The sequence below is a fragment of the Hyperoodon ampullatus genome (assembly GCF_949752795.1).
Source record: "Hyperoodon ampullatus genome assembly, chromosome: 7".
Classification (NCBI taxonomy): domain Eukaryota; kingdom Metazoa; phylum Chordata; class Mammalia; order Artiodactyla; family Ziphiidae; genus Hyperoodon; species Hyperoodon ampullatus.
The window spans coordinates 16764995-17049620 of NC_136920.1; the positions used below are offsets into that span (position 1 = coordinate 16764995).

Consider the following 284626-nt stretch of genomic DNA (forward strand, 5'->3'; position numbering starts at 1 on the left):
GGTTTATATACATATTCTTTTCAAATGCCATTTCACTGGGCTGCATATTCCATTGTTTGGAGGGACCACAATTCTTTAATTGTTGCACATGTGTATATTTTGCTGCTATTTGACATTTTAGTAGAATTTGTGTTTATTTTGTGACAGTTTTATACAGTTAAGGCTTGCAGTGGATGAGAAAAAGGAATTGAAATTTTTTCTTCTCTTTCCTCTATCCTCTATTCTGGAACTTGAATGGGGAAGAGAAAAAGAGAATGAGAAAGGTACCTTGAAGTGGTTCTGTGCACTTGCTTTTACGTAGGAGATAGAATTGAAACTGCTGCATAAGGACCATACCTTAAGTAATAGCCTTTTAAAATAGGTTACATGTCCTTTAGTTTGGAGGCTGCCCAAGTGATAAGGAGGACAACTAGCAACTAGGGAAGCAGCTTGGCACAGAGTGGGGAGTGCAGATTTTTTTTTTTTTTTTTTTTTTTTTTTTGGCTGTGCTATGTGCCATGCAGGATTTTAGTTCCTGGACCAGGGATTGATCCTGTGACCCCTGCATTGGAAGCACGGAGTCCTAACCACTGGACTGCCAGGGAAGTCCCCAGAGTGCAGATATTGTGTTGTGATTTGTTTTGTTTTTGACAGGGTTTTAGACCTTTTGGTTAGTAAAAAAGTTCTTACTGCCTGATAAAAAGAATAACTCCTTTAGACAATGGTCTGTTCTTTAGATATAAGGCTGAGCTATGGAGGATATGGGAGGAATTTAAGGATGAAATATTCTTGGAAGAAAAGTTCTGGGAGAAGGGTTTTTTCTGAGAAGATGTCATTAAATATGAAAAAAACAGTACTTTCGTCTTTGAGCTAGAATCGTATTTGCAGTGGGAACCTTCTCTGACTGCAGAATAGATGTTCTTTGACATTAATGTCTATACCTTAGATTTCCATGAAGGCAACTTACAAGGACCTGAATGGCCTCATTTTAGCTGCTTCAGCGTGTAGAGCTATTGCTCGCTCCTTCTCTTCCCGGGCCTGGTGTGACAGTGGCTACTGAGGACCATGAAGGTTGTTCCAGAGAAGAATGCTGTCCGGATACTCTGGGGGCGAGAACGGGGCACTCGGACCTTTGGAGCTCAGCGACTTCTGCAGGAGCTGGTGGAAGATAAAACCCGGTGGATGAAATGGGAGGGCAAGGTGAGAAAAATGGGTGTTTTTCACATAGGAGTTGTAGGGGCGATGGTAGAATGGGGCCTTAGAATGGCTTAATGACATAGAGTTGGGGTACAACTATTTTGTGTAGGAGAATTGATATATCTAACTTGGTTTTTTGTGGGGGAAGGTTTTAATAAATTTGGAAGCATAATAGGCTAGAAATATCATTTTTCTTTAGAGCTAGATATTTTTCCTGAAGGTAATTTAGATTTATCTCTCAATTTGTAGCTTGATCATTGTCTCCAGTTTTTAAGCTTACACTGTAAATACTAGTCTAGAATGGTTTGGTGCTTTTGAGATAGAGTGAGCCATAGTTTATAAATAATGTATTTTAACTTTTGTTTGTTTGTTTCTCAGAGAGTAGAACTGCCGGATAGTCCACGCTCTACCTTTTTATTGGCCTTCAGCCCAGACAGGTACCACCAAGTCCTTACCTAAACTTTACCTGAGACTTGTGACAGCATTGCTTTCTGTGTATTTGGCCTAGCTTGATCTTCCAAGTCAAATCCCTAAAGGCTCATTTTTAAAAAAAAAAATTTATTTTATTTATTTATTTTTGTCTGCGTTGGGTCTTCTTTGCTGTGCGCGGGCTTTCTCTAGTTGTGGCGAGCGGGGGCTACTCTTGGTTATGGTGCTCCGGCTTCTCATTGCGGTGGCTTCTCTCATTGCGGAGCACAGGCTCTAGGCACGCGGGCTTCAGCAGTTGTGGCACGCGGACTCAGTAGTTGTGGCTTGCGGGCTCTAGAGCGCAGAATCAGTAGTTATGGCACACGGGCTTAGTTGCTCCGCGGCATGTGGGATCTTCCCGGACCAGGGCTCGAACCCGTGTCCCCTGCATTGGCAGGCAGATTCTTAACCACTGCGCCACCAGGGAAGCCCCCTAAAGGCTCTTTGAAGCACTGAATGAACAGAGCTTTGCCAGTGTTATCAGAAAGGGAAAGAAAGTAGATGAGCAGTGCTAACCATAAAAATAATGGGAATAAGCAAAGGAGTCTATGAACGTCGAGGATCAAAACTTGGAAAGTTTCTCAATAAGAATCCTTTGCCTGTGTGAAATAGGCCACCAATAGTGTGATAGTTTTCCCTGCTGGAAAAAATATTCTCTGAAGTGGTTATGTGTCATCTGGGGACAGAATGGAGAAGCCAAAAGCTTTTAAAGATGAGAATGTTTCTGTTGGTTGTAATGCCCAAGTTGTAGTTTTTATCATGTTGGGATGATAAAATTTTCAAAAATTTTCATTTTTGTCCAAAGCTGATAAAGTTTATTACCCTCCCACATGCTTCACACTTACTTCCTCCTCTTTGATTCCCTAGGACTCTCTTGGCCTCCACCCATGTAAACCATAATATCTATATCACGGAGGTGAAGACAGGCAAGTGCGTTCACTCTCTGATTGGACACCGCCGCACTCCATGGTGTGTCACTTTTCATCCCACCATCTCAGGCCTTATTGCTTCTGGCTGCCTAGATGGGGAGGTTAGGATTTGGGATTTACACGTAAGTGTTTCCTTTTCTTTGGTATTCTAAATGCAGAGACTTGTTTACCCTTGGGTTCTTAACTCTGGAGGAGAGACTAGCCAGGTTCTCAGGACTATATCTGAGTACTTACTCAGTAATCATTGCCTACTTACTGATAGGGAGTCTAGCCGACAGCCCTCCATTCTGAGATGAACACCCTGTTTAACTGTCTGCCCATTGTGACATAGTACAGGACACTCTAAGACGTCTTCAGGATGGATTTCTCTTGTTTTAGATCAAGGATTGTACTGTATTCTGATCATGATCATCAAAGCAGTGTGCCCTTGTCCTGGTGACTGGCTAGTGGGTAGTTGTGCACCATGTCATGCACCAAGCTTGAGTTTTCACAGGCTACACAAACAGGAGCTGTGCGGGTGCTCATTGCTTACAGATTGTAGATGACAAAACTGAGCTGACACTAATGTTTTTCTGATAAAGTCGGTGACACTGCCAGATCACTGGTTTTGTACGTCGTTTTCAGAGGACATACTTAAAGTAGGCCCTACAAGTAGTCGTTTTATGTTAAATGGACCCCCTTTTTTTTTTTTTTTTTGAAATTGACATCTCAGTCTGCTGGCAGCTTGTAACCTAAGAATGTCTGGGATTTGTTCATTCATAGGGTGGCAGTGAAAGCTGGTTCACAGATAGCAACAATGCCATCGCCTCCCTGGCTTTCCACCCTACGGCTCAGCTCCTGCTGATTGCTACTGCCAATGAGATCCACTTCTGGGATTGGAGTCGACGGGAGCCCTTTGCCGTGGTGAAGACAGCCAGTGAGATGGAACGGGTCCGGTGAGTGCTCCGCCCACCAGCAATGTCTGGCATAGGGTTAGCATGGCAGAGAGCACTTACCCGTGCTTGCACCTCAGGAGACAGATTATTATCTCCGTATTATCCCTGCTCAGGGCAGGGTGTTATCCCTATGGCTCTTCCTACTTTTTAAGCATCTGGCTAATCAGCCAGGAAGCAGTTCATATTGTTCATTTCAGCTGTTCCATATTGGCCTCATCTTCTGGTCTCTGTAGCCTTTTTTTTTTTTTTTTTTTTTTTTTTTAATAATCCTGAAGGGTATTCAGGTGGTGGGTAGCTTGGTGGGTAAATTGCTCATCCCTGGTTTTCTGGCAATGGAAAGTGGAGATGTAGATATGTATCCAATCTGCTAGTAGATATTTACATATTTAGCCTTCAAAATCAGCACACATATTGCCTGAATTAAAGTCGATGCATTGTTTTCCTTTGGTCCTCTTGGTATCGCAGTTGGATATTAGCTAATTTTCTAGCCTCAGCTGTGTCACTTGATGCTGAGACTGTTCCTTGTCACCAGCACTCGTGCTTCTTGCCAGTGTAGCTGCTGTGTGAGGGGAGACCTGAACCTGTGGCAGAGTATGGGAGCATTCTCTGCTTTACTATTATGATGGGCTCTTAGACATGAGCAGCTGTGTGCTTCATGTAGCTAGCTGCTTCCTGGGATGGAATCCCAGGTGTTTTTTGAAATTATTTTTGCGACACGTATTCCCTTATTCTGGCAAGTGTGAGGACGTAAGAAGAAGTATTGAGCTTTATTATTTTAATCTGTTTGAAAGTTTTGGAAGTCTGTAGCATTAAGTGGATACCTCGGTGATCCCACAATTGTCAGTAATGATTTCCAGACGTTTTCTCACAGGTTTCCTCTTCTCGGTTAACATAATTTCTCTGTGTCTCTGTCCCTTTCTTCTGTGCTTTCAGTCTGGTGAGATTTGATCCCCTTGGACACTACTTACTCACAGCAATTGTTAACCCCTCTAATCAGCAGGTAAGTTAGTCAGCAGTTTCAACTCTGTCTAAACTGTGGGTTATTTTCTCAACTAGTGCTCTAAGTCTGATTATATTGGACTTCAATTTTCAATGTCCAAGTGTTTCTTTCCAGTCAAGATTCAAAACTAGCTTCAGACTGTATTCAAAGTTATAGCCATATCGTGACAGGGGAGTCCATTCTGAAACCCCTGAGTGATCGTCCCAGTAGAAGTAACCAGGCCGTGTTGGATAACTTGTCATTCATGTGCCTCTGGCTGGTTGACATTTTGCTTCGCCTTACTGCCTCCATGTCATGGAAATGCCTTTCGTAACAGAGTTGGTTTGCCAGCTGTACTCGTTCAGAAGTGTTGCTAATTGGAAGTGAATAATTGAATACCATATGACGATTCTGAATCTGGAACCGGTTAGTTCTCAGTACTTCAAGGATGGAGTTGTTGCCTCTCTAGAAAGGTTTTCCTTGGATGATTATCAGTAGTTTTTCTTGATTTACCTGCAAGTTCTACCTAACTACCTGGCTCTGCCCCCGCCCCACCTTGGTCCACGTTGCAGGGTGATGACGAACCAGAGATCCCCATAGACGGAACAGAATTATCGCATTACCGTCAGCGTGCCCTCCTGCAGTCACAGCCAGTGCGCCGGACGCCTCTCCTCCACAATTTCCTGCACATGCTGTCCTCCCGCTCCTCTGGCATCCAGGTGGGAGAGCAAAGCACAGTGCAAGATTCTGCCACCCCCTCACCCCCACCGCCTCCCCCTCAGCCCTCCACGGAGCGTCCCAGGACTTCCGCTTACATCCGGCTCCGACAGCGGGTCAGTTACCCCACAGCCGAGTGCTGCCAGCACCTTGGGATCCTGTGCCTTTGCAGCCGCTGCTCTGGCACTCGAGTTCCTTCCCTCTTGCCACACCAGGACAGTGTCCCCCCTGCTCCTGCCAGGGCTACTACCCCTTCCTTTTCTTTTGTACAGACCGAGCCCTTCCATCCCCCGGAGCAGGCCTCATCAGCGCAGCAGGACCAGGGCCTCCTGAACCGGCCGTCTGCCTTCAGTACAGTCCAGAGCAGCACTGCCGGCAACACGCTCCGCAACCTCAGTCTGGGTCCCACCCGTCGCTCTTTGGGAGGCCCTCTGTCTAGCCACCCTTCTAGGTATCACCGAGAAATCGCTCCCGGGCTGACAGGATCTGAGTGGACCCGGACAGTGCTCAGTCTGAACTCCCGCTCTGAGGCGGAATCCATGCCCCCGCCCAGGACCAGTGCCTCTTCGGTGAGTTTGCTGTCTGTGCTGAGACAGCAGGAAGGTGGCTCTCAAGCATCTGTGTACACTTCAGCCACAGAAGGGAGGGGTTTTCCAGCTTCAGGGTTGGCAGCTGAGTCAGATGGAGGGAATGGCTCCAGCCAAAACAACTCGGGCAGCATTCGCCATGAGCTTCAATGTGACCTGAGACGCTTCTTTTTGGAGTATGACCGGCTTCAGGAGCTGGACCAGAGCCTGAGTGGGGAAGCGCCCCAGGCCCAACAGGCCCAGGAAATGCTCAACAATAACATTGAATCCGAGAGGCCAGGCCCCTCCCATCAGCCCACCCCGCACAGCAGCGAGAACAACTCCAACCTGTCCCGTGGCCACCTGAACCGCTGCCGCGCTTGCCACAATCTCCTGACCTTCAACAACGATACCCTGCGCTGGGAAAGAAGCGCACCTAACTACTCCTCTGGCGAAGCCAGCTCCTCCTGGCAGGTCCCCAGTACCTTTGAGGGCATGCCCTCGAGTGGCAGCCAGTTGCCACCTCTCGAGCGGACTGAGGGCCAAACGCCAAGCTCCAGCAGGCTGGAGTTGAGCAGCTCTGCTAGCCCGCAGGAGGAGAGGACTGTGGGGGTGGCCTTCAACCAGGAGACAGGCCACTGGGAACGAATTTACACCCAGTCCAGCAGATCTGGAACTGTGTCGCAGGAGGCCTTACATCAGGATATGGCTGAGGAAAGCTCCGAGGAAGATTCACTCAGGAGGTGAGCAGATGCTTTCCTGTCTTCTCCTGTATCCCTTACTTTCCTCCTGATATCTCTTCCTTCAGTCCTGTGGGTGTTGTGGCTGGATCTGGAGTGTCTGGGATCCATGCATCATGCATCTGGTTCTGATTTCCCTAGCTTCCATTGCATCTTCTTGGAAAATCTTGCTCTGGTGGCGGAAAGAGGATAGGCCTGGCAGTATGAGTCAGGTGACTCGGCTTGCTCCTTTTCTGGCTAAGCTCATGTGACGTTTAGCCTCGGAGGAGAGTTGTAGATGAGGTTAGAGAGGCATGAGGAGGTAAAACCGTTGACTTCCTCTGCTCTGCTTTTTGGCCTTCTCCAAGGATTGTATGTGCACGACTGGTTATTGTGAAACAACAAAATGTCCCAGAGAGACTAGGAAAAAGTAGTAAAAGAGAACCCTGCTTAGGACAGATGAGTGTATTGGGTCTTTGATTGTGTTGCTTTGGACAAATTCTGAAACCATATCTTTTGGAACATTGCAACTTGACAAAAGGAAAAGAAAATAGTACATATATATGTCAAGGAAAAATTTTTTTTTTTAGAGATACATGTTTTTTGGACAGCAAGTTAGTTGCTTAGTTAAGATTCTTTGAGTAGATCTTCCAGATGGACATTCACCTCGAGGTGGAGAAGAAGAAATTCATAGAAGGAAGGCCTCTCCATACTTGGATTGGCATCCCAGGCAACTCCTTCATGGAAGAAACAGAGTGGGTGTAGTTGATCGCCCACCACATGTTCCGTGTATGGCTGTGTGCGCATCTATCTTGATTTATTAGGGACTTCTTTCTGTAATTCTGTAAAGGTCAAATCTAGCATAATCACCAACTCCCAGAATATGCTTGTTGGATCCAAACAGCATATTGCTGTGCATTACATCCTCTGTTGAAGCTACTGAAATTTCTCTGACATAAGCTTCTAACAAGGGTGGGAATATGGATTGTGCACATAATGTACTTGTTATTTTGGGAGAATGCTTTAGAGAGTTACCCAGTTAATAAGTATTTGTTGAATTATATATATTTTTCTAGCACTGTGCTAGGCACTGTCAGGAGTACAAAAGAAGTATAATACCTGGTCTTTGCCCACTGGCAGTATACGGTGTTGTTGTAGAGGCAAGACTTATTTACATGTAATTACATAAAAAATGTAAATGAGCCGAATGCTTCATTGTATGGTACTGAGATTAAATGTAGTCTAATTTCAGAGAAAGGGAAGGATCATCAAAGAAGTCTTTACAAGAATAAGTCTTGAAAGATGGGTAGGATTTGGGAAAGGGGAAGACCTTTTTATTTTGGGGGTATAGCACATGCTAAGGGAGGAAAGGGCATGATGAATTCAGGATAATAAGAAGTTACTTAAGGGCAGTTAGTAACGTGAACACAGGGAGACTTGGTCAGATATGAAAGATAGACGAAGTACCTGAGATTGTTACTCTGCCCGTTTGATTGAGGCCAGTTCTGGATTAACATCTAAATTCCCAGCTTTGGAATACTTTGCCTTGCATAATGACCCATATCAGGAGCATGAGACTCTGTTCTTCCTTTTTGTCAAGAGAGGTGAGACCGTAGCAAGCATAGTGCCTGACATATAGTAGGCATTCAAAAAGTTTATTAAAGGTAGCAATAAAGGACTATCTTCAGTTATTGCTCTAAAAGCCTACCAGTGCCTCTTCCACTAGCATCCGTGGGTTTGTGGTCATCCTCTGTCCGTTCTGTTCTAGCAGAACCTCTTCATGTGTTGCTGTTCTGAGAAATACCTGAGTTGTTTAAAAACTGTTGTTTGATAATAATTAGAGATACCAATTACTGAGAGCCTACTACTGTGTTCTAGCTTTGCATTAATTATTTCTAATTTCCACAGTAACTCTGTGCAAGGCAGGTATGAAATTTCCCATCTTCCAGTTGAGGAAGGAGTGGCTCAGAGAAGTCAAGTTTCTTGTTAAAGGTCACACAGTAGGTTGCTGAGTGGAGATTTGAACTCCAGTGTACATGACTAAAGATTTTTCTAGGCTGCCCTCCATGGTGTATTTTTTTTAAATTAATTAATTAATTTATTTTTGGCTGCGTTGGGTCTTTGTTGCTGCGTGTGGGCTTTCTCTAGTTGAGGCGAGTGGGGGCTACTCTTCGTTGTGGTGCACGGGCTTCTCATTGTGGTGGCTTCTCTTGTTGCAGAGCATGGGCACTAGGTGCGTGGGCTTCAGTAATTGTGGCATGCAGGCTCAGTAGTTGTGGCGCACGGGCTTAGTTGCTCTGTGGCATGTGGGATCTTCCCGGACCAGGACTTGGACCTGTGTCCCCTGCACTGGTAGGTGCATTCTTTTTTTTTTTTTTTTTTTTTTGCGGTACGCAGGCCTACTCACTGTTGTGCCCTCTCCTGTTGCGGAGCACAGGCTCCGGATGCACAGGCTTAGCGGCCATGGCTCACGGGCCCAGCCGCTCCGCGGCATGTGGGATCTTCCCGAACCGGGGCACGAACCTGTGTCCCCTCCGTCGGCAGGCAGACTCTCAACCACTGCGCCACCAGGGAAGCCCCTGACAGGTGGATTCTTAACCACTGCACCACCAGGGAAGTCCCCATGGTGTATTTCTTAAAGTGATAATCTCATTTTTAGATGAACCATTATTATGTTTTTCTTTTCTTTTAACTTTTTGTTATGGAAATCTTCAAACATATAAAAATTAAAAGAAAAGTAGTATAAATGAACTCCCATATACCTATCACCTGGCTTCAAAAATTTTCAACACTCGTCTGTATCCCTTACCCACTCCCAGCCACCCAGACATCATATAATTTTGTCTGAAAAGACTCCAGTATGTTTCTCTAGAGCAATTCTGTCTAATAAAATGTCCTATATCTGTGCCATCTAGTATAGTAGCTACCAGCCACATGTGGCTATTGAGCATTTGAAATGTGGCTAGTGCGATCTGAGAAACTACATTTAAATTTTAACTAATTTAAATGTAGATAGCCACGTGTGACTAATATATTAATAGTCACTTCTTAATAAAGTAGGCCATTTAAAACCCAGAAACTATTAAGGATCTATCAGAATTTTTTGTAGGCAAAAAGTAGTATGTGTTTGTGGTTTAAATAAAAAAGTTCAAGCATTTAGAAATGTTATGTTGTAGAAAATGAAGTCCCTTGTCATCTTGCTGTAAACAATTATATATATATATGTATATATGTATATATATATATATACACACATACGCTTTTTAAATTTTAAAATATACAGATGCACAGTTCTCATTGTAAAATAGTATATTAATCCAGTGGTTACATTATTTATGGAGTTGCTTTTCAGATGAGCTTGAATGAGGTGTACCACGAGGGTTTACATCCTATCAAAAATGAGGTATATTGTAAAATATTCTAAGTGCACACCATTAAAGAAGGGCCACCACTTCCTCATAAACTGAGGGGCTGCATTCTGGTCTAAATCACTAATATATACTTGTGTTAATCGGCATCTTCTACCACCTTCTGAAGGTCCAGTGTTCTCTGGCTGATGAGCGGCCTTGCTTGGATTTCCCCAGCAGGTGTCACTGTTGGGCTAGGCTGGCAGGGAAGAGAAGGTGTCCTTACTGTGTGTGTGCACGTCTACTTGAAGGGAGGGGGTTTATTCTTCAGCCTTGTAGTAGAGATGGACTAAGGAGGCATGTTTTGATCCTTGGTGTTGCTGATATAATCTATAGTGTTTTCAGATAGTGAGAATATGAAGCAAAAGTGTGTATTTCAGTGTAGCTCTATGTTGCTGAACAGTGATGCACAGTTTATCTCCTTTTGCCTCTGGGCAGTGGAAGGTGACTGTCTCTATATAGTCTGACTCTAGGTTACAGTTTATAACTTGGATGGCAAGCCCTTTGCTTCACCATGAGAAACTTCTTTTGGGGTCTGATAGCCCAGGACTTAGCAGGAAAAGATGAGGGTGTTGGGGCTTCTTGCAACAGGGTCCTTGTGGCCTTGAAAGGCTGGTATTAGGGAAAAAAAGAAAATTATTTAAATGGCATCTTAAAATTGGAGAAAACCTAGAGTTTATTTAGTCCAGTGTCTGTCTGTCTGTCTCTGTCTCTTTTTCTAATTGATGAGAAAACTTAGATGCAGAGAGGGGAAGTGACTTTTTAAAGAGGTGCTTGTAGCAAAGATGGGAGTCAAACTCCTGGGTCCTAAAGAGGGCACTCTTTCCTCCTCTTCATTTGAAATTAGTGCTTTCACACATCAGTTTTCTCTGTCAAAACTTCTGTTGCTCCTGTAGATCATTGCCTGAGGGGACTCTTCAGTTGACTTCCTTTGTAAAAAATTGGAGCTCTGATAGATCATTTGTAATTATTGTCACTGGGTAAATGTAATCAACATGATGTTTCTAGGGATACAGGAGAAACACTGTTTTAGTTATTTGCCGTAGAACCGCATTGATTAGTCCTTTTATTTATTATCATTTTTAAAAATATTTTTTTGGTTGCACCGCGAGGCATGTGGGACCTTAGTTCCCCGACTAGGGCTCGAACCCGCACCTCTTGCATTGGAAGCACGGAGTCTTAAATACTGGACCACCAGGGAAGTCCTGATTAGTCCTTTTAAAGTGATCCCAGTTAGGGAAGTTCACTGTTAAAGTCTCAACAATTGGGGTATCAAATTTGGGCTAAATCTTCCCTAACTAAAATTGTTACTGCATTCCTTCTCCAGATAGGTAACAAGGCCTTGTGTCTGAAGTATTTACTAAGATCAAGTGTGTTCTGAGAACAGACATCTCTTGATCTGTACTTTTCCCTTATGATAGGTGAAGATTGGAGAAGACATTCATGGTTACAAGCATAAAATTTGACCCAGAACCTCGAAAGTTAGAATTGAAAGCCCTCATTAGATTTCTATGTTTTTTTTTAAATTATTTAATTTTGACTGCGTGGGTCTTCGTTGCTGCACGCGGGCTTTCTCTAGTTGCAGCAAGCAGGGGCAACTCTTCGTTGCCGTGTGGGGGCTTCTCATTGCCGTGGCTTCTTGTTGTGGAGCACGGGCTCTAGGTGTGTGGGCTTCAGTAGTTGTGGCATGCGGGCTCAGTAGTTGTGGCTCTTGGGCTCTAGAGCGCAGGCTCAGTAGTTGTGGCCCACGGGCTTAGTTAGTCCGCAACATGTGGGATCTTCCTGGACTGGGGCTCAAACCTATGTCCCCTGAGTTGGCAGGCGGATTCTTAACCACTGCGCCACCAGGGAAGTTCTGAGATTTCTATGTTTTTTTTAAGACTTTTGTGAGGGAATTGCTTTGTTGGAGCAGCCTGAAACCTCTTGAGGCTTCATGGGCCAACTAACTTGCTTGAGCCCTCAATCCCTCAGCTCTAGTCACATGGGGATTCTCCCTGGAGCTACAGCAGAACATCGTTGATGGAGGGAAATGCATGAATGACTGTGTCCATGGGGCTAGTCGCAGGTCCACAAGAGGGAGAAGGCAAAGTAGAAATTAGGCAAGTACCAGTCTTCTCAGCATGATTGTAATATAGATGAGGTTCCATCTCAAGTAGTTCTTCTGTGCCACTGACCTGAGTCTACAGGGTTTTATATATCTAAAATCGCTCCCAGTTTCTTTGGATGGGGAGTAGACTCAGCTTATTATTCAGAACCTAACACAGGGGTCCCCTTTTCCTTTGGGAAACCTTCTCTGATTGCCCCAAATGATCACTTTCTCTTCTTTGCTGTTTGTGTACTACATATAGATACTTCCTTGTAGTATTGCACCCATGACAGAGAAATATTTGTTTCTCTTTTTGTCATTGAGCACCCTGAAGGCAGTGACTGTGTCTGTGTCCCTACTGTACCTAGAATACTACCTGGCACATAGTAGGTGCTCAATAAATGTTAGTCATATTGAACAAATGGAATTGAAATTACATCCTCTGTGGTTCAGTATGCAGTGTATATCCTTTTTGGCTTTCTTAGTAAAAGAGAAAAAAATCATTATATCACATCCTTAGTCTTCTAGAGAGTTCTTGGCTCAGTGAGTACTTGTTGAATAAATGAAGTAACATAACTAGAGTTGTACGTGGTAGACACCTTCTATAACTTGAGCTCAGGTGACCTAAAATTTGTTCTCTGCTGTTTCACCATTGAGCCATGTTTCTAGCTTGTGTATTGGTTTTGCTGAGGGCTGTAATAAGTCTTAATGCACCTGGTCAGCTGTCCTTCATATTGGCTCCCACTGATGACTCAGGGCCTGCACACTCCTGAGCATCATCTGCAGGTTCCTCTTGAGACCATTTTGTTGGTCTTGGCTTGGCATCTCAGTGATATTAATATCTCTGGCAGTCAGTGCTTTTGTTTTGTTTTTTTTCTTCTTAAATACTCTGCAGTCTCAATGATGGAATACTTGATCTTGATAAAGTTCAAATTAGATGTGAATAAGCCAAATTAGATGTGATGGTTCTGTTTCCCATTGGTGGTTTATGTTTCTTTTAGTTTCTTTGGAAAGCTTTTACTGAACTTTCTTAGAAGTAGGATGATTGGGGATTGAGGAAAATAGGTTCTCATCTTTTTTCATTTTGGGGGTCTGAGCATTATTAGAATGAATCTTTTTTTTAAATTAATATATTTAATGTATTTGATTTTTGGCTGCGTTGGGTCTTCATTGCCGCACGCGGGCTTTCTCTAGATGCAGGGAGCGGGACTACTCTCCATTGCAGTGCACCGGCTTCTCATTGAGGTGGCTTTTCTTGTTGCAGAGCACGGGCTCTAGGCACACGGGCTTCAGTAGTTGTGGGCGCGGGCTCAGTAGTTGTGGCACATGGGCTCTAGAGCACAGGCTCAGTAGTTGTGGCACACAGGCTTAGTTGCTCCACGGCATGTGGGATCTTCCCGGACCAGGGCTTGAACCCATGTCCCCTGCATTGACAGGCAGATTCTTTTTTTTTTTTCCTTTTGGGGTACACGGGCCTCTCACTGTTGTGGCCTCTCCCGTTGCGGAGCACAGGCTCTGGATGCGCAGGCTCAGCGGCCATGGCTCACGGGCCTAGCCACTCTGCGGCATGTGGGATCTTCCTGGACTGGGGCACGAACCTGTGTCCCCTGCATCGGCAGGCGGACTCTCAACCACTGCGCCACCAGGGAAGCCCTACAGGCAGATTCTTAACCACTGCACCACCAGGGAAGCCCTAGAATGAATCTCTTTTAGATTTGAAATGATTTTAGTTTGTTCCCCCCACCCCAGGGGGCAGGATCCTTATATTAAGAACGAGTTTTGCTTTACCTCTAATTATGCCCCCCCAAAACTGGTGGACTCGTTGTCTTTTGATATTCAAATTAAAATAAGCCCTTCCTAACTTTTGAGCTTTTACTCAGAAGTTTGGGATTTGAGGACAAAGAATAGGGAAGAATCCTTAACCAAGGGAATTTAATATGTGGATGGGCAAATCATGACTAGTTCCTTCTGGGAAAAGAGAGAACCAGGTATTGAGAAATCAGAAAGGAGACAAAGCTGATGGCGGAATTAAGCAGCTTAGTTTTAAGAGTAAGGGAAGCCGAGGGGGAAGATAAACCCAGGCCTTAAAGCAGGAAGCTCCTATGAGGGAACGTGGCTCTTGTTATAACCCTGGGAATTGGGCTGGTGAAATAATTACTCTGATTGATCGATTCATTCATTCATAAGGTTGACAAATATTTACTAAGTACCTACTGTGTACCATATACTATTTAAGTACCAGCAAGAAGTCTCTTATTCTAATGAGAGAAAGAAAATAAACATATAAATAAAATATCTAGTATGCCAGATGGTGTTAATTTCTATGGAGAAAAATATTTGAAAATATAGGTGTTTCTGGGGTGGAAGTTTGTAGTGCTAAATAGGGTCATCAGAGGAAGTCTGGTACAGTGACATTGGAGCAGACACCTCTTCCTTCCTTCAAGCAAGTAAGGGAGTAAACTCTGTATACATTGGGGGCAAGGGCATTCTAGGCAGAGAAGGGCAAATGCAAAATCCCTGATTGGATTGGAGCACAGTGAAGGATGGAGTGATAGAAGATGAAGTTAGAGAGGTAATGGGGACTAGATTATGCAGGCCTTCTAAGATATTTAAGGGATTTTACATCTTACTCTGAGTGATTTGGGAAGCCTTGGGAAGTGGAGTAGCATGATCTTATATTTTAAAAGGATCATGTGGCTGCTGATTGACAATAGACTGAAGAGGCTCTGCTAAATAGGATAAATTAAAGTTAGGCCAACATCACACACTTTTAGATTAATTGGTGTCTTGATTATGTGGTGAAAACCAGAAGGCGGGAGTCAATGATTGTGTCAGAATTAGAAGGGCCTTAAATGTTTGGATGAACAGTTGCCAAATAAATAAAGAAATAAAGCCTCTTGGCAGGCATATTATCTGCAACAAAGCCACCCCCATCCCCCAAGCATGACAGCATGTTATTAAAACTGTGAGGAAGGGAGAGCCTGAAAAATTTGTACTCAGCAAGGTATCATAAATGGAATTTTGAGATGCCTGTTTTGTCTGCTTACAAAACAAATACAAATTCATTTGTAAAAATTCAAACATAGAAATGTGTGATTTATCTATCTATAGTGAATGTCCTCTGCAGTGCTAACCGCTGTTAGCAATTTGTGTGTTAACTTCAGAATTTTTTCTCTGCAAATGAAAGCACTTTTTTTATTTATAAAAATGGGATCATACTAAATCTACTCTTCCACCGTTTACATATGTCACTTAATATGTCATGGACATTTTTCCATGTTGATGTGTATAGATCTGCTACATTCTTTTTAACAATGGCGTTGCATTCCAACAATTGGATGCACCATAATTAAACAAGTCCTCTGTTGATAGAATCTGTATTGTTTCTGGTTTTTGCGTGCAGAAACAGTGCTGTAGCATCTTTGCATACTTGTGCAGGTGTCTCTAGAGGAGGATGAATTTTCAGAACTACAATTGCTGGGGCTGAAGAGTATGAACATTGTTAATGGTAAAAATTAATTGTATTCATTATTACTAATTTAAAATGAATAAAATGATATTTTCTATTTTAGTGAGCATAATTTCATAGATATTCATAATTTAATAGATTAGGACTCCTAATCCTGTGTTTTTTCCCCTCCCGTAAGGTCTGACATTTCTTAGTTGTAAATCCTACCACCGGGTTTTTCAGGAATCTGATCATCAAGGTTGAGAAGGACTTCTAACATATGCCACCTGGAGGTGTTCATGTACTTTTCTTCTCCAGTAGCCTTGTATGAGGGAGACGTGGTTCCATCTTTGACATTCACTTACTTACTGGCTTTGGGCCACCTAGTCCTCCTGGCCTTGTTAAATGATTGAGAGAGTCCAGATATTTCTTGCCCCATCATAAGGCAGTAACATTTAGATATTTAAGTTATTTGTTTTCGGGGATAGTTAGAAAACCCACTTCTCTCTTTGGCAATATGAGGGTGAGGGTAGAGTAGAAGAGAGGGTACCATTGCTGTTCATCTTTTTCCCCTTCCCTGCTCATCTGCCCAACTAAGTCACTCTGTATTTGAGCCTCTGAATTCTGAGTGTGATCCCTGGTTGTATCCTCTGTTTCAGTGACTAGGACTTTTTCTGTGAAGGGCAAGTTTGTAAATATTTTAGGCTTTGCGTAGGCCGTATGGTCTCTGTTGCAAATACTGAACTTTGCCATTGTAGCACGAAAGTAGCCATAGACAATAGGTAAGTGAATAAGCATGGCTCCGTGCCAATAAACTTTACTTACGGACACAAATGTGATTTTTATATAATTTTCACGTGTCATGAAATATTCTTCTTTTGATGTTTTTCAGCTATTTAAAAATATAAAAACCATTCTTAGCACATGGGCTATACAAAAACAGGCAGTAGGCCAGATTTGGCCTACAGACCATGGTTTGCCAATCCCTGCTTTGTGTGAATATGACTTGGAATGGAAGAGAGTTGGGTGCTATAGTAATAAAAGGCATTATGATAAGGAGGGCCCTGGAAGAGGTAGGGAGGGGACCCCTGCACTTGTCTCTCTCTGTACTTTGGAGTAGATGTCCTGAGTATTGGCTCTTGTAAGATTCTTTGACGGTTAAGAGCAGGCTTAAGTGCATGAAGAGTTTCTTGTTTCCTCTGCTTTCTGCCCTGAAGCAAGGTTTTTTAACCTTGCTATATATCTGTCTTGGGAATTGTTTGCAAGTGAGGAGGCTTGCCCTGGTGTTAAGGAGGGTGTGAGCCTCCAGGTCCTCCAGGCATTATGCTTGACAGGTAGCCCTTCCCCCACTGCAGGTCAAATTAACACCTGTTGGGCTGATCTAAATTATCCCCCATCATCCCTCTGTCTGGGGCTGAATGGTGTAGAGCAGGCTGTGTGCTTTGTATACACACTGAGAACTTGAAAATATGTAATCGCTTCTGTCAGCTCAGAGTGTTGGAGTGCCACAGGGACTACAGTGGGATCTATGTGTACTGTAAATATATTTGGAGCAATTTCCCATGTACTCATTTTCCCCCCTTCAGATCCCCTTCTCTACTGTTGTCTGTTCAGAGTAGTGCTCTAAAGGATGTGTTGGAGGTTTTGCTAAGACAATAACACCAGGTGTATGGGGTTCTGTTTGCATAATATATTTTGCTTATTGTAATCGGTCCCAGCCCATTAGAGCTGTGCAGGTAGCTTCTCCTCCTCCTCTAGGATTTCTTATATATTTATGGGGAGGAGGAGGATCCAGTACGTCATCTGCTCCTTCTTGGAAGCACTCCTGACAATGTGTTCACATGAGCACATTTGGCTTTAGCAGGTGGGCCTGTTATATTAGCCCAGAGATTGCAAAATAACCTTCAGGTGCATTTGTTTGGCCCTCACGATGTCACTAAAAATTTCAGTTTTTTCTACATAAATCCAGATTTCTGGATTCTCTTGAAAAAAAAAATTAGATCTGGCTTACATTCCCACATAATAACAGTCAGCAGGAGTTGAGTAGTTGTTGCCCCTTTAGTCAAGGTGTGGACTTTCTTTGTGCCTTAGTCTGCACTGGGCTGACTTCATCCATTTACGTTTCCTGCTTAATTCCAATTACGTGTTGGTTACCATTGCATTCATTAGCTCAAGAAGGTCTTCTTAAGTTCCCTACCCCTTGTCTCCACCAGGGGGAGGCACTGGACATGGCAGTACTCTCTCCTCTACCCCACCCATCCTGCCTAATTCACGCATAAAGGGCTCCCCTGCTGGCAGTAGGCTGACTTGCTGACAGCCCCCTCACCTGAAAAGCTGCCTGACTTTTTAATAGCAACAATTAATAAACTCCTCCTTTGTTTCCAAAGAGGGAAGGTGGGGGTGCCAAGCTTATTTGCTGGCTGGGGCACCATTCAGTGAGCAGACCTCTGTCATGTCAGGTTATGCAGTATGAAAGTAACCTCCCTTTCATGATGAACTATGTGAAATCTTGGACAAGAATGTTTGCACCCATCTCTCCCTGTGAGCGGAGTGCCTTGGACAGAGGGGTAGGTTTCAGTGAAAAGGCCGATTGATTTGGATGTCACCCACCAGAAAATTAAAATGAAGTTAGAGCAAGAGTAGAAACTTGTAATAATAAAGGAATCAAAGGCTGAAAGTATGACCTTGTCATAGAAGGAGAATTGCAGCTTGTTAACATTGTGCTCTTTTCCTTTGCTGCATCAGAGAGTATGAGTTTGAATCTTTTTGCCTCTTTTCCTCCCCTACACATGTTCATATACATTTCTCAATTTTCCTCTATCTCCCTGCTGTCTCCTTGGATCACTTCACCTCAGCAAGGTGGCTTTTATCCTTTCCTTTCTTTGTTCTGGTGGCAAATGTAACCTATTTTGGGGGTCTTTTTTCTTACTGTGATAAAAAAACATAAATTTACCCTCTTAAATTTTAAATATACAGTGTTGTTAAGTCTGTGCACATAGTTGTACAGCAGATCTCTAGAACTTTTTCTCCCTGCAAGAGTGAAATGCTCATTGAACAATTCTCATTTCCCCCTACCGCCATCCCCTGGCAACCATGATTCAGTTTTCTTTTTCTGTGAGTTTGATTGCTTTAGATCCTCATATAAGTGGAATCATGCAGTATTTGTCTTTTGGTGATTGGCTTATTTCACTTAGCGTAATGTCCTCAAGGTTCATCCATGTTGTAGCATATGACAGGATTTTCTCCTTTTTAAATGCTGAATAATATTCAGTTGTGTATATATACCACATTTTCTTTATCCATTCATCTGTGGATGGACCTTTAGGTTGCTTCCACATCCTGGCTACGTGAATAATTCTGTAATGAACATGGGTGTTCACATATCTCTTTAAGATTCTGTTTTCAATGGCTGGATCATACAGTAGTTATATTTTTAATTTGTTGAGGAACTTTTATGCTGCTTGTCATAGCAGCTGCACCATTTTACAGTTCAACCAACAGTGCACAAGGGTTCCAATTTCTCCACATCCTTGCCAACATTGTTATTTTCTGTTTGGATTTTTTTTTGTTTTTTGTTTTTGGAGATTGGCATCTTAGCATGCATGAGATGATATGTCATTGTGGTTTATTTGCATTTCCCTGATGATAAGTGATGTTGAGCATCTTTTCATATGTTTGTTGGCCATTTGTATATATTCTTTGGATACCTGTCTATTCAAGTCCTTTGCCCATGTTTTAATTGGGTTTTTGGTTGTTGTTATTATTAAATTATAGGAGTTCTTTATGTATTCTGGATATTAACCCTTTATCTGATAAATAGCTTACAAACATTTTGTCCTATTCTGTGGATTGCCTTTTTATTCTGTTGTTTCCTTTGCTTAAGTTTTAAAAGTTTGACGCAGTCCCAGTTGTCTGTTTTTGTTTTTGTTACCTGTGGGTTTTTTTTGTGTAGTATCTAAGAAATCATTGCCTATTCCAGTGTTATAAAACTTTTTCCCTATATTTTCTTCTGTGAGTTTTATAATTTCAGGTCATGTGTTTATATTTTTAATCCATTTTGAGTTAATTTTTATCTGTGGCATAAGATAATGGACAATCTTCATTCTTTTGCATGTAGATAGCCAGTTTTCCCAGTACCATTTGTTGGAAAGACTGTCCTGCCCTCATTGTGTAGTCTTGGCACCCTTGTCAAATATCATTTGCCCATACACACAAGGGTTTATATCTGGGCTCTCTATTCTGTTCCATTGGTCTATATGTTTGTCCTTATGCCAGTACCATACTGTTTTAATTGCTATAACTTTGTAATATGTTTTGAAACCAGGACAAGTTAGGCCTCCAGCTTGGTTCCTCTTTCACAAGATTGTTTGGCTATTCAGAGCTCTTTCTGAGATTCCATATGAATTTTGGGATTTTTTTTTCTCTTTCTGCAAAAAAAAAAAAAAAAAAAAAAAGGAAAAAAAATGCCATTGGGATTTTGATGGGGATTGCATTGAATCTGTAGATTGCTTTGGGTATTATGGACATTTTAACAATGTTAAGTTTTCCAATCCATGAACATGGGATGTCTTTCTTTTTATTTGTGTTGTTAATTTTTTTCAGCAGTGTTTTATAGTTTTCAGTGTACAAACCTTCCACCTCTTTGGTTAAATTTATTCCCAAGTATTTTATTCTTTTCGACACTGTTGTAAGTAGGATAGTTTTCTTAATTTTCTTTTTAGCAGATGTAACCCTTTTAAAACTAAGACAAGAAAGAACTCTTTTTTTTTTTTTTAACTTTAGTCTAGTGTTTTCCCAGAAGTCTAGCACTCTTTCTTTTCTGCATGCTTTTCTGATTCCTTTTTATGCTCGTCTCTTTTGAGTTCTCAAAATTGAGGCAGAAGCTGGGCTGGTCATTTTCTGTTAGCTCCTTGAAGGCAAAGGACCATTGCTGTAATGGTTATCCTAACAGAGTTACTGAATTTAAAAAAATTTTTTTAATTTAATTTAATTTTTAAAATTTATTTATTTTATTTATTTTTGGCTGTGTTGGGTCTTTGTTGCTGCGCGCGGGCTTTCTCTAGTTGCGGCGAGTGGGAGCTGCTCTTTGTTGCGGTGCGTGGGCTTCTCATTGCAGTGGCTTCTCTTGTTGCTGAGCACGGGCTCTAGGCACGCGGGCTTCAGTAGTTGTGGCACGTGGGCTCAGTAGTGGTGGCTCGCAGGCTCTAGAGCTCAGGCTCAGTAGTTGTGGCACACGGGCTTAGTTGCTCCGTGGCATGTGGGATCTTCCCGGACCAGGGCTCAAACCCATGTCCCCTGCATTGGCAGGCAGATTCTTAACCACTGCACCACCAGGGAAGCCCCCAATTTTTTTTTTAATTGAAGTATAGTTCATTTACAAAGAGTTGCTGAATTTATAGTCATTCCTAGAGCAACTAAATTTGGCAGCTGTGTTAGATGGTACTATTTTGGACGGGGTAAGGTGTATGTGAGAGAGAGAGAGACAGCGGGAGAGCGAGAGGTGTAGATACATCAGAATGTGTTTGTCGTGTGATCTTTGGCCAGTGGTTCTCAAAGTGTGGTCTTCAGACCAGGAACATCAGCATCTCCTGCTGATGTTAGAAATGCGAGTTTCTGGGCTCATTCCAGACCTACTGAATCAGAAACTTGGGGTGGGAGGTGTGCAGTCTGTGTTTTTAACAAGCTCTGCAGATGATTTTGATATGCACTAAGTTAGAGAATACTGTTTTAGGCCACCCAGGAACTCTTAACATCGCAACCACCACCTCCTCCCTAAATCTCTGTAATGTACTAAAATTCCTTTGCATCATCCATCACCTTTATTTTTCCTTTTGCTCCTGTCCCATGTGTGATGCAGTGTTACTTTAACTCTCATAGTCTCCTTAGGTTCCCCCTCTTTTCTTGTAATGTATTCTAATAGAAGGATTTGGATTTGAGCAACTTTGGATTCAAATTCTGGCCCTATTGTGTGACCCTGGGCAGATTAAATATCCTCTCTGAACTTTGGTTATAAAATCGTTGTTATGCAGGTTAAATGAGTTAAGCATCAGTTGCTTTTACATGTTTAGACGCTCAAGAAATGCCAGCTCTTTTCTCTCTTTCTCCATTATTACTCTGCTCAAAAAACAAACAGAAAAAAAACAAAAAAGCAAACAAAAACTCCTTTTGCCATGACACATTCCCTACAGGTCATTTTCTTTTGTATCTGTTAGTATCTTTTTTTTTTTTTGGACTTCAGTCTTCATGGTCTATCTATGAAATCTCACCATGTAAAATTGTAGTAAACCAAGTACATAAAAATGTGAGGTGCTGTATAAAGGAAAGGGTAAGGAACGGCTATTGTGATAGGGCTGGTGCCAGTTACTCCCATTAGTCACTTGCAGCAGACGCAATGAGATTCTATTTTAGAAAGTGCAATACTACAGAAAGTAGTTTGGCCCATAGCAAGGGAATGGGATATTATCTTCATTTTTCCTGCACTCTATTATAATGATCTGTGCAAAAGAAACTATTTGCCTCTTGATAAGAGAGGGAGTACAGATAGCCTTAGTTTCCCCAATTCTAGGGTCACCTTCAATATTGAGAGGGAGCTGTCCAGGTCAGAAGTGTGTTTCAAAAAGAAGGAGAGCCTGATTGAGACAGGTAGAAAAGAGTAGAAATTTCTAAATTGACTGTCACCCTTTTGACCAGTACCAAGACCTCATGCTTTGGACAGTGAGCAAGTTTGCACTGAGTTTCATTGTTTAAGGTCCCTTTCCAAATGTCTTGTTTGGTGTTTTGTTTTGGTAGCCGAGTTTCCCTTGTAAACTAACTTTTAATGCTGCTGTTGTAACTAACTTGAAAGTTCTAGAAGATCAGGAACTATTTCATTCCATCTACTGATGCATAACCAACCAAAAAACAAAACTAGTGACTTAAAATAACAATTTTATTATCTTTCATTGTTCTTTGGGTAGACTGGGCTCAGATGAGGAATTCTGCTGGTCTTGCTTGGGGTCTCTCTGGAGTCATCTGGAGGCTCATTTGGAGCAACTAGGCCTATTAAGTGCTCCTCTCTCCATGTGGCCTCTCCAGTAGAGTAACCAGACTTTTTATGTAGTGGCTTAGCGCTTCCAAAAGTGACAGTTCCAAGAGAGAGGAACTGGAAGCTGTCAGTTCTCAAAAAGGCTTAATCCCAGAACTCACCACTTTTTTTTTTTTTAATTTTTCACCACATTTTCTTTTCTTTTTTCTTTCTTTTTTTTTTTTTTGCGGTACGCAGGCCTCTCACTGTTGTGGCCTCTCCCGTTGTGGAGCACAGGCTCCGGATGCACAGGCTCAGCAGCCATGGCTCACGGGCCCAGCCACTCCGCGGCCTGTGGGATCTTCCTGGACCAGGGCACGAACCCACGTACCCTGCATCGGCAGGCGGACTCTCAACCACTGCGCCACCAGGGAAGCACCACGTTTTCTTGATTAAAGCAATTAACAGGCTGGTCTAGATTCAGTGTGGGAGGAGACCACACAAGGGCAAGAATACCAAGAAGTATGATTCTTTGGAGTCCATCTTCAGATACTAGCTACTGCAGGGACCATATCTATTTTATGTACTAATATATACCCAATAATAGACACTCAATAATTATTTGTGGTTTGAATCAGTGGTTGGATGGGCCAATAGCCAGATTGGTGGATGGTTGACTAACTGCTCTTGTTGGTTTATTTGGGTGAGGCTTATGTGATTCTTAGGGCTGAGATACCCATGTCTCTGCCTTTATAGTACCAGTCCTTCTTCAACACATGTTTTTCTAGGAAACCACCTTTGTAGGCATAGTGACTTGGGTGGCTAGGTGTTCCCTGCAGGTACTTTGGGAATTGTAATCGAGGGAAGAAAAAAATAATCATTGTTTATTAGACTGTACTGGCTACTATACTTATGTTCTTACTTAATCGTAACAACCTTGTGAAATAGGCATTTCCCATTAAATTTGGACACTGAGGTTAATGAACTTGCCCAAGGTCACACAGCTAATAAGTGACACAAGATGATGAGTTAAACTGCTATTTGTTTCTGAAGCTAAAGCACGGACTTGCCTCATATATTAGTTATTCAGTTTCCCTTCATTAATCTCAGACTGTTAAAATGTGTCAGAGGGTTTCTCAAAAGCAGCACTATTAACGTTTCAGGCTGGATAATTCTTTATTGCGGTGGAGGAGGGGGGAGCTGTCCTATGCATCATACGATGTTTAGCAGCATCCCTGGCCTTTACCCACTAGATGCCAGTGTACTCCCCCCACCCAGTTGCAACTACCAAAATGTATCCAGACATAGGTCTCCTGGGGGGAACCCCCTCCCATTGAAAACCATTGATAAGTTATTTCATGATTTTCTGTCCCCGACCTTGCTGTTTTTTGATATTACATTTCACAAGGAACTGACAGTGGCTTCAAACTATCTTATTTTTATAATAGTTATAATCGTACTGCCTGGTTCTGATGCTCTTGAGTCATGCCTTTCTCTCATTGCCTCTCTTCTCCTTTGCCTTGTCTTTTTGCTTTTGTCTGATTCCGCTAAATAAAATGCAGCTGGATAAAGTGTAAGGACTTTCTACCCAGGTATTGATTCAGCAGGCATTCAGATCTCTGAGATTATAACCATTAGTGCTAGAGAAAAGAAGGCAGTTTAGATCTTTTAATTATAGTGGAGTTGGGGGGGGATGCATAATATTTAGCAAGCTAGAAATTAAATGGCTTCCAGGCTCCACAGAGTTAATCTTCATGGTAGTACTGATTGACATGCATGTGCAGTTCTTTTGGGAAACGGGGGAGGAGAGTAGAAATTGCAGGTTTTCTCCTAATTGTACTTTAGGTGTCATTTATGACAATTTCGTGTTGTCTAGACAGAGGGAAATGGTAGAGAAATTATTCCAGTGGAGTCAAATGCTGAGTCCAAAGGGAATCAAGAAGGTTCCTGAGGTCGGGATCAGGGTGGAAGGGCAAGTAGTATACCCCCAGAGGTGAATCAGTGAAAATCAAATGTCACTAAGAGAAGCAATTCAGAGTGAGCCCAGGATATAAGAAAAGTGATTGTACTCTGAGCTTTGGGTTAGCGCAAGGGCTGACAGTGGATTGTTTGGGGGCTCAGCTGGGAGTCTCTGCCCTCTTTTCTATTTCTATAGACTCCAGAAACCTAATTGCTTGAACAGACAGCCAGGAAGGCTGCCTCTTTGCCTCTGGTTAATAAATGCCCCAGCCCACTGTGCATTCCTTTTTCCTCATTCTCTTGTTAGGCTTCATTTACTAACTCCTCTTTGCCTTCCTGATGTTGGCCCTAAGGTTTTACTTCATATTATAGAATATGCTGTTTGCAGTATACCAGGGTCGGTAGAACGAATGGCCCTCGTTGAGGGTTTTTAAAATTTCAGGTCAGGAATGTGAATGTGAAAAATCATCTGAGAAGAAATGTGCAAGGTTTGCTGTTATTGAAACAGTAAATGATTATATCATATATCCTTTGTAGTATTAGTAGGTCTAGAGATAGACTTTTTTGGAATTGTCTATTATTCTGAATAAAACTAGCTGAGGGGGACTTCCCTGGTGGTCCAGTGGTAAAGAATCCGCCTTACAAAACAGGGGACGCGGGTTTGATCCCTGGTCAGGGAGCTAAGATCCCACAAGCCACAGGGCAACTAAGTCTGGGCGCTGCAACTACTGGGCTCGCGCACCTCAACTAGAGAACCTGCGTGCGGCAAACTACAGAGCCCACGTGCTCTGGAACCCATACACCACAACTACAGAGCCCATGAGCCCTGGAGCTTGCACACCACAACTAGAGAAGAGAAAACCCATATGGTACTAGAGAGAAGCCATGCGCCGCAAGAAGAGCCCGTGCGTTGCAACGAAAGATCCCGCACGCCTCACTGAAGATCCTGCGTGCCACAGCTAAGAACCAATGCAGCCAAAAATAAATAAAATAAAAATTTAAAAAATTAGCTGAGAATTCAGGATTATTGAATTCTGTAAATCTCTTCTTGATTTGGGGGGAAACCAGTCAATTATGATTCACTGCCTCTTAAAAAATTTTTTTTTATTTTTAACATCTTTATTGGAGTGTAATTGCTTTACATTGCTGTGTTAGTTGCTGCTTTATAACAAAGTGAATCAGCTATATGTATACATATATCCCCATATCCCCTCCCTCGTGCATCTCCCTCCCACCCTCCTTATCCCACCCCTCTAGGTGGTCACAAAGCACCGAGCTGATCTCCCTGTGCTGTGCGGCTGCTTCCCACTAGCTACCTATTTTACATTTGGTAGGGTATATATGTCAGTGCCACTCTCTCACCTCGTCCCAGTTTACCCTTCCCCCTCCCCATGTCCTCAAGTCCATTCTGTACATCTGTGTCTTTATTCTTGTTCTGCCCCTAGGTTCTTCAAAACCATTTTTTTTTAGATTCCATATATATGTGTTAGCATACGGTATTTGTTTTTCTCTTTCTGACTTACTTCACTCTGTATGACAGACTCTAGTAACTGCCTCTTGATTAAAGTCCAAACTTGCATGTCATGACTGCTGCTTGTTGGTATGTGTGCATGTGAATATCAGAACTAGCTCTGGAACTTGTTATTGATGTGATCCTACTCATCCTTTGGTGAAAAGCCTCTGATCTAAATTCCTAGTTTAAAAATGTCTGTGGTCTGTGGGCAGACCTCCCAAGTCTCCCAGAGAGAAAGAATTGGAGACAGTAAACATGTCCATGTAGATCACCTTGGACCTTTGAGTTCAGATGCTGACAAAAGTGAGTTTTTATTATAAATGGAAGTTTCATATAACTATAGTGTGATATGTTGAGGATATAGTGTGATATGTTGAGGATATACAGGAGCTAAGCATAGCGCCAACCAATCATTTTACAATTGTATTAAAAATAACCTATCAACTATGCTCCAATATAAAATAAAAATTAAAAAATAAACAAAAATAACCAAGTACCTAATGGTCAGCAGAGGGTCCGCTGTTCTAAGAGGGGTCTGGCTGACTTTTCAGGCAAGACTTTCGTATAGCTAGATACACAATTGCACACCCCGTATGAATTGTTTCCACCTTCTTCCCTCTTGGTGTCTGTGATTATGTTGTGCTCTGATATTTTGCCATCAATTGCTTGCTGCACAGAGACATTGAGGGATATGTTAATGTTTTGTAAAGATGTTTTTCTGGTAAAAGGCTTTACTTTAAGCCCTGTGAATTGTTTATGCTGGATGATGGTAAAATAAGGCTGATCCACACAACAGGCGCTGTGAGCTCTTTCTGTAGCATGTCTGTTTTTTTTCCTGAGATTAGCCTTTTAGCAGTGCCACCTTGCCTTGGTCTGCCTCACAGCAGGGGCAGGAATTGCCTGCCAGTCTCTGCTGGCAACTGCATCATGTGCTGCAAGTGCACCCCTAGAACTAGGGGGCCCTACAGGGATCAGATGAGTGCCTGTCATTGGATAACTTAAGCGATAATTGCCAGTGTGTGAAATGGGGAGGCTTGGATGCCTCCGCTTTAAAGCAGAGATGTCAATTTGGAAATCATAATAGAAGTGTCGTTTCAGAACACACAATTATTTTTTACAAAGAATAAGGGCTTGTCATCTCCCAGCCCTGGCATGCGCCAAGGCAGAGATCTGGGGCTTGCCGAGCAAGATGCAGAAATGAAGGCAATATTGTATCCAAGTTTCTTTGGCCTCCCACCTCTTCATTCCCCTGAAAACATTGCCCTCTTTCCCCTGTGAGGTCTCTTTCGGCAATAAGCTGTCCAGGAGCATCAGTGGTAGCTTCCCAGGCAAGTAGCCAGCCTCTGACTTTATGACTTAACAAGCCTCCTAGGGACCAGGCTGCACTGCATTTATCAGGACAACTATGTCAGCACTTAAACCTGAAGGGCTTAAGTGACTGAAGGGATGAAGAGTGATGTAAGCAGTTTCTGAAAAACTAGTTCCTTCAGGAATTTCAGTGTGAGTTTTTGGACATCCAGAAACCTTGTCTGAAAGTCACAGGGTCAGTGAGGGGCAATCAGATATGTCTTCTTGCTTATTTTTCCAAGTCTACTTAGGCCTGCTGATTTATTCACTTAGATATTTATTGGTCTCCTATTGTGTGTTAATTAGGATGTGAGTTTTAATGGGGATAAAAAGATGACTTGGACCCAGTACTTGCTTTCATGTACCTTGTAGTCCAGTAGCAGAGAGAAGAAGACATATTTACAGGGAACTGCAGTACAGGTGACTTGGGAGAAGGCCTTTTAAGAGAGGATTCACATGCTACAGGGTGTGGGGGAAGAAAGGGTGAACTTCTGGCTAGAGGAGTTAGGTATTTGAGCTTTGAAGGAGTTTTACAGACAGAGATGGGGAAGAACTTTCCAGAAAGAAGAAATGGCCAAGCTAAAGACAGAGGTGAAGCAATGAGGGTGTGTTTAGTTTAGCTAGAGCAATAGTTCTCAAAGTGTGGCCTGGGATCCCTGAAGTCAAAACTATTTTATGATACTGAGATGTTCTTTGTCTTTTTCACTCTCTTGCATGAGTGTTCAGTGGAGTTTTCTAGACACTACATGATGTGTAATGAGGTTATCACTCTGATGGCCAATGGAATGTGTGCTTGTGTATTAAATTTTTCTCAGTTTTAATTTCAAATATAGTACATATTGATAGATAAAACCCATATAAACCAAAACTCTTTGGGGTCATCAATAATTTTTTTTAAATTTATTTAATTTATTTATTTTTGGCTGCATTGGGTCTTCATTGCTGCTCACAGGCTTTCTCTAGTTGCAGTGAGCAGGGGCTACTCTTCGTTGTGGTGCGTGGGCTTCTCATTGTCGTGGCTTCTCTTGTTGTGGTTGTGGAGCACGGGATCTAGGCGCATGGGCTCAGTAGTTGTGGCTCTTGGGCTCTAGAGTGCAGGTTCAGTAGTTGTGGCGCACGGGCCTAGTTGCTGCGCAGCATGTGGGATATTCCCGGGCCAGGGCTCGAACCCCTGTCCCCTGCATTGGCAGGTGGATTCTTAACCACTGTGCCACCAGGGAAGCCCCATCAATACTTTTTAAGAGTGTTAAAGGAACTCTGAGACCAAAAAGTTTGAAAACGATTGCACCAGAGCAATGAGTATGTTCAGAAGGAATGAGAAATTTGGCTGCAAGGCTTTGGATGTCAAGCTGAGGAATTTGGATTTTATTTCCTAGGTGGAAGGGAGTTATTCCTTTGGGTTTGGCTTCCCTGAACTGAACTAGCAGATGTCACCCAGACATCAGAGCCAGACTGGGAAATTACTCTTCAGGCACGGGGCACCAGCATCTTAGCTTCTAAGAGCAACTTCCCTTATCAGTATATATAGGTCACAGAGTTTTAGCAATTGATTGTTTCCAGTGATTGGAGAAGGTCTGTACATGTTTGTTGGCTTTAGTTTGTTGATTTTCTCTGTGATCTGACAGTTAGTTAAAAGAATATCTTTAGGATATAGTTGTTTATTAAGGAAGAGTTGTCACTGGCTTGTTTATTTGTCTAGACTGGTACCCAAACTTTCTGCTTCTCCACCCCGATACCCATTGAGTTTGAAACAAAGATGCTTTACTTTTTTTTTTTTTTTTTTCCAGCTGCGCTGTGCAGCTTGTGGGGGTCTTAGTTCCTGACCAGGGATGGAACTCATGCCCCCTGCAGTGGGAGCACGGAGTCCTAACCACTGGACCACCAGGGAATTCCCCAAAGGTTCTTTTCTTTTGGGTAACCCATCTCATCTGCCCTGACAACTTTGTTCTTTTCCAGAGCTTTCTTCTACTACTATTTTTTATTGTTTTCCTAGTCATCAAAGGATACAGCTGATCTAGGGAACCGTTGTACATATTCAGAGTATTAATTAGGGAAGGAAGAAATAGTTGTATTCATTTAAAATATTAGGAATTTTACAGCTTGAATTGTGTTCCTATTGACTTATATTTTAGTAGCGCTTAATATTAATTTTTGATAACTTATTCTAGTGTGTAATACTTTAATTTCAAGTTTTTCTGTTACATTCCTTAGTGACTCCACCTTATCTTTCAAGGGATTTTATGTAAGCAAATATTTTAGAGCACGGGTGGGCAGATTTTTTTCTGTAATGGGCCAGGTAGTAAATATTTTAGTCCTTTCCCTATTAGGACTACTCAGCTCTGCCTTCCTAGCTCCAAAGCAGCCACAAACAATATTTTTCTTTTTTTTTAATTAAAAAAATTTTTTTAAATTTATTTTTGGCCACGTTGGGTCTTTGTTGCCACACACAGGCTTTCTTTAGTTGTGGTGAGCGGGGGCTACTCTTCGTTGTGGTGCGCCGGGTTCTCATTGCGGTGGCTTCTCTGTTGCAGAACACAGGCTCTAGGCACGTGGCTTCAGTAGTTGGAGCAGGCAGGCTCAGTAGTTGCGTCATGTGAGCCCTAGAGCATGCCGACTTTAGTAGTTGCAGCATGTGGGCTCAGTAGTTGCAATGTGTGGGCTCTAAGGCACGTGGGGTCAGTACTTGTGGTGCACGGGCTTAGTTGCTCCATGGCATGTGGGATCTTCCCGGACCAGGGATCGAACCTGTGTCCCCTGCCTTGGCAGGCGGGTTCTTAACCACTTTGCCACCAGGGAAGTCCCCATAGACAATATTTAAATGGGTGGTTGTGGCTGTGTTTGGATAAAACTTTATTTATAAAAACAGGCAGCTGGCCCAGTGCCTGTAGTTTGTCAAACCTGCTTTTTAGAGGCAACTTGCTATTTGAAGAAACTCTTTTTAAGAAATGAGTAGTTCTTTTGAAAATGAGTAGTTTTCTCTTTAGTTTTCAGTGGTTTACTTTTAGATTTTGTATATTGGATGTTTTAAATTTTGAAATAATTTCAGACTTGCAGAAAAGTTGCAAAAATAGTGCAAGGAATTCCCATATACTCTTCACCCACATTCCATAAATATTAACATTTTACCACATTTGCTGTATCATTTTCTCTCTTTTGCTCTACCTGTATGTGAATATAGTTATGCCTTTATTTATAGTTTTTGTATTTTATATATTTGTGATTACTGAATTTTCTTAAAGTAGTATGTAGTTTGATAGAACAGTGGCCTTTAGACTTAAAAAAAAAATCTCTGTTAGTAAAAGGCTTTTGAGCAACTTGTGTGTGCGTGTGTGTGTGTGTGACATTATGGTTATACATTTTAAATCAAAAGTTATAATATTTTCCTGTTCTCCAGTGGATCAAAAGAGCAGAACCCCTGATGTACCTCACTTGAACACCACTGGTTTAGAGAATAAACCTGGCAGACTTGTGAAGACAGGTTTTTTTTTCTCTGTCAGAGCTTCAATGACTCTTTAAAACATTCTAAATAACAGGTCAGAATGAAATGGTAGCTTCAAGCTTGAACAAGCTTGTCTGAGCCTATCCTAAATCCTACCTGACTTCATATTACTCAACTACTTGATTGATCATTGTCAAGTGAAATTTGTGGTGGCCAGAGCAGAAAGCACTCAGCTGCCATTCCATTCCTTTTTCTTGTGTCATTTCCCCATCTATGGCTCTTTGCAGGAAGCTAACTGTGAGAGAGAAAGATCTTTCTTTGAGTTTCCTAGGAGTGGTGGTGATATTTACTCGTTCTTTCTTTATTCAACACCAATTAGAGAAGTGTTTTTTAATCCCTCAGATAGTGTTTGTGTTGTAACTGTAGAGAACTTAATGTTTCATCAATGATACGTGTATGGGGGTGCTATTCACAGTAACTGGATCTCCTGATTTTGTGTATTAGCAGTTAAGATGCCATATGTGTATGACTTGCTAGTCCACTGTATTGCCTGAGGAGCAAATGGTGCCAACACATTCTAGTAAGTAGGTACAGGGGATATATATATGTTCCAGAAGAACCTCATCAGGGACTCCCCAGAGACAAAACTTAACATTTTGGTATAACTCTGTTTTAAGACTCCTTCCTAATTAAGGTAAGAATTTAGGATGGGAAGTAGAGTTTGCGGGATTATAAAATGGAATCATTAAAATTGAAATTGTCTAAACCAAGCTCTTCTGGTTCAAGAATCTCCTTCACAGCATCTCTAAAAAGTCATCTCATTTCTTTGAGTACCATCACTGCCTTGGCAGAGTAGTGGGTAATATTGGCCTCTTAATTTGGCAGGGTCATTTTTCAGGCAGAAGTACTTGAGAAGGATATATGTTGGTCACTCTGGAGGATGCCTCTTGTCAAAGGGCCTCTGCTTATTAAGCAGCCATTTAGAGGGTAACACGACAGGGCTCAATGAAATTCAAGACTCGTTCCAGAACCCTTTGGGATAGAACAAGCTTCTGGGTGTTCCAGGGCAGTCAGCTGCTCCCAGATCTTGCTTCTGTTCTTCAGCTCCTGCCTAATTCCTATAGGACAAATTTATTAGTAGTGAATATATGATGGCCTAACCTGATACTCTTCTCAAAATTTTGCTTTTCTTCTTTCTCCAGTCTGTGTACCTCTCACTATCCCTTCCTCTCACAAATAGTCCATATTTCAAGATTCAAAGACATGCCATTATTTTACGTGCTCCTATGAAAGAAGAAAATCCTGCCACTTAAACTGCGTCACACAATTATAAAATGTATACTAATTTCAGACACATTAAAACGTGGGGGGGAAGCGTGTCTTAGAGTTGATGAAACACAGCATTGCTGCTGCTGTAAACAGTGGTATCATTGAAGATTCAGATTTTCAACCAGAGAGAAGTGTTTTATTGCTTTCTTCTCTTCCTCATTGGTTTCATTGTATTCACTCCCTTCAGTGGTAGGACTGTTTAACTTGTCCTAAGTGTGGGGATTAGAAGCCTTGTCTAGATCCAAAACATCATGTAACAGTTATTTTCCTGGGTGGGAAAGGTAGCAAGCCAGGTTGACAGGGCCTCTGCTGTATCTCTTTCCCAGGCTGTTAGGGAAAATGCTTCAGTGAGCCAGTCGCTGGGATAAAGTGACTGCACATGACTATACCTAAAGCCAGCTGGTTTTAATAACAGTGAATTGAATTAACTCAATTGGAAAAGATTGGTAGCTGCTGTCCTTATCCTGCAGATCTGCTTTAAAGAAGAGTCCAGCAGGGAGCTGGAGACCTGCTCCTGGTAGAGCCAGGCATAATGCTGCTGGAGAGGAACAATATGCATTTCTTTCTGAGTCCACTTCCTTTGAAACGTCTTCTATGGCAGGAGCTTGATTGGCTGCCAAGGCACATTTGAGTTGGGAAGCAGTGTGGCAGACATGGCAAACTGGGGGGCCACGAGCCATGTTTGTCAGATGTGTTTTAACTAGCCCTTCCTGTACGAAAAGGAAAAAAATGTTTTAGCTAAAATGTAACAGGAGATTTCATGCAAAAGTCCAGATTTTTGGCTTCCCTTAAATAAATAGGAAGAGCCAGTGTTACTGGACCCATTCTAGTTGGGACTCACAGTGGATACATGTACATAGTGGTCTGAAGCATTTTGGAGTTGACAGGCCTTCACTGGAGTCCTGGTGCTATCACTTGGTAGCTGTGTGCTGCAGTGCAATACACTTAACTTCTAGGCCCATTGATCTCATGTATGTATAGTAATGCTTACCTTTCTAGGCTGTGGTGAGGTTTAAATAAAGAACTACATGTGAAGTGCTTAGTATTTGCCTGGCACTAAAAAAGTGCTCAAGAAAATACGTGTGTAAGACATATGATCATTGAATTGACAGTTGGGCTAGATTATATAATTATAGATTTTTATCAGTTGTTCAGAGAGCCGTAGGAGGACTCACAGAAAGGGTGTGGGCAGAGCAGAATGCGTAGAAGATGAGGGGCTGTGGATTAGGATGACATGCAGGAACTGAACACCAAGGTAAATGTTGGCACTACATGATAGTCTCTACGTATGCCTCATTTTCCTGTCCCATGTTGATCCCAACCTCCTATTTGTCTACTGGAGGTACTGCGAATAGAAATAAGATCATGTCTCTAAAGCACTTGTTCATTTCTCACAGAAGAGCAGTATTCAACATGATACAGTGGCCATATCCAGTGTGGGAGCTCTGGAGCTCTTCATTTACTTATGCCTCTAAGTGCTTATAGGAAGGGTGTGATCCCAGATAAGAGGTGTTAGCTAGCTGCAAAGGGGGATGTTATTTATCTCTCCCCCCATTTTTCCTTATGAATGACCTCTGAGTTGGTAATTGACAGGGATTATTGCCATTTTTTTAATCTCTGCTAGGAGGCTGCTGGAGTCTTCCCTCATTTCATTATCCCGTTATGATGGAGCAGGATCCAGAGAGCACCCAATTTACCCAGACCCAGCGAGGTAAGGCCGAAGTGAGAAATGGCACTAGGTGGGGGGGAGGGACTGCCCTTGGGGTTGCCAAGCTGTTGGAAGCCCCATTCTGTGCCTCTCTGGTCCTGGTGCTCTTTTACTCTTCAGTTACAGTTTTGAGACAGGTGGTTCAGGTGATTGGGAAGTATTACAGGTAAGTGAACAGAACCTCTGGTGACAGAGGGTTATGACTGAGCCCTTGTCCTTTGGGGCTCATTTTTGTAAGTGGGACACTAGAGGAGGGACCTGAGGAGGTCATTGGCAGAGTCACAGGATATTTCTTTTCTGCTCATCAGAGAGGCTGTTGCCATTCAGATGGACAGCCAAAAGGGAAACAAAAGTTTTTATTAATAGGGAAGTCACTTACAAATTAAAAGCAAATAATTCTCTCTCATTTGAGAGAGAATTTAGAACATCAAAAGGCAGAAATCAAGTTCATTCAGATGTTGAAGTTTTGGAGACTATATGACGGAAGAAATGACTGACAAAAGGGTAACTGAATAAAACAAGTTGCCATATTATTAAAGTGCTTGCCTTACCCCCATTAGAAGACATTTAAAAGTTCTTGAAGAGATAAAAAGAAAAAAAGAATTCAGATGAGTTTAAGGCCCACCTTTACCTTATACTGGTAACTCAGGACCGAGGATGGGGTGTTGAGTTGATATATAACATTTATTTATAGTGAGCAGCCCTTTGGGGTTGTCACAGCAGGACTTAATAATTCTGTTAATGATCCGAAAGGGGGATAACCTGCACATTCTCTAGCAACAGCAGACCGCACATTGTGAGGCTTTGCCAAAAGAAGAGGGTAATTTATAATGGTGGGGTTGAAGTTAACAGTGTAGGTCAGAAAAGGCTAAATGAGGGCTTCCCTGGTGGCGCAGTGGTTGAGAGTCCGCCTGCCGAGGCAGGGGACACGGGTTCGTGCCCCGGTCCGGGAAGATCCCGCATGCCGCGGAGCGGCTGGGCCCGTGAGCCATGGCCGCTGAGCCTGCGCGTCCGGAGTCTGTGCTCCGCAACGGGAGAGGCCACAACAGTGAGAGGCCCGTGTACCGCAAAAAAAAAAAAAAAAAAAAAAAAAAAGAAAAGGCTAAATGAGCTTTGCTGTAGATTAAGAATTTAAAGTCTGAAAAAACCTTTAGATCAAGTTGTTTCCAAGGTTATTGAGTGATTTTGTTGTTACTACAGTTATGTCATGATACTGAGCATTCTTTCTGAGATACTAGTGAAAAGATTCCCTGTTATCCTCTTACTTCCTTTTTCGTACCCCAGAAATGGCAGATCAGGGAACATGGGGATTGATGACTTTAAAACGGGTAGGCAACTTAGATGATGACTGAAACAAGGAAGTTTATGTTAGTCTCTAGTCATATTTGAAAGTAATAAGCCCTAAATAAGAGAAGGAAATATTTTGCATGAATCAAATTCTTTGAAACCCTGAGAGAACTTCTTGCTGTGAAACAGTTTCTTTTAGGACAGTAATGGGAATCTCATCCCCAGAATTTTTAACCTGACAAAGTTTAACGGTGACTCTTAAAGACCATTATTTGTCCTCCTTTCATGTAATAAATTTGTTATTTATTCCTACTCAGATCTCTTTATCACAGAAAGGCCAGACTTTGTGGTGGTGTTATTTTTACATTTTCCCTTTAAACACAAAAGAGGGTTTTTTGGAGGGGGAAGTATTCTTCCTTGAAGAAAACTTGAGGAGTTATTTAAAATATTCACTTGGAACACTTTTAGAGTTTGATAATTATCCACTCTTCAGTAGGAGGATGATTGTTACCTCATTACTGGTTGTTTAATTTCTTTTTCCTCTTAGATTTCACCCTGCATAATCTGTATAGGTCAAAGCCTTTATGAGACATGTCAGCATTCAGATCCTTAGCTTCCCTCTGGATACCTAAAAAGATGAGGCTGTGATGTACTTGTACTTAATAATTGTGAATCCATTTTTCTTTACCATTGATGCACAGTTTTGTAGCTTAGGGAATTCCTGTCCAATGGTGAAATTAAACAATTGAGGTTACGTAGTACTGAATTTTTACCCCTACATAAAAGGACAATCTTTATTTATTATTGTCAGCATCAACATTATTTCTACCTCTATCACCATAATATAATTTTTCCATTAGTTAAGGTAGGCTATCAACTCAGTAATGAGTGTATTTATGGTCACTTTTCAGAATCTTTTCTAAAAAAAGAATCTTCATTCTCCTCTTAAAACTTTTTTTTAACATTCTTTTCTACTCTGACTGACTTGAGAATTTAACCAACAATGATTGATTTCTACTGGAAGTTTTCTGTATATTTGGTAGCTATAGGAACAACTCAACAGTATTGGCTTCTGTCTGTTGAAAATTTAGGGTTCTTGATTCATCCTTGCCAAATGCATGGGAACAGGTGCCCAAAGAGACAGTGAAAGTTCCACAAGTTGAAACTTTAAATCTTATGCTCTGATGACCTTGGCCAAGGCCTCTGTACATCCCATGCCCACCTACTGTATAAAGATAATTTGGATTCAGAGGTGCCAAATGCAGCATATTGTTCCATAACACAGACTTTTGAGTTCCAAAGATTGTCACCTGGCCTGCTTGGAAATTCTGTTTGATGGTTGGCCAGAAGGACACCACCTCTGATGAGAGGCATTTCAGAGGCAGCCCTGTTTTGTGTAGCAGTTGACTGCATGATCTCCTTTGGTATGAGTGAGTAGATTTACTGAGGATTTACTTAGAGGCTTACTTTGTCCAGGGGTAATGAAAGGTCAGGCAGGAAGATGTTTGTAAATACTTTTCCTACCATTTGGATGTAAGTATTTCCATTTCCATTCTCAATCAGTTTTTCCAGATTTCCATTAAAAAAAAAAGTTACATGCTTTTTTTTTCCTTCTATATTCAAACATTATAGAAGTTAAGGTCCCTAGGAATCCTTACCAGGATTGATGTGTTTCATTTTTTTGTTCTAGTTACAGAAATAAATATTTTTATGTACATATTAGTATATACATACCATTCTTTAATTTTTCCCCCACTTAAAATTTTATTTTAGAGGGCTTTCATTGTGCATATATAGGGATATTCTTTTCAATTGTTATATAATGTTTCTTTGTATAGATATAATTTATTTAATCTGTTGGTGGACATTTGGGGTGTTTCCCAGTTTTTCACTAGTGCCAGCAATATATATATATCTCTTCGTATCCTGGTGTGTTTCTGTAGGATAAAATTACTAGTGGAATTGTTGAATCAGAGTTGGCAGGTTTTAGGTCTTGGGCAGGTTTTAAGTCTTGAAATTTCTTAGTAATCCCCTTAATATTATATATAAAACATTTTTCTTTTACTGTTCTTCTCTCACTTTTTCAGTTCACAGCCTCAAATTATATGCGTTGTGAAAGATGGAGGAAAAACTCGAGAAAGAAGGGAATGTGCAAATTGTATAGGACACTAGACATTTTCATGGAGTATGAAGACAGTGAACCATAGCTGGAAGAATATAGACCTTTTACTAATTTAAAGTAAATTAAGTCTTTTAAGACTAATTACTGAGAACAGCCATTGTAAGGGAGAAGAAGAGTGACTGTTGTCTTCTGTGTTGCTCAGTGCCCACGTAGCCTCTGATGCTCTGTCGTAAGAAATAGAAAAAATCTGTTTTTTTCTTTTAGATTTTCTGTTCTCCCGAGTATATTTTACTCTCAGTCTCTATCCTGAATATTTTCTCTGTGTTAAAATATCTGGATAATCTGTAAAGGAGGGATAAGAGGTTCAAAGAGGTAGTTTTAAGGAGCTAGGACAAATCTGGAGCTACAAGTATTTGTTGGAGAAGAAAGGAGTCCTGGTGAAGGTGATGCCTGAAGATGCCTTCTTTAGTCATCTCGGGTTCACCATCTCTTGGCCTGTTTTCTCATCTATAAAATGAAAGAAGCTGTGGTCCCTTTCATTTCTTATATTTTGAATATGGATGATTAAGGAAAATCTGCGCATCTATATAAAGGGCACACCCTGAGAAGTTAAAAGAGGTCCCTTAAGAAACTAAAAGAAAGGTCCAGTGTTAAACTCTTGGAAGGGGCAGCTGTTGATCAGATGATGACTGATTAAACAGCCTGTTTGCCTTATCTCAGAACAGAAACACTGGTGGTAGTCTGATAAGCATATTGTGCAGTACAAGCCTCCTGGTGAGTTAAATGCCGTTTATTTTTCACATCTCCAGAGTTCGCCTCAGCAGGGAGATGTGATGGGAGAGCTGGATTTACTGTCTTTCACAGTATTCCCCACATTAGTGCTAGTTTGTGTTTGTTCATCTCTGTTTCTCTCAGATTATCTCCTGCTGCATACTATGCCCAGAGGATGATCCAGTATCTCTCACGGAGAGACAGTATCCGCCAGCGTTCTATGCGCTACCAACAGAACCGCCTCCGTTCTTCCACCTCCTCCTCTTCCTCAGACAACCAGGGTCCATCAGTAGAGGGAACCGACTTGGAATTTGAGGACTTTGAGTAAGTATATATTCAACTTGCTTTCTTACCCCTCCTCCCGAGCTGTGCGTGCTTCCAGGTTGGCCACTGTCTGAGCAATAGTGGTTTGACATTCTTGCTTCAAACCCCTAAGTTATTATTTATGAGAAGTAGGATGGGGAGAGGGACAGAGGGTTAAAATGCCCAGGGCACTCCCACCTCTGGTAGTTGCATTGCTGATTCCCTGAAGCCTCTGGGAAGAGACAGCCCATTGGGCCCCAGGCCAGGCTGGGAGAAGATGGCCGCTGCTCTTTAGGCAACTTTTTAATTTCCCGTTTGCGTGAACAGTGACTGTGGAAGTGCTTCATGTGGACTGTCTTCATAACATCAGGGAGGCAGGAGGGTTCGTGTTTTTTCTCTTAAGCAGAGTAGATACAGAGATGAACAACAAAGACGATACTCGGATTTCCCTAGGAGACAGATTCTCTCAGTACCCTTAACCACACTGCTTCTCTGAGGTCCTACTCCCTTGCCCCTAAACGTTCTCAGTCTCTCTCTACCCCCAGTAAGGCTCCTTTGGAAGTTGCCTGTCAAATTAACGTGGGGGTTGAGAGGTGATTCCTTGCTCTGCTAGTCTCTTTGAGCGGTTGGCTGGGGTACGGGGGTGAGCTAAAGGAGCAGCGTCAGCCCCGGGCTCCAAGGTCAAGCTCCCCAATCTTCCTGCTGGGTTTTACATTCTCTGACCTGCTGCTCCTGACCTTTCTAGCCATGCATTGTGTTCCTTTCCATCTTGAAACTGAGCTTTCCTGGCTTGTACCAAATTGGACATTTGGCTCTTGCTTTGACTCCTATATATTTTGATATTCTCAAAACATGCAGAATAAGAGGGAAGGGTGGTTAAACATTTTTCTTTCCCCGTCTTTTTTGCCGGCAGTACTGGAATAGGACAGCCTGTCAGTCATCTTCCTTTTTTTTTTCCCCTTCATCTTGACATAGCCTGGTCAGGTCTGGGATCTTAAGAGCTCCTGCCTCCCTTCCACCTTCCTCTTTCGTGAGCTGAATGAATAGTTCCCCAGGAGCCATCTTGCAGTGGAGCTTTATGAAGTGTTTGAGAAATATCTTTGCCAGAGAGGACCAAGAAGGTGGGAACACCCTTTGTACCAGTTGGCCTTCCTGATACAATCCTTAAACACACTGGCCAGTTGTGCACTGGGAAGCAGAAGGAACACTCAATGGGAGGCTCATTTGTCTGAGGAAGATGTAAATGTGAAAGGAATGCAGGGATGCCCTCAAACAGCTGTGCTGTGGCAAACGGAGCAGGGGTGGTGGGAGAAGGGCCCAGCTGCTCTGTGACTCTCAGATGTGTCCTTCTGCCTTAAGTCCTCGCTGGGGGAAGATGGACGTGGGCACAGCAGTGAAGGGAGAGTCTCCACTCCTTTAGCCAGGCAGACACCTGTAGGGAAATATGTTCCCCTGTAGAAATGATTATTTTTCCAGCACCGGGGTCTATTCAGGGAAGCAGTTTCAACACACAGTGCCAAGGCTGCTGGGACTTAGTGCTGCTGAAAAGCCTCGGTAATCCCGTGGAGCTCTGGGAGTCAGTGCAGATTGCATAGCCCTCTCTCCACGCATGTTTGGAAGGCTGTTAGCTCTTCGCAGTGGTGAAACGTGGGGCTCATGCCTTTGAGCTGTATCTTGCCTCGTGACTTGTCCTTCACAGTGGAGTTCTGGGTTAGTTTAAAATGTTCTGTTCTCATCTTACCTTCTCTTTCTTCTGTTACCACCTCCTCCCTTTCCCCTTCCTTCCCCCTTGATTTTCCTGTGTCAGACTGCCTCCTCCCTGTGCTCCCCACAGCCCACTTCTGCTCTCGCCTCCGCCTGGCTTCAGCGCAGCCTGAATTTACATCACCCTCTTCACCTTTCATGCTCTGACTTACCACTGTATTGCTCCCTGGTTAGTAACAACGGGCTGGTTTCTCTGAAGCCCCTCCGAAAGTCCCTCCCCTTGGTGTTTGCCTTTCTTGTGGGGCTGAAGCAGACTATAATCTTGTTTTTAATAGCAGCTGTGGATTAGTCACCTCAATATTAGCAGTCCAGGTCTTCTAGTAAAGGATGTTGCTGGCTGGTTGATACTGAGTTACCGTCTGTTCATTCTTTCTCTGTCTCTTTCCCCGCCCTCCTCCCCCTGCTGTAAACCGAGGGCTGCTTGTGGTTGTGCCTCTTCTCTTAATTTCTAGGTACTCTGAGGGGAGAGAAAGTGAGAAATTAGGGAATGTACCAGCCCATTTTAATTTCTCTGCCCCAATCCTTTTCCTCAGCTTTGATAACTAGAAAGAAAGTTACAGGCTTATACAGTCATACTTTATAGTTCTTTCAAGTACAGAGAAGCAGATTAAGTTAGATATGGCCTGGAATCCTAACACATAGGGTACCATTAAGAGAGACTGTTCTCCTGGGTTTCCTCACCTTCACAACACAGCATGGTCTTGCCTTTGCCGCCCCACTCCGACCTCTTTACTCTCCTTCCATTTGCTAAGTCATAGATCATTTTGCCATTCTCTAGCTTGTCCCATCCAGGTGTATAGGGACCTCAGAAAACAAAAGGGAGACATTACGCAGATCCCATCTTTTTTGGTTCTCTTTCATCATCCATTGAATGGAAGGTATCAGCTATCATATTTTTCATGTATACTAATTTATAACATACACAACATTTGTAGTATATATAAATATACTAATATACATATATCTTTTAAAATCTTGTTTACTCCTTATAATAACTCAATGAGATAGTTGTTCATTTCATTGTGTTTTTTAAAATAAGGATACAGAGACTTGACCAAAGTCAGACATGTCTGAGATTAGAGATCAGGAGCAAGCATGTTTAGTGTCTGACTTTAGTGTCCTGCAGATTTAAAAACCTTTAAAAATGATGTCCAGCCATATTTGAGCCCTTGCTCCATGAGCTTGCTGTGGAACAAGACTATCTAGATTTATCGCTAGGGAAGATAGGTTTGAAGGTTGGTCAACATCAGGTTAAACTTTCTGTTCTTTTGTGGTCTGGATTAGTGACAATCTTCCCAGGCAGGCATCTTCTCCTGTCATTTGTCTCTGTCTGTGGCAAGGATTGAGACTGCAGGGTCCCTGTGTTTATCAAAATGCACAGGACATCCAGAAACCTGCTGTCAGGAGGTCTGTCCTGAAGCCCTCAGCATGTCTTTGCATAAAGATGTTCACAAGCAGGGTAAAGGTGTGGCTGCCCCTGACCCTGCTGTCTGCCTCCTTCTGAGCTCAGACTACCTGCTAGAATGTAGACAGCAAATAAGCATAAGGAAAACTCACATTTTTATTTTCACCATCCCTTTGGAAAGAGGGAGGGAGGCTTTTATGAAGCCCAGGTTGAGTGCTGTGTTCCCGTAGTTTCTAAGGCCTGCAAAAGAGGTGGTACCTGTGACTTTATGACTATTGTTCAAGCTACCCTCACCCTCCTCCTCATTTTATCTGTTACTCTAAATGTAATTATAATCCTAGAATCATCTCCAGTTCATCTTCTTGCCTCTTTTTTTTACCTGCTTTGCCTTCCAAGGCAAGGATACCCTGAGCTAATGACAGTCAGAACTGGAGAAGCTTCAGATTAGACCAGTCACAAATATCTCCAACACTGCGTAATTATATTCAACTTCTTTTTTTTTTAATTATTTATTTGGCTGCATCAGGTCTTATTTGCGGCACACGGGATCTTCCTTTGCAGTGCGCAGGCTCTTTGTTGCAGCATGCAGGCTTTTCTCTAGTTGTGGTGCGTGGGCTCTTAGAGTGCATGGGCTTAGCAGTTGCAGCGTGCGGGCTCTCTCGTTGTGGTGCGTGGGCTCCAGAACGTGCGGGCCTAGTTGCGGATCTTAGTTCCCCGACCAGGGATCGAACCCGTGTCCCCTGCATTGGAAGGCAGATTCTCAACCACTGGACCACCAGGGAAGTCCCTCAACTTCTTAAAACTTGTTGCCAGCACAGAGAGAACAAGTCCTTCATTCACAGTTGTGACACCGGTCTGTACTTGGGGAAAATATCTCAGTGAGAATTCTAGTCTTTCAGCCTAGTCTTTCAGATGAAGTGTCTTGAAGTCAGTTCTACTTATTTTATTAACTCTTCTAATTTATCTCGTTGTATTTGGGTTCCTTTTACCCAGAAATCCACGTTGTGACCAAATATGCAAAACCGTTTCATTGTGAAATGAATGACAGTCATTTCTGGTTGCCCAAGATGGGTTCTGGTTTCTTAGTTTGGCATGATATGTTCTAGCAGTACCACATACACATGTGCGGAGGAGCCTCAACCAGAAGGCTTTCATGGTCCCCTTGCTAGACACCTTCTAGCAAGGAAGTCATTAAAAGGTCTTCTTGGTATATAATGTAGCTGAGGACAGTTCTGAAGGCTGTCACTCAGTTCTGCCATCTGATTGGGTGTGGCATAGAAGTTACTCGCCTTTATAGTTCAGAATTTAATACTCTTCATCGGCCCTTTTGCCACTACTGAAATTTAACTGAGTCACACAAAGACAATATGTTAGAAACCCGATGATGTTACTCTTATCTGTCTATAGGTGAAATCCTGACAGCTTTGTGAGACTCATATACTTGTGTCAGGTTCTCATGGCTAGAAATTTCAGGAGAGTGAAGCCACATGTCCTTGGTAGTGTTTGCCCCTGCTCTCTCTTCTGTGCCCCAAATTTCCAGGACTCCTATGGGAGTCAGTGACTACTAATAACAGATATGTTACTTAGAGCCGAGAAAGGGCAGGGGCAGATCTTCAGAGCGAGAAGTCGCGTACTTCATTCTGAAACGGGGTTGCCTTTGTCTCTTCCTTGGACTTACAGACCATAATCTCTTTGATATTAGAAGTGCAAGAGAAACTATAAGGGAACACGCTGTAAAGTGACTATTCTCTCTACAGACTGGAACCTGCCAAAGCAGTCAAGGATCAGGCAACCAGCTACAGTTATTGAGTGGTGGTACTGTATAGAAGTAGTTCTTAAAGTGAGATGAGATAAGAAACCATTCACTTCCTTTTTACCAGAGTTTTAAATAATTTCATTTAATTGATGTTTGTGGTGGTTGACTGTTTTTTACAGCGTGGGTTTATAAAAGAGAAAGTCTTAAAATAGGACTTTTCTCCAGATATACTTAGAAGAAAGGCAAATAAATGCATAGTCATAGAAACATGAAACAGCATGGAGCATGTCAGGAATTCCCTTGTTGACAGGTATGGTCAGGTTGTAAAGTCCAAGCTACAGCAGGAGATGAGCCCCGAGAGTTAGCGTGGCACCAGATCTTGGGGAGTTTTTTGTGCCTTGCAAAGGAGGAGAACTTTACCCTGCAGGTGAGAGGGAGTCACTGAAGAGTTTTAAGCTATGGAATAACATCGGATTTTTACACAATATCTTATAAGATAGACTGTAATAAGGTACCCCTAAAGTACAGGACAGCATTGTATGAAGGGAGAGAGTACTTGGGGAGATGTGAGAAGGCTTCATGGGTTTCAGCTAGGTGTGAAGACCCCATAGGACTTCGACGAATTGACGTGGAGGATGGAAGTAGGGAAGGAGAGTCTAGACAAAGGAGTAGCTTAAGCAAAAGCCCAGACACAGAAGATTTACAGGGTTTGTTCGGAGACCCTGCATACATCTGTGGTTAGGGCAATGGAGTATTTGTACTTTGAGCGATAAGATTGGAAAGACATGGACTGTGGAGGGCCTGGAGTGCCTGGCTGATAAGTTTTGACCTTGTTTTTGTCTAGGGACAGCCATTATTCAACATGTGTTTTAGGCAGCGAATTCTGACAGCGGTTGTTAGGCAGGTGGCAAATATATGGATGCAGGAAAACCAGTTAGAAAACAGTGGGCAAAATACATATGAGGACATATGAGGACTGAATGTTAAGTATTGGACATAAGAGGCCTTGGTGTTTTGTAAGAGTGGGGCCTGCTTGTGAATGTTCCTGGGGAGATGAGCTGTGTGAGAGCTCAGCTGCCTCACTTCCTACTTCTCCAAATAAAATGTTGCTGGAGTCCTTTTTTACTCTTACTGGAACTGATTTTGAACTAAGTTTATAAAGTAGCAAGTGACTCCCAGAACAGCTGTGATTGGAACTGGGATCTCTTGTTAGTGCCCACTGGTCCCCAGAGCCTGACAACTATTGTCTAGGGAATAGCCCCACGTTCCAGTTTTGGCTGAGCCTGTGATATGCCATTTGATCTTTGGCAAGTCCCTCTCCTACCCTAGGCCTCAATGTCTGACCTTGTAAAATTAGATTAGATAATCTCTGAAGTTTATTTTAGCCCTAAAGCTCTTGGATCTTTGTTGGAGCTAATTAACTATCTTAGAAGGATTTCCCTTGTACTCAGCAGAGGTAGAATAATGAAAAGTTTCAGAAAAGTGGAGAGACTTCCTGAGGATTAGGAATAGGATATCTGGTACCTGTGGAGCCCCAATAGATTTATAAAATATATGCCTACCTGAATTCCAGCTCTTTCCTGAGGATTTTGAGCCTATTGCTTAGAAATATATAATATTGCTTGGCAGCTTTAAAATTAGTATTCTTTCTGGGCAACTAAAATACATATGAATATTTATTATGAGGAATGCTAGGAGAAGAGAAAGAAAATGGAATATATCTGGATTTAAAGAATTAAACAGCTGTGAGGGAAGAGGGGGAAAGGAGGATAACTATCACTTAGAGATATGTATTTATTTTTTAACATAAAATGCACAATAGGAATATGGATTTGCATAATACATGCAGATGAAATTAAAGGTAGAACAAGAAAGGAGAGGACTTCCCCGGTGGCGGTGGCGCAGTGGTTAAGAATCCGCCTGCCAATGCAGGGGAAATGGGTTCAAGCCCTAGCCCGGGAAGATCCCACATGCCACGGAGCAACTAAGCCCATGCACCACAACTACTGAGCCTGCGCTCTAGAGCCCGTGAGCCACAACTACTGAGCCCACGTACCATAGCTACTGAAGCCCGTGTGCCTAGAGCCCGTGCTCTGCAACAAGAGAAGCCATGGCAATGAGAAGCCCGCGCACCGCAGCAAAGAGTAGCCCCCACTCGCCGCAGCTAGAGAAAGCCCGCACGCAGCAACAAAGACCCAATGCAACCAAACAAACATTAAAATAAAAAAGAAAAGAAAAAGAAAGGAGAGGAATTTGTAAGTGGTAATTATCTGTTATATTACTATTCCTTGGAGAAAAATTAAGGCTCTGAAGTTCCATGCTATTAGATATCCCCTATGAATGATGTCAGCTGGGCCTGTGCCTTCCTCCCAGAAATCTAGCCCCGACATGCGTGCACAGTCCTTCGAAGTAGAGTCTAGTGCCTTACTAATAGCACTCGAGTAAAGAAAGGACTTGGCCAAGATCACTGTGCCATCCAAGGACAGGAACACCAGCTAGGCCTTCTATTGTCTGGAGATTGAGTAGAAACCGAAGAGCACAGGGAAACAAGTATTATTTTAATGGTCTAATTTTCAGCACAGTCAACTGTGTATTGTCAAGAAGACAATGGCCTTTTGAGCTTTGTGCTGCCAGAGCTTCATTTACAAAGGCCCAAATCAGAGCTGTTTGTCACTGAGTAGTAATGGCAGCCTGACTGTCTGGTTAGGACTCAGACAGCAGTCTGTAGGTGTATTTTACATTCCTTTAAGTTACAGCCTCTCTCTGAGGCAATTAATCCCAGGCATTTAGCAAGAGTAGCTGCTGTGTTTCTCCCTTGTTCCATAGATGCATTTTCTTGTATTTGGCACTTGTCTTGGATGCTTGTTTGAGGGGTGTTTTTTCCTTACAAAATCTTTTATGAGAAAGTCTTATTTTTTCCCCCCTCTCCTTCCCAAATAGCCTTCTGAGAGTTAATCAGAGATGCACAGAGTTCAACAACTGGGAAGGCCATTAATAACTCAGCCAGCTTCTATCCTGCTGGCTTAAAGGCAGCTTCTGGCTGATGAAATTGATGAGGATTTCTCTGGTGTTTCCCTGAAAAGTATTCTGGTGAGAAAGAGTCCTCCAGTGATAGGGGAGTGGTACCAGCGTGGTTGCATACTCTGGCCTTCACTGTTTTTGTTTTTGTTTTTTTTTTAAGTACCCCCCTTGAAAAGGGCATGGGCTATGTTATGTTAGGCCCAGTATTTAGCACCCTCCATTATTCCTAAGGTAAACTGTCTCTCTGGGTCTGCCTTTCTCCCACTGTTCATCTGGCAGGCATCTTCTAATCTTTAGTCTCTGCCTAAATTTGCCTTCTTCATCTCGTGGAGGCTTGCTCCATGTTGGTCTTGTATCAGCACTGAAGTGAGTGTCAGAGTCTGTGTAGTTTTCTCAATTGAACATTATTTTAAGTACTTTTAATTTCTTTGCCCTTTTCTTGAAACTCTTTTTTTTTCCTTTTCTTGAAACTCTTAACCACTCTTCCTCTCCCCTCACTTCTACCCCGACCCCGCCCTTGCAGATATCCTTTGCATTGAAGTTTGTTTCCCCATCTCAGCTCCTTATTTTGAATTTTCCCTTCTTTCTAGACTATAGAAGCTAGAGTCATTAGTTGCTCTTTTCACCTCTAATTTATTTAGAGCCATGCTTTTAGTCAGGGATTTTTGTGTGTCAGCATTAAAACCTGGGGCTTTTGCCCTCTACTTGCTTAACTTGTCCTGTGGTTGGACATTCTGGCCTTTGCCACCTTACCCATTCATGTTTTAAGTTTTTCCTGGTCAGGAAATGTTTGAGCTGTTCTAGGCTATTTTCTCCTAGATGCCTGTGTTTTTTTCTCCCATAGGCAGCATCTCATTTGCGTGTTCACCACATTTCACATTTTACTAATTGTTCTGTGTACAATTCTGTCATTTCTCCTTCTTTGCTAGTGTGCTCAACACTTTCAATTGGAAGTCTTCTCTACATTTTATTGAGATGCTGTTTAACTCCTACTTCCCCATCATTAGTCAAGATGTTAAGCTGAGGAGCAGCAGATACATCTCCACTCACTTAATATTATTGCCTCTTTTGCGGTGCCTAATGTAACCATCAGTCTGAGACTGCTTGTATCTGAGCCAGCTGATTTTCATATATATATATATATATATATATATATATATATATATTATATATATATATAAAATCTTCCGGTAATCTCTAAATAACATAAAGCCATTATCTCTGACCATGTTTTGCCCTTCCTCCTCCCTTTTTTTTTTTTTACGCGGAAGGAGAAATTGAATCAGAAAGAAGTTAATTGTTTTTAGATTTTAATAACAATTAAAAGAGGCTTGTGAAATATGTCATAGGAGCCACATTTTCTCCCAGCCCTGGCATTTGTCCATTTTTCTAAGTTATCTTCATATGTCCTTTCACCCAGCTCTGTGTCATGTTTTTTTGTTTGTTTGTTTGTTTTTTGCGGTATGCAGGCCTCTCACTGCTGTGACCTCTCCCGTTGCGGAGCACAGGCTCCGGACGCGCAGGCTCAGCGGCCATGGCTCACGGGCCCAGCCGCTCCGCGGCATGTGGGATCGTCCCGGACCGGGGCACGAACCCGTGTCCCCTGCATCAGCAGGCGGACTGTCAACCACTGCGCCACCAGGGAAGCCCTGTGTCATGTTTGATTCTGGCAACTGCTGATCAGTACTGTCTCCTGTACACCCCTCTCCTTCCCTGCTCTTCAACTCTGCTAATGCCAGATAGAATACTGTTTATTGTCCAGAGAGAGAGGGCTCTTTGGCCCTTGTTCAGAAGTAAATTGTCAGCTCCACAACGTGGTTCTGGGAAGGCCAGCTCTTTCTTAGCTGTAGAATAAAGTAATTGGATTTGTCCCATGATGCTTCTTTCTATAACTTAATTTTCAACCTTTTTGAGGCTTAGGACCCTTCCCCCCCCCTTAGGACCGTTCTTAACTTCAGTATGTGTTCTAACTTCTCTCATGATAATTAGTTGTACTTTTAGTGCCCATCCGTAAGTAAAATATACTGTTACGAAAAGCTGTCATGAATTCACTTGTACTTTTAACCGAGTTGGTACTTTGATCACAACTTGAATCTACATATACTTGAAAAATAATAATTACTTAATTTGGGAGCTGTCTTATTTGTTTGATATTCGGCTACTCCTTATAATAATTTGTGGGCTCCCCAGAGCTGCAGTCTGCTGGTCAGGAACTTCTGATCTCGTTGTTCTTTATAATCCCCTTTTCACTTTCCATATGGTCTTATCTCTCTTTCCTTGCCTCTCCCTTCATCTGTAGAGTTTCAAGTCAAAGGAATATGATACATTAAAGAAAACAGTAATACGCTTTCTCTTCTGGGAAAATAAAAACCAAGTACTGACTTTTAATGGATCAGCTTCCAATATCCCTGATATTGATTTGTCTCTAAATGCTCAGCATCCAGTTCCACCAAGATATAAAAACCTTCCTGGGGGGCTTCCCTGGTGGCGCAGTGGTTGAGAGTCCGCCTGCCGATGCAGGGGACACAGGTTCGTGCCCCGATCCCGGAAGATCCCACATGCCGCGGAGCGGCTGGGCCCGCGAGCCATGGCCGCGGAGCCTGTGCGTCCGGAGCCTGTGCTCTGCAACGGGAGAGGCCACAGCAGTGAGAGGCCCGTGTACAGCAAAAAATAAAAAAACAAAAAAACAAAAAAAAAAACAACCTTCCTGGGCTTTCATTTCTGGTTTGTAGGGGTCCCAGTAGTACACTTGAAGGCCAAAGTGTTGTCTTAACTTTGGTTACAGTGCCAGTTTGAAGATTATCTCATTAAGTTGAAGATAATCCAAAGGAAGAATTTCGAAAATACCCCAAATCAAGCTCTCAAGAGGTTCATTTCTTTTGTGGAGTTGGTTAAGCAGCTAATTAACTGCTCTATCCAGCCAGTGCCCTTTGGCTTATTGTTCCTTTGATGCATTGGAAACTAAGCCACGTGAAGTTTCTGTCTTCTCTTGTAGGAAGCAGTGAAGTGTAGTGGAAAGAGCAAGGGCTTCAGAGTCAGATGGATCTTCCTTGAATCTTGTGTCAACCACTTACTAGTTGTGTGACCTTGGGCATTTGCCTCTCTGGTCCTTAGTTTCCTTATCTGTGAAACAGATCTAATGAGACTTACTGGGAAACTTGAAAGATTAAATGGAGTAACATATTAATAACCTTTGTATTAGGACTTAGTAGATATTTAATAAATGGTGTTTATTACCATTACTTTAACAGACCATAAAGAAAATAGTAGACTTTTTTCTTTTTAATCAAATGACCGAGCTTAGGATTGCATTGTCTAATAATCTTCATCATTGTTAATTTTTCAGTCTCTAAAAGAAAGGACTGCCTAGTCTTTTTCTTGTGTTGTTTTTCTTTCACATATCCATGATTTTTCCACACCAAGGACCTAAACAGTTTTAAAGATAACCATATGTTGAATGAACTTGATGGGAGAATTCTTCTTCCTTCAAGATCCCCCGAAGCGATATTTTCTCTATCTTTCAGTCTAGAAAAAGACATTTATATACACATCCATTCTAAATTCTTTTAGAAGATCTAAACTTGGCTTCAATTTCAGATGCTGCAGAGTTCAGAGACCACATTATTTCAAGAAAAATCTTCCTTCTTACTGAACTGTTAGTAAATGCTCATAAATATTTTAATTGAGGTACTCCAGAAACGTAGTATATTAATGTGCCACCCAAATTAGTAAGCAACCAGATGACTCATTTCTCTGGGACCTTCACCTAAGTGTAGGAATTTAGTTTGCGGGATGTCTGTCTTTTGGGCTGGTGTCTGTTTCTGCTTTAGTGACTCTCTTAGGTGTAGTCTTTTTGTTTTCTCCAGGGACAATGGTGACAGATCCAGGCACCGAGCTCCACGAAATGCCCGGATGTCTGCACCTTCACTTGGACGCTTTGTCCCAAGGTAAGAACTGGATAGTCAACTTTTATGAGAGACTTTTCTGAGGGAGGCTTTATGAGAGCCTGGGATTTTTAAACCTACTTTCTGGTGTGGATTGTCCATATCTGGAATTATTTCCTAGTGAGCCTACAGTCCAGCCCTGCCACCTAAAGACTTGACAGGAAATGATTAACCACAATGAAAAGACATAGAAAAATGGCATTGGGAGCATCCTGTTCAGGAATAGAAGCCCCAGCGAACTTTAGAAGAAAGATTGGAAGAAGATACAAATGTGTGAAAGGAATTTTACTCTGCTCTAGGTTTCTGTGGATTCCTAGGCTTAGTGGATCCCTTATCTTTGATTGTTGAGGGTTGGTAGATAGTATATCTCCTTTGTTTTAAGGCAGTCTATAGTAGGCTTTTAACGCGTGATTCCTTCATATAGGCGTTTTTTTAAAATTAATTTTTATTGGAGTGTAGTTGCTTTACAATGTTGTATTAGTTTCTGCTGTACAGCAAAATGAATCAGCTATGCATATACATATATCCCCTCTTTTTTGGATTTCCTTCCCATCTTATAGGCGTTTCTTGCTGCCTGAGTACTTGCCTTATGCTGGGATTTTTCATGAACGTGGACAGCCTGGCTTGGCTACTCACTCTTCTGTTAACAGGGTCCTGGCAGGTAAGGAGTTGTTTCTTTGGATTTTGAAAATTTAAAGGGGGAGGGAGCCGTGTAAAGCTTTCCCCTCCTTTACCTATGTTGATGTGATGGCATCTTGGCATCTGGCTGAAAACTCTTTTTTAAGGTCTTGTACTTGGTTCCTTACTTCAGGGCAGGAAACTACAGATTGAGAAAAGCTGCCTCTTTTGCCCATTCCCACTTCCTTCAGACATCTCTTTTTTAATTAATTAATTAATTAATTAGTTAATCAATCTATTTTTGGCTACGTTGGGTCTTTGTTGCTGCACACAGGCTTTTCTCCAGTTGCAGCGAGTGGGGGCTACTCTTTGTTGCAGTGTGTGGGCTTCTCATTGCAGTGGCTTCTCTTTGTTGCGGAGCACGGGCTCTAGGCATGTGGGCTTCAGTAGTTGTGGCACGTGGGCTCAGTAGTTGTGGTGTGTGGGCTTAGTTGCTGCACGGCATGTGGGATCTTCCCGGGCCAGGGGTCGAACCCGTGTCCCCTGCATTGGCAGGCGGATTCTTATCCACTTCACCACCAGGGAGGTCCCCAGACATCTTTTTTAAAATTTATTTAAACCATTTGTTTCTTAGTCCAGCAAATAGACTTTTTAAATTGAATGATGAAGGTGCCTTGCTCATATTTTATTGTTGAGGTACCCATGAGCCAGATCCTGTGATTTAATTAGGACTGAAAGCACACCTCTCCAACCCTTTGCTGCTGCCAGCACATGGAGTTTCCAGGCCCTGTGGAACCTTCAGAGGAAGGAGGAGGAGAGGGACCCATGAAGCTGGCTTAGAAATTTCCACAGAATAGAAAATGGACTGGACAAGCCCAGCTGAGGCAGTTTTATGGTGGCTGAATAACTTAGTGACCAATGTTTTGGGGCTAATATGCGTGATGTGACTGGGCCGAGACCCAGTGTATGCTGCTGCTTCTGGGCAGTCTCTAGAGAAGGAAACAAAGCAGAACCTATTTTTTTTCTGACAAAGGTTTTTCTCTTTTCCCCCCTCCCCCCCACCTCCACTGCCGTCTTGTAAATTTATGTATGTGAAGGCATTAAAAACTATAAAAATCAAGCCACATTTTGGTGTATTTTTTTAAAATAAATTATTTAATTTTTTTGGCTGCGCTGGGTCTTCATTGCTGTGCGCAGGCTTTCTCTAGTTACAGCGAGCAGGGGCTACTCTTCATTGCGGTGCGTGGGCTTCAGTAGTTGTGGCATGTGGGCTCAGTAGTTGTGGCTTATGGGCCCTAGAGCACAGGCTCAGTAGTTGTGGCGCACGGGCTTAGTTGCTCCACAGCATGTGGGATCGTCAGGGATTGAACCTGTGTCCCCTGCATTGGCAGGCGGATTCTTAACCACTGTGCCACCAGGGAAGTCTCTTGGTGTATCTTTAATAAGCATCTTTATTTAAAAAATTCAAATGACATTACGTTTTGGAAAATCTGGGCCACGTGTTGGTTAAAGGTAGAAAGGGATCGGTGTGAGGCAGTAGCATTGTCGGGCTGGGGGAATATGATTTCTGACCAAGCTGTGTGGCAGCTGGTAGGCCATGGGACCTGGCTTCCTTTAGGTAGCAGTATCCTTGACCCAGTGTCAAGGCCTAGAAACCCCAGAAACCTCAATGGTTTCTCTCTACTGGACACCAGGGCTTCATAGGCCCAGACTTGGTGGGGGAGTAGACTGCACCGTGGTGTCCTGACAACCTTGACTGAGGAGGGCCCTAGTCGGTAAACAGACCCTATGGCTCTGTGCCTCTCCTTGCTTGGCGCTTCTGTGTGGCTTGGCTAATGGCACGTGGAAGCTCCTCACTGGCAGATAATCACTTGCTGCCAGACAGCACTACAGAGTTCTTCTCCACCCTTCTTTGTTCCAGACATCTGCCTCTACCACCCAACACAGCAGCTCCCTGCTCCTCTACTGCTGGGAAGTCTCTATTTCCTTTGCATTTAGTTTTTTTGGAACAGCTGTATGTTGTTTTTCTCTCCTTTGATCTAATAACTCTTTACCTCCATTTCTTCTTCCCTACTTTATGCCCAGAGGTCTGACCCCAAATAACCCAGTTTCACTTATGGATACCTTTGAATATGGGGGTTATGTTCCAGCAGGCAGTTTACAAACATGAAATCTACTGAGAAAAGTTCTCTAACAAAAGATGTAGAGTGCCTTGAGAGGAAGGAAATCTAAGCTCATTCTTGAATTAGATAAGCGGATGGTTTCCATTCACATTTAAACTCATTTCTCCCATTTTCTCAAGATGCGTGTTGCAGAGTATCCACTGGTCTTTTCTTCTTTTTTCATTTTTTTTTTATTGAAGTATACTTGATTTACAATGTTGTATTAATTTCTGCTGTACAGCAAAGTGACTCAGTTATACACATATATACTTTCTTTTTTATATTATTTTTCATTATGGTTAATCCCAGGATACTGAATATAGTTCCCTGTGCTATATAGTAGGACCTTGTTGTTTATCCATTCTGTATGTAATAGTTTGCATCTACCCCATTGGTCTTTTCTTAAATGCCCTCATCACTTGTAGACATTTGGATGTCCCTCCAGATTCTGTTGACAGTTGTGTGTTACTTTTTTTCTTCTCTTAAGAAAATGCCAATGATAATAATAACAGCAACAAAAAAAAGCTTAACATTCATTGAGCATTTGCTGTATGCTAGGGAGTGTTTTAAGTGCTCTTCCTAGTCATATTTCATTTCATTCTCACAGTAATCATATGAGATGAGTGCTATTATCTAACAGTGGTGGGAACTGAAGCCCAGAAGGCTAACTTGCCCAGAGTGATGCAGCTAGAAGTAGAGGAGCCAGAAGTGAACCAGGCAGCGGGACTTCTGTTTCCTAGTCTGCCTGCCTCCCCACGGCTATTTTTAAGGACAGAGCATCAAAATAGCATTCTTCTTCTAGGTCCTTAATCTAGAAGAGGGAAGGAGGTCTCAGGGAACTTGGCTGATCTTCAGGGGTTTTCTTATTTGTTCTAATTCCTCTATTTTAAGTGGTTTCTAGACATAGCTTTTTATGACCCAGTAGTGCTTGCTAAGGAAAATCTTATTATATAACAGGCCTTTCCCCGAGCCTTCATGCCCTCCTGGACACAGATGTTTTGCTTTTTATTAAACTTATTTGTGATCATGTAATAGATAGAGCTGCTGTAATAATGGCTTTTGAAGTGAAGACAAATTAGTGTTTTAGCAGTAAGCACTCCCAGTTTTCCTGGAAAGGCACTTTCTCTTGTATGATTGGAATGAGGTTGTGATGGTCTCAGAACAATTAGATTCAGTAGACATTTGTTCCGCAGCTGTGTGCCAGGCACTGTTGTAGGCTACCAGAGTGAATAAGACAGGAAAGATCCCTGCTCTTCTGTAGCTCAAAGTTTAGGTGGTTGGTTCTACCTCAGTCTTGCTGTTCGGTTCTTAGCTCCAAACATAAGGCGGAACCCTTTGTATGGTGAGTGGCTTTTTGTAGGGGTGAAGCATGGAAATTTGGCAGACCTGGAGGGACAAAGTATATACACACCTGCAGTTTTAGGAGGCATTATCAGTGGCAAATGAGTTTTCAATGGACCCTAGCCAAAGCCATTCAGAATCATCAACAAAAATGGATTTGCAGAAAATTAAGATCCATTCTGCCCACTTCCTCCCACAAGAGCCTGAAAGTAGTAATATAAAACAGAAGCTGCTACAGAAAAGTGTTTTGATAGTCTGTTAATCTTCATCTCTTCCGCCTTATCTTGTTGTCTTCTCCACAATTCTTTAGGTTCCTGGTGGCCTCCAGTCACCCATCAACCCACACCAGGCCCCTTCTTCAGCAGCACAAATTCTGAACCTGTACTTAAAGAGGTATAACTACATTTAAAGCTACTGCAACTTTACCGGTATATTTTTGGGGAAACACGCAAAAGTCTGGGGCGCTCCCCCTGCTGACTTTTTAGCAGACAGCTCTAGCTCTGGGTAGTAATAGCAATCTATAACAGAGAAGGAAATGAAGTTAATGACTGCCTACTATGGGCCATGTACAGTCCAAAGTGCTTTCCCATACATTATGACAACCCTATGAAGTAGATGGTGTGTTTCCATTCTGTAGGGAAGAAAGCTGAGGTTCAGAGAAGTTACATTACTTGCCCAATATAATGCAGTGAGAGGCGGACCTGGAACTTTAAACCAGGTCTGCCTGACTCATAATAACTCTGTTCTGCCTTCTGTGCCATGTTTTGCCTGAGTTCAAGTAGGGAGTGTCTGCCGAAAGGTTCTTAAGCCTATAATATTTTTCTGCATGCTTGAGACCTCATATAAGTGAAATGAGAAGCCCTGGCATTTGACGTCTTCCTGGTAATTACTGGAAGAAAAACGCTGAGGGATAGGGACCTGGGTAATGTAGGGTATTAGTTATCTGTTCTGTCTAATCTTTTTGACTTTCATCCTAATGAGCATCTGCTCCCAGCAGATGTGATCCTGATGGATTTAATTTAGTATTTTGATTAAAATCAATGGGAAGTGTCAGGATTTTTTTGCTTCTAGCTACAGGTCATTGGGGCCTGGTTGAGTGTCATGGGCTTTGTGCCCAGTCATCCTAATTTCTCTTAGGATTTCTTCTTTGAGCCATTAGTTTAGGAGTGTGTTCTTCAATTTTTACAAATTTCCTTCTGTTGTTGCTTTCTTATTTAATTTTACTGTGGTCTAAGAACATACTTTGTATGATTTCAGTTACTACAAATTTATTGAAACTTGCTTTATGGCTTAGCATATGGTCTGTTCTGGAGAATGTTACCTGTGTGCATGGCAAGATTGTATATTCTTTTGTCACCGTGTGGAGCGTTCTGTAGATGCCAGGGAGATCTACTTGGTTGATAGTGTTATTCAAGTTTTGTATACCCTTGCTGATTTTCTGTCAGGTTGTTCTACCCATCATTAAGAATGGAGTATTGAAATTTCTAATATTATTCCTGAATTGTGTATTTCTCCCTTCAGTTTTGTCAGTTTTTGCCTCATATATTTTGGGACTTTGTTGTTAGGTACATATATGTTTGTGATTGTTTTGCCTCCCTGATGAATCAAGTTTTTTGTTATAAAATGTTCCTCTATCTCATGTAATATTGTCTTTTTTTTTTCAGGTATAGATGATGGTACAATATTATATAAGTTTCAGGTGTACAACATAGTGCTTCACAATTTTTAAAGATTATATTCTCTAGTAATATTGTCTTTAAGTCTAGTTTTTCTTATATCAGTATAGCTACTCCAGCTCTTTTATGAATGTAGATTGTGTAATATATCTTTTCCCATCCTTTTACTTTCAGCCTATTTATATATCAGAATATAAGTGTGTCTCCTATAGAAAGCATATAGTTGTTTTTTATCTAGTCTGAAAATCTCTGCCGTTTGATTAGATTGTATAGTCCATTCACATTTAACGTTATTAATATAGTTAGATTTTTGCCTGCCATTTTGCTGTTTGTTTTATGTATTTCTAATGTCTTTTTTAATACTGTTTCTCCTTTACTAACTTCTTTTTTTTAATTAATTAATTAATTTGTTTGTTTTTATTTTTGGCTGTGTTGGGTCTTCGTTGCTGTGCGCAAGCATTCTCTAGTTGTGGCGAGCGAGGGCTACTCTTTGTTGTGGTGCACGGGCTTCTCATTGCAGTGGCTTCTCTTGTTGAGGAGCACGGGCTCTAGGCGCACAGGCTTCAGTAGTTGTGGCACGTGGGCTCAGTAGTTGTGGTTTGCAGGCTCTTGAGCACAGGCTCAGTAGTTGTGGCACACGGGCTTAGTTGCTCCGTGGCATGTGGGATCTTCCCAGGCCAGGGCTCGAACCTGTGTCCCTAGCATTGGCAGGCAGATTCTTAACCACTGTGCCATCAGGGAAGCCCCTACTGACTTCTTTTGTATTAAATGGATAGCTTCTAATGTGCTATTTTAATTCCTTTCTTGATTTTAAACTGTACTTTATCAGGATCTACTTCAGACTTATAGAAACTTGATTCTGGTAAGATACAGAAACTTTGTTCCATTATGGCTACATTGTCATACCCCTCCTTTGTGCTATTATTGCTATATATATTATGTCTGTATATATTACAAACCCAGCGATACAGTGTTATAATTTATTGCTTTATGTAATCTCTTATCCCAGGCATCCTTCTGTTTGTTGCCTGTTGTGAGTAAAATAGAGCTACCCCTTTTGCAAGAATTTACTTTTCTTTTTCTTGTTAACTTTATTTTTGGTTGTCTTTTGCCCCTTTCCTCTTTTGTAAAAACACTGATCCTCTTTCTTAGATATTCCCCACTTTTCTGGTATCTTAGGGAATTACTATCAGGAGGCCTGTCTAATCTAGTTTGGCCAACTAGGTGGACATCTGGGTCCTCGGCTTGCTGACATTAAAGAATTAGTCTAATTTCTCAATTTAATATCATAGTTGTTTAATACAACAGATGGTTTAATTACTGTATATCAGATCTTCATTTGAATTGGCAAATCTAGGAAAGATAAAAAAGTAGTGAATACAGTTGAAGGCCATCATGGTATACTTACATGAGTATGAACAGAAATGAATGATAATTCTGGTGTTGGACCTTTTATCTCCTTGGCTGGACCCTTCTCCATGTTCTTTACCTCTCCGGTACCCAGTTGCCAGGCTAATAAAGTAAGTGGCACATTCCAACTCAACATCAATTAAGGTATGAGATTACATCATTAATTGTTTAATAATAGCTGTTTATAAACCCCAGATAAATGGACAATTAGTGGTGGTGGTACTAGCTAGGACCTCTTTAATAATTAACCCAATTACCTTTCATTCTGCTCCAGTGATGAAAGTAAAGGCGATAAGGGGCTGGCTTGGTTGCCTGGGAAGCAGCTCCTTCCAGAGAACCCAGCTTTCACAGATGCCTTACACAGCATCCAGGGCCTTTTACTGATTTGGTTTCAACCAATCACTGGAGCATCCATGCTCTCTCTACCCCAGCCCTTTGCTGCATCTCCTTATTCCACTAGTGAGAAGTATGCTTGTCGAGAACCTAGGTCCTGGTTTCTAAGCTGAATTATCTGTGCTTCTTCAGTCTTTTCTAGAGGAAAATACTGGGCCTTGTCAATGAACTTTTCTGTTCCTTTTATAATGTGTGACTAAGTTTTTCTGTGCCTCCATCTCTCTCTACCGTAGGAAGTTTCCTCTTGATCTCTCCCCACTGATGCTTTACACCTGTGCTCTTTCTGTACTGTCACTTTGAAATGTACATAGAACTTTCTAAATGCTTAGCATTTTCCAGAGCTCTTTGGGTCTTTTTTTTTTTTTTTTTAATTTTTGGCTGTGTTGGGTCTTTGTTGTGGTGCGGTGGCTTCTCTTGTTGCGGAGCATGGGCTCTAGGTGTGTGCACTTCAGTAGTCGTGGCACGTGGGCTCAGTAGTTGTGGCTCACGGGCTCTAGAGAGCAGGCTCAGTAGTTGTGGCACACGGGCTTAGTTGCTCTGTGGCATGTGGGGTCTTCCCAGGCCAGGGCTCAAACCCGTGTCCCCTGCATTGGCAGGCGGATTCTTAACCACTGCACCACCAGGGAAGTCCTCTTTAGGTCTGTTAAAAGAATTGAATGGTTCTGCCCTTAATGGAGTTTACTGTCTAGCCAGGTTGTAGCCTGAGTTTCTATGTGTTTTTTGTTTTTGTTTTGGCCCTGCCACTAAAAATTTAATAATTCCCCTGAGAATTTAACTGCCAATCCTAATAGATTAGTGTGTGTGTGTGTGTGTGTAACACAAACCTGGGCTTGGACCAAGAACTTATGGGTTTTGGTGCAGTTTGAAGTGACTCTGAATGTACCCCCGTTTGTCTTTTGCATGGGTCTGTGAGCCTGAGTGGAGCTTGGGAAGGACAGCTGCCACTTGCAGTGTGGAGTTGGTTTGAGAGGCAGTAGAACAAAATGTTCAAGAGTTTGGGCTCCAGAGCTAGACTATCTAAGTTCAGATACTCATGCTGCTACTTCCTAGCAGTGTAATCTTGGTTAATTTATTTTACCTTTTCTTGGGACTCAGTTTCTTCATCTGTAAAATGGGCGTAAGAATAGTATTTAGCTCATAGAATTGTTTTGAGGATTAAATGAGCTAATATATATGAAACACTTAGAATAGGTTTTTGTTTTGTTTTGTTTTGTTTTTGCACAAAGTAAGTGTTCAATAGATTTTAGCTATTATGATTATGATTTTTATTGTAAATCTTGGGGACCAGCATGAGTTAGACCTGTGCTAGTCTCCTCAATGATTATAACCTTGCTGATCTCTCACTGTTCTGTTTTCCTCAACAATGGTTCACTTCCTGGGTACCAAGCAGGGCTTGTTCTTTGCTATTGTCAGTGAGTTGAAAAAACTGGGAGCTTGTGCTCTAAGGCACCAACAGATGGTAACCTGAAGGTCCCTGTGTTGATAGTTTGACATGCTAATGTGTCCATTGTTGCCTGTAGTCATGTCAACCAAGGGGGTTAGATTAGAGGAGTCACAGAGTTTGCATTTGAGAAACCCTTTTCTGTCTCCCATCAGAACCTGCGCTCATGAAATAAGCATCTACTCTCCAGACTAAGTGCTTGCTCCTATGTAACCTTGGCAACATGGGACTCTCAAAGTGGACCAATAACATCAGCATCATTTGAGAACTTGTTACAAATGCAAATTCTTTTTTTTTTTTTTTTTGCGGTACGCGGGCCTCTCACTGTTGTGGCCTCTCCTGTTGCGGAGCACAGGCTCCGGACGCCGCAGGCTCAGCGTCCATGGCTCACGGGCCTAGTCACTCTGCGGCATGTGGGATCTTCCCGGACCAGGGCACGAACCCGTGTCCCCTGCATCGGCAGGCGGACTCTCAACCACTGCGCCACCAGGGAAGCCCAAATGCAAATTCTTGATCCCTACCTCAGACCCACTGAAGCAGAAATTCTGGTTGTGGGCCTAGGAATGTGTTTTTAAAGAGTCTTCTAGGTGATCCTGGTGCACTTGAAAAATTGAGAACCACTGCTCTAGATTAACTCATTAAAGCTAGGAACAGAGGCAGAGGGAAGAAATGGGAAGAGACGACTTGCCACACATTAAGGAGTGTGCCTGCAGGAATCTAAGATTTGTTGGTCCTAGTGAGCTCCTGGTGTATAACTCTTCTTGATCTGGAGCTAAGAGTAATGGGGGGAAAAATGAATGAATTTGTTATTACCTACAGAGTGCTCAGCTGGTATATAAGCCATTTTTACTTGATAAGCTTTTATTGAGCTTTTGTTGTTTATATGGTACAGTGTTAGGTTTATGATAGTACCCAGATGAAAAAGACATGATCTCTGCTCTCCATAAGCTTACCGTCTACTGCGTAAGCCCATCGTGCTCAGAAATAGCTATAGGACAGTGTGTATTGTGCTAAATGCTAAGGTAGACGTATACACAGAAAACTGGCTATGAGAGCACAGAACCTGCCAGCATTTCTGCAGCAGAAAATATGAGTCTAATATTAAGCTTTTATGCTGGGACAACAGGTTCTTGTCAGCTCTGCTAGGAGTTTTATTCCTAGGAGAAATTGACCTATAACTTTTCTTGTAACTTCTTAACCAATTTCCTATCTCTTCCCCTTCTTGCTCCTGAAAAAGAAAGGTTAGCATCAACATACCTGGATTGAGATCCCACTGTTTACTTGTACTGTAAGTTCTCTGTACTCTGGGGCTTCCCTAGACCTAGAGTGATCTCAAAGTTTATTGAGTCCTGTGGGCTGTGTACTTCTTAGAAATACTACTCATTTTGAAGGTGCCAGCTGAAGATGCCCTCTAGGGCTGTAAGTACCCACTGTAATGCCAGGACCCTTTTACTTTTCTTAGGTTATGATTGGTATACGCTTTGACATGTTTTACAACCCCTCAAAACAACAGTATAGAAATCTACAGAGGAGATGTGAGGAAAGAAAAAGCAAAATATGAGGTCAAAGCCCATTTTTTCCAGTGGAGGCAATAGCCAGTCTCCACTTTACTTAAGATTAGAGGTCTTATACATACTCTGGAAAGACTTGAAACAGTCTTCTTTGCTGTCCCGTCTACTCCATCATTTTTTACCTAAGTGCTTGATATGAATGTTAACCCTCCACCTCCTTCTTTTTTAAAACTCTGATCTCATATTAGCTTTTCTTCCTCTTTCTCAGACCATGTCCTTGGGCAGTCTCATTTATTCCAAACTGGCTGGAAATGCCATGGGAGCTGGCAGACAGCACCTCTCATCCTCTCTACCAAAGTAGATCCAACCCGTGGGTGTTAATTTCTTTTCTTTAACACCTGCTGATCCACAAGGCCAGCTCTTCCCCAGGGTCCTTGTGGCACTCAGCTAGAAGCCAAGAGTAAGCACAGATATCTTGGTATAAGCCATGAGGTGGAAAGAGGCACCTGCAGGTGGGTGACCAGGGACCTTTAGAAGTGTTGAAACTCTTTGGGGGGGGGTGTTTCTTTTGGCCAGGTGTTTAGTGTCACCCCAGAGCCGGAAAGTTATCCTGTAACTACATACGTCAGCCTGTAAAAACACTCTCTCGTATTACAGGGCTACCATGATGAATCCCATAAGCCCAGCCCGCTGCAGCTGTGTGCCATGCAGAAGGGGCCCAGCTTCATTCCTACTGCCTTGAGCTGTGGGGTTGTATACTTTGGGACTGCTTGGCGAGCAAACTCATGATTTTTACTCTTATGGCTCATGCCTGGTGAAGCACAAGCCAATAAATATTCTTCCTAGACAGAGAATTTAACTGGTCCAGGCTACAAAGGAGCAGAGGGAAAACTGGACAGGAGGTAAAAGGTGGAAGTTCCCAGTGGGAACAAGAGTCTTCAGGGGGGTCGGATATACTGTAGGCATGTGAGGAAAATATATCATTCACTTTCATGAATAAATCTGTCTAAAAAGGTGAATTTTCTCCAGAATCTGCCATATTGCCAGTGGCTGCTTTTGGTAGTATTTGCTCGTTTTTCCAACAACAAGATTTCACAACAGAGGCTCTTTATTGTAATATCCTTGGACTAGTAACACAAATGAAAAGAATGACGTGGAAATATCTAGTCACTCCTGCTTATCGGAGAGTTTACCTAGGCAAATAGCTCGGAGACTGTGACAGTTCTATATCAGCATTTAAATTTTTCCAAAACACTGCCCCTTGTGCTGAATTGGCAAAAGGGTTGTGGACAGAAAGAATGCAGTAACTCAAGCTTAGATTTGACCATGAGCTGATGTTAGATCACATTTGCAAAATGTGGAGACTGTGGTGGAATACAGTGCTTCAAATGTGCTAAAAACAAAACAAAACAAAACAAAGACCCAGGAGCACTTACTGTATGCCAAGTAGTGCTCTAAGCACTTCTCACATATTACTTCACTTAATCTTCATAATATTCCAGTGATAGCCTCTTATTACTCATTTTTATAAATGAGGAAACCGAGGCATAAACAGATGAAGTAATTTGCCCAAGACCACAGCTAGTGCTTGACAGAGTAGGAATCAGAACTCAAGCAGTCTAGCTTTAGATTGGGACTTTTCAAATAGAACCGTCATGGGGTATGGGTGATTCCATGTTGGTAGAAAAAGAGGCTGAAATGTAAACCCTGGCTTTACTTTAAGAAAACAAAAATAATTTGTTCAGCTACAAAACTGCTCTTGGGGAGGGGGCTACAAATTCTCATATACTCTTGTTGCAGCTCCTTTCCACTAGAAAGAGCCCTGTAGAAGAACTAAATTCCCAAACAATGATTCCTGAAGAGGTAATTACACTGTTGCCATCCCATGGGGAAGAAGGCTGGGTCGGTGATTACATTCCAAAACAAAGCTGTTTGGGTATAATTGCACTGTGCTGTTCTTATCAGTCTGGGGAAGGCAGGCCTCTGGTCTCTATCCACATTGATTTTTGAGATAGAATCCAAATAGCATTCAATTAATAGGCAAGGCCTAGGCATAGGGAAGTCAGCCAAAATAGCCAAGATGACAGACATTAACTTGCTGTTGGCATTTTCCTTCCACTGAAGTTTTCCAGACGTTTAAGTATCAGCAAATTTGAGGGAGAGACCATTTGAGGAAATATATTTGGCTAATGAAGGGTTAGAGACCCCCGCTCAGATGCTGTGCCCCAAAGCCCTCATTGGTGTTTATACATGAAGAGGAAATGGTTAGGTGGCAATGAAATTTCCCTCTCATCAGGAGTTTTTGCTCTATCAAAAGTTGGCCCTTCCTTCAAATCTTTCCCTAAAACTTCTGGGGTGTGTGTGTGTGTGTGTGTGTGTACATATATATTTATATTTATACGTATTTTGTGTGTATAGCTTCTAGTTGTCCATCAAAAAGCCCCTCTCTGGTTCTGTTGAGATTATAAGGCTGACTTTTGTTAAATTTCAACAATAATCTCTAGACCTGGACTGGAAGAAGAAATAAAACTAATTAATTATTTTGTTTTATGATTCAGAGGACAGAAAACCGCCAGTGACCTCTTAGGCATGCTTGTTGAACTGGAGCAGAGAAAGGGGAAACATCTGTGTTATCAGGTTGAGGGTTGCACAGACCCTTCGGAAGTGGTGTAGCCTTGGCCATTTTATCAGTTAGCTTCTGCTGCCTCACAAACCACCCCTAACTTTACTGGCTTTAAAAAAGTGTTTACTATTCCTTAAAATTCCATGGTTCCTGTGTACAGTTCATCTGGTCTGAGCCAACTTGGCTGCTCTGTGTCAGCTGATGACTTGTCTGGGTATTGATGGTCTTGGTGTAATAAGCAGGACAGTGGACTGCTGAAGATCTCCACATACTAATCGCTGGAACCTGTGAATATGTTACTTTATTTGGCAAAAGAAACTTTGCACATGTGATTAAGGTTACAGATTTTGAGATGGGGAGAAGATACGGAATTATCTGGGTGGACCCAGTCTAATCACATGAGCCCTTAAAAGTAGAAGAGAAAGGCAGACAGGTCAGTCCAAGAGATGCAGTGATAGAAGATGGGAATTGTTTGGCCCTCAGCTAACAGTCAGCAAGGGAAAAAGAACCTCAGTCCTAAAAGTGCAAGGAACTGAATTCTGCCAAAAACAAAGGAGCAAGGAAATGGATCCTCCCCTAGAGTCTCCAGAAAATAACATAGTCCTGCCACCACCTTGATGTTAGCCCCATGAGACCCATGTTGGACTTCTGACCTGCAGGAATGAAAGCTAGTAAATTTATGTTAAGCCACTAAGTTTGTGGTAATTCGTAATTATAGCTGCAGAAAACTAATAAAGATGGCTTCACACATATCTGGTAGTTGACAGGCTGGTTGGCCTCAGCTGGATGACTTGTCTCTTTTCTCTTCACCAGTTTCTTCACACAGTGTCTCAGGCTTACAGAGAGAAAGGAGCCATCAGACCCCAATACACAAGCACTTTGCAAGTCTCTGCTGCCACTTTTGTTATTGTCCTGTCAGCTAACGTAAGCCACATGGCTAAGCCCAGAGTCAGAGAGGGTACTCTCTTTAAGGGCATGGATACAGGGGGGCTTAAATCATTAAAGGCCATTACTGTAACATTCCTCCACAGCGAAGTAGATTTTTGAGATCTGAGGTAACCTGGTAACTCATTCTAAACAAACTGCTTTTTAAAGTGTCCTTACATATACATGAAAGGAAAGTTTCAGCATACCAAGGGATACAGATGTACAGATTTTGAATTCCAGAGAAGCATCTTGGTCTAAATAATTATTTGGTTTATTCAGAGAGACATGAATTTAGAAATTACATCCAAATGGGAAGCTAGATCCTGGTTTTTCTAGACATAGCATTTCAGAGAAACTGCCTTTTCTCTTTCTCTGTTTTCTGGGATGTAGCCCTCTATTTCTGTGTGCTGGAGGGTAAAAAGATGTGCAAAAGAGCTCTGTGGGTGGTTGGGCCCCTTGGGGCCACATGTATTTCTGTGTAGGAGTAAGACTGACAGAATTAACTGTGCGAGCACTTACTAAATTGGCTGTAAGTGAACCTGTACCCATGGCATTATTTATAATCCCCAGCTCCTTTAACAGAAGCAAATTGGAAGAAAAGTTCCTAAGGCAAGGGATCTTTGTGTGCCCAGTCACTGTGGCACATTATGCGTTTTTATAGCAGTGGTTGGGAGAAGCTAGAATTCAGTTCTCCTCAAGCATAGGAGTTAGCTTTTGCTTGGCCTTATTGATGAGATTGGTTAAAAGCTATTTTATGGGCTCCAAATGTGAGTGCATGGATTGGGCCTCAGGGCATATAGAGACAAATTTCACATCCACTAGTCATTCTTTTAGGACATCCTTGATGTTCAGAGCCATCTCCATGATTGGTGGGATGCAAGCTCTGCTGTTGGTGAGCTCTGGATTTTGCACTGGGCAGTTGGGTTCAAAATAGGATGGGCTGTGTACAAGAAAGATGTATACTTATCATAGGAGATTTTTTTTTTTTTTTTTTTTTTTGCGGTACACGGGCCTCTCACCGTTGTGGCCTCTCCCACTGCGGAGCACAGGCTCTGGACGTGCAGGCTCAGTGTCCGTGGCTCACGGGCCCAGCCGCTCCGCGGCATGTGGGATCCTCCTGGACCGGCGCACGAACCCGTGTCCCCTGCATCGGCAGGCGGACTCTCAACCACTGCGCCACCAGGGAAGCCCCTATCATAGGAGATTTAAGCTGGCTTTCACAAGAACTTCATCCAGCTCAACAGGGAACCCAGTGGTTTAGTGTGTTTACTGAACATCTCTTTGCTCTGTCTCAAAGCTTAGCCAAGATTCATGAAATGACTGTGAGGCATAAAGGGAGCTGCCACAGCTTGGAGAGAGAGAGAGAGAGAGAGAGAGAGAGAGAGAGTGTGTGTGTGTGTGTGTGTGTGTCCATATTTGCTACTAGAAAGTGAAGAGAAGCTTAACCTGGGATGGGGAACTGTCGATTCCACTCCCCAGAGGAGGTGGAGCAGTGGTATGCCTTGGGAAGGAAAAAGAGTGTGGAGAATGGAAGTGTAGAGACTGTTTAAAGAGGCAGAGACTCTCCCCAAATAAAACTACAGATTGTCTCTTATTCCCTTGATAAGAGGTTAGAGTGTGTAGTGATGGGATTCAGCCAGTATCCTTCCATTCCTCTGCCTTTGCTCTTTGGGTCCCCTTCCCCTCCTATCTTTACCTTTATTTATCATGGGTCACTGAATTTGAACTTGATGTTCTTTTAGGCAAAATGAATACAGCTAACATAAGACCTAATTGAGAGCTTATAAAAGTCACAAAGTGTTTCTTGGTCTGAATATTTTCATTGATTCTGCTGAAGTGAGGTGACTGGGAGAAAGGGATAAAATGTTATATTGCTTACTAGGGTAAACTAATTAAACCTGAACATATCAATACAAAGCTTGAAATAAGTTTTTTCAAATACCCAGTTTCTCCACCCCCATGTTCTAGGTAGAGAGACTACAGGGACAGCTTAAGAACACCTGCTCTAAAGAAGTTTCCAGCTATTCTAATCTTTGTCTTATCAAGGAAGAATTTTAAGGTCCTATGGGATAGAAGCAGCCAGCACCAAGGGTGAGCTTGGGAGTTCTTAGATACCTCTCTGGCACCATGATGCAACCCAAGCTACCCTTAAAAATAACACCATCTAAGTGATGTGGCACATATATACAATGGAATATTATTACTCAGCCATAAAAAGAAACGAAATTGAGTTATTTGTAGTGAGGTGGATGGACCTAGAGTCTTTCATACAGAGTGAAGTAAGTCAGAAAGAGAAAAACAAATACCGTATGCTAACACATATATATGGAATCTAAAAAAAAACAAAAGGTTCTGAAGAATCTAGAGGCAGGACAGGAATAAAGATGCAGATGTAGAGAATGGACTTGAGGACACGGGGAGGGGGAAGGGTAAACTGGGACGAAGTGAGAGAGTGGCATGGACATATATACCCTACCAAATGTAAAATAGATAGCTAGTAGGAAGCAGCCTCATAGCACAGGGAGATCAGCTCCATGCTTTGTGTCCACCTAGAGGGGTGGGATAGGGAGGGTGGGAGGGAGAAGCAAGAGGGAGGGGTTATGGGGATATATGTATATGTATAGCGATTCACTTTTGTTATACAGCAGAAACTAACACACCATTGTAAAGCAATTATACTCCAATAAAGATGTTAAAAAAAGAAAAAAATAATAATACCATCTAAGTGAAAACAGTGAGCTTGCTCTGCTGGCAGCTTCAGGACCTAACCTGTCCCCACCCCACCTATTGAACTGCCAGCCCTAAGACTCATTTATAGAATTTCTTGAGCTGCCACTGGGTGGAAGTACCAGAGGAATTGGACATAGAATTTGGAGGTTATAGTGGTGAAGGAAAAGGCTGACTGGTGGTTTATGTCCTTCAGCGTCATGTTTACTTTTTGTCCCATTCTACCATTATTTCCAGGTACGCTGTGTTTTAGTTTTGGTTAGTGTGGACTTATTGTTAGTCTTCATTCTCAGGCATGAAGTCGAGTTGCTTACCTTTTCCTTTGTGTTATTAGTGTCTCTCCTACGTGGGACTCTACGTGCTACGTGTTAATGCACTACAGAGAGAGACAGTGTTCTTTTCTGGCACCTGAAGAAAAGTTGTTAGAGTTTAGAAGTCTTGAAAAAAATAATCATAGTCTTGGTATCTGGGGATCTCCTTTATTTAAAGATGCCTGCTGCGGGGGCTTCCCTGGTGGCGCAGTGGTTAAGAATCCGCCTGCCAGTGCAGGGGACACGGGTTCAAGCCCTGGTCTGGGAAGATCCCACATGCCACGGAGCAACTAAACCCGTGCGCCACAACTACTGAGCCTGCGCTCTAGAGCCCGCGAGCCACAACTACTGAGCCTGAAAGCCACAACTACTGAAGCCCGCTCACCTAGAGCCCGTGCTCCGCAGCAAGAGAAGTCACTGCAATGAGAAGCCCGTGCACTGCAATGAAGAGTAGCCCCTGCTCGCTGCAATTAGAGAAAGCCCATGCGCAGCAACGAAGACCCAACGCAGCCAAAAAAAAAATTAATTAAAAAAAAAAAGAATGCTGGATAAAACATAGTAAATACCCTTTAAATATATAAACAAACAAACAAATAAATAAATATGCCGGGAATTCCCTGGTGGTTCAGTGGTTAGGACTCCACCCTTTCACTGCCAAGGGCCCGGGTTCAATCCTTGGTCGGGGAACTGGGATCCCACAAGCCTCGTGGCATGGCAAATAAATAAATAAACAAGCAAACAATACAATACAATACAATACAATACAATACAATAAAAAATAAAGATGCCTGCTTTCTTTGCCCTCTTCATTTTGTATGCTAGACTTCCCTCTTCTATGTCTCTCCTGATCTGAGACCTTAAAGTAAGAGTGAAAAGGATATGGCAAGAAATTATGGGATTCTTATAGCAAGAGCTAAGCAATGTTGGTTACAATTTGACTATTTCACATTTTATAATTTTACATGACTCAAAACTTTTGTGTGGGGAGCATAACTGAAACTATCATCCTTGAAATGGCTTCAGGGCCCTGTCTCTAAAGGGAAATATTGGAATTTTGAGTTCTTAGACCTCATTTTGACAAATTGAATTATCCTCAGAACTCCTCTTATATCTTTCTTTTTTGTTTCTTTATTGAGCAGTCTGTGACGGGAGGGGATTTTTTTGTGTGTGCATAAATAGACTCAATCAAAGAATATTGCAGATTAATACAGGCAAGATTAAGGTCCAGTCTACTTCCCAGAGAACCGCATTCCTCCCCATTCCTTTTTCAGCCTAGGACCTGGACATTAAACTTGAATATTTCACTTATGTTCTCCTTTGGCTTTGATGTTCATAAATGTTGAACATTAGGAGTTACCAAGGGCACCCATAACTGCTTTCTTCTGAGAAGCCAAAGGTTTGAATTCTTCTTTTAATCATAACTAATCCTTTTTATTCCAGATTATACCTAGCATTGAATGGCCTTGGAGGCTGCATGCCAGTTACTTGACTAGGATTTAAAGTTAGTTGGTTTTCTATTCCACTTTCAGAAGGACCTAAAATACTTTATTATTTATTTATTTATTTAAAATTTTTGCTGTTGATAAGACTTTTTTTCCATTTAAAAATTTATTCAGTCCATCCCACTCGTTTTCTCCTCTCCTCCCCTCCCCTCCAGGTGCTTAGGTTGATCCTGTGGGAACATAATGTTGTCATCCTCATTCTGTAGATATCTGTGGACGTTCTTAAGCTGAGCCTTAAAATTTCCATTTCTCAGCTCTACTCTGTGTTGCTTCTCTTATGACTTTCTTGACTTCAGCTTTTTAAAAAATTAATTAATTAATTTATTTATTTATTGGCTGTGTTGGGTCTTCGTTGCCGCATGCGGGCTTTCTCTAGTTGCGGCAAGCGGGGGGCTACTCTTCATTGTGGCGCCCAGGCTTCTCACTGCGGTGGCTTCTCTTACTGTGGAGCATGGGCTCTAGGCGTGCGGACTTCAGTAGTTGTGGCACATGGGCTTAGTTGCTCCGCGGCATGTGGGATCTTCCCAGACCAGGGCTCAAACCCATGTCCCCTGCATTGGCAGGCAGATTTATAACCACTGTGCCACCAGGGAAGTCCAACTTCAGCTTTTTCTCCCCATCTTTCTTGCTCTAAAGATCACGTCCAGCATCTCCTTAGAAGAAGACAGATAGGGATTAGCTGTCCTCGGTGAACCAGTATTGTATTTCTCTCCTTGAGCCTAATTTTTATCTGCTAGGCATAGGGGAAAATCTAGAATGAGTACTAGCCCTTTGTATTGGGTTGGCCACAAAATTCTTTCAGTTTTTAAGTAAAAACGAAAGATACATTTTTCATTTTCACCAAGAACTTCGTTGAACAACGTTATTCACTGTTTTGTTCAACTACCTTCTGCCATTTTTTTTAGGCAATTTCATAATTCCATCTTCCCAAAACTTTTTATCTTTTTGAGCAAAGAACTGTTCCAGGTACCTTTTCCAGTCTTCCTGGGAATTGAAACGTTTTCCATTAAGAGAATTTTGTAAAGACCGAAATAAATGGAAATCCAAAGGTGCAATGTCTAGTGAATATGGTGGATGAATCAGAACCTCCCAGCCAAGCAATAACAGTTTGTGCCTGGTCATCAAAGCAACATGCCATCTTGCGTTATCCTGATGGAAGATTATGCACTTTCTGTTGACTAATTCTGGACCCTTTTTGTCAAGTGCTGCTTTCAGTTGGTCTAATTGGGAGCAGTACTTATAGGAATTAATCGTTTGGTTTTCTGGAAGTAGCTCATAAAAGAGGACTCCCTTCCAATCCCACCATATACACAACATCACCTTCTCTGGATGAAGACTGACTGGCCTTTGGTGTGGTTGGTGGTGGTTTATTTCACTTGCCCCATGATCTCTTCCGTTCCACATTATTGTACGGTATCCACTTTTCATTGCCTGTCACAATTTGTTTTAAAAATGGAACGTTTTCGTTACGTTTCAGTAGAGAATCACACACGGAAATACAGTCAAGAAGGTTTTTTCGCTTATGTGGAACACAAACATCAAAGCGATTCACATAACCAGGCTGGTGCAAATGATTTTCAACACTTGATTTGGATATTTTGAGTATGTCGGCTATCTCCCGCGTGGTATAACATTGATTGTTCTCAGTTTAATGTCTCGATTTGATCTTTATCAACTTCAACTGGTCTACCTGACTGTGGAGCATCGTCCAACAAGAAATCTCCAGCACAGAAGTTCACAGATCACTTTTGACATGTTCAGTCAGTCACAGCACCTTCTCCATACACTGCACAAATCTTTTTTTGCGTTTCAGTTGTGTTTTTACCTTTCTTAAAATAATAAAGCATAGTGTGCCAAAAATGTTGCTTTTTCCTTCCATCTTCGATTTTAAAATGGCTACACAAAAATTCACCAATTTTGATGTCTTTTTTTAAATGCACACTGATATGACAGCTGTCACATACAATCTAACAAATTTGTTTTGAATGATGTTAAAGGCAACTAAGTGCAACTAGAGCCGTCTTACAGAAGAAAACGAATGAACCTTTTGGCCAACCCAATAGGTTTTTTTCCCCCTCTGTTCAATAGACAGTATAGCTGCATTAGAAAGAGTAGAATTTAGGGTAGAAATTAGGGTCTCTCTTTGTATTTGAGAAGTATGTGAATGGATCTGTTCATGTCGATCTTATACCTCAGAACAATGATTTGTTCATTTATTCCCTTATTCATTGGAAACTATCTTCCCCTAGTGGTTCTAATACTTATTAACTTCATTATGAAAATAATCAACCAGGAAAAATACCAAAACTGAATGATTTTACTATTGCTCTCATTGTTATTCAGACAGATAATATAGTTTTGGGGGGTTTTTTGTAGCCACATTGGGTCTTCGTTGCTGCGTGCAGTCTTTCTCTAGTTGTGGCGAGCGGGGTCTGCGCTTCGTTCCAGTGTGTGGGCTTCTCATTGCAGTGGCTTCTCTTGTTGCGGAGCTCAGGCTCTAGGCGCTTCAGTAGTTGCAGCATGTGGGCTCAGTAGTTGTGGCACGCGGGCCCTAGAGCGCACGGGCTTCAGTAGTTGTAGCTCACGGACTCTAGAGCGCAGGCTCAGTAGTTGTGGCGCACGGGCTTAGTTGCTCCACGGCATGTGGGATCTTCCCGGACCACAGATAGAACCCGTGTCCCCTACATTGGCAGGTGGTTTCTTAACCACTGCGCCACCAGGGAAGTCCTGATAATATAGTCTTATAGTCTTGTTTTTAAGTTTGTGTGTAATAAATTCAGTGGAATATACTTGTTTTTGTTTTTTTTGGCCGTGCCACGTGGCATGTGGGATCTTAGTTCCCTCAACAGGGATCGAACCTTTGAGCCCTGCAGTGGAAGCATGGAGACTTAACCACTGGGCCGCCAGGGAAGTCCCGAGTGGAATATACTTCTTGAGTGCTACAACTTGCTAGGCCCTACACTAACCCTAACCCTAGGTTTTATCTGTTTCCTTACTCTTGATCATTACATGACTCTGTCACAATTTCCCCCACAGGTAACAGGAAAATAATTAACTTTGATCTGTAACAAGGCTTTACCCAAAGATATCAATAGAATACTTAGCCTATCAGAGAATTGTGTTACAAAAATGCAAATTATCACTTCTCTAGTTTTCCTTGTGTCTCTTAACCACACCTAAAGTTCCTACCACTCAAACCAGGCTTCAACAGCCTTCTTTTCTTCAACAAGCTTTTTTGGGAGGTACAGTGTCTTTCCAGCTTAGCTTCCTTAGATGAGGTCAGTTGTTTCTCTGGCTGTCAGAGAGGCTGTCATTCTGATGTGATACAGAAAGATATAGTCTTTAATGAGCGCCTTTGGCGCTGATTGTCAATTGCTTATTTCCTGGTGATGTTGCATTAAAGTATTAATTAACCACTAAATTCAAGTTGACCTCTTAGTCAAGGAGGCAGCTTTGCTTTCCTGAAGGGAGGCTGGCTTTTCTTGTACAACCTAGCATGCTGGTATTCCACTAAGTTTTGTCTGGTGTGTAAAATGCAGTTTTGCTAAATAAAACTGTTATTTCAGTGTGAGGTTGACTTTGGGCCTGAGGATGTCACACATGTGTTCTAGAGTAGGATATAAGTTGGTAGGAGTAAGAGGTAAGATGCTGGTGCCAAAGACAGAGCTTGTGTTTCCTAGAGCATGTGAGAAGTTAGGTTGGAGTGTGAACAGTCAGGGCAGGGAGTACTGTTCTGCTCATTGATGCAGTACCAAAGGCCATCAGACGTGTGCTGTGAGACACTGTCTTATTAAAATAGTGCTGGCGTTTTTATTAGTGTTGACTTTACTGTTGCGTTGAGTCTTTTAATCCCTTCAAAAATACTGCCAAAAAATCTAGTACCCAAAGTGTACATTGTGAACACAAAAAGACTGAGAACTACTGATCTTGTGTGTTAGGAGCTGAACTAGACATTGACAGCCGGGTTTTCGTCATTCTGGCTCTTTCAATAATTCACAGTGTAATTTGAGTGAGTCATTTTGTCTCTTTGTCCACTTGACAGGTGAGGATGTGGTGCTTACCTCCATGTTCCTTCCAGGGATTAAGTGGAAAAAAATGGTAAAGCACTCTTAACTTCTTTGAAAAAGATATTATCTGAAGTTAAAAGGAATAAAAGTAGATGTTTGTCTTAGCGCCCAGGTTATTTGCAGTACCTGAACTACTTGGGACAAGCCAAGACTGCCAACTTTAGATGTTCCGGTGACAGGAACACCTTGATGCTAAGAGACAGGCTTAGGAGACTGAAAAGGATCCATCTCAGCTTAATAAAATGAGTTGCTGAAGCACATCTGAGTTGTGCTAGGCACCCTTGGGACATAAAATAAATACTTCTTGATGAACTAAATAGAGGTGGTTACAGCAGCAGTAACAGGAAGCAGGACTTGTCTAGGGTTTGTGCATAATCTTCTCATAGGCTGAATGTAGTTTGTGAAGTGTCCTTTGACTCTCCTTGACTAATTATTTTGATCTCTTCTCAGCTTTCCCAAGAATATAATGTCAACCAAAGATCTTAGGCCATTCCCTACTCCTTCGTAAAAGTTATGTGGATATGAAATAAGACATCAAGTCCTGAAAGTAGAAAGTTATTTCTTAACCACTTTGGGAGGTTAAAAATGCCAACATAATCTTAAAGAAATAACCTGATAAAGCAAACCTGTGTAAATGAATTTATTATTGCCTTGGGGAGAGGCCATATAGCTTAATACTAAAGGACAGCTGAATTCAAATTTCATCTCACCTCTTACTAACTGGGTGACCATGGGAAAGTGGTTTAACTTATCTGAGCCTCAATTTCTTCATCTGCAAAGAGGGGTTCTGTAAAGCCTTTCAGTGACGACCCTATTTAAAATTGCCAACTCTTCACCCTTTGTACTTCCCATTCCTCTTCTCTGTTTTATATTTCTCCATGACAGTTAACATAATTTAACATGCTTTGTGGACTCATGTCTTTGTTATTTGTCTCTTCCTCCCCACAGAATGTAATTCCCATGAAGGCAGGAATTTTTGTCTGTTTTGTTCACTGTCTGGCATGTCGTAGGAACTCACTAAGTATTTGTCTAATGAATAAACAGATTTCCTGTAGGATACTTGTGAAGATTGAATGGGAACATTAATTGAACAAGAACTTATTGTGTCCCTTGGCACAAGATAAATATTTAGAAAATGGTAGCCATTATAGTTCGTGAAGTATCTTGCTACATATTTTTGAAAAATGAACATAAACCACAGTGCTCAGTTATATCTGAATACAAGGTATGGATATTAGATGATTATAACTTTAAAAAAGTGAAATATATACTTCTGCTGTGTCTTGTTCTTAGATTTATTTTACTCTCAAGGTAACATATTCAAATTGTACCTAGGTTGTATAATGTATTTATAATTTTACAATGTTTATCCTTGTAGTCTCATGTTTGTATACATATTTTCTGTCTCTCACTAAATTATTAGTTCCCTCAAGTCAAGAACCTTGTCTTTTTTCATATTTCTAGTGCCCAGTGCTTCTGTTATAGCCTATTTTGCTGTAATGCAAGAGTTATATTCCTAAGATATTCAGTGTAATAAAATAAATTCTGTTTTAAAAACAGTAGTTTCAGGGAATTCCCTGGCAGTGCAGTGGTTAGGACTCAGAGCTTTCACTGCTGAGGGCGTGAGTTCAATCCCAGATTAGGGAACTAAATCCCACAAGTCGTGCAGCACGGCCAAAAGAAACAAAAAACAAAACAGTACTTTCATTTGGAGGCAGGAGGGTTATAAGAGCTAGAGAGTTCAACATACAACAACACATTTTACCTGAGACAATTTCAGTTAAACTATATTACAGCTATATGTATATAAGCATAAAGCCTATACCAACCAAACCTAACATTTGATTACATCTTCCTTTTCCTTAAGAGTGATGGCTGGGCTTTTTTTTTTTTTTTTTTAAATAACTACCAGCACATACAGCTTACTGCACATTCTTACCACTTTTTTTTTTTTTTGCCATTTTTAAAAATTGAAGTGTAGTTAATTCACAATGTTGTGTTAGCCTCAGTTACACAGAAAAGCGATTCAGTTATAAATAAATTTAAATATATATATTCTTCTTCAGATTCTTTTCCATTATGGACTATTATAAGATATTGAATATAGTTCCCTATGCCATACAGTTGATCCCCGCCACCCATCCACTTTATATACAGTAGTGTGCATATGCCAATCCCAAACTCCCAATTTGTCCATCTCCCCCTCCCTGCCCCCACTGTCCCCCTTGGTAGCCACAAGTTTGCCCTCTATGTCTGTGAGTCTATCTCTGTTTTGTGAATAAGTTCATTTCTATCATTCTTTTAGATTCCACATATAAGTGATATCATATGATATTTGTCTTTGTCTGACTTACTTCACTCAATATGACAATCTCTGAGTCCATCCATATTGCTGCAAATGGCATTATTTCATTCTTTTTATGGCTGAGTAATATTCCATTGTGTGTGTGCCATCTTTAATGATGGCCATTCTGCTTGGTGTGAGGTGATACCTCATTGTAGCTTTGATTTGTATTTCTCTAATAATTCGTGATATTGAGCATCTTCTCATGTGCCTGTTAGCCATCCATATGTCTTCTTCAGAGAAATGTCTATTTAGGTCTTCTGCCCATTTTTTGATTTTTTTTTTTAATATTAAGCTGTATGAGCCGTTCGTGTATTTTGGAAATTAATCCCTTCTAAGTAGCCTGGTTTGCAAGTATTTTCTCCCAGTTCATAGGTTATCTTTTCACTTTGTTTATGGTTTCCTTTGCTGTGTAAAAGCTTTTAAGTTTAATTAGGTCCCATTTGTTTTTTTTTTTTTTTATTATTTCCATTACTTTAGGAGACAGATCCAAAAAAATATTACTGCAATTTAGGTCAAAGAGTGTTCTTCCTATGTTTTTCCTCTAGGAGTTTTGTAGTATCTGGTCTTACATTTAGGTCTTTAATCCATTTTGGGTTTATTTTTGTATATGGCGTAGAAAATGTTCTAATTTCATTCTTTTACATGTAACTGTCCAGTGTTCCTAATACCACTTATTGAAGAGACTGTCTTTTGTCCATTGTATATTCTTGCCTCCTTTGTCATAGATTAATTGACCATAAGTGTGTGGGTTTACTTCTGGGCTTTCTATCCTGTTCCATTGATCTGTATGTCTGTTTTTGTGCCAGTGCTATACTGTTTTGATTACTGTACTTTTGTAATATAGTCTGAAGTCAGGGAGCATGATTCCTCCAGCTCTGTTCTTCTTTCTCAAGATTGTTTTGGCTATTTGGGGTCTTCTGTTTTTCCATACAAATTTTAAAAAATTTTGTTCTAGTTCTATGAAAAATGCCATTGGTAATTTGATAGGGATTGCATTGAATCTGTAGATTGCCTTCAGTAGTATTGTCATTTTAACAATATTGATTCTTCCAATGCAAGAAGACAGTACATCTTCCATCTGTTTGTGTCATCTTCAATTTCTTTCATCAGCGTCTTAAGATTTCAGAGCGCAGGGGTCTGTTACCTCCTTCAGTAAGTTTATCCCTAGGTATTCTATTCTTTTTGATGGTAAATGGGATTATTTCCTTAATTTCTCTTTCTGATGTTTCATTGTTAGTGTATAGAAATGCAATAGATTTATTAATTTAGTATCCAGCAACTTTACAGAATTCATTGATGAGCTCTGGTAATTTTCTGGTTGCATCTTTAGGATTTTCTATGTATTGCATCATGTCATCTGCAAACAGTGACAGTTTTATTTCTTTTCCAGTTTGGATTCCTTTTATTTCATTTTCTTCTCTGATTGCTGTGCCTAGGACTTCTAAAACTGTGTTGAATAAAAGTGGCTAGTGTGGACATCCTTGTCTTGTTCCTGATCTTAGAGGAAATGCTTTCAGCTTTTCACCATTGAGTATGATGTTAGCTGTGGGTTTGTCATATATGACCTTTATTATGTTGAGTTATGTTCCCTCTATGCCCACTTTCTGAAGAGTTTTTATCATAAATGGATGTTGAATTTATCAAAAGCTTTTTCTGCATCTATTGTGATGACCATATGGTTTTTATTCTTCAGTTTGTTAATGTGGTGCATCAAGTTGATCAATTTGCAGATTTTGAAAAATCCTTGCATCCCTGGAGTAAATCTGACTTGATCATGATGTATGATATTTTAAGGTATTGTGGGAGCCAGTTTGCTAGTATTTTGTTGAGGATTTTTGCCTCTGTGTTGGTCAGTGGTATCGGCCTGTAATTTTCTTTTTTTGTGATATCTTTGTCTGGTTTTGGTATCAGGGTAATAATACTGGCCTCATAGAATGAGTTCTGAAGTGTTCCTTCCTCTGCACTTTTTTGGCATAGTTTCAGAAGGATAGGTGTTAACTCTTCTCTAAATGTTTGGTAGAATTCACCTGTGAAGCCATTTGGTCCTGGACTTTTGTTTGTCAGGAATTTTTAAATTATTGATTCAATTTTAGTACTGGTAATTGGTCTGTTCATATTTTCTGTTTCTTCCTGTTTCAGTCTTGGGAGATTTTACCTTTCTTGGAATTTGTCCATTTTTTCTAGGTTGTCCATTTTATTGGCATATAGTTGCTCATAGTAGTCTTTTATGATCCTTTATATTTCTGTGATGTCAGTTGTAACTTCTTTTTCATTTCTGATTTTATTGATTTGGACCCGTTTTCTCTTGATGAGTCTGGCTAAAGGTTTATCAATTTCGTTCATCTTTTCAAAGAACCAGCTTTTAGTTTCATTGATCTTTTCTTTTTTTTTTTTTTTTTTGTGGTACGCGGGCCTCTCACTGCTGTGGCCTCTCCCGTTGCGGAGCACAGGCTCCGGACGCGCAGGCTCAGCGGCCATGGCTCACGGGCCCAGCAGCTCTGCAGCATGTGGGATCTTCCCAGACCGGGGCACGAACCCGTGTCCCCTGTATCGGCAGGCGGACTCTCAACCACTGCGCCACCAGGGAAGCCCTCATTGATCTTTTCTACTGTTTTCTTAAGTCTCTGCACTTCTTATCAGTTTTATCACCCATTGTTTTTAGAGTGCACAGAACCAGAACCACTTTAAGAAGGCAACATTGTTCAACCAACATTGCTTCATTCAACAAATGTCTGAGGGCTTTCTGTGTACCTTTCAGTATCCTATGCCCTGGGGATACAGCAGTCATGTTTTTCTAAGTAAACTGAATGTTCCAGGTTTGGGATCAAATTTCTGTTCCTGATCCAACTTACATGATAAATATTTACATTTTGGATAAGTTCCTATGCTTATACATTGTTACCACTTAATGCATATTTATTGAATTAACATCTGACAAAATCTTTTCTCCGTTCCTTACTAATGTGATTTTAGAGCTTATTCAAATCCTTGGGACAGACAGTTGAAGAATATATAGTTAGGCTGAGTGTTTTAAGCAATTTTTTTAGATATCCTCTTTTCTTAGGCTGCATTGACCTGCTCTCAACTTCATTTATAAGAAAGTGGATGATCTCTTATATTTTTTGTTCCTTCACAGTGACTTGTCCCCCAAACTAATGACTTTTTCCAGGACTTCTCTCTTTATTAATTGAGATATAATTCACATATAAAATTCACCCTTTCAAAGTGTACAATTCAGTGGTTTTTAGCATATTCACAGAATTGTGCAACAATTGCCACTGTGTAATTCCAGAACATTTTCATCACCCAAAAAAGAGACTCCATACCCATTAGCAGTCACTCCTATTCCTCTCTTCCCACACAGGCCCTGGCAACTACTTTCTGTCTCTGTGGATTTGCCTCCCCTGGACATGTCATATAAATGGAATCATACAATACATGGCTTTTTGTGTGTGGCTTCTTTCACTTGGCGTAATATTTTCAGTGTCACTCCATGTTATAGCATGTGTCAGTACTTCACTTCTGTTTGTGGCCAAATAATATTCCATTGCTTATGGATATGCCACATTTTATTTATCTATTTGTCAGTTGATGGACATTTGAACCATTCCCACTCTTTGAATAATGCTGCTATGAACATTCATATACAAGTTTTTGTGCAGACATATGTTTTCAGGTATCTTGGGTATATACCTAGGAATGGAATTGCTGCTTCATATGATAACTCTGTGTTTAACTTTTTGAGAAACTGACCTCTCTTCAATAGTAACTTCCTTTGATCACTTTCCTTTTTGAAAGCTTTCCTTTCCTGGCTTCCCTTTTCTCCATGTACCAGGTCTACTCTAGCTCTCCTGTTTACTTTGGTCTTCTTCAGTTTTCTGAGTTATCACTTTTATGAAAATAACTCAGACATTTTTCTTTTTTCTTTAATTAATTAATTAATTAATTAATTTTTGGCTGCGTTGGGTCTTCATTGCTGCGCACAGGCTTTCTCTAGTTGGGACGAGCGGGGGGCAACTCTTCATTGTGGTGCACGGGCTTCTCATTGTGGTGGCTTCTCTTATTGTGAAGCATGGGCTGTAGGCATGCGGGCTTCAGTAGTTGTGGCATGTGGGCTCAGTAGTTGTGGCTTGCAGGCTCTAGAGTGCAGGCTCAGTAGTTGTGGCACACGGGCTTTGTTGCTCCATGGCATGTGGGATCTTCCCGGACCAGGGCTCAAACCCATGTTCCCTGTATTGGCAGGCGGATTCTTAACCACTGCACCACCAGGGAAGCCCCTCAGACATTTTTCTAAATTCTTTCCACTTTGAATGGCCCACAACCTTCTATATTTAATGCGTTGGAAGCCAAACTTTCTCCCACTCCCTATTTTTAGTAATTTTACCAACATTCTTCTTGATGCCCAGGTGCTAGGCCTGTAAATTTTTGTGGGTTATTGCTTCACCCCAGCTACCTATATTCTGTTTCCTGCCGTGTATAGGTGATTCATCCCTACTGGAGTGTCTCATTGTTTCTTATTTCTCTTCTCACTATTCTAACCTTGATTCTGGCCATTGTCATACCACTGCAGTTTTCTTTCTGGTGGCCCCCTGTTTCTAGTCTTCCCACCTTTAAAATATTTGCCAGGGGCTTCCCTGGTTGCACAGTGGTTAAGAATCCACCTGTCAATGCAGGAGACACGGGTTCGAGCCCTGGTCCGGGAAGAACCCACATGCCACGGAGCAACTAAGCCCGTGCGCCATGACAACTGAGCCCACGTGCCACAACTACTGAAACCCGTGCACCCAGAGCCCGTGCTCTGCAACAAGAGAAGCCACCGCAATGAGAAACCTGCGCACCGCAACGAACTCGCCACAACGAGAGAAAGCCCGCGCACAGCAACAAAGACCCAATGCAGCCAAAAATAAATAAATATGCTCATTGTATAAAGAGAATGGGAAAAGAAGGGTTACGACTAGCAACTTACAACATTTCTCCTCCAGAAGAAACAAAATTGTATGTGAAAGGCAATATAAATTTATTATACTATTCCTGTATGCTATGAATATTTATATAGTCATAATACTGTAACTAATTAACATTATTTAACCTAAAAATGGGGTATAACTATTTTGGTAGGATGAGGGAGGAAAGAGGGCAGGAGAAATCATTTCTCATCTTAGGAAGCCAGTAGATAATTGCTGAAATTGAAAAATTAGTAACAGCAGAAATATGACAGTTAATTATCAGAAGAAAAACAGCTGAAAGATTTGGAAAGTAATTGCTTCTGGAGAGCAGAAATCAAGGGAGAGGATGGAGCAGGAGGCTGCTATTTAACTTTATTAGCCTTGTAATACTCTTTAACTTTTAAAATCATGTGTATGTAGTATTTTGATAAAAATTGAAATTTAAAAGCTATCCACTTTGTAATTCCCTTACTCAAAAAATTTCAAAGGGTTTCTGTTTCCTGCTGTACAGATGACAAATTCCTTGTCATTTTTTTAAGCCTTATTTTATATTCTTCTTTATATGAGCCTTTGCTTCCCACTGAACTGATATTAGCCCTTGAACCCTGAATCACCTTGAGCAGTAGCCTCTTTCTGCCTTGAATCATTCTCCCCCTCTCCTCCTTTCCAAATCCTTTGCTCCTTCCTTTAAGCCCTAGCTCCTATTTCTTCCCTAAGCTTTCCTGGTTTCCCCTCCCTAAGCCCAGTGACCTTTCCTAAACAGCTGTGGCTCTAGTCATCTGTACCATTCATTAGATACTTAAGTTGCCTTTTCTTGTTTGTAATGTTTTTGACATAACTCTTATCTCCCCAACTGAATTATTGGCTTCAGCCAAGCAAGAAGGACATCATATTACCATTTTATATACATCTTCCACTATGTATGTTTGATAGATATATGTTTAATATTCAGTTCTCATTCAGCCATCAGAAAGCTTTCTGGTTTGAGATCACTACTCTTTATTCTGGGCATGTCTCAGGACTCCGTACTTTGGTCTAATAATCTATCTCTGTCAGCCTTAGTGAGGTTGAAAGCCAAGATTTTATCTCTTTGCTGGTGATATTGTCATTGGTTGGCACAGTGTGCCTGTTGTTTTTGTAAAACATAACATGGACAGTGATTTAGGGCAGAGGATATATTGGTTGAGGGTGTGGGATCTGGATTGGTCGGTTTGCATGCTTGTAGGCAATTGTTTGCTATCTCTAGGAATTAGCTAATACAGGGAGGGGCAGTCTATCAGTCTGTGTGGCCCCCAAGATAGCAAAGCACCATAAAATATAGAAAACAAAACCCACTTCATACAGTGATGCACACACACACACAAAATTTAATTTGCTATTTCAGTGGTTTCTTGGAGCTCCTGAAGACTGTCTATAGACCCAGTGTTTAAAACCCAGTCTGGGCCCTGGGAGCTCTATGCCTTTGAATACAGTAGTTGAGTTTAGGCTGCCTCTTCATAAGAAGGTCTGTAGTTAATTATCTATTAAGGCAACAGAGTGTAGCAGCTGCTCAATTTTTTATGGTAAAGCTTTCCTTTCTACTTTCTTTTGACTTTTACCCTAAGAGCTTATTTGTGGGTATTTTGTGCCAAGAGGGATAAGCCTGTATCCCCTAATTGCTACATCAAGTCTGTACTCATAGGGCTTCCTGATGACATTTTAAATACATAGAAATTTGAATGCATGAACTGTCTGGTGCTGATTCTCTGCTGCATTTCTGCTCTGGCACCTGCTCCTCTCTTCTTGGAGTTTATCCCATTGCCTAATTCTGTACATTGTCTCCAAACCTTTCATTAAGCATTGTTGGAAATTTTGCTTTTTAACCTCAGCATCCCCGCTTATCTTTTCAACAGAAACAGAACCGTCTCTGGCTACTAGGCATTTCCTTGAGTGAAAAGGTCCCCATCTCGCCTTTTCTGACTTTTCAGAGCATGAAATGGCTGTGATAATCCTGTTGGCCTCAAGGCAAGAGCCTTGCAGAGGCAGACAAAGGGGACGGCGTGCTCCCAGCTCGGATCCTCCAGAGGCCAAAGGGAGAAACTTTTTAACATTAAACCAGCTTGCAGTCAAAAACCTGGCCACCCCTGCTTTGTTTTGGCTGCAGTTAAGAAGGAAGTAAATTCTTAGAGTGTTTCTCCTGCATGTAATCATCAATTTTTTAGTGCCCTGAGTACTGTATTTTGTAGATTTCCAGAGGTTGGGTACTTTCCTAGAGTTCAGAAATTAAACAAAAGTGGTTTTAGGAATTCTGGAGGTGTCCTTCTGCTGGTTGAATGGATATTTCTCAAAGCCAAGGGTACTCTGGCTCCAAGGCAACAAATTGAGTTGCAACTATGTGGTTTGTGCAAAGTGCTCTTTTTAGGGCACAAGGACTGAGAGGTACTTAAGTCTCTCAGAGGGATTTAAGATAGTCCGTACTCCTAAGAGGCTAACAATATAGTAGTAAGAGTCTACATATATTCAAAGAAACCTTTGTTTCTGTGTTTAATACAGAGTTATCACACACCTTCTGTGGCAGAGCATCAAGATATTTCATACAAAGATGAGAAAATCATGTATTGTCTTCCAGTCAAAAGAACCTATTTATGGGAATTCCCTGGTGGTCCAGTGGTTAGGTCTCAACTCTTTCACTGCTGTGGGCCCGGGTTCAATCCCCTGGTCAGGGAACTAAGATCCTGCAAGCCGCGTGATGTGGCCAAAAAAAAAAACAGGGAACCTACTTATAATGGAGTGTGGGGATTCAGGTCCAGGGAAAGTGTTGAGCAGGAACAGAGCAAGTATACTTGGCTTACAGATTTTGAGTTGGACCTCTGGTGGACTGAATTTTGTACTTGTCTTAAGTGGACAGGATAATGGCAGAGTCCTGCCTGGACAGGAGGGCAGGAGATAGAGCAGAAGGAATATGACAGAATAAGAGAGAGAAACAAAATGCTATGGGGCTTCCAAAGAGAGGATCATGTCAGGTTAATGAGATCAGTAGACTTCTTGGAAAAAGGGATTGGGAGAGTCCTTGATCAGGGACGGGTATTGGGGGATTTTAGGAAGCATTTGTTAGAAGAGAGAGGAAAGAGTCTAGATAGTAGGAACAGTATGAAGCAAAGTATAAAAGTGGTGATATATTTAAAACATATTTCCAGAAACACATGACTAATGAGCAGTAAGAGATAAGCACAGAAATGTAGATGGCAGACAGATTGTTGAGGGCCTTAAATAACAAACCAAGGAACCGGCCCAGTTTAGGCAACGAGGAACCATTAGAGATTTTTGAGCAGATGAGTGACACAATCAAAACTCTGCTTTTAAAAGTAATCAATCTGGTATTCAAAGATGGATTGGAGTGAGGAGAGTGGAGAGGAAGATATATAGATGGTTTTGTAAAGGACAAGGGCCCATAGCTTAGTGATAACTGCAAGATTCTTTCATGATGTTACTTACACCCTAAGCGGCCTATAGAGAAGTTTGCAGGTTGTCATGCATTCTTTTTTTTTTTTTTTTTTTTTTGAATAGACTTTTTTTTTCTTTTTCTTTCTTTCTTTCAATTTATTTATTTATTTATTTTTGGCTGTGTACGGTCTTCGTTTCTGTGCGAGGGCTTTCTCTAGTTGTGGCGAGCGGGGGCCACTCTTCATCGCGCTGCGCGGGCCCCTCACTGTCGCGCGCGGCCTCTCTTGTTGCGGAGCACAGGCTCCAGCCGCGCAGGCTCAGCAGTTGTGGCTCACGGGCCCAGCCGCTCCGCGGCACGTGGGATCCCCCCAGACCAGGGCTCGAACCCGCGTCCCCTGCATTGGCAGGCAGATCCTCAACCACTGCGCCACCAGGGAAGCCCTGTCATGCATTCTTTATGATGACTACGGACAGAGTTCGTCTTTAAAAGGTATGGGTACCATCATGCTCACTGGCTTTCAGGCATCCCTGAAGAGTGATAGCAGGCCCAGTTTATCTCAGCAGCTCTGGCAGAGAGGAAGAGACTAAAACATAGCTTAAACTCCTTTGCTTTCCCTTGTGAAATATCCCTTTCAAAGACTAGAATTTTGCCACAGGCCTTTCTCAGAAATTTGTCTAACCTGACATTAAAAATAAATCTTTCGTTTCTTCAAGGTAAGATGTTTTAAGGTGGCATCTAAGAGAAAAGCTTAGGGCTGGGCATCTGTTCGTACGTTTCATCTGTGCAGACAGACTGTTCCTAGTGTGAACCCAGGAAGCCTATGGCCTTAGAGCCTCCGCTTTTGTTGGGTACAAAGTTTGTGTGACCATATGCCATTCATAGCTGCCTGCTGGATGGTTTCACCAGTGCAGTAGCTCAGGCTTTACATGGTATAAACTTGATTCACTGAGACACAGGATATGTTTCTGTGGGAGAAATCTTTCATGTCAAGAATTCCAAGTAAACGGAATATGGCCGTCTCTGCCCACCTTTGGAATTTAGTGGGACTGCACATCCCAGAGTATTTCACTTTAGCCAATTACTGCCTCACCCATTCTTTGTTGGACAAGGCTTGAGATTGTGGGGAAGCATTTAAAGGTCTTTACCTTGTGTCCTCGGCTTCTTGCTTGTTTACTTCCTTCCTATCCCCTTTCTCCCTCCCTTCAATAGTGAGAAATTTTTTTAATATAAAGAAGTATAAATACATACATACAGGCACACACATATATAACAAGCATCTGTGCCGCCACACCAAGATTTAATAGTTGTTAACAGTTTGCCCTGCTTGCCTCAATTCTTTTTTTTTTTTTTCTGACTGCCGCGCAGCATGCAGGATCTTAGTTCCCCGATGAGGGATCGAACCCATGCCCCCTGCAGTGCAAGCAGGGAGCCCTAACCACTGGACCTCCAGGGAATTTCCCCCCTCAATTCTTTTTTTTTTAATATGGAACACTTCACAAATTTGTGTATCATCCTTGCGCAGGGGCCATGCTAATCTTCTCTGCATTGTTCCAATTTTAGTATATGTGCCACTGAAGGAAGCACTCCCCTCAATTCTTAAGAATAAAATCTTTTCAGATAAAGTCGAAGTTCCCTTTGACTTCCATAATTATATTTCCCGTTCTACCTAGAGGCAGCCTCTATCATGACTTTGGTTTATATAATTGCAGTCCCTCTTTTATAACTTAACATGTTAGTAAAATATCATTGCTTTGTGTTTGTTTTTTAAATTTATTTATTTTATTTACTTTTTATTATTTTTGGCTGCGTTGGGTCTTCGTTGCTGGGCGCGGGCTTTCTCTAGTTGCTGCGAGCAGGGGCTACTCTGTTGCAGGGCACAGACTTCTCATTGCGGAGACTTCTCTTTGTTTTGGAGCACGAGCTCTAGGCACACGGGCTGCAGTACTTGTGGCTCGCGGTCTCTAGAGCACAGGCTCAGTAGCTGTGGCGCACGGGCTTAGTTGCTCAGCGGCATGTGGGATCTTCCCGGACCACGGCTCGAACCTGTGTCTCCTGCATTAGCAGGCGGATTCTTAACTACTGCACCACCAGGGAAGCCCTGATTTGTGTTTTAAGAGTTGTATTTTTATAAGTGGTATCATACCATATGTATCATTTTTACAACTTTTATAATTCAATATTATGTTTTTCATCAATCCACAATGACACAGTTTGATTGATTTGGTTTGTTCCTTTTAATTGTTGCCTAGTATTCATTTATACACATTATCTATTCCCTATTGAAGAACATGAAACTTTCTAGATTTTTACTATAACAACATGCCTTGAACTTTCTTGACATATGTCCTTGTGTACATCTGTGGCATTTTTTGTAAGATATTCACCCAGAGATGGAATTGTTCTGACTCCTTTTTAGTCAAACAGCACAGATTTATTGGTTACCAAAGACATAACCCTCTTCTTAGATGTATGAAGGGTATCTCAGAGTATCCTTCTGTCACTTGGTAAAAATGGAAAACTTGAGGTTTTTGAATTTTATTGCAAACCCAGGATCAAGGAGTTTTTCTCGAGTCCTTCAACTAGTTAGCTTCATGGAACAAATAAATGTATATGTTGAATATAGGGGATATTAAATGGTAAAATGTACAATTTTTCCATAGATCATTATAAAGGTAACTTCTCACTCTTCCTGTTTTCCCTTCTAAATCTTGTTTAAAAAAAAACAAACAAAACAGGTTCATTGTAATTCAGCTAATATCAAAATATGTACTGTAGGGCTTCCCTGGTGGCGCAGTGGTAGAGTCCGCCTGCCGATGCAGGGGACACGGGTTCGTGCCCCGGTCCGGGAAGATCCCACATGCCGCGGAGCTGCTGGGCCCGTGAGCCATGGCCGTTGAGCCTGCGCGTCCGGAGCCTGTGCTCCGCAACGGGAGAGGCCACAACAGTGAGAGGCCCGCGTACCGCAAAAAAAAAAAAAAAAAAAAAAATATGTACTGTAAAATGCTTAAGTCTCTCCTCACCACTCTTATCCTCAGTCCCATTCCCCAAAGGGAATTCTAAGTCCTGCAACTGTACAGTATTTAAAATTTAAGTGGAAAGTTGACCCCTTTCTCTCAAGGAGTTCACCATCTTTGGAGTATATCTTTCCAAATTTTTCTCTATGCCTCATCACACACATATATATTTATATACCTATTTTTTTCTTTATTTTGTTTTTTTATAGAGATGGGATCATACAGAACAATATATCAAGGACATCCTTCTGTATCGGTACATACAGATCTACTTTGTTCTCTTGGATGGCTGAATGGTGTTCCATAGTATAATTGACCATAGTTTGTTAAGCTGTTTTTTTCTCGATGGATGTTTCAGTTTATTTATCATTAAAGACAAGCTCTTTTTGCAAACTATAATTGCTTAGTCCCATTCCTGGATGTATATACTGGACTGAAAATTAACATATGATTTGGTTCTTTATAATTCAGCCTGTCCCTATAATAGATATAGGTAGTAAGGACTGTCTAGGGCATGTCTTCTCGCTTGTGGAAGGACAGTTCATAGGCTAGCCGTGACCTTCCTTGCAGCTCCCATTGGTGCTCCTCATCCTTTGTAACTGTATGAATGGCAAAACTCTAAGTTCTGCGACTGTACAATATTTAAAATTTAAGTGAAAAGTTGAACCCCTTCTCTCAAGGAGCTCATGATTTTAAAGAAGAAGGAAAGAGACCAGGCAGTATCAACTGAAAATTGATGGCTAAGTGTACACAGAGATATAAACACTTGAACTCATTGCAGACTTTATGTACAGGTAACCTGCAAGATGACAAATGTTTTGTGTTATGAAAATGGCTAATGCTGTGTGGGGAGGGATTTCTCCCTAATTCTGAAAAGCTTCCAGAAGGAGGTGAGATTTTATTTAGATTTTATCCAGATTGTTGTCTAGCTTCCAGGTGCATCCTTCTAAGCAGTGTCTCAATATGGGGCTTGTTAATAATGCTTTTCCACTTTGTGCCTGATATTAATGTCTGAACAGTGGATTTTAATTAGAAACTATTTCAAATTAGCTATCTTTATGTGACAAGTGTTGTTCTCCCAGGATCCCAGAGCACATGCCTGGCTCTGGGGACTACTCACGTTTCCGAGCAGTTTGTGGTTTGAAACAGGCCCATTTACCAAGGTCTCTCCCACTTATTTTTGCTCCAGACTTTCCACCAGTTGGTGCCTGCACTTTAGAACAAAGGTCTAGAATCTTTTTTCCACCTCTGATCTGGAAAAAACCAGCCAGGCTGGGCCAGTAGGACAGAATGTCTTTTTGAGTATCTTAAAGGATCTAGTTACTAAGATTTTTGTCAGGCTCACTTTTAGCATAATCAGGATGTAGTTTTTACAAAATGCTCAACCGTCTTCCTTTAAGCAGCTGCCACCACATGGATTAGGAATTACTAACCTTTTGACCTTACTCAGAAAACCCTAGTCACTTTACAAAAACTAAGTCAGCTGGATGCTTTATCTCAATGTCGCAAGTCCTAAAATATGCAATATTTCCCTCGGACTTACTTGCAGGAAACCCATATGATCGTCGACCTTATAGATGTTTCCTTCACTCCAAAGTGAATGTGAAGTTGGCAGTCAAGACTGAGTATTGTATTCTGTATCCACTTTGTGATCTGACTTCACCTTTGCCCTCCAAGCCCAAGGGGCTTCTTTGTTGGCCCTCAGAGCTTACTCAGCCTTTCTGTCCCTGGGTAAATAGTAATGTGGCAGTGACTGCAGTGAAGTGACGCCATGCTGTCTTTGGAGCTCGAGTCTCCTCTAAACTGAGTGAGCCAGGCTTGAGTTAAAGAGTCTCACAGGCTTGGGGCCTCTGTGCCTTCCACTCTGGGAGCAGCCTGTGGCCTCTTTCTTACATGCTGGCCCCAACTGACTCAGCCCAGTAATGCGTACCCTGAAATGTACAGGTGTGATTTGACAGGAGCTTTTCACCCTTTACAAACTGGGCCTCCTAATGAGAATGTAGACTCATAGAGCAATAATTCACGTGTAGGTGGCCTGTAAGGAAAGTTTTAACAAAAGAGTTGGTTGAGAAGCTGATTTATTTTCTTGCTTTAACTCTCTTGTCATGTGCTGAGTGGGGGCGTAAGAGGAGGGGCGGGTGGGGAATGGTGCTGCTGAAAGCATTTGTCTTCATTTCTGCCATCTCCCAGTGTTTATTACCCTGTGATCGGCAGATGAGGAAAGCTGCCAGTCAAACCCACGTTCAGCACATTTCCATTTCCCTTCATTGCAGATTTTAGGCTTTTGAAATTTGCATCCTCTTTGCAGCAGTAAAGGTCGTTTCCCTCCTGCTGCTGACAAGCCCAAGACCCTCAGGTCCAATTCCTCTCACTTCCACCAAACAATAAAAGCCGCAGGAGCTTCAGCAATCTAAGACAGGTGATTGGTGAGAGCTGTTCAGTGTTTGAGTTGGTCAGTCGCTCTCTTTATCTTTCTCTCTCACCTCTTTCTCCCTCAGTACTTTTCCCCGCCTCCCCCCGCCCCATCTCTGCCCATCCCTCTGCTGCTCAGGCACCCACCGTAAGCAGCCCCGTTGTGCAAAGGTGAGATGATGACAGCTTTCCGGACTCCTTTCCTGGCTTCACTCGGGGACCCGCCTAAGCCAGTGTCCTTCCAGCAGCAGAGGTTGCTAGGACCTATATATAGGAAATGCCAGGTTGTGGGGGATGTGGAAGTGGAGGTAGAGTAATTCTTAATACTCTCATCCACCTGCATGTCTTCAGTCAGAAGTAGAGGCTTTGAGGAAATCCCTGCCTGGTGGGAGTCAACGCAAGGTTTTTTGTTTTTGTTTTGGGGTTGTTGGGCTTTTTTTTTCCTCCGTTTCTCCTGAACACATTGGGGTTTGGAATGCTGTTCCTAAATATCTTCCTGTAGCATGTGTTCTTGTGAGCTTATTTGTGTTTGTCTTAAATAATGTTTGTGGGTGGAAGAAAGGTAATGATATTCATTTCTTTGAAAATGGATGTTCTGCTTTCATAATTACTTGTCCCAATTACATCATTAGTGTAAGTGTAGATAATTGCTTCATTAGGACATACATATCGAAGAAGGGGAGGTCTACAGAATGGTTGATGAAAACAGCCCTCAGCGTCTTCATCTACCCACACAGGAGCATCTTAGCTTGACTTCAGAGAGCTAGCAGGTACCAGTCACCCTGCCAACAGTCAAGATTAATCCTGGGTTTTAATGTGATAGGAGGAAGGAGTGAGGACCCAGTGAAGAGCAGCTTACTCCTTTGCTTTAGGCTGGTGATGCTTTGCTGAACTCCTGCTGACACTGGTACCATCAAGGCACTGTGATTCAATCATTGACGATCTCTGAATTGGGAAGCAAAGTGGTCTTGTGGCAGCCCCACCACCTTTGGACTTTCTGAAACTTTCTAGGTCTATTGGCATGAGCCCTGTGCTCTGTTTGACCTCTTTGAATGACTTATTATTTTTTTTGAATGGCTTTTTAAGGGGAAATGGCCATGCCAGGCCTAGAAGTTACATTCTCCCATCAGACCTAAGGACCACCTGTAGGTTTGAAAATGACTGTGATTTCACACCGTGTCTGTGAATGACTTTATGTGTGTGCTATCTAGTTGTGCATTCTTTTTTTTATATAAATTTATTTTATTTTATTTTATTTTTTGGCTGCGTTGGGTCTTCGTTGCTGCGTGTGGACTTTCTCTAGTTGCAGCGAGTGGGGGCTACTCTTCGTTGTGGTGCGTGCACGGGCTTCTCATTGCAGTGGCTTCTCGTTGCGGAGCACAGGCTCTAGGCGCACGGGCTTCAGTAGTTGTGGCACATGAGCTTCAGTAATTGTGGGGCACGGGCTCTAGAGCTCAGGCTCAGTAGTTGTGGCACACGGGCTTAGTTGCTCTGCGGCATGTGGGATCTTCCCTGACCAGGGCTCGAACCCATCTCCCCTGCAGTGGCAGGCAGATTCTTAACCACTGCACCACCAGGGAAGCGCTGTGCATTCTCTCTTTTAAGACACATTAAAAACAAATGCCAATACTACGTACGTGCTTCCACTTATATGAGGTATCTAAAGTAGTCAGATTCATAGAAACAGAAAGTAGAATTGTGGTCTGAGGGGAGGGTGAGAAGGGAAGTTGTTTAACGGGTATAGAGTTTCAGGTTTGTAAGTGTAAGGTGAAAAAGTTCTGTTTCACAACAATGTGAATATACTTAACACTACTGAACTGTAACTGTAACTAACTGTACACTTAAAAATGGCTTAGATGGTAAATTTTATGTTATGTGCTTTTTACCACAATTTTTAAAAAAGCTAATATCAGATTCTGTGTACTACTTACTCCAGATAGGAAGGCTCTATCCACTGCCCTGGCCCTAATGACCATCAGGTTAATTTCTCTTCTTCCTCTTGGCCTGTTCTAAAGCTTACTCTGCTGTGGCCACATAATCCTGGTTTGAATTGTTTTGAGAAAAATTTTGATGACACTGTGATGCGTAGAAATCTTTCATAGCTGTTTCTTTCCCCTTCCTTGCACAGTATCTGTATTCCAGGCCTTACTAATATCCTTGTTGAGTTCACAGGCTATAATTTATTATTTTGTTGGCCTCATCTAATGCCTTTGACCGCAACGGTATCTTTCTTGGTTCTGCTCCTAAAGTTCATGATTTGTATATGGACTAATGCTACCCTTGTTTTTATGAGCAGGAGCTTTAGAGCCTTTAGGAGTTTACTGGATGATAAAATTATGTTGGTTTAGGGACCGGATTCCTGCTAAGAGCACGTATAGTCGGGAATTCTCTGGCGGTCCAGTGGTTAGGACTCTGCGCTCTCACTGCCTAGGGCCCAGATTCGATCCCTGGTTGGGGAGCTAAAAACCCCACAAGCCACAGGATGCGCCCCCCCCCCAAAAAAAAGGGACACATATAGTCAATGACATCTGTATCTACAAAATACTTACCCTTTAATTTATGTTACATATGTTTCGGACCCGGGGAATTCTCTGGTGCTCCAGTGGTTAGGGCTCCACACTTACACTGCCGAGGGTGCAGGTTCCTGCAAGCTGCACAGCACAGCTGGGGGAGGGGAAAATTATATATATATATATATATATATACACACATATATCGGACCTTTATTGTATAATGGTTGATCTCAACATCAGTTTCAGTGACCAGTTAGAGCAGTTATTAAACAGCCTAAGTCTGATAGACCACATACCTTACTGAGAATATTTCCTATGTCATAATTATAGTCACCCATATGATATTTTGGGGGGGTCTTTTTTTGTTTTAATTTTTTTATTGAGGTAACATTGGTTTATAACATTATATAAGTCTCATGTGTGGAATATAAAAAATAAAACAAAAATAAGTGAACAAACCAAACCAAACCAAACATGTAGATACAGAGAACAGAGTAGTGGGGTTTTATTTTTGTGTTTTTACAGAAAATGATGTCCCCTAATACTCCTCTTATTTTTTATTTTAGCCTCAGAAAAAAGCAAAGACTCGCTTCAGCTATAGGTGATATATTCAGAATTGTTTTGTTTTGTTTTGTTTTTAATTTATTTTTGGCTGCGTTGAGTTTTCATTGCTGCGCGTGGGCTTTCTTCTAGTTGCGGTGAGCAGGGGCTGCTCTTTGTTGCAGCGGGCGGGCTTCTCATTGCAGTGGTTTCGCGTGGCCTTCAGTAGTTGTGACACGTGGGCTCAGTAGTTGTGGCTCACAGGCTCTAGAGCACAGGCTCGGTAGTTGTAGCATGAGGGCTCTAGAGTGCAGGCTCAGTAGTTGTGGCATACGGGCTTAGTTGCTCTGCGGCATGTGGGATCTTCCTGGACCAGGGCTCAAACCTGTGTCCCCCGCATTGGCAGGCAGATTCTTAACCACTGAGCAACCAGGGAAGTTCCTAAAGACTGCGTTTAAATAAAGCTTTCTGGAAAGAGTAATAAGTGTTCTTCCTAGGATGCCATTCAATATATACTTATGAAGAATGCTTTTTTTTGTTTTTTGCGGTACGCGGGCCTCTCACTGTTGTGGCCTCTCCCGTTGCCGAGCACAGGCTCCGGACGCGCAGGCTCAGCGGCCATGGCTCACGGGCCTAGCCGCTCCGCAGCATGTGGGATCTTCCCAGACTGGGGCATGAACCCGTGTCCCCTGCATCAGCAGGCGGACTCTCAACCACTGCACCACCAGGGAAGCCCAAGAATGCTTTTTATGTCCAAATAATCCTGTGTTGTATTGCTCTAAGAATTATTTTTCATGGACAGAAACCAATTTATTATTTACAAAGAACTCAGACAATCTATAAAAAAAAAAAACTTAAAAATACCCAAACATAAAAATACACAAAAGATGTGGGTAAGCAGTGCACAGTAAAAGAAATACAATGAGCCAGTAAACAAATATGGAACAGAAAGATACTCACCAATACTCTTAAATTATTAAAGAAGTGCGAAGGGATACCAAAAATGGAATTGCCATATTTTACTTCATAAATTGAACAACAGTTATATTGTATACTGTTTTTTAATAATAGCGTTATTGAGATGTAATTCACATACTGTATAGTTCACCTGTTTTAAGTGTACAGTTCAGTGGCTTTTAGTATATTCACAGAGTTGTGCAATCATTGCCACTATCTATGTATTTCAGAACATTTTTATCACCTTGTAAAAAACCCCATGCCTATTAGCAGTCACTTCCCCCTCCCCCCTCCATTCGCCTGTCCACTCCAGCCCTAGGCAATTTCTGATCTACTTTTTGACTGTTGCTTTTCCTATTCTAGACATTTCATGTAAATGGAATCATACAATATGTGGTCTTTTGTGCCTGGCTCTCTAAGAAGAATTTTGAAAAGTTGCTTAGTTCTTCAGTTGGATCCGCCTTGGGGTTTCTAGTTTCAGTTCTACTGACCAATTAGCAAGCTGGTTCTTGGCTTCATATCACAACCAAGCAGAAGAAGAGTAACTGTGTTTCTGGGCTGATGTGTGTTTTCGCCCCCAGCCCCATTCTTATTCTGTCTTCCCAGCAGCAGCACAGTCAAACGGCTGTTCTGAATTAAGCCGCCTGAAATGCAGCAGTTTTATAGGACTGAGATATAATTTAATTGCTTCCTTCTTTGTAACTTGCCCTTCTTTAACCTCCCGAATTAGCTTTTCTGATAGATTTGCTAATGATTCCTATTGTTCCATATTTTCACTGTACTGTTGAATCATACTCTTCATATCCTTGCTCCTAGAACAGATCTTGGAGAGAGCCTAAAAAGCTGTTTTGGAAAAAAGGGTCCCTGATTCTCCTTTCCAAGGAACAGGAGAGAAGAGTCTGAGAGAAGCAGAGGTAGAGAGATGTATGCAGACTTGGTAGAGCTCACCTACCATGTGACTGTCATGACTATTAAAATTTTATCCCTAGACACACATTCCCAAGGCTTCCAGCCTGCAAGTTGAACACAGGACTCAGAGAATGAGACTTAGCAGTTTGTTTTTTGCCATGGTTGTTTTCTTTTTCTTTCTATTTTTAAAGAAGAGAACGTTGTTTGTTTTTTTTAAAATATAAATTTATTTATTTATTTTTGGCTGCGTTGGGTCTTCGTTGCTGTGCGTGGGCTTTCTCTAGTTGCAACAAGTGGAGGCTACTCTTTGTTGTGGTGCGTGGGCTTCTCATTGCGCTGGCTTCTCTTTGTTGCAGAGCACGGGCTCTAGGCATGCAGGCTTCAGTAGTTGTGGCACACAGGCTCAGTAGTTGTGGCTCGCGGGCTCTAGAACACAGGCTCAGTAGTTGTGGTGCACGGGTTTAGTTGCTCCGCGGCATGTGGGATCTTCCCGGCCCAGGGCTCGAACCCGTGTCCTGTATTGGTAGGCGGATTCTTAACCGCTGCGCCACCAGGGAAGCCCTCCATGGTTGTTTTCTGATGGTTGGCCAGGATCACTGGATTCAAGTTTCTTTTCCCTTTCATTTTGTCTCTCGTCAGAATAATCTTCATTTACTCTTTTGCTCTGAGGCTCCAGAAGAGCTCTGTGGTTGTGAGATAGAAAGTGAACTGCTATGACTAACAGTATGCTTATGGACAGCCACTCTTTCCACCATTTCCTAGAACATGAATGAGAGTCTTGGGCTCTCTCTCTCTCTCTCTTTTTTAATTAATAGGCTTTTTTTTAGAGCAGTCTTAAGTTTACAGAAAAATTAAGTTGAAAGTACAGACAGTTGCCATATACCTTCCTCCCTCCCCACACACCCATAGCCTCCCCCACCATCAGCATCCTGCCCCAGAGTGATTGATACATTTGTTATAATCCATGAACCAACCTTGAAACATCATTATCACCCGAAGTCCATAGTTTACATTAGGGTTCACTGTTAGTGTTGTAAGTTCTGTGGGTTTTGCCAAAAATATGGTGACATGATCCACCATTATAGTACGATACAAAATAGTTACACTGCGACAAAAAAAGTCTCCTTGTGCTCCACCTGTACATTCCTCTCTCCCCCCAAACTCCTGGCAACCACGATCTTTACTGTGTCCACAGTTTTGGCTTTTCCAGAATGACGTATAGTTTAGAATCATACAATATATAGCTTTTTGCTTCTTTCACTTAATAATATATACTTAAATTTCTTCCATGTTTTTTCATGGCTTGATAGCTCATTTCTTTTTAGAACTGAATAATATTCCATTGTATGGATGTACCACAGTTTACTTATCCATTCTCCTATTAAAGGACATCTTGGTTGCTTTTAAGGTTTGGCAGTTACAAATAAAGTTGCTGTAAACATCTGTGTAGGTTTTGTGTGGACATAACACCTTCAACTCATTTGTGTAAATACCAAGGAGAATGACTGCTGGATCATATGGTAAGAGTATGTTTAGTTTTGCAAGAAACTGCCAAACTGTCTTCCAAAGTGGCTGTACCATTTTGCATTCCCACCAGCAAGGAATGGGAGTTCCTGTTGTTTCACATCCTGTTCCGCATTTGGTGTTATCAGTGTTTTGGATTTCAGCAATCCTGACAAGCGTGTAGTGGTTTCTCTTTGTAGTTTTAATTTGCAGTTCCCTGATGAGGAATGATGTTGAGCATCTTTTCATATCTTTATGTGCCATCTGTATATCTTCTTTGGTGAGGTGTCTGTTTAGATCCTTTGCCCATTTTTTAATTGGGTTTTTTGTTATTGTTGAGTTTTAAGAGTTCTTTGTATATTTTGGATACCAGTCCTTTATCAGTTAAGTGTTTTGCAAAGATTTTCTCCCAGTCTGTTGTCTCTTCATTCTCTTTAACAGTGTCTTTCACAGAGCAAAAGTTTTTAATTTTAATGAAGTAAAATCTGTCAATTTTTTCTTTTCATGGATTGTACTTTTGGTGTTGTATCTTAAAAGTCTTTGCCAAGCCCAAGGTCACCTAGATTATCTCTTATATTATCTCCTAGGAGTTAGAGTTTTGTGTTTTCCATCTAGGTCTATCCAATTTGAGTTAATTTTTTGAAAAGTGTAAGGTTTGTGTCTAGGTTTATTTTATAGTTTTGTATATGGATATCCAGTTGTTTCAGTACTGTTTTTAAAGAGATTCAATTCTCTATTGAATTGCCTTTGCTCCTTTGTCAAAGATCAGTTTACTATATTTGTGTGGGTTTATTTCTGATCTCTTTTTTCTGTTCCATTGGTCTAGACATAGATCAAGAATAGGTCTAGGGCTTCCCTGGTGGTGCAGTGGTTGAGAGTCCGCCTGCCGATGCAGGGGACACGGGTTCGTGCCCCGGTCCGGAAAGATCCCACATGCCGCAGAGCAGCTGGGCCTGTGAGCCATGGCCGCTGGGCCTGCACGTCCGGAGCCTGTGCTCCGCAACGGGAGAGGCCACAACAGTGAGAGGCCCACGTACTGAAAAAAAAAAAAAGAAAAAAAAAAAAGAATAGGTCTAGACATAGATCTAGAATAGACATATTCTTTCACCAATGCCACACTATCTTGATGACTATAGCTTTATAGTAAGCCTTGACGTCAGATAGTGTCCTCCAAATTTGTTCTTTCTTTGCATATTGTGTTGGCTATTCTGGATCTTTTGCCTTTCCAGATAAACTTTAGAATCAGTTTTTTGATATTCACAAAGTAATATTCTAGGATTTTGACTGGGATTGCATTGAATCTATAGATCCAGTTGGGAAGAATTGACATCTTAAAAGTGCTAAATATTCCTATCCATGAATATGGAATATCTCTCCAATATTTTTTCAGATCTTTTGTGATCTGTTTCATCAGATAGATCTTGTACATGTTTTGTTAGATTTATACTTAAGGTTTTCATTTTTTTGGTGCTAATATAAATGATATTGTATTTTTAACTTCAGATTCCAATTCCATTTATTCATTTATTCATTGCTGGCATATAGGAAAGCAGTTGACTTCCATCTTGCAACTTAATATAATCACTTAATAGTTCCAGGAGGTTTTGTTTTTTGCTTGTTTGTTGTTTTATTCTTTGGGATTTTCTACATAAACAATTATGTTATCTGTGAACAAAGAAAGTTTTATTTCTTCTTCTCCAATCTATGTACCTCTTACTTACTTTTCTTGTCTTATTGCATTAAGTAGGCTTCCAGTACAGTGTTGAAGAGGAGTGGTGAGAGGAAACATCCTTGCTTGTTCCCCGTCTTAGGGGGAAAGCATATACAGTTAACCCTTGAACAATGTAGGGGGAAAGGGACTCTGACCCCCGCACAGTTGAAAATCCATGTATAACTTTACAGTCAGCCCTCCATATCTGCTGTTCCACACCCTTGGATTCAACCAACTGCAGATCCTGTAGTACTGTATACATATTTATTGAAAAAAATCTGCATGTTAGTGGACCCATATCGTTCAAACACATATGTTTTTCAAGGGTCAACTGTCATTTCTCACCTTTAAATGTAGCTATGGGTTTTTTGTAGACATTGTTTATCAACTTGAGAAGTTCCCCACTCTTCCCAGTTTGATGATAGTTTTTATCAAAAATAGGTTTTAGATTTTGTCAGGTGCCTTTTCTGTATCTATTGATATGATCATATGATTTTTCTTCTTTATCCTGTTGATGTGATGTATCATTATTAACTGATTTTGAAATGTTTAACCAGCCTTGCCTACTGGAATAAATCCCCATTTGGTCATAGTGTGTAACTTTTTTTAATACATTATTATATTCAATTTGCCAACATTTTCTTGAGCATTTTTACTTCTGTGTTCATAAAAGACATTAGACTGTAGTTTTCCTTTCTTCAACGTTTTTGTCCAGTTTTGGTATCAGGGTAGTGCTGGCCTCAGAAGCAGTCCCACTTCTGTTTTCTGAAAGAGATTATGGAGATTTGGTGTAATTTCTTCCTTAGGTGTTTGGTAGAATTTACCAATGAACCCACCTGGGCCTGTTACTTTCTGTCTTAAGAGGTTTTTAATGATTGATTCAGTGTAATAGATATAGGCCTATTCAGATCATCTGTTTTTTCTTGTGTCAATTTTGGTAGTCTGTGTCTTTCAAGGAATTTTGGTCCATTTCACCTAGCTTATCAAACTTGTGGGCCTTGAGTTGTTCATAATAGTCCTTTACTGTCCTTTTAGTGTCCATGGGATCAGTAGTGATAGCTTGTCTTTCATTCCTGGTATTAATAATTTGTATCTTCCCTCTTTTTTTCTTTGTTAGCCTGGCTAAAGGTTTATTGATTTTATTGGTCTTTTCAAAGAACCAGCTTTTGGTTTCATTGATTTTTTTTTCTCTATTGATTTCCTGTTTTCAGTCTCACTGATTTCTGCTCTAATTTTGATTATTTCTTTTCTTCTGCTTACTTTGGATTTAATTTGCTCTTCTTTTTCTTGTTTCCTAAAGTGGAAGTTTAAATTATTGATTTTAGATCTTTCTTCTTTTCTAGTATGTGCATTCAAAGCAGTAACATTCCCTCTAAGCGCTGCTTTCGCTACATCCCACAAATTTTAATTAGTTGTATTTTCATTTAGTTAAAAATATTTTAAAATTTCTCTTGTGATGTCTTCTTTGAGCCATGTGTTACTTAAAGTGTGTTGCTTAATCTCCAAGTATTTAGGGATTTTTCCAGTTATCTTTCTGTTACTGATTTCTAGTTTAATTTCCTTGTGTTCTGACAGCATACTTTGTATGGTTTCAGTTCTTTTAAATTTGTTACAGTGTGTTTTGTGGACCAGAATGTGGTCTGTCTTGGCCTAAGCTGTTTTTCAAGGAGAACATTACTAAGGAGTCTGGGTCCTATGCATTTGCTCTTAATTCTGAAATGAAGTACTTCTCTTCCTTGGTCCTGGCACGTTATTTGGGCCAGTCTCTTACAAAAGAACCTCTGTCTATGAGCTGTTGATTCCAGAGCTATACCTATAGAGGAAAAGCATACAGAGATTGGAGTAAATGATTAAATAATTTTAATGGTGGCTATTTATTAGACATTTACTATTTGCCACCACTTTGCATTTATTATTTCAGTAAGTTTTCCAAATAGCCCTATAAGTTGAAAGGATTTTTATTATCTTTTTACAGATAAGGAAACTGAGGTTCAGAGAAATTGATTTACACAGAGTGATACTAATATAGGTACTAGCAGGAGGAGTCAAAATCGGGTCCATCTGATTCTGAAGCCCGTATTCTCAGAAACAGTGTTAAAAACAGACACATGAGATCCCAGTTCAAGCCAAACTCTAATCCATGGCAGAAATGGAAAACTGGAAGTTTGCTAAAGGAATATTTGTATAATGCTGTGCCTTTTATTGGTTTCTCTCCAAAATCAGTATCGCTAACAGTTTTGGTGCCTTTAGCAGCGAGCATTCCAGTAGTAGTGCTTCCTAAGGAGCACTATCTTGGAGTTAAAATGTAGGCTGGGGCTTCCCTGGTGGCGCAGTGGTTGAGAGTCCGCCTGCCGATGCAGAGAACGTGGGTTCGTGCCCCGGTCCGGGAAGATCCCACATGCCGCGGAGCGGCTGGGCCCGTGAGCCGTGGCCGCTGAGCCTGCGTGTCCGGAGCCTGTGCTCCGCAACGGGAGAGGCCACAACAGTGAGAGGCCCACGTACCACAGAAAAAAAATAAAAAATAAAATAAAATGTAGGCTGTATTTATCTAACTTAGAGTTTCCCAACCAGGAATGATTTTGATCCCTAGGGAACATTTGGCAATGTCTGGATACATTTTTGGTGGTCACAACTGGGTGACTACTGGCATCTAGTGGGAAGAGGCCAAGGGTACTGCTAAACATCCTACAATGCACAAGACCCACCCCACCCCCTAAACAAAGAATTATCTGACCCAAAATATCAATAGTGGAGGTTGAGAAAATGTGAGTCTAGCTTGTTCCATTCTGTTATTACTGAGAAAACCTTGATCCCTCAGAAATCCCTCAGCATTCTGTCAGGATTTGGTTTCCAAGGCTAAGTGCCTCCTATGTAAATACTTTGTGGCTCAGTCCATTAACTCATTCTGGCACATTTCCTATACCTTGAGCTTAGTAGCCAGCCAGAGGCCTGTTAAATGGTTGGGGTTTTTTTTAATAGGGTGATACTTTTTCTTCCTGATGTTTCTTGAGAGACAGGCTCAGTTGGCCTGCAGCTGTTACAGAAGAGAACCTGGTGACAATAATCTGTTGCTGGCATCTTTAGCTCCCTAATCTATGTTTACGCGGCACTGAAAATCAACTCTCCCTGCTGCCAGGCCCCATTCCTCCTCAACACTCTGGCACCAGTGGCAGAGAATACCTCCCCAGTCTCTTCCACACAGTACAACCATACATGATTATTTTATTGCACAGCTGTTTTCCAGAAGACGTTTCCTGAGGCATGGATATACAGGATGCTTCTGGAGCTGTGAGTTGGAGTCTCAGTCATTTCTGTTCCAGTTGCAGATATATCCACAGCGCTCTTAAAGCATCTGGTATTTTCCTTAACTGTTTTCCTGTTTGTAGCTCTTGTCCTTTCCCCCATATTTTAAGCTCCTACAGTACGGGGTTTGTTTCTTCAATTTTTTTCCTATCCTAACTTAGGAACTAGCATTTCTTTCATCATATACTAAGAAAATCAACTTGCCTTCTTCCATTTTGGGTTATATGCTTTTCTATTAAAAGTTGGAGGAAATTATAAGGAACTAAAATCATTTGAGAGAGACTGGTGGTCAGAGGTTGATATCAACCATCTAGATATAGATAAGCAAGCCAGAGGAACAATTCATGAACTCAATGGAATTGAGCCTGGGTCCAAATAAAACTGAATAATTCTTTCCTGAGTAGTGGACCTTGGAATTTAAAAAGTTACTTTCATTATCAAGGAGGCCTAGAAAAATCAAGAAATTTCTTATTAAGGAAGTCCTATAGGGGAACTTCCCTGGTGGCGCAGTGGTTAAGAATCCACCTGCCAATACAGGGGACATGGGTTCGATCCCTGGTCCAGGAAGATCCCACATGCCGCAGAGCAACTAAGCCTGTGTGCCACAACTGCTGAGCCTGTGCTCTTGAGCCCGCGAGCCACAACTACTGAGACCGCATGCTGCAACTACTGAAGTCCGCGCACCTAGAGCCCATCCTGTGCAACAAGAGAAGCCACCACAATGAGAAACCCGCACACCGCAACGAAGAGTAGCCCCCGCTCGTCGCAACTAGAGAAAGCCCTCGCGCAGCAACCAAGACCCAACACAGCAATAAATAAATAAATACATAGATAGATAGATAGATGGATAAATAAATAAATTTATTTATTTACTTACAAAAAGAAAGTGTTATAGGTAGCTTACCCTCCTCATGACCCAGTTCAGCAAAATTTCCCAAGTCAGGTATCATTATTACAGAATTTTCTGTAAAGTTTAAGCAAAGGCATATATTTACCTCATTTAAGTGATATGCCACAGGGCCCTCAATAGGGATTTTCTTTTTTTATTTGGCTGCGTTGGGTCTTCGTTGCTGTGCACAGGCTTTCTCTAGTTGTGGCGAGCGGGGGCTACTCTTCGTTGCGGTGTGTGGGCTTGTCATTGAGGTGGCTTCTCTTGTTGTGGAGCACGGGCTCTAGGCACGTGGGCTTCAGTAGTTGTGGCACGTGGGCTCAGTAGTTGTGGCTCACGAGCTCTAGAGCACAGGCTCAGCAGTTGTGGTGCACGGGCTTAGTTGCTCCACGACATGTGGGATCTTCCCAGGCCAGGGCTCGAACCCGTGTCCCCTGCAATGGCAGGCGGATTCTTAACCACTGTGCCACCAGGGAAGCCCCCTCAATAGGGATTTGAGGTCAGTGGGCTCATTGACAGAACCCTCAAATGCTGTCTTTCTTAGGCCTTCAGAGAGATCGTGACCATTTTGAACAATGTCTTTGAATCTGCAAGATTGTAAAGAATGTATTGTTTGGATGGTATTGGTTTATCTAAAACAGTATTTCTCAACCGTTATTTTATCATTACCCTCCTAAGGAGCCTTTTTAGACATTTTTTTCCCTAATCACCCCCCTCCCATGAAATTTTAATATCACAGATAATGCTGTGTATCTGTTCATATACTGCAGTACTTTGGCAGGGACTGGGGATTGTACTATCTAAGATTTTTCCCCCACCATGAACAGTTTTCACCCCCATGGGGGCAGTCCTGCCCATGTTGACGACATGTTAATCTAGAAGTATCATCATCTTGGGAACGAATTGTTTGTACCTTTCTTAACAAATTGAAACAGGGACAAGGACTCTATCAGTAAATTAATGTTAAAAAAGAGTCTTCTCATACAGCGGCCTGAAGCAACTGGGGAAGAGTGAGAAGACTACTTTTCTCATATTTCATAGCTTATATGGAGGACATTTTCTCTCTGAACAACCTCTTGAACATCTGAGGAAAGAACAGGGAAACACCAGGAGTAGCAGAGCAATAAATGCAGCGCTCTAAAAGGAGGGGAAAAAAAAAAAGACAAGACCCTCTTGCAGTGACATGCAGAGGAGGAACATGGTGATACTGAAGAATCTGGGTATAGAACTGTCCATTGTTCCAAGGCTAGTCAGCTCTAACAAGTTCAGTTTCTCAAAGTCAGAGTTGATTTGCAGCAGAGAGTACCATTTAGGTTGTGTAGCACATAAGAATGTTCTATTCTCCCAGGAGGGTTTGGCTGTGTCTGATCAGAAGGGTGGGTGTGTATGAAATGCACCTCGGAAGGAGGAGGAGGAAGAGATGACATGTTCAAGTAAAATGAAATACAACTGCAAATTAAAGTGTCACCCTGTTTTAAAAAAATCCCTTTTTTATTTAATTGGTTACCAAGGAAAAAAATGTCATATAGAAGTGTATGTCTCAGGGAAAGTTAAACTGTGAGATGTTACAAGTGAATCTGGATTCAAGGAAGTTCTCCTGGGGTGGGGCAGGGCAGGGGTTATAAAATACTGCCTTAATAAAAATATTCTGAGGCGGAAAAGCTAGGCTCATAAATTTCTATTGTGTTACATGCCAGAGGTCCAGAAGAGATTAACAAATATTACCTCATTTGTTCTTTGCTGTCTCTCTCTATCCTATCAGCTGAATGCTGGCTGCCTCTTCCCTGGGGGAAGCCTCCTTTTGAGATGTTTTATTAGGAGGAAGGTCATATACAAAGGAGATGCTTTCTCCCAAAGGGTGCTGCTTACTACAAAGACATCCAGGGACTGAATGCTTTTCTGTGTTAATGGTGTCCTACCATTTTTCATGTTTCTTTCCCAGCATTTTTATGAACACCCATTTGTCTCTTTAGATTGTGAGCCTACCAGATAGGATATATACAGTACGTGCCACATTGTTGGCACTCAGTAAATGTTACGTAATAATGGGAAGGGGGGCTGATTTATATTATATTATACTATACTATACTATATTATATTATACTGTATTATACTATATTTACATGTAGAATTATTCTTGAGAAACATGTCTGGTTTCTCTTTGAGATAGAGACTTGACAGATAGGACTTGTCAGCTTTCTTCAGCCTTAATTGTGATTCTTCCTTTTCTCCTTCTTCTACTAATCCTAGTTTTGTCTCATGTTTGCAGTGGAAACATATAGATAAACACTATAATGTGCTCTCTTTGTCTTCTCCCCCACCAGGGGCAGTGATTGGTGATGGACAGTCTGCCGTGGCCAGTAACATTGCCAATACTACCTACCGGCTCCAGTGGTGGGACTTCACTAAGTTTGACCTCCCAGAAATCAGTAATGGTAAGCCAAGGTAGAACTGGGGATACTGGTGGAAGGTCTGTCTCTTACTGGTGAGCCAGAGCTCAGAAACCCACATAGCACTGGATTTTTCATCGCCTCGTTGAGCAGCTCACTGCCGTGTGCCATTTCTACAGTTCTTCTCCAACTCTCGTTAAGCAATTCAACAAACGTGTATTGAGTACCCACCCTGAGCAGTGAACAATGCTTTGGTACAGTGATCAGAACAGTGCTAAGGTGGACACCAAAATGAAGATGTCTGCCCCAGGAGTTTACCAACTAGTAGTTCATTGTCCCAAGCCTAGAAGTTTGGGTGGAACTGAGAAGAACAGGAGGAGAAGGGAGTGTAGGAACTGAGAGCCAGACCCTTGAGGAAAGACTACACTGATGATAAACTCATTTATTAATCTAGGTCTGAATAGAACAAAGGGAGTGGCGTGATTGATGTGTGATTTACAAACATGTCTGTCTGTCAGTCCGTTTTCCCAGCATCTACGAGTCCTCAATCCCATGTCCCAGTTGTTTGATTGAAATCACATCATTTTTTAAAATTAATTAATTTATTTATTGGCTGTGTTGGGTCTTCCGTTGCTGTGTGAGGGCCCTCTCCAGTTGAAGCGAGTGGGGGCCACTTCTCGCCGCAGTGTGAGGGCTTCTCACTGCGGTGGCCTCCCCTGCCGCGGAGCACAGGCTCCAGGCGTGCAGGCTTCAGCAGACGTGGCACACGGGCTTCAGTAGTTGTGGCTTGTGTGCTCCAGAGTGCAGGCTCAGCAGTTGTTGTGCACGGGCTTGGTTGCTCCGCAGCATGTGGGATCTTCCCGGACCAGGGCCTGAACCCATGTCCCCTGCATTGGCAGGCGGATTCTCAACCACTGCGCCACCAGGGAAGCCCAATCACAGCATTTTAGACATCTCATTTCACTTTCTATCTGATGATGGACTCTCACACATCCCTGGGAAGTGGTGGTTCAGCCTCTGCTTGAACACTTCAGATAGGTCACACTGTCTGATGAGTTGGCCGTAGTCCATCACTGCTAAATTCTTGTTCAAATGTTTTTTCTTATACCCAGCCACCATTTCCCTTGCTGTCACTTCCTCCCATTGGTCCTAATTCTACCTCTGAATATCCATAGAATAAGTTTAATGATGTCTCTTCTAAGTGACAGTTCTCCAGCTATTTGAAGATAAACTGCCATTTCCCTTTAAATCATTCTTTTTGGGCCAGAATTCCTGAGATTCCTTTTACGATCTGGTTTTCAAATCCTTGACAGTTCTGCTCATTTCCCCTTTAAGCTTTGAGGTGACAGAACAATGTAGAACACTCCAGATGAGATCTGTCCAAAACAGAGTACAATGATGGTTTGGACAGTGTTAGTTCAGCCTAAGATTTCAACAGCTTTTTCTGAAGCCACTGTTGAGTTTGCCGTCACTTAAAACTCCTTGATGGGACTTCCCTGGTTGCACAGTGGTTAAGAATCTGCCTGCCAACGCAGGAGACACGGGTTCGATCCCTGGTCCAGGAAGATCCCACATGCCGTGAAGCAACTAAGCCCATGCACTACAACTACTGAGCCTGCACTCTTGAGCCTATGAGCCACAACTGCTGAGCCCGTGTGCTGCAACTAATGAAGCCTACGTGCCTAGAGCCCACGCTTTGCAACAAGGGAAGCCACCGCAATGAGAAGCCCGCTCACCGGAATGAAAAGTAGCCCCTGCTCACCACAACTAGAGAAAGCCCGTGCACAGCAACGAGGACCCAGTGAAGCCAAACATAAATAAATAATAAATAAATGTATTTATTTATTTAAAAAATACTTGATAACTATTAATAAACCAAGACTTTACCGTCCTATACTTACTTGCGCAGTTCGAATGTTTCAAAAACCAAAGGTTTGTATTTGTTTCTGTTAAGTTTTATCTTAATAGTGCCAATTGCTCTTCTTAGTTCCTGCCTCTCAACAATTTTTTGAACTTTGATTCAGCCCTTTTTTTCCCAACCTTACATCATCTTCTAATTTGATAAACATACTTTCTCTGTCTTTTTTTTTTTTTTAACACTGAGTACTTTAATTCTTTTTTGGGGGCGCTGCATAGGGTCTTAGTTGCCCCGAGGCATGTAAGATCTTAGTTCTCCGACCAGGGATCGAACCCGAGTCTCCTGCATTGGAAGGTGGATTCTTAATCACTGGACCACCAGGGAAGTCCCTCTGTCTTACTTTGTTTTTCTGGTTTTTTTAAAGATACTTATTTATTTACTTATTTGGTTGCGCCGGGTCTTAGTTGCAGCAGGCGGGCTCCTTAGTTGAGGCATGAGAACTCTTAGTTGCGGCACGCATGTGGGATCTAGTTCCCTGACCAGGGATCGAACCCAGGCCCCCAGCATTGGGAGTGCAGACTGTTTTTTTTTTTTTAAATAAATAAATTTATTTGTTTATTTATTTATTTATTTTTGGCTGCGTTGGGTCTTCGTTGCTGCGCGAGGGCTTTCTTGAGTTGCGGTGAGCAGGGGCTAATCTTCGTTGCAGTGCGTGGGCTTCTCATTGCAGTGGCTTCTCTTGTTGCTAAGCACGGGCTCTAGGTGCACGGGCTCAGTAGTTGTGGCTCGCAGGCTCTAGAGCTCAGGCTCAGTAGTTGTGGCACACGGGCTTAGCTGCTCCGCGGCATGTGGGATCTTCCTGGACCAGGGCTCGAACCCGTGTCCCCTGCATTGGCAGGTGGATTCTTAACCACCGTGCCACCAGGGAGTCCCGAGAGTGCAGACTCTTAACCAACTGTGCCACCAGGGAAGTCCCCCCTCTGTCTTACTTTGGATTGCTAGCAAAACTAGTGCATCGGTCAGGACTTTGCACCAAGTGTTGTGGTATGTTCCTGTAGGCTTGCTCTGTGTCAATTTTGGTTCACGAATTTGCACCTAGGCTTGGTTGTTTGCATGTGAAGCCCATATTTTTCTATCTTGTCTATGGTTATTGTAAGAGTTGGTCAGATACCTTAAAATAATCAAGATAGCCCCTTCTGTGGCTTTCACAGTATGCCAATCTTGGTATCCTTATCAGACCATGAAAATGAAGTCAATTTTTCATCTCCTGATCTTAGTGAAACCTCAGCAGCAATCATTTTTTCCTAAGTGCTTTTAAGCCGCATGTTCGGTAATCTATTCTTTAGTAGAAATCAAATGCAATCTACCTTTTCCTGTATTAAATACTGTTTGCTTGTTTATAGATTTCTGGCCCAGATGTTTGCCATAATTTTCCGTAGGTACTTTGTTTCGTTATTTTATTTGCTTCGTTTCTTTTATTATAATCTGAAATACATTTACCAAAGATTTTTAAAATATAAAAGGATATACAGTGAAAAGTTTCCCAACCCTGCCCCCAGCTACCCACCACTCCACCCCATAGGCAGTCACAATGAGCAGTGTCTTGCATATCTCTTCAAAGATATTGTATGCATATACAAGTACATGCAAATGTTTGTTTTTCCACCTCTACTTAACCTAAATGGTAGCATGTTCTACATACTTTTCTTTCTGTACCTTGCTTTCTTTACTATATGTCTTGGTGATCTTTCTGTATCATTACATAAGCATTTACTCAATTCTTTTTTAATGGCTGCCTAGTATCCCACTGTCTATTTATTTATTTATTTATTCATTCATTCATTCATTCATTCATTCATGGCTGTGTTGGGTCTTTGTTGCTGCATGTGGGCTTTCTCTAGTTGTGGCGAGCGGGGACTACTCTTCGTTGCGGTGCGCGGGCCTCTCATTGCAGTGGCTTCTCTTGTTGCGGAGCACAGGCTCTAGGCATGCGGGCTTCAGTAGTTGTGGCACACAGGCTCAGTAGTTGTAGCTCGCGGGCTCTAGAGCGGAGGCTCAGTAGTTGTGGCGCACGGGCTTAGTTGCTCCATGGCATGTGGGATCTTCCTGGACCAGGCAGGCATATCCTTAACCACTTTGCCACCAGGAAAGTCCCCCACTGTCCATTTTTTAACCAGTTATTTTTTAACCAGTGTTCTGCTGAGGAATTTTTTTTTTTTTTTTTTTTTTTTGTCTGCTCCGGGTCTTAGTTGTGGCACACGGGATGTTCGTTGTGGCATGCAGGATCTTTAGTTGCAGCATGCGGGATCTAGTTCCCTAACCAGGGATTGAACCCAGGCCACCTGCATTGGGAGTGCAGAGTCTTAACCCCTGGAATACCAGGGAAACCCCTCTGCTGAGGAACTTTTAAGTTGTTTCCAGTCTTCTGCTATACAAACCATGCCACAGTTTGTCATTTTGCACATGTGCGAGTATATCATAGGATAAATTCCTAGAAATGGAATTGTGGGGAGGAAGAATATGTAGATTCGTGATTTTGGTAGATACTGCTAAATCACCCTCTGTAGAGATTATACCAATTTATACACTCGCTTTTGGTTCATGAGAGTGCATGTTTCCCTAAACTCTTGCTTGTAGAATGTGCTATCATATTTTGGGGTATTTACAAATCTGATGGTAAAAAATACTATGTAGGTGGGACTTCCCTGGCGGTCCAGGGGTTAGGGCTCCGCACTTCCACTGTTGGGGGCGAGGGTTCAGTCCCTGGTCGGGAAAGTAGGATCCTGCAAGCCGCATGGTGTGGCCAAAAAAAAAAAAAATAGTATGTAGGTATTTTAAATTTGTATTTCTCATATTATAAACCAGGTTGTGTGGCTCTGCATACATTTAGCCACATGTGTTGCCTTTTCTTGGCTTGTCTCTACTTTACCTTTTTTTGTGTGTGTGTGTTGTTGGTCTTTTCCTTACCAGTTCTACAGGAGCTCTTTATAAATCAGAAAATTAACTCATAATAGGAGTTTCCTGGTTGTCATTTGTCTTTTGACTCTGCTGAAGGTTATTTTTGTCATAGAACTTATTTTAAGTAGTCAGAATTATCCAACTTTCCTTTTATGGTTCCTAGATTTTGTGGCAGCATCAAGAAGATCAGTTAGTACTTTTATATTTTAGTTTTTTCCTTTAAATCTTTGATTCATCAGAAGTTTAACCTAGTCCTAAATAAGCAGAGTATGATCCAACTTTTCCCCCATGTGCTACTCATTTGTCGCAACCAATTTATAAAATGATCTATTTGTCCCCATTGATTTGGGATGTCATTTTCATCCTATTCATTTCCTGTTGAGTATTTAGATGTATTTCTTCTGTCTCTTCTGTCCCAGGGATCTGTCTGATTATTCATGTAACAGTACCACATTGGTTTAAGTTTGAGGCTCTGTTTTAGGATCTGGTAGGACTAGTCTCCTCTTGTTATTTTTTTAATCCAAAATTTCTTGCCTGCTTGAACATTTTGGTTTTCTGTATGGACTTTAAAACTACCTCGCTTCTTCCCTTCATCCCCCTGAAAAAATCCTGTTAGTGTAATTAATGTGATCGCATTAAACATATAAAGTAACTTAAGGAGACTCAATATTTTTATGGTATCTTCTTATGTAAGAAGATACCATACATAAGAAGATACTTATGATTTTTCAGTTTCTCCAAGTCTCTCTTGTGGTCTTAGGGATGTTTTAAAGTTTTCTTCATGTAATTTTATACATTTTTAAAGTTTATTGTTACAAGCTTTAAAAAAATTTGTTTTACTGAATTTGTTTACTAATTATAGTTGTTATTCAGCTAAATCTCATGGGTTTTCTAAGTATGTTATCTGTAAATAGTATTAATTTTACCTCCTCTGTTCCTAGTTGTACACCTGTGATTTCTTCCTCTTGTCTGAGTGCATTGGCTGCTACCATCAGAACAATGTTAAATAATAGCAGTCATCCTCATATCATTCCTGATTTCAGTAGAAAAACTTCTAGCTTTTTCCCAGTAAGCATATTGCTGACTTTTGGGTTGAACCAGAACTAGTTTATTGTTTTAAGGAAGTCATTATTCTTATTTTATTGTGAGTTTTTAATCAAGAATAGATACTCGGAATTCCCTGGCGGTTCAGTGGTTAGGACTCCCCCCCCAACCGCCCCCGGCAAAAAAAAAAGAATAGATGTTAAATTTAGTCATGCCTTATCAGCATCTGTGAAGATGATCATGTTTTTTTCTCTCCTTTGACCTAATAATGAGATCATTATGTTTTTTTAAACAAGTATCTGTAGATTTAATTGACCTTAAATTAATTTTTAAATCCCAATAATACCAATAAACTTCCCTTGATTATTTTTGTTTTAATTTATCTATTTTTGGCTGCGTTGGGTCTTCATTGCTGCACGGGCTTTCTCTAGTTGTGACGAGCAAGGTCTACTCTTCGTCGTGGTGCGCGGGCTTCTCATCGCGGTAGCTTCTCTTGTTGCAGAGCACGGGCTCTAGGCATGCAGGCTTCAGTAGTTGTGGCTCGCGGGCTCTAGAGCACAGCCTCAGTAGTTGCAGCGCATGGGCTTAGTTGCTCCGTGACGTGTGGGATCTTCCCGGACCAGGGCTCAAACCCGTGTCCCCTGCATTGGCAGGCGGGTTCTTAACCACCGCACCACCAGGGAAGCCCCGACATCATTATGTTGATAGATTCTGTAATATTGAACCCAACCTTACATCCCTTGAATAAACCCCACCTGGTTCATGGTGTATGCTTTAGCATTAAATTCTTTCCATGTAGCTTGCTAATAATTTAAGAGTTTTCTCCTTGAAATTTGTGAGATGGATCTATCCTATTCTTTTTCATAAAATCTATGAGTTTTGGTATCAGTGTTATGCTTGTGTTACAAATATAATTTGAAAGTTTTTCTTTTTGTCTGGAGCAGCTTAAATAGTATTGGAATTACTTGGTACTTTTTATACTTTAAAGGTCTGAGCCTGATGCTTTTTTCTTCCCTTTTCTTCGCAAGTATAGGGAGAGGTAGTTCTTTGATAACGTTTTCCTTGTCAGCTGTCCTATGATGGTTAAGCAAATGAACTCTTCAGCTATACTGTCCAGGTCCAAGTCTTGCTCAGCCACCTTCTAGCAGTGTGACCTTGGTTACTTAATCTCTCTACACCTTAGTTTCCTTGTCTATAAAATGAGGGTTATAATAGTGCCAACCTCATAGGATTGTTAGGAGAATTAAATTAGTTAACATTGATACATGTCAGGCACTCTGAACAGCATCTGGCACTTTCTGTAGTAAATGGTCAGTAAATGTTAGCTCTTTTTATCATGTCTTTTTCTTGGAAATTATACCGTGATTCTTTGAGAGTATGGCTATAATTCTAAAGTCACCCCTGCCCCTGTTTTCAGTACTCTGAGAGGCGTATTTTCCATCTCTGTAAAGTGATGTTCATGTAAAAAAGATAGTTCTCTTTTAACCTGTTGCCTCATCTGTAATTGGCTTCTGATCCTTCTGAAGCATGTTGTTTCTCCCCAGTTGGAGACAATTTTCTTTGATAGAAAAACCAAATATTCAGAAGAATACAGGCATTGGATATGCTGCTAGCAGAGCTGAGATGGTCTTTTTGGTTGTCCTTAACATTCTTTGTACAAGCCTCCACTTGTTCTGACTACAACTTCCTGTCATTCACCTTCTGTGTTCCTTCTTACTTCCTTTGATCATGGCTGTTGTAAAACCTGAGCTGATCAAAAAGCATCATGTGCAGACAGATTGACTCATTTAGTTTGGCTCACCTTTCTTCCTCATTTAAGTCCTGTGCGGTGTTAGAATTCTGCTTTTTAAAAGTGCCCTATTTTTCTCAGAGTTTTGGCCTTGGGAAATACTTGGCATTCTAGGAGTTTGGGGCGTATATGTCTGATGGTGGCCAGTGTTCCTTGCCATGGTATTACCCTCTAGAATGACAGCCACTTTCACCTGAGGCTCCTGTAATTAACTCTAACTGCTTTTCCTGGTTGGTCTGAATAAAGTCTAGTTACAGTTCTGAATCTGGTAGATTCAGCTGTCAGCAGAGTTCAGTTGGGAATCTGTAGGATTCGTTTCTGAACGTTGCATACTTCCCAGAGGAGGGAAGTGTTTGGCTTTGGCACAGCTCATGCCTGGGAGCCACTGGCCCTCAGTTCTACTCACGTGTTCAGCAGCCACTGTGTTGTTAAGAGGCCATCTGACTTATCTGAATTGAATTTAACTCTTTTCTAGAATTAGGCTAAGGAGTGTTACCACCTGGTTCTCTTAGTTGAGATACAGGATTAATGAATTACAATCTGTAAAGTGTTTAGAAATTTGTGAATAAGGCCTCATATAACATAGATAATTTTGAAACCGCTCTCATGGGAAAAAAAATAGCTCATTAGATTCACTGCGGTTTTTAAGAGTGAACTCTTATGGGAGAATAGCATTAGTCACCAGGGTGCCCTGACAGAACGGACCTTAAGAAACCCAGGGGCTGAGCAGTGTGGGGCACACACACATACAGAGAGGATGTAGTGATTGGTGCCATTGGGAATGCTTATGTAGTGTCATCTGGAGCTCCGTGCAGAGGTCCTATTCTGAAATCTGAGGGCTCAGAGATAGTGAAAAGGACATTTTCCTGCTGATTTAAACCGCTTTGGGTTTTCCAAATCCATATCTAATGCATCTGTAAAAGTACTGCAACTGCTCATCGCTCCTGTGGCCTCATCTGGCCAGCCAGCAACAGGCTACAAGCCGATCTTTGTACAGGGTGTTCGTTTATAATTTATGGAGCTGATAGAAGAGCAGAGCCCTGTGCTCCTCCAGGCATCAGTACTTCTTACCCCTCCCATTCCCTGCTAGGGCATTTTAACTTGGAAATCATTTATAATTAGGAGGAGATGACATTGCACAGTCTGGAACGTGGCTTCCTGCTGTCTTCTGCATCGTGTTTGCTCCTCCTGGAGCTGCCCCCTGAAGCTCTTAAGCAGTTTTGATTTGAAAAATCCTTTCTTTCCTAGACTTGATTTCCATTCTCAGCTGCCCAGCTAACTGCTCCATCATCATTCCCCACATGTGTTTTGGCTTTAAGTGCAGGGCAGTTTGCTGGAGCTCCAGCTCAGGGGTCAAGGACTGTCTGGTGAGACAGCAGTTTTCAAGTGTGGTCCCAGACCAGCAACATCAGACGCCTGGGAACTTGCTAGAAATACAAATTCTCCGGTCTCACCCCAGCGTTCTGTGTTTTAATAAGCCCTCCAGGTGATTATGATGCATGCTGAAACTTGAGAACCACTGTGGTAAGGCAAGGCAGGGAGCAGAACAAAGATTTCTAGTGGTGTGTCGGTTGCCACTGTCTTAAACTGTATTTCACTTCACCTTTTTCTCTACCTGCTTATTACATCATTATTGAGTCCAAAAAGGATGAGCTCTCCTTGTCATTAGTGCATTACTTTGCTATGGCCTGAGAAAAGAAGGAAATCTCTCCTTTTGTAATTTAACTCATCAAAATTTCAGCCTTACGAGAAGAAGCTGCATGAACAAATTGAAGCAGTGACCACTCACCACTGTAACTGAATATTTCCATTTCCATCTGAACATTTCCATTTCCATTGCTTGTTGTATATTAATTTCCATGAAATTAATATACAACAAGCAATAAACGTAAATTGCTAATTGGAGCTTTGAAATATTAATGAAACTGTAAACACACCACCCAGTGCTCAGTGAAGCTACCAGATCACTCTGTGCCTACTACATCCCCTTCATTATGGTAGAAGTAAAACCCTAGATCCCTAGCTGTACAAGTTCTGAAAGGGAGCGTGCTGCTGGAGAAGCTCCGTTTTAATTTTCAGCATTCTCTTTTCATTTGTTATTTGCATATCTCTCTCTGAGCTCACTGCAGGAACTGGGAGCAGTTGCGAAATTGGGTGGAGTTGAGGGGAGGGGACAAAATTTGGGAGATGGCCATTGACTTGGAATCATCATAATACAGTACAAACACAAACACCATGGCTTGAATTTGAGGCTGACAAAATGCTTTTTGTCTATATGCCCAGTTTTTCGTGGGCTTAGAGCCCAGCCTCCCAAAAGAAGGAAAACCCTACTTGTACTTTCCCCCCCACCCGCAGACCCCTCTTAGTAATTAATCGGGCAGTATCTAGTTCAGTGCTTTTTTAATGTTGGTGGTGAGTTTTGAGGGTCATTGTAGGCTTCTATATGTTTGACTGAATTGCAGGTTAACACATATAAGCTAGATGTCTGTAACAGCAAGATACAAAGCCGACTTTCATAAAATACTCACCATGCATTTTTGGGACATTAAATGTAGATAAAATGGAAACCATACAAAGCTGTCTTAAAGCCCACAGAGTCCCATTTCCTTTTCTGTTTATTTTCATGTCCTACTTAATATTTGTCATTGCCTTCTTTCTCTCTCTGCCTTTGATGGTTGCAGTCTAAATTGTCAGTTTCTTTTTACCTTTTCGAGGATTGTGCCAACATAAAGTTTAGAAAACCAAGATGGACTCACTCTTTTTTTTTTAATAAATTTATTTTATTTTTGGCTGTGTTGGGTCTTTGTTGCTGCACGCGGGCTTTCTCTAGTTGCAGCGAGCCTGGGCTACTCTTCGTTGCGGTAGGCAGGCTTCTCATTGCATTAGCTTCTCTTGTTGCAGAGCATGGGCTCTTGGCATGCAGGCTTCAGTAGTTATGGCACGCGCAGACTCAGTAGTCGTGGCTCGCGGGCTCTAGAGCGCAGGCTCAGTAGTTGTGGCGCAGGGGCTTAGTTGCTCCGCGGTATGTGGGATCTTCCCAGACCAGGGCTCGAACCCGTGTCCCCTGCATTGGCAGGCAGATTCTTAACCACTGCGCCACCAGGGCAGTCCCTGGACTCACTCTTGAAGCTCCCCCAGTTGCCTTGGTTCTGTATCCCCAACTGTAATCATGTGTCAATCCAAGGAAGGGGGAGGAGGTTATCTTTTTGGCAGCAGGCTTGGGACCCTGAGTAAGGAGCAGACAATCTCAGTGCTAACTAGATAAATCTAGCCATACAGGCTCGAGCAGATGGTGGGTTGGAAGTTGAGCAGTACAGAGCCCTAATGGTGATAGCAATGAGTATTTTGGATGTCATTATCTTATTAGTTAGCAAACAGAACCATCCTTGTGGTCCCTCCTCAGCTTTATGTGTAATGGTGCTGTAGGTGTCAGCCCCCAGGAGTTGGCACAATAGCCTAATCAATGTGTTCTGATGTCTTTTTTGATCTCCTCTGTCATCTCTGTGGCTTCATTAACAACACACACAGGGAAAGGGGGATGAATATAGAGTTTTAGAAATCACTCCGAATCCCTGATCCCATAAGTCTCAAGTTCCCCCTGGAAAGCAGCTCTTTGTTTTGTTTTCCTTAAGGTAATTTCCTGGGGAAACTTACCCTTGACCTTCTGGGTCAGGCCATTTGGCATCCTGCAGTAGATCACCTGGAATCTGGTGAGGGCAGCTGAGCTTGCCTTTTTGTTTGTTTTAACCATAATGCCTCTGACAGTGGACATCTGAAGTAATCTCCTTCAAATAAGAGAAAGTGAATTAGTCTCTTTGCATGTAAGTGGATCTAAATGAGACAGAGCCCAGAGGAGCTTGGTCCCTTTGGATGTGTTGTGTGTTCTGGTCATGCCCGTGGTGTGGGCCATCTGATTCCAGGCTCACATCAAGGGTAGGCCAGTTCCTCCGGGCAGGGATTTGCACAATGGGCCTCCGAGAGGGATTCGAATGAAAGCCGAAACAAAGCATGCAGGCACAGCCCCAGAGCTAGCTAACATCTCATTAGTCCCCTCATGTGGAACGATTCTCCCCACCGACAGGCATTCCTCCACCCCATCCCCGACCCCACCCGTTCCCTCGTGCTGAGCCTGCCTGCTGCCTGGCTGACCGTGCTTAATTCTCAGTAACTGCTATGTGCAGACTGGGGCTGCCCACGGTCATTGGCTTATGGTATGGGTGAGGGATAGAGTGTAGTGAGAAATGAAAATAGTTCCAGCCATCCAGCCAGGGCTAGGCTTTGTTTCTCTTTATCCTCTCTTGTGGAATTAGGGCTTAGCATTAGCAAGGAGCCGTCCAGAAGACTGAATGAAGTCTCTGAATGCTCCAGTTTTCTTAAATGAGAAAATAAGACAAAAACTGGTGAAATGATTTCCTTCTCCAGGGTCACATAGAGGCGGGGAGTAGGATTCTCACCCCCAAGGAAGTTTTACCTGGATCACCTTTTTCTTGGAATCAGTGGGTTTACATTTTCATTCATCTCAGTTTTGATTTTTTGGACAATAACAGCTGTTGAGTGGCTCTCCAGGAACAATTGTTGATAACTTTTTCCCCAGCTCATCTCTCAAGTGATGTTTCCTAAGTGTGAGCTAAGACTCAGCAGGTGGTTGTGGTTGTGTTGACTCTCTGTAGTTTCCTATTAAAGTGGTAGAAGAGACATATCTTTTGTGTGTCTTGTGTTGCTTGTTCCATGACATTTCAGTTTGATAAGGCAGCCTTTAGTATTTCTAGAGAGGGTTCAGGTTCCGGCCCTTAGAGAGGCCCCCAGATTTCTTGACCCAGAATTTTTTATACCATCAACTCCAAACTTTCTTACCCTCTTTTCTTTCTTTGTCTGATGCAGCCTCCATGAATGTGCTGGTGCAGAACTGCAAGATCTACAATGATGCCAGCTGTGACATTTCTGCAGATGGCCAGCTTCTGGCGGCTTTCATCCCTAGCAGCCAAAGGGGCTTTCCTGATGAAGGCATCCTGGCAGTGTACTCTCTGGCCCCCCATAACCTGGGCGAAATGCTCTACACCAAGCGATTTGGTAAGGGATAGGAAGCCCAACCTAGTGACAAAGGGATGCTGGTACCTCGGCCTGGGCATTCCTAGGTGAGGTATAGCTTAGGTGGGAGTAATGGTCACATACTGCCCCTGCTTCACTGGGGCACGTGTCAGAGGAAGATTGCTTTGTGCTGGCTGGTAGCATTGCAGAGGAATCTCAGAATAAGATTCCTCCCTACCGCAGTGGCATCACTGGCATACTCCTGTTGTTATGGGCAGGAATAAGGGGGAGCTTCGTTCTTGGCCATGGCTTGGGGAAGTGGGCACACACACACTGCAAGGCTGTTTGGCATTGTGTATTAAAAGCCCCCAAAATGTATGTTCTCTTTGATCCAGTAATTTCACTTCTAAGGAAATAATCAGAAGACTATACAAGATTTATTTAGAAGGATGTTTACAGCAGTGTTATTTATCATAGAGAAAAATGTCAAATTGTGAAGAGTTGCTTAAAGAAATAATGGTGCATTAATAAGGCAGAATACCATTTGGCCTTTAAAATGCTCTTATAGAAGACTATTTAATGGTGAAAAATGTTCGTAATGGATGAAGTGAAAAAAGTAGATTTCAAAAAAGTAGTATTTACAGTATAACAATTTTTTAATGTGATTCTATGATAATACTGGTTAGCATTTATTAAGTACTTTTTATGTGTCAAACACTGTACTCAATACTTTACATGCCTTCTCATTGTACTCTTCACTACAGTCCTATGAGATTAACCCCAGGATGACCAAACAAAGATGAAGATCAGAGAGAAAGAGAAAATACTAAGAGGGAAAATTATTCCCTTGTAATAGCAAGAACTCTGGGAGATGTCTCTCTGTTTTTCTGGCCCTCAGGTCCCAATGCCATTTCAGTGAGCCTGTCCCCGATGGGTCGATATGTAATGGTGGGCTTGGCCTCACGAAGGATCCTGCTGCACCCCTCCACGGAGCACATGGTGGCCCAGGTCTTCAGGCTGCAACAGGCCCATGGTGGCGAGACCTCCATGAGGGTGAGTGCATTGCCCGTGGCTTCACTGTATGGCAGCTCTTCTAGGCCTGGCTGGCAGGGTAATGCAGGACAAGGTTGTGGTCTCCCAGCCAGGACCAGAGATGTCATGCCCATAAGGAGCCAGGAAGGACTCCAGTCCAGCCTAGTAATGACCAGCAGGCCACACTTTTGGAAGCTCTGGACTATTAAAAGGCAGGGGCTTTCTCATACCCTAAATCATGAGCTGGGTCCCCAGAGGCCTGAAAGGATCTTTGCATCAAGACCAAACTGAATACTTCCTTACCTCAACATGAAACCTTTAGTCTGGAGATACACAGAGAACCCAATGAAATATTTATGCTTCTTTTTAAAAAAAATTTTTCAGGACGCAAGCTATAAAAAGAGATAGATAGTATACTATGAAATGTTCTTTTCCTGAGGTTGTAGTCACGATGGAGGATAAGGACTTTGGGCAGCTGCTGTGCTCTTAACTGTCCCGTCCACTTCACTAGCAGAGAAATGTTCTATTTAGGACCCTTTCTTGTCTGAAGCCGTCCTTGCTTGTATTGCCATAAAGGCCTTCTGGGCATCCTGGGGTTAGTGGCCTCCTGGACTCACCCCGTCTAGTTTCTGACTGAGATTATTCCCACATCCCATGGGGGCTCATTTGGCCAGGGTTTTGTCAAGGGGAGTTGAGCATTTGAACACTTCTCTAATCAGATGGTGTTTAAGCTCGGTCTCAATCTAAGAACGTGTGAATTCCCTTAGCACTTTATGCTGTGCCATTTATAGTTTTATGCACTTGTTTATGTGTTGTTTTGTGTTTTCTTTAGCAGTGTGGTGTGTATGTTTAATCCACTCAATTAGGTTCAGTGTAAGCTCCTTAGGGGCATATCCCCCGGGGTCCCTCATTTAGTGCCACACATGTAGATGCTTGTTGAATTCAGCCTGGAATATGAAGCATTTGTTTTAAAGAAAAAAACCCTAAAGATAGGACCCATTATATACAAAGCAATAGAAAGTGGGTGGCCAGGTGTGGTGTCTCCAGCCTCTTCTCCCTCCTGTCTCCTACAAGGACCTTCTATCCAACTCTACTGAGCCACTTTCCAAGCCCCCTGAATTAGTAAGGCTCTCTCTTGCCAGGGTGCCTTTACCTGGAGTGCCCTTTTCTCCCTGAAACCCAACTGCCTGCAAGCTCTTCCCCTTCTATGGAACCTTCCTAAACAGAATTGATCACTCCCTCCTGTGCCACCCCTGTACCTAGTACACTCTCTGTGTTAACACTCATCACACCAAACTGCAGTTATTTATTTCCACATCATTCTCCTCTCTTGGCCCATGAGCTCCTTGAGAGTAGGACCATGTCTGTTTCATCTGTATGAACTCCAAATACCTAATAAGAAACCTCTCATTTAGGAGAAGCTGAATAAATGAAAGAGAATCTCAAGAAAAGCATCCTTATTGTTTCTAGGTGGTAACTAGCAGAACCACTGATAGGTGACATCGTGTCCCGTCATGTCTCTGAAAGGGTAGAAACAAGGCATTCTCTGCTCTTGACGTCACAATGACAGGAAAGTTCTGATTCTTGAATCCATGTGACTAGAAATATTTGACATTGAGTGACTGGGAGAGGACTTTGTGGGAAGTTCATCGATCCTATTTTCTTACCTAGATACATGAGGATGGAAGGTGAATTTTAGTTTAAATATTCTTATCTTAAGCAGATTTGGATGGTAAAAGTACCTGGTGTCTGCTTTTTACCACCTAGAATCTTGGTCCTTGCTGTTCTTCTAACCCTTCCTACCTAATTGTGGAATAATTGTTTCTAATCATTAAGAGACAGGATCTGATTTCAGCAACACTAATGGACATCTCCAGCCTCTTCTGGAAACGAGGGCTCCTGCTCACTTTTGGGCACAGCCTGCCAGTCCTCCATCCTAGCAAGGTTCCTCTTCTCTATAAGTAGCCAGAAACATCTGGCTAAAGGCAAACAGCTCCAGGGCGGAAGCCAAGATTCTGTCACATATGGGGCCGGCAGCTCAGGGAATGCAGTTGGAGAAGTCTGCTGTGGAGATGTAGGGGCTCAAGGCACCTAGCCAGCTGCTGCATGCCTCAGAACAAAGCTACTTCTCAGCATTCCCAGCAGGGGTTTTTTGATTCTCAGTAGACCCCGTCTGCCACTTAGGAGAGGGAGCTGAAGTAACTAGAAAGCTCTCATTTGGGAAGCATTTCTCTCACACAAGAGGCAGGATCCGGGCTTCTCAACAAGGTTTTGCTCACCCTGTGTCCACCCAGTCTGACTTTAAACCCCCGTGCTACAGAAAGATTTCTGGTTTTCCAGGTCTTGGTTGCCCCTTACGTCCAAAGGCACCAAAGCACTCAGCACATGTCCCTGAATTCAGTCACTGGTGGAAGGGAAGACACCAGCTTTTTTGGATAGCTGTGCTGTACCACCGTTTAAGGCAAGAAGTGCATTTTTGTCTGAGAACAGGGAGCGAGGGTTTAATGGGACAGTAGAGCATCTCCCTCTTTGCACAGGTAAGTATAGGTGGCTGTCTCCATCTGTAATGTCAAGCTCTGTCCTTGAAGGAAGTTGTGGGTACTGGGCCTGTCCTAGAGCTTTTCTACCCAGAATCCCCCTTCTCTGTGGTGTTACCTCTTGGAATTCACTGTGGGAACGTTCAGAGAGGTGAAATTGTTGGGCCAGCAGACGTTCCCAGGAGAACATCCTCCAGAGCATCGACTTACTTTAATTCCCACTAAGGGACCATCTCTCCCCAAGAGATGATCTCTTACACAATCCCATATGAAAACTCTTGTAAAAATGAATTGCTAATTGCTCTTCACCTTGGCATGCTTATTCTAAGCAGTTCTTCAGATCTCTGGATCAGTGCTTCTCAAACTGTGCTCCTTGGACAACCTGCATTAGAATGCATGGGGTTCTTGTTAAAATACAGACTCCACTTCAGACCAAAATCAGAATAAGAATTGGGCAGGAAGGGGACCGGGTATTTGTATTTGTAAAACAAGCTTTCCAGGGCTTCCCTGGTGGCGCAGTGGTCGAAAGTCTGCCTGCCAATGCAGGGGACACGGGTTCGTGCCCTGGTCCAGGAAGATCCCACATGCCGTGGAGCGGCTGGGCCCATGAGCCATGGCTGCTGAGCCTGCGCGTCCGGAGCCTGTGCTCCGCAATGGGAGAGGCCACAACAGTGAGAGGGCTGCGTACCACACACACGCACATGAAAAACAAGCTTTCCAGATGATTCTGATACGCACTTGAGTTTGAGAACTGCTGTTCTTAATGACTGCTTTCTTCATTTTAGGTTTCTGCCCTCAGCCTCTTCAGCAGAGGCAGAGATACAGTCTCAGGTTTACTTCTTATCGTGGTTTTATGTGTGATGCTTTGATCCTTTGCTAATTTTGTTGCAGGCACAGTGGTGTTTGTGTTCTATCTCCTATAAAACTCTTAGCTTTTTGGCTGTCAGTGTGCTTCACCTCCCATTTTTCTCAACTGTTGTTGCTTTACAGGGTTCTCCCTTGAATATCTCTATGTGCTGAATTACTTTCTTCCCCATGTTGAGTTTAATTATTATCCTTGTTTCTAGGATCTAGGGTCCTCAGATATTTCCCTTCTCTGCTTACTAAGGCTAGGCTTAGTCTTCCCAATTTTAGTATCATTGGCAAATCAGGAAAAATAAGACTAGGCACATATTTTATCTCCCCTTCTGTCTGTCGATTCGAGGCTCTTCCAGGATGAGTATGCTACTATCTCTGCCTCAGGGTCTTATGTGCCATCTGACTCCCTCATACTTGAGCCAGTAGGACTTTTTGTTAATTTCTGTTTGGTTTTTAAGTTAGGCATTTAAAGATTGTTGAGCTGAAGTTTTGATGAATTCTCAAAACACTAAACTGCCTGAGTTCTCTCACTGCTTTCATTTTCTAATTGGAACAAGGCACAATATTGTAGCAGAAAACTGCAATTAATTTTCTAAAATTATGGCAACTTGCACAATGTAATAACTTTGGTTGTAACCAAGTGAAAGCATAATAACAAAAATATAAAATTACTAATGAAACCAGAAATAGTCATATAGCAAACTATGCCTGCAGTTTGTAATAAGTGCTGTTTTACCTAGGAATGGGGGCAAACGTCAGCGGTCAAGGTGTGGGTGTAGGTGGGGAGGCAGTGCTGGGGCAGTTTGGGCAGAAGTGATGGACAAGGGACTTGGGTGGGAGAAGAAGCCCTAGGACAGAAAGCAGTTTAGCTCTCCTTTCTCCATGAGACAGCATTGTGCTCTTTAAGGCCAAGCCTCAAACATCAATACTTAAGGGTCAATTTTATTGAAAGCTTTTTCTTTGTGGCTATGCGGTGAAACTGTATTCAAGGGTTGAGCAACTAATACCCAGACAGATTGTTAGTTTGGAGGGGGTGTTGGAAAGAAAGCCCGCCCCTCCCTCCCTCCACCCCTCTCCCTCCCCCCTCTTCTCCCCCCTCTTCCTCTCTTCTCTCCCGCCTCCCCCAACACCTTCTTGACCCTGAGAGCTCTGCTCTTCAGTAGTGGACAGTCCCCTTGTATACCTTCTCCCTCTAGAGCTCCAGCTCTAAAGATATGCATCCCCCTCATTCTCAATAGGTCCTAGGCAGCTGGAAAAGGAAACAGATTTTTTTTAGACCTACAACCTACTCATATCTTAACTGGCCAGTAGTTCTCAATGTGTATTCCCTGGGACTAAGTCAGCATCATCAGGGAACTTAATAGAAATGCAGCTTCTCAACCCTGTCCCAGGCCTGCTGAATCAGAAGCTCTGAGGGTAGGGCCCAGCCATCCTTGTTTTACCAAGCCCTCCAGTTGAGCCTGCACGCTGAGTCAAGATTGAGAACCAGTCCTCAACTGCATGGGGATCCCAGTTAGACCTCACCTGTCAGTATAGCTTTGTTGTTTTCTTTTTTGCTCTCACCTTGTCTCTGGAACCTCATCTGGTTTATTTCTGTGGCTCCTTTAACCAGATCTTTCATATACTTTCAGGAAGTTGAGAAATTGATGAGTACCTCCTGCCCTTAGCATTTCTGGATCATGCTAGCATCCTAGTGGTGGTACTTTAAAGAGTAATGCTGTGGGGCCTTTTTCCCAATTCTAATTAAAACTCTACCTGCCCACAGTTGACTTTGTTCAGGCTCTTAACTGTGATCCCATTCCTGTTTGCCTTTGTGCTATAGAATACAGAGATTCTTAGGCTTAAAAAGTGAGAAGAAATATCTTTATCTTTCTCTCCAGGACCTTCCCCATCTGAAGGTGTAGTTCTTGAGTTCCTTTTTCCAACATTCAACTCACTGTTATCCTTGGAAGGAAGATGTCGCCGTGGTACCCATTAATGGATATCTTAGTGTCACCTTGGTTATAAAGAAACATTAGTTGGCTTTCTTTATTTCATACCATTTCATAGCCATCTTCACAGAACAGCCTAGTGATGACTGATTATTATTATTATAAGTTCATTAAAATGAACCACAGAAAAGGCTTGGTGTCCAGAGTACTCAAATTAGTCATAACTAAATTGTAGCTTAGACCCTGGGTCGGGATGGGTAGCCAGCACTGTCAGCACTGACCAGCATTATGTAACTAACATGCATAGGCTCTTCTGGCTTGTCCTAGCTCCATTCTTCAACATCTAATCTTTACTGTGGCTTACTCCTTGCCCTGAATTTAGCCTGTGATCAAATCCAGTCATCAGTACTTCCCTAGATTCTAAAAGTTTCGTTTTCAAAAGTGACCTAGAGGGCTTCCCTGGTGGCGCAGTGGTTAAGAATCCATCTGCCAATGCAGGGGACACGGGTTCGAGCCCTGGTCCAGGAAGATCCCACATGCTGCGGAGCAGCTAAGCCCGTGCGCCACAACTACTGAGGCTGTGCTCTAGAGCCCGCGAGCCACAACCACTGAGCCCACATGCTACAACTTCTGAGCCTGCACTCTAGAGCCCACGAGCCAAAACTACTGAGCCCGTGTGGTACAGCTACTGAAGCCCACGCGCCTAGAGCCCATGCTCCACAACAAGAAAAGCCACTGCAATGAGAAGCCCGCGCACCGCAATGAGGAGTAGCCCCTGCTCGCCGCAACTAGAGAAAAGCCTGCGTGCAACAATGAAGACCCAATGCAGCCAAAAAAAATTAAAAAAAAAAAAAAAGTGACCTGGAACGCTAGTTCAAGCCAGAGTATTCTCCAGCAATCTAAGGGAACTGAGCTTCTTCTTAATCTTTTTTTTTTTTTTTTGCGGTACGCGGGCCTCTCACTGCTGTGGCCTCTCCCGTTGCGGAGCACAGGCTCCGGATGCGCAGGCTTAGCGGCCGTGGCTCACGGGCCCAGCCGCTCCGCGGCATATGGGATCCTCCCGGACCGGGGCACGAACCCGTATCCCCTGCATCGGCAGGCGGACTCTCAACCACTGCGCCACCAGGGAGGCCCTTCTTCTTAATCTTATCTGGGCTTGGGAGTGGCAAAAACCAAAAATAAAGATATTTTATTTTTGTATCCTAGAAGGGTACTATTTCTTCAAGGGGAGATTGGGATAAAAGAGAGACAGCTTTGTTGTCAGAAATGATTTACTCCTTCCTAAGATTTTGTCCTCATTAATTTTCTTAAAGCTGCTTGTCAGTTGATTAAAAGCTGCTCCCGCTGCAATTATCTTAAAGTTGACTTCTGAGATGTGGTACAAAGCATCTATCCTCAAAAAGTTCCTTTCTTCACCATGTTGTAGGAAAGGGGGAGGAGATATGAGAGAAGTCAGGGGTGTCTCTGATGCAATTTGTCAGAGAAGGGAGGGGGCAAAATAAAAAATTTAAAATAACATTAGAGCTACAATCAAAGCCATTAATTTAGGCGAATTTTTCCATGACAAATTCCTCCAACTTTGATGCTTTCTTTCCTCCATGGCTTCTTAGTAGAGCACAATCTATGCTGCATTTTATTCTTTTCACTCAGCAAAATTTTATTGTGCCCCTACCCTGGGCCAGGCACTTTGCTAGGTCTGGGAATACAATGAACAGAATGGATCTGGTCCTTGCTCTCCTGGTGCATACGTGCTGGACACCTGGCTTCTTAACGGGTCTTTTCACTGCTGTATCCCCAGCCTTCACTGTGCTTGGCACACAGGAGGCACTCAGCATTCGTTCTGGGAATGTGTCACTTTGAAATCTTGTGTGCTGTGTATTCCCTGCACATACATGAACACACACCCCTACTCACCAGCACCATCAGTGTGCCTAGCACGTGCCTCAGGAAATGGTAATTAAACATAAGTATTAGATGTAATTCTTATGAAAATAGAGAGTGTCTTGCTCGTGACCCCAGTTCTGCCCAGTATCAGTGAGTTTCTCAGGGTTCCGGTCACAGCACTGAGAAATGGTGAGAGATTCCCAGTGGCTGTTTCAGAAGTGAAAGGCAAAACATTTTGTTTTTTAAGAATTGGTAGGAGGGGCTTCCCTGGTGGTGCAGTGGTTGAGAATCCGCCTGCCAGTGCAGGTGACACGGGTTCCATCCCTGGTCCGGGAAGATCCCACATGCCGCAGAGCAACTAAGCCCTTGTGCCACAACTGCTGAGCCTGTGCTCTAGAGCCCGTGAGCCACAACTGCTGAGCCTGTGTGCCACAACTACTGAAGCCTGCGCACCTAGAGCCCGTGCTCCACGATGAGAGAAGCCACCGTGATGAGAAGCCTGCGCACTGCAACGAAGAGTATACTGCCCTCACTCACTGCAACTAGAGAAAGCCCGCGCGTAGCAACGAAGACCCAACACAGCCAAAAATAAATAAATTTATTTAAATAAAAAGAATTGGTAGGAGAACCAGCTTCTGCATTTGTAGAAGCTAGAAGTATTTTATTGTAACTCCCATCCTGAGTTTTCTTCTTTCAAAAAAATATGGATCAAGTAAAATGTATGAATATATTGAAAGACTCCCTTATCTGAGCTGAATATCTAGAACAACTACTCATTTGGCCATTTCCTTTGAGATTTAGAAAACTGAGGAAGGTCAAGCACTTGTGCTGTGCACAGAGGTGTGGGCACAGGAGGAAGCAATTATTTTAACTTCTGGGAGTTCCAGGAGCATTGAGTGCCTTGGTATTTGATTTAGCACAGAAGTAGATCCCTCAACTGAAGTAATCTCTGCGCTTCAATCCTAATGGCCAGAGATGGACTTTGGAAAGCATCAGGCCAATTGAAAAATAAAATTCTTGTTCTCTGACTGTCCTTGGGACCTCTTTGAGGGGAACAGGTGAATAAGACAAAGTCTGTAGGTCTCAACAAATCACAGGAGATAGGCTGGAAATAAGTACAAGGCATCAGGTTATCAGGAACAGAGGAGGGCAACAAGTTCCCAAGAGATAAGAAAAGGAGCTGTTTGCTCTTCTTTTCTGCTGGGGGAGCTTTGGTTTAAACAAGAGTGTTCTAGGCAGATTTGTTCCTGCTTCAACTGAACAAAGAGTCTCGAAAGTAAACTGACTTGGTATTCCGATTTTTGTTTTTAAATAACCACTTTAAAATCAACATTCTATGAATTCTAAACTCCAAAGTAGAATATAAAGAAGGCTTAGAGACAGTAAAAGAAATTAAACGTTCTGAAAAACAATCACATTTTCCTAGGGATGAAGAAACTCCAGTAATTGATGAATCTAAGCAAATCAACCCAAAAGAAAAAAAGGATGACCGTAGTATCCCTCCCCCTGCCTGTTTTGGGATGTGTGCATTTCTCAGCCTGCGACAAGATGTGTAGCCATCCATTTCCAATGAAAAGGTCAGCTGTCTCTTAGCATCTGCTTTCCACTGATTTTTTCCCTCTTTCCAGAGAGTTAATTCTCCTCTAGTAACCCTCTCTAAAAGCTTAAAACCTCCCTTGATTCTCATCACGACCCAGAAGGCATTTCTCCTCCTCACAGTTCCTTTCTTCCTCAAAGCCCCTTTGGCTTGCAACTTCTCTCATGGTCCTTCTGGCCTCAGTTTCCAGTTGTCCTCTTCCTTCAACCAGCTTTCATTGTCTTGGTTAAAACAAGGGAGATCTGCCGACCGCACTTGACCTCTTGCCACAGTGGCAAGTTTCCAGCTTTAAGGATACTGAGATTCCCAAATGTAAACAAGAAAACCGAAAAGTGTTTTCTTTTAGCTTCTTATTTGGGCTGATCTGAGCAATGCACTTTGCTACTTGGACTAATGGTGTGAGCTTTATTGACATGTGGTAGAAAAGAAAGCATCTTGTTGAGGGCAGCAATACATTTTTCCTCTCAGTTTTAAAAAGATGGAGAAGAAGTTTTCCCACTGAGTTCCCCTGGCTACCTCTTGTTCTTTTCCTGTCTATCTTTGAACAAGAAACAAGACCCTTTTAGTTTTGATCTGGGAACTGTTTTCTTTTGTTCCTACTTCCTATTAGAGACTTCGAGGGATAGAGCCAAGAGGTACAAGAGATTGTCTTGGACCCCTGAAGTAGAGAAATTATCTTCTCCCACTCCTTAGAACTGTAAAGATCTTGGTGACCTGACTCATTCCCTATTGACATGCTGAGACTGCACTGACTCTAAAAAATTTGTTCCTTCTAGCTCGTTGATCCCAATTCCCTTCACAGATGTTATACAGAAATGAGAACAGCCTGCCTGGGGAGGGGGGTTTCTGTCAGCATTTGTCGTCTACCAGGGAATAGCTGCCCCGGAGACAGGTTGAAACCAGGCCTCTGCAAACATGAATCCGCAGCCAGGTTTTGTATCCAGCCCCACAAAGGGGCCCCAGAACCTGATAATCCTCCTCCAGTATAATGGAATTTGGTGGTGTAGCTTCATAAGGTGTCACTTTTGTCAGAGACGGGGAGGCATTTTTGGCAGGTCCCCGGCTTTGTCCTTAACATCTGACGGGGAGCTTCTGGGCACCTGACTAGAGTTAAGGAAGGTTTTACTGGAGATATATTTGGAGTGCCTTAAAATAAAGACCAGAGCTTCCTTTACTGTCTCGGATCTTCGTTCTTGTCAGTGCTGATGAACTTCGGGTTTATGGAGCCAGCCCCCATTGAAATCTGGGAGGAGACTCACAGATCACCCAGTCACTGGGTTGGAAAGACTGTTGGCCGAAACCATAAATGGTTTGGGAGTAGCCAGAGCTATAGCCATCTGTCAGCACTGGGGAGCTTGTTGCCCAGTATTCTCTTGTCTCTAGGGCTAATTGTGAGGGGTAGTTCCTGTCCGTGAGGTACTTTCAGAGCTGTTAAACTGCGGCCAGAGAAAGGAATGGAAACTACACCTCTGGGTGTTTTTCCAAATGGGCCAGATTCTCATTCCTCTAGGGTCCTTTCATTCCAGGCATGTGTGAAATAGGAACATTGGATCAGATGACCTCTCAGAACCTATAAATCAGTGATCCTACCCATCCTGCATCCTCTGTGTCATCTCCTTGTCATCTCCTTCCTTCTCACCCCCACATTAGAGTGTGATAAGTAAGCAAGTGCATATCAGGAATTCTGGAGGCTACTGATCTTCACGTGGCATTTTCTGGCTTCCTGCCACAAAGCAGGATTTAGCCTAATACCCAAACACTGGAGGAGATGGGCTCTTGGGAGCTGCCCTTTCAACACTGTTTAAGGACTTGGGCAGGGTGGGGAGCTGCCAGAGTCAGAGGACAAATCGATACCCCATGACTCCTATAGCCATGGAGGTTGTGAATATCTGTGCAGCAAGGTTTAGGGGTCTCAGCCTTTAATTACTTCTCTCCAGTCGCTCTGACCTTGTCTCACCTAAGCTGGGTCACCCATCATACTGGCTTCTTGATGGTTTTGTCCCCAGAGCAAGTTCCTGTACTTAGAAGCAAATTGATAGTATTTGCTTGTTAATCCCTCTGCAGCAACAGACTATAAAAGGTAAATTTGTGACGTGTGAGAGGCTTGTTTGCTTCTTTCCTGGTCTGGAACATTTCTAGAAAAGAGTCCTTGTTCTTGTGAGACCGTGGTCAAAGCACTCAGCACAACCTCAAAGCATTTGATTTACTAACTGCATTGTCTCCCTTCTTGCAAGACCACTTTCTCTGGCCCTCTGGCCCATTACCTGCAATAATGAATCATTATGATTTTAAGGGACACTCTTGTGAAGCCCATTAGAACTGCCACAGGCGAAAAATAAGGCTCCCTTCATCCAACCCACTGAAATTAATACACATCCCTTCTGAACTCTGGGTGTATCCCCAGCTTATATTATCTGACCTTTGGGAGAAGAAAAATTTAACAGATTAAGTGATCCCAGCCACAGTTGTCTGATCACAGCCACTTTGTCCTTTTGATTTGTATATCAAGTCATATTTAACCATATAGCCGATAGGTTGGACAGAAACCATTGATTATCTTCTGGAAAAGTGAAAACCTCTGTGAGAAAGGATGAAGGCACCACACCCATCCCCTGACCTGAAGGAAAAGAGTTGATTAGGTGCAAAGGGAAAAAGACTGGCATTGCCATCTCTGTGGACAGTCAGCCAGTAGTGAGGCCGATGGAGAGGAGTAGCCATGAATTCATTTCAGGCTCCTGCCAGGTATGTACGTGTAAGGAAGGGATTATCCAAAGGTCAGGCAAGCATGTTCTGGATGACTAGTTTAGAAATTCATAAACTTCATTGGGCTCTTTTTCAGTAGTCTCCTCAGACCAAAGATTTAAGGAGCCCTGGTTAATTCTTAAATTTGGAGTTGAGTCAGATGGGGAGGGCATAGGAGGCAGGAGGTTCTTAAGGCAGCAGCAGCCATGGGGCAGTCTGTCTTATGCCTCAAACCAGAGCCAGTTCCATATTTGTAACAGACCCATTCGACCTCAGGACCATAACAGGGCCGTTCCAGCAGTGTGCTGTAAGCTGCCCAGGCACATTTCTCAGCACCACAAAGCCGGGGAATTTTTATAACAGGATTCTCTGTGTGTGTGTCATTACATCGAGCACACGTGCTGCTGTCTTCTCTAGTCCAGAGGCTGTCCTGGTAAAGGCCTTTCAGATGCTACCCAAGGCACATGAACAAGTTCCCAAATGCAGGACTTCTTATCACTTGATTTCTGTAAATGGCGTGGACCCTTAGCTCAATATTTACCTTTTTGGGGGAGCGGGGTCTCTCATCAGGATAATCAGAAAAATAATAATTATTATACTGCCCTAAATTCAGTTTTTAATATTACTTTCTAAATCACGCTCTCATTTGTTCTCTCATTTTTTTTCCCTTCCATCAACCCTTAGGGACAGGTAAAGACAGATGAAGTTCATCCTTATTTTATAAAAACCTGAAGAGGCTAAAAGAGAAAACATTGTATTGACTAAAACTCCAGTTTATAGATTCTCAGCCTCACGTCCTTTTCATAGGGCCTGATGACGTGTTTTTCTTGTTTGTTTTTTGTTTTTTCTTTAAGCCCCAGATGCGGGTTCATGGTAATAATAACAAGAGTTACCATTTATGAGCTTGCACCACGTCAGGCATTTTATATACATCATTTCTTTTAATCTCCCCTATTATTTGAGTGTTGGTGCTGTCTCTTTTTAAACTGAGATCCAGAGAAGTTGTTACGCAGTGACGCCAGGACTCAAACCCAGATCTTTCTGACTCTTAAATTGTGCCCTTCATTCTTCCACTGCCCTGCCCCTGTCTCTGACTAAAGTCGATTCTGGAACATTGTGTAGATCAGTAGCCAGATAGCACCTTCAGCCCAACCTGAGACAAGCTAAGCTGCCCCCTGAGAAAATAGTAGCTTTGGAAAGATGTAGACTAATGAAAGGAGACTCTCTTTGAAAAATGGAACTGATCTGTTTAATGGTGATTTATAAAAGCTAGAAAGAAATCTTATACCTGTGTGTTCAAGATTCCCCTCTGCCCTGCTTCCTACATCTTATCGCACCTTTTAGGTTTCCTTAACAATAGCAGTTTTAACATTGCTTTTAATTAGATGAATTAAGAATGTTCTTTGATGTTATCACCCCCTCCCGCCCCCCTATCACCTTCAGTTCCCCATTACAGTGAGAGTGCTGTGATTTCCATGGTAACAGGACTACCAGTGGAGCTTGGCTCTCACTGGTTTGTCTGGTCAGAGGAAAGTTTGGGGCAGTCCTTCCTGGTGTGCTAGGCTCTGCATGGGGCTTTCCAGGGGGTTACCTTAAAAGCGATGAAGTGAGAAATGTTAAAGGCTGTGAGGAGAGCATAGCGAAGCTTCATGCAGAAGGGTCCAAGTATGCCCCTGGTATTTCCTGACAGTCCTTAGCCCTCACCTGAAGCAAGAGGGTCCCACCCTCCCCTGTGCTTCCCCAAGTTCTCAGATACATGTTAAGAGTCATCCCATTCCCAGTTCAACCATCTCTTTTCTTCCCTGTGGTTAACTTGCTTTAGGCTACAGGAGGGACTTTGTTCCCCTTGGATTGTGTTATTCTTGGTAACAGACTGTTTCTCCTCCCGTTCTCTTTTCTTCCCTCTTTTTCCCTCACCCAGAGAGTTTTCAACGTCCTTTATCCCATGCCTGCTGACCAGCGGAGACATGTCAGCATCAATTCTGCCCGGTGGCTGCCCGAGCCAGGGCTCGGCCTGGCCTATGGTACCAACAAAGGAGACCTGGTGATCTGCCGACCAGAGTGAGTGGCTCAAGGGGCTGGCAGGGTGGGGACTCGGGGTCATCCAGGCTGAGGACTGGAGTCGTCAGCATTCGCCTGTGGATCTGGCCAGTGAGGTGGGGTCTTTTTTTTTTTTTAATTTTTGAATTTTATTTATTTATTTATACAGCAGGTGCTTATTAGTTATCCGTTTTATACATATTAGTGTATATATGTCAGTCCCAATGTCCCAATTCATCACACCACCACCACCACCACCCCCGCCGAGGTGGGGTCTTCTAGATGGGAAATTCGAATCCTGCTAGAGCCTGACTCATTCTTGGCATCACTCCTTAAAGTGTCCTTTTCACCTAGGGGATGGTAAGGTTAGCTCTCCATTCCAAAAATCTTCAAAAGACTGGTATAGTTATTAGGTGTTTTTAAATCTAAGGCAGTATTTTTTTTCTTTGTTTTCCCTCCTTCTCTGGTTTCCTAGTGATAGTAAAGTCTCCCTGCAGGCAAAAGCATAGATATCAAAGATTCTTTTCTAAACCCTTTTTTTTTTCTTGCGGTACGCGGGCCTCTCACTGTTGTGGTCTCTCCCGCTGTGGAGCACAGGCTCCGGACGCACAGGCCCAGCGGCCATGGCTCACGGGCCCAGCCGCTCCACGGCATGTGGGGTCCTCCCGGACCGGGGCATGAATCCGTGTCCCCTGCATTGGCAGGCGGACTCTCAACCACTGCGCCACCAGGGAAGCCCTCTAAACCCTTTTTGAAAAATTCAACAGGTGGTCTCAGGTTTGTGTAAATGCCATAGACATTAACCTAAGAAACAAAATTGGAAATATTAAAGCCCTAATTTGTCAAGCTACGGATCTCTGACAGCCTGGCTCTGTCTGTGTCCTGCCTGTTTTCCTTTCTGCTTGGGGTTCTGGCTCATAATAGTGAAGGCAGATTGAAAAGCTTAGTTTAGAATAAAAATGATAATTAACTGGTCTTGATTGAAGTAGGGGGTAGGAGGCGACAGGGAACCAAAGCATCTCTGTCTTAAGTCCTGATGAAACCCGCTTCTCCCCTTCCTCTGGCTTTTTGGAGGAGAGAGGTCTGTTCAGGCATCCTTTCACTCAAGACCCTGGGAATCAGCCAGGTCTGTCATCAATTTCCAGACCCAGCCAGGTGGGGAGAGTGAAACTCTGTACTTCAGTGCAGATCAGGCTGATTGCTGCGTGGGTTACTGCGGGCTTCCAGCCGACTAAATGCCACTTCTGCCTCCAGGCCGTCCTAATGTTGTCCTTCACTTGGTGCAGAGTCTTCTCCAAGGGTGGCCTGCAGATCACAGAACACACATGGTGTGGCTGGTCTGGTAGGGTCTTTGGCTGCTGGGAGTGTCCATGTTGCCTTTTGATAGGGCCCTTGGTGATTTTTCCTAAAGTGTGTATTTGGGTCAGTTCTTGTGGCCTGGTAGGTGACTGGTGATTGAGCCCTTGTCAGCTGAGCTAGGTCGGTGGCCCAGGAGAAAGAAAACCTGGTTCTGATGACAGCTCTTTTATTCCACCTAGAATTTTCGGAGCCCCTTCCAAAGGGAAGCTGCTGTCTCAGCCTGACCTAGTCAAGCTGCTCTTGGAGCTGGGAGACTGCTTGGTTCTGCCAGCCACACTCTCCTCAGACTCCTGTCCACAGAGCCCCTTTCACTAGCTCCTGGTGCCTCTCCAGAACACAGCCTGCCTCTTTCACGACTGTGCCACTGTTAACCCAGGTGCTGGATCTGTCCGTTTCTGCCCTCCCTGTAGCCTGTCCGTAGTCTCAGGATCAGTCTTCCCTGAACGATTTCTTTTTCCCCAAAGCACATTATCTTACCTCTTCCTCTTTTCTTAGAAATTCATAAGAGGACTCTAATAGGCATCTTTCCCAAAACTGGAAAAGAATTCTGGATTATAATTTCACTCTTACCAACACTGTAGTTACAGGCCTTTCTTTCCCTGATTCTCCAAGACAGCCTTCCTTAACATTGTTGTCTTGTCCCTGGCTCCAGCTACGAACCTTTGTCCCAACCAGACTCCCAGCCCCTTCTCTTGCAAAAGCGATCTGCTCTTACAGAGGCAGTGTCTCTGCTCCAAATTTGTCGTGGCCCCACAAAGCTTTTATGTCTACAACCCCAGCCTACATACTTGGTGTGACTCACAGACATCTCAGCCAGACATGAAGCTGGCTTTGGCCTCTCTTTTCTCCCCATATGTCATCTTCAGCATCCACTGTCTCAGCAAGCTGGAGCCATCTTGAACTGCCTGGGGAGTTCTCTTACCCACCAGCAACTCAAGTCTTTTCCATGACAAGATAGCACTAATGGGCTTCCCTGGTGGCACAGTGGTTGAGAGTCCGCCTGCCGATGCAGGGGACACGGGTTCGTGCCCCGGTCCAGGAAGATCCCACATGCCACGGAGCGGCTAAGCCCGTGAGCCATGGCCGCTGAGCCTGCGCGTCCGGAGCCTGTGCTCCGCAGCGGGAGAGGCCACAACAGTGAGAGGCCCGCGTACCGCAAAAAAAAAAAAAAAAAAAAAGATAACACTAATGTTTGACACAGCGAACAGCACCCCATCACAGACCAAGTTGTGTTGGACTCAGAGAGAGCTAGTTGAGGCTGCCTTTTTGGTGTTCCTGTTTCTTCTGATTTCTTGGGTTGTGTGGGTAAATGCCCCATACCTTAAGCCCAGTATTTAAGGGTACCATATAAAATTAAGATGGACATGACTTTGTCCCAAGTTGTCCAAAGCTTCTCCAGTTCTCAATCACCTTCATTTCTGTACTTTAGGCAGGAAATACTATGAACAATATTCAGGTAAGTAAGTTAAGACTCACCCGAGGTCTCCCAGCAGATCAGTGACAAAATGAGCCTTTCTAATTTTCCGATCCAGAGCTCTTTCCTGTAGCTGATTCTTAACCTTTTTTCAATCAAAAACCCCTTTAGAATTCCGACGAAAGCAACATACTCTCTTCCACAGAAGAATATACCGCAAGAACACACATATAATTTTGTAACTCTTTTAAGACCTCAGGTGAAGAATGCAGCTCTAGATCATGTTGAGGCATTTAAGTGGGTCAGGTGACTGATGCAGTGAGAAATGAGAGACGATAAGTGAGAACATGTACATCTTTTTTAACAGTCTCTGAGTGATCTCCGGCCTCGAACGAGGAGAACAAATAAATAGGGAAGTAGAAGCTCAGGGTTGTTGCCTGCTGCCTGGCCCTGTGTGACACAGCTCCCTGGCACACCCATTCCCAAGGGCACATGAGCCAGCCAGCCAGCCAGCTGGGCCAGGATTATAGCCCTCCCTCCAAAACAGGTGGTTGTCTGCCTTTATCTCAGGCACAGGCAGCTTTACCACATTTTGTACTTTCAATCCTGTTCTTGATTTCTCCTCCATTGTCTCAGCCTTGGCACTCTCTCCAAGCACAAAGACAGAGGTAACAAGCTCCTTGGGCATCTCTTGAAGGTATTAAAACCCCACTTGACAGTAGAAAAAAGCCTAAGGAAACACTCCATCTCTCCAGGCACAGAAATTCTTAGGACAGGTGAGGAGACGGACCACTGGCCCTTCCACCCATATACAGAGCCATTTCAGTGGCTGATAGCCTGATCCCCACCCCACCTCCCAGCAGTGAGATGCTCCTTTCTCCTTTGCTTTGCTGTCCGACCCACCACCCCTCCCAAGCTGCTCCTGTGCCTCTGGCTGTCTGCCAGCCCAGCCAACCCGCCCCCCCCCATCAGTAACCAGGGTGGGTATGAAGTGCCAGATTGATGTGAGGGGCTGCTTGCTCACTTCCGTCTCATAGATCAGCCCTACAAACGGCGGGGTGGGGAGGTGCTGGGAAGACCTCTGAGAGTCAGCTCAGAAGACAGAATTCAGAGACTCGTGTCAGAAGAAAAGTAGGCTGGGGGGAATTCCCTGGTGGTCCAGAGGTTAGGACTCGGCGCTTTCACTGCCGAGGAGGGCAGTTCTGTGTGAGAGCGTTTTCACCACCGAGGAAGCCAGGCTGGCTCTTAGCTGTGTTCAGGGAGCCCCAGGGGTCCCCAGCTGTGAGGAGTCACTGAACCAAGCCCAGAAGCACAGCTCACAGAGGCTGTTGAAGGAAGCCAGGAAGGCTGACCCTGACTGGCCTTTCCCATTCTTCTTCACCCCTCTGTGTGTTTGTCTAGCTTCCAGGAAGAACCTAGAGCAAACAGTGGTGACTCATTCATCCTCCCTGAGGTCCAAGGAGGAAGGAGAGGGTTGGGACTGTTCTTTAGCTTACAGATGGAAATAAGCAACACTGAATATTGAACACTCAGAGTTTCAGTAGCCAGAGAGGGTATCTTCAACTCTCTTCCTTGGTACAGTGCCTGGAATTGCAACCAGATCCATGAGCTTGTCGTAGTCGAAGCTGGTCTGACCATAGAAGGTAGAACAAATCATGGCTGGAATTGGACCTCTCAGTGGGGAGCAGAGAGTATTGGGGTCGAGGGGGAGAATGGAACAGCATGTTGATAGCCTCCATCACTCCTGTTCTGTTTGGCAGTTGATATCCTCAGTAAATGGCCAGAGTTCATAGCCTGGAGCTGATGGCACATGCTACCAGATGGAAAGTGTTTGAGGAACTCTTTGACCATCAGCATCATGCTGGCAGTCGCAGCTCAGAGAGTGTGCCTTCAGGTGGCCTTTTCTCTGAGATGGGAAGGAAGGTGCCTGGTCACGCAATACATGGTTTGGTATAGGTTTTGGTGTGAGCAGTTTGTTGTCACTAACCATCCCTGGGTAGCAGGAATTACAGACGAAGGATTTGGCGGCGACCCACATGGTATTGCCACCTGTCAGTAAATCTTGACAAGTTTGTAAATCAGAGACTCCCTGGCAGCTGGCTTCATGTGGAGCCTCATGCAGCCAAGATTTGCTCATCAAAAATTGCAGTGGTGGCTTTGTTTTCTGGGGGCCTCTGCTTTTGTTTCTGGTCATTTGCCTCTTCCCTCACGTAAGGTCTTCTCTCACCTTTGCTCTCCAATGCCCTGTTGTTCTCAGACAACCCTCACAAAAATAGCTGAGTGTCTGGTGACTCAGCTCCCTGTGGTCTCGAGGAGAAACAGCAGCTCGCTGAGATCCAGGAAACATGGCCCGCCACCTCCTGTGCGGCTATGGGAGTGGCGGAGATTCGGGTTGAGGTGTCCTGGCTCAGAGTGCTGACCTCAGTCCTGGCCCCCGGGCTGCCGTGAGAGGCAGCCACCTGACAGCAGGTGTTGTTACCCTGAACTTTAATTCTTTATTGATGTTCTTTCAGAGGGCTCGTCTGAAGATCACACCACATCTGCCCTCTAAGAGGAGTTGGGAGGGGTTTAGTCCAGAACAGGGGGAGGAAGAGTACTTTTGTTTGGCTGTGGCTCTTTCCCACAGGTAAAGCCTAATCCCTAGGATCTTAGTGCCCCTCTAGTGATGGATTTGGGGTCCCAGTGCCTAGGCCCGTTTCCTTTCACCTGAGGTAGCACAGCCTCCTGACATGCACCTGCTCACCGTGCAGGCCCCATCAGGCCCCTGCCCTGTCCAATACTCACATTTAGGAAGGAATCACCTTACATCACCCCCCCACAACTCATCTTTTCCTGGCTGATCCTCACAACCCACTGACTTTCATTTGTTTGCTCTTTATTGAAGAAGTTCTGTCGTTAAAGGAAGGTGACCTCAGCCTCTAGGTTAAAAAACTGGCTTCCGTTGGAGCTTTTCTTAGTCAGCTCAAGACGGGGTGGCTTAATCACCAGAAATTTATTTTCTACCATCTGGAAGCTAGAATTCTGAGATCAGGTGCTGGCATGGTTGAGTTCTGGGGAGGACTCCTTTCCTGGCTTGCAGACAGCCACCTTCTCACTGTGTCCTCACATGATGGAGGAAGAGAATAAGATCTCTCTCTCTCCTTATAAGGCCAGAGTCCTTTTGGGTTAGGGTCCCAGTCTTATGACCTCATTTAACCTTAATTACCTTCTAAAGACCCTATCTCCAGATACAGTCACTTTGGGGGTAGGGTTTCAACATGTGAATTTGGGGGGGATTCAGTCTATAGCAGAGCTCTTCAAGCACATATGCATGCCCCGTCCCTCTTAGGAGCAGAGGTAGCTTTTTTGAGTATCTCCTACAATCTCTACATAGACACTGGAGTTCTCATCAAAGGGCTCAAAGACACCTCTTTCCCAACTCATATCCCTCTTCCTTCACCACCATCAGTGGCACCCCACCCTCAACCATGTGATTGGTGCTAGGTAGCTGTCTTGCATTTTGGGACCCACCACTGGCAGCCAGGCTTGCTGCCTGAGGTGGCACATCAGTATAGAAAGATAAGAGGCCACTGCTTCCCTTCTGGCAGTTTTGCCTGCATGGGGTTGGAAGAAACTGCCTGATACTCCATTGCAGGGAAAGAAGGAACCAGGAAAAGGTTGGCAGCCCAGAGAACTTGATGGATAGAAGCTCTTCTCTCTGCTGTCAGCAGTCCAGCCCATCGCTGCTGGAGTTTCTCTCCTCCCTCCCCCAGGGGAAGTTTGTGAGCCCTCCAGGGTCATCTGCAGCTCTCCCAGTTGCTTGTCCAGCCTCTACCTGGCAAAGGAGCCTCTAGGGCCAGAATAGAAAGAGATGTGGGCCTCTCTGGCTCAGTGGGAGCTTTTTCCTGCTTAGACTTCTGAGCTCCAGGCAAAGTAAATATGTCAAGGTGCCCTCATTTTCCTTTCTCCTGACCCCATGGCTGTAGGGAAGACCCAGTGGTGAGAGCCTGCACTCTCTGTTTCTGAGCACTAAGCACACCCTTTAGATAGGGCTGTCCATGGCACCTGGTGTCTCCAGGGCCATCTTAGCTCCTTTCTCATATGTCTGAAGAACACGCAGAACTCACTGCCTATGACTGGCATGGCTATTTTTTAGCTCATCCTTAGCCCCAAAGAGGAGCCAGTTAGGCTCTGGGGGATGGAAGAGGCTAAAGCCACCACTCCAGGCTTTGGGGCTTTTGGAGATTCGTCTGGTCTTCTCTACACTGAGTATCCTGATGCAGGAATATCTTTGGTCCTGGCCTCAGCCCAGCCCCAGGAGAGAGGAAGGAGGGAATTGCAAGGAGTTCTGGCCATTCCCTATCTAATGTCTTCCACCTTTTCTCCTTCCCAACTGATTTTCAGGGCCTTAAACTCTGGTGTTGAGTACTACTGGGACCAGCTGAATGAGACTGTCTTCACTGTTCACTCCAGCAGCCGAAGCAGTGAGAGGCCTGGGTGAGTTTGTGAAAGAGGAGGCCCGCCCTCCCTTCTGCAACCAGTGGGCTCTGGAGCAGTGCCCTCAGACTGTGCTCCAGGGCTCTGTAGCTGCCCGTCCTCAACCAGAGCAGCTCCTCTTTGATCTGCTTCATGCATTGAGCTTTTGCACGTGATTTCGTTCGAGAAGAGTGTTTCATGGCTAAGAAAGAGAACAGAACCTCTTCCCTCAGAGCCTTGATTTAAGACAAGCTAGGACACCGTCTAGCCCTCTCATTCTGGCGTGGTATCTGGGCGAGCTGCGGTGAGGAGAGAGGAGTGGGACACTGGAGAGGGATGCCCTCCCTAGGAGATTGCTTGTGGGCAGTCTCCCACGTGACCCAGGCCTCAGGGTCCAAGCTGCCCAGAGCTGCAGCCCAGGAACAGACCCTCCCCAGGGGCCAGTGAGAGAGTAGGAACCTGGTACTGATCCTCTCATCACTTAATTCATTAACGAAGACTAGAACATTTTGAGAGAAAGTCCTGGGTCGATGATAAAGCCAAAGCAATCACTGCTTCCTAGAGGAAGTACAGGGCACAGCTGGAGGAGTAATCCCCAGAAGCAGCTACAAATAGGAGCGGCTGGTGACTGTCTTGAAAGTCCTGGGCTCCCTCTGCTGCCAGCTCGAGCTGTCCTGAGGGTCAGTGCCTAGGAAGTGCCCAAGGAAGGGGGTGTATAGCTTGGGGCCTGGGCCCTACTCATTGGCAGCTGGCCCTCCCTGCTTTTAAGAGTCTATTTTCAGAAGACCCCGAAGGAGGATCCCAGAGCAGCTTCACAGGAGTCCTGGTGCTTTTCCTCCAAAGTGGACATTCAGTGAAAGTTCCAAGAATTTAAACTGGAATCTTGTCAGCATATAGTTAGAAGGAAGGAAAAGCTAAAGAGAGAAAGGGCCCTCTTCGGCTGCTCACTCTTTGTCCCGTGGAGCTCAGCTAGTGGCTTCCTGAATCTAAGGAAACGTCTTTTAAGATCAGCCATCTCTACCTCCCCAGAAAGGCCCTCGTTTGAGTGACTGGACCAGCTGGGTTTGTAAAACTGGACGGTTCTGCCGCCTCCTTTCATTGTCCTGGGGTGTGGAGTGATCTGGAGGAGAACACAGGCGAGTTCACTGCCATCGGGAGGCAGCTGCGGGAGCGGGCCTCTCAGCCTGCAGGCCCTGGTCCAGGCTATGCCCTGGGGATTGGCATGGAGCACACGGAGCTGTGTGTGATGTGCTGTCCCCAGCCCTGCCCGACTCCGCTCTGCCTTTCTCTCCGTAGCACCAGCAGAGCCACATGGAGGACAGACAGAGACATGGGCCTGATGAATGCAATTGGGCTGCAGCCCCGGAACCCCACCACCTCAGTGACATCTCAGGGCACCCAGACTCTGGCCCTTCAGCTGCAGAATGCCGAAACACAGACAGAGAGGGAGATCCAGGAGCCGGGGACAGCAGCTTCGGGTCCTGGTGAAGGTAGGAGCCGTGTAACGCTAGAGGGGAAATGAGACCGGGAGAGTGGCGTGGGGTGGGGGCTGGGACCATTCTCACCCCTCCCTGAGGCTCCCGGCCCCTCCACACGGACAGCTGGTGCAGGGCGAGCACCAGTGCCGTCAGGGTGAGTGCCCCTCATGTGGTGGCGCCTCCTCGGGCAGGAAGGTCATTCCCCCGATCTGGGTCACTGCTCCGGCAAGCCGAGCTGCTCTCACAGCTTTGCTCAGTCCCACCAAGGACCCTGACCTCCTTATCCTCTAAAACTTGGAGGACCCAGGGTGTTCTTCCGGAGAGCGAGCACAGAGTCACCTAGATAGAGGAGACTCCCTGCTGTGATCTCTCTTTTCAGAGACACGCACCCCAGGCCTCGGGCTTCCAGGACCACCCCACAGGGTAGCTTGTCTCCCCCTGCCGCCAGCCTGGCAGAGTCGGGACTGCCACAGGTGAGGCCCTCACACACCCGTGCTTCATGGCCATTTTTTTTTTTTTTTAATTGCGGTACACAGGCCTCTCACTGCTGTGGCCTCTCCCGTTGCGGAGCACAGGCTCCGGACGCGCAGGCTCAGCGGCCATGGCTCACGGGCCCAGCCGCTCCACGGCATGTGGGATCCTCCCGGACCGGGGCACAAACCCCTGTCCCCTGCATCGGCAGGCGTACTCTCAATCACTGCGCCACCAGGGAAGCCCGTTCGTGGCCATTTTGACCGCAGTCTGGCGCGCAGTCAGCCCCTTCCTCTCACCTATTGCAGGTGTGGCTCAGCCAGCTCCGCCCTGGCTCTGCACTGGCCTCACACTGCTAAGAACCAATTAGCACTTCCCAGCGGTAGCGCTGGAGCCCCTTCGGAGTGTGTTGGCAGCTGTGTTAAATAGGCTGTTCTCGCTCAGTCACTGTCCTTACCCCCTACCCCAGCCCCTGGCTGCTCCAGGCTCCAGACAAGGCAGCCTCCAAACAGACCCACATTTCCTAGGTCCGTGTTAAGCCATTTGCTCAAGAGAGACCATAAGAGAGGACAGGTGTTTATCAGGCAAGGAGTAACTAATCTGCCTGTGTCACCTCCAGGGAACAGCTTTCCAAATTGCAGCCCCTCAGCAGGGCACTATCCCTGTTGCTGCCATGAACTGACACTTTTTGCAGTTAAGTCCCTTCTTGGTCTGTGGCCCAGGCCACCTCCTACATCTGTTGGGTGGAAACCCCTTGGTGTAGAGGTAGCAGCTGCAGCAGCCCGACACAACTCCGAGCCTCACTGAAGAGGACAGGGCTGGCCAGCCCCAGGCGGAAGTCCTTGTCTGAGGTGGCCCCTCTGCCGCGATCTCATGGCCATTTACTGACTGTCTTCCATGCATCAGCCACTGGGGTTGCAAAGACAGATAGGCCTTGGTCCTTCCCCAAGGAACTGGAAGTCTAGACAGGGAGGCAGGCACCCAGCAGGTAATTGCTTCACACGATAAGGACCTCGGGGCCACAGAGGAGGGGGGGCCAGCTTCCAACTGTGGGGCTCGGGGAAGACTTCTGGAGGAGGTGACCCTGAGCTGAGTCTTCAAGGATAAGTAGGAAAATGTCAGGCAAAGTGGGATGGGGGCAGGGGGCAGGCATTCCTGGCGGAGGGGACAGCAGCTGCAAGGGCATCAAGTTCAAAAACATTACAGTCTGCACCGCCACTCACTAGTGGGCTCTTGTTCGTGGCCTGTCAGCGCATGTTGAGACTGAGGCTGGATGAGCAGGAAGGGCAGATTACAGGGACCTGGGTCAGAAGTGAGGCCTTCAGCCTGAAAGTGAAGTGCAGCAGGGGCTCCCCACTTGAGAAGAAGAGCATCCACCCGTGTTTTCACCTCCCAAAGAAGTCTCTGATATTTCTTGATTAGCATCAGCTGATTCCTGACCTCCAGTCAATGATAAGTTCCTTTCTTCCTGTTTAGGGATGCGGATGATGGGCTGGCAGGAGGAAGGAGGTTCTGTTTTCCAGTTTGAGACCAGAACCTGATTCTCTCCCAGTCTCTCCCTGCAAAGTAGAACAGGTGGTGGAGGGTGAGCCCTTCAGAGGCTAGAGGCACTCTTCAGCAGAGGCAGCAGTTGAATAGGCTGTTCTCTAGAACGGGAGCCTTGGCAGGGTAGTTCAGGATGGCTCGCTGCATCTGTCTGGCCTGGTGAACTTTGCCTGGAGCTCTGGACCTCCAGCTCTGAAAGGGACAGCATCATAGTCCCTTTCAGAAAGCCCCACACCTAGAAAGAAGTATGGGGAGATGTGTGGGGCATTGACCAATGGGTGTGACTGGCCAGCCTCGTCCCTCCTGGGGCCAGGAGCGTTGTTCTGAGGTGCTTACCCCACTGACCACCGTCCGCTACTGCCGCTCTGGTACGGGGAGCAGGAATCAAGAGTCTTCTTGGGCTCAGACTTCCTTCCTGGTCCGCTTTCCCCATCTAGCAGGCAGACACAGCAGCTACACACACAGGCACACACACACACACACACCTGCCTTCTGTCTCCCAGTTGGCAAAACTACTAGAGGAAACCGCTCATCAAGTTGGTTAACTCTTCTGGGCTTAGCTAGAAGGTGGGGCTGGTTGGGGGATACCCCCCTCTCTGTCCCTCCACACACCAGGGCCCAGTCTATCAGTGTGGGCAACCAGCTCGACTTGTGGTGATTACCATTCTGTGGGCTGCCCCTCCCCTAGCCCTTTCCCATTGGTTAGCACTGAAGGGTCCCAGGCTACTCCTCATTTTCATGTTCTATGAGAATTTTATTAAAATCTATTCAGTTCTGTCTAGGACTCCCCAGAAGAGCCCTCCACAGGGGGAATTTGCAGGTGTTGGCTTTTTTACTTGTCCAGCTTTAAAGCTTCCCTACCCTGTCACTCAGAAAGGGAGGGGAGGCATTCCCTGGGCTCACTGTTTGCTCCCAGCTCTGATACAGTGCCTGCCTGGCACACAGTGGGCGCTCAAGAAGTGTGTGGAATGAATGAATTGAGCACAGGCAAGGCCCTGCCCCTGAGCTTGGCTGGGCTGCACTGTTTGGGGAGCCCATGGCTCTGCCTCTGACCCCTGAGAAGGGTTGCCTGGACCTTTTTGTTGTCTGGTGAAGATGACAGACCAGCTGGGCCAGGGAAGAGCAAATGTGAAAAGGGAAGGAAAGGGTGCCCCCTGAGGTCAGCTCCTCCTCTGATGCAATCTGGCTTCCATCTTCTGGGCAGTGAAACCCCCAGAACTGGGCACTATGGGAAGTTCCTGATCCCATTCTGGCCTCTGCATCCAGAACGTACCTTAGAACTTGCCAGGGAAATGATCTCATGTCAACACTAAATCAGTTTACCATTTTTCAGAGACAAAAAGAAATGCTTTTGCTACAGGGAAGGAGACAGCAGAATTAACCCTTGTGGCCGCCACTGCTCCTGGAGCTAATAGCTTGGATCCCTAACCATGGCTGCCACTTCTCTCAGACCCCAGTGTGTTTTCCTCTTGAAGAATGTGCTGGCTGCCTACCTTGGCTCGCAGCCTTGACTTAGAGCTCCCAAGAGACAAGCACAGCTCACAGCTCTCTGGGCTGAAGCTACCTACACGCAGCCCTGAGGAAATCATCTGTGTGTACATTTTAAACTCTTCTATCCCATCTTTTATGAGTACTTACTTTACATCTAGTATTGTATTAGGCATCATGAATCCACAGGTGTTGCAGAGGGAATCCGATTCAGAGATGAAGCCATGTCTCTACCCTCAGAAATAAGTCCAGAAAGGAAACAGACATATAACTGTGTCCCCATAGCAAAAGGGTAACATGTGACCAGTTTTCAGAAGCCACCTTAAGTCTGGAACGCCTGTAGGCAGCCTGGGAGCCCTTTATTCACCCACACATTCGACAGGTAGATGCCAAGTGCAAGCCCGAAGATGAATAAAACTTAGTCTGAGACCGTCAGGAACTTAGAGCCCAGAGGGAGAGAACTCTGACGCAGAGAGGTGTGGGTCACTGTGGGGCTCAGAGCAGGAGCAGCCACTCCCAGCTGGGGACCACGGAAGGCAGGGTGAGGGAGGTGGTACTTGTGTTGGCCCTTGAAAACAAGTGGACTTCGGACGTGGGGAAACGGGCAGGTGTGTGGCAGGTAGAGCAGCCACAGTGTGTGCAGGTAGGGGCGCTGGGCACACGGCAGCGCTGAGTCTCTGGGTTCAGGAAGGGGGATGGTCAGGGAAACAGCTAGGACCTGACCAGAGAGGGCCCTTAAGTGTCACGGTGAGAACCTTAACTACTTGAGGACTCTTGGAGCTGCTGGGTTTTGAACAGAGTATGGACTTAACCAGAACTCAGTGGATCAGAGCTGAATTAGAATGGTAATAACAGCAGCATGGAGGCTGGGTGGAAAGGGGAGAGAGAAGCAAGAAGACCATTTAGGAAGGACAGCCACAGTTGCGGTGAGAGGTGGCCAGGCCCGGAGCCACTGGCACAGTGGGAAAGGACAGGAGGGCCCAGATCTGAGTGCCAGCAGCAGGGCTAGGACCTAACTGTGACAGCTCCCCTAGGGCCCCAAGGCAGACCTGTCCTGCCCCTCGAAGTGATCTACAGGAAAAGAGCTGATAGTTCACCGGGCACAGAGCCCAGCCCACTGAGCTCCAAGGCCAAGCAGGCCGTGGGCCAGCCTACTGCATACCCCAGTCCGGGCTGGGGAGGCCCTCAGTGCATAGCGTTCTTGGAAAACTGTGGCGGTGGCAGTGAGCACAGGGAGGTCCCCATGGGCTCTCTCCAGGTAGCCCTTTTGGCTCACAGAGTAGAAGCTGTGCTGGCACCAAAGCCCTAGGTTGACCTTTCCTCACTGCTGAACAGCTTTTCCCTTGAGAGAAGTACTCTGAGAGCCCTTCAGGTTCTCTTTCCTTCTGCCCTGGGAGTTGGCACTGAGCTGTCTGAGGGGGAAGCACGTAAGGGCAGCTTGCCTTGAGGGGTTGGAGGGGTGTGTGTGTAGAATTTACTAGAAAATCTGGAGAAAAGCAGGCTGGACATAAGTGAGAGCCCAGGCGGAGTCCCTACTCAGTTCTGGGGTGAACTGTCTCACTGAGACCCAGAGGAAGAACTACCAGCACATGCCTGCCAAGCACTCGCAAGGAGGGAGAGATCTAACGGGACTTCGCTGCAGCTAAGCTGCAAAATTGGCTGCCTGGAAATCCAGCTTTGACAAGGTGAGCAGAGAGAAGGCACTGGACAGTGTGGGAGCAAAGAAAGTCTTGCAAAGATAGCTCTTGACAACAAGTACCCCCAAAAAAGTTCAAACCTCACCATCAAAGCTGCCCAAACTGCAGAATCCCAAAGTGGCCAACAGGTAGCCAAAGGAAGCAAATCTGGACATAGTTTGGTAGAGCAGCCCTGGCAGCCTGGGAGCCTTGATCATAGTTGCCCACAGGCTTGGACTGAATGTCTGCCCAGTGGGGGCTGAACACAGGCTGGAGGAAGGTCCCTCAGGGTGGGGCTCTTCCTGCAGAGTCCAGGTTATTCACAACAGCCACCATTGACTGAGCACCCGCTGTGTGTCAGGTGCGTAACGGGCATTATCTCATTCCCTCTGCCCGGCACCATGCAGGCTGGATGTTTCATCCCTCTTTTGCAAGTCAGAAAATTGAGGGGTACTTCCCTGGTGGTCCAGTGATGAAGAATCCGCCTTCCATTGCAGGGGGACACGGGTTCGATCCCTGGTCGGAGAATTGAGATCCCACATGCCATGGGGCAACTAAGCCCTCATGCCACAACTACTGAGCTCGCGTGCCTCAACAAGAGAGCCCGCGTGCCTCAACAAGAAAGCCCGCGCGCCACAACTACAGAGCCCACATGACCTGGAGCCTGCACGCCGCAACTAGAGAGAGAAAACCCGCATGCCACAACTACAGAGAAGCCCGTGCACCACAACTAGAGAAGCCTGCACACCGCAACGAAAGATCCCGCGTGCCTCAACGAAGATCCTGCATGCTGCAGCTAAGACCCAACGCAGCCAAAAAAAGATAAAAGAAAACAGGAATATGGGTGGCAAGGGACTTATCCTAGGTCACACAGCTAGTGAGTGGCAGAACTAAGGTCTGAGCCAAAGCCTTGTCTGCTCACAGACAAGGGAATACTCAGGCTTTTGGGGAAAGAGCAGAACCTTCTCTCTTCCTCCCTAGAGGTGCAGACTGAAGCCTCAGGCTGGGGCAGTTGGCTGCCTCTAGTGAAAAATGAGGGTATCAGGCATCCAGCCCCGGGAGAACAGTATGTGGGAAATAACTTGGAAAAGTTGGTGAGTAAAGTGGGACAAGAGGAGAGGACAAGAGGAGAAGACAGAATGCCTTCCAGGGAACAGTTAAAAATCGTCTTCCTGGTGCGCTTTTAGGAAGTGACATAAACAGAGCAGCAATGAAGAGAGAGAGCACAGCTGTGAAACGGACCAGAGCAGACCGTTTGCCTTCTAGCCACGCCCCGTACGGTGCCCTCGCTTTCCAAAGACCGGGCAGTGCGCCCTGTTCCAGGGCCAGGTCTACCAGGTTACCCGAGACAGGGAGGAGCAGACACAGCCAGCTGTCTGGGCTGCCTGCATTAGCTGCATGACCAGTCTGCCTGTGGTATCCAGAGGGTTAAAACCAGACTCCCAGCTTCTGGTCCAGCCCTGCCTCTTAACCAGCTGAGCAGCCTCGGCCACCTAGGCCTCAGTTTCACCACCTGTAAAACAGAAGTACGAATTATGATTGTTCGGGGAGTCTTACCTAGTTTTCAAGTCCCTGATTTATTCTTTTTTTTTTTAAATATCTTTATTGCAGTGTAATTGCTTTACAATGCTGTGTTAGTTTCTGCTGTTCAACAAAGTGAATCAGCTATATGTATACATATATCCCCATATCCCCTCCCTCTTGAGCCTCCCTCCCACCCTCCCTATCCCACCCCTCTAGGTCATCACAAAGCATCGAGCTGATCTCCCTGTGCTATGTAGCTGCTTCCCACTAGCTATCTGTTTTACATTTGGTAGTGTATATAAGTCCATGCCACTCTCTCACTTCATCCCAGCTTACCCTTCCCCCGCCCGTGTCCTCAAGTCTGGTCTCTACATCTGCATCTTTATTCCTGCCCTGCCACTAGGTTCATCAGTACCATATTTTTAGATTCCATATATGTGCTTTAGCATACGGTATTTGTCTTTCTCTTTCTGACTTCACTCTGTATGACAGACTCTAGGTCCATCCACCTCATTACAAATAGCTCAGTTTCGTTCCTTTTTATGGCTGAGTAATATTCCCTTGTATACATGTGCCACATCTCCTTTATCCATTCGTCTGTCGCCTGACTGATTCTTGAACTGAGGGATCGGCCCTCTTGTTTCTGCTTTGAGCTAGAATCCCCCAGTTCCTACTAGCGGTGGCCTGCCTGACTCAGAGGCCCAGGCCAGCCGTTAATCCCCTCCCTTCTGCTTTGTGCCTTCCAGGTGAGGGCTCGGAGTACGGTGCCAGCGGGGAGGACGCTCTCAGCAGGATCCAGCGGCTGATGGCGGAGGGGGGCATGACGGCCGTGGTGCAGCGGGAGCGGAGCACCACCATGGCCTCCATGGGCGGTTTTGGCAACAACATCATCGTCAGCCACCGTATTCACCGCAGCTCCCAGACGGGCACCGAGCCTGGGGCCTCGCGCGCCCCCTCGCCCCAGCCCTCCACCTCTCGGGGACTGCTCCCGGAAGCTGGGCAGCTGGCAGAGCGAGGCCTGAGCCCACGGACAGCCTCCTGGGACCGGCCTGGTACCCCTGCGCGGGACCCACCCCAGGCAGCCCTGCCCGCCTCCTCCCCCGTCCCCCTTCCCAGCGCTGAGGGACCGGCCCTGCACTGCGACCTCACCAATAACAACCACCTTCCCGATGGCGGGGGCAGCAGCCTGGGGGAGGCTGCGGGCCCCAGTGGGGAGCCACGGAACAGGTAGAGACGTGTGTGCACTGGTGCCTCCCCTCGAACCGCTGAGCAGAAACCGGACCTCACAGCTGACTGGGAACTGTATGCGCAGAAGAGCCGCGGGCTGCGTCAGGAAACGGGAGCGAGAGGGTGGGGGGTCGAGAGGGGGTCTGAGTCAGCCAGCATGAGGCAGTCAAAGGGGCAAGGCTTGCCTCTGGGAACTAGAACCTTCCAGGATCTGGAACCCAGGGGAGCCACAGACTGCTGTGCTCAGTGTGAATGGAGGTGGAAATGGGTATCCCTGCCATGAACCCCCCTTTCTCCTGGAAACAAGGCTCAAGGGACTCAGCCCTGGGCAGAGAGCCCTCAGAAGGGTGAATAGTCTTCCAGATCTGGGCCAAACCATCCTGGACGGTGGCCAGTGGGCCAGCTTCTCCCTGTTCACCTGTAGTGCAGGCAGAGCCACTAGGAGCCCTAGTGCAGGAGGAGCGGCCTGGCTCCCAGAAACCAGCTCCATCTCTGAGCCTTCCAGAGCTTCAGCCTCTCTTGATCATCTTACCCCACAGAGACCACAGTCAGGGGTCAGGCCAGGCCTCTGGATTCCTGAGGACAGGGACTTCCTGCACTTACTGGTGGGGAACAACCATGGAGTGAATGGGGCAGCCTGCTTGCCTGAGACAGGATGGGGTCAAGGGATGGTGGGCAGGTCCTCGCTCAGGAGTGGGGGGTGTAGGCTGGCCAGCCCCCAGTGCTTGTCCACCAAGCTCCTCCTTCCCCACCACCCCCCAAGGCCCTCAGAGCAGCACCTGTGGGTGTCAGTATTAGCTGAGCCTAGGCCAAAGCCAGCCCAAGGCTGGGGGAGGGGATGAGACTCCAGGTCAGAATGTGAGGTCTTGGTCTGTGATTTAAGGTGTTGCATGTGGAATCTTGAACTGTACATGTAGTTCCTAGTGGAGAAATCAAGGCTCTGATTATTTTGTTTTTAGTATGAAAATGTGATTTCTTTTCTGTTTGTAACTCATCATAGAAACATTGTGGTGGGAGGAGAGGGGATAGTCTGACTGCTAATGAGGGAAACACCAAAGATCTACATCATTAAAATGATGACATGCCCCTCACCAGTCTCCTCTCTGTTTGTTTCCATGGGGGTTGGGGCGGGGGTACTGATGGGGGGCCGGGGGAGGACATTGAACTGAGCCGCCCTGGTTCTCCCAGGCACTGTTTCTGGTGCTGCTGTCCTCCTAGGTGGGGAGCCCCGTGATGCCTCAGCAGAAGCCACTCAGGTAAGGGCTGCCACCTCTGCTTCATGCTGCGTCTGTGCCTCCACCTCCTGCTTCCCAGGGGCCTGCTAAGGACTGGAGCAACCTTCACAGTAACAGGTGGGTAGGTAAGAACGATCTAAGGTTGTTCGTTGTGACTGCTTCCTACCCAGGATGATGGGCCTGGAGTGAAGGTGTAACTGGCCAGAAAGCTGGATCCCCTGCAGTCCTGGGAAAGCACCCATAATGGATGTCTGGGTTGGCCAGCAGGGAGCTTGGCCTTATCTACAGGCATCCCCCAAAGATGCCATTTGCTGGCTGCTCAGGTTTCCCTTTACTTTGTGTCAGTACAGCGGCTGAGGGGCATGCTGTAGTCATGGGCCTTGGACGCTTAGTTTTAAGTCAGTCAGAAAGCGGAAGAAGGATGTTTGACCCTGCTCTCACAGAGGTATACAGGGAAATCAGAGCCACCCCAGGGCTTTTTGCCAGCAACAAGTACTTCTTGAGTAACTTCTGTGTGCTCAACTCTGTCCCAGACACTATGGGGCATACAGAAGTATAGGTTCTGCCCCAGCAGAGGCAAAACCAAAAGATCAAATGGGCAAGCAAATAATACAAAACAGTGTGAAGAGTTATATGGTGAGGAACACTAGAAGTTTTTGGAAAACTGTTATATTACAGCACACTCTGGACTAAGACACATCAGCTGTGAGACCTTGGGCAGGCCACTTGCCTTTTCTCTTGCTTCATTTTCTCCCTCTAGGAGGCAAGGCTTGTACTCTGCAACCTCTTAAAGTTACTTCCAGCTCTGTAAGACAAGGCCTCCTTGAAGAGGTGAGGTTTGAGCTACGCATTAAAGGATGGAAAGAGAAGGGCGCCCACTGCAATGTGTGCCCTCCACCCACATACTGCCCGCAGTGGGAGAAAGAATTACGTGGTCCAAGTGTGGGGACTATGAATTTGTTGAATGTAAACCGTGTGCCAAGGATTCAGTGTTTATTATCTCTCAGTCCGTAGCACAGAAACCCTCTGAGGTGGGTACTGGTACATCCAGACCACACAACTAAATGGTGGAGCCAGGGTTTGAACCCAGATGGGACCCTGACGTATTCTGTTACTTTGAAAAAGGGGGTATGAGGAGGCTTTGTGGATGAAGTGACCTAAATTCAGTCTTGCTTGGCCTCGCCTCTGTCCTTACTGGCCAAGGATGAACCCAGCCCCTGCCTGTTGGAGGCCCCTGTCAACACATTCCGTCCCCACACCAACCTCTTTCCTTAGAAAGCCCTTGCTGTGTGGGTAGAGCCTCCGCAGTGGGGCCTTCATGGGCCCCCTTGCATATCATGATGAGGTTATGGGGCCAGCGGGGCAGAGCTCAGCAATCCCACTTGGAGATGAGGAAATAGGTTCAGAGCAGCTCTGTGGACCCAAGATGTCTATGGACCCAGTTGGATCAAAGGTAGAGAGTACAGACTAAACCAGGACCCTTGGTTCCTGTCTCAGCTCCCCACGTTCTGGGATTGGGGGAGTCCAAATGCCCTACACCATAGCAGGGATTTTGGAGAAACTGGAGCAGGTTGGCCTGACAGCTTCTGGAAGAATTGAAGGCAGTGTTTGGAGACATTTCTAGTGATAAGTTTCTGTGGCTTCCAGTGGCCTTGCTTGTTTCCCCATCTGACAGTTATAAGTGTCTGGCCTTCTCCCAGCCTGTGTGCGTGTGCACACACACACTTTCACCGTCCTAGGAGGACCACCCTCTCCTGGACCCTAGAAAGGATGTGAAAAAGGGAAACCAGTGAGTACAGACTGTCATCTAATTGTCATATGAACCAACCAAGACTGTTTCCTCATCTGTGAAGTGGGAGCAAGAACAATAGGGCTTTTTCATCCTTTGGTTATGAGAATCATGGGAGACGAGATCGTTCATGTAAAGGACCATGGCTTCTCACTGTAGCCGACTGCCAACTCCAGCCGTCGCCTTGGGGAGCGTTAGGACCCGACCTCTGCCTCGTTGTTCAGCACAGAGGGCTCCACACCAAGAGCCCCAAAGGGCCGCCTCTTGCCTGAGTTCCCGCCCCTTCTCTGGCAGCAGCTCCTGCTGCCTCCTCCACTGGTGCGGCCTCCACCTCCCCCGCACACACAGCCCCCCGCCCAACCCTTGGGGGAGGGTGGAGGAGGGGCGGGACTTGAGTTGTTTTTCCAAGAGAAGAACCCATCCGTCTTAAGGTTAATCGGGTGTTTGCGCTCAGAGAGTTTGGGGTGACAGGCCCGGGCGCTGTGGGAGCGAGTCGGACTTTGACCGGCCCGAGGAAGGGCCGTCTCAGAGGGAGGCCGAAACGCCGGAGCCTGGGCAGGCGGAGCAGAGCCGCCAAGGTCAGGGCCGAGGTGGAGCTCTCCGAGGTGCTGAAGCCTCCCTGCTCTCAGTCCGGCGAGCGCCCCAGCGGACCCTCCTGCTCGGTGCAGGCAAGGCCCCAAGTCCCAAGGCTCCGGCCCGCGCGGTTCCCGGACACTTCAAGAGACCAGCAGCTCGCCCTCTGGGGTCTCGTTCCGGGCTCTGCTCCAGGTGACCTTGGGCACTCGGCTTTCCCGCACAGGCATCGGTGAACCTGCCCTCCAGGCCGCGGCTGGATGAGCGGCGCGTCCTTTCCCGGGGCTGGAGAAAGGGTGCGCACCCACTCCCCGGCTTGGAGCGCTGGAGCAGGGAACAGGGCGGCAGGAATGGGGGGCGGGCGGGGTTGTGTGCGATGAGCCGGCTCCTCTCTTCCTGGGGACCGTTGCCTGGCTTCTCTCTCCAGCTCCTTCCCAGGCCCCGACGGCGCCCCTCTTCCGTGGCTGCCCGGTAGCCAATACGCAGCCTCGAGGCTCGAAACTGCCGGCCCTCGGCTCTCTGCCCCGACGGAACCGGGGCGGCAGAGCCTACCCCAGCCACCCATAACCTCCTGTTGGGGTCAAACACTCGCGCCTCCATGGTCCAGCTGCGAGCCGGGCAGTATAAAGAGTGAGGTCCGGGCGGGGCGCGAGACTACCTGCCGGTCCCGGGGGCTTGGTCAGAGCGGAGATGGGAACGCAGCCAGACGGGGCTGCCAGCTCCCTTCCCAGACCGCGAGGGGGCGCCGCGTCCCCATGACAACGCGGACACCCCACCCCACCCCCAGCCTCCAGGGAGGGCAGTGCCCCCCGCTAAGCAGCACTGGTGACCGTGGACGGTGCCCCCGTAGTGCCCGAGTGGAGAACTGCCGGCCGGCTCCAGGGAGGGGCGCACGTAGCTGGGGTCCCCGACGCCCGGGGTGGTGGCCCCCGCGCGTCCCCGTTGGGTGGCCGGCCCGGGGCGGGCGGCGCGGGCCCACCAGGATTGGCTGCTTCCCCGTGACATCACGCGGCTCGGGGAAAAGTGCGAGCGTGAGCGCGAGTCGGAGCCACAGCGCTGGGAGCTGCGGGAGGAGCAGGGGCCGCCCCTCTGCACCCCGTCCCCGCCCCCGGCCCGCGGCCCCGCCGCCCGCCCCACCCGCTGGCCCGCGGGGCCACCTGCCCGTCCAGCCGTCTGTCAGGTGCGAGGGGAACTGGGCGGAGGTGTCTGGTAAGTGACTCCGCGGCAGCGCGGGGGCGGGGGACTCGGTTGGGAGAGAAGGACGCGTGGCTTCTGGACCCTCTGAGGCGCCCCGAGGCGGGCCCGACTGGGCCAGGGCCTCAGGCTCCTTCGGGGGCGAGCTCGGTGCTGGGAGCTCCAGAGGGCCCGGGGGCGAGGGGCCCGCTGGAAGCAAGGCCTGGAGTCGCCCGGAGGCATCTCCGGGTGCGCCTCTGGGAAGGAATGGACTCTCAGTGGGTCTGGGTGGTGGTGGTGTGTGTGTGCCCGCCCACGGCCCGCCAGGAGCCAGGGGCAGCCGTCGGGGGAGGGACCCCGCACTTCTGCCCTCCTCTGGCAGCTCTGCAGGGCGCCGGGCGCTGGAGCCCCAAAGAGCCTTTTTCCCGCCCCTTCTCCCCGCCCCCCAGCCCCCAGCGCTGCCAGCCCACTCCAGTCCGTGGAGTCCTCCATCAGCGACCTTGAACTCCGACGGAAAACACCACTGTCCTCTCCTGGTGCCCCTCCCCCCTCCAAGACTCCCCACCTCTGTTGCCCAGGCTCAGAGACTGGGAGGTCCAGCGCCAAGCCCCGAGCCCCAGGGCGGAAGCTTCAGGCGCAATGTTGGTGCCAAATCCCCTGCGCGCTTTCTCCCTCCCCGCAACTCCTGAGTCTCCTCTCCCGCCCCAGGGACAGATCCAGAGACCGCAGCCTTCCCGGAGCCCTAGAGTGAACGCCTAGGAATCGAAGACCCACCCCCACCCCCGGCGTCCAGGGAACACGCTCCCATCGCGTCCGGGAAAGGGGGGCTCCAGGACCCGGGAAAGCACGGTGCCCACGCCCAGAGGCTGCAGGAACTGCGCTCTAGGGAGTTGGGGGAGGGCGGGGCACGGGAGAGCCGGGTCCCCTTCGACAACCACGGAGACATGGAGGAGCCTCCAGATGGGCCCAGTAATAATTCCCAACGAGGCCCGACCAAGCCCAGGGCTTGAGAAACAAGGTGGCCACGCCAGCCGCTGGGGCCGGACTGTGCCTCTTCAGCGGGGTTCAGGGTTAGGAGTGTGGGATGGGGAAGAATTTTACACACGCCTGACCCAAGCCCCGCTGGGCCTCCCCATTATGGAGGTGCTTCCCGCACCCTCCTGCCAGACAGACTGGGCACCCTTTGGCGATAACTGCGCAGTGGTCACACTGAGCTGAACCTAGCGTCCCGCAAGCCGGGTTGAGAGGCTCTAGCAGCAGCCCCTCGACAGAAGTCAGTCCCAGCCTGGGACTCTGCACCGCAGCATTGGGGACGCAGACACCACAGGACTTTCTGCTAAGACGTCGCCCCCAAGGTCAGGAGGTCTGTCGCAGCCCAGATTGTAGTCCGGTCTTGTCGTCCTGCCGGCGACTCTTCCCCATGCACAGGCGGGGCGCCATCTAGACACCGGTTCTTGGCCCAACCTTCTTCCTACTCAGACAGCCGATGTCTGGGCTGAGCCTCCCTACAGGGCCGTTTAGAATGTGGCGGGTCACCCACTGTGGGACCTGCATTTGCTCGTGTACACAAGCTCACAGGTACAGGCACACCCGAGCCGTGTGCATCCCCCAGGCCGCAGCACTCCAGGCGCACACACGCATGCACATGCACGTGTCCACACAGCGCGAGCATGCTCACATGCACACGGGCGCACTGGTATCCAGGCGTGGCCCGGCGCGCGCACACACGCACATGCAGACAGCTACTAGCTTCTACTCCAGCTCCCCAGTAATCACACACAAACAGAACTCGCAGTCGCCTTCCCGCCCACACTTTCCTCACCGCGTGAGGGGTGGAACCAGGCGCCCTTAACTTTCCCACCACTGAACCCCGTGCGGAACCAAAGGCAGCTACGGGGTGAGCCTAAAGGCAGCTACGGGGTGAGGCCTGGAGAGGGGGTGGGGCCCAAGTCCCTCCCCTGGGAGGCCCTGCCTGGAACCTCCACTGCTCTCCCAGTCGCCTTGGAGTTGGGGGCGGTGGCGAACAGCGGCCATCCTCTCCAGGTCCGGAGCTGGCACCCAGGGACCGACATTGCCATCTAGCGGTGCGCACACGCCTGGGCGGCGGTTGCTCACCTCCCCAGTTTTCGGGCGGGCCTGCGTCCCAGAGAAACGCTCCAGAGGAGGGTGCAGTCAGAACGTCTGCGTGTGACCCCCCAGGGGTCCAGAAAGATAGTTTGGGTGGGGAACAGGGAGAGTGCCTTGCCGTGTCTGCAGCTGGCAGCTTCCCCCAGAGGGCCCAGAGAGGGACTAAACCCTTGGCCAACTGATTGGAGACTAGCTGTACAGATGGAGACAAGAGGTCTCTTTTCTTCTGGGAAAGCTAAGTGTGGGAGCTGGCAGGGAATGAGAAGGGGCCCTACTCAGGCCTCCCCTGACCCACCCCTAGTGGTGTGGTTTTGAGGAGGGGAGAGCAGAGGCAGGAAATCAACTCTAGAGGCAGTAGCACCTTGCAGTTAAGAAGGTGGCTCCTGGGTTCTAATCGTGCCCCCCCCAGCCCCTGCTTACACGCTGGGTGACTTTAGGCAAGTTAATTAACATTATCCTCATCTGTAAGAAGATACTTACTTCAGTAAGATGAGGATACTTACAGCACCTGCCTTTTCAGGCTGCTGTAGGAATTAAACCCGATAATCTGTATAAAAAGCTCAGAGGGATTCCTGACTCATAATTAACATTCAATAAACAAGAGCGATTATGTTTTTCGTATTTGGTACCTCGAGCCCAATTCTGATCTCACTGGCCTGTGTCCTGACCCTGGGAGGCTAGAACGAGGGTTTCCTTGGGGCTGGCTGACGGGTCACTCCTGCCCACCCTGTGCCTACGGGCAGGTGCCTGGGAAGGACAGCCTCTCCACGCTGGGTGCCTCTGCCCTCCCGCCCCTCTTCAGAGGGTGGTGCCTGAGGTTCCATTTTGGAGTCTCTCAGCACTGAAAAGGGCCGTCAGAGACCCCCCGCCCCCCAGGAGAGGGCAGTATCTGGTCTTTGCCCTTGATTGCTCTGTGACCTTGGGGGTGGCACCACCCCTCTGTGAGCCTCTCCTGTGAACCAAGGATTTGGGCATGAGAACTGAATCTACCAGGCCAGGAGGCTGGGTCCGCATCTGCGTCTAGTGTCTGCATCTGCATCTGTGATGGTGGCTTAAGGGGACTGAAACCAGGCTTGGAGGGGGGCGTCACCCTGGCACCTGGCTCCAGCGTCCAGTGCACGTTAATGCTGGAGATGGACTTGAGTTGCTGACCCCCACTGCTGCCGGGAGGGAGGCCGCCCCGGGACAGGCATCCTCTCTGTTTTGCAGATGAGAAAGAGAGGAGCAGGAAGGTGAGGTGGCTTGTGCAAGGCCACATGGCTAAGAGCCCGCTGGACGTGGAGCCTGGGCTGTGGGGCGCATGCTCCTTCCTCCACACCCCACTGTCTCTCCTCTGCTTCTCTCACACAGACGCACAGAACTGCATATACGGCGGGGAGCTGTGGGGCTGGCATGGCTGTGATGGGCCCGTGTGCGTGTGTAATGGTGCGCGTGTTGGCGGGTGTGAAGGAGGCTGGGCTGAGCGGCTGCCCTGGCACGGTGCCCTGGGCGTGGGCCTCCCTCACACGCAGGGGAGAGGAAGAGGGGAAGGAGACGTGACGAGGCTCTGGGGAGGAGCCTCGTGCTTGGAGGACCCCAGCGGGGGCGCCGTGGTGTGTACCGGTGGGCCGAGGGATACCCTCAGGGGCTGGCCACAGGCTCCCCTGCTGGAGCCCCTCTCTTCCCTATGGGACACTCGCTCACCCTTTGGGTTCCCTGTCAGGCCTTGGGGAGGGCACTGGCCCCTGGGAAGCCGTGTGTGTCTTTCCTCAGCTGATGGGCCCTTTAGGCTTCTGATTCTTCACAGGTCTTAGCCCCTGGCTGCTGACAGACCCCAGCTTCGCTTACACTGCATCCCCATGCCCTGGGGACGGGGGAGGCCTCCGGGAGGGGATGCCACAGTGGCACTTTCCTCCTCCTCCTTCTTGGATTTCTGGTTCCATGTCACCTCTTCTGGTCCCCTGGGAAGACTTCCCCAAGGTGGGATCACTGGCTCTTGTGGCTCTTTGGGCCTCCCTCTACCAGAACCCTTAGCTCTGGGACAGCAACATGAGATCAAGGAGCTGTGGAACCTCGGGCAGTTTATTTAACATCTCCGTGCCTTACTTTCCTCATCTGTTAGTAAAAAATAACAGTATCCGGGACTTTCCTGGTGGTCCAGTGGTTAAGACTCCTTGCTTCCACTGCAGGGGGCTCGGGTTCATTCCCTGGTTGGGGAACTAAGATCCTGCGTGCCGAGCCACATGCCCCCCCACCACCCCACCAAAAAAAACCCAAAACAAAACAACACAGTATCTACTTCATAGGTTTGTTATGAGGATGAAAGGAATGAATACTTATAAAAAGTGTAGAAAGTGCCCGGCACTGAGTAGACAATAAATGTTAGCGGGTATATATTCTTGCCTTTGTCCCTAGTGGCTTCTGTAGGGACTGAAGGGCAGGTCCCCGGTAATGTTTGGTTAAGAAATCACCAAACGGGTAAATGAATGAATACCTCTGACCAGAGCCACCTACTGATATCTGGGACCTCTCTTCCCCCCACCCCACCACCCACACTGGCCTGTCCGTGCCTCACACATGCCTCAGGGCCTTTGCTCATGCCATCGCCCTTGACTAGGCCACTCTCTGCAGCTCTTCTTGTGGCTGCCTCCCCCTCATCATCCAGATCACCTCCTCGGAGAGGCCTTTGCTGATCACCCCTCTGACTCACTCACCATCACCTGCCCTTGTTTTCTTTCCAGCACTTGTTTTTGCTCACATGTTTATATGTCTCCCCTGATAGGGTTGTAAGCTCCGTGAGAGTGGGGGCTGCGTGTGTCTCCTTCACTCTGTAACCCCAGCTTAACCCCAGCGCCTACAACAGTGCTTGTACAAGAGTAGGCCCTCAATAAAGGATGAATGACCGAATACAGGAGGAAGGGATGGGACAGGGTTCTCTAAGGACGGAGTTCTGCAGGATGATGATGCTCCACCGTCGCCTTGACTCCGGTGTACCCCACCTCACCCCTCTAGTCCACTTCAGCCAGTCACCCCTTTCCTCTCTCCTTCCTCCTCCAGACACTGCCCGCCCACTGCTGCTAACCAAAATGGCGAACTTCACACCGGTCAATGGCAGCTTGGCCAACCAGTCTGTGCGCCTGGTCACGTCAACCCATAACCGCTATGAGACAGTGGAGATGGTGTTCATTGCCACGGTGACAGGCTCACTGAGCCTCGTGACTGTCGTGGGCAACATCCTGGTGATGCTCTCCATCAAAGTCAACAGGCAACTGCAGACGGTCAACAACTACTTCCTCTTCAGCCTGGCATGTGCTGATCTCATCATAGGCGCTTTCTCCATGAACCTCTACACCGTGTACATCATCAAGGGCTACTGGCCTCTGGGCGCTGTGGTGTGTGACCTGTGGCTGGCCCTGGACTACGTGGTGAGCAATGCCTCTGTCATGAACCTGCTCATCATCAGCTTTGACCGGTACTTCTGCGTCACCAAGCCCCTCACCTACCCAGCGCGGCGTACCACCAAGATGGCAGGCCTCATGATTGCCGCTGCCTGGGTCCTGTCCTTCGTGCTCTGGGCACCTGCCATCTTGTTCTGGCAGTTTGTGGTGGGCAAGCGGACGGTGCCGGACAACCAGTGCTTCATCCAGTTTTTGTCCAACCCGGCGGTGACCTTCGGCACGGCCATCGCTGCCTTCTACCTGCCTGTGGTCATCATGACGGTGCTGTACGTCCACATCTCCCTGGCCAGTCGCAGCCGAGTTCACAAGCACCGGCCCGAAGGCCCTAAGGAGAAGAAGGCCAAGACCCTGGCCTTCCTCAAGAGCCCCCTGATGAAGCAGAGTGTCAAGAAACCGCCCCCAGGAGAAGCTTCTCGGGGGGAGCTGCGCAACGGGAAGCTAGAGGAGGCCCCTCCGCCGGTCCTCCCCCCACCACCACGCCCAGTGGCTGACAAGGACACCTCCAATGAGTCCAGCTCGGGCAGCGCCACGCAGAACACCAAGGAAAGACCACCCACAGAGCTGTCAACCACAGAGGCCACCACGCCCGCCACACCTGCACCTCCCCTGCAGCCACGGACCCTCAATCCGGCCTCCAAGTGGTCCAAGATCCAGATTGTGACGAAGCAGACAGGCAACGAGTGTGTGACAGCCATCGAGATTGTGCCTGCCACGCCGGCTGGCATGCGTCCGGCGGCCAATGTGGCCCGTAAGTTTGCCAGCATCGCCCGCAACCAGGTGCGCAAGAAGCGGCAGATGGCAGCCCGGGAGCGCAAGGTGACTCGGACCATCTTTGCCATTCTGCTGGCCTTCATCCTCACCTGGACGCCCTACAATGTCATGGTCCTGGTGAACACCTTCTGCCAGAGCTGCATCCCTGACACCGTGTGGTCCATTGGCTACTGGCTCTGCTACGTCAACAGCACCATCAACCCGGCCTGCTATGCCCTCTGCAACGCCACCTTTAAAAAGACCTTCAGGCACCTGCTGCTATGCCAGTATCGGAACATCGGCACTGCCAGGTAGGCAGGTAGGGGTACCACTGGAGGTGCTGGTGTGTGCGCTGGGGACCACGTGTCAGCTGCTGCCAGGGAGAGATGTGGAGGCACTTCTCAGTGTTCATGTTTCCTGAAGAGAACTGATGTTCCCGAGACCCCGTGAGCCTCAGGAAGAGGCTCTGGCTGGATTCAGAGACCAGGTCTCTGCTCAGGCCGAGGAGGATCAGCCCCAGGAAGTGACCAAACTGGACAGTCTGACCCATCGCTCTTGTCCTGCCTCAGGGAGCTGGGGAGCACTGGCCTATGTGGGCACCTGCCCCACTGTGACCAGCCAGCGTGGCTGAAAGAACGGACATCTGGAGGGAGCAGAACCCAGCACCCCTCTGGGAGGAGCAAAGGGGCCAATGCTTGGGAAAGGAGGCTCAGGGAGGGAAGGGTCCCCCATCCTGCTGTAATCGGTGCTTTCTGCCCCCCTGTACCCCGCATGTAGGCTCAGCCTCCTCCTCCTGTATCTCTCTCCAGGGGCAGAAGTCTCCCCTTGCTGCAGCTACTCAGCAGGGCTCTGGTTGGGTGGGCGGGTCAGTGGGTGAGCTGGCTGGAGGCCAGGCAGAGGGGGCTCCAAGCACCCCCTACGGCACTACCCTGGCCACGTTCAGGATGGGCTAGCGGGGAGATCAGGGGTTCACTCAGGAACTGGGGCCTGGCCACCTACCTCCCCAGGCTGAGCTGAGTGGCCCCTGTCATTCTGAAGAGTTGCCCTCCCTCCCCAAGGAGAGGGCTTGGCTCGGGTCACACACAGTGAAGGTGGGACTGTGGTGAGTGGTATTCACGGCTGGGCGGCTGGCCTCTGCAGCACGAGGGATGCCCTGGTGGGTCACCAGGGAGAAAACAGGGGTGGATGTGACCCACACACAGGCTTCAGTGACAGTTGGGGCGGGGCTGGTGAGGCAGGCAAGCGACCCCATCTCTCTTCTCCCAACTGATAGAACCTTCTGGATTGGCAGTGGGCTGGACCAAAAGACCTTTACCTGGGGGAAACTGAGATGGGGGAATCAGTTCTAGTGAGTCTCCTGGGTTCCCTCCCCCAGCCCTGGCCCCTGGAGAAACAGGACTGAGAGGCTCAGGGGACTTGATGGGGGGCCCCCTTCCAGGGGTCAGTAGGGTGCCCCGGAAGAAATTTCCATAACCGTTTTTTCTCCATGAGCTCTGGGGGGCACTCACCGCCAAGTCTTCAACCCCCTGAAAGCCACTGTTCCCTCCAGCCCTCTCTTTCCTCCATTCTCCCACCTCCAACAAATCACCACAGCAAACTTCCTGGGAAGGGGCTTTTATATATTAAAAGAAAGCTTTTATTGGGGGGAAAAAAAAAAGACATTTATTTCTTTCTTAGTAATGGCATCATTGGGGGAAGAAGAAAAGTGGGTACAGGGGAATCAAATCCCTTTGGGCGAGGCTCAAGCTGCCCAGAATCCCTTGTGCCTCCCCACTTTGGGCACTTGGGGTGGGTGTGGGCAAGTGAAAGGGAAGAAGCAGGACATGATTGATAAAGCTAACGAGCAGGCAAAAGGCACTGGTGGGTTACATCCTGGGCCGGTAGAGGGAGGGTGTGGGCCAGGCCTCCGAGTAAAGCCAGGGGCTCCTTGGCATCCAGGCCTGGCCGCTAGTCCTTTCCCTTCCCTTTCTTGGCTGTAAAACAAGAAAGAAAGACCGCATTAGCAGGGTTTGGGTGACCCACTGGAGACCCCCTTCCCCCCCAGCACAGACATTAGAGAAAAGAAAATTCTGCCCCCTGGTGGTTCTCTATCAGCTAGCTTGGAAGCCCGTGGGACAGGACAGCCATTATGATGCTGGACATTCCTCACTCCCCCCAGCTTAGACTTTGGGGATCAGAAAACCTTCAAGTTCCCGGTCTCAGTCCTGGTCCCAGCAGCCCTGGACAACAGCCTCAGTCCCCTCACCTGAGAAGTGGGCAGATTCCACTCTGCCCTGTTGGCCTCCAGGGCTGCTGTGAGTCAGGAATGAAGCTAAGGGAAAGAGGGAAGTAAGGACTTTGAAGTCCTTCTCATATAGAAACTGCCCCCACCTGCTGGAAAGATGACAAAGCCAAGCCGTTCCAGTACGATTTCCCTGAATCCCAAGCCAAAGGCTCCAACAGAACAGCTGACTTTGTCCTTACTTGAGCCAGGATTTCAACCTCCCGAGCACCCTCTGAGGGGCCCTCAGTACCGCCCACCTAAGGTGTCTCTACCTACAGGGAAACCCGGTACAGACACGTCAAAATTTCACTGGCCAGGATCCAAAACTTCAGGCTTTACCCACTCCCTTCGCAGGTAGGGGCAGCCACCTGTGATGACCCCACCCCTGCCCCCTCTGCTAACCTTTGGCCTTGGCTTTGGTCTTGGGGGTGCAGGGCTTGGTCACACGGATGGTCTCCTGGCACTGGGCATTGTACCGCGCCTTCTTCAGGGTGCCTTGGCGGGCTTTGGTGCCTGTGCCCCCATCACATGCCCCCCAGCTCTCAAACTTGTACTTGCAGTCGGCTGGCGGGAGAGTGCCCGGGTCAGAGCTGGGTGGCCTGTGGCCCACTCCACGGGTCTGCTCAGGTCCCCGTGAGGCTGGGCCCCCTGCCTACCCTCCGCCTGCGCCCCACCTCACCTCCAAACTCCTTCTTCCAGTTACAGGGCACCCGGCACCGGATGCGTTGTGTCTGGGCCCCGCAGGTGCCCTCGCGGAAACCCACGCCGCAGTCCTTGCTGCTGGGGGTGCAGGGCCCCCAGATCCACTCCGCGCACTCGCTCCCCGGGCCTCCCTTCTTCACTTTGTCTACAACGCATGGGGAACAGAGCTCAGGACCCGGGCCAGGAGAGACTCACTCGGAGACCCCTTCCTGGAGTCCTGGCCTCGGAACCGAGGCTGCCGGCCTCACCTGCCCGGCTCCAGCCCTCCTTAACCCCCCCACCCTCCGTATCACCTTTCTTTTTGGCCACCGCGGAGGTGAGCGCCAGCAGGGCGAGGAGGGCGAGGAGGAGGAAGCCTCGGCGCTGCATCCTGGGGGTAGAGCACGGGTCAGAGTCCCCACTGGGGGCCGCAGGCGTGAACCTCCCACCCCCTTTCCCCAGTTTCCAGGCCCAAAGGCTGCTACTGCGGTGTCGGCGGACTTGGGGGGCTGGCCCCTCGCCGCCAGCCGGAGCGCACAGCGGGAGGAGTCTCCCCAGGGGCCGCCTGGAGCCCGGGACGCAGCTCAGACCCCCACCCCGCCTCCAGCCCCCAGATGGGCAGCGGCCGAGAGGCCGAAGCCGCCGCGCGCCCTCCGGGGCCCCGTACGCTCACTCGCTCGCTGCCCGCGATGCTTCGCTCCCTCCCGCGCCGGGCCGTCCCGCTCCGGCCGCCGCGGCCCCTTTTGTCTCCAGAACCGGTCTGAGCCGGTCACATGGGCCCCCGCCCCCTCCCCCCCACCGACGAAGGACCTGCCCCGCCCCCTCCCCTCAAACCCGCGCCGCCCCCCGACCCCGGCGTCCCCGCCTCCGCTCCCTCCCCGAGCCCCCCGCGCCTCTACCCCCTCTTCCCGCCGCTCGGCCCCACACCCTCGCCTCGCCTCGCCCGGCCGGTGCCCTCCGCTCTCAGACGCCGGGCTCTCCTGGCGTCCCCATCCCCAGCCCCGGGTCTCCGGACTGTCCCGGCACCCCCGTCCCCAGCCCCCAGTCTCGCGCTCCCTCGGCCCAGGCCCCTGTTTGCCGTCCCCGCCCTCTGCCCCCTCCTCGGGGCCCGTCCCCTTTCCCCTCTGGACGCCAGCTTCCCTTCATGGCCACTGAGCCTTAGGTGGAGACCAGGAGGGAGCACGGAGCCCCGGGTGTGTCACAGGTCCCGGCGCGGGGCCCGCGTTCGAGCCTGTGTGCGGCTCTGTCCGTCGAGCCCCGGGTGCAGTGATTAACCCCGTCGAGGCCCCGCTCCGCCTCCCAGGGCCCGCTCGACTCTCAGCGCCCCTCAGATGCTGGGGAAGGAGCGACAGCCCCCGCCTCGGGTCGCTTCACCAGGTCTGCAGTGAGATGCTCTGCTCAGTGTCGGGATGGGGCTCGGACGGGGGACCCCAGAAAAGCGCACGGGTCGGAAGGGCGCGGAGGCCGCTGCGCCTTTCTCCACGCGCAGGTTGGCGGGGCGCGCGGGGGGCGGGGGAGCTGGGGAGGGAGGAGCCCGCAGGCCTGGATTTGGTTAAGATTTAGAGCCGACAGCAGCCGTCTGAGAAGTTCCAGACGCGGCGCGGCAGCGGCTGCAAACGCCCACCCCTTCTGAGCCTGGAGGCTCGGGGATCACCTCATCCGATCCCCTAAACAGCGAAAGCAGTTGAGGCCAGGAGGAGGGGGCTTGCCCCAGGCCATAGGGCGACCGGGCGCAAGAAACCAGGCCTCGCCCCCGCTCCACCTCTTTCACTTTCATTGTTATCTTCCCCGCGGGAAGCGGGAAGCAGGAGGAAATCAGCTCCTCCCCCGGCCACGACCAGCGCGGCAGCCAGGCAGAGGTCAGGTCCCGGGCAGCCCCTCGGACCCCACCCCAAAACGGGAACCAGGGTCCCTCGAACTGAGTCTGGATCTGGGTCGACGGTGTCCAGTCCCCCACCCGTAGGATAACCCAGCAGATCCCACCGCTTCTGGAAGACCTCCCCCACCAAAAAAAAAAAAAGCGGAAAGGAAAAAAAATCCACTTTACTGAGTCACACCCAGCTGTAAACATGTCACCGTGAAAGCCCCGCCCCCCGCCCCCCAGGCCACACAGTCGGAGGTGAAATGACTGGGTTTGGGAGGAGGGTCACCGGGTAGGTGCTAAGCAGGGCAGCGGGCAGGCAGATGCAGCAGGCCCCGTGTTTCCGGGAAGAAGCCCTGGGGGCGGGGGTGGGGGGGTGGTGTCAGGGCGGGAGAGGGGCCCAAGCTCCCAGGAGCCTCAGAAGGAGGGTCCTAAAGGACGCGGAGGCTTAGGAAGCGTCTTCCTGGGGGCTCCCTCACGGGGCCTCAAGGCCCTCTGCCCTCCGGGCTGTGGGCCCTCAACTCCAGGGCACCACTGCAGGGAAGGTGAGGGCCCCCCCAAGCCCCCCCCCAATGGTCTGCCCAGCCCAGTCCAGTTTCCTGGTCCCCTGTGAGCCTCTGGGTTAGGCTGTGGCCTCAGGGGGCCGGATGAGACCCCCCACCCCCCACCCCGGCTCCCAGCTCCTCAGAGTCCAGCCCTAGGTCTGGGCAGCTCCTCAGTGAGCAGCACAGGGCTCCTTCCCTGGGGCCTGGGTCCCGGGTCCCTCTGTGGCCATCCGACTGGAATGTGGCAGTGAGGTGGGCGAGGAGGGGCTGGTCCCCTGGCGGCCCGTCCCTCCTGCTGCGGGTCGGCCTCACACAGCCGTCTCCTGGTCCTCCCGCTGGATCATCTGGTAGTGCTGCCGGTTCTCCAGGTACGCGGCCAGTTCCGTGTCCTGAGCCCTCTCAGCCCGCTGCCGGGGAGTGTCGCCCTGGATGTGGGGGGGCTGCCATCACCTCAGGGACCTGTCGGCCCCAGCAGGCTTAGAAGACGGGGGCTCTTCCCTCGGTAGCAGCCAACTCTTGCTGGCTCGGGTTCTCGGGGTCTGGACTGTGCTGGCTGAAGGACAGCTTGGACTCCCCACAGGCGGCCCTCCCGCAGACTCCCCTCTCCCCGGGCTGGAGTGTGGGAAAGGGTTGCTTGTGTTTGCGTGGATCCCCTGCCTGCCCTGCTGGTCTGCTCACCTGCTGGTCTGTCTTCATTAGAGAGGCCCCGGCCTCCACGATGTAGTGGCAGATGGTGCGCTGGCCCAGGGCTGCGGCCTGGTGCAGACAGGTCTCCCCGCTGGGGGAACAGGGGCTGGCTGTGGATCCCATCCAGTCCTCTGAGCCCTCCTGTCTCCCGAAGGCCATCAGAAAGGGCAGGAAGTTCAGGGTCCTGGGGCAAGGGGGGGTGGCCCAGAGGATGACAGATGGGGCCAGGAAGGGTTTATGGGCTCTGACAGGACCAAGTGGGAGGGGCTAGATAAAGATGGGGTGGTTTCCAGGGTAACGGGGGTAATGCACTGCCCACATACTCACTTTTCCTCCACAGCATCAAGGATCTCTGTGGGGGCTGGAGAAGGGGGAGGGGGAGGTCAGAGAGGCCCGGCAGCCTCTCCCCCCTCCCAGGGGCCCCAGTGGCACAGCTCACCGTGGTCCAGCAGGTAGCGGACCACTTCCTTGCTGCCGGTGCTGACGGCGTGGTGCAGGAGCGTGCGGCTCTGCTCGTCTCGGTGCATGAGGTCACCCCCGGCTCGGTGCAGCTCCTGGAGCTGGGGGCAGGAGGCAGAGCAGGGCTGGGGCTCCTCAGGGCCACCCTCCTTCCAGCCTCAGAAATGCCCCCCAACTCACACAGGCCCCAGGCTCCCTAGGGGCCTCCGGGGGTCTTTCTGGAGCGCAGGGGAAACACGATGGGCTTCTCTCACCCCAGGTGCCCCTGGACACCCCGGGAGCACTGACGACCGAGCCTTGGAGCCTGCGGTTCCTCTTAAGGCTCGATCCTTTCTGAGCACCAGGGACAGGCAGAATGAGCTAGGAAGCTCCTATGCAGGGACACCGATTGTGGGCTGGACAGGGATGGGGGGCAGGGCTGACTGGGACAACCCCACAGAGGCCCCACAGAGGCCCAGGCGACGACAGATGACCACACCTCAACACATCAGCTCTTGGCCCAGCCCAGAGGCCCCACTCCCCAGGGCCTGAGGGGGCTGCCAAGGGGAAGAAGCCCGAGCCTGGCACTAGTACCTTACAGAAATCGTTCCTCTTGGCAGCCTCGATCAGCTCTTCACCTGCACAGAACACCTGCCTGTTACTCTCTGGTGCTGGACGCCTAGGCATGTGTTGGTGTGTGAACATACGTCTGAGGCACTATTGTGCAGAGAAGGGGGCCTGTTGGGGCACGTGTGCCAAGGGCTGTGGGCTCACGGCGACTGTGATGTAGCTGTGTTCTTGTGAGGCTGCGTATGGGCTCCACCCCACCCGACCCCACCCCACGGAGCCTCGGTCCTAGGACCAGGGAGGAAGCAGGGGCCCTGCAGGGAGAGGCCTCACCTGTAGGGGGTGCAGCATCCCCTGGCAGTGACCTGCAAGCAGAGCAGGATGAGATGTGGCAGAGCTACGGATGACATGGCTACAGCACAGGCCCAGCTTGTCGCCCTCCCCAGCCCCAACCGGGGGCGCCCTCTGTCCTTTCAACAGTTTATTGAGTGCCTCCTATGTGTCAAGTGCTGTTCTGGGCACTGGCAATACAGCAGTGAACACGACGGGTGGAGAACTTGCTCTCAGGGAGCTTACATTCTAGTCAGAGAGACAAACAAGTAAACAAATAAATAAGGTATTTTGAAACAGCAGGAAGTGCTACAAAGAATAGGAGACAGGGTAGTGTGATTGAACAGCAACTTCAGGTGGGGCTCCTGGGAGACTCCTCTGAGGAGGAAACACCCAAGCTGAGATATGAATGGAGGGGCAGCTCTGTGAAGATCGGGGAGGCAAGGACAAGTCCAGAGATGGGCAAACTTGTGCTTTAAAGAACCGAGAGGTGAGTGGGGCTGGACTGTGGTGCTGGAGCAGGGAGGGCGCTGGTGGGGTCAGAGACCACCAGGCTCAGGCTGTGTAGGATGAAGTGACCAGGTACGGGGGGAGGGCACATCGACCGTAGGGTGAGTGCTGGGGAAGGTTCCAGGCTGTGGGGAGAGAGCAGGAGGCCAGGGGCTCCGTGGTGTGCTCAGACGCGGGCAGGGAGCAGCCAGGGAGGGAGCCCGGGTCTTTGGCCCGCGCAGCAGAGCGGACGGTGGGGTGGAGGGCTGGCAGGCTGGGTTCAGTTTGCTGCCTGTGGGTCAGTGAGGCGGGGCTGGTGGGGACTGCAGGCAGCTGGACGTGCGTCTGGCGCTCAGGGAAGCGGCTGGGGTGGAAGACAGGGCTTGAGGAGCTGCTGGCTTACGGGTGGGATTTAGAGCCAGGGCACCAGCTGAGGCCTGGGACTCACCGGGGCCTGGGTGAGCAGGGCGAGGTGGGGAGAGGGGAAGAGGGGGTTGGGAGGTCGGGTCGGGCAGACGCCCCCAGCAGCTCAGGGTCCAGGATATAAATCTCATCCTGTGCGATCTCGGTCACGTAGTTGAGGTGTTCCTGCAGGTGGGGAGGTCAGGGCCGAGGGTCAGGGCCCTGCAGGGTGGCCGGCGGGGTGGTGAAGGGGCTGCCAGGCCAGGAGACCTGGAGAAGCCTCTGCTGTGAGCAGCAACGCTGACAGGAGGCAGGCGGGCCAGTGGCCCTGCCAGTCCCCTGTCCCCTCCCCCCATTCTCCTCTCCTCTCCTGCCACCCAAGCCCAGCCCCTGACCTCCGCACAGCGGGTCCCCCAGCTGGCCAGCCCCTTCCCACTGGTGACCAGGCCTCTGGCCAGAAGTGCCTTTCCTTCCGTGTCTGGATGGATGACAGCTGTGCCGTGAGGGCTGCCCCCACCCCACCCCACCCCAACCCGGCGAGCCCTGTCCGGGCACACGGGCTCCCTTCTCCCGTCAGCACCGCACCATCCCTATGCACGGCCCAACTGTGGACACTATGGGACGCAAGGATGGCTGTGCCCGGCTGTGGAGGGTGGCCTAGCAGGACAGGGGACACTGGGGCCCCGGAGCTGGCGGCGGACGGAGCAGGACGGCGAGTGCTCACCTGGGCCCTGTCGATTCTGTAGAAGCGGCTAGCAGTGGTGGCTGTGGGCAGAGAGGTGGCTGAGGAAGGGGGCCCTTGTCCAGGCCTAGGTCTTCTGCCGCCCCACCTAGGACCCCGAAGGGAGGGGGCAGGACATGGCCCGGGACCACCCTGAGCTGGCCCTTCAGGGCCACTCACCATCCAGGAAGCACCACTTGGGGGACAATTTCTGGCACGTCGGAGACTTGGCTCCAGCACCTTCGGGCTCCTGTCGAAACAGAGGCCGGGGCTGGGGGCGACCAGAACCCAGGGCAGGAGGGGCAGCCCGGGCAGGCCCCAGACCTCTCCTTACCTGCCGGAGCCTCTCGATGTGGGCGCGGCACAGCTCCAGGTCGCTGTCTCCCGGGACCACCACGGTGCCCAACGGCACGGCTGGAGAACAGAGCGGCCGTCAGCAGCCGGCCGCCCCCCACCGCCCTGCCCTCAGGGGACCCAGCGCTCCTCGGCGCCCCCGGCGCCCCCAGCCCCCCCCAGCCCCATTCGCCACTCACAGGCCTCTTTGAGCTGCTCCTTGTCATAGTGCAAGGCCTCGTAGTCGTGCATGCTGACCCTGCTCACCTGGATCCGCAGCTGCTCCGGCACCGGCTGCTGGCTGCGGGTGGGGCGACCACACAGCACTCGGCGAGGGCTCTGCTGGGCTGCCCGTCCCCGCCAGGCACCGAGCCACGTGCCCCACCCAGCTGCCCCGGGGGACTGTGAGCCTCCTTTCCAGATGGGGATACCGAGGCTGGGGAGGGGCATACTCGCTGTGCAGGGGGGCGGTGCTCCGCCGCTTGGCCTTCTGCACCATGGTGGCCTGGTTGCGCAGGGAGATGCGGATGCGTGAGGCTGCGAGCTTGCAGGGCTCACCATCCACCTGCACTGGGATGGCCTTGGACGTGGTGAGCAGCACCTCTCGGCACTGTGTCAGCCGCTCGCCGTGCCCGCCCACCTGCAGTGCTGCCTGTGGGCGCGAGAGGCTCAGGTCAGGGGCCAGGGGGTGGCAGGACCTCAAGCTCCGCTTTTCCCAGGGATGCTCTGGCCAAAGTGAGAGCGACCCCCCGCCCCGTGGAGAGCAGATGGAGGGTGAGACCTCAGCCAGAGAAGGAGGTGAGGGTCAGCCCTCCTGTCCTGGCCAGTGAAGGAAGTTTAGTGACCGCCCCCCCCTTCCATCTCAGGGCCAGGCTCCCGGGCACTGTGGGGACAGGGCCGGGGCAAAGCAGGGCCGGGGCTCTAGACGGGCCCCGTGCTGGCCCACTCACCAGGGATGTCATGGTAAAGCCAATAACCTCGAGGTAGCCATCATCGTGCCGCTGGGGCTCGAAGTCATGGTGCTCCCCAGGGTGGCCCCAGGGCATGGTGCCCGCACAGTACCTGGAGGGGAGGGCACCACAATGGGCTTCAGAGGACGGGCGTGCAGGACAGAGGCAGCAGGGCCCACACAGAGCCCTTCCCTCCTCACCTGGGGATGTTCAGGAAAACAATGCACTGGGGTTTCAGGTCCTGAATCTTGGGGGTCAGGTCGGTCCCGTCACACTGGAGGCGGGAACGGCGGAGGGTGTGAGGGTATACGTAACCAGGTGGTCTCCCTCCCGCTGGGCCTGCCCACCCTGCCTGCCAGCATGGCCCACTCACCACCACGCGGATGTGCTTGGCCAAGTCCTTGGAGCTGCCCATCAGGAAGTCGGAGAAGGCTGTCTGTGGGAGACAGAGGGCGTCACCATCTGGTGACAGGTCATTTCCTTCACCGCTGCCACGCAGGGGTCCTGTGGCCTGGTAGACACAGGTGGGCAGGGGGCACGGCGTAGAACAGGTGGGCATGGGAATGGTGGGGCATAGCTGGCAGACCCCAGACTCACCCCGGCGTAGAACATCTTATTCCGAAAGCGGCTGTTGAATTTCTCTGGGTTGGCCTCTGGGTGGTGACAAGAAATAGGGGACAGTCAGTTGTTCTGAGCCTGCTGGGGCTTCCCAGGCTGGGGTCAAGAGGGACGGTTGAGAACGAATGCCTTTTACTGGGAAGGGCAAGGTCTGGTCCTCTCGGGGACCCCCTCCTGTATCCCTCCCTCCCCAGCCTCCCCAGGCCTCCTCAGCAAAAGTTTGCTAACCTCGAGACTCGTGAAACTCCAGGGTGACGTGGGCATCAAAGCCCAGGCTGAAGTAGTTGTTGAAGACATCCAGCGGCAGCTGGAGAAAGGCCAGGGGCAGGCATGAGGGGCCGGCTCAGCCTCCGCGTGTCCAGGCCTTTCCCACACAGCCACGTCCACCAGACAGCTCTGCCCCCAGCCCACCGGCCTCGGCCCTGCCGTCTGAGCTCCCGGGCTAAGTGCCCCGCGCACGAGGGCACCCTGTGCCCTGCTGGCCCTCTCTTCTCACAGCCCTCCCCGCCGATGGGCCGTGCTCTGTAGGAGCCCCACGAGAGCCGGGACTTGGTTTTGCTCGCTGCTGAGAACAGACGGTGCCCGGCAGTAGCAGGTTCTCAGTAAATATGTGCTGAGTGGCTGAGTGACAGCTACCTCATGAGGTGAGTACCGTTACTCCCTCTTCCCGTGAAGAGGCCGAGATCTGGAGACACCAAGAGTCACCCCCGGCCCCGCCCCGGCCGACCCACCCGGTCGGTGGCCCCCTCATCTCGCTCCTCAGGCCCCGCCTCGGGGTTGGGCTCAGCACGGAGGTCCCAGCGGTCCAGCTGCACCACGTTGCCCTCCTCTACGTGGGAGAGGATCTTGGACACGGGCTCATCGGTGTAGCCCTGGGGGGAGGCAGGAACTGAGCCCCTCCGGGGTCTGGGCCTTCCCCGCCGCCCCGCCCTCCCCAGCTCCCTGCCCTGTGGGCGCTCACCCCACCCCAGTTGAGGGTGCGGGCCAAGTCGTTGCCGGTGCCCAGGGGCAGGATGGCGACGGGCGGCGGTGGTTTTAAGCGCAGCTGGTCCAGGGTGGAGAGGATCCAGCCGACCTGCAGCAGGCAGAGCACGAGAGGCCAGGTCAGAGCGCGAGGCCAGGGCCAGGCCGGGCCGGGCAGGGCCGGGCCGGGAGGGGCAGGAGCACTCACCGTGCCATCGCCCCCGCAGGCCAGGATCCGCAGGTTGTGCACCCGGCGGTACATCTCCAGCCTGGGGTCAGGAGACAGGAACGGGGTCAGGGTCCGAGTGCTGTATCCCGAGCGCCAGGCGAGCCCCTGCCACCATCTCCACGAGAGCCCTGGCAAGTACTTACGCCTCCTTGGGCCCTCCCTGGCTCAGGTCAAAGACTTGCCGGGGATTGAGATACCAGAGGAAGGACTGGATGATCTTGGCGCCCTGTGGGAGACCAGGAGCCGACAGGGACGGGGCGGCGGGGGGCGGGGGGGAGGCAGTCAGGGGTGGCGGGCTGAGGTGGGGAGAAGCGTGGGGAGAAGGGTGGGAACTGTGGGAACAAGGCCCAGGCAAGGGCGAAAGGTGGAGACAGAATTGGATTTTCTCAGCGTCCCTGGGAAAGAGGAACGGGGCAGAAGCTGCAACAGAACCTGGGAACAGCTGCTGCGGGCAGGGGCGTGAGCTTGACCCCATCCCTCCCCCAAGGCGCTCAGTGGAGAGGGCAGGCTGTGGGTACCTGGTTGCCCCCACTCTTGGGGTTCACGAACACCAGCAGGGGCTTCATGAGGGGGGACGGGGTGGGCCTGATGATGAAGGGTCTCCAGCGGCCCTCCTTGGAGACACAGAGAGCCCATAAGGCTCTTTCCTGTCCTGGCAGACCCCGCTCCCGTTCTCAGCAGTGCCCCTGGGTGCCCCCTTGAGGATCACACTAGGTCACACCTCACAGTGGGCCTGGCCATAGAGAGGCACCTTGGATCTGAGCTCTCACCCTCCTCAGGGCTGCAGAGCCCAAACTGACCCACTGATGGCCGAGCTGGCAGCATCAGCCCAGGGGGCTCAGCATCCCGAAAAACAGGCCCCTCTCTCCTGTTCCCCTCCAGCTGCCCACCTGGTCCCAGGTCTAACCTCAGGCCCTTTCTTGCTCGATTTCCTCTTGAAGGATGCCCTCTTTTTCTTCTTGCTTGCCTTGAGGGTATTCTGCAAGGGAAGCAAGGATGTTGGTGACCAGGTGGGTGGGCCCAGGTGGCCGGCAGACCCTAGGTGTCTGCAGGGGTCAAGGGTGCGGGCAGGACTCACCTGGGGCCTGCGGGCACGGAGGATCCAGGTGGGTGGGATGACCACGGCGGCGTGGACCCCCAGGGAGCACGGCTCCTCGATCTGCTGCAGCATGAAGCAGGACACCTTGCTGTGGTACTAGAGGGGGTGGTTTGGCGTGGCTGAGCCGGACCCAGCTGAGACCTGGGACCCCCAACCCAGCGCAGCCCGGGGGACAGCCTGCAGGTAGGGCGAGCAGCACTCACTGCTTGCTTGCACCAGGAGCAGCTGATGGCCACGATCTCCTTGCTGTGGAAGGTGAACTTCTGCTGGAAGCCCTAGGGCGCACAGGGTGATGAGGGCACCCAGGACCCGGCCTGGAGCAGCAGACCCAGCCCCTTTCTGGTGCCAACCTTTCTCCACCCAGGGCAATGGAGCACGTTTTTTACAAATAAAAGAACTGTAAAATGAGTCCCTAGGGTAGGGAGGGAGGCTGAGCCAGGTGCCCACAACTCTCTTTAGTTAATTGCGTGATCTGCTGGAAAGGGGTCCACAGCTAACTCCTGCCTGATTCCAATCCCTCCTTCCTGACCCAGGCCCGCCAGGCCCGCCAGTGCACTCTGAAAGTTCTTTATAGTACCGATCACATTCATTCCTGTCCATTCCACACACGTTCCTCGCGGGCCTGCTGTGTGCCCCACACTGCTGGATACTGAGTGGACGAAGCAAAGGGGGACCTCTCAGAGCCTGAACTTACTGAGGGAGCAGACAAGAAGCAGATGATAAATAAGTCAACGAAACCACAACCACTGTGGACTGTGCTCAGGAAGCCCCCTGCAGCCTGTCTGGGAGCCACATCCTCCTCGAGGAGGACAGGGACCCGCTACCCAGCTCGGTGCTTGCCCCCCAGCAGGCCCTAAACATGCATCTGCTGAGTTAATGAGTGAAGAAGTCTATATGCTTCTCAAAGGGCTCACTCACGACTTCAGAGCAGTCCAGAGACACTGCTCTAGAAGGCTTTCCTCCCTGCTGTCCTGCTCTGCCCAGGGACCTGGCTGTTCTGGAACTGACTGGGCACCGCAGCCAGGCTGAGAGTGAGCCCTGACCACGGTCAGTGACGGACGGGCCACACGAGGCTCAGGGGCCGTAGGGCCTGGGGCCAGTGGGCAGCAGGCTGGCCAACTTCCTTGGGCAGGGCCTCACCTTCCCACAGTGCCGACACTTGCCATCCTGGCGTCGCCTGTGTACCCAGTGGTGCCGCACAAAGGTTGGCTGGTGGAGGAGAGAAGCGTCGCTGGAGTAAGTGAGGGGTGGAAGCTTTGAACGTGGCCTGTGCCCCTCAGTGATATCAATAGTGAGGGGCAGGGGCTGCAGGACGCTCCCTGCAGTCCTGTGTGTAAGTGAGAAGGGGCTGGAGACTTCTCCCCGTGGCCCGGAGGCCGGGGCTCAGAGGAGGTACAGAGAGAACTGGGAGGCACGAGAGGTAGGCAGTGCCCTACCCCTTCTGCAGGCAGGGCCAGCCGGGCCTTCCCCTTTGAGACCCTCAGAGCCTCAGCCCTGTACCTCCCTGGGCCCCAGAGCCGCCTAGAAGGAGCTGAGTCCCTGGTGACACTCTGAAGACACTGCAGAGAGGTCCACTCAGGAAACCTGGGGCCCTAACTACCCTGGGCACTTACCTCACGGACATTCCTGGAGCCTGATTCACGGAAGGATGGCTTACAGCGGAAATTTATCTGTGAAACGTGAAATGGTCACCAAAACATCAGAACCTCCCTTCGTGGGGTCAGGCATATGGCCACCCCCTTCAGGAGAGTGTCACTCAGAGAGGCATCCTTGCAAGGTAGGGATAGCCCCCCGTCATCCTGGGAGCCCTGAGAACGTGAGACACCTCTTCTCAGAAGCCCTCCTGCACCCCCGCTCCTCTCCACTAGCCAGAAGGAATCTTTCCTTCCTCTGCCCAGTGTTCTGGGATGAGGGAGACAGCAAGCTCCGTATCCCCCACTAAAACAGCACCAAGGCATACCCCTCCTATACCTTTCCTCACCCTCCAGCACTCCCAACTCAGGCATATGCAGGCAACCCAGTCCTTGCTTGCTGACTGGTCCCTGGAGATTGTTAGCTCATTTGTGAAATCCTGGTTTGATTTTCACCTTAGGGGGTGGTGTGGTGGGTCTATAGTGCCTGGGGTTACACTGGTTTCTCTTTTCCCAACTGTCCCTGCTTCAGCCTTAGCAGAATTGTAGGGAAACCTCACACTACGAGTTGGGGGGTAGGGGAAGCAGTCCATGTTAGCCTTGTTCATGCCGTTCCTAGTCCTACAGGATTTCTCTTATGCTGGTCTGGGTTTCTGCTGCCTGGGGAGCCCTGATGGGCCATGGAAGCCCTCCCACCCTCTGCCTGGACCCACCCGCCCAGCATTCCTTCTACCTCTCTTCCTGGAAGCACGCGGCCCAGACGTACCCCCAGCCGCAGACACACCGTGGACAGTGGTCCTCGGGGAAAGATCTTTACAGTGGCAGCGTGGAGGGCACAGAGTCAGGCTTCAGGGCCGCACGGGACTGGCCCTGACACAGCTGAGTTTCACAGCTTCAGCAAGGCATGGCCCCTTCTAAGTGTTACTTTGGGAACTGATAAAACGGTGTCTCGGTCATCATTTATGACTTCATCTGGTTGAGTAATAGTCTACAAGCCCCACTCTGTGCCAGGCTTGTTCTGGGCAGTGGGGTCACAGTAACAAATAAAGGGGGGGGAGCCAGGATGCACATGCAGGCATCTCAGCTCCAGGGTCCTTGCCTCTTCACCACTACGCACACTGGAGTACCCCCGGCAGGTGATGTTTGTGTAACGTGAAAATGCGTGTACAGATACACACGTGTGTGCACTGGGAGGGCTTTAGCACCCAAAGGGGAGGGGCCGGAGAGCCTGAGCAACCACACTCACCTTCTCTAGCTGTTCAATGCAGGGGGTGTGCACCACAATCTTGCACGCTGCACACTTTCTCCGGGATACTGATTTCTGATGCAGGAAAGAGAGCGCCCCTGAGGCACCAGGTAACTCCACCCAGGATGCTGCCCCAGGGCAGGCAGAGAACTCCTCACACCTGCCCCAGCACAGCTGCCCACTGTGTGCAGCGGGAGGCCCCAGCCCTGGCATCAGGACACAGCCCCATTCCTCTCACCATCCTTGGGCAGCCCACCGCAGGGGTGCTTAGGTGAGAGCCTTGTTTCCGCCTTCCCCTGGAAGGGCAGCAGCCTGTCAGGCCCGCAGGAGCCGGCCTACAGGCTTCTAGACCTGGCTCCACCACCAGGGGGCAGTGTGCTGCACAGAGCTCACTCACCAGCATCTTGGCTACACAGTACTGCTCTCCAACATAGCAGAAGTCCCCGGACACGTTGGTCTCAAACCAGATGTGCTCCCCATACGTCGCTGACTCCTAGACCACAGGATGAGCACGCTTAGTGCACCCCTGCCCTCCCCGACCAACCCTCCCTCTCCCAATACAAACCTGCTCCAGCTGCCACAATCTACTTTGCTCCATCCTGTTTTCCCTACTGTCCCTTGGCTTTAAGGCTTGGCTCAAACATGGCCACACCAGGTCTGCCCTGACCCCATAGGCCCACGGGCTCTTCTCGCAGCTGCCCATAGTACCCCCAACCCGACTGCTCCCGTGGCCCTGAGCCTGGCGAGGACTGGTCCTCATGTGCCCCTTGCAGCTCCCGGCCACTCACGCTCCAGTCCACAGTGCTCCGGATCTGCCGCTCAGGCTCACTGCGTGGGGCCCCGGGAGCTGGAGGAGGGGGTGCCAGGTGCTGGAGGCCTGACTTGGTGATGGCTTTCCTACAGAAAAGGAGATAGCTGAGGCTAGCTGAGCACTCGGCGACTCTGCTTCCTTCCCCTCACCTGGGATCTCTGCCCTCACCGTGACCTCAACACCCGGTCAAGACAGGGACAGCGACAGGGAGGGCAGAGGATGCCCTAAGGCAGCCCAAGACTCTGAGAGGGTCCCCGAGGAGACTGGGCCCTCCTGAGAGTCCTGCTGGCTTCCGAGCATGGCTCAGAGCTCCTCCCAAGCCGGGGGCCCTCAAGCCAGCCCCCGGAGGCCACTCGCCCTGCTGGCTGCAGCTATACCTACGCAAGCAGGGCACTCCAGGTCTGGGGTCCGGCTGACTTGCGCCGCAGGGCTACCTGGCGTCTGCGGGACAGCGGGCGCACGCAGGCAGGCATCCTGGGGCCAGCTGCGGTGCCCGAGGCTCTTCGGCCCCCCAGGCTGAGGTGCTGGCCTGAGGGCCGCTGCTGGCTGAGGGGCCGGTAGTAACCGTGCAGGCCCCAGAGGGCGCGGTCTTTCACCACGTCAGCGGGCAGCAGGTGGGAGGAGGCCCGGCGCCGGCGCCAGCGGGGAATGGGCAGCAGGGGCAGGGCTCCCCGATGCGGGGATGGCCCCAGTCTCTTGGTGCCTGGCTGGATGGCCGCCAACGACGCAACTGTCACATCCTCCTCCTGGACCCCTTCCTCCTCATCCACGCCCACGAGCCTGGCCAACAGCAGGGGTGCGCCCAGACGCGGGGCCCCAACAGCTGCAGGCTGCAGGGAGGGCACCTCATCCACGGTGAAGCGGGGGTTGCAGGCGGGGGGCGCGGTGCTGGAGCGCCGGCGGCTGGAGCGCGGGGCCCCCACCCTGCAGCCCAGGAAGCAGCCCTGGAGCTGTGCACTGAAGCGGCGCCGCTGGACCAGTGAGGAGGAGGCCTGCCCCGCAGGCGAGCGGCGCCGGGCCTTGCCTGTGGGCAGCCCCACGCCGCCAGGCCGCCTCTGCCCCTCTCCAGGGCCTGGTGCCTTCCGCTGGAAGTGTCTCCTAAAGAAGGTCTCCATGGCAGGGGCAGGCGGGTGGCTGTCGGGTGGAGACCGGGGGCATGAGGAGCTGGGCCAGGCCATGGCACACCCTGTGCCCGGGAGCCCCGTCACAGCCACTGCCCTTTGAGCAGAGAAGGGACACTTGGGAGGCATGGGGGGGGGCGTCTGGGGCCTCTGAGCTCCGTAAACGGGGTGCCTGGGGGTGCCAGAGGATCCAGCAGGGAGCCTGCACTCATCACTGTTCCCTGTGCGGCCCCAGGAGTGCTGGGTAGGAGGGACTGCCAGCTCCCCATCTGGGATCCCCTGTCCAGGCACCATGATCCACCAAGCTCTAGCCTAAAGGACTTCAAGTCCCTTGCCTGAAGCTGATGGAAAAGAAAAGAAAAAGGAAGGTGGAAGCCTGGAGCCGACCTAGACAGACTGAGGGGCTGAGGGCAAGGCTTTTCCTCTCCTTAGGCCTTTGTTTTGCCACCAACACAGGGCAGGTTAGGCTTAGGTGTCCCTTCCTGGAACATGGCACAAACCAAGCCATGGTAAGAAAATGAGGCTCTCTGAAGAGAAATTCAGTCCTGATACGACCCCCTGACTTGCGGTCAGGCTGACAGTGACACTAGAAATGGAGAGGATCTGACGTCTGCCTTGGGGATTGACGGCCCCGGGGAACTAAGGCCCCCCGAAAACTGGAGAGGCAGCTGCACAGGGAGAGAAGCCACCAGGGGGACTTTGTGTGGGAAGCCACAAGAGCCAAGAGAGTGCCTCTGGGCTCTGGGTGTGTGTGTGCTCTTGCTCTGAGGGGCTGACAGTAAGAACTTTCCTGGTCTTACCTTTCTGAAGAGGCACAGTATGGACATTCCATGTGTGCAAGAGCTGGATGATGTCGGAAAACCCTTGCAGCTCTGCTGCTGAGGAAGCCCATGAACTGCACCTTGACCTGGGGGCCAATGCTCGAAGCCCAAACGCTGAGAATTCCAGACACTAAGCTACCCAGAGCTCCCTCCTGCAGGAGCCTTGGGGACCACCCTTGCTCAAGCCATCCTCCCTTGACCTGGTCTGAACACAGGCTCCGCTTCCTTTGCCAGCTCACCTACCCCCTGCCGCCCCTTCTGCACAGGCGGCTGGGAGCACCTGCGCCCTCACCTCCCCCTAACAGTGTGGGAGGGGCAGGAAGCCTGGTATGCTTCAGGGGGGCAACGCCTCCAGAATTCCCAGGGACACCTGTGTCCTGCCATCAAGTACTCTCCTGGGCCCGGGCAGCCACAGGGAGGTCTGAGTCACGGCCATGGGACACCTGCCTGGGGCTGACAGGAGAGATACTTCTGCTAGCTGAGGGCCTCTGAGAGAGGGTGGGAGCCCTGGACAAAAGGTGGAAGATGATGGGTCTGAGGAATCGGGACTGGGCTGCATGTCCAGCGCCTACTCCTCCCATCCACCACCCCCATCTTTGATTTGCTACTGCCCTGTGGGTCCGGGCAGGCAGGGCCCTGGATAGCTGTGGAGGTACTGACATGGAAGCACCCATGCCTGGGGAAGCAGTGCTCGGGTCTGTCCAGCTCCGGCTCTCTGCCTCTTACAGTCTGCCGGCCTCTGCAGGTGACAGGGAGAAAGGCAGGAGAGCTCTTGGCCTCCTCCTGAAGTCAATGCCATCATGGCTTAACGTTTACTGAGTGCCCACCTGTAACAGGCACGGTTCTAAGCCCCTTGCAAACATGTGTACCATTTTATAAACCACAGCACCCTAGGGACTTCCCTGGTGGCGCAGTGGTTAAGAATCCACCTGCCTATGCAGGGGACATGGTTTCGAGTCCTGGTCTGGGAGGATCCCACATGCCGCGGGGCAACTAGGCCCGTGAGCCACAACTACTGAGCCTGCGCGTCTGGAGCCTGTGCTCCGCAACAAGAGAGGCCGCAACAGTGAGAGGCCTGCGCGCCGCGATGAAGAGTGGCCCCTGCTCGCCGCAACTAGAGGAAGCCCTTGCACAGTAACGAAGACCCAACACAGCCAAAACAAAAAAAAAAAACAAAAAAAAACCGCCTGCCAATGCAGGGGACACGGGGTCGAGCCCCGGTCTGGGAAGACCCCACATGCCACAGAGCAACTAAGCCCGTGCGCCACAGCTACTGAGCCTGAGCTCTATAGCCCGCAAGCCACAACTACTGAAGCCTGCACGCCTAGAGGCCGTGCTCCACAACAAGAGAAGCCACCGCAATGAGAAGCCCGCGCACCGCAGCGAAGAGCAGCCCCTGCTCGCCACAACTAGAGAAAGCCGCACACAGCAACGAAGACCCGACGCAGCCAAAAATAAATAAATAAATAAACACAGCACCCTAAAGAACAGATACTGTATCATGCCCCGTTCCTCATGGGAGACTGTGGAGGTAACTCGCCCAAAGTGCACAACTAGTCTGTGCGGAGCCGCTGCTGGAACCTGCCTCTACCTGAACCCCAAAGCCCGCGCCCCAGAGACGCGGTGGAGAGCAGGGTCTTCCCTGCTGGGTCACAAGCTGGGACTAAGGTGGGATGGGGGGAGGGAAGGGAGCCATAATAAGGACAGTAGCGGTCCCATTTACCCATCACCTACTATGCAACGGGCCCTGGGCTAAGTGTGTTCGTTTATCATCTCGTGTGATGCTCACTACCACCACCTCCTGAGGCAGGCAGGATGGACGGCTCTGTTACAGCGATGAGGGAACAGGCCTGACGAGGTGCAGTGACGTGCTCCAAGATCACTCGGCTGGTCAGCGGCAGGACTGGGACCTGAACCCAGGGCTGCCTGACGCAGGGTCTGCTCTGCACCCAGGAAGAGGAGCCTAAAGGCCCAGCTGCCCACTGCCCCAGGGCACCGGCTTGCCAGCACTGCCCCAGGGTGTCAGCTTTCCCTGTCCGCCTGGTCAGGCCGCCCTGTGACAGCTGCCCAGCCCGGAGGAGATTAGTCAGCCGAACACACCGCCTGATGCGAGTGTCACCCAGAAAACAAAAGGCCACAGTCATTGGGCGGTGGGGGTGGGGGGAGGTGCGGCAGTTGCTCTCTGGGTGGCAGTGAGGGCTGGACCCTGCCTGCTGCCCCAGACCCACAACAAGAGGCGCCGGGAGGACGAGATCGCCCGCACATCTGCCTCATGACACGGGGGGCGACTTACAGGTGCTCCCCTACCGTGTTCGAGCCCACACACTGCCCCAGGGTCTCCTCAGGGGCCTGACAGTGCCGTCACTGCAAGCGGGGCGGGGCAGGCTAGGCCAGCCTGGCCTCGTGTGGCCATGTGTAAAGCCCCTCCCTCACGGGCCTCAGTCTCCTTGTTGGTCCAAGGGGGCAGTCAGCTGGCTGACCTGACACCTTATGACAAGCTCTCCTCTAAGGCACCCACTCCTCTACGCTCCCCCCAGGCCCCATGCTTCCTGTTCCTCCCGTCTCCATAGAAACCTCTGTCCTCTGGTCAGCAATGGCCTGACTCCTGACTTCCTATCTCTGCTGAGGCTTCTCCTGGGTCTGCTCAGAAGCCCAGCCTGGTCTCAGGCCTGCCCCAGCCTTTCCTCTGCTTGGGCATGGAGCTTCTCCCCACAGCACAGCTCCGAGCGGCAGCTTCTTGTCACCTCACGCTCTGTCACCTTCCACATACCACAGGGTATATGTAAAGGTCACCGGAGGACGCCCCACAGGGCTCTAACACCAACAGCAGAGCACAAATGGCTGCCCCTCAGCCTCCCGGTGGGGGACCTGGGGTAATCCTGTCACACCCGAAGGGGACAGAGTGGGAAAGGACTCACGGGCCCCGTCAACTGGCTGCTGGGAGCCTGGGGAGGACAAAGGATGCTACAGGGAGACATGCACAGTGGTGGCTGGCCATGCACCCCTGGTGAACAGCACCGAGGGGGGCTGCAGGTGGCCAAGCTAAGGCAGCTGCCGGGGGTGAGCAGACACGAGTGCCCCAGCTTCATCGGCGACTGGCTAGGAAGCACAGGACTCCTGGCCTCCCAGCCAGACTGTCTCACACCCTATGTTAGCTTCAAGTGGAAAAGCCCATGAGCCTTGGCATCCTATATCTGTCATTGCTTTCTTGGGCTGACCAACTAACCTTTCCGAGTCTCAATTTTCTTATCTGCAAAATGGGGATGAAACGACCTAGTTTAGAAGGTTTGACATAAGGGAGATTCGGATGAGATAACGGTAGCTGGCGGCTGGCAGAGAGGAGGGGCGGGGCAGGGCCTACGCCTATAGCAGACACCAGGGCGTGTGCGTAGTGCCACCTCCTGGGGTCTGTCTCTGCCCATGGTGGGGGTGGGAACCCGGAAAGGGAAGCTGGAGTTCCCAGGATGGCCACCCCCCACCCCCTGAGGAACAGAGCCTGGCAGCTAGAGCCGCCTGGGTGTCTGCTCCTGCTGTGATGAACACCCTCTGCCCCTGGCACCAGGCCTGGCCCCCGGAGACCCCTCTGCTTCCAGAGGTGCTCGCACAGGCTGCCCTGTGGGATTCGGCCAGAGTGCCCGTTCCACGCTGTGGATGGGCCCCTCACGCCCCTCTTCCTGGTGCAGGCTGGGAATGGTGCAATGTGGCCCCATTTCCAGCAGCCCCAGAGCCGGGGCCTGGAGCTGCTTCCCCAGGGTCTGCTGCTCAGAAGCCACCTCTGGCTGCTTTGCTCCCACGGCCCTGAGGCTGGGGTCGGAGGGGAGGAGACGGGGACGTCTGGAAAGGGGGCCTGCTTGGGGCTGGTGAGGCAGGGTTCACAGGTCTCTGTTCACTAAAAGGATCCTGCCCAAACCAAACCAAACCAAACCAGAATGCACAGGTGGGGAGAGGTGGGCCAGGGCTGCACGGCAAAGGAGGCGACCAGGCCAGTCATGTTTACAACAGGGTACTGCCCTGGCTCGGGAACAGGAGCTCAGACAGGAGCTCGGTCGGCCTACGCTTTGCCGGTCCCTTTCCATCAGCTTCAGGAGCCTCGACTGGGGATGGTGGTGCCCGGCCCACCCTGATCCACCCCTCCCCAGGCCCACCCAGACAGACCCAAGAGGGAGGAAGCAGAAGGCAAGGAAGGGTTGAGGCGAGCCCCTTTGACCTGATCTGGAAGGCAAGGCGGCAGGCAGGAGGTGGGCCAGCGGGCGGGGGCTGGGGTCCCAGGGGGCGGGCGAGCCCCGGCTCTGGCTCCAGCTCCGGCCGGCCTCCGGCTGAGTAAGTCCTAGTTTGGGGAGTGAGCTGCTGTGGCTGCTCCCCTGCCCCCTCCCCCTCGCCACCCTCCTCCCCCACGCCTGAGACGGCCGTTATGAAAATAACCCGGTAAGCGACTGCACTTCCTCTCCCAGCAGTGCAAGCAGGCGGCAGTGGGCGGGCACACACACGCGCACGAGCCTCGCCTCCTGGCTTCTCTTCCCAAAGTCCCCAGAGGCCGGCTGAGCAACAGCTCAGTAGCCTCCCCTCCACGCGGCCCCCGGTACAGCTCAGCCCCTGCCTCAGCTCCAGGAGGGCTGGGGGGAGAAGAGGCGGGTCACCCTACACCCTCTCGCACCCACTGGACAGGTTTTCCGGGGTCTGGGGAAAGCATCTGAGACAGCTAAGCACCGGCTTCAGACAAAATAACCACAAAAATAAGTATCTATGGAGTGTTTCACAACTTACTAATAAGCACTTTCACAAGCATTGCCGGACAGGAGGCTTGTAATTCCTCTGTGCAAGTGGCATTTCGCTCCCAGCTGAACCCCCGGGGCACCTGAGGCTCATGGAGGCCCGTGACTGCCCACAGCTCAGAAGTGGCTGAGCGGAGCCTCCTGATCCTGGGTTTCCCAGCCCTGCCAAGGGGGCCTGTCAGATCCAGAAGAAAGCCAGCCCATGTCACACCCATCCTGCCTAGAACGCCACCCCTCCGTTAACACTCCTAGCCCCTAGGATCTAGAGTGGCAGCTCTCAAACATCCTGGTCCCAGGACCCCCTTACACTCTTAAAAATTACTGAAGCTCCCCAAACGGTTTTGTTTATGGGGGTTATAGCTATTAACATTGACCATATTAGAAACTAAAACTGAGAAATATTTAAAATACTATTTATTCATTTGTTGAAAAACAATAAACCCAGTAACTGTTAATATAAATAACATACTTTTATGAAAAATAAACTGTATCTTCTAAAACAAAAAAGTAGTGAGAAAGGTGGCATGTTTTAATTTTTACAAATTTCTCATGTCTCACTTAATAGAAGACAGCTAGATTCTAATATCTGCCTCTGCAGTCAATCTGTTGTGATATGTTGTTTCGGTTGAAGTACATGAAGAAAATTCTGCGTCACGCTGACAATTTGTTAGAGAAGGAAGGAGTATTTTAATAGCCTTTTCACGCAATTATGGATATTCTTCTCTGCTACTACACCAAAATATGACAAGTGGTAGTTTCTTAAATGTTAGTGGCTACGTGGAATCTGAACTTTTCACTGGTCTGTCTTGCATTCTGAATTTTGAAACATCAAGCATAGGTCATTGGAAAATATTGGTTTACTGAGTTAGGCAGATCTCCACACACTGGAACAAAGTTTCCAAAATTTTAATTTTCACTCAAATTTTATCAATAGCAACAAGTTTTATCAATAGCAACAAATACTGATACTGCTTTTGAAGTGACAAGCTCACTTCATTCATTTTTGAGAAAACGTCTGCTAAATATCCAAATCTGAAGAGTTCTGTCTGTCGTTAGGTGTTCAAGTTTAAATGGTGTTCCTTTAAAAAAAAAAAAAAAAAGTGACGAGTAGGGCTCGCAACTCAGTCACAAAAGTGCTTTTTCAAGACAGCCATCATAGTTCGGTTTGCAGCAAAAGTGCAGTATGTATATTTCACATTTCTTCACACAGGACTTTTAAAAAAGTGTACTCAAGGATTTAGGCTTTAGAAGATTAATATATTTACTGCATTCTTCTTGTTGTGAGTGCGAAGAATACAATGGCTACAAGTTTATGTTGGGGCCACTGCCTTTGTCTGTGCCGAGGCTCCAGTAGTTTTACCCACCGTTGCTTTTATACAATGAGTACAAATATCAACACAGTGAGGACGACACAAACTAGGGCAGCGCTGAAAGTATTATTACGAAAACAGTTCTGACCTCAACCATACCCTGAAAGGGTCAAGGGCAACCCCAGGACCATACTTTGGGAACCACTGATTCAGAATGAATTCTAAATCCTCTAGCCTAGCAAACGTGGTTTCTGCAATGTGGCACTAACTCAGCTTCCTATGCCTTGATACAACCCTTGGTGCTAACCAAGGCAACTTATTCTCCACCCCCTAATCTGGCTGAGCCCAAGCTCACTGCTGTGTCCTTGCACACGGCATACCTTCTGCCTGGAATACAGGCCTCCTTCCTCACCTCGTATCAAAATCCCACCCGCTCACAGCTGCCCCAGCTAAGAGTACCTCACTCCCACTGATGACTCCACACCACCCATCTGGCTCCTCTGCCATGGGACCCCTGGAAGTCCTGATTCTCTCAAATCCATATGCCTCGTTCCTCCCACCCACCAGACAAGCTCCTGGGGGGCCAGGGGCCAGATCTAGTGCATCTGGGCAGCCCAGCACGGTGTCTGGCAGTGAGTCCAGTGTTGACTGCTGATTGGCTGAGGAGGAAGGAACAGGGAATTCCGTCGGGGAGGGACCAGAGCCGTAAGGGGAAGAGAAGGGCTTCCTCTACCTCGGGTACCGCACCCGAGGGCTGACCACAAGGCCCAGGCTACTTCTCTTTGCTGGGCACAGGAGGACGGCAGCAGCCTTTGTTTTAGCAGTTGCCTTCCTCTCCTCTCCAGAGGACACAGAGAGCGACAGCTGAGGCTCCTTTCCGGGCTGGGTGCCACTGCCCACTCCATGTTCTCCAAGGCTTTCCTTATGACACCTGGCAACAGGGTTTGGTGACATGAAGTCACAGGTGAAGATGTGGGCAAGGAGGGGAGAGGAGCGGCTGCCTCAGATGCCGGGGGTGGGGGGGCCAGGCCAGGACCCAGCTCTGAGCTCCTTGCTGAAACATCCCCAGTCTCTCTCTCCTTCTATCCTGAGTCCCTGTCTCGGTAGGCCCTGGAGAAATGTTTGTGGAATTAATGACTGACTCATGCCTTTAGAGCCTCCCCTCCAAAGCATCCTCCTACTGCCACCAGAATTCATCCTAAAGTGTCCACGTATCCTTCAATGGCTCTCTACTGTCAGGGAACAGAATGCAAAGACCTGGGCCTGGCAGTCAACAGGCTTCTCGGCCTCCTCTCCCATCTCGCTTTCATACTTTTTACATTTTACTTGACAAATACATAACTCACTCTGTGCCAGACACCGTCCTAAGTGTTTTACAAATACTAACTCACTTCATTTCATAAAAAGTAATAGTAGTATTATCCCCACTTTACACATCAGAAAACCGAGGCACAAGGAGATTAAACAACTTGCCTGTGATCACGCAGCTAGTAAGTGGCAGAGCTGGGACTCCAACCTAGGAGTCGGCTCCGGGTCTATGCTCTCAACCCCTCACTCTACCTCTAGATGCTTCTGTCAAGCAACACACAGGGGTCTCTTCCTGCCTGTGTGCGTGGCACCTGACAGTCTCTCTGCCTGGAACACCATTCTCTTCTTCTGCTCAGTGAACTCTCCTTCATCTTTTTCCTCTCATCTTTTCAGAGCTGGCTCAGATATCGGCTCTGCCGGAAAGTTCTCCCCAGCCTCCTCTCCCGCGCGCTAGCTGCTCCCACGCTCAGGCCCTCTCTTGGTTGCTCTGGGCCATCAGCGCTGGTTTGCAGCTCGGTATCCCCCACCAGACCGTGCGCCCCTGGGACCATGTGTTACTCGTAATTGCATCCCCAGGGTCTAGAAGCGCTGGATGTGGTTTGAAGAGTGAATGGAGGGAAAAGTGAATGGTCCAGGCTCAGTCTCAAGGATCACGCTGAGAGCAAAGGGCTTTGGGCCAGTGCAGTGACCCAGTGGCTGGCCAGTTCCGGAGGCCTTCCTGCCAGCCTTGGGTGGACAAGTTGCTGGTGTGGGCTGAGCTCCTGTGTCTCAGAGGCACATAGTGAAATCGATCCCTGATGGGAATGCTGATACGTCTCCCTCTGAGTCTCCCAACACCTTGTTGGGAGCGTTACGAAGCCCCTGCTGGCCCCCACGTCCCTCTTCTCTTGTGACTGGTCCCTCTTGTTGCCTTCTCCTGTGTCTGCAGCAGGCTCCCATTCCCCATCTGCCAGGAGCAGCATTCCCCCTTATCCCTCATTCAAAATTTAACTCCCCCTCTGACTCTTCTGACCAAGTTGCTCCCTCCTCCATCTACTAGAAGATCTTCTTAGAATCAGCTGTCAGCCCCCAGGGCCCCACTCGGCCTCCCAGGCTTCATGCACTCCACACAGGGTTTTTTTTTTTTTTTTCCTGCCTCGAAGACAGAAAATGTGCCTCCAATCTTCCTGAGAGGTCACAGGGGTCAAAGGTGCTTTCCGAGGATTTGGACTCAAAGGTCCAGAGGTGTCCTGCCTCTGACCGGCTACGCAACCTCACCTCAAGCTGAGTCTCTTACCCTGGCTGGGCCTCAATTTCCTCATCGGATTAATGGGGATAATACCACCTTGTCTTCCTCATGGGATATTGCAGGCTTGAAAGAGAAAGTGTTCATGGTAACCCATTCCTCAGTTTACCAAAACTTTAAAGACAGAAAAATAACTCCTGAGGCCTAAAAATTAGGAAAACCACTTTAGTGCACAATTTGGCTACAACTATCTAAGCTGAAGATACACTGCTCTGTAACCCAGCACTGGTGGACAGAACACACAAGGAGCCGTGTCCCAGCACAGTCTCTGAAGGATTACTTGCAATGGCAAAAAAACTACCAACAACCTAAATGTCTGTCAACAGTTACAAAAAGGAATGGTATATGGCAGTTAAAATGGCTTCACACTAATGCTCATGTTTCAAGACAGTTAAATCTCTAAAACAACATGGAGGGAAAAACCTAAATTCAGAATACATACAATACACCATTTAACTGAAGGGCAAAGCCGTACAAAACAGTACTATGTGTTACTATGGATGCATACATACATAGGAAAAAAAAATCTTAAAACAGGCACGAGAATGTAAACACCCAAATCAGGATTGTTGTTTCTTCTGGGGAGGGAGACAAGGAGGCCTCCATCTCTGTCTAAGGCAAATATGGCATAATGGTAAGATCTGACCAAGCTAAGTGGTAGGTGTTAACGTTTTTCTGTATACTTTCCTCATGGCAAATACTTAATGCTTTTCAAAAGATTTTTAAGTATTAAAAAAAAAAAAGGCCCCCAGAGGGAGAACAGCTTCTGGGGGTTGCCCTGGGTCTTCCATGGGTGGAGTTCAGCAGTGGCATGGAGCCCCAAGTATTCCTTACACTGTCTCCTGGTAGGATCCCCATATCCGTGGAGCCGGAAGGAAGGTCTCACCCGAAAGGATGCCTTTCAGAGGAGGGCGAGTGGCTGACAGGTTGCGTCAGTGGGGTGTCTGCGTGGGCTAGGGCCCCCTTTCACAACCACCCCCGCCCCAGTAAAATGTCAGCAAGCTGGGGAAGGGGGGCGGAGAGACAGGCAAGCTGTTAACCCGCGAGATGCTGCGGCGTGGGCGGTGCAGGCCCAGGCTCCTAGACAGCTATTTTGGTTCAGCCCTGGCAGGGGAGAGGCCTCTATGTGGGAGCTCTGAACTGGCGCTAGGCCAGGTGCAAGCAGCGGGGAGGTCTCTACAGTGGAGGGAGAGAGCTGGGGGGGGCCCTCCCTCTCTCTTCAGACCTCTCACCGTGAGGCCCGGTGCGCTGTGCCCTCCTCCTCAACACCTCCCCCCAGGCCACAGGCCACCCACCGACTCCAGGGTGATACCTGGAGCTCCTGGGAACACGTCCCTCGAGTCGTCCGCTCCCTGCACTTTGAAAGCAAGATGAAAGGTCCCAGACTTGCCCCTCCACTCCAGATCCAGCCAGGGAGCCACACGACACCCTCCTTACAACCCGAGTCTCCCTACCCAAGGGCCTCCCCACCCCCCCACCCCGCTCAGCCTTGCTCCCCGTGGGGCTAGGATCCTGGTGGTGGTTCTCCCTTGGGGTTGGGGCACAGATCATCTCAAGGGCCTCACTCTACTCCCACACAAGACAAAGATCTCTCAGTTTCAAGGGGTTCAAGCACTTAAACCCCTTCTTAGGCTCTACCAGCTTGGTGATGGGGAAATAAAAGAATAGAAGGAGTGCTAGTAAGTAGGGCAGCCTGGTGTTATGAAAAGATACTTGGGTTTGGGCTCCAGCGTAAGCTGCATGATCCTGGGCCAGGCCCCTGACCTCGCTGAGCCTTGGTGCCTCATCTGTAAAATGGGAATAAAATCAACTGCAAGGTTGTTCAGAGGAGTACATGAAATTGATGGATTTACAAGCTTCTGGCAACCGTTAATGGCCAGAGAAAGGCGAGCTGGCACATCCCCTGCATCCAGATGAGTGTAAGAGGGGTGGCAGGTGGGAGAGCTCATCTCCTCGGCCTCTCCCTCCTCTACCTGGGCCACAGAGCCCTTGGGCTCATCAAACCTGCTCTGTACCACCTAACCATGCCTTTGGTGTCTCAGCTGAGGAAGGCGACAGACGAGGAAAGACGGCAGAATGACAGCTCCTCAAGGGCATCTGGTCACTGCTCTGGCCTGCCCTCTTCCACCTGAAGCTGCCTTCCAAGACTCCCACCTGTGACTGGAGTGCCAGGCAGGCCCGGTGCTGAGAACCGTGGGGTGGGAAGCCACACGGCAGCCCTATGTGAGGATGATATCCTAAGGGCATCAGGGGCTCCCACACATGAAGCACAGAGGAAGCAGTTCAGGGGGGCAAGAAATGAGTGCCTGGCATCACCCAGAGGTGCACCCTGCTAATCTCGCCCAGGAGTGAGGGGAGACGGTGAGCCTGGATGCAGGTGCAGGGCTTGCCCCCTCCTGCCCACGCTGCCCCGCCCCCCATGCCGACCTAGAGAATTACTCAGGTGGCGGCAGGGGGGAGGGGAGGCGGAGGGCAGGTCGGAAGGTGCCGGATGAGGATTTCTCAGAAAGCAGGGGAGCCTTTGGGGTCCTGTGATGTGGTACAAACTGACACGCTCCTGGAGTTAGGGGACTGGCACTGAAGTCCCAGATAACCCCTAGTTAGCTGTGAGACCTCAGCCCAGTCAAGGTCAATGCGCTGGACCTCAATCTTCAGAGAGGGGGAGGGGTCGGGCCAGCTGATGTGGAAGCTCACGCCCAGCCTGCCTTCTGCCGCTGCCAGAGTATCAGGTAGCTCAGCAGCGGGGGTCTGTGCGGGTCCACTCACAGCAGGCCTGTGGTACAAGTGGACGGACCGCAGCAAAGGGACTCTCCCCTCTCACGGCCCCACCGTGGCAGCTGTCGCCCCCTTGTGTCGCTCTAGCGACACTGCAGGGCCAGTTTCCAGTCAGCTCCTGGACGTGGAAACTCTCTCGCCTTTGTCGGGGGACAGGGACCCAACCTCTGCTTCTCCTAGGGACCAGCACAGGCCAAGCCTCGGGGCCAGCATGCCCACTCGGCTCCCCCTCTGCTCGGGGGGCGACTGGTGAATTCTGGAGAGGGCTCTAGGAAGCAGCAGAGGCAGGCCTGTTTCTCCCTCTCCCAGGGTCACTCAGTCCTTCCTCCGTCCTTGCCTGGGAGGACACCCACTCTCGTGCTCTCATTTGCCAAGTGAGAGTCCCGGGCGGCTCCGCATCCTGAGACTTGACCTTTTCGGAGGACGGCACGGAGAAAAAATGACGAGCTGCCCGCCCCCTCCCCTGGCCTGTAAGCCAGAGCCGCTGGCGGGTGTGCGGCAGCAGAGGGAAGACCGCAGGCTCCCAACCCAGGTCCCGGCCTGGCTGGCTCCACGCTGGCACACGATGTCGCGTGGGGAACAGGCCGAGCGAGGTGAGCCGATGCACGGCTCAGTCACCGAGGCCCCTTTTTCTTCCCAAACCTGCGGGAACCCAGGGACTCTGGCTTACACCCGCCTCCCTTGGCCACCTGGGCAGCTCCCAGAATTAGCCTGAGCAAGACAAACCACTCCAAGAGGAACCTTTTGCTCCCAGACATCCCGGCACCACAGCCCAGATTCTTGCCTCTGAACGTGAGGCATCCCTCAATACACCCCTTCCCGATCGTTGCAAACTCAACCCAAACCGGCGCTGTTTCTGCTCAGGCTGCCCGGCAGGCACGCTCTGCCATCCCGGACTTCAGGACCACGCTCACCTGGCCCCGCGTGGCATCACCTCTAAATGGGACCTACTGGCTCAAACTTGTCCCACAGGTGCGTTTCCTGCCCTCTAGGAATGAATGACTTTAAGCACGAATGAAGGCCAGGGGTGGCAGAGTTAACGCTCAGGCTCCCAGGGGCTCTGCAGGCTGAGGTGCCTTCCGCCTAGATGTGTGAAGTGTCAGGTAATTTCTGATGCCCCTGGGGTGCAAAACCAGTTAATCCACAAGCTGCGTGACCTGCCCGGGTCAGGCTGCTCGGACAGGGCCAGAGGATGAGGGGGTCCTCTTCAGGTGGGCCCTGGAAGAGGAGGAGGAGGCAGAGTCATCTTCCCTCCCGCTTCTGACTGACCACCCCTCCAGGCCAACAGAATCTGAACGGTAAGGACAGAGGAAACCCAGATGCCCTGGGGAGGGCAGAACCTACACCTCCTCATGTGGGAGTGGCTGATGCTTGCCAGCGAGGACAGGCGAGGTGGAATGGAGCTGGGGAGGAGCATGGCTCAGCCGTGTGCCTTACTGGGCTAAATAAAAACGGGGAGACGGCAAACTGCTCCCCAGAGTCCAGAGGGTGAGCCAGATGTGGGAGGCTGCAGTGGGCTTTAAGAAAAAGCCTCTTTAAGGAAGATGCCGAAGAGGCTGCCATTCACAGACCGTTCTACCAGACCAGGAATGGCAAACATGTGGCCCATGTACCATCACTACACCTCCCAAGCCCACAGCAGAGTGCTAGTCGATTCTAGAACTCTACCACTGAGCCGAGATCCGAATGCAGAAGTCTCAATAGAGCTTCCGCAGCCACCACCAATCTATTTGTCATCCTCCCTTCCAGCCACTATCTGTTCGCCTTGCAGGTCCCTCAGCCCCAAGGCCTGAAGTGTGTATGGCTTGTGGGGGGGGGCGGCGGGGGATATTCAGAGGGTGGATGCCCAATGAGCAGCAAGAGCCGGACTGAGAATGAGCTTGGAGCCTGGGGAAAGACGGAGGGCTAGGTTCAGCGGGGGCACTGGGGAGTTTTGAGACTGGCAACTCGCAAAGGTGGCAGGACCAAGTAAACAGCGTTAAAGGGACGGTGCCAAGGCGGTGCACTGTCCCCCCAGCCTCCAGTCAAAGCAAGAGGAGGCAGGTCAGCCCCGTGGACATCTGATTCTCCAAACGCCCAGGCTTGTCAGGGGGAAGTCTTTACCCCACTGCCCTTTCCCTGACTCTACTGGGTTTTCCAAAGGCATTCATTTCTGTGTGCCCCAATGCCCCAGCACAATGCAACTATGCAGGGGAGACTCCTTACACTCTCCCGGAGGTGCTGTTTGATTTTCTTCTCATTAAGGCATCCTGTCAGATCACTTACCATCCCCAGAGTGAATGTAATACTGTGGTTCTCAAACTTGAGACCTTAGAAACACTTGGGAAGCTTTATAAAATGCCCAGCTCCGGGACTTCCCTGGTGGCGCAGTGGTAAAGAATCTGCCTGCCGGTGCAGGGGACATGGGTTCGAGCCCTGGTCTGGGAAGATCCCACATGTTGCGGAGCAACTAAGCTCGTGCACCACAACTACTGAGCCTGAGCTCTAGAGCCCGCAAGCCACAACTACTGAGCCTGAGTGCCACAACTACTGAAGCCCGCGTGCCTAGAGCCCGTGCTCTGCAACAAGAGAAGCCACCGCAATGAGAAGAGTAGCTCCGGCTCACCGCAACTAGAGAAAGCCTGCGTGCAGCAACGAAGACCCAACGCAGCCAAAAATAAATTAAAAAAAAAAATGCCCAGCCCCATCTCCAGACCTGATGAGTCAGACATGCCAAGGGTAAGATCTAGGAATCTGTAGTTCCTAAAGCACCCGAGGTCACTGTGATGTTCTGTTTGGGAACCTGGTATAGAGAAAAGGATGTGGGTTTTGGAATCAGACTAGAGTTCAATCTCTGCCTCTTACTTGCTACGTGACTCTGGGCAAACTACTCATCTCTTTGAGCCTGAGTTCTTCTCGTCTATAAAAATGGAGAAATAACATCTGTCCTGATTATTTTAGAGAATTATGTAAAGGTACTTGCTGTTCTCTCACTTCTTATCCTTCCTCCTGAATGTGTCTGAGGTTCACTGCTACATGCACAGACCTGTGCCCTTCACAAGGGGCAACAGCCAGAGGTCAGAAGAGCCCAACACTTGGTACCCTGTGGGCAGGGACAGGAAGCCTCTGGCGGAGCCCCTCCCTCCCCCTCACAAGCCTGTGAACACTGGAGGCTACATCCTGCAGAGCTGGGTGTAAACTGCTCCGGCATGCAGGGCTGTGGGTGACAAAACAGAGGTACGAGAAGCTTTGTTCCCTGCCCCGTTTTATGTGGCATTGAAGCCTGCCTGGTTTCACAAGGGCCTACAGAGCTCCATCTGCCAGTGTGAGGATCCAGATCTTTGTGCATGGCAACACAGTGCAGGCACAAAGAGCAGGGCCCTGCTTAGGGCAGGGCAGGCAGAGGGCACAGGGCAGCATTACAGGGATGCCAACTTGTACAGCAAAAAACTACCCATGTTATTCGTGGGTGAGGTCAACCCTGGGAAGGGACAGGGCAAAGTTCGGGGGGGCCAATTGCCATGAAGCCTGGACAACCGAAGAAAAGTGAGAGGGAGGCCCTGGGCAGACTCCAAGTGGTCAGAGTCCAGTCTAAGTTGGCTCTGGGGTCCTGAGCTGATTGGCTGCAAGCTCCATGGCCACTGTAGAAGGACAGGGTAAGTCAGGCAGAAGCCCAGGGAGCCAGGTGGAGTCCTCATGGGGCACCATCTCCCCTCACCTTCCACCAGAGCTGCACTGGCAGGAAGCGGCTCCCAGCCAACACCAGCACACATGCCACGGGTTGCCTGCACTCAATCTTTCCACACCCTCCGCACAGTTCCTCACCAGAGTCCTGGTCAAAGCCCTGTCACAGGCACAAGATGGTGACATCTGGCGTGCTGGGGGAGAGGCCAAGATAGAGCTTTAAGAGTCAGCACCCCATCCCTTTCCCAGCAGGGCTAGACGGGGGTAGGGGGAGATATGTCTACTGCCTAGCAGAGCAGAGGTTGAGGTCTCCCTGCTAATTAAGAGCACTGTAAAACAGGTGGCCAGGAACTCCCAACCCCAAGGAGAAGCTGAAAATGCTGAGCGATTAAGTCTGTGACCAGTGCTCCGGGACAGGCATGGGTCGTAACAGTAGTATCAATCAGGCCATGTTCTGCGGATGTCACGCAGCGGTGGTAAGCAACCCGGCCACACCGAGGACCAGAGTGGCGACGTGACCGCCCACCTCCCAGGGTCCAGGAGTCTCAGAGGGGGCCCTGTTCCATCAGTGCCAAGAAGGGGATCGTGGCCAGTCATGGGGGCCCTACCTGCTGGTGCCAGGGGGTTAGGTGATTCTGTCTCCCTGCTGGAGAGTTGGAAGCCGCCCCTGCCTCGGTACCACAGAGGAGGCGCGCTAAACTGCCGGTGCCAGGGAATGACCCCCACTCAGTGCCAGTGCCCGGACGCTGGGGGATGACCCCCCACGCAGAGCCAACGCCAAGACAACCCGGATCGCCGGTGCCCGGGAACACCCCGCTCGGTGTCAGTACCAGGTGGCCGAGGTATGCCTCCCGCCGCCGCCGCCGCCGCCGCGCTCACCTGTGCCCGAAGAGACGCAGCCCTGGGAAACGCCGCTTGCTGAGACGCCGGGGCGCCTTGTCCGGTTCGGGACCGGCGTCGCGCTCGCAGCCGCTGGACGAGGCGGAGGCCGACTCGGAGTCGCTGCTCCGGGCCTCGGGGCTGCCGTCCCGCGGCTCCATCCGGCCCTAGCCCCGGCCGGCGGCGGGCCCGCGGAAGACGCCCATGCCGGGCCGGCGGCCGGGGCTTAGCAAGCCGGCTCCTCGCCTCCCGCCGCGGCCATGGCGCGCGCTCGCTCCGCCCGCCCCGCGCCGCGCGCCCCCGCGCTCCACGCCCAGGTGCTGGGGAAGCAGCCGCAGTCGCCGCTCCAGGAAGTGCCGCCAGCTGCGGCCGCAGGACCCCGCATAGCTGGCCGGGCCGCTGCCTGCCCGCCGCCGAGCACGCCCCCTCGGCTACGCGGTGGCACCGGCCCGCCGCGCCCTCTGCCGGCCGCCGGACGAGCCGCAACCCGCCTGGGCCGCCAGAGGGGGCGGGGTCGAGAGGGGTGGGGGCAACGGAGCCCCGCCCACAAACCCCAGCTGGTCCGCCTCCTGGATCAGAATAGAATCTCCAGCCCGACACAGCCCCCCCTGCGCGCACCCAGGCACACGCAACTTTTTTTTCTCCCTCTTAGCCCCGTCTCCCCGCACCAAACAACCTACATACTCACAAGTGAACACTCGCGAGGGTGGCTATCACCACCTCCCCTCCCACATCTACAAGGAATAGACACCTCTCTCGCACACCCTGTGCCCGTCACAGGCACTCACACAATCTCCACTCCTACCCGCTTCGCTCTCCCAAATCACGCCCTCGGGAACAAAAGTCACACAGTGCTCCCCATACGCACAGAACAGACACGCCTCTCACACAATTATGCTCACTCATTACACAAACTAACACTTCCCACACCAGCCTCTCACACTCAGAAATGTATACCAGGACCAAAGTCACTTAGTGACCCTCACACACACCAACAACACGTTTCTCATTCAAATTCATCTTTCTAAATCCAAAGCTGTTTCTAATCCTTTCACACTCCTAACACATAGCACTTTTCCAACACAATATCCAACGGAACCTGTAAATCTCTTGCACTACAGGAATCACCCGCACACCTCTTACATACTCATAAATACATACACAAAAGCAAGGACCACACTCTCATTCCCCAACATCCATGCCCTCAGTGAATATATACGTCTTTCTCCTATACCCAGATGTAACCCAGGACAACGGTTACATGTTGCCACATCCCTCTTACATATACCTCACCCACCCAGAAATATACCTCGCAGCCACACACAAACACACCCCCATGGGCAGCAAAGGTTGTCCCCCTCAAGAGATGAGGACAGCAAGTGGAACCAGAGCAGTCGCCTGTGGTGGCACAGCCAGTACACATGCTTAATCGTAGCCTTCTGCAAGCTCAGGCCCCACCACACTGCCCCAGCAATTCAAACATCAGAGCCCCTCTCACCCTGCCAAGAACCCCTTTGCCCTTTTCTGTGCCTCTGCAGGGCCACTGGACACAGGGAGGGGTGTAACCGCACTTCTGTCACTCCCCCAACCCCAGATAAAAGACTTATGGAGGGATTGAGGGCCAGAGGTCCCTGTGCTCATTCTCCGGCCACCCAAGTACCTACTGTGACTGGGGGGCCTCAGCTGGGATCCGTGGCACGTCCCAGGAGCGGTAGCGCCACATCTGCCTCAGTGCCCCGGGCTGCTCTCCTTCTTCTGTCTCCAGAACCTCCGCGGGGCCCAGAGCTGCAGCCTCATCGCAGCCTCCCCCGGTACTGTGGCCGGCCCCCAGTGTGCTCATCCTGCCCGGCGACTCTCTTCCTCTTTCGGCACTTCCTGACCAGGGGGCCCTGCGAGAGGCCGGCCGGCTGCCCCGTCGAGGACCATAGGCCTCGTAGGCGCCTTCCGCTGGCCAGGGCAGGAGGCTGGCTGGGAAGAGGAGTTGCCCCGGAGGGCAAGAGGCAGGTGAGGACAAGCCCAGCCCAGCAGCCAGGAGACAGCACCAAGTCAGAGGCTGCCAGGCAGCCAGCAGGCCTGCCCAGGCTGGAATCTGAACCTGGGCCCCAGTCTGGCCTTCCTCTCCACCTAACTGCTCCGATCTTCACCTCTTGGTCCTGCTGAGGTCTCCTGCTTCCTCACAACCTCTGGGTGCACTGGGACCGTGCCCAGCCCACACACAGCTCTCTCTCCTCTCAGCTCTGTGAGCACCACACCGTCTAACACATGGACAGTGGCGGAGTGGAGAGAGTAACCAGAATGGAGCTAGAAGATGTGGGCGCACATCCTGTTTCTGCCACTTACCAGCTGTGCACCCTGGATCAGGTCAGAGAGGTTTACCTCTCCAGGTCACCTGAAATCCTTTTTGGAATAAGGTAGGCTATAAACAGATAAACTGGTGAACATGTGTGTCAGGGAGCCTTTCTGAGCCTCAGTTGTCTCATCTGTAACATGGAAGGGGGCAATAGTAATAATTGAGCTTGTGGAGTTTTAGGAGGATTAAATGAGAGGCGAAAGGGTTTACAAATGAATTCATTCAATAAATATTTATTGAGTGCCTTCTATCTGTGCATCAGGTACTGTATCAGACTAGTAGCAGTGTTCAAGGAACCAGCACTCTAACATTATGTTGCTTAGATTCTATTCTAAACAAATAATATATGAAATAATGTCCGGTAATGAGATGAGATGAGCTATAGAGAAAAATAAAACCAAGGCGAAGGGGGCAGAGGATGATGACAGCGATGTTACTTAGGTAGGGGGACTGGGGAAGGCCTCCTGAGGTGACATGTGAGAACAAACCCGAATGAATTGAGAGAGCAAATTATGTGACAATCTGGGAGAACAGCAGTCCAGGTGGAAGGAACAGTAAGAGCAAAGGCCCTTTGAGTAGGAATGTACTTGATGAGTCTAAAGAATAGCAAAAAGGCCACACTGGGTGGACTTTGAGGCCATCATGAGGATTTGGTAAATAAATAGTAAGGCATACACTCGCTCTTTATTATTAGGGTTGGTTCTGGGATGGAAATCATACCTTCCTTAAGCACTCTTTAATCATGCTGCTCTATAATTAGTTCTTTAGCTCTGGATGTGTTTGTTACCCCAGAAAGATTGTACATTTCTCGAGGACAGAAAGGGTGTCAGTTCAGTTCAGTTCAATAAACGTTTACACTACAGAACCTGCAGACACAGGAATGTACACGATGCCATCCCAGCCCTTAGAAACCTCCATCTGGTGCTGTAATCACCTTTGTGTCCCTCATGACTGGAACATAATATTTCTCAATAACTATTTGCTTAATAAATCATGCTATGTCATGACTAATTGATACTTGGTAATAGTAAAAAATAGCTAATAGTTCTTGGACATTTCTGTGCCAGAAACCTTTGAATTCTTGTGACAATCCTATGACATAGATCTCGTTATCTTCCTCCTTTTACAGATGGAGAAACTGAGGCACAGAGTGGCTAAGCTCATTTGTCCAAGGTTACCGAGCCTGTAAATGGTAGAAATAAGAATTTCACCCCAGAGTCTGTGCCCATAAATAAGGCATCCTATTGCCCCTCTAGGATTGGGGACATAGCCAGGTGACGCCGCTGAAGCTTGGCAGCCCCTTTCCCAGTGGCTCTCCCTCCAGCCCATCACCCTGCCTCAAGGCAGGTCCTGTGTGCTGTGGCCCAGCAGAGACTCTGCCAGCCAGGCCAAGGTCTATTCTAGAAGGAGGCTGTTGCAGGGCCCTGTCCTCCTCTCCCAGGGATTCTGCAAGTAGCTTGAACAGTTAAACAGAGGAAATGGGGCTGGGCTTGTTTTCAGTCTGAGGCTTCTGGCAGCCCTGGAGAAGCAGGGAGCAGGAAATGTGACGCCTGGAGGGGAAGCTGGGCAGGCTGGAGGCTCTGAGAGGCAGAGCAGTCCTAGCTGTGGGACCACGGTCCCCCCGGGCTTGTACTCACTGAAGATGTCAATACTTTGCAGGTGGGGTGGGGAGGACAAGGCTGGAAGGGACAGGTGCACAGGGCTGGGGAGGATGCCCTCGGCAGTTCCTAGGACAACGTGTGCCAGCACTGGGGAGCTGGGGACCCCTCAGAATCCACCCAGATACACACAGGAAGAGGAATCTGGGTAAGAAAATTATTCTGGGCTTTTTTGAGGCCCCAGAGGGTGAGGTGTTCTACTTTCTGTGGCCTGGATGAGCAAGTGGGAGCTGGGGAAAAGAAATGTACCAGGGCACCAAACACTTAACCCACGATCTGGACAGCCACTGCTCTCACAACCAGCCAAGCCAACCTCCTTGGCCTGACCTTCAAGACTCCTTGTGTTCTGGTTCCTTTCTTTTTTGCCTCTTCGTCCAAGCTCTCCCTGCAGAGATTTGCTCTCGGCTCACACCATGCTGGTGCCTGCCTCACAGTAAGTACTCAATAAACATTTCTTCCCTCTTTCTTCACACTTCTTTTAACATGCTGCCCTCACCCCTGCCATTTCATTCTGCTTATGCTGCTCTCCTTGCCCTGTCTGCCCATAAAGCTTGGCCAATCAAAATCTCCATCTTTCAAAACCCCAGCCCAAAGAGCAAAAGTGGGAAGGTGGAAAGAGTTGGTACAAACCCCAGCCCTTGCTGTGTGATGCTGGGCAAATCACTTAACATCTCTGGGTTGGATCAGATGATTTCTAAGATCTCGTCTAGCTCTGACAGTTTCATTTGAATCTCCCTCCCTGATCTCCAGGTTTTCACTCACTCATTCATTCATATGACAAATATTTTATAAATATCAATACCTACTAAGTGTCAAATGCTGCTCCAGAGCCAGCACTCCCATCCCACTGATGTGTCTCTGACACTCACCTTTGTTCCCCCCAAATATTCCTCTATTATGTGACCTTTTATGCATATTGGTCTTGTCTCCTTACAAGATTCTTGAACCCAGTGTAGCTCCTAGCTCTGTGCTGGGTGCACAGTATGTGCTTAGTAACTTCGTATGGAAGTCGAAATGAGCTGAATATAGCTGTCCAACAAGCGGAGCAGAGGGAGGGGGCTGGCTTCCCGTTTGCATGAGTGGCTGTGGTGAGACATGAGGGACTTCTGGAGCCCATGTCCCTTCACAGCAGCTAAGCTAAGCCTGTGATCCAGGTACCTGCTGGGAGCCCTTGGGAGCAACCTAGAGCCTAAAAGCACCTGCTGATCTTGGCCCCTGCCCAGGTTCTGGGCCTTTACCCCCACAGAGGAGACAGATGTACCTGAGCTGGGTTGCAGGTGCTGCTGGCTAGTGACAGATGGAAATTTGATTAGGCTCCTTCTGGGTAGCCTCATTAAAGTCACGTGTGGGAGGAAATCTGGAGGAGGGGCTGGGGACCCTTTCCCACTGGGGCAACAGGGCTGTGGGTAGAGCACAGGCAGCTCCGCAGTCAAGCGTGGTCCCTCAAACCATGATCGCTCTTGGAAACTGCCTTTGGCACCTTCCAGGTCCCCAGGCTGGAGGGGAGAGGAGCTTGGGTGTCTGTCCCCTTGCTCGGGGTCAGCTAGATCTGCCCTGAGGAGCTTCCTGCTGCTTCCGGCCTGGACTGCAGCACCAAGCTCCCAGGGCAAGATCAGCAGGTCTCCTGCCCTTCAAGCCTCCCATCCCCATCTGTTGGATCACAAGCCCTGATTGCAGAACCACCTTCCAGCCCTCACACCCCTTTGCTATTACCCCTCCGAGGGATATGTGCACTTACTACAGAGCCAAAAGAAGAGAGCCTTAAGAATGAACGTCCAGACCCTTGAAAGCCTGACAACGGGTTTGGAGTGAAGCTGATCTGAGTCTGGATCCTGGCTCTACCAGTTACTGACTGGGATCTTAGCAAATTGCTTAACTTCTCTGAGGCTCAGTTTCTCATCTATAAGGTGCTGCCCAGTGATCCTCAAATCCCCCCCTACTCTATGAGTCCAGATGAGTCTTCCTTCCCCAGATGCCTGTAGGCCAAGAACACTGGTTAAGCACAGTGGGGCCCAGCAGAAACCAGATCTGTTCCCGGTGCCTTCCCTACCCACTTTGTGCATCCTTAAAGACAGGTCTTCCTTAGCCTGTGCTAACCCTTGTCCTTGGGACCTGGATCCTTGGGGGCTTCTCTGTATGCCCTGCTCTGACATGGCACCAACTGAAGCAAAGATGAGACTCCAACCCAGGCTTCCTGATGTCTTTTTAGCAGCACAGCAGAGAAGAACCTGTTCAAGTGCTTCTGCTGGAACTGGTCCTCCCAGCTCCCCTCCAAAAGGCCCAAAGGACTTATGTCCCCTGGTGCGGGAGGTGCGGGGCATGTGATGCTGAGGGGGCTTGTCTCAAGCGCCCTGGGCTAAAATAGGCTCAGATAAGACCCTCCTTCTGGAATCCCAACCCTACAACGCCGCCTTCACATAAGCCTGGCCCCACCTCTAGGCACAGCCTTCCTGGCCTTTGACTCACGAGTCAGCAAGAACCTTGGGTCCCTGAGGGGAGGAAGGAGTTCCGGGCTGGGCCTGGGCCCGCGCCCTTCCCAAAGGAAGGAGAACGATAGACCCCCGGCTTCCGGCTTCCTCTGGCAGCGGGGCCCCCTCCTCCAGCTCCAGCTCCGCTCTCTGCCCCCGGTTTTTGCATTTTAAATTCAGGACAGAATGTGATCTCTTGCAGCTCTTTGCTTTATCCCGTTGCTATTTAAATTACAAATCGGCCCCGTCTCCCTGTCACTCTTTGGTTATTTTTAGCTTCTGGTAAATAGCAGCAGGGAGAGTTGGATCAGGTGCCCCTCCCTCGAGGAGCTTGGTACCCAGAGTCCCATGCCCACAGTAGGGGGCACCCTCCCCTGCCAGCTGGCACCCCCAGTCGCTTCCCCCCAGCCCCTCCGTGGGGGTGGAGGGGGCAGGGGGAGGATTGCAGCCTGGGACGTGCACACAGGCTCAGCCCTTGCTCTTACCCTTTGTTAAACTCTGCCACTCCCAGGTCTCATCAGCCATCCACCACTCAGGGCACACCTCGTTCAGGGGCCTTCCTGAACCTCTCCCCAGCCCCAACCCACAAGAAGGTCCAGCTATAGAGGGCAGAAGATCTAACTTGTGTCTCACCCACACTACAAGTCAGGAACTTTACATCTCTTATCTTCTTTCATCTTGCCAGCCACCCTCTTGTACAGGTAGTATTGTTCCCATTTTCCATAGAGGAAATGGGGTCAGAGGTGAAAGTGATTCACCCAGCTAGGAAGGGGCAGAGCTGGAATTCGAACCCAGGTTTCTCTGACCCTGAGGACTGCATGCATGTGCACTGCACTGCCTCTCTCAGTGCAATGCATGTGCCACTTTGCCCAATGCCCGTGTTAATTCCTAATGCCCACCATCAGCTGTCTTTCCCATGTGTTTGTCCCATCCCATCTGCTGGATCAGGGGTTGGCAAACTATGGCCAATGGGCTACATCTGGCCTGCTGCCTGATTTTGTATGGCTGTGAGCTAAGAATGGTCTTTACAAATGTAAATGGTTGGAAAAAAGCAAAAGAATATTTGTGACAGTAGAAATGATATGAAATTTAAAGTTCAGCGTCTATAAATAAAGTTGTACTGGAGTCCAGTCATGCTCATTGGTTTCCATATTGTCTGTGGCTGCTTTTGCACACTGCGAAGGCAGAGCAGAGTGACAGAGACCGTGTGACCTGCAAAGCTGGAAATATTTACTGTCTGGCCCTGGACCGAATCATACTTTTGTTGAGAGAAGAATGTTATCTCATGCTTCCATCTCATACAGTGTCTGGCCCAGGGTCAGAGCTGCAGACAGAGATGCTGATCCTCCTTCAAGGTCCTTCTAGGGCCACAAAAGCACCCAGGACAGGGAAGCCCCCTACCAGCCACACCCCAGTGATCCAGCTCACATTTTACCCTTGCTCTCTCTCCTCCAGCTTCTCCACAGGTGAAGTCAGTGGTTTCTGAACCTACTTGACTATCAAAATTAACCTGGGGAGGTTTTTAAAAGTTGGCATGCCCAGGCCCAATCCCAGACTCTCTGTAACAGGATCTCCAGGAAGGGCTTTAGACATGATTTTAAAAGAGATGCTCAGCTGATCTGGTTTGGGAACCACTGGGCTTATCTCCAGAGGTTCAAGTTCTGCATCTTCTGACTGCTCCTTTCAGACCGAATCCAGTGTCCCTTGTACCCCTGGCTTCTCCCAGGCTGGAGGCCACCCTCCAGCGGTCTCTTGAGCCCAACCCTGAGCATTTAGGACTTCCTTGAGTGTCTGGGAGTTTTCCTCAGGCCCAGATGCAGACACAAGATGTCCTCCCACTTCCCTCTCCCTGAGAGTTTCCACTGGCAGAGACCTGCCATCTCTCCATCCCCCTAAAACAGCTGCCAGGGCTGCTTCCAGCCCACACCAGAGCTGTGGGGTAAAGGGAACCTATTTCCCAGAAACCTCCACGTCCCTAAAAGCTCCTACTGTGCTGCTGAAAACCCCCATCCTCACTTACGTCAGAGGCAGCCAGGCCCCAATCCCGCTTCTGCTGCCACCCCTCGCCCTCAGATTTTTTTGCCCCCGCATTTCTGCCTAAAAGCCTTTTCTCTCTGTGAATGGCTTTCAACTGCTTTTCTTAGCAACTCCTCACAGCGGGGTGGGAGGTCTAGTTGCAAGCCAGAGCTGCGTGGAACTGTGGCAGGCAGAGGATGTGGAAAGGGCCACCGTGGGCCTGGCTCTTGCCAGCCCCCAGCGGCCTGTATGAGGAAGAGCAGCATTGGTCACAAGGCTGATTAGGATGGCAGCCACAGGGGAGGGCTGAGTCATTCCACTGGGGTCCCTGGGCAGCCCAGGGCTCTGTCTCTTTCCCAGGGCTTCCTCTCCCCTCTGCCCAGGGTGCTCTTCTTGACCTGATGCTCTGTCCTGCTCTGGTCCTAAGATGGGGCTTCTGGCCTAACCGCAAGGTATGAGGAGGTGCCTCACTTGATCTGTCCAGGGGTGACAGCTGGCACCCGCCCTGGTGCTTCTTCTGCAGCCCTCACACAGGTGACCCGGAGGTCTCCTGATCTTTTCACAGTCAGAGAGGAGCCACAGCTTGGTGGCCCTGCATCCTTAGTGACTAGAGGCCTCAAGTTTGGGCTGTGGAGGGGCCTCCATTCAGGAACCACCCTGGGGGAACCCCAGCCCTTGTGGCTATCTCTGAGTGTGTGTATGTGTGAGTGTGCACGTGTGTGTGAGTGTGCGCACACAGCACCTTCTATCTCAGCCTTTTGATTATTCTCTGCCCCCATCCCTCTAAGCCTCTACCCCACTCTGGCACTCTGGCTTCCTTTTCAGCTCCAGATGCTCTTTGCTCCTGACTTTGGGTCACCCTCTTACGTCATAGGTGAAGAACTGAAGCCCAGAGAGAAAGAGAGATTGTCTAGCTCAAGGACACACAAGTCACTGGCAGAGTGAGAATACAAGCCAGGCCTCCTGACTCCCAGACTAATATCTCCTTCATTCTATGCCCCATCACCCATCAGTCTCTTTGTGCTCTCTCCTCCCCCCGGGGACTTTCAGGGGCCCTTCTCTCTGCAGCTAGGGGACAGACAACGCCCTTCTCTCAGCACGGTGTTCTAGAAGAACTCAGTAATGTAGCTCAGTGTACTCCCGATTCCTCACAGGCCCCAGACAGTGAAGGTAGGGCCTATGGGAACGTAACCTCCTGCCCATTTATTCCGAGCGTCTCACTTCATGACGGTGGGAAAGTCCCCTCCTGTTCTCTCTCATCTTCCCCCAAGTGATGGAGGCCCGATGGTCTCATAGCCATTAAAAATACTGGGGTCCTTCAAGCTCCCAGGACTGGGTCAGTTTTATGAAACACCCTCCCAGAAGCCCCACGTAGCAGGGCAGCAGCCTCAGACACATCCCAAGTCCTCGGGGCTGTAAACAGGAAATTTGTCCTCTCTAACCAGGCCGATGGTTTCAAGGACTGCAGACACCTCGTTGTCCCTGCTGGACCCTCCAAAGGTCACTCTGGCCCAGGGGCTTTAGAGGGGCAGCAAGCCCTGGTTGAGGCTGTGGTCTGGGAGAGGAAGAGGATGGCGAGGGCTGCCCCCTCCTCTGTGTAACATACGCACCCTTACTGAGGGGCAGTCCTCTCCCACCCCATCCCAAATCATAAAAGTGGTCTCTGGGGCCCACTCCAGCTGATTCCTCTGGGCATAGGTGGTGGGACCTGGGAGGCTGGGAATCTTTCACAGGCAGAAGACGTTTAAGAAGATTCGGGTGGGAGTGCAAGTTTCAGTCTGCCACTGGGATGCCGGTGAAGGTCTGCTTGGGCAGAGGGGTCCAGGAGGGGATTCCTTCCCCTTCTCTAGGCAGCAGGGTCTCAGCCATGGTGGCAGCGAGCATCATTTCGGTCACTTCCACAGGCCAGTGCCTAGCACAGGGTCAGCCGACAGGAAAGCTCAGGTAAGGCCTATTGAATGAGTAGGGGGTCCCTCTTTCCCCTAGAAGAAGAGCCAGGAGCATCTCCTGGCTCTCCCCAGCAGATAGAGCTTCGTAAGGATCACGTCTTGGTTATTTTTCCCCTCAGTGCCCAGTACCGTGCCTGGCACACAGCGGGCATCAGTAATTTCACGTTGAATGAATAGGGTTTTCACTGTTCATTAGAGAAAGGGTCCCAGAAGCTCCCCCTTGGACACAGAAGGCAGAGACCCCTTGGTAGTCATTTCTGAATCCCCAGGGCCTAGAGCAGTGTCAGGCAAGCCGCAGGCGCTCAATGACTGCTGACTGAAAAGGGGAGTGGTCCCAAGCGCTGGGCTCCCCTCTGCCCGCATTCTTACCTGTAAGACACCTGCTTTCGTAGGTGCATCTGGCGGAACCGCTCCTCCACCGGGGGTCCAGCGGCCATGCCCCGGGGCGCCTCGAGCCACTGCTGCTGCGAGACCTCGGCCTCCGCCCCCCGCCGGCAGCGTCGCCTCACCACCTCCTCCTCGGCTGCGCGGCAGCCGCCGCCAGCCCCGTCCCCGCGGGGCCCTCCGCCGCCCGGCCCCTCGGCCATCCTGCGGCCGCCCTCTTCCCGCGGTTCCTGCGGCCTTTCGGGGTTCCCTGCTCAAGTTCAGTCTCCCTTCCTCCTGGGCCCGGGAACGCGAGGCGGAGAGGGAGGGAAGCGCCGGGTCCCGCACGCCCCTCCCGACGCCGGGGCTCAGACGACGGGAGCGGCAGCTGCTGGGCGCTGCGCCTCGGAAAGGCCGGCGGGGATCTTCCCGGGCCCCTCGGGAGGGGGTCTTGGTGGGTGTCGGGGTGCTGCGTGGTGAGCGCTGGGGCGGCCCCCGGACGGCTGGAGCCGGAGACTGAGCGGAGCCCGAGCCCGGGCGGTGAGCGCGCGCCTGCAGCCACGGCCGCTGCCGCGCACCGGAGTGTCACCTTAGAGACACCCGCCAGCCCGCGGGGTCCGGTGCGGAGGGCGCCGCCCGGCCCAGCCAGCCCGGCTCGGGCACTGGAGGAGCGAGCCCGGCCCAGCCGGCGGCGGGCACGAACCCAGCCCTGGGCGCCCGCCAAAGCCCACCCCTGCGCCCCCTCCCCTGTACCCTGCAGCTCGGCAGCGGCCAATCACCGCCCCGCCCGTCACTCAGAGGCTGTGATATACCCACCTTGTCCCGCGCTTTCCGGCTTCGGCATTCGCCGCTGCGGCGGGCAGGTGGGGTGGCGGGGGCGGTGACACGAGCTGGCTTTAACCCCGTCGGCGCCACGGGACTTTACAGGCCCAATTCGATTTGGGGAAGGGGCACAGGAAGGGGAACATTCTCTCGGACGCCTGGAATGTGGGGATGGACCCGATTGCCGGTAACACTGCCTCTAGGACTAGAGCTCTTCTCAACCCATCCAGGAGAGGGACCCAGCTCGGGGTGGGTGTGGGATGGAGACCTTCCCGACCCTGGAGCCTGGCAGCCTCCTTAAGGCCCAGCTGCCTCTTGTGACCTGCCCCCCTGAGGCTCCTGGGCCAGGGTCTCCCAGGAGTTTGAATCAGCCTCCTGGGTCCGGAGAGGGGGGGACCCAACTCCGGAAGGAAAGACTAGAGGTCTCCTTGGGGTCCATCTTCTTCCCCCTGGAAATCCCATGGTTCCTCCTTGCATCCTCTCCTCTTGTCATTGGGGTGTTCTTCACCTGAGCCTTACATCTGGATGATGGTGGGACCCTGGTTAGCTTCTCAGGTCTAATGCCTCCTATCTACTACCCCAGACTCATCTTTCTGAAGTCAACCTTTGACCGCAGCATTTACTCTCCCTCTGTAGTATTTAGTGGCTCCCCCTTGCCTATACTTCAGCCTGGCATTTGAGGTCTGCCTTGATCTTCCCACATCCTATCCTCCAATTCCATCCATTTCCTTCCACTCATCTGTGCTCCTTATTCTGGGACTTGGCATCAGGGCTGTACAGCATTGTTCATCTGAAATCTCCTTCTGTTGCTGTACTTCAAATTCTGAGGAGCCACTAAAATGCCTCCTCTTCCAGGAAGTCTCCCTGGATGGCTCCAGCTGAAAGGCACTCTTCTTCCTCCCAGATCCCATTGCCCTCTGCACCCAGTGTCTAGTCTAGTCTGTCTTATCTTTTCCCACTGACGGTGAGCCCAGGAAGGTGGGAGGGACCAGACTCTCCGAGGTAGAGAATGGATTACAGAGGAGGGAGAGCTGTACTGCTCAAGGCTCCTCCAATTCTCGCCAGCCCTACAGTGGCTGTCCTGCTCTGTGCTTTTGCTCACGTTGTTCCCATTGCCTGGAGTATGTCCCCTTCTCTGAAATCCTGTCCATCCATCAAGGCCATTCTCAGGTGCCACATCTCCCATGAACCCCTCCTGGCACTCCACTACAGATGCTGTCTCCCTCCTTCAGCCCCATAACTATTTCCTGGGCCCCTCTCTGGGCATTCCCCTTCACCCTCTAACAATAACTAACATCTCATTTGACTCTTACCACAAGCCTGGGTGGTAGATATTTATCACTTCCTCCATGTTACAGATGAGGGCCCTGAGATGTCATTCAAGTGATTTATTTGCTCAAGATAGCTCAGGTGAGGTGAGTGAGTGGTGAGCCAGGATTTAAATCTAGGTCTTTTGGCCCCAGAACCCATGCCCTTTCCCACTCCCCCAGTGCTGCCTGCCACACAGTAACAGCCTCACGTTTGCCCGTTTCCTTCATCTGTAAACTCCCCAAAGGCAGATGTCTCAGCTCTGCCTCCCCACCTCTCTCCTGGTCCAGCAATCCCATCTTGGATGAATGGTATAAATGGAATTGCATTAAACAGCTTGGCCACAGGGAAGCTTCCTCCCTAAAGCCAAGTTCTAAAGAAGCCCTGTTGCTGGAGAGGGTGGGCTGGGGCACTTGGGAGTTCCTCCTTCCCCACATCTTCGTCCCTGAGATTGCCTTTAGGATTGCTCATTTTCCAAACACCCAGGCCTCCTATACCAAGAATTATGGTAGTTCTAGCTGGATTTGACATTCCCTCACAGCTGCTTAGCTGCTGGGTTGCCGGTTGGTTTCTTGTTCAGCTCTTTCCTGCAGAGCTCTCCCCGCTCAGTCCTTTTTAAAGTGAAGCTTCTCCACTCTGTCCTCACACCTTGCCCACTTAGGACCAGCTGCTGACTGCATTATTTTTTAGCTGTGGCTCTGCCCTCTTCCCAAGAATCCAAGGGAAAAATGAAAGCCCTCCTCGCTCCCACCCCGACCCGCTTGACCACCTTCTGCAGCCTCTCCCAGCTGCAACTCTCTCCATGGAACGACTGCAGCCATCGCCTCTGCGCTCAGAAAATAATAGCTAATGCCTTTTGAGTGTTTACTGCATAACTGACCTTGTGCTAAGGCCTTCATGTGCAAGCTTTCATTTACCCCTCACAGCAACTTTAGGAGGATGGGTACTATTCTTCAGATGAGGATGCTGAGACTTCGAGAGGTTCGGTAATTTGCCAAGGTCGCATACAGAAGTGCAGCATGGACATCAGACCCATGCTCTTAACTGTCACTCCAATGACAGAGAGACTCGGGCTCCTTTGGAGGTGAGTTCCCAGCCTGTCTCCTCCATCCCAGTGCCCCAGTGGGCACCTGTTACCCACATCAGATAGGTGCCCCATTTGGCCAGATGGCTTCTGGGGTGGTCCACCCTCTGGAATTGGAGCCTGGCCCTGGCTCATCCCAGCTCCAGGCATCGCCCACAGCTGCTCTCCCTGCTGCTAGAGCTTTGGTTTCCAGGTGTAATAAAGGGTTTGTTGTGGCAATCTGAGCAGGATGACTGGCCCTGTGAAAGCCATCACACGTGTTTGCGGCAAGGCCAGCTGCCAGGGCTGACAGTAGAGTGCGGAGGCTGCAGCTCCATCACTGGGGCCATACTGGGGATGTGCCCCCTTAGCAGCAGTGACACAGCGCTGAGGAGGCGGGATGTCAACAGGTGGCTCGTGCGAGGGGATTAACCCTGCCTCCTAACACAGGTGGGGACGACTGCCTGGGATGGACAGGCATAGAGTGGTGACTGCAGATGACCATGCTTTGACCAACTTGCCAAACCCTGGGCTCCAGGACACCCCACTGTGCTTGGATCTTGTGCAAGAATAAGAAGCTTGGCTGTGGGGAAGGAGGGAGGAAGGCGTGCTGGGATGAGAGCTGGAGAGCTGGAGGGGCAACATAAGCTCTGAAGCCAAACAGACCTGTCTTCAAATACCCACTTTGCCACTTACTAGATGCATGACCTTGGTCAAGTCATTTCACCTCTCTGAACCCCACGTTCTTCATCTATAAAAATACTCACCCTTTAAGATTATTTTGATTCCTAATTGGGACATGTAAAGTTCTCAGTCCAATGCTTGGTGGGTGGTCACAAATCAATAATGGGAAGATGCTAGATTTCAAGCCCTTTGCTATCAGGAGCTGGGTCTTGTTTGTGCTCCAAGGTCAGCATGGTGCCATGTACATAAGGGGTACTCTGTAAATATTTGGTTTTTAAAAATTTTAATTTTTGGCTGTGTTGGATTTTCGTTGCTGCGTGCTGGCTTTCTCTAGTTGTGGCGAGTAGGGGCTTCTCTTCGTTGTGGTGCATGGGCTTATCATTGCGGTGGCTTTTCTTGTTGCATGAGCTCTAGGTGTGCGGGCTTCAGTAATTGCGGCACATGGGCTTAGTATTTGTGGTACCCGGGCTTCAGTAGTTGTGGCTCATAGGCTCTAGAGCGCAGGCTCAATAGTTGTGGTACACGGGCTTAGCTGCTCCGCGGCATGTGGGATCTTCTGGGACCAGGGGTCGAACCCGTGCCCCCTGTATTGACAGGCAGATTCTTAACCACTGTGCCACCAGGGAAGTCCCAGTAAATATCTGTTGAAGGATGGGGCTTTGTCTCCTACTCCTCTGAGTGACTATTTCAAACTCTCCCCCTTCTCCCCAGTGCAACTCCCATGCCCACCCTCTCCATTGCCCCATCCCCAAACTTCACAGCCTTATGGGGGCTCCCTCAGTTTCCTGTCTCTCCATGTTCTGCACTCACAGCGTGCCCTCCATTTCTGTCTAGGCTTCTCCAGTCCTAAGTGGATCTCTTGGGACTTCCCTGCTGGTCCAGTGGTAAAGAATCTGCCTTGCAATGCAGGGGATGCGGGTTTGATCCCTGGTCAGGGAACTAAGATCCCACATGCCGCGGGACAACTAAGCCCACACGCCACAACTACTGAGCTCCCGTGCCTCAGCTGGAGCCCGCGTGCCGCAAACTACAGAGCCCACGCGCTCTGGAGCCTGAGCGCCACACCTACAGAGCCCACGCACCCTGGAGCCCCCGCACACCACAGCTAGAGAAGAGAAAATCCGCATGCGGCAACCAGAGAGAAGCCTGCGTGCCGCAACAAAAGATCCCGCATGCCTCAACGAAGATCCCATGTGCCGCAACTAAGACCAGACGCAGCCATAAATAAATAAATAAAATTAAAAATAAATCAATCTTTAAAAAAGTAATAAAGTATTTCTTTAAAAAAAAAAGTGGGGCTTCCCTGGTGGCACAGCGGTTGAGAGTCCGCCTGCCAATGCAGGGCACACGGGTTCGTGCCCCGGTCCGGGAAGATCCCACATGCCGCGGAGCGGCTGGGCCCGTGGGCCATGGCCGCTGAGCCTGCGCGTCCAGAGCCTGTGCTCCGCAGCGGGAGAGGCCACAGCAGTGAGAGGCCCGCGTACTGCAAAAAAAAAAAAAAAGTGGATCCTTCCACCTGCTCCCTGGATCCCTTCCCCTCCCCCACCCACCCGCATCATCCATCATCTTCCCTCTCTATTGGGTCTTTGTCTTCTAGAAATAACCATGGTCAACTCTCCCCCATCTAAAAGAGCAGCCCCAAACTGCTCTTGATCTCACCTACATCCCCCCTCTAGTTGCCACCCTCTGTGACAAGTGTTCACTACATCCCCCGTCTACCCCAGTCTTCACATCCGACCCACCTGTCCTCACTTCCACCCGGTTCTTCCCTACACAGCTCCAGCCACGGTCACTGGTGACCTCCTCATTACCAAAGCAAATAGACACGTTGTCTTCTCATCTTTTCCAGCCTCTCAGATAGCATCTGACACTTGTGAGCACCGTTCCTGGAAGCTCTCTCCATCAGTTTCTGGGGCACTCACCTCTCCTGGTTTTTCTCCCCTCTCCGACCATTCCTTTTCAGCCTTCTTGTTCATTCCTCTTCCTCTACTGCCTCTTAATGTCCAACTTCCCCGGAGTCCTTCCCTAAATCTCTCTTCACTTTATGCAGACCCAAGACTTTAACATACCACTTGGATGCTGACAATTTTCTAATCTGCCTGGGATCCCTTTCTGCCAAGCCCTAGACTTGCATGCTAATGTGAACATTCTACAGGCAGCTCAAATGCAAGATACGATAAAACGAATTCTTTTTCTCTCCAAACATGCTCTTCCTCCTGCATTCCCTGTCTCAGCGAAAGGTCTCATCCACCACCACCGTGGCCTCCAAGTCAGACACCTAAATGTCATGCCGGGCTCCACCCTCCCTCTTGCACTCCACAGCCAATTTGATGTCAAAGCCTGTTGATAATTCCTTCTAATTATCTCTGGAATCTGTCTCATCTTCGCTATACCCCCTGCAGAGCCCCAGGACAGACAAATCTGATTATCTCACGCTCCGGCTTAAAAATATTCAGCGGCTCTCTATCACCTTCAGGATAAAATGTTCTTTCTTTAGATCCCTGCAAGGGCCCTACTTTCTATCAGGGCCGGGATGAGGGTGAAGCAAGTTGGGGCTCCTAGGGTGCCAGATTTAAGGAGGTACTCACTCTCAGGGCTGTACAAGTGCCTCCTTAAATTTTGCACGCTAATCACCCCCTTGCCTCACCCCGGTCCTGGCCCTGCTTTTCATGGCTCTGTGTCTGCACCTGACATTCTCTCCACCCCAAACACCCTAACCCCTTCTGTACCTTGCCAACTCCTACCCATCCTTTAAGACTCAGTCCAAGTTGCCCTCCCTGACCCACAGAATCTGAATTACATGACATTCTTCTGCATCTCCTTAGCTTCCTGTACACCCCTCTATCACATTGGCTCTGATGACTGGTTTACTCCCCAGCCTCCTCCACAAGCCTGGGAGACCTTTGAAGGCAGTTTGTTGAATGACTAATAGAGAGAATGGATGAATCAATCAGGAAAGGGGGTGTGCTAAAAGTTATTTTAATAATAATCATAGCTTTGGCCCAGAGCCCAGACTTTAATGGCCTTGCTGCAAAGGCCTGCGTATTCTAGCAGTTAAAACTGATGCCCAGCAGCAGGCAATGAGGTCCCCATCAAGTGGTCAAGATGAGGCTGTGGGAGGAGGATAGCGGTAGGGCTTGAAGGCCAATTCTTTTTTTTTTTTTTTAGATTTTTTTTGATGTGGACCATTTTTAAAGTCTTTATTGAATTTGTTACAATACTGCTTCTGTTTTATGTTTTGTTTTTTTTGGCCGCAAGGCATGTGGGGTCCTAGCTCCCCAACCAGGGATCGAACCCGCACCCCCTGCATTGGAGGGCAAAGTCTTAACCACTGGACTGCCAGGGAAGTCCCTTGAAGGCCAATTCTGAGGCTCCATAGTTCGGTCTGGTCTTGTCCATCTTTTCCTCTGGTGGGCGGCTGGCCCAGGCGTCATCCCACCACCAGGCCCCTTCTTCCGAGTATGAAAGTATCATGCCTGCATGATAAAGTCCAAATGCCAGAGCAAGGCATTCAAGGCCCTTCTGGATCTGGGCCCTGATCACTATCCAGCCTCAGTTCTCAGCATCTTTGCCCTTTACCTTCTGGCTGTTCTGAAACTGTTCTTGAAGTTTTCCTGCTCTCCCTCCCACCTTTGAGGCCTTAGCCCAGGCTGTTTCTTTCTGGAATGCCCCTTTCTCTCTCCTGCCTACTTCCAACAGTCCTTCATGTCACCTCTTCCAGGAAGCCCTTACTGCTTGTCTGGGTGAGGCACCCTCCTCAGTGCTTATAATAGCACCCCTAGCTTGGCCCTTAGCTCACTGTATTGATACTGCCTCTAAATGCACAGCTAATCTTTCTCAGAGCCAGTATACGTTGGGCCCTGTTCTAAACACCTTATATGATTTACCTCATTGAATCCCTACAACAGCCTCATGTACTGAATCTTAGTTATATCCTCTTGTTACAAACGGAGAAGTGGAGGCTCAGAGAGGTTCAGGTTACGTAGTGTCTTAGTTTCCTACACTGCATAACGAATTACTACAAACATGGCTTAAAACAACACATGTATGGGCTTCCCGGGTGGCGCAGTGGTTGAGAGTCCGCCTGCTGGTGCAGGGGACACGGGTTCGTGTCCCGGTCCGGGAAGATCCCACATGCCTCAGAGCGGCTAGGCCCGTGAGCCATGGCCGCTGAGCCTGCGCGTCCGGAGCCTGTGCTCTGCAACGGGAGAAGCGACAGCACGGAGAGGCCCACGTACCGCAAAAAAAAAAAAACAACAACACATGTATGATCTCAGTGTCCATGGCTCACATCTGGGTACAGCTCAGCTGGGTCCTGTGCTCAGGCTCTCACCAGGTGTCAGTCCAGGTGTTGGCTGGGCTGGGGTCTCATCTGGAGCTGAGGCCCTCTTCCAAGCTGCTCAGGTTGTTGGCAGAATCCGATGCCTTGCCACCATAGCATGAGGCCTTCAGCACCTAGAGGCCGCCCTCTCCATGTGGTTCACACAATATGGCTGTTTGCTTCTTCAAGGCCAGGAGGAGACTATCTCTTCAGCAAGGGCTCAGTCCCTCTTTTAATGGCTCTCACCTGATTAGGTCAGGCCCACCCAGGATAACCTCCTTTTTAATTAACTCAGAATCAACTGATTTGGGACCTTACTTACACCTGCAAAATCCCTTTACTTTTTCCATGAAAGGTCACCTAATTACGGGAGTGACAGCCCCTCACATTCACAGGTCCGCTCAAGACCTTAGGGGAAGGGATGAAACAGGGTGTGTATGCCAGGGGGCAGGAACCTTGGAGTCATACTGGAATCCTGCCCACCGCACATAGCTAGCAAGTGGCAGCTCCAGTAGCCAAACGCAGCTCTTCTTACTCTGAAGTCTGCGCGTTATTTTTTTTTTATTTTTTTTTTTTTGTGGTACACAGGCCTCTCACTGCTGTGGCTTCTCCCGTTGCAGAGCACAGGCCCAGTGGCCATGGCTCACGGGCCCAGCTGCTCCGCGGCATGTGGGATCTTCCCGAACCGGGGCACGAACCCACGTCCCCTGCATCCGCAGGCGGACTCTCAACCACTGCGCCACCAGGGAAGCCCCGCGAAGTCTGTGCTTTTAATCCAGCCGAAGCAAAGGATACAAGAACCAAGAAATTGGCAGGTCTTAGGAGGACCAACCTGAGTACCGCGTGTACAGTGCCTGGTGCAGCTCCTGGCCACCCTAGGTGCTCGTTATCGCAGTTGCCACCCCCTGAAGTCCATCTTGGTGGCTTATATGCTTTTCTGCTTCCATACTCAGCAATCGTAGGTGCTTGGAGGCGCCTTGGGGTGGGGGAATTGCTGCAGAATTCTTTGACCATCTAGTTTGAACTCTGTGCCTGGCTGGAAGAGGGAACTCAACGCAAATGCTTTCTCAAACCGCTCACCCCCAATCACCTCCGGTCAGAATATAAAATAAACTTACCCTTCTTACTCCCTCATCCTTCAGTCCCACCCCCCACCCCCAGCCCAACCATGAAGAAAGGCACAAAGTCAGGAATTGATGCTGCATCTTTTTTTTTTTTTACTTATGCCTTCTTAAAGCATGTGCTGAGCTGATGGGTGAAGCAGTTTGGCAATTAAAAAGGCCCAGCGGCTTGGGCAGCGGCAGGGGGAGGCCAGGTGAGGGGTGGGGGGGACCCTCTTTCCTGGGCCAGGGAGCAGCAAAGCCCGCACTAACTTCATAAAATATAAAACAAGGGAGGGGTGCAGGTCGGAGGGAGACTTGTAAAATACAATATCTTAGGGATTGGCAATAATAAAAAATAAGGTTCATTATTTACAAACAATTTCTGTTCTTGGTCTCTGTACAGTGGGGGGAGGGGTGGGGGGGTGTCAGTCTGTTGACGTGTGTGTGTATGTTTGTGTGTTTGTGTGTGTGTGTGTGTGTGTGTGTGTGTGTGTGTGGCGGGGCTGGGGCAGGGAGGCAGTGGTCCTGTTGGTCGTTATGAGAAAGGTAACCCAGTGAGTGGTTTATCTGAGAAGGACGGATGGCTGTGGAGTGGTGGTGAGAACAGAGCGGTTGGCCTAAGGGGACAGTCCAAATGTGCGGGGAGAGGAGAGGCCCCAAGTCAAGATCTGGGGCAAAGGTGGGCTGGGGGGAAGACGGACCCCAGGGGGCAGGGGTACTAGCCGGATCCGGGTTAGTGAGCAAGACAACCCCTCTTCTGAGTGCCAGAGGGTACGTCCTGTGTCCTGGGTCTTGGCACGGCTTAGGAGAGTTTGATGGTGGTGTTGGGGCCCAGATCCCTAGAGAGAGAAGAGAAGTCAGGGGTGACTCTGTCCAGGGAGGGCCCTCTCGTCCCTCTGCAAGCTGGATCTGGACACGGGAGGGATGGGGCCTTGGGAGGGTGTGGCTGAGGACACGGGGACCGGGGGCAGGCAGAGGGCGGGGGGAGCCTGGGACCCCAGGAAGGGAAGGGGTCACCCACCCACCTCTCGTGGAACCACTCCTTAGGGTGGGAGAAGTCAGGACTGGTGCTGTTTCCACCGACGTCCTTGGGCCAGGCCTCACTCAGGTACTTGCTGGTCTCGTGGGTGCTGTCCAGGTGGTCATGCTGCAGGTGGTCCTGGGGTCGCTGCTCCGCCGGCCCCCCGGGCTTGATCTCCCAGCCATCCGGGGGCTCCACGGGCAACAGGGCGCTGCGGCCATCCTCCCACGAGCCTGGCCCCTCATCATAGAACAGGAGGCTTCGGGAGGGCACTGGAGAAGGAGCTCAGGGTGAGCCATGGTGCCAAGAGGCTCCCTCCCCATCCAGGCCACATTCAGGGCCTGGTGTTTAAGGACCTGGGGCCTGGAATCTTACGGGCCTGGATCTGAACCCCAGCTCTAGCAATTCTGAGCTGTGTGACTGCAGGCAAGTCATGCCTTTGCTTTCACCTTTCTGAGCCTCAGTTTGCTCACCTGTGAGGTTTAAATGAGATAATAGAGTGATTGAAACTGCACTAAGAGAAAGTTAGATCTTCCTAAGCAGAGGGTACTGGGCTGGGGCATCTGAGACCTGGGTTCTGATCCTACTGTACCACTCACTTTTTGTGAGACCTTGAATTAATCTTTTTCCCGTTCTAGGCCCTAGTCTGCCCTTCAGGGAAATGCAAAAAAAAAAAAAGAAAACACATTTTTTGGATATCTATCTCGTGCCAGGCATTGTAGGCATCTTTTAACCTATATCAAATCATTAACAGAAACTCTTGGAATGAGATATTTTTAGCTCCATTTCACAGAACAGGTAACTGAGGCTCCAGGTTGCCAGGCACGCTGTCCCAGGCTAGTCTGCACTGAAGGTGAGATGCAAACCCAGGCGTGCCTGACTCCAGGACCCACCACCGCCCTTCTCACTCTCGGGGGCCCGGATCTCACAGTCTATGTGAGCGGAGCCCCTGGAGCTGTGCGGTGCACCAGCTCTGTAAGCCAGCCTGCTCCAGAGGTCATCTCCTCCTCTTCGCCCTGCGGACACTGGGCCTGAAACCCACTGTGTTCACTCGGAGGGGCTCATTCATTCCCTCGCTCCTCTGGCTCCTCTGACTCTGGTTTTGTCCATCAACACTCCCTCCCTCCCTCTCCCCCTAACCCCAGCCCCCCTACCCATTTCCATTCCTTCCTCTCCAAGGTTCCCTGTACCTCCCAACACACATAGGCCCCTCAGGCCTTGGGAAAATGGACATGTGGCTCTCAAGACCTTACATCCCTGCCACCCACCTCCCTTAGTAACTGTCCTGTTCTCTCCCTCTCAGGCTGCTCTGGTCCAGGGAGTGGTTTTCACTCCCCGCCTCTGCTTCCTCTTCCCCTAACCCTCCCTACGCCACTTCCTCCCCTCAAGGCCCTGCAGGCTTAGCTCATCCTCCCTGAAGTATCCCTCCTTGAAACTCACCCCTCCCCAGCTCCTCTCTCTCTCTGACCTCCCATCTGTTTCCTCTTCCTCCTCCGGCCCTGCTGGATAACTCACTCCTGGTAAATGATGAGGGACTGTCTGGAAGTTCCTCCGTAGGTCTATCTGAAGTATCCTCTGCTTCTGGAAACCCATACTACTTTTTGCTGCACCCTATACCAGTTCTCCCCTTGCCACTGTGTGTTGTATCTTTTCTCTCCTCTTGTGAGCTCATCAAAAAGGAAGCGATTGTGTTCATTTAGTAGGTGCCTGCTGTGTACCAGGCACTGTGCTAACGGCCTTTGGGCACCATGTCGTTTAGTCTTCACGACAAACGTGCTCAGGAAGTGTGGAACTTGTAACTCCCATTTTCAAGATAAAGAAATTGAAATTTAGCGTGCTTAAGACACAAGCCTGAGGTCACGCAGTTAGTGAGTGGCAGATATGACTGACTCTGAAGCTCTATGCTCTTCTTAACAATCCTCACAGTCCCCTGTGGGATGGTAGCTATCTGAGCTCACAGTACCACTACCCTGCCTCTGCCCATGACAGACATTACCAGTGGATCCTGGCACTCCTTCCTGTTGATCCTGAATGGTGCCTCGGAGTCCTTCTTAACACAGTGCTTCAGGCAGCCACCACCAACTTATGGAAAATGTCCCTGGAGCTGAAACTGATTTGCTATCCCAGTTGCAAAATACTGATGGTGCTTAGCAGATGTCCCTACCAACTGGCACCATAATACATGGGGGCTAGGGTGGAAACATTCCTGTTATTCCCTAAACCTACCCCCGCAAGCCACGCCTGGGTGGGCTGGGAATCAGGGGCTCTTCACTGTAGTCCTAATTCTATAACTAACATTGAACACATCATAGACCCTTTGGGGGCCTCAGTTTCCCCATCTGCAAAATGAGGAGGTAGAATGAGACGGCTCCAGCCCCAAACCTGGCTCCTCTCTTGTGTCTGGCTTCTGCCCAGAAGTTGGGGCTGGCGTGGGGGGAAGGCAGCCTGGCTCAAAGCACTCACTCTGACTGGCAGTGTAGACGCTGTCAGTGGCCATGGGGTCTTCCTTCACAGTCTGGGAGCCGGAGGAGAACTCAGGGAGGCAGGGCACGAGGGAGCCCAGCACCAGGACGAAGCACAAGGCTGCCACCTGGTAGTGGAGAGAGAGCGGAGGGGCTGCAACCCTGGCCACCCCAATCCTCCCCCTGCCCCCGAGCCAATGGGGGCAAAAGGCTCAGTATTTTTCCAGGAAAGCTGCTCCCAGAGCCAACCACCTCCTGCACGTGGCGGAGGAGAAGGTAGAGGCTGTCGGGACATCTCAGCCCATTGTAGGGGGGCCGCCCCAGGCAGTGCTAGAAAAGAGGGGGAATTGGCCAGTGTGGTTATCACCTATGGGGTGGAGGAATCAGGAAGGGAAGGAAGGGGTAGGTGTGGGAGGAGGCTGAGATTGGGGCAAGGGAGGGGGACGTATCTTCACACCAGATTCCCAGCAGGATTCCCAGGAAGGCAGGCCAGCAGGAGGAGGTTAAGAGTCACAGAGCCCAAACTAACCCCTGCCTCTAATGGGGCTTTGCCACCTGAGAGCTTGAGGATCTCGGAGGACCTGGGGAGTGATTAGCCAGGAGGCAACAGGCTGTACAGCTCCAGGAAATGTGGAAGAGGGGCTAGCAGAGGCCTGAGCCACAGCCTAGACACCCACCCTCCATTCCAGAAAGAACCAGGTCCATACTTCCCCGCATCCCCCCAGGCCCATCACTCCACTCCACTGGGCCTGCAGAAGCTGCCTCCTCACGGGACTTGCCCTGCCATCCTCTAGCTGAGTTCACGTGAGTCACTACACATCCACACCGTGTTAGAACTGGTCAGGGAAGGTCATGTTCTGGAAGGTTCCATGGACTTGGGGAAAGAGGCTGGGGTCTGCTGGAGCCAGTGCACCAGGTACTAGGATGGTTTACTCTGGTGACACCGCCCACAATATGGCCAGGACCTTGAAGCTCTGCCACCCCCCCATAGAAAGCCAGCCTGGGGAAGACCTGTCCTCCTGTGGCCCTGCAGTGAGGGAACAGCACCTACCATGAGGCAGGTCCCAGTCTGGGTGGCAGCCATCTTGTAAGGTCTGGAGATCTTGTTGGTGACCAGAGTCTGGAGTTTCTGCAGCTGCTGGAGCAGGGTCCTGAGGAGGGCACAGCGGTCACCCGGCAGGTTCTGACCCAGCAGGCATCTCTGCCTCAGGGAGCTCTCCTGGGGAGGAGCTGGGCAGCCTCCAGACTTGGCTTCCACGCCGGGTGCCCGTTTCAGTCAAGACAGAAAAGGTCACCTCCCGCGTGGCTCCTCTGTGGTGTGGCTGGGTCACCCTATGGAGGCTCAGGGGTGCCCCGTGACGCTCTTGGCCAAAGGGGGGTGTTGGAGGTGAGCCTGGACCACCTCAGCTGAGGCCACTTTCTTTTTCTTACCCTGCACCAGCCACAGCTAAATTAACCCTCCCTCCTTTGTATCCACGGCACCTTGAGCTGATACGAAGGACACGTCTGGCAGCTGCCTGGTACATGGTGAGAAGCAAGTGTCCAGGAAATGGTAGCTACCAGTTTTGTTAATTTTGTTGCTGTTTTTATCACAGCACCTGTAACACTTCGTTTATTTATGAATGTCTATGTCAGTCTCCTTCGCTAACTGTGGGCTCCCTGAGGGCAAGGACTGGGTCCCTCCCGGCGAGGAATCCTCTGGGTACCCACAGAGGGTGCCCAGCCCACCCTTGGTGAACAAATGTTTAATTCTCTCTTTCCTCCACCCAGCCGGTCGGTGGGGTTGCAGTTCCCAGAATGTACAGCAGATGGCGAAACAGCTCCAAGGGCCTCGCCCTATTTGGGACTAGGGAGGAATCTGGACCAGAGGAAGGGGGTGAGGGGTGAGGGCTCCCGCCCCCCATCCCTGAGTCAGGGGGGCATTCTCCAGGTCATTCAGGGGAGTGGCTGGATCCCGCTGGAGAAGCTGGGGGAGAAGGAAGGAAAGAAGGAAAAAGCCTTCTGTTGAGCACCTGCTACATACTAGCTGTTGTCTGTTATTTTTATTACTCCCGGCAAACAATTATTACTCCCACAAACCTACTGTGGGCTCATGGCTGGTCACTATCAAGAATTCAGAATAATAACAAGAAAAAACGAGGAAGAAAAGCTAACATGAATGGAACATTCTCAAATGCCAAGGACAGTGCTGGCCCTTTACTTGCTAGGTCTCATCGCATCGTCACATGAATCCTGGGAGATACTGCTTCTATCATCTCCATTTAGACAGAGAAACTGGGGCCCAGAAAGGTGTATGTAACAGTTTTTCCAGGATCACAAAAATGGCACCCAGAGTTGTGACTTTACGTGGCTACTGCATGCCAAGCCCTGTGCGGGTTCCATACTAATGTTTCTCAAGCTTAATTGTGCACGTGAATCACCCAAGGATATTGTTGAAATGCAGATTCTGATTCAGTAAGTCTAGGGAGAGTCCCGAGACTCTGCATTTCTTTCTTTCTTTTTTTTTTTTTTAAATATTTTTTTGATGTGGACCATTTTTAAAGGCTTTATTGAATTTGTTACAATATTGCTTCTGTTTTAGGTTTTGGTTTTTTGGCCGTGAGGCATGTGGGATCTTAGCTCCCCGAACAGGGATCGAACCCACACCCCCTGCACTGGGAGGCGAAATCTTAACCACTGGACCGCCAGGGATGTCCCCTGAAATTCTGCATTTCTAACAAGCCCCCACGTGATGCTAATGCTGCTGGTCTGAGAAACTCGCTTTCAGTGGCAAGCATGTACACCGGTAGGTTCTAACTTTAGGGTGCGTCAGAATTAGCTGGAGGGCTTATTAAAACACAGATCATTGAATCCTCCGCCTGGAGTTCCTGATTCAATAGGCCTGGCATGAGGCCTGAGAATAAGCATTTCTAACAAGTTCCCAGGGGCTGCTGCTGTGCTGGTCTGTATCATCACATTTAAGCACCTTACCAGCCCTGTCTGGTATCTAGATGGGAAACTGAGGGTCCCAGGCTGCAGAGTCCCTGTTTCTGGGGTTCCCATCATCCTGAACTCAATGACCTCTCCTCTCTCTTGCCTCCCAGAGCTATGCCATAGCCAGGCACTGGCTGCAGAAGGGCAGGGGCCGGGGGGACGCAGGTGGCACCACCCACCTGTTGGCATTCTCCAGGGTCTCCACCTTCTTCCACAGTTCGTTGTTCTCAGATGTAAAGGTCTCCACCCTGCGGGGGCCAAGCAGGCACAGGCTCGGGGGCAGCCCCCAGACTCACTGCTGCCCCCTTAGCCCTGCCCACCAGCATCCTAGTTCCTGTGCCCCCCACCCCTGTGAGAGAAGGCTGGGGCGAGCAGGCCAGGCTGGGGAGTGGGGCCCAGGACACCCAAGCCGCCCACCTGCCCAAGGCCTCTTACTTCTTTTCTAGACACTCCACGTACTCCTTCTTCTTACGGCGGCTCTCCTGGGCCGAGATCTAGAGGGGGAAGCCCCCAAACGGGAGTTACCACACCACATATCCACTTCCTGGGGCTCCCCAACTTCAGGGTTGGCATCACCAGGAGAACAGAGCCCTCCCCCCAAACCAGGGAAGCCCCAGGGCAGGGGCAAGGCCTGGCTCACGCTTTACCTTGTTCTTGATTTTCCTCCGGACCCTCTTTAAGGCCTTCTCCTCAGCTTTGGTGAGGGGGAGTTTCGTGGGGATGGGGTAGCCCTCAGCAATCAGGGTGCGCTTTTCCTCCTCCGTCAGGAGCAGTGGCCCCGACGTCCCCTGTAATTTCTGTGGGAAGGGGGACATGATAGTTAGGAACCAGATAGCCCTGCATTCAAATTCAAGCTCTGCCATTTACTCTTCACATGACCTGGACAAGGCACTCAACTCACTGAGCCTCGGTCTCCTCATCTGAAAAAGGGGCAGATCTGAATTAAATCCAATAACATGTATCAAGTGCTCAGGACGTTGCTGGGAGCCTGGCATGTTTGGCCCTCAGTATATTGCTGGGGGTGGGGTGGTCCTGAGATCCCATCCTGGAACCCACAGCCTCAAAGCTTACTTGTCCAGGGCCCCCTAAACAGCACCCATCTCAGACACCCACCACCTCTTGGGAGGTTCCACACCCATCCCAGTGGATTCTGGGCCTCCTGAACATTGTTCTCCAAACAGTGCTCTCTGGGGGCAGCCTGGGCCGTCCCCCTGAAGGTGAGGAATGTCAAGTTCTAGTCCTGGCTCTGCAATAGTGTGGGTTCGGCAGGCCTCTTGAACTTTCCACCTGTTTCCTATTTACCCCAAGGCACGATTAAAAGATTGTCACTCCCATCTGCCGGGCAGGCACCTCTCTGAATTCTGATGGGGGTGGGGATCAGGCTTAGGGCTCCCCAGGCACTCAATTCCTTGACTCCAGGGTCAATCCACCCCCAGCTGCTTACGTGAGGGGCAGTGAGGAGGGGGGAGGTGGAGATGGCTGTGGAGGAGCGGGCCATGGGCCGGATGGGGCTGGAGGGGGGAAGAGAGCGGGGACTCTGGGAGCCGTCACTGTCGCTGCCATGGCTGCTGGGGGGCGTCGGAGGCATCTGCACCAGGTCCTCTGGGGAGAGCAGGAGAAACCAGGTTAGCAGGGTGGTGCCCCAGCTCTGGTCGCACAATCAGAGTTCAACATAGCATGGGCCTAAGCCAGCCCGGACTGACTGTGGGACTGGCTGCTGGGGCCTTGACCGCTATAACATCAGAAGCCCCTCTGCCATGTCAGAAAGACGAGCTGATGTCCCAGAAGACAATTCCTGAGTGCCACCCCATCTCTGACTCCACAGAAGCCTGGCTCCTTTAAGCCTGGTTCTTGGTGGGGATATCACAGAGGCTGGATTCTTGGGGTCCCTCCCCTACCCCTGACTTCACAGGGCTCAGGATCTTTGAGCCTCCAACTTGGCAACCCCAGGAGGTGACTGGAATCTGCCCATAGCAAGATGCATGGGGTTCAGGCTGGGCAAGCCGCAGCCTCTGTCCCTTTCTTTCCACTGCAAAACCCCAGGGTGTCCATTTTCAACCTCAGGGTAACAGGACAGCAGGCACTGGGCTTTCAGCAGACCCACCAGGAGCACTGCTCTCCCCAGCATGCCTTCTGTGCTGCCTCTCTGAGGCCACAGCATCAGGAAGATTGACGCTCTGCAGGTGGTCAGGAAGAGGCCTGGGCAGAGCCAAGAGGACCAAGAGCCTTGCTGCAGGGAGAGCTCCCCGGCCAGCACAGAATACCCAGATTTAAGTCCAGGTGCGGGAATCTGGAGCTGACTGCACCGCAGAGCCGGGCTGAGGCTGGCAGGAGGAAGCACTGCATCCCTCCGGGCTCGGCCCATGACTGCCTCCTGCAGGAGTCCCCTCTCCTTTCTTTGGCTCTCATTTGCCTATTATGGATGCCAGACTGTAAAGACCACTGAACTTGGACTCAGAGAGACCTGAGGTCAAGTCTTGACTGTTGCACCCCACAACTGTGTGACCTATAGTTATGTTTACTTAACCTCTCCCAGCCTCACTTCCCTGCTGAATGGGGGTGAAAGGACGCCTTGCATGGAGCCAGGAGGATGCAATGGGCTAATGTATGGGAACACGCTTTATGAATTGAAGGGCACTCTACAATGTAAGGTGTTTTCACACTGGTCCCTTTCTACCTCCTGTTAATTCTATATCTTCTCTCAGAGGCTGGGACCAACTTGAGGGTGAAACTTGGGCCTTATTCATCTTTCTAAACTTGGTGGTACTTAGTCCAGGGCCTGAATAAGCACAGTAGATGCTTAATCAATGTTTGATGAATTAATGAGGTGGGATTGGAAAGATTCAGTTAGCCCTTTCTCTTTCTGGTCAATCCAAGAAGCTTCCTCTGTTCTCTTCTCCCCTGTCAGGTCTGGGGATGTGCTTTCAAGCTTCCTGGGGACCTGCCATCTTTAATCCATAACACTGCTGTATAATTGGTGGTTTGTCTGTGGCTCACACTACTCTGTGATCTACTTGGGTACAGGGACTGTCTTCTCTCTCTGCTTCCCCAGCTCCTGGGACTAGGAGATGCCCAGTGAACTCTAGTTGGATGGATGGATAAATGGATAGATGGATGGATGGACAGATAGATGGATAAATGAGTAGATGGATGGATGGATGGATGGATGGATAGATGGACTGATGGCTATAGAGTGGACTTCAATTAATGAATGATGGGAGGGATGAGAAGGTGTTGATAATAGTGATGACAGCTGTAGACTGTGTAAGAAGGGGACTGGAGGGATGGAGAATGGGCAGGGTGGGGAGGAGAGAATATTTTGGGGGGAGATGGGAGGTGTCGAGGGAGATGGGTGGGCTGGACCAAGGGAGTAAAGAATGCGGTCTGCCCAAGACTGGAGAGGAAAAGTCCCTCTCTGGACACACTTACCTGGTGTCACTTTGAGGAACTGGTTTACCTCCTGAGGCTCTGCTTTGATCACTGGCAGCTGAGTCATCTCTCCTGGGGCCTGAGGAAGAGACAGGTCCAGCTCCGTCAGCTGCCCCGGGGGGCCCGTCCCCACCATGCCATCCAACCTCCCTCTCTCCCTGGGCCTGGGGGTCTGCCCTGCAGCATTAAGGAAGTATCTGGGCCCAGGGTTCCAGGCACATTCCAGAGGAGCAGAGGCAAGTTCTCGTGCTTAGAGAAGTCAAGTAGACCTAAGAAAAGAGAATGGTGGCCAAGTAGCATCGTTTAGCCTCTAAGCTCAGAGAAGGAGGGCCTCCTGTGGCCTCTGAGGCCAGGGCCATCTTTCTGGTGGAGGCCAACCCTACACTGACTGTGAGCCCATGTGGGTTGCCATGAGGACGGGAGGTAATGTCTGGCAGATCGTAGTTGTTCAGTGAGCGGTAACAACAGCACAGGTGAAGGAGGCATTAACCGGCTGGGGGCCCAGAGAAAGCTCCCTGAGCAGCTGAAGTTTGAGTCCTGATGTATAAATAGGAGTATTCCAGATAAAGGATGGGGCAGGACGTAGATGAGGGGAGAGGCATTCCAAGAAGAGGGAAAAGCATCTGCAAAGGCACAGAGGCCAGACAGAGCACAGCTAGATCTGGAAACTGCAAGTATTAAGGGTGTCCAGAGTGTAGGGGTGTGTGTCAGAGGTGGAGTGGTGAGAAACAAGACCAGAAGATCTGGGGGGAGGATGTGGGGAGGGCGTGAGTAGAATCCAGACAAAGAAGTCTGAAACAATGAGGAGCCCCTAATGGGTTTTTAAGCAAGGGACTGATAGAATTAGATTAATGCTTTAAAATAAACATGCATTCCTATTTCTTTCTGCCATCCCAACTTGCTGTTCCAGAAAGGACATCAACAGGCATGGCTTCCTACACATGAGGACCAACATACATACAAGGGGTGTTCTCTTTGAGAAGGCGCTGTGTTGGGTGTTGGATTTCAGGGCCATCTCTCCCCTCCAGGTCTGCAGCCAGCAGAGAGGTCATGATATCGTGGGTGGGACCCAGAATCCCAAATTTAGGCAGGTGAGTAAGAATCCCAGGAGGTTAAGGCTGGCAGGGACCTTGGAGACTCCCTGGTCTACATCCCAGCTCAGGCCTCAAGTGACAGATGAAGGGACTGCGATGCAGTAGGGTGACAGCTCTCATGTGGGTCACACGCTCATCATTGTCCTACCAACTCCTGGTTCCTGTGCCTTCCACTAGGGGGTCGCGGCCTCACTAGAGTGGGAAGTGTGGGCTCCGGGGTCTGGCGGCTGAGTTTGGAATGCAGCTCCATTGCTTCTGACTGTGCAACGTGGGGCAAGTTGCTCAACCCCTTCCACCTCAGTTTCCTTCTCTGAGGCATGCGCGCAGCTTCCAAGACCCTGGCTGCCGCTGCTGTCATGCCTTCCCTTCCTGCTATGGCGAGGGCTGAGGAGTTGCAGAGCCAGTCCTAGAGGTGGTCCCAAAAGATCCTCCCCATTTGCAGCCAACCCTGAATCCTCAGGTCCCTGGTGGTGTAGGAGGGGCTGACCTTTCTCACTTTGGGTCCCGTACATTTTAATCAGGTGAGCTGTGTGGCCAGCAGGGGGCAGTGCCAGCCAAACCTTGACTCTAGGGATTTCAAGGTAACCCTCATGCTGTAGAGTCAGGGGTAGGACCCCCTTTAGCCGTAGTTCATGCTCCCATTTTACAGAGAAGGAAGCTGAGGAAAAAACAGCGAAGGCAACATGCCCAGAGCACAAGTGAGAGCAGAGCTGGGACCCAGGCAGGGCCTCTCCCAGGAGCCAGGGGTCTGGGATGTCAACTTTGGATTTACAGCCGACTGCTCTTATCTATACATTCACGGGGGTGAGGGCTGGCATGAGGGTGTGGGTTAAAAATATTCATCTCATGAATATAAACAATTGAAATATGGCATAATTTTTATATTTCCATTTAGGTGTTTCTTCCTTTTTAAAAATCCAGACACTTTGAGAAAATTAAGTGGCCTGGGCTGTCTCCTTCCCTGAGACCCTGGACTGGGCCCCTGATGCCCAGCCCTGCCTGGGTCCCTGTCATCTTTCTTCTGCACACAGTGAGGGCCCCAACTTATTCCGAGGGTGCTGTGGTTTGAGCCCGTTCTAGGATGGTGAAGGGATGGCCCAAGGGATGGGCAGGGGCCTGGTCTGGGAGTTCCGACTCTCAGTCCTGAGGGTCACATTGCTTCCTGTTCGCAGAGCCCCTGTGTGCACAGGGCTTTGGATCGCTCTTCCCACAGAGACCCATCATCCCTCCTCCCTCCCTCAGCCCCTACTAACAGTCCCCAGGCTCACCTGGTGGGGGATGGGCAGCCTGGTCAGGGGGCTGAGGCCCAGCAGCGGGGTGGTGGCCATGGCGGCAGCGGCAGCCATGGCTGAGGAGGCAGCCAGAGGGTCCACGGGCAGCTCCGGGCTCTGCTCCTGCTTCACCATGACCGAGCACAGTTTGTGTCCCAGCACCCACGCTCCGTGTTCCACATCTAGGGAAGGGGGCAGGACCCAGGCTCAGGGGACTCCTAGAGCAGAGGGCTCAGCCCCTCTCCTGGCCCCTTGGAGCTGCTCTGGACAGGACTGTGGAGAGATGCTAGGGTATACCGGGAGGCAGGTGGAAAAGGGCAGGGGGCGGCGCTTGTGAGGTAGGAGGGCGGAGTGGGCTGGGGCCAGAAGAGGTGGGGGCATCTTCTTCATTCAGCAGTTTACAGAGTGGGCTTGGACAAACAGACCCCTCCTGACTGGCTGTGTGACTTTAGGTAAGTTGCTTAACCTCTCTGAGCCTTAGCTTCCTCATCTGTAGAAGTACCTGACAAGAAGTAAATGTTCAATAAATGGCAGCTATTGTGAATACAATTATTGTTATTCAGTAAACATCTGCTGAGCACCAAGCTAGGCGCTGGCGATCTGGTGAGAGTCACGAGCAGTTTAGTGCAGTTAGAACGCAAAGGGAAGGGGAAGATGGGGTCAGGGAGGCCAGCAGGGATGGCACGGCCTTGGAGCCGCGACTTTGTCCTAAAGGTAACAGGGAGGCACTGAAGAGTTTTAAGCATGCTCAGATTTGTAATGTTAAAAAAGATCATTCTGGGGCTTCCCTGGTGGCGCAGTGGTTTAGAGTCCGCCTGCTGATGCAGGGGACATGGGTTCGTGCCCCGGTCTGGGAAGATCCCACATGCCGTGGAGCGGCTGGGCCTGGCCATGGCTGCTGAGCTTGTGCGTCTGGAGCCTGGGCTCCGCAACGGGAGAGGCCACAACAGTGAGAGGCCTGCGTACCGCAAAAAAAATCATTCTGCCTGTGTGTGCAGACTGGCCCGGCAGAGGGAGGCAGGGAGACCCGCAGGAGGCTGTTGAAATTGTCCAGCGAGAGAAGGTGAGGCACATGCTAAGGCAGTGGCAGTGGGGATGGAGAGGAAGGAACATACTGGAGACAAATTTAGAAGGAAGAATCAACAGGACCTGGTGCCTGGGGGGGCATGTGGGGAGTAAGGGGTGATGCTCAGGTTTCCCAGGGCAGCGTCCACCTCGTGGGCCTCCTGGCCTCACCTGGGTCACAGGGCTGCTGGACATCCCCCCTTTTCCTGATGGGTGCCACTCGGAGTCAGCCCTGCCCCCGGTGGCCCCAGGACTTGGCTCTGGTGAGGCAGAGGTCTGAGGAGCCAGCGTGGGTGGGCTAGAGGGGACTCTAGCCTTTGGAACCCAGTGTGGGTGGGGAGAGGGGTCAGCAGCTGCCTGATCCCACCTCAGAGGCTAGGCCCCACCCTGCTGGGAGGCTGAGGGCCTGAGTTCTGGGCTGCAGGCTGCCCCTGGGCTCCAAGAACACCCACAATCTTCCCAAATTACAGGGCCAGCCCGCCGGCCTCCGGGAAGCTGCCCCCTGCAAAGGACCCACAGACAAACTGCTCTAAAAATAGACTTGGGGTGGTGAAGAGTTGCCGGGCTAGGAGGCTGTCCACCCCACACGCTACCCTTCCCCAGGCTGGGGCCTGACACCCCATCGAGGTGACCTCCAGAGGCTGGGCTGAGGCCAGGGCACACAGGGAAGTTGAGACCTCCACAGCCACGAGCCCTGGAGCCACTTAAAGCCCCAGAAGGTGTCCCTGCCTTCAAGCAGCTGGATGGGGGCCGCGTACAAAGTCCCGTCTCTGCCCCTGGGGAATCTCAAAGACCCTCAGAAGCAGCTCACACTTCTTGCACTGAGTCTAATTCTAACCTCTTGCTGCATATGAATTTGTGTATTCCTCCCACCAACCCTGGCGGCAGGCACTGCTATTCTGCCCATTTAATAGTTGAGAAGATTAAAACACTCACTCAAGACCATTGTCCTCCAAAGGGAAAGAGGAATAAGAACCCTGTTCATGGTTCTAGACATGATAGTTTTAATAGGACTTTTATACACATAAGGAAATAGTCACTAATTTTATTTATATATATATATAATACACACACACACACACACACACACACACACATATATGAAATGTGTTGGGCACTGACTGAGCTGGGTACTTTTCATATATATATTTTTAATCCTGCCCAGAATTCTCAAGATACCTAGTGTCTTCATTCTGTAATTGAGGAAACCGAGGTCCAGAGAGGTTAAGCAACTTGTTAAAGATCACACAACAGCCGGTTGAGGTGCCGGGATGCACACCAAAGCCAGTACCCTTTAGCGCCCCTTAAGGCCGGCAAGTGTGGTGGTGGCATGGGTGTGAGGTTTAGAATCAGGGGGCCTGCTTGCTCCCAAGTCCCTGCTCTCCATTTACTGTGTGCGTAACCTAAATAACTCAGCTTTCCTGAAATCTCATTTTCCTTATCAGACAAATGGGGAGTATGATAAAAGTGATTCTGACCTCACCTGTGAGTTGTGAGAAACAAATGAGATAAAAACACGAAGGTACTTTGTGAACTGGAGAGTGCTATAGAAATGTTTATTGTTATTCCCATTTGTAGATGAAGAAACTGAGGCTTATCAAGGCTAAGACATGTGTCCAAATATGATGGAGCCATATGAGGAAATGCCCATAGGTGGGGTACAGTCTGGAGTTCTCAAATGTTGATCACCTGAGAGGAAAAACTCAAAGGGCCCTTTGCTTAAAAGGAAGGGAGGTGGGGGAGAGGAGAGCTTTAGAGAACCCTACCTTTGGCAATAAAAGTAGGGTGCAGGGGAGTTCCCTGGTAGCCTAGTGGTTAGGATTCCGGGCTTTCACTGCCGGGGCCCGGGTTCGATCCCTGGTCGGGGAACTGAGATCCTGAGATCCGTGTGATGTGGCAAAAAAAAAAAAAAAAAAAAAAAAATAGGGTGCAGGTGTTTCGCCCAGGTAACATCTCAGAGGACATCACAGTGTGAGGAGGTGGTAAGGCTCTAGAGTCTTGGTGACTTGTCCACATTTATTGTTTAATCCTCCCCTCCCCCCAAGCTGTTCCATCTAAGTCTGGTTCCCAGACCTAAGCATGCATCAGAATCACCTGGAAGGCTGGATCCTCCCCACAGGGTTTCTGATCCAGCAGGTCTGGGTGGGACCTGAGAATCTGCATTTCTAACAAGTTCCCAGGTGCTGCCCCTGGTCTGGGACCCACCCTTTGCACATCACTGACCTAAGTCAGCCAAAGACCCTCTTGAGAAATGCCCTTCTGGGTCTGACTTGCGGAAGAACAAAAAGGCGGGGGAGCTCCTCTGAGAGGTTTTTGTGGGAGCCCCCTCGGGTCTGGTGTCCCTCCTCTGGGTCTGGTGTCCCTCCTCGGGTCTGGTACCCTGGGCCCCGCCACCCCTTCTTACCTTGGGTGGTGTCCTCCATCTTGATGGGCACAATGGGGCTCTGAGGTGCCGAGTCACCGCTCAGGGAGTAGCTGTGCTCGGCCTGGATGCCCGGCGTTGGGGAGTCCAGTTCCATGTCCAGTAGAGGGCTCTTCTCGTCCAGCACAGGGTCATCAAAGAAACTGCTGAACAGGTCGTTGGAGAAGTCCTCCATGTTCTCTGCAAAGTGGTCCAGGTGCTCAGGGAAGTGCTAGCAAAGGGGGAGGGGAGAGGAGGGAGTCAGCTCACCCTGGACAGGGGGTGCAGATGCTGCTCTGGTGGTGCCACCAGCCCTGCCACCACCACTGCTGTCCCCGCAACCTCCCCCTTACTCTTCCCTCCATCATTAATACCACCACCACCACCACCAACTTCCCCCCGGCCCACATCATCATACCAACTATTATCATTTCTATCACTACTGTCACCCCGTCATCACATTACTGCCACCACCACCTCCACTGCCCTCTCTAGCCTCTCCATCAGTATCCTCAAGGATGAGTCCTGGATGGTGTGAAAGAATCCAGGCGATAGGACACAGGGCTTTAGTGTTGGCTCTGTGACCTTGGTCAAATCACTTAGATTGCCCAAGTCTGTTTCTCAGTCCACCCTACTTCTTTCATGGGAGGACTAAGTACTAAAGAATAAGTGTATCTATGCCAGCAAGTTTGCATTCCAAAGGCAATATCAGTGACTTTTGTATTCTCTTTTGCTGGAATGCAAGGTGGTGAGATTATTGAGGACTCTGCCCCCCTCATTAGTACAGTCTCCACTTGTCCACATGCCTCCAGTGTCTCCCTTTTCCCAGCCATTCTTTATACCAAGAAATTAGGCTCCAGAGCCATATCATTTGGATTTGAATCCTGGCCCTGATGCTCCTAGCTATGACTCAGTGCCGTTCAAACTGTGGGTGGTGACTCATTAATGGGTTGTGAAATCAATTTAGTAGGTCACGACCAGAATTTAAGAAAAAAGAAAACAGAACAAAATAGAGTAGAAAAATATCAGAGTGCCCATAGGGAAGTTAAACACTTGGTAGATTTTTTTAATATCAGTTGTGTGTGTGTGTGTGTGTGTGTGTGTACGTTCTTGGGAAGGATGTAAAATATTTCTCAGAAACAAAATAGTCTGAAAAACATTGGTCTCCACGATCCTGGGAAAGTTGATTAATGTCTCTGTGTTTCATTTCCTCCTTTGTACAGTGGGGATGATAATAGTTCCTATCTGCTAGGGTTATTGTAAAAATAAAACAAGTTAATGCACGTCAAGCACTTAGAATAGTCCCTGGTACATAGTAGTTACTCAACAAACCTCTTATTAGTAAAGCCTCCAGTGGCTGGCACATAGGAGGTGCTTGTTTTTTCTCTCTAAAGAATTATAAATATGTAAGGAAATGTTGTTCATTCTTTTTTTTTTTCTGGACACACCACACAGCATGTGGGATCTTAGTTCCCTGACCAGGGATTGAACCTGTGCCCCCTGCAGTGGAAGCACAGAGTCTTAACCACTGAACCGCCAGGGGAGCTCCCTGTTCATTCATTTTTTACTGACTGAATGAATTTGCTGGGGCTTTGCTTCTGGCCCTGGGGTCCCACCTGGAGAGTGGGTAAGGGCTGACTTCTGGAGTCTGGAGTTGTTGGCTTTCTGGCCTGGAATACTTGGAGCCTGTCCTAGTCTGGAAGGGATGAGCAGAAAAGCCCTCTGTCTGAGAATAAGATTCAGAGCCACATGAGCATCTGTGTGTGGGGGGCAGGGGATGAGCCCAAGCTCTGCAGATAAGCTTGCTTTTGACTCCTAGCTCACTCCTTGCTAAGTTTACTTCACTTCTCTGGGTCTCAGTTTCCTCATCTGTAAGGGGGAAATAATAGTTCCTACCTCACAGTGTTGTAATGAGGATCAAATATTTGTTAGGTGCTTAATGCTACCCTCATAGGATTATGAGGATAAAATGAGGAAATACATATAACACATGTATACAAATAACATATGTATATATCTATACAGCAAACACATGTAACACTGAGAACAGGGCCTAGAATGCAGTGAGTGCTCAATAACTGTTAGCCATTGTTATTATCAAAAGCCTAACTCTGGACCTGAGGTGAACGGAGCCTGGAGCCAATGCAGGGAGGTGGCTTGGTCCTCCCCCCAAACAAACATGGATCAGAGAATCCATGATAAAATGAGTTCAGAATCCCATCGTCTTAAGTACTCTCTCCTCTCCCCAGCTTGTCAGAACTTACCATCCCTATCCTACACTTTTCTTGTGGTTTTAACTTTCTGAAGTGCTTTCATGCACATTGCCTTATCTAATCCTCACAATTACCCAAGGAGACAAGGAAGTTGCATATCTATATTTGACAGGTAGGGAACCCGAGGCTTAGGGAGCCAAGGAAAGCAGGGAAGCATCCACAACCACAGTCACACCCCAGTCCTCCCCCAATGGCAGCAAACATTCCCCTGATCAGGAATTGCCCGTCTGTCAGACTGTGAACTCCCTGAGGTAGTAGGGTCTGGACTTGTTCACCTGCTGGGTCCCATCCCCTGGCCCAGGATAGACACTCAACAGCTACTGGTGGAGGGACAGGGCCTTGTACCCCAGAGGGCAACGCCATCAGTATGTCATTCGTCCCATCAATGCCTGGGGTGAGGCAGTACCAGGAAGTCAGAGGCTCAACAAGTCTCCAAGACTGTGATCCCAGCCAAAGGCCATTTACAGGGTGCAATGCCCCCCAGCCAACTAGCCAGCCACAGTCTGGACTGTGCTAGCTACACCCTCAGCAGAGTCTGGGTCAGCCCACCTGGGGGCGCCCTCTCTCTCTCTCTCTCTCTCTCTCTCTCTCTCTCTCTCTCAGGGTCTCTCAAAGGCCTGGTGTGAGGCCCAGGGGGAGGGGGTTGTGAAGAGCCTAGTGAGTCAGCTGCTAAGGTATTTCTTCGGCAGCTGCTTCTCAGGCGATAAGGGTTTGCCAAACCCTTTCCCCGGGCCTGGGAGAGGAGAGAAGCTTCCTCCAGTCTGGGCCGGGGTCCCTAAAGGATTCCAGGCAGATGAGCCAGGTCCTTCTCAGAGACCCCTTTTGGGGTGCCCGCAGGCACCTGCTGAGGGAGATCAGTTGGTCCCTGCTTTGTGAACAGTCCCACCCCACCTGCTGGAGACAGCAGCAAAGGCCCAGCAGGACAGAGCTTCCAGAGGGTGGGAGCCAAGTGGAAGGGGAGGGCGGCCAAGGGGCAGGCGGATTGGGGGTGGGGGACACTCAGAGAACCCAGTCCTCCTTGCTCAGGTCTTCACTGTGTGCTGGGTGGACCTCTGGGGGCAACGGTGGGATGTCCCATCATCCCCAGGCCCACCTCCTGCTCATGCGAGCGTGCCAGAGGGCCTCCCTTTAGAGAGCTTTGAGCCCTATTTCTATCTGGTGTCTGGCCTCTCAGAGCAGCCCAGTTATGGCTGGTTTATACCATCAATTTAGAGGCAGAAGGGACATGAGAAAGCCCATGGTCCACGCCCCCTCTCCCCACTTGCTAATGAGGAAACTGAGGTCCAGAGAGGGACCTACCAGGGTCACACAGTGAGTTGGTGATGCTGAGGGAGGGGTTATCCGTAGCTCTGGGGCTGCACAGGAATGTGGAGCAACTTCTCCTTCCTGTCCTCTCTTCTTCCTCTGTACCCACCCTCCCACCAGCCCTGGAAAGCCCCCTCTGGAGACCTAGGGCCTCCTCAGCTTCAGCAAGGCCCCTTGTCCCTTCTCCTACCCCCCAAAACCACACCCAGCTCTTTCTCCAGTTCACACACAAAAAGTTCAGGTTTCAGACTACCTGATGGAAAATGATTGGGGGTGGGAGGCAGGATTCTATAGACGGCAGGGAGTCAACGTTCTGAGGGGGATAGGGTTCTCCTGGGGGTGAGCGTTCTACCGGGGGTGCCTTTCCAAGCAACTGGGGTGGGAAGCCTGAGAAGGAAATATTATGATTTGTTTCCCTCCTTGTTGAAGACTTTTTCCAACAGTCTTGCCAATGTAAGCTCCTTCTCGGCTGCCACGCGCAGCCGGCGCCGGCTCCCCTCTCTTGGAGGACAGGTCCCGAGCTCTCGGGCTCTCAGCCCCGCGCACCCCTCCCCCTCCGCAGCATCTCCTCCCGGAGCCGGGTCTCAGTCGCCAACCCTTTAAGTTTAAAGGAGAATGTCCAGTCGGCCCCGCGTGGCCCACGAAAGGTTAACGCCTGCGCGCGGGGGGCTGCCCCGCGCCGGAGCCCAGCATGCTCATTGGTCGGATCTGCGGAGGTCGTGGCCAATGGGAGGAGGCTGCGAGACGCCCGCCGCTGGAGCCGCGAGGAGGGGGCGGGAGGAAGGCACGGCTCGCGCGGGGGAGGGTTCGCGGCCTCCGCCGAAGGCGCGGGCTACGTCAGGTTAGAGTGTGTTTGCCTTGTGTCCCTTTCTGCACCTGGGGCAGAGGCAGAAATGGCCCCTTTGAGCTTTCAGGTGCCCCTGGCAGTTCTATGGTGCCCTAAGACCCTTATCAGCTGCGTGGCCTCGACCCCGCACCGGGAGCCCGAGGAAGTGAAGACAGAGGGGAGGCCAGGCCCCAATTCTTAAGTTCCTTCACGGCTCTTCCAGCTCAGCTCCTTCCTTCCCTCCTCGAATAATCCTACCTTGGGCTCATTGATGGGGCAACGGGGTCTCTGTCCCAGGTAGGGGAGGTGGGACACTCCTGGGCGGTAATAGCGCCGTCTGAGGCGCTCAGTTCCCCTCTCCTCATTCCTCCTGGGGGTCGATGCAGAGAGAAGGAAAAGCTCTGGGGGCGTGGCTGTCACCTGAGGGTGTGTGTGGGAAAGAGGTTCCCCCACCTGCTGCAGTCTGAGAGCGCCCCCTTCTCTCTGGCCCCTACCCCTCGGCGCCTGCACCCCCATCCCGGGCTTCTCCTCCTCCCCCGGTCCAGGCTGATTCAGTCTGTGTTTGGGGAAAGGAGGGAGGAGGCCGGAGTGGGTCCAGGCTGAGCTGTGGGATAAGGAGTGGGGGGAATGCCGAGCCCGGACATTCCTTCCGAGAGAGTGAGCTCTGGGGAGCGATGGGAGGAGAGTCCTCTCACATTTCCCCTTCCCCTCCCCCGCAGGTTAGCTCCCCCCCCCCACACTGACCCATACATTCCGGGACGGTTACTTGCCTCGTGGTCACTAGAAAATTGCCCCCATTTCTAGCTGAAGGGCCACCAGTCTGAGTCACTGTTGTGCCCTGTGTGCGGCGGTGAGGGGTGGGGAGTAGGGTCAAGAGAGAGCAGGGAGGGGCTTGGGGAAGGGAGGTGGGCCCCTGGGTACCCCGTGGTCCTCCTAGTCCTGAAGCATCACCATCCAGTCATTTGGGGATAGGGGGAGATCCAGGCATCTTCCCAGAGCTAGACTGGAAGGCTGTCCTATGAAGGAAAAAAGGCCCTAGACTCAGACTCAGGAGGCCCCAGTTCAAGATCCATCTGTGCTGTGAGACCTGGGCAGGGGCAAGTGGTGTCTCCTCTCTAGGCCTGTTTCCCCATCCAATCCCCAACATAGTCTGTGTTCCTACTGAGGCAGGGGTGGCAGGCATAGGGTGAAGTGGACTAGTCATCAGAAAGTGGCCTCTTTTCCTCTGCTCTGGCATCTCTGGGGACTGTGAAAGGACAGAGCCAGTTTTCCTCATCCCTGGAGCCAGCCCCTCCCTGAGCCTTCCTGGCAGGGCACAGGGGTGAAGGGAAGCACATTGTTCCAGCCTCCAACCTCACTCTCGTCCCCCATTCCCCACAGGCCCGGGGAAGGCGGCTGCTGAGGTTTCATATTTTCCCCCTACCGAACTCTTCACCACAGAGCCCAAGTCCAAATAAGCAGAAATGCTTCCCTGTGTGTGTGTGTGCGCTTGTGCACGTGCGTGTGCATATGTGTGTGCACATGCTACACAGACGTGGGCTGTGAGGTTCTTTCTTACACAGGGAAACACCATCTCCCTGACACCACACAACATAAGATCCCCACATTTAGACACATTCAGACTGTTCCCTATACAGCCTGGCACAGATACTAATGCACATACACACTCTCTGGGCTCACATAGGCTGACACTGGCAGGCACTGACACAGACCCAACAAGGAAACACTCCTCAGATGTGATCAGACAGACACAGACTCCCATGTGCGCACACACACACACATATGTGCAGTTACCCCAGACAGTCACGGTCACAGACGTGGGCATGCACACTCACACACAAACACACACAACATCTCAACACCACAGCACTGAATGCTGACTGTGCCAAGCCACATGCCTGAGTCATGTGACCCCCAGCGAGGGAGCGTTGGGAGTCCTGGGCTTGCCTGGGGCTGGGACGGTGAGGGCTGGGACGGGAGGAAGAGGTACCATGGGGATTGAGCTCTTCTGTGCCTGTGTGCTGGAGAAAAGAAGTGGGAGAGGAAAGGGCAGGCTGGTGCCCACCACAGGCTGCCACTGTGCAGAGCAGGGTCCACAGTCTCTGGAGCCCCCAGCCCTGTTAGTCTGGCTCTCCAGTTCCCCCTCCTGACACTGTGGTAGCCCTTCCCTGGCCGGATCACAGGTCCCTCAGGAAAGTGAAGAGCTGGCCTACAGGTTCCCAGCCAGCCCCTGGCATCTTCTGACCAGGCGGCCCATGTGCTGTGGCCCAACCTTGGCGTGGGTGCCAGGTACTGTCTGGGCAGAAGGAAGCCATGGCAGTTAGTGCTGCCGCCCAGGGCTGGGATTAGCTGTGACTGGCACCACTGAGGGCACAGCAGCCCAGGGTCTGGCTGCTGGAGATGTTGGTCCATAGGCAGTAGCCAGAGGATCCCTGTGGGACAGCTCAGGACCCTGGAGACTAAGTGCCAGGGCTGGCGCTGGGGGCCTCTGGAGAATAAGGGCATCTAGTCCCATCCACTTATTCATCACTCGTGCATTTGTTCAGTGTTTACTGAGGACCTACTGTGTGCCCAACCCTGTGGATACAGAGATGAACAAAGCCCAGTTCCTGCTCCCAAAGGGCTTCCTGACTAGTGGTGTGACCACCCATTTATGAAGGTAGGTCCAAGGCTTGAACTCTGATCTGTCTCCAGAATATTCTCCACCTTGGGATCTTCTAACATAAATATGACTATGTGACTCCCCTGCTCACTATCCACTAATGACTTCCTCTGCCCTTAGGATAGATTCCAACTTCCTTAGTATAGCTCGAAATGATCCAGCCATGTCACCTCTGTGTCTCGCTGTGTCCACTTCTCATCCGTGTCTCCAAAGCCTAGCACTGGTCCCAGCACATGGTAGGTGCTCAGCTCTTTGCTGAGTGACTGAGTGACTGGCTGAATGAGTGGGCGAATGAAGGAATGTGCCAGTGAGCAAATGGACTGAGGCTTTTCCTTCTGCAGCTGAGCCTCCAGGAGTGACTGCCCTGAGTTCCGCTCTGCTGCCAGCCTGCTCCTGCCCCAGGCAGTTTCCATGCGCCTGGACGCCTTCCCTCGGCTCCTCCCTGGTGGGGCCTGTTGTACCCATTCTCTGGGTTGTTCCTTCCCAAGGCCTTTTTGCTCTTAAGCCCCAGCCAGACCAGGTACCTGGGGACCACAGCCCCCAACTCAGCTCTGGAGGAACTGTCCCCAGGGTTAGGCCAGGTCTGAGAGGATAAACGGAGCCCAGTGGCCAACCAGCCGAGCTGCTCTTCCGGCCCCTGGCCAGCTGGAAGGCCCTCTTGGGCTGGAGCCTGCCACCAGGCTCTGGCTGGAATTCCCTTGGCCTCTTCCCTCTCCTCTGTGCACTCAGCATTCGGCCTCTGGCTTCCTCAGCGGTCCCGGGCCTGTCTGAGTTGTCCTCAGGTTTTATTTTTGGAAGAAGTTGCATTCTCTCTCCTTATTTACTCCCTTCCTTCAGGGAAGGTGTGGGACCCCTGGGCTCGGCTGGGGATCAGGCTGTGACTCCAGCCCCTGGGGTTTGGACTCCTCTGGGGCTCCAAGGAGGGGACCTCCAAAGATTCCTGACCGATCTGATGCTTCAAAGCCATCTGACTCTGCCCTCCTTCCCCCACCCAGTGTGTGACTAATGCCTGCCCCTGCCCTTCTTGAAGAGCCCCACATTGGCCAAAAGAAATCCCTACAATTTTAGAGCTGAAAGGAATTCTGGCATCATTAGGTCCATCTCCTTTTACTTGTAGAAGCAATGTAGTTCAATGGTTATAAGCAAGAGAGGCAGACAGATCCAGTTCTAATCCTGGCTCTGCTGCCTACTGTGTAGCCTTGGGCAAGTTACTTAACCTTTCTGAGCCTCTGTCTCAGCTATAAAATAGGGGTACTTATATCTACGCCACCTGTGAGGTTGCTGTGAGGGTTAAATGAGACAACATTTTTAAAGTGCTTTGTACAATGCAAGACACATAGAAGGCTCTTTTCAAATGTAGCTATTATTATTATTATTATCATTACAGAGAGGAAAACTGAGAGCCAAGGGAAGGAATGGACTTGCCCAGGATCACATAGCTCAAGGTAAGCAGCCATTCCCAGAGTCTTTCCTCTGTCTCCATCTCCCTTCCAAGGAGAAGGGAGGGGGCAGGCACCAGCCCAAAGGAGGAATCTCCTTGAGTCAGTCGCATGGGCAAACCCCTGGTCTTCCATGGCTGCCTCCTGCATCAGGCCCGGGCCCTCCTCTGACTCAGGCATTTCCTCCACTGCCCCAGGGGCTTCTTGCTCACTGGGGTGAGAGGTCCAGGGAGGAGACCCCAGGCTGAGGGTCCACCTCAGCCCCAAGGTGGACCCCAGGCCAGCGGGACTATGAGAGGAGGGGGAAATGCTGGGTCCTGACATCACAGAGCAGAGAAGCTGGAGCCACAGCCATGCAGGCCAGCTGGGGCCCTTCCAGCACGTCCAGATGTCTCAGGAATGTGCTGAGCTGGGAACCACCTCACTCCTTCCCTCACCACCCCCAAGCCCTCATCCCCTCATATGCTTGCTCAAGCTCTGCCTCTGCCCCGCCCCCTACCCTTCCTCTTTCATCTCTCCCTGGGAGAGCCTTGTGTCCACTGTCCCTCTGGTTCCTTGCCACAGTCCAGCTGCCTCTCAGACCTCTGAAGGGGTCACCAGAGGCAAGAGCCCTTCCCCTTCTGCAGACCCCCTGGTCTGACTAAGACGGGTGGTGGGGGAGATGGAAGCCTGAGCTAACTGGGAGGGGAAAGTTCTGAGCAGATAGTGCCTGCCAGATCCCAAATGTGGAACTGATTTGCAGCCCTGGGAGAGAAAGGGGTGAAGGCTTTGGGGTGGTAGAGGGCAGGGTTGGGCCTCTTCTCCGGGAGGATGATGAAAGGGGCTTTGGGTATCTTGTCCCAGTTGATGGGTGGGAGGGCCAAGGAGAGGAGGTGCCAAGCTGGGCTGGGCTCAGAAGGAGGGCTCAGATCCTTCTAGGCTGCTGGGATCAATGGGGACATGCTTTGCCTGATAGTGGAGGGTCCTGAGGGGGTGAGGGAACCCCATTAGGGTCTTGGGGTTGGGCCAGGAGGCAGGACATGGTTCAGACTGGAGCTCTCAGCCCCAAAGAGGGACAGCTTGTGTCTCTGCAAGGGTGGAGTTGCCTTGGGCCTCCCCAGGCCAGCCTGGCCCCAAGTGCTGGGGATGAGAGAGCCAGAAGAACTGGTGCTCCTGGCCAGTGTGAGGGTGACATCAGGGCAGGAGGTAGAAATCAGAGGAGAGAAGGGACCTGGGGTCAGTTGCTGCCTCGGCCTGCTCTGGGCACAGAGAGGGGCCCACGATGCTGTCTTGAGGGAGAGGCCCTGATCATCCAGACAGGCTGACAGCTGGGATGCCCTAATGGACTCTAGACCTCCTAGCACTGAGACGGTTCAGGGGAGCTGGGACCACTGCCCTGTCCAGCTCAGAACTATCATTGAGAACTATCACTGGCTCCCTTCTGCCTGCTGAAAAAACTCCCAGCTCCTAAGCACAGCATTCAAGCTTTGTCACAAATTGATCTCAACTTTCCACTATAGCTGGAACCCCTCATCTTTCCTTTCCCTCCAGCCTCATTGGATGACTGCTCCCAGTTCCTTAAACCTGCTGTAAGCTCCATGGCTGCAGGGCCTTTGCTTGTACCATTCCCTGTGCCTGGAAGGCCTTTGCCTTTTATCTCCTCATTCTAATTCCTATCATCCTTTAAGGCCCAACTCAGTGCTGCTTCCTCCAGGAAGCCTTCCTTGATCACCCAGCTGGAGGAGTCCTCTCTGTCTTATACCACTGTAGCATTCATAGGCCACTGGTTAATATCATGCCTTGAACTCTAATTATGCACAATGGGACCCATCTCTCCTTCTAAACTTTAACCACCTTGAGGGTAAGATATAGGATGGATTTCATCCTCAAACCCTCTGCAGGGCTTCACACAGGGACTGGCATACAGTATACCTAATAACAATAATAGCTAATATTTATATGCCAGGCACTGTTCTAGTTCCTTCCATGCAGTACCTGATTTAAGTTTCAGAAGATCAGGTAGGTACTATTAGTACTGCCATTGAATGGTTAAGGAAACTGAGGCACAGAGAAGTTAAGTAGCTTACCCAGTTTATTCAGTTAGCAAGTGGCTGAGCCAGGATTTGAACCCAAGCTCTGACTGCAGAGCTTGTGCTCTTAAGCACACACGACAACACTGGATGTTGAAGGAATAATGACCGATTTCCTGCTGTCCCATCCCAGCACCTAGTACAGGGCCAGATACAAAATATGGGCCCCCATTCCAGGCACTGGGTCCTCACCTGGGGCCCCAGGTTTGCTCATCCCTGGCCATCCCTCTCCTGATTCCCAGAAAGACATAGCCTGAGAAGAGGCCTGGGGTCTTTTGCCTTTACCCAAAGAAAACAGCCTTTCAGCTCCAGAGATGTCCAACATGTAGGCAAATAAAATCCCTATGATTAGGGGTCAACAAAGGGACGAAGATGGGACATTTCTCCAAGGGCAGTCCAATGCTGAGGACCGTCCTTTCGGGCAGTGACAGCAACAATCAGAATAAAAATAGCAGCAACAACTACTGTTTATAGGGGGCTTGCCGTGTGCCATGCACTGTGCTAGGATCTCTGCAAGAGTTGTCTAACTGAGTTCTTGTAAGAACCCTGTGTGCTACAGTCATCCTTACGTAATGGATGAGGAAAATAAGCTCAGAGACGTTAAGGCACCTGTCCAAGCTCACACAGATGACAAGTGGTGAGAGCCAGGATTTGCTCCCAGGTCTGGGCAGGGCTAAAACCGACCACTAATGGTCACCCCACCCCACCTCAGGTATGGCTTGGCTCCCCAGTGCTTGTCGAGGTATCTGCCATCTGACCTGTGGACTTGCTGTCAGGTGGGGTCTGGGAATAGACACCAGGTCTCAGGAGAATTTCTGTTCAGAATCTGCCTGGAGTGGAATGGATTTAGAGTCTACAGCTCAACTTTTCCCCAAGCTCATGCAACTTTGAGAGCCCAGGATATTGAGAGCTGGGTCGATTTCTTTAGCTGGGTAGTGAGTACCCAGGTACCCATTTTATTACACTTTGTAATTCATATACATGCATTATATATATTCTCTTATATGCACGATACATTTCATAATAGAAAAGGCCACCATAATTAGGAGATTGGGATTAACATATACACACTACTATATATAAAACAGATAACTAACAAGGACATACTGTATAGCACAGGGAACTCTACTCAATATTCTGTAATAACCTATATGGGAAAAGAATCTGAAAAAGAATGTGTATATATATATATATATATATATATATATATATATGACTGATTCACTTTGTTGTACACCTGAAACTAGCACAACATTGTAAATCAACTATACTCCAATAAAAAAAAAAAAAAAAAAAAGGCCATCATGATAGAGTGAAAGGTAGATGTAGGATTTAGGTTAAGATTCACTACTTGTAAATAAAATCCACCTAAAAAAAGAAAAGTACCATCAAAGCTGGAAGTGTGGAAGTATCCTTTCTCCCATTACCCATCCATCCACTCGTTCATCCATCCATTACTTCTTCTCACTCCTTCCTTCCATCTATTCAATAAGTAAACATTTCCTGAGCACCCAGTCACTATAGCTATACCTAGTGAATAGATAAAAACAATTGCCTGACACTCCCTGCCCTCAAAGAACTCTCAGTCTAGTTCAGCAATGAGGAAACCAAGGCCCAGAAAGGGGAAGTGATTTGCCCAAGGTCACACAGAGAGTTAGGGAGATGAGGTGAGGAGAGGTGAGAACATTCTAGGCAGCAGGGAACACATGGGAAAAGGCTCGGGCCTGTCTGCCTCCCCAGCAAGTCCCCTCAGTTGCTGCTTTCAAACTGCCTCCTGGCTCTCCGTGAGGGCCTGAAGAGCCTGCCTTACTCCACTGCTGCTTTCATTTTTGTTATTCTTTTGGAAGGAGAAGAGGGGGACAGCTGCTGCTGTCCAGCTGTTCTGTCAGACCACACAGCCCAGCCCAGATGTGTCAGGCTCTCTGTGATGGGTGAAATGGCTCCTGGGCCAAGGGCCAAGGAAGCTGCAGTGAGGGTTCTGTCCCGGGAGAGTTGGGAGAAGAGGCACCTTCAGCCTGGCAGCAGAGAAGCCCAATATTCCTCCAGCTGTCAAGTTGGCCTCGCTCATGATGTGGTACGTCTAGGTCATAAGGATCAGGATTTTGATATTCCAAGGAAATCACCCTTGATCTATTTTCTCTGTTGGTCAGAGTTCTGGGCTGTATATCTTGCCCCTCCCAGCTTCCCCAGAACCAGACATCCTCATGCCTACCTTCTGCCCAGTCTTGCTCCCCAGTTCTACCATTTACTCTGCCTGCTGAAGCGGGTTACTTCGTGTTCCAGCCAGAGCAATGCTTATGGTCTTGACTTAACTCCACCCAAATCTTCTTCCTCCATCCTTCCCCCTGGAGTGCTGAGACTTCCAGAAGAACAGCCTGTTCTCCAGCATCTGGAGCTGGTTTCTTGAGGAAGGTTCAAGAGCAAGCCAGGTCCCACAGAGGGATGCTCTGAGAGGGCCTTGGTACCAGGACTTGCAGGAGGCACATCGTATGGGGAAGGGAAGACACAAAGCGGGGCTGGCCTTCATCCTCTCCTCTGCTGGCACAATGGCCAGGCCAGACATAAACAGACCCTCCTGGGGAGTCCTGGGAACTGCAGAGGGCAAAGGTCCAAGTTCCCAGGTGGGCCGGGGAGTGGCATCCTAGAGTGAGGATGAGGAGAGGGCAGGGGATGGGATGTGTGGTCTCTCCTCTGACAGGCCAGGCAATGTGCTGGCTCTGCCCTTAAAGCTCTAGGCATCCATGGTGCCCTAAGGATGGGAGTGAGTGAGCGTGAAGGCGGAGCCCCTCTGATATCTGAGATCCCAAACGTTCCTGCCCTGGAGGGCAAAGTCCAAACCAGATCAAGAGGGGGAGAGAAGATGGTGATTTCTCCTCCTTGACTCCATGGGACCCTGTCCCGAGAACAGCATTTAGATGTCCCCTCCTCTGTGTCAGTTTTCTCATCTGCACAGGGGCCAATGATGCTTATATAACAGGCTCAGTAAAAGGGACACGGCCCCAGTCCTTCCTTGCTGAAATGCCTTCCAATAACTCCTTTGCCTATAGGGATGGGGATATTGGAGAGGGAGGGTGAGGAGGTCACCTCCTCTGAGAACCTTCCATGACCTCCAGCCTGGCTGGAGGCTCCTCTTTGGGCTCCCATCATGCTCTGCTCCATCATGGTGCCCCGTGGTGCTGCTCTGTCTGCTTCCCTCTCTGTCTCTCTCATTTGGCTGTAAGTGGCTGGAGGTCATTCTGCACAGTGACCAGCACTGGCACTCCTTTAGCTCCCAGTTGTTAAAGGATGGATGTATGTATTGAAAAATAACCAAGCGAATTCCCGGCTGGTCCAGGGAAGCCGGAGGGACCTCACAGCAGATGGGGGCACAGGCAGCATTTTTGTGGGATCCAGTCCGCATCACCCTCAGGGCTGGCTGGGCCAGAACCTGAGAATCCAGGGCCCCTTCTGGAATTATCAGTACACTTCTTGAACACTCAGGCCTGTCTTTTTAAAAACAGTCTCCCCTTCCCTTATAGGGACTGCCTATAAGGGAGTCTGAAGTCATTTTCTCTACAAATACAGTAAACCCTTGAAATAGAGCAAAGTACACTACAGTGTGACCAAAACTTGGCTTCTGTCCTATGCCTGGGACCCATCTCAAATAAAGGTGGGAAAAGCTCTTATCTTTGTGGGGCTGGTAAAGAAGTGACTACCTCGTGCTTCTCTGGAACTTCCTCAGTTTGGTTTGCTGTATGCGCTAAGGTTTCACAATCTTTACTTTTGTGCTTTTTGTGATAGTACAGACCAACTGAAAAATACCACTTTTCATTGATCCTACAATAACATAACTCCACATTTTGTATGATTGAAAATTTTGGACTCAGCTTATTGTTTTATGGTTGAGTATTACTATACTAAGTGCCTATTTTGTGCCACGGCACTGTGCTAGGTTTATGGCAATGAACACAACTGACATGGTCTCTGTTCTTAGGGAACTTGCTTTCTCACAGAGGAAGTGGACAATAAGCTGATAAAATAACAGCAAATTGAGACAGGAGCTATGAAGAAGTCAAAGGACTGAAACAGGGACTTCCCTGGCGGTCCAGTGGTTAAGGCTCCTTGCTTCCACTGCAGAGGGCATAGGGTTTGATCCCTGGTCAGGGAACTGAGATCCCACATGCTGTGTGGCATGGCCAAAACAACAACAGCTACAACAACAACGGACTGAAACAAAACAATAAGGGGTCCCACTTGAGGTGGTTGGGGAGGTTTCTCTAATGAGGCTTCCTTTGAACTGAGTAAGATGAGATGGAGCGAACTGGAAAGCATTCTAGATGTCAGGAATAGCATGTGCAAAGGCCCCACGGCAGGACTAGAAAAGACTTAATTTTAAGCTGGGTGAGTGTGGATCCAGGAGCCCCAGCGAACTGAACAAGGGGAAACTGGGGAAGGTGGAAGCCCTAGAGCCAACTGGTGCTCAAGGGTGAAGCCTAAGCCACAAGTTCAAATCTGCTGTGCATCTGTCAGCTGTAGACTATCCTACACCAGGGGTTGTGGGGGTCTGTGCCAAGGGTAGGGATGACTCGAGGCAATGATAACTCATTGGAAACCTTCCTAAATTTCAGAGACAGTGTGGGCCACAGGACCCTGATGGCTGGGAGTAGAGCGCATCCTTTTTCCTCTTCCTTAAAAAATGTGGGGCCTGGCCTGAGGGTTAGGGAAAAGGGATTCATCCAGCAACGGTTGGTTGAAGCCTCCTCTGTGCCAAGCACTGTACTGGGCACTGGGGATACAGCAGTGAACAAGACAGTTAAACGCCTGCCCTCAAGGAGCTCACATCCTAGTGGGGGGAGCAAAAACAAAATAAAAAGCTGCCCAAAACAAACTTAGTGTTTTAGAGGAGAAGGAGGTGTCTGGGGCGATCTCCCTTCCTGCAGGGGAGCCCTGAGATTTGGGTTCCTCCATTAGTTTTTCTCTATTAGTTCTTTTGTAGTGGATTCTACTTGGAGACCAGAGTGCCTTGGCCTTTGGGTCCTCTTTCCTGTTAGTGAGAATTTAAAGAGAAACACAGGCACATGCGCTCGCACCCCTCCCCTTTTAAGGGCTGTTAAAGGCCCACACACAGACATAGGAACACCCAAATGCACATACTTCTCTAATCTTCGTAAATCCCCCAAAGGCTGGGGTGGTGGAAATAGTAATGGTAGTGGTTCTCTGCTTCCCCACTCAGCTCAGGAGAAGCCAGGCTGGGGGCCTGGGGAGCAGTGATCAGGTTTAGCCCTCACTACCCCCCTTCCCCTGGGCTGGTCCCCGGTCCTGGTCATTCCCACACCTGGCCTCCCCAGCTGCTGGGAGGTGAATGAGTGTGCTGGGCAAACATCCTTGCAGCTTCCTGCTGTGCCCCTCTAAGACAACAGAACTCCTCTTCCTCCTTCTCCTCCTCCCCACCCCCTCCCAGCTGGGGCTTCTCTGGGATCCAAAGCCATTTCCCTCTAGAGAAACCAGAGTCATCCTTTCCCCTGAGCCAGAGGACGGACCTAGTGTCTCTCTCTGGAGACATGACCTGTTCTCCCTCTGGTCCTTTATCCCAGTTCTCTGAGCACCAGGCCCTCTCTCATACCTGCCCAGGGGCTGAGGGGTCACAGGGTCCAAGGGAAGACGGCTCTAGGGAGGCCACATCAGGAACTGTGGGAGAGTGGGGAGGGGCTGGGAAGAGAAGCCCCCTCATCTGGCGGGACGGGCAGCTTCTTCTGAGGGATGTCTCTGAGAATCACATAGACAAGATTGCAAGAGGATGAAGGTATCCTCACAGAAGGAAAAATACAGCACCCCTGGCCACCTCTAAGCACACATGGCATATGCAAAGTATGCAACTCATTTTCCTGTCTCTGTCCAAGAGATTGCATATTTCTTACACAGTTGTGTTCAGGGTAAGCATCCTTTTTGATTTTTGCCTTCTGTACAGAGTAACAGAGCACACACGGTTTCCACCGTGACTTTATGGCCTTATCTGGATGTTTAAGAAGGAGAGTGAATAACCTACCCTCCATCTTCCAGACTGAGAAGCACACAAACTTCACCCCTTTCCATCTTTAACCCTGGAAACACTTTCCTGTCCTCACGCAGGATGAAGAGGGAGTTGGGGATGGGGTTGGTATGGGGTCCCAGCTGGGAGGGACCTTAGACATCTAAATGATGGAGGCACCAGAGAAGGAAGGTGACCTGCTCAGGGTCACAGAGCAACTACCTACCAGAGTATTCTTTACCACTACCCCATCTAGTCTCCAGAGCATGTTAACTATGGAAACTTACCTGGCAGGCATCGTCCTGCATTAATCTTTAATTAATTTTCTCACTAAATCTCTATAATAACACTATGGGGAAGCTTCTGTATCTCCTTTTTTCAGATGAGGAATCCAAGGCCCACAGGAATAAAAGTCACTTGTTTCAACTGCCCAGCTGGCTGGTGGCAGAAGCACAGCTAGAAGCAAATTTCCTGATTCCCAGCCCAGGAGTTTTCTTTCCTCTTAGACATTCTTTCCTCTCCCCCTGCCTCACCTGGCCTTGCTTAGGCCTGAGATAAGGAGCTTTCCCAGCAGGGCTTTCCCTCCCCAGGCCCAGTACTGGATACCACTGTCTGATCATGATCATGCCTCCTTTCCTGTGCTGGACCAAGGCCCAGATGAGCAGCTGGGGATGCAAGGCTGAATGGAGCCGCAGGAAGAGGCTGTAGGCGGCAGGGTTCATTCAGAAGAAAGTCCATCTCAAAGCTGCTGAGGGCTGAGGGAACCTCACAGGGGGGCTCTACCCATAAAGGTACACGCTGCAGCAAACTCTCTCCCTCTGACCAGTACCTGTTACCAACTCCAGGAGGGGCGTATGGAACCCCAGATCCCTGCTTCTTCATTCCTAGGATCTGTGCCAGACCATCCTTAGAAAGAAAGATCCAACCTCTTCCCATTTTATAGACACAGAAACAGGACCAGGGAGGAAAGCTGGTTGCATGGCCCAGGCTCACAGGAGAGGCAGAAGCAGAGGGACGACTAGAACCCAGGTCTCCCCACTGCTGGTTCAAGCCCTCTCCCCTCTTCCCCGCGGCTTGTCTGCAGAAGTGTGCTCCCTCTGACTGGAACCAGGGGCCTTCCTAGAGAGCAGGGTGACCTGGATCTACTGCCTAATGGAGGACTGGGAGACCTCTCACCCCATGCCTCCCTGACTCAGGTTCCTGTCCCTGGACTTGTTCCCCACCAGCAGCCTGGAACAGTTTAGGTGGAAGTCCAAGATGCCCAGTCCTTTAAGTCTCAGTGCACTTGGCTCTTGTCTGCCAGGTTTATCTTAGTCCCAGGAGTTAGAGGCCAGCAAATAGAGACCCTTGAGATGATCACTGGGTGTGTTGTGTGTGTGTTTGTGTGTGTGTGTGCGGGGGGAGGGGGGGAGAGGGAGAGACTGGCAGGTCACTGCATGGGGTGGGGGAATCCCCCCAGATGCCCCAAGCAGCCCACATTTCAACCTGGCAGGCCCTTCTGAACCCAAAGATTTTCTCCCATTACCGAGCCCATCCCCCCGCCCCCCAGGGCCTTAGGGCTGAGCCTGAGAGAGGGAGGGAGGGAAGAAGAAAGAAGCCACGTTTCCTTAGGGAGGGAGGGGAAGAGAAAGAGAAGGACAAGCCCGGAGACAGAGACAGTCACGAAGCCACAGGGAGAGAGAGACAGTCAGGGAGACATAAGGGACAGAGAAACAGACCTAGAGAAAGACCTCCCTCCTTCTGAGCGATCACCCCGTGCTGCCCTGACCAGTTGAAGGTCAGGTCCCTCCCTGGGGGATCTCTGGCCTGACTTACTGGGGAGGCCACGGCAGCACCCCTATATTTCCGGGTCTGGCTCAAAACCCGGGTCTGGCTCTGGCCCCCCAAGGGGCGTCTGGTCTCTGGCCCTCGAACACTCCCCTGTGCGCCCCCCAGCGGAGAACCAGACGCAGAGCCACCGAGGTCTTAAAGGGGGCGCAGGAAAGGGCGCCGCCAATTTGCGCCCAGTCTGGTCCCGGAACCCCAGGGTGGGTGGAGGACGATTAGAAGACTTGGTGGGGAGGGAAGAACTGGTGTTTCTTGTGGTCGTATCAGTGGATCCGATGGCCCCGACGCCTCGACGTTCCCTTCCCCTAGAAGGCCGAGGCCAATGTATCCATGGACGGAGCCTCCAGGAGGACCGTGCACGGGCGCAAGCTCAGAGGCTCCAGGTTCGGGGTCTAGGGAGGTGTCGAGGGATCTAGTCACCAAATCTCAGAGCTCTAAGCACGTGTCTCTCAAGGGGACCCTGCACCGAGCCCCCTCCCCCACTTCTGCCCAGTGCTGTGTAGTCCAGGCCTTCAGGGGGCCCCAGGTGCACCGCGAAGAGGAGTAAGGAGTGGTGGAAGGAAAACACAGACCCTTCATCTTACCGCATTGTTGAGGAAATCAGACTCGTTCAGATCCCCCAAGTCCAGGAAGCTGGATCCGGGGAACAGCCTGTCGGCCGGGAAGGGCTCCAAGACGGCGTCCATCGCGGCAGGCTCCGGAGACCCCCTTCGGCTGGGCTTCCCTCACTCCAGGGCGGCGGCGCGCCCGGCCCAGAGCTCCGGCCCGAGCGCTGGCAAGCGGGCGGGGGGCAGGTCCCGGGCAAAGCCCCGGGGGAGGGGCGGGCAGAGGCTGCGCGGCCCCGGGTAGGGGGCGCGGGGGGCGCGGAGGCCTTAGGGCAGCGGCGCAGAGCTGGCTGGGCTCAGGGGGCCCGGGCGCACAGCGGGCATTTAGCCGACTCCTCCTCCTCCCGCTCCTCCGGGGGCACAGCTGGCTTCCATGGGGAGCCCGGGAGTGGGGCTGAGGGCTTGAGGAGCCCCCCGGACTGGGTGGGAGCCGGGGGCGGGGGAGCTGAGCGCTCCCCCGAGACTGGGTGACTGCCGGGCGCTCCGCTCTCTCTGCGTCTCCCTCTGCACGGCTTCTGTCACTTTTCCTCTCTGTGAAACCGGGAACCCCTTGGCTGGTTAGCCCAGCTGGCCGAGGCGCCACTCCTCCACATCAATATTCACGATAATTTCATATTAATGAGGAGAAGGAGGGGCCTGAGGAATCGTCCCTCCTCTTTTAAAGAGACAGCTGCGAGCTAGTCTTGCCAATCTCTTTTCTCTGAAAAGATAAGGGCTTGAAGCAAAATTGTCCTAGAGCCAATAACTGTGTTCCTTGAACCTCAGCTTCTTAAGGCTTTGCCAACCACACTCCCGTAAGTTCATGAGGCAGCTGAGTCATTTCTGTTCTTCCAGGCTTATGCTAGGGCCTGAACCAAATCCAAAGTCGGGGAATTCCATCTCTTGGGCCCCTCAACAAATCCCCTTTCAATGGGGAGATTTTCAGGTCTCCTCCTCCAAGAAGCCTTCCCTGACCCCCAGGCTGAAGCAGTTACCATCACTATACACCCACAGGGCATGGTGTGCTTACCTCCATGTGGTGAGTCTAATACAGTATTGTCATTGTTTGCTCATGTGTCTATAAACCCACTGGACTCTGAGATCCCTCAGGGCGAGGACTGTATCCAGCTTTCCTGTGTGTGAAAGTGCTGGGGGGGACAGCAGAGATGAGGTAAGGACCCCTCTTCTCATCAATCATCGAGTACCCCTAGTGTTTCTGAAGAACAAGAAGTTGGAGAACAGTAGTCATGGACTCTGCGTGAGCCAAGATGTAGGTTGGCTGCATGCTCCATGGTCATAGGACACTCCCAGGCTCCCTGGATCCATTACCTAAGTGGCCCGCTCCAGAGTACAGCTTAATCTCTTGAAAGGGCTGATAAACAATCACCAGGCACCTGAACAAATGGAAGTGGTCAGAAAGTCACTCCCTCAGAGGGCTGGGCACACTGTTGCTGCCCAGAAGTCATTAATAGGATTAAGTGTGTCCTCCCTGTCTGGAGCTTTTAATTAGCTCAGGAACCAAAAGCCTTTAAGAAGCAGAGATGTCATTGCAGTTAAGCCAGGGATGTCACCCAAATTGCTCTCTCAGTGCCAAGGTAGGGAAAGGGCACACAGCTAGGCTGAGATAGCAGCTGTTTGCCTGGGGCGGGTGGGCAGGCATGTGGCTTTCCCCCATCTCCTGATCCAGTTGACATAGTTCTGGAGAATGATGTTCTGACCCTCCACATTGTCATATGACTATTAGCTCCTGGGCCTCCCGGAGAGTTTGCTCTTGAGAAGCTGGGAATACAGCCCATGCTCTGGGGACCAGTTCACCAGCAGTGTAACTCTGAGAAGTTAGACAGGGCCAAAAAGAAATCAGTTCACTCTCTAAACAGTGGCAGGTAGAATTAGGGTGCTGAGGCCATGGGTGTTTTCCCCAAGTGAGTCACATCTGGCCAACTGGGGAACAGTCAGACACTGAGAATGTAGCTGATCCTTTGTGGGTGTGGGGGGTTGCCATCTCTGGCTGGGCCGACAAGTCAGTCCATGGTGGGTGAGCTTGTGACTGCAGGTGTCTGGAGGCCTGGCTCCCGAGCTGGAGTCCCTGCAGGTCCCCAGAAGGAACAAAAGTGCCCCTCTGCCTGAGGTTGGCTGAAAATTGTGCCTGTGTTCCTCCCAGCCTGCTCTGTAATTAGAGACATAGGCACCACTTAAGTGATTGGGGAAGATTATATAGTTTTAGATAAATAAGATTAGAGTGTCCTCTCTTTCCTGATTCTTACCCAGGTGAACACCCCAGGAAACCGTTGAAAATAATCCTGGGGAGACACTCTGGTTCTGGCACCTCCTGTGGAGTCTGAGAGGCAGGAGGTCCCAAGAGAAATCCTGGGGGGAAGGGACGGGGAGAGGAGAGAAGAGGAATGGGCCGTGTGGAGCCTGGCACGTACAGTAAAGAGAAGGATGGCGGGAGGTTTGTTCACACATTCTACAAGTATTATTGAGCACCTGTGAACAGTCCCTAGACCAGGCCCTGGGGATACAGTCGTGATTAAATACTTAAGTTCTAGAGTGAATGAGGAAAGAATGGGCAAAAAAAAAAAAAAAGTTACAAAGATAATTTCAGGGGCTTCCCTGGTGGCGCAGTGGTTGAGAGTCTGCCTGCTAATGCAGGGGACACGGGTTCGAGCCCTGGTCTGGGAGGATCCCACATGCCGCGGAGCAACTAGGCCCGTGAGCCACAACTACTGAGCCTGCGCATCTGGAGCTTGTGCTCAGCAACAAGAGAGGCCACGATAGTGAGAGGCCCGCGCACCGCGATGAAGAGTGACCCCCGCTTGCCACAACTAGAGAAAGCCCTCGCACAGAAATGAAGACCCAACACAGCAAAAATAAAGAAATTAATTAATAAACTCCTACCCCCAACATCTTAAAAAAAAAAAAGATAATTTCAAATAGTGATAGGACTATGAAGGAAATAAAATAGTGTGATATGATTGAGTAGGTAAGGAAGCCCTCTCTAAAGAGGTGATGTGTGAGCTGAGAACTGGAGTCATTTATGAGGCAAAAATGGAGGGAAAAGCATTCCGGATAGAGGGAACAGCAAGTAGAGGAGAAAGCAAGAGAAAGACTGGGAGGGGCAGGCAGTGACATGGGAGAGAGAGGATGAATGTGAAACCCCAAGGCCCTATACACACTCGCTATGGTCTCACTGATTCTATTCAAGTAGTGAAAAGAATTGTGCCTGTTCAGGTTAGAGGGCCCACCTGAAGCCTTCTGTAGCAGTCATCCCTTCGGTATCTATATCTCTTAAAGACTTTCCAGCAGAGGAAAGTAGACAGCTCGCCGGGTCTGCAGTCTGGGTTCTGACCCAACAGGGAGGGTCTACTTCCTCCAGGCCAGTGCTGAGCTTGAGGCCCAGATGCCTCAGGCCCCTTCTCTACAGCTGAAGGGGCAGGGGAAGGAGGCCCAGATTGGTGCTGCAAACACCCCGAAATACTCCAGGTCAAGAAAAGCTCACAGACCGTAGCCCCTCCGGTTGTGGACTCAGGAAAATCTGGTTGGTGCTCTCAGCAATGGCTCCAAGCTGTGAAGCATAATGCATAAAGATGCTCCAACCCACACAGTGACGCACAGGAGAGAAGGAACAGAGGTAAGCTTCCTGCCTGTCCCAGACACTGAAGGTCAGGTGGAGAGAGAGGCGCCTGACAGGTTGAGCTGTGAGCAGGGATGTGTGTGTGTATGTGTGTGTGTGTGTGTGTGTGTAAGGGGAGAGGGCTTGGCTGGGGACTGCCACACTTTGACACGCTTAGAGAGTCACTGCCCTTCTCTGGGTCTCAGTTTTCACATTTATCAAATGGGGGAGGTGTTAATGACCCCTAGGGTCCTGTCTTCTCCAAGCAGGGAATAGGGGGAGTTGGGGTGAAGGACCTGCCTCCTTAGGAGGCCTGGAGCTCCGATTTTCCAGGTTTCCATCCTGGAGCCTCCAGGAGGGTGCAAGCCTGGGTGTTTACATTTGGCAGGCAGGCTCTGGGTGGTGGTGAGAAGGTCGCCCAAAGTAAACCTGCCTTGTTTGCCTGGATTGTAAAGGAAAAAACGCTTTGGCACACTGTAACAGGAACTTCTGAGAAATGAAAACATATTCATCCTGGAGATTAGGCTGACTTCCGGGGCACAGAAGGGGGCCCTTTGTTCTCTTGTGGCTCCCTAAAATGGACCTCATGGCTGCTCTCCCTGTACCCCCCACAGGGCTAGAAGTGGAGTCCCTGGGGTTGCACCCTGCCAAGAGGGCGGGGGTGGGCCTCAGACCCCAAGCTCTCACTCTTCTCCATCCCCTTGGCCTGTGGTTCCTTCCCCGCTCCCCCCCGGAACCATAAAAATACCTGACATTTATTGAGAACTTGCTTTGTGCCAGGCACTAAATACTTGACTTATATTATCTCGTTTAACGCTTGGAACAAGCTTGTGAGATAAATATCATATTCACTGATTCTGAGATGCACATTTACACCTCTGAAATCAGAATGTGTCTTATAATCAGTAGTATGTTATACTTGAATGGACAGTGTTTTTTCCTTCTTAGTGTACAGTACAAAAAAAATGGTGTATCGTACAATTGATGACATCTTAGATTCGATGAAACATGATATTATTATCATCCCCGGTCTGCAGAGGAGAAAACCGAATCTCAGAGAGTTTATATGACTTACCACTCCTTTATTTTGCAGGAAACCAAGGCCTCGAGCCATAAGAGGCTTCCCTCAGGTCAGCCAGCTTCAATGAGACAGAGATAGGACTGAAATCCGGGCCTCCAGGCTCCTCACCCAGGGCCCTTTCCACTCACCCCAGATGAACTGGGTTTGCTCACTAGGGAGAGGCAGGCGCTGAGGGGAGGGCCTTCCAGGGCCTTCCTCAGCAGCTAGTGAATCACCAGCCGCTCTGCCTTGGAGAAGGGCCTTAAAGACAGATTTTTTCCCTCTCCAAATTCTCTGAAGACTGAAGTTCCTTAAGGACTAAGAAAACACTTGTTTCCCTTCCAGCTCCTTTTCCTGGTAATTATTTTAGCTTCTCTTTCCCTGAATTTCTGCTCTACTGTCCCATCTTTGGACTGGAGGCAGGCCCGCCCCTTGGCCCTCTGTCTGCCTGCTGCCTGGGGAACAGCTCCACCCGCTTCCTGCTTTGCTCTCAGCCCTGCTCTGATCTCACCCTTCTTTCTTCCACCTCGAATCACCTGCACCAACTCTGCTTCTGGATGCCTCTATAACCCAGGCTGCTGGCTCCAACCCCGAAGACATACACTCAGGCATACTATAGTCCTCCATCTCCCTCGCTCTCTGAGTCTAAAGTCAAGGGAGGAAAGTCAATAAGGCTAGTCTTTCCTCTCGCCTCAGGGAGCCCTCATGTTGTCGGGACACTCTCCTGCCAATCCTGCTTCACTTAGGGCTGCAGAGCTGGAACTGTGGGAAGGGCAGGGGCATGGAAAGTCAGAGGCTTGACTCTGCCTATGATCTACTGCACTGTAGATCTACCCCCATCCTACCCCGTAGCCTCGGTTTCCCCAACCTCCAAGGCTGGTGAGGCTGAACGGCCCGTCACCAGGAAGCGGAGAGGCAGCATCAGGCGTTTAAATCAAAGGCTTTGCTAAAACGCAACCAGGCACGGTTCACTTCAGCGGGGACTGATCACCACCCAGGTTAAGCCAGGGCCTCAGATTCTTCCCAGTCAAAGGAGGGTTTTGGATAGGATAGTGTCTGAAATTCCATCCTACCAGCTCTGAACTGCTATGATTCTGTCTCCCTCTGCCCAGAAAGCAAATATAGGCCTTGTGTGTGAGGAGCCCATGTGTTCTCTGGGCATCGATTTGGCCAGGAGCTGAGTGTGTTGCCCGTGGTGGTGTGACTGTGCACGCACATGCCGCTGGGTGGAGAATCCCGTGTCTGGAGGTGTGGACCTACATGTGGGGCTCCTGCCATCCGTGCACATGTATAAGCCTCTGGAGGAGAGAGTGCCGGTTCACACCGAAGAGCAAGCCCACCCCCCTGTGCACATCCATGCCAGAGCGTGCGGCTGCAAATCTGGTTTCCATCTTCTTCCAATAGGCAGCTGGGCTGGGGGAGACTGAGTGGAATATTAATTGTGCTTTTGCACGTGGCTGAGCTCCATGAACGTGGTCGGAGGGAACAGCCTGAAGCTATGTGGGGAATGAGGGGGAAGCCACAGGAGCGGGGTGCCCTGGGGTTTACGGGCACACTTGGGAGAAGGCAGAGCCCTGAGACCCAAAAGAGAGGGTGGCAGGGGGAGGGAGAGGGCTTCTGAGACTAAGGATCTGGGGACAGCGGGGACAGCTTTAGGGTGATTCGGATGTATGCCTGATCCAGAGCCTGGCACATAGTAGGTGTTCAATAAGTGTTTGCTGAATGATTAAATAGCTGACTGCTCGAGTGCATGAGAGATCTCACAGATACTCTTACCTGGGAGAAGATGGAGGACTGAGCAGGAAGAAGGAAGTGGGCACATTTGAAGCACCTACCATAGCAGGCCACTCTGAGGGTCACCGTCAGGCATTCGATTTTATTTCAAACACAGAAAGGCCTAGGAGATAGTATCACCCTTGCTGCACACACTCTCCCCTCCCCACTTGCCCTTTTTTGGAAGGTCCAGGTGAGAACTTTTTCTTTGACTTCAGGGCCCAGAAACGCTGGCTGCTTCTGAGAGGTGGGTCTATTTTTTTTTAATTTATTTTTTCTGCCTGTGCTGGGCAGCATGCAGGATCTTAGTTCCCCCACCAGGGATCGAACCTGTGCCCCCTGCAGTGGAAGCATGAAGCCTTAACCACTGGACCGCCAGGGAATTCCCAGAGGTGGGTCTATTTTCAATCTAATGGACACTCTGGATTTTATAGCTCACTGCCTTTCCTTCTTGGGCTGTCAGGAAGCTCAGAGATGAGTTTGCTGGGGCCCACCTCTTGCAACAGGGTCTCATGGGGGTGCATTTCACAAACTAACTGCATCCCTGGCTTCATCTTAGCTTTTTAATTTATTTTATTTTACTTTTTGCTGTGTTGGGTCTTCGTCTCTGTGCGAGGGCTTTCTCCAGTTGTGGCAAGCGGGGGCCACTCTTCATCGCGGTGCACGGGCCTCTCACTATCGCGGCCTCTCTTGTTGCGGAGCACAGGCTCCAGACGTGCAGGCTCAGTAGTTGTGGCTCACGGGCCTAGTTGCTCCGTGGCATGTGGGATCCTCCCAGACCAGGGCTCGAACCCGTGTCCCCTGCATTAGCAGGCAGGTTCTCAACCACTGCGCCACCAGGGAAGCCCTCATCTTAGCTTTTTAATCCCCCTTCTCCACATCCTTTTCCCTCTATTAATAGCCATTTAATTCCATTGTCTGTAGGGTTTCTCAAGAAACTTTAATACACCCTGAAGTGAGACAGGTATAAATACAAAAATATTTTTACTTTTATAGGTGAAGAAGGTGAGGGGACTTCCCCGGTGGTCCAGTGCCTCAGACTCCACGCTCCCAATGCAGGGGGCCCAGGTTCCATCCTCGGTCAGGGAACTAGATCCCTCATGCCTCAGCTAAGACCCGGCACAGCCAAATAAATAAATAAATAAACATTTAAAAAAACCAAAAAACAATTAACCATAAAAAGAAAGAAAGTGAGGCTCAGAGAGGTTATGTTATTTGTCCAAGGTCACACAGGTATTAAGCAAGAGAGTTGGGAATTTGAGCTTGGATCAGTTTGACAATATTTTCACTGTGCCAGACTCTAGGAGTGGACAAGATGTACAGCAATAAGGGGGCTTTCAGGGAGTTGGGAGGAGCCTTCAACTCTCACTGGCCCTCATCCAGTCTCTGCTGCTTCTTTTTTTAAATAAATTTATTTATTTTATTTATTTTTATTTTTGGCTGCATTGGGTCTTCGTTGCTGCACGCGGGCTTTCTCTAGTTGCGGTGAGGGGGACTACTCTTCGTTGGGGTGTGGGAGCTTCATTGTCATGGCTTCTCTTGTTGCAGAGCACGGGCTCTAGGCATGTGGGCTTCAATAGATGTGGCACGCGGGCTCAGTAGTTGTGGCTTGCGGGCTCTAGAGCGCAGGCTCAGCAGTTGTGGTGCACGGGCTTAGTTGCTCTGTGGCATGTGGGATCTTCCCGGACCAGGGCTCGAACCCGCGTCCCCTGCATTGGCAGGTGGAATCTTAACCACTGCGCCACCAGGGAAGCCCCAGTCTCTGCTTCTTGAAGAGCAGGTCCAGGTGGGGATTCCCATCCCAGGTCATGCACAAAGAGGGGGCGCTGGGGGTCCTGGGCATCCCCTGTCTTCAAGGACCAGTCCCAGGCCCCATAGCTAAGCAGAACAACCAGAAAACCAGCAGAGCTGGTCTTGGCAATCACCAGTTAAAGCAAGTATATATTCCAGATGCTCTGAGGAACGTTTCTGGAGCCTCCAGAACTGAAAGGCGGACCAATTCCCTGGAGGAAAAGAATGGATTTGGGCCCAGGGGAGCCACATTTTTTCTCAGCTCTATGGCAAGCAAGTACCAAGGGTCCAAGGATCAGGGCAAGGAGCTCCAATGCTGCATATTCCGCACCTCTATCCCTCGCTATAGCCCTTCAGACCTGCCCACCTAGAGTCTGTCTCCCGTGGGGAACCCCTGGATGATGACTTTGGGATTCCCCAGGGAGGCCTTATACTTACCTGTTAGTGAATTCATTCCTTACAGGGGATCACGCATGTGCTCCACAAACCTGGGGACCCCTGGGGAAGGCACAAAGGATGAGCCTAATCTAGGGGAAAGGGGTGTTGTTATTCTGAAAGCCGCAGTGGAGAATGACAATGTCGGTCAACCCAGGGGACACCTTCACACTGACAGTGACACAGAGCCAATGAGTAAAGACTCATTTCCAGATAAGCCCTGAGGTCTCCTGTGTGGGATGCCTTCAGACACAGCCTGCATGGCCTGGAGGAGAAATAATCATAGAAATAATGATTTTCACAAACTGCCATTTATCGTGGACCCGTTGCCCTTCAATGCTCTGCCAGTTTGCAGTGCGTATCTCAATCTTCTGAATCTATAAAGAGCTCCTATAAATCAATAAGACAAAGACCAACAATCCAATAAAAATATTGACAAAGAATATGAACAGTGAGTCTGGTACATTTATACGGTACTATTTATCATGTCCCAGGATCTATCTAAGCACTTCCTCTGCATTTTCTCATTTAAGCCTTACCACAAGGCTTGGAGACAGATAACATGATTACCCTGTTTTCCTGAGGCTCAGAGAGGTGAAGACACTTGCCCAACGTGACACAGTGACTTGGTCTGACTTCATAGTCTGTGTTCTTAAGGTACGAGTTGGGATGAGAGTCACCATTTATGGGGACCCAAGGCCTCAGGAAAACCTGGCAGGGACTGGGGAGGGACAGTGACGGAGGGTCAGCCAGCTGAAGTGAAATCCTGTCTACTCAGCAACTTGGGAAGAAACCTGGAACCCCCAATACCTAGGGAGAGGGGTTTTTTGGTTTTTGTTTTGTCTTTTTAAATTTGCTGAATAGATAATGCATCACATGACTCAAAATATATATATATATATATAATGAAAATTAATCCTCTCATCCCTACATCCTATGTCCTAACCACTAAGTTCCCACCCTTCAACCAACATATAATTAATTTTATTACTTTCTTGGGCATCCTTCAGTGGGGTATGTGTGTGTGTGTGTGTATGCGTATTCATATGTATATACATCTTTTCTCTCTTTTCTATTTAACCAAAAAGGAGCGAATTAAATACACTGTTCTAGGGATTTCCCTGATGGTGCAGTGGTTAAGAATCCACCTGCCAGTGCAGGAGACACGGGTTTGAGCCCTGGTCCCGGAAGATCCCACATGCTGAGGGGCAACTAAGCCAGTGCACCACAACTACTGAGTCTGTGCTCTAGAGCCCGCGAGCCACAACTACTGAAGCCCACGTGCCTAGAGCCCGTGCTCCACAACAAGAGAAGCCACCACAATGAGAAGCCCGCACACCACAATGAAAAGTAGCCCTGCTCACCACAACTAGAGAAAGCCTGTGCACAGCAACGAAGACCCAACACAGCCAAAAATAAATAAATAATAAATAAATAAATTTACATTAAATACACTGTTCTACATCCCCCCCCCCATTTTATCTGTTTTGGAAATCTTCCACATTAGTACATAGAGAACTTCCTCATTCTTTTTTTTTTTAAGTAGGTGCATAGCTACCAATTGTGTGACTGTACCATAATTTATTTACCTGTCCCCAGCTGATGAACATTTGGATTGTTTCTAGTTTTTTAGTGTAACAAATAATGCTATAATGATAGCCTTGTTCAGGCACTGTATATATGTAGGATAAAATCTTGGAAGTGGGATTGCTGGGTCAAAGAGAATGTGCATATGTAATGTTGACAGATATTGTCAAATATTTCATATCGACTTACCCCCCCACCAGCAGTATATGAAGCTGTTGGTTTCTCTACAGTCTCTCAAACAGTGGATATTATCAAACTTCTGAGTGGCTTCCAGTTTGCATTTCTCTTATCATTAGTGAGGTTGAGAGTCTCTTTAGATGTCCTCAAACAATTTATGTTTCCTTTTCTGTAGACGCTTTTCATTCTCTGACTTTTAAAAAATTGGTGGTTTGTCTTGTCTTATTGATTTCTAGAAGCTCTTTATATGTTAGGGAGATTGTGATATGATTTGCAGCAGCAGTGGGGCCACAATTGGCATCCCCTCTGGGAAAGGCTGTGGAGGTGGATTCTTCCCCACATCTCCACCCTCTCATCCAAGCCCAGCCATTGATTCAAGGAGCATTCATTGAGTATCCCTTGAGTGCCAGGCTCAGTGCTTAGGCACCTGAAACCAGAGGTGAATAGACAAAGTTCTCAGGTTTCTGGAAGTTCGGTGGGGTACCAGATCTGTAATCAGACAGGTGGTGGTCCAGTGTGAGATGAACTGTAGTTCAGGGGTTCAGAATGAGGGCTTCAGGAGCCTGTGGGAAGAAGCAATAGCCTCTGCCTATCCCAATAGACTCTGACACCTGTCACCTGTGTCCACCTGGGGCTGCCGAGGCTCTGCCTGCCTCCCCTCTCCCTGTGGGTTCAGCCCTCAGACTCTGATTGCAGAAATGCTCTGCTCCAGGAAGATGGCTCCCTCAGTACATATTTACAGAGTGCTTACCACACACCAGTCTTCCCTGAGCTCATCCTGTCTGCTCTGCCTCCACGTGGCCTCCTTCCCTGGCCTGCGCTGATCCTCACCGCCTGATTCTACCCTGTCATGCATTTCTTTTTACTTTTTCTTCTTTTTTAAAAGTATTTATTTATTTGCACGCCCTGGGTCTTAGTTGTGGCACGTGGGACCTTAGTTGCAGCATGCGGGATCTTTAGTTGTGGCATGCGAGCTCTTAGTTGCGGCATGTGGGATCTCGTTCCCTGACCAGGGATGAAACCCAGGCCCCCTGCATTGGGAGTGCAGAGTCTTAGCCACTGGACCACCAGGGAAGTCTCTGTCGTGCATTTCTTGACACCTGTTTGGGGTGTCCGTGCCTCCACTGCTCAAAGGGTTGTAATCTCTTTGATGGTACGATGGGAGACTTTCCTCTGGGTCCTCTCCCCTGGTGCTTAGTATCCAGTGACGCTCAGTGAAGGCTTGTTGGATGATTGATCGTCAGGTGTCTTGGATGTTAGGGAATTTGGAAACCATGGCTCACCTGAACTGGGGTGTGTATGTCGGGGAGGTGAGGATGGCCCATTAAGCACGGGAAAGGATGGTAAGCCAGCACCAGCATCAGAGGCCAGCCAAGAAAGGGTTAAGCTTGCCAGAGTTTTGTATATGAAATGGCACCGAGGGGGGGGAAAAAATACAGACTAGCAATTGAGCCCTGTCTCATCCTGGTTCAAATGACATTGTCTGAGCTTCCCCAGCCTCGCCTCCTGCACTAATTACAGACCTTCCCTAGGGAGGAAGACCAGGGCCAGGAGGTCCTCATTACAGGCTCGCTCACTGGAGGGAGCAAACCCCAATGACTGATCTCAATGACCAAACAAACTCTCTTGAAGAGAGACCCAGGGGTTCCTCTGTATATCGCTGCTGCTGCCTGGCTGGGAAAAGGTTAAGAAGTAGGCATGCATTGGAGAGACAGGCCAAAGGGAAATAGTGGGGGGCCAGGCTCGGGCTAAGGTACCCCTCCCCGGCTCAACTTGCCCAGGCCTGGGCTCCCTTCTTGCCTGTGCCCCCCAAGATGTCTGCCACCAGGGCTGTGTCAGGGCCTCCTCGCTGTGGTCGCCTGCCGGCCGCCTCTCCCTGTGGCCTGTGGAGACCTCGCCTTCTTTAATCTTCCATTTATCTCGAGGCCTCGCCCCTCTGAGATTGGCTTTGATGTGGGGCCTGCTCCCAGGGGAGAAATCAAGGGTTTCTGAGGCCTGGACTCTGCCCACTGCCCCCACCCCAGGCGGGGCCCAGAGGTCTCCCAGCCATCAGGGCCAGACAGACCCCCAGGGTGACCTCAGCAGCCAGGGCAAGAGCTCTGGGCCTTGACTTTCAGGCAGATGGAGGGGCTGCTGCCCCAAAGTGGAGGGGAGGGCTCAGAAGTAAGAGTTTTGTGAGCACATTGTGTAATTTATTTTTATACCTGTCTCCCCCATGAGGCTGTGAGCACAATAACAACAGCAGCAGCAGCATGCTTGCATGCCAACTAAGCACCAGGCGCGAGGCTAAGTGTCTTCCATTTATAACACCATTTAGTCCTTGTAACTGTGTGCTATGGGTATCATTTCAAAGGGGAGGAAACTGAGGGTTATTGATTCATTCATGTTCATAAAGATTTATTGAGTTCCTACTATGTGCCAGACACTGCTCTAGGCGCTGAGAAAGTAGCAGTGAACAAAGTGGGCACTTTCCTACCCATCTGTACTCGTAGGGGAGACAGGTCATTAACAAATGGTCAAATACACATAGTATCATGTTCTATAGTATAAAGATACGGCCTTGAATAAAAGTATCCTCTCGAGTCAGGGCCATCATTTTGGACTCAGTGGTGTCCTCTTCTGTGAGGAAACAGAGACCTGAGGGGAGGGAAGGAGTTAGTCATGTGACTAAGGAAGAGAAGGGGCAAAGGTCAGAGGCTGGAGGGATCTTGTTTTGCTCCAGGCACAGCCAGGAGGCCTGTAGGATGAGGGGTGGACAGTGATAGGAAGCGAGCTGGGTAAGAGGGCAGGAGCTGGTCTTGTGGGGTCTGCTGAGGAGTTTGGAGCTTATTCTGAGCGTGATGGGAGCGATTGGAGGGGTTGAGCATGAGACAGACTCAGAACGTAAGTGGCAGAGGCTGACAACCAGCTCCGCTCACATGGCTAGAAATGGAGATTTAAACACAGATGCGGTCTGACTTGAGGATGGCAGCTATGTTGCTGTCTTCCACAAGAGACAGGGACTGTGTCCCACTGGCCTCTGTGTCCCCTTGCCCAGCAGAGGGCCTGGCACAGACTGAAGGTCCAGCAAAGGCTTGGGGATCAGTTCTGGCACTTCCACTGGCCAGGCAGTGAGGTTGGGCAAGTCATTGACATCTCTCTGAGTCTCAGTTTATCCATCTGGAAATGGGGGAGAAAACAACATCCGCCTTGTCTGTAGGACCCCACCTGGTGGGGGGCCAGTGAGACCTGATGTCCGGAAGGACTTTGAGCGGTGGGAAGTGTCAGGAAACGCTCTGCTGTCTGATTTCATCTCTCCTCACTTCCAGGACAGCTCTTGACATCACTGCTTAGGGGCACAAATGTGTCCTCGTGGCTGTCCTGCCCCATGGGGCAAGGCATGCCCGTGTCACCTGCCTTAGGTATGTGTGAGCCTGTGTGTATGTCTGTTTGCCTGTGGTGACAGCACCTAGAGGGTTGCTGCCTTGGCCTGGTGGTCTATGGGAACTTGACCTCCAGACTTTAGGGAGAGGGAGTGGAAGACATAGAAACAGGGGCTTCTCTCCCCCCTCATCCATATTGGGGCCCCTGGAATTCCCATAGCTCCTTCTATAGCCTCTGTCCCAACTCACAGTGGAAGGTGTGGGGATTGTCTGTACACCTGTCATTCTATCCCACCTGCCTGTGGGCTCCTGACGGCCAGGACTGCACCTCGTTCTTTGTACCCTAGGAAGCAACACAGTGTCTGGTGTATGATGGATGCTTCATAAGTGATGGATGGATGAATGAATGGTCCACAGTCCCTGCCATCAGAAGGGCCTGGAGTTACAGGGCTTCTGGACTCTACTTTAGCCAGGTCACTGCTCCTAGATGGGCCTCAGTTTCCTCTTCTACAAACAGGGTTTTTGTCTTCATCCAGTCCGTCATCTCTTGTGACTGTTACGGTACCATGGTATGTTCTAGGGAAACAGACACTAATTAGAATCAGTGCTGCCCTCAAGAAGCTGAAAGGTGTCACAGGCAGAAACTGCAACGATTGCAATGTAAAGTGATAAATGTCTTTATGGAGAGAACCAGAGTGGCTCAGAGGAGGGAGTGGTCTGCTCTGCATTGAGGGGAGGACAGGAACATTTCACACTATAAGGGGTTCTTAATGTGGGTCTTGAAGGATGAGTAGGTGTTTGTTAGATAAACAAAAAGAGAAAAGGGCATTCTGGGCAAAGGGAATAGCATGGCAAAATCCTGAAGGTACGGCAGAGCCTGGCACCTTTGGGGCACTGCTAACAGTTGGGAATGGCTAAAACTTTTCAAGGCAGTGAAGGCATGGTGAGGGGGTAGGATTGGAGAGGGTAGCCCAGTGCTATTTCCTGCAGGACCTTGTAGGCCCCCTAAGGGATGCTAAGAGCCGTTCTGAAGGCAAATGGGAGCCACCGGCAGATTTTACAGAGGAAAAGGCATGATCAGGATTGCATTTCCCATAAACCACTCTGCTGTGGTGTGGACGACAGATTGGAGGCCAGCAAGACTAGGATCAGCAAGTGGAATTATGAGGCTACTGCTGTTATCCAGGCGGATGTGATAAGGTCCCGAGCAAAGTCAACAATGGCTAACGGTTCTCCAGTGTTTACAGTGTGCCAGCCATGCTCTGTGATAAACATTTGCAAATATTATTGCATTTCATCCTCATAGCTACCCTGGGATTACGTGTTATTATGATTATCACCTGTGTATTATAGATGGAGGCACAGAGGCTCAGTCACAAGGCTAATAAGTGGCAGAAGAAGACTTAAATCCATCCACCCTGACTTCAGCCCCCAATATTCTGCTCACTGATGAGGGCAGTGGGTGGAGACAAGGGCTTGGAGTCCAGAGCAGGGTAGGAGGTGGGCCCACCAGGACATCGGTCAATGGGATCAGCAGTGAGCCCAAACAAATGAGCAGGTTTGAAGAACCCTGCAGCTATAGGTCTGGGATTCTGGGACAGTGTCCAAGCTCAGGAAAATTCCAGTGTGTCTCTGGCGCTCTTACCATGGACTTCCCCATGGCATGCTGACACGAGGCCAGGCGCTCCACCAGTCGTCTCTGTTGCAGCTGGAGTCATCACTGCCTTTACCTCTTTTCCTGCAGGAGTTCTGGGAAAAGGAGCCCCACCTCCCAGTTCAGGCCATGGGAGGAAATTTTTGTGGCCTCCCCTGTCCTTCCAGGACCCTGCCCCTCACAGAGGGCACTACTAGTGTGTGCACACTGGTGGGTGGGTGAGCTAACACTGGTCATCTCTGGACCAGGTCCTGGTCTTCACTTGGAGACCCATTTCCTTGGGCCTTGTGGGCTCCCATACTAGAGTGGGGCAGAGTCCCCTGAAAGAGTCTGGCTTTTTGTTCAGAGCTGGGAAAATGGCATCTGCTCCCTAGTAAGAGGTTTCCAAGTGGCAGTGTGGGTTCTGTTTGTGCTCCCCATCCTGGGCCACAGTTTGAGATGCTGGCTTCCCCACTTACCTCTGTGGACTTTTCCAGGCCTTGCAGCCGGCTGGGTCAGCTGATGTCAGGAGGCTGGTGGACACTGAGCAGGGCTGCTGATTCACCCCCAGTAGGGAACACTTTGGCCTCCGTGTAGAGCTTTGCTTTGTCCTTCACAGGTCAGGGTGCTGGTTTTCTTTTTTAATAAATAAAGCTGAACCTGACTCACAACTCAAGAGAGGCTCTGGTGCTCAGAGTCACCAGCATCACCATGGTAACCACGTCATCCATGAGCACTTGAAAAGGAAGTTATCAATAGCAACCTGCCTCTTCCTTTGTACCTCACAGCAGCCCTGGGCTTCCACATTCCTGACCCTTGGGGCTGGGTGAATGGCCCAGCTCTAGGCCTGGGCTTCCCCAAAAGCAGGCAGTTGAAAGTAGGGACCTGAGGTTACCACTCATGCTTACCTATCTGCCTCTTGGACATCCTTCCAGAAGGACCTGAAAAAGTCTCTTTCATGCTGGGGCACTAGGGGCAGACATGAAGTCCGCATTTTAAAGCCATGAATCCATGGCTTTGTCCATGATTTCTGTTGGGAGGACAAAATTGTGTGGTGGGTACAGCTGCAGAGATGATAAAACCTAGAATTAAACTGAATGTGAGGATGTTAATAATAATAACCGTTTATTGAGTGCCTACCACCATGAGTCAGGCAGTGTATAAGAAGCTTTATATACCTCGTCTCCCTTGCTGTAATTACTTTTCTAGAGGCAATTTTAATTAATAAATTAATTTAAATTAGTTAAATAATAATATCTAGAATTTGTTGAGTGTCAGACACTCTGCTAAGCACTAATGTTTATTTTCCCATGGGAAGCACTATGATTATCCCCATTTTACAGATGGGAAAACTGAAGCTTAGAGAGGTTAAAGAATTTGTCTGAGGTCACTCAGCTACCAAAGGATAGAACTAGGGTTTGGGTTCAGTTGTGACTGGCAGTCATCTTCATTATTTTATTATCTCCTAAGACTCAGTCAAGGCACAAACTACATACTGAGCAGAGAGAGGCTCCAGGTTTGCCTAGTATAAGAGATTTTCTCCAAGAGCCTTGATTGATATTTTTCCCCCAAAATGGCTCCTGGTCACCCTCATCAGGGTCAACTGGGGAGACTGAAAGAAATGCAGATTCTAGGCCCACCAACATCTATTGCCTCAGATTTTGGGGTGTGGGCCCTAGGATTCTGTGTTTTAGGCAACTCTCCATGTTGAACTCTAACACCGGAGAATTTAAAGTTGACTAAGTTTCTGGTGAGCAGGGACCACGTGTTCTCTGAGACATCCCCAGGGCCTGCGCAGGGCATGGCCCTGAGTAGGGGCTCAGAAAGCATTTGTTGGATTTGAATGAAAAATGGAACAGGCCCCATTGAGACCCCCAAGCCTCGTCAGGGCTAGGTCCTTCCTTGGCTCTGAGAGTCCACTGGTTTCCTCCTACGCACTCCCTACTCCCACCCATCCCCCATGCCCGCACCCCCACCCTGAGCGGAGCTGCCCACTAGGCTCTGCCCACTCCTGTGACTTCCCTTGCAGTGGGAACAGCGGGATACAGCTGTTGCCAAAAAGCTCCATTTTTTTGGGTAGAAACAAACTCAGGCCCATAAGCCAGCTTTCAAGGCAGATACTACCCTGACGCCCCAGCCAAATGTCTTGGGTAGGTACCCACAGGGTATAGAGGAAAGCTTGGGAGCTCTTCCTCCGACAAGTTTCAACCATAGAAGAGGCTTATTTATCAGAGCAAAACACCCAAGTATCAAGGCACTGGATCTATAAGCAATGCTATATGCATATTATGGACTATTAAGCAGCCATTAAAAATTAAGAATGTTGAAGAATATTTAATGATGTGGTAAAGTGTTCACCAAAAAAATAAGAGAAAAATACAGAATACAAAGTTATATGCACTGGAAAGATGTTTGTGAAATGTGGCAGAGGCCAGTGCTCCCCCAGCATCCACTCTCCCCTTCTGTTGTAGTAATAGAACCCCTACTTAGAAAAGATCCTATTTCCCAGGGGCCGTGGGGCTGAGTTCTGGTGGGTGGGGTATAAGCAGAAGTGATGCATGTGAATTCCAGGGAGTGTCCTTTGAGGAGAGGCAGCTCCTTCTTTGCTTCTTCCTCCTGGTGCAGCCGTCTTGGGTCCCGAGTCGGAGGCACGTGTTGAGGATGGGGACCCCCAGTTAGAAGAAGCCTAGGTTCCTAATGGTCACAGAGCTGCTGTACCAGCCTGGGCTCCTTCCCTTTGGACGTCATTTACTAGAGAGAGAAATGAACATGTTTAAGCCACTGTAACTTTGGGTTTTCTGTCATTTGTAGCTGAAACAATTACAATCAATGTAAGATATGTTGTTAAGTAAACAAAGGTGTAGGTTCAAAATAATATGAATTGTATGATTCCAATTTTATTTTCAAATGTGTGTTTACATATATTTACATATGTACGTAGAAAAGTGGACAGGAAGGTTAAACACTAAAATGTCAGCAGAGGTTATTTCAGGATGGTGAAGCTACAAGTATTTCACATGTACTTTTTTTTTTTTTTTTTTTGCGGTACGCGGGCTTCTCACTGCTGTGGCCTCTCCCGTTGCGGAGCACAGGCTCTGGATGCGCAGGCTCAGCGGCCATGGCTCACGGGCCCAGCCGCTCCGCGGCATGTGGGATCTTCCCAGACCGGGGCACGAACCCACATCCCCTGCATCGGCAGGCGGACTCGCAACCACTGCGCCACCAGGGAAGCCCCTCACATGTACTTTTTTTAAAAAATAAATTTATTTATTTTATGATTTTATTTATTGTTTCTGGCTGCGTTGAGTCTTCCTTGCTGCACTCGGTCTTTCTCTAGTTGCGGCGAGTGGGGGCTACTCTTCGTTGTGGTGTGCAGGCTTCTCATTGTGGTGGCTTCTCTTGTTGTGGAGCAGGGGCTCTAGGCGCGCGGGCTTCAGTAGTTGTGGCACGTGGGCTCAGTAGTTGTGGCTCGTGGGCTCTAGAGCGCAGGCTCAGTAGTTGTGGCTCATGGGCTTAGGTGCTCCGCGGCATGTGGGATCTTCCCGGACCAGGGCTTGAACCCGTGTCCCCTGCACTGGCAGGTGGATTCTCAACCACTGCGCCGCCTGGGAAGCCCTCACATGTACTTTTGTTTGCTTATCTATATTTTGTACTGATCTACAACAGAAGTAATACTTTTAGGATAAGAAAAAATAATAAAATGTATAAATGACCCAATGTATGATCCATATGGGTCCAAATCATAAAAAATATACCTTATTCATGATTACATGGAAAAAAGACTGAAAAGAAGTGTACTAATATTAAGTAGATATTAATATTCAAGAGCATGGGAAATTGTTCAAAATATATTGTTGGAGGAAAAAGCGTTATTAAACAGTATAATTCTAGAGTTTTGTTTTTTGTGTTTTTTTTGGTAAAAAGAATAAAGTGAACCTAAAATGAATACAGTGTTATGTGCCAATTATATCTCAGTTAAAGCAAAAAGATATAAATACATGCTAGAAAAAAGACCAGGAGAAGATAAGCCAATATATAATGGTCTGATTCCAAAGTAGAGATTTTGGTGATTCTTATTTTTCTCTTTGTACTGTTTGGCATTTTTGAATTTTTTTCCAATAAACCTGTATGAATCTTATTTATTTAGAGAAATTTAAACAATACAGAAAAGAATGTTACAAAGAGCAATAACACACGCACATCCTCACTGCCCAGAGTTAAAATGATTAATATATATATATATATATATATATATATATTTTTTTTTTTTTTTTTGCGGTACGCAGGCCTCTCACTGCTGCAGCCTCTCCCGTCGCGGAGCACAGGCTCCGGATGCGCAGGCCCTGTGGCCATGGCTCACGGGCCTAGCCGCTCTGCAGCATGTGGGATCCTCCCGGACCGGGGCACGAACCCGCGTCCCCTGCATCGGCAGGCGGACTCTCAACCACTGCACCACCAGGGAAGCCCTAAAATGATTAATATTTTGTTATACTTAATTCCTGTCTTTATTTTTAAGAAACAAAGAGGAACAGTAAAGTTCTCTTTATGTATGTCTATCATGATCATTAAAAACACTTAAATTAGAGAGAACTTGCCCTGTCTGGGATGGCCAGGGTGGGGCTGAGGGAGGGCAGGAGGGAAGCACTCAAGGCCTGTCAACTTCCTTCCACCTTCAACCAAGGGTTTGGCTCCAAATGCCTATTTCCAGGACAGAGGCGGTCTGGGTACAAGGGTGCCAGATTGGCCTGGCGCTTCTCCTGGAACATACAGTGGCAGGCAGGGCTGAAGGAGGAGGGTCCCAGCCGAGCACTTCCCTCCTGAGGTCAGTTGGTGCCCAGCTAGTGTTTACAAAGAGGGTGCGGCCCCAGTCGTCCAGCTCTGAGGCCTTTGCTCTCAGGGGAGCTGGCCCACAGCAGGCCACAAGCAAAGGGTGGCAAAACCACTGTCTCCTGAGAAGCTCAGAGGCTGGGAGGATGCTGGGAAATGAGGGCCTGCAGCTAGGTGTGCACGTGGTCAGTGGAGGTAAGGAGGTCCAGGAGGAGGAGGAATAAAGGGAGGAGGCAGGAGCGCTCACAGTTACTAGACCTTCTATGGGTATAGTTATTACCTCCATGTTACAGAAGAGGAAACTGAGGCTCAGAAGTGTTGCGTCACTTGCCCCAGGTCTGACAGCTCCTATCAGTCTGGACTGAGAGTCAGATGACCCCAAGGCTCATGCTCCTGCAGCCACACCAGGCCACGGCATGGGGCTGTTAGGAGGGAGCCATTCTGCATGACTCAGAGCCTGGAGCAAGGCTTGGGGTCATGTGGAGGTTGATTTCCAGGAGGTGGTGGGATCTGGAGATGAGGTTTCTGAGGCAGCCCGTCCTTACTCAGTGTGAGTCCACAAGGGCATCAGCCACCGTCTGGCTTGGAGGCTCAGAGAGGCTGGTCAAGTCTGAACTGATTTTGGAGAAGGAGTTTCCCAGTGTCCTTTCTTCTTGACTTTACGGAGAGTAAGAGCCTCCAGGCCCATAGCCAGCTCTTCAGGAAAACATCAGAGCACCTCCCCAGAACTGGGAGGGGGATGAGAGTGGAGCCACCCGGCCCTTCCCACTCACCTGCCAAATGAACATCCCTTCACCGTCCTCTCCTGGGCCAAGGTGGGGGTCAGGCCGGTGTGTCCACACACGTCTGTGTGTATGTGGTCAACCCCCGCCAGGCATCAGTAGCAACCTCCTGGTGGACCACCATTTTCAAGCCTGCAACATCTGGCAAACATCACAAAGGTGGAACAGGCCTGGAGGCCCAGGCTGAGTCATGGATGAGCTCTGTGAGCGATCCGTTTCCCAGTGGGCCTCCTACTTCCTTGATTCAAATGCCAGGACCAGTGCCCTCTTGATGCCAGAGCCATGGGCCGAGAGAGACACATTAACTCCTCCTTGGGAGGCTGAAGTCTTCTATCAGGTGGAGTTGGTTGAAATTTTGGCTCTGCTGAATTCTGGCTATGTGATCTTGGCAGTTCCTTAACCGCTCTGAGGCTCAATGCCTTTATCAAAAGGGGATGTTTTTGTTGATGATGATGATGATGACAACAGACACATACCTCCTCTTCTAGTGGCTGGAGGATTAAACCCGAGAGTACACAGGAAGTGTCTATGTGTTTCACACAGAGCCTGGCATATAGCAAACGCCCACTGGAGGCACCTGATGCTTGCATAGTCCTCCGCCTCTCCCACCCCCAGCCCTTTGTTGGCATCTGGCCTTTACTTGGGAGCGGCAGGGGAGGGACAACAAAACCTCCATCCCCTTCTCAGGCATTGAATATTCCTCTGCTAGGATCGTGGCAGCTAGAGTGTCCGAGGACCAGCTGGAGGAAGAATTGTGACTGAGTCTGAGGTGTCAGGGAAATGGGTGCCAGTCCTCCAAGCGGGGGAGACCAGCAGGTAGCCCCTGGATGCAGAACCCCAAATCCTGCTGCTTTCCGGCTTGACTGCTCCATACGGGGCCCCACCTTATCTCTTCTGCCCCTGCTCTCTGAAGACCCTCACAGACAGGTCACCAAGTCCTCTAGTGCTGCCCAGGTTATTATTATTATTATTAACAACAGTTATGACTGCTACTCCCAGTTACTGACCACTGGCTCTGTGCCAGGCATGGCACTAGGCGTTATTTCGTTGTCATGACAACCCAAGGGGGGTACTCTATTTCCCGCAAAATATGGAGGAGGACACTGAGGTCCAGAGGGATTAGGGGACTTGGCCACACGGGGAGGCAGTGGCCCAGCTGAGATTGTACTGAGGCTGGGAGAACATGAGGGGCAGAATGAATCTTGTTGGGCAGGAAGACATCCTGCAGACTCAGACCTGCCAGCTGCCAGGGCTCTTGGTCTGGGGTCCGTGAGGTCCTGCTGGAGGCTGCTCCATTCTGTTCATAGTCACCTTACCTGGCACCCAAGGGGCACCCTAGAGGCCTGGCTGTAGGATGGAGCTTCTGCCCACCCTCATGCTTGGGAGTTTCCTGTCTGTATGGTCTGAATGTTTGTGTCTCCTCCAAGTTCATATGTCGAAATCCTATGCCTGCTGTGATGGTTTTAGGAGTGGGGCCTTTGGGAGTTGCTCATGAGGATGGAGCCTCATGAATGGGATTAGCGTTCTTAGAAGAGACCCCACAGAGCTCCCTGGCCCCTTCTGGAAGAGGGTTCTCACCAGAATCCGACCACGCTGGCACCCTGATCTGGGATGTCCGGCTTCCAGAACTGAAAGAAATAAACTTCTGTTTTTTTTTTTTTTTTAGTTTCTGCTTTATAACAAAGTGAATCAGTTATACATATACATCTGTTCCCATATCCCTTCCCTCTTGCGTCTCCCTCCCTTAAACTTCTGTTTTTTATTAGCCACCCAGTTTACAGTATTTTGTGATAGCGGCTCGAACAGACTAAGACATCACCACTCTGCCCAGGGAGATCCTGACCACCCTGGTTGGGTCCAGTAGTCCCTAACTGACGGAGCTGGCCACACTCTTTGTTCCTGACTCTGACTGCCTGCTGGTCTTTGCCAGTCTTGTCCTTCACTCCAGTGACTGTGTTTCTCTCTGGTCTTAACTTCCTCCCCATCGGCACTGACCTCACAGGTCTGGGGTCTCACCATGCCTTTCCCCCAGGCCCGCCTAAGTTATAAAAGCAGAGGAGATGCTGTCAAATTACAAAGGTCTCCCAGCAAGCATCTGGTTAAGAACCTGAGGTCAAGTCCCGCTCTGTCACTCCAAGCAAGCCATTTCACCTCTTTAAGCCGTAATTCACTTATCTATAAAATGGGGCTAGCAATGATGCATCCTACAGAGCCCTTGTGAAGAGAAAATGAGCTAATATATGTGCTCAGCACATGGTGAGTGTCCTATAGGTGGTAACTTCAAAAGGTGTGGGAAGAAAGGATTGGAGTTGCTGCTGAAGCACCTCTGGACCTTCAAGGTCCTGGCTGACCAGGGTCCATTCACTGGTCATTTTCCCGGAGGTCTAATTTTCCCACGTTCCAGTTGTCTGAGTAATGAGGCTGCCCTTTCCCCAGTCTGTACGAGTGGAGTTCTCATGGCTGAAAGAAGAAAGTGTGTTGCCTGGAACTGGCACGTGCCCTGTTTTGGGCACCACTGAGGGCAGTCTGGATGGCTGAGCGATGGGCACAAGGAACTCGAGTGTCCTTGCTGCAGGATCTACTGTATGTATGTCTGAGCACTGTGAGGCCCCTACCTGCCTGTTTCTCAGCAGAGTCAGCCTCTGATTTCTTCTGGAAGGATAAGGCTGTGATAGTCCAGGCCCTGCTCTGGGCTTTCTCTTCTGTGCTGCGGGGCAAGAGGTCTAGTTGCCACTCAAAAACTTCCTTGTGTTCAGCATAGTGTTACAGGATCTTGGGACTCCAGAGCTTGAGAAGGCATCAAACAGAACCCTAGACCGTAAGGGAGTGGGGGCAGGAGCCCAGAGGGCCCTCTTGGTAGACTGTACATTGTTAGTGCTAGAAAGGTCCTCAGTGTGGACACAGAATGACACAGAGAGCCTCAGGCAGAGCCATGGGACATTAGAGCTGGAGGGGACTCAGGATGTTTCTGCTGAAAGGTAGGCTAGAGTGCGTTTAATTCAACTTTCTGATTTTATAGCTGGGTCTGTGAAGAATTTTCTAGAGATGAGGTCCATGTGACTGCTTTAGGTGTTTAGGCTGGGGCCAAGAGAAAGACAAATGTTTATAGTTTATCTGTGAGGTTGTCATTTCAGATAAGAGAAGAAAAATAGTGATTGGGCATTTATTTCACCAATATTTATAGACCTCTTCTGTGCTAGACCCAAGAGGAGTGAAACACTGTAAGGTTAGAAGTGGCAGAAAAGTAATGTGAGCTGGTTTCAACAAAAGGACATTTATTGGCTCACAGAACTGGAAGCCCAGAGGTAGAGTGGGTGTTATGGACTGAATTGTGACCTCCTCCCAAATTCATATGTTGAAGCCTTAACCTCAATGGGACTATATTTGGAGACAGGGATAATTAAGGTTAAAAGAGGTCATAGTATGGAACCCTAATCCGATTGGACTGGTGTCTTTATAAGAAGAGGAAGAAACACCAGACTGCTCTCTCTCTCTGCAAGCACACAGGGAGGAGGCCATGTGAGGACACAATGACAAGGTGGCTGTCTGCAAGCCACGAAGAGAGGCCTCACCAGAAACCGACCCTGGACTTTTAGCCCTCTAGAATGATGAGAAAGTAAATTTCTATTGTTTAAGCCCACCAGTCTGTGGTGTTTTGTTATGACGACCCAAGCAGACAAGACAGTGGACCTCAGAGTTGTTTAGTCCAGAAACTCTGACTCCATTTCCCTGTGGTTCTCTCAGCTCTGCCCTCCTTGTTTGTAGCCCATGTATTAGGCTGGTAGCAAGAGCACTGCGATAGTTCCAGGCCCGGCAATATGCAGAGGAAGAGAAAGAGAGAAGGTTGCTCCACGATGTTCCCTCATAAAAACAAGAGAGATCTTTCCCAGAAACCCCCATTAAACCTTTCCTTGTATCTCACTGGCCCTTAGGTCACAGGCCTAAAAGAAGTGTAAACAGAAGTGTATTTGGAAGTGTACACTTCCAAACAGAAGTGTAAGCAAAATAGAAGTTTATGTCTCTTTCATATCATAGAAGTTAGGAAAAAAAGCCATCCAAGACTGATAGGTGGGCTCCACCATCCTCCAAATGTGGCTTCCTTCTCTAGGTCCAGGGAGACTGTTCCAATTTCTATTACCTCTCAGAAAGGGGGACGGGCAGGGGAAGGACAAGGGAGCACACGCACATTCTTTGCGAAGGCATAGCTTAGAAGTGGTACAATCGTGTCTGCTCACAGTCCTTTGGTGAGAACTTAGACTTGTGGCTACATCAAGCTGCAAGGGAGGCTGGGAAATGTAGCCCTTACCAGGCAGCTATCCGCTTGGCCCCAAACTGGGAGTAATGTTACTAAAGAGGGGAGAGTAGATATTAGGGAACCAGAGAAGTCTCTACCACACACTGATTAGCTCAGGCCCAGGTTCCCGAACCAATTCTTGAGAAGGGTGGTGGGCCCACCCCTGGAGCTGGGCAAGGTGTCAGCTTCCCTTGAGGCATATGGGCTTGCTTAAGCCTCTGTACTCTGGGTCTGTTTGTTATGGCAACTTAGCTTGTCTGCTAAATAATACACTGTGCCTTGTATACTTCTTAGGAAGCTGGAAGGGGGGTGAATGGGTCTTGGGTAATCAACCAGCAGGGTCCACTGCATTCCCTTCCTTTGAGGCCCTCTGACTCTAGGAGAGGGACAGATTTAAATAGGTCACTATGGTTCAACATAACAAATGGTCAACTAGCAGCAATATATAAATCCCAATGAAAACAGAGGGAAGAATTAAGAGAAGGCTTCTAAGAAGGGATAAAGGATATCATGAGTTCATTTTGTCTGGGTCTTAAAGGATATGTGGGAATTCCCCCAAATGATTTTGGTTGGGAAAGAGCCTTTCAGACAAAGAGAACAGCAAAATCACAGAGGCGTGAAGGCCTACAGGGTGTGGCTAGTGGTCTGGTGTGGCTAGGGAGTGGGAGGGCGGGAGTGACCTTGGAAGCAGTTAACAAAGGGCACCTGAGAGCCAGGGGGAGGCAGCAGCCCATCGGACAAGCCTCTGGAAGCCATGCAGGGTTTCTAAGCCAGCAGAGACATGGGCAGATCTGTGTCTTTCTCTGAGGTAGAGACTGGAGGATGACTCGTTAGGAAGCTATTTCACAAATTCGGCTGAGTAATGAAGAGAGCCTGCATCAGGGCTGTGGTGGTGGGAAAGCAGACAAGGAGATAGTTTGCAGAGAGATTTTGGTGGCAGAACTGACAGAACTTGGTAACCGGGTGACTGAGGGGGGTTGAGCAAGGACAAGGCAGAGGGGGGAGTTAAATATGATCCTAAGTTTATTTGCTTGTGCTAGAAATCTGGAGGAGTACAAGGAAAGCAAGTTTTGGGGGTGAGAGGAGAAAACAACTACCCACTGTCCTCAGCCTGGTCCATGACAGACTTCTCTGGGTCCCTTGAATGTATGACATTCTCTCTTAACTCAGTGCTTCTGAACACTCTGTTTCTACTCCATGGAACACTGCCCCACCCTCAAATCTCCAGCTGGCTAATTCCTCATTTCCTCTAAGAGCCTTTCTTGACAACCACCTCCGACCTAGGTGAGAAACCCTCTTCGGTTTTCTTGTAGTACCCCAGGCCTTTTCTTTACAAGCCTCTAACTCAGGCTTGTTTAATCACTCAGTCACTTCCATGAGGGACCACGTCTGCCTTGCTTGTGGCTTCATCCTCAACACCTTGTCCAGTGCCTGGGGACTTGTGCTGGGTTTGAGGTATTCAACAGTTGTCAATGGAAATAGGAATTGGCCAATAGTTTCTATCAGGGCCCATTCAGATGTAATGCAAAGCAATGAGGCCACCATGGGGACAGGTGACGTGACCCTTTAATAGGCCTGGATCACTCTAGACCAGTGGCTTTCAACCAGGGGTGATTCTCTCAGCCAAGGACATCTGGCATGTCTGGAGGCATTTCGGGTAGTCCTGACTTGAGTAGGTGTGTGTGTGTGTGTGTGTGTGCTACTGCATCCAGTGGGTAGAGGCCAGGGATGTTGCTAAACATCCTACACAATGCACAAGATAGCTCCCCACAACAAAGGAATATCCAAGCCGACATGCCAGTAGTGCTCAAGTTGAGAAACCCTGCTCTAGAGGTGGGTGAGCCAACCGGATGGCCAAGCGCCCATTTGGAGTACTGGCTTCTATGGCCCAACTGAGGAAGAGTAAGAGAAGCTTAGTGGCTGTCACAAGAAATATGGACTTGTGATGTGCAGCCAGGAACCACCTTGGATTGGTCTCAATCAAAGGCCCAACACTTTGGGCAGTTTCTCCTTAACTCAACTCCCGGCTGTAAGCCCAGGAGGCCCAGTCTGGCACTCGCCTCTCTCTGACTCACTCCACTGGGTTTCTCTTGCTCTTTGGTGGAAGTGGCCACCGCACACTCTTCCCACCCCATCTGCCTCGCTGATTATTTTCAGCTTGGCTTGCAGAGGCCCAACGCTGCAATTACACCCCAACCTCAATGGCTCCTTCTGAAAATAACATTTGGGTCGAAGAAAACCTCAGTCTGGTGGGCTGGATTTTATACTAAACAGTTAAAGAGTGGGTGTGGGCATGGGGGTGGGGATGGGGACGAGGGAGTGGCAGGATGGTACAATTAAGAGAAGAATCTGGAAGAAGGGGAAGGAAAAGGAAGGGAAGAGAGGGAAGGAGTGGCGGCAAGGGCTGCTGCAGAAAAAAAATATATCTACGGGGCAGGGGTCAGCCATCTTTTAGAAGTCTTATGCCAAGTCTTCATTTAAACCCCTAATTGAAGGTTTTGTTTGCTGAAATAACTCACCCCTACCCCCAATCATTGAGGCCTGGGAAATTCATGTCTGCCTGAGGCCAGATGAATTAGTCTATGGTCATACCAATCTTTGTCCTAGCTAGTGACCAGATTTTCCAACCCCAAAATAGGAGCCACATGGTTTGACACAGGAGTTTTGTTCTCTTTCCAGGCGAGCATGGCAGTCTGGGAAATGTAGTTTCAATGCCGATAGGTGGAATTTCTAAGCAGTTCCATAGTCAGTGGAGGAGAGAAGACAGGACCTTCAAAGTAGGGATTCCCAGGGAAATTAGAGATTTATGGGTTACTTTAATTCAGAGAAGAGAAGAAAACACTAGAAAAGAGAAACTTTGTCCCACTCAGGGGGCGGGGGAATAAGGAGAGAAAGACCTGGAAGCGCATTTTGGATTCCAAAGGAAGCGGACAGAGAGAAGATTGTATGAGGTGAGATTTGGGAAAATAGGCAAAAGAGTCCCACACGTTAGTTAAAAGCTCAGTTCTGCAGTCAGCCAGACTTGGGTTCAAATCTGGAGTGTGCTAACCACCTGGGGGATCTCGGCAGTAACTTAGCCTCTTTTTAGGCCGTATAGGTCTAGAGCGAGGCTAGTAGAGTTTGCATCCTGGCTCTGTGACCTTAAGCAAGTTCCCTAACCTCTCTGTGGCTCACTTTTCTCCTCTGTAAAATGTAAACAACACCCACCTTCTAAGGTGTCCTAAGGACTTAGAATCTTAGAACAGTGCCTGGGACATTAGCAATCACTCAGCATATGTTAACTATTGTTATTACCTCTGGAGTTTTTCTTCAAATGTAGTAGATAAGACACATTTTAGCTAAAACACACTTTTTTTATTTGACTAGTTATGAGTTTATTTTCAAGTGTATTAAAATATATGACTAGCACATCAGAGCTGTGGTTTCACTAGTGTTGTTGCTTCAGGAAAGGCTATGTAGAAAAAGGGAATCGATTTAAAGTTAATTTTAAAAATAAGGAAAGTTAATAAAAGTCAACTTAAAATATATAATATAGGAGGAATGTGGGTATGGAAGAAAATCATGCAGGCAATACCTAAATGGCTCAAAAATTTGGAAAAAAATCCGCGAAGCCATGTTCCTTTTTGCTTATAAAACCTTCTAAGGCACATGGGTGGAGAAATGAAGGAGGAAAGATACTGATCTAGATGCTATCAAAACTTTGCCTCTTTTCCCCTCTGTAATCACTGTTCTTCCCTCTTTGAGAATTCAGTAGAAGGGCCCAGGCAAGCGAGACCTGACGCCCTAGTGAGCTTTGGAACCCCGAAAGCATTGTGGACTTGGGGGGCTCGGGGAAAAGAGGCCGAGCTCTGGAAACCTAAAGCCAACTCCCCAACTTCGCTCTCCTGTCGCGTTTAGGGCGATTCGGGCCTCTCTGATTTTTTTGGATCACTGGGTCAATCAGTCAGCCAATGCCTCGGGAGAAGTTTAATTAAGCTCAGATCGCCGGCGCGAGCTGCCAAAGGTCTCCCTGCCCACCCCGCCCCCAGCACATCTGGTGAAAAGCTTCTCCCCCTCCCGGCAGGACGGGCCGCAGCCCGCGCATGCGCATCGGCAGGACGCCCAGCGCCCCGCGGCAGGCTCGGCTCCCAGAGCAGCGTTGCAAACTGTTGCATCAGACAGCAAGCAGCCGGCCGGGCCGCCAGGGTTTCTAGGAAGATAGGAAAGGTTTGAGATCTTCTGTGGTCGCTTGGGAGCGTTGGCGGCCACTCAAGGTGTTTACACACGGGTAACAGGATCCACTGAAATCTCACGCTTGCGTCAGTCGTGGTAGGGACTTAGCCACAGGTGAAATTCGCTGAACTCCGCTGCTGCATCTGCTCCCACCCCAAGGCCCCAGGCTGGACCAACCGAACTGGGATTCGCTGTGCTATACTAAGAGCCAGGGCCCTGAAGGAGTGAGCGGGGTTTGATTCCTCTTCCCAAGAACAAGAATGCCCCCGAGGAATTTCTCACTCTGTCAAAGTGCAAAACTAATTTCCCCGGATAAGCGCTGTTGCCGATTCCCAAAAGGGCTTGGAAAGATCCCAGTAGGAATGTTTAGTGGTTTCCAAATCTCTTCACCCAGCAGCTGAACACGCAGACACTGACCATCAAAAACTTCTTGGTGGGTGGACACACGTCCTCCTTCACAGATAGGCCTTCTTTTGGTACATCTCAGTCCCCATGTTATGAAGACTTTGGACATTAGCCAGAGGATGCACAATCATGAACTCAGCGCAGACACAGCACACATATACAGGTTCTCTAGACCCAAACAGCTCTGCAACTCAGGTAATGGAAAAAGTCTTCCTTACTCTCCCTCAGTCTTCTGGTCTCTGAGCCACTCCTTCCTCAAGGGGAGAGAAAATAATACTGTATCTAGAAGGGGTGGGCCAGTCTCGGGGGTGGGATATTCAAGAAGAATGAGTACTGATTTAGAATCTACTTTCTAAAGGGATTTCCAAGGACGTAATCTGAATCCTACAGTTCAATCCTCTCTCTCTCTCCCATTTTTTTGTGGGGGGGGGGGAGTGGGGGAATGGTTTAAAATCAAGATCATTCAGTATTAATGGATTTTCCAAAAAGACAAAAACTGGCAATTTACCTTATGCATTCTGTCTTTGCTAGGGTGTTAATGGTGGAAATCTATTCCATTTGAATAATCTTGAAAGCTAAAACAGGCCTAGTTTTCTTCCTTGCCCTCTTTATTATGAATCACTCAGTCCCAAGATTCAATAGAAAAATGACCCAAAAGACTCATAAGCATTATCCCACACATCCTTTTGCCAGATAGTCACTGTTGTTTGTTTAAGCCAACATTTTCCTTTGGACAGTGGGGTATTATGGCACTATGGGATTTTTCACCATAGTAGATGCTTCATAAATATGGCCTGAGCTATTTTGGTCAATAGTGATCTTATAAACGGAAGGAATGACTACTAGAAAAGGAAGGAGCATGGGCTAGTGCTGGAGCCGGAGCATTTCTGAGCCCTGCTTCTGAAGGTATATCAGGACCCAAACCTTCAACCAAATAGGTGTCACCACAGTGGCATCTGTGGTCACAGAGTTTGATCTCAGGGAGCTGCCAGAAGCTAACAGAATGTCAGATATGTCTAAGCAACAGTCCTCACCTGGAGAAGCAAGTCATGTACTATTATGGGGCCTCTCCAGGCATAGAAGTTGGAGCCAGGAGGTCAGAAGCCAGGTGGAAATGGGAGAAAGTAACCTTCTGAGCTCACGTACAGTACAGCTCATGCTGTACTCATGCTGTACTGCTAGGATCTACACATCGTGGGCCCTCAATACATGTTTGTAGAATGAATGAACTGAAAGAATGAGGGAAGCAGCAGAGAGAGGAAAGTTCAAAGAGGTCTAAGAATTTTGCAAGAAGCAGCCTGGGATGTTCAGGACTCTCTGGTCTTGGGTAAGAGGGGAATCCTTGTAGTTCAAAGACTTAGGGTGAGAGAGTCACAACTGTTAAGTGACAAGTCTCAAGAAGTTCCTTCTGCTTTGGTTTCCCAGTTTGGAAAACCTCCAGTTAGTGATTCCAGAGCTGGCCAGTCAGTCTCTTCAACCAAGCCTAATGACATCATCAATCATTGCTTCACCTCGACAGAATTCCCGGAGCAAACTTCTGGAAAAGTAAGGGGTCTGAGGGAGGGTATGTGGCTGAGATCCGGAGGACAGGAAGATCCCCCAGAAGCCATCCTTTAAAGCCATAAGCAAAGTGGTGGCCCAGATGACTAGATGATGCAGACAGACACTAAAAATGTGATTCGTTTTCCACATTCTGGGGGCACTCATAAATTCTCAACACTATACCCAGCCTAAACCCAGACAAACCTTCTGTTCTAAAGGCTTATGATCTAAATTCCATTTTGGAAAGTCTGTCTTTGAAATGTTTAAGGCACCTCATTTAATCCTCATTTTCACTTCAAGTCAGGTACCTCCTCCCTGAGAAACCCACCACATTTGAAGTTTGTAGCTGGCCTTCCTTCTGTTTTTGCTATTTATGTGCCAATTTAAAGGGTGGAGAGAGCCACATTAGTTTAAAAATAAAACACAAATAGCAAAATGAGTCTTGGTTAAAGTAAAAACCACAGAAGGGATTTTTTTTTCCCTCTCATACTTTTCAGATTTTCCTAGAACCACCTTTATTTCCTCAGAGCCCAGACATAGAAAGTGAGTGGGCCTCTCCAGATGCTCTTCCAAGGGAAAGCTGAATGCCTCATCCCTATTCTCCTCTCATTGCACCTTGAGGATTTGTTTTCCTATTTTAGACAATTGAGTCTCAGACTGGGTCTCAGAAAGCTATTGAAGCCCTTGCTACACATGTGGTATCTTTGAACACTCTTAGAATAGATTTTGGTTTGTTTTTGCATGGTTTGAATCTTAACCTCTTTTGTTCAGCTGTATCACCTTGTACATTCTGGGTAATGGGTGATGGGAACATCACTTTAAAGTCAGATACTCCTGGTAGATTCCCAGCATTGCTACTTACCAGTCTTATGACCTTACCTGTCAAATGAGAATAATGATGCACACCTCTCAGGGCTGTAATGAGGATTAAGGAGTCAAGACAGAGAGAAGACTCAGCACAAAACAAGCGCTTAATACACTGTAGCTATTATTTAAAAAAGATCCTTTTATCTCTTCGCTCCTTCCTTAACCAATCCTCTCCTATTTTGGAGAAGGAAAGTTAGTCAGCTGTTCCCATGGATGATTTTTGTCAATTTTTGCATCACCAAAGGGTCTATCAGAAGGGGAGACAAGGCTGAGTTGACTTGTAAACACCTGGGCCTTTTAATGGGATGGGATCAGTGTTCTTGCCTCTCAAGAGGTGACCAAACCAGCAGTGCAGGGACAGGGGAAACACTGAAGGCCGATGGTTGGGTGGTAGGGGCACAGAAGATGGGGAAGAGTGGACGCAGGCCCAGGGCTAAGGCGAGGGGCCAGATGGGATGCCAGCTACCCGCTTTGGGGTTCTGAGTCTAGCTCCTGCAGGCCGAGGCCCGCCCACCCCGGGGTCTGGTAACCGTGGGACCCGAGGCGCATGCGGCAGCGCCCTCTGCCGGCCTCACGGGGCAAGCCGCCCGCCCGGCAGTTCTGCAGGTGGGACCCGGGATCCCTCTCGCTGCCTCCGCCCCCGCTCCATCCCTTCAGAGGACCTCGCGGCCCGGTCCCCGACCGGATTTCGGGAGAAGCGTCCCTATCTGACGCCTGTGGGCTGAGCAGAGACGATGCTCGGAAACATCCAATTCATCCGAGATCGGAGGCCGCGGGAACCCACCCAAAACCCGCAGAGGCTGCGCCTCTGGGACCCGGGGCCAAAGCCTGCTGGGCTGTCGGATCGCCTTTGGCCAAGACCACGGGTTCTGCGGACAGAGAGGAGCCCTGGGTTCGCTTTCTGCCTCATCCATTTTCCAGCTAGGTGACCTTGGGCAAGGTACTTAAATTTCCATGAGCCTTGATTTCCTCATCTTTAAGATGGAGAAAATGACCCCGACTTTAGCGGGTTGACATGACGATTACGTGGGACCAGACAGCCTGGGTTGGAATTCGGGCACTGACTTCAGCTAGCTGTGTGCCTGGGGCAAGTTACTTAACCTCTCTGTGCCCCGGTTTCCTTCAAAATAGGGATAATAAAGGTACTTACCTCTGAGGGTTGTTGCCTGCAAAGCGCTGAACACAGTGCCTGGCACAGAGTAAGCGCTCAATAAATGGTGGCTATTGTGGTTGTCGTTATTATTGTTCTTAAGACCGCTGAGCACACGAGCAGAACTCTAGTTGGCGGCTATTATTAGTCTTTCCTGGGTCCGGCTATTTCTTTCCGGGCATTGTTAAAATCTTTTACCAGGCGCTCGCGTCCTAATCAGTAGCCGAAGGACAGCCGGCCTTCCCGAGTTTGGAAAATCGAGGTTCCCCTGGAGGAGGGCCAAGAACGCGGCCGCGGGCTGCAAGGACCGGGACCTCCCGGGAGGGGTGCCTGCGCCACGCCGCCTCCGCCCGTGCCTCCATTAGCGCGCGTCAGAGCCGCAGTGACGTCGCCAGGTCCGCGGGCGGGGGGGAGGCACGGCCTGGACACGCGGGAGCCTGGGGTGACTGGGATGGCCGTGGTGGCCCGGCCGCGCGAGTGCCCTGCTGCCCCCGGCGGCTGCGGCCGAGGCAGCCCGAGGAGCTGCGGGAAGGCCCTGGCCGGGGTTGGCTCTCCCGCGCCTGCGGGCGCTGGGCGCGCCGGGGCTCCGACTGCAGCCCCCGCGCCCCGGGCCCGCCCAGCCCCGCGCGGGGCTGACCTCCTGGCAGCCGCTCAGCGTCTGCGTGGTCTTTCCCCTCCTGTCCTCTCTTCCCCGCACCCGCCCCAATCTCATTCCTTCTCGTCCCCAGCGACACGCTCAGTTTCTTCCTCCACCTTCCTTCTGGACCAACTCATTTGCTGTGAGTGGTTATTAACCACCCACAGGAGGCGCCTCCCACTCCAGGCTCCATCTGCAGCCCTCGGCGCGCCCATCTCTTCGCTGGCCTGGCCGGACAGTTCCACTTGGCTTGCCGTGCACGCATCTCCAACTCGCCGTGTCTGGTCCATCTCAGTGATGGCAGTACCATCATCCTAGACGCCTCGCCCCTCTAAACACCTCTCCAGGCACTCTCCATTTCTTCATTTTAATCCCAGCCAGCCTGGTTTAGGGGTCCATCTCCCATTGGCTATTAACATATTCCCCTCAAGGATCTCCCTGCTGCGCTCCCGCCTCCTTCAAATCCATCCTCACGCACCGCCAGAGCGATTACCTGCAATCATGCCTGGCCATGCCTTTCTCCACTTAAGGCTGCCCAGCCTGGGACCCCAAGCCCTCTCTGTCTTCATGGACACCCTCCTCTGCCATTTTCTATCTGATACCTTTCAGAGCTAGCCCTGGGTGTTGCACCATGCTGGGACCACACGATTCAGGGTCTTCCGTATCTTTACTGCTGTTGGGCCCTATCAAGGGAATTTACTCCCCACTCCTCTTCCTGCCCCAGCTGGCTTCCTCTTACTCATTCCCCAAAGCTCAAGATGTGAGTCACCTCTTCAAGACTGCCTTCCCTGTTCTGCTATCTGGCTGAGCGAAGTGTCTCTGGACCCCCAAACTTTCTACCCCTGCTGCTTTAGTTGTATTTGGCATAAGGGCCTGATCTTTCAAGATGGCCTCTGAGGCCCTGCCTGGTCTGTGCACTGACCCGCACCTTCACCCACAACTCCATCCTCTTCCTCCCTGGCTCTGGCCACAGTGGGGGTCTCAGTTCCCAGCCTCTGTGTTCACCTTCCCATGCCAGTGGCTTTGTACAGCCTGTTCTCTCTGTCTGTACCTTTCTGCCCTTTCTCAACTACTCAACTTTTGGCTCTCATCCTAAGTAAGCATCATTTCCTCAGACTTCCTCCCCTGACCGTCCCCCACCCACCCCCAATTCAGTTGAATTCTCCTTTGATGGATCAAAGCATACAAAAACACCTACAGAGAATAATATTCTTAACACCTGTTCATTCTGTACCCCTTCCCTGGCTCCCCGCTCCTTGCCAAAGCTTAACATTTGCCGTATTTTCTTCAAATCTTTTTTTAAGGACATAAAACTTCACAGATCTAGGTAGAGTCCTCTGAACTCATTTCTGTCCCTCCCCCAAGGTACCTGATCTCTTGCATTTGGGGTTTATCGTTCTCATTTATGCTTTTGTATTTTTTTTACTACATATGTTTGTGCCTGTAAACACTTCATAGAATTGTTTGGCATGTTTGTAAACTTTGAAGAAATGGCATTTACTGGATATATCATTGTGTAACTAGTTTTTTTCACTCAGCATTATGACTATGAAATGTAGTCACACATGTAGTTCTAGATCATACATTTTCACTGCTGATTCGGGTCCCAATGGATGAGTTCAACACACTTTACCCATCTCCTTCTGGAGGACATTCAGCTTATTTTCAAATTTTTTTTCGTTAGAAACAATGCTACAATTAATATTTTTTATACCCATCCCTTTGTGTGAAAGTGAGCCACCCAGGAAGATTCTTGGGTGTGGAATCTCTGGCCTCAGGTCGTGTAAATTGGCAGCTTTACTGGGCATGGCTGAACAGTTTTTCAAAGCGGTTGTACCAGTTTACACTTCGATAGCAATATATGAGTTCCCATGCTTGGCTTCCTCAACAACACTTGGTAATGTCAGGCTTTAAAACTTTTGCCAAGCTGGTAGGTGTGAAATGGTATTCCAGTGTTTTAATTTGCAATTCCCTGTTTACAAGAGAGACTGAGCATACTTTCATGTGTTTACCGGTTATTTGCCTTTCATCTTTTTAAAATTGCTTCTTGGTTTATTTGACAGTGCTTCTATTGGATTATCTCTTATTATGTGTAGGAGTCCTTTATGTATTCTGGGTACTAATTCTTTGTCAGGCTGTAGCCCATCTGGTATCTTCTACTCCACTCAAGCGCAGTTTTAA

At 48.9% G+C, this 284626-nt stretch overlaps 5 protein-coding genes across 13 annotated transcripts; 2 read left to right on the plus strand and 3 right to left on the minus strand.

The window, feature by feature from the left end:
- Positions 1 to 1044: 1044 nt before the first annotated feature.
- Positions 1045 to 148694, plus strand: AMBRA1 (autophagy and beclin 1 regulator 1; the record flags this gene model as incomplete). 5 transcript variants are annotated; one of them, XM_079707872.1, is made up of 18 exons in its annotated part: positions 1045 to 1179; positions 1555 to 1613; positions 2512 to 2695; positions 3336 to 3508; positions 4442 to 4508; positions 5060 to 5206; positions 5477 to 6513; positions 33645 to 33731; positions 38053 to 38232; positions 50024 to 50104; positions 50662 to 50762; positions 103603 to 103713; positions 116199 to 116387; positions 117244 to 117398; positions 130848 to 130987; positions 138123 to 138215; positions 139491 to 139684; positions 147123 to 148694. In XM_079707872.1, the coding sequence occupies 18 exons, from the start codon at positions 1045 to 1047 to the stop codon at positions 147605 to 147607; spliced, it is 3618 nt and encodes a 1205-aa protein (XP_079563998.1). In that variant the 3' UTR covers positions 147608 to 148694. The 5 variants fall into 5 exon arrangements, with proteins under 5 accessions (XP_079563998.1, XP_079563996.1, XP_079563999.1 ...); XM_079707870.1 differs by having other exon boundaries at positions 5060 to 6513; XM_079707873.1 differs by lacking the exon at positions 33645 to 33731.
- Positions 148695 to 157565: 8871 nt separating this feature from the next.
- Positions 157566 to 159002, plus strand: CHRM4 (cholinergic receptor muscarinic 4; the record flags this gene model as incomplete). Its single annotated transcript, XM_079707644.1, has 1 exon — positions 157566 to 159002. The coding sequence occupies one exon, from the start codon at positions 157566 to 157568 to the stop codon at positions 159000 to 159002; it is 1437 nt and encodes a 478-aa protein (XP_079563770.1).
- Positions 159003 to 160307: 1305 nt separating this feature from the next.
- Positions 160308 to 162359, minus strand: MDK (midkine). 2 transcript variants are annotated; one of them, XM_079708379.1, is made up of 6 exons: positions 162305 to 162359; positions 161946 to 162022; positions 161630 to 161797; positions 161353 to 161514; positions 160933 to 160998; positions 160308 to 160660 (listed from the first exon to the last, which is right to left on the minus strand). In XM_079708379.1, exons 2-6 carry the CDS (start codon positions 162019 to 162021, stop codon positions 160635 to 160637), a joined length of 498 nt encoding a protein of 165 aa, XP_079564505.1. In that variant the 5' UTR covers position 162022; positions 162305 to 162359; the 3' UTR covers positions 160308 to 160634. The 2 variants fall into 2 exon arrangements, with proteins under 2 accessions (XP_079564505.1, XP_079564506.1); XM_079708380.1 differs by lacking the exon at positions 160933 to 160998.
- Positions 162360 to 163658: 1299 nt separating this feature from the next.
- DGKZ (diacylglycerol kinase zeta) lies at positions 163659 to 204513 on the minus strand (the record flags this gene model as incomplete). 3 transcript variants are annotated; one of them, XM_079708246.1, is made up of 32 exons in its annotated part: positions 163659 to 164462; positions 164716 to 164815; positions 165052 to 165085; positions 165164 to 165284; positions 165757 to 165800; positions 166063 to 166094; positions 166997 to 167136; positions 167675 to 167715; positions 167852 to 167921; positions 168006 to 168085; positions 168205 to 168305; positions 168457 to 168656; positions 168955 to 169066; positions 169155 to 169228; positions 169328 to 169390; positions 169552 to 169607; positions 169801 to 169879; positions 170304 to 170444; positions 170534 to 170647; positions 170744 to 170804; positions 170908 to 170990; positions 171283 to 171378; positions 171672 to 171743; positions 171843 to 171959; positions 172067 to 172138; positions 173004 to 173072; positions 173477 to 173533; positions 174741 to 174815; positions 175138 to 175233; positions 175529 to 175637; positions 175933 to 176685; positions 193486 to 193646. In XM_079708246.1, the coding sequence occupies 32 exons, from the start codon at positions 193644 to 193646 to the stop codon at positions 164346 to 164348; spliced, it is 3540 nt and encodes a 1179-aa protein (XP_079564372.1). In that variant the 3' UTR covers positions 163659 to 164345. The 3 variants fall into 3 exon arrangements, with proteins under 3 accessions (XP_079564372.1, XP_079564373.1, XP_079564374.1); XM_079708247.1 differs by lacking the exons at positions 175933 to 176685; positions 193486 to 193646 and adding an exon at positions 204296 to 204513; XM_079708248.1 differs by lacking the exon at positions 175933 to 176685.
- A 9772-nt stretch (positions 204514 to 214285) lies between these two features.
- Positions 214286 to 248400, minus strand: CREB3L1 (cAMP responsive element binding protein 3 like 1; the record flags this gene model as incomplete). Of its 2 annotated transcripts, XM_079709076.1 has the most annotated exons (12): positions 214286 to 214429; positions 214616 to 214883; positions 217075 to 217201; positions 218125 to 218224; positions 220226 to 220294; positions 220482 to 220540; positions 220694 to 220843; positions 221491 to 221648; positions 223476 to 223554; positions 225838 to 226022; positions 229310 to 229538; positions 248299 to 248400. In XM_079709076.1, the coding sequence occupies 12 exons, from the start codon at positions 248398 to 248400 to the stop codon at positions 214393 to 214395; spliced, it is 1563 nt and encodes a 520-aa protein (XP_079565202.1). In that variant the 3' UTR covers positions 214286 to 214392. The 2 variants fall into 2 exon arrangements, with proteins under 2 accessions (XP_079565202.1, XP_079565203.1); XM_079709077.1 differs by lacking the exons at positions 223476 to 223554; positions 225838 to 226022.
- Positions 248401 to 284626: the final 36226 nt, after the last annotated feature.

What these genes read in the sequence shown, in the direction of transcription:
- MDK (XM_079708379.1), bottom strand. Translation starts at nt 162,021, where the DNA reads ATGCAGCGCCGAGGCTTCCTCCTCCTCGCCCTCCTCGCCCTGCTGGCG. An exon ending in CTGGAAGAAGGAGTTTGGAG is followed by an intron (nt 161,515 to 161,629) that starts GTGAGGTGGGGC and finishes CTCTCCCGCCAG; the next exon opens with CCGACTGCAAGTACAAGTTT. An exon ending in GGAATCTGCCCACTTCTCAG is followed by an intron (nt 160,661 to 160,932) that starts GTGAGGGGACTG and finishes CTTGTTTTACAG; the next exon opens with CCAAGAAAGGGAAGGGAAAG.